This window comes from Peromyscus maniculatus, chromosome 23 (assembly GCF_049852395.1).
Source record: "Peromyscus maniculatus bairdii isolate BWxNUB_F1_BW_parent chromosome 23, HU_Pman_BW_mat_3.1, whole genome shotgun sequence".
NCBI lineage: Eukaryota > Metazoa > Chordata > Mammalia > Rodentia > Cricetidae > Peromyscus > Peromyscus maniculatus.
The window spans coordinates 28,334,421-28,601,190 of record NC_134874.1 but is presented as its reverse complement, the minus strand read 5'-3'; the positions used below and the strand labels follow the sequence as shown (position 1 = coordinate 28,601,190).

At 51.1% G+C, this 266,770-nt stretch overlaps 3 protein-coding genes and 1 long non-coding RNA gene across 5 annotated transcripts in view; 1 reads left to right on the top strand and 3 right to left on the bottom strand.

Moving 5' to 3' along the window:
* Ift22 (intraflagellar transport 22) overlaps window positions 1-5,810 on the bottom strand; it is a 6,502-nt gene extending 692 nt beyond the window's left edge. The window contains exons 1-4 of the mRNA XM_006971259.4: window positions 5,651-5,810; window positions 1,949-2,025; window positions 1,735-1,824; window positions 817-1,019 (exon numbers count right to left, since the gene is read on the bottom strand). Of these exons, the coding sequence (XP_006971321.1) occupies window positions 817-1,019; window positions 1,735-1,824; window positions 1,949-2,025; window positions 5,651-5,689 (409 nt within the window). The 5' untranslated portion in view covers window positions 5,690-5,810. The remainder of the gene's footprint in view (window positions 1-816; window positions 1,020-1,734; window positions 1,825-1,948; window positions 2,026-5,650) is intronic.
* Window positions 5,811-26,536: 20,726 nt separating this feature from the next.
* Col26a1 (collagen type XXVI alpha 1 chain) lies at window positions 26,537-178,759 on the top strand. Its single transcript, XM_006971260.4, has 15 exons — window positions 26,537-26,890; window positions 28,193-28,268; window positions 28,361-29,651; window positions 77,157-77,279; window positions 90,995-91,092; window positions 155,511-155,572; window positions 162,980-163,136; window positions 166,177-166,275; window positions 166,853-167,005; window positions 169,413-169,496; window positions 171,645-171,697; window positions 172,594-172,629; window positions 173,834-173,884; window positions 177,261-177,345; window positions 178,285-178,759. The coding sequence occupies exons 3-15, from the start codon at window positions 29,494-29,496 to the stop codon at window positions 178,443-178,445; spliced, it is 1,320 nt and encodes a 439-aa protein (XP_006971322.1). The 5' UTR covers window positions 26,537-26,890; window positions 28,193-28,268; window positions 28,361-29,493; the 3' UTR covers window positions 178,446-178,759.
* A 20,948-nt stretch (window positions 178,760-199,707) lies between these two features.
* Window positions 199,708-206,471, bottom strand: LOC143270388 (uncharacterized). Its single transcript, XR_013047560.1, has 4 exons — window positions 206,377-206,471; window positions 201,045-201,204; window positions 200,399-200,776; window positions 199,708-199,974 (listed from the first exon to the last, which is right to left on the bottom strand). It is a non-coding gene; the product is annotated as an uncharacterized LOC143270388 (long non-coding RNA).
* A 9,879-nt stretch (window positions 206,472-216,350) lies between these two features.
* Myl10 (myosin light chain 10) lies at window positions 216,351-229,745 on the bottom strand. 2 transcript variants are annotated; one of them, XM_076560606.1, is made up of 7 exons: window positions 229,594-229,745; window positions 225,731-225,823; window positions 224,561-224,636; window positions 223,706-223,810; window positions 219,494-219,572; window positions 216,706-216,754; window positions 216,351-216,603 (listed from the first exon to the last, which is right to left on the bottom strand). In XM_076560606.1, exons 1-7 carry the CDS (start codon window positions 229,681-229,683, stop codon window positions 216,505-216,507), a joined length of 591 nt encoding a protein of 196 aa, XP_076416721.1. In that variant the 5' UTR covers window positions 229,684-229,745; the 3' UTR covers window positions 216,351-216,504. The 2 variants fall into 2 exon arrangements, with proteins under 2 accessions (XP_076416721.1, XP_042124148.1); XM_042268214.2 differs by lacking the exons at window positions 225,731-225,823; window positions 229,594-229,745 and adding an exon at window positions 224,737-224,824 and having other exon boundaries at window positions 216,413-216,603.
* Between the last annotated feature and the right edge of the window lie 37,025 nt (window positions 229,746-266,770).

Sequence of the window (266,770 nt, the reverse complement as noted above, 5' to 3'; positions counted from 1 at the left end):
AAAACTTTTAACCTGCTCGACACACAGAATGGCGTTGGTGGTGGTGCAAGGCTTTAATCCCAGCACTCAGGAGGCAGAGGCAGGCAGATCTCTGTGAGTTCGAGGCCAGCCTGGGCTACCGAGTGAGTTCCAGGACAGCCAGGGCTACACAGAGAAATCCTGTCTCGAAAAATCAAACCAAACCAAACCAAAAACTGAAACTATCCCTTGGCAATGGGAAAGATACCAAAACAGGTACTAGCAGGTGCTTGTTTTTGTCTTTTGTGTGGTGCTGAAGAAGGAACCCAGAGCATCATGCATACTGGACAGGTGCTATGTAACAGAGCTGCACCCTGACACACCACTGGGGGATTCTAGGCAGGGGCTCTACCACTGAGCCACACTTCCAGCCCCTCACTGGGGGATTCTAGGTAGGTGCTCTACCACTGAGCCACACCCCAGCCCCTCACTGGGGGATTCTAGGCAGGTGCTCTACCACTGAGCCACACCCCAGCCCTCACTGGGGGATTCTAGGCAAGCATGTCACTGCTAATACATGCCTCTATGAACACCCATATACAGGAGGTACATATGCATACACAGGCAGACACACAAACATAAATAAGTACAAAAAATAAAAAAATAAAGCCCCAAGGTGGATGGCTTTCCTAAGAATGACATCTAAGGTTGATCTATGGTCTCCAAATACTAGCAGACCTATGCTTTTGTGCACTTGCACACACACACACACACACACACACACACACACACACACACACACACACAGAAATGCTTGAAATAGTGAAGACATAAGCAGGAAAAGTCTAGGGTGCTTACACAAAGCCAGGCTGCCCTTGTCTCCTCCAGAGCCCGGTTTGTGGTGGGCCACAAGCATGCAGTGACTGTCTTGGAGGAACTGTTGCTGGACGAAGCAGGAATACCACATTTCGATTTCCTTTAGGTGGCTTGGGATGTCAGCATTGAAGACGATCACCACTCCATGAGCATCCTTCATCAGGGCTGGCCAGCAGGACTCAAACCTGCCAGGTGGAAAGGAAGCCAAGAGACAGTGGTAGGGCATCCTCGCTGCTCAATGTTGTTGTTGTTACTATTATTACTGAAGCATTGGGGGCCTCACACATGCTGTGTAACTTCTCTCCCACTGAGCCACACCCCAGCCCCTCACTGGGGGATTCTAGGCAGGGGCTCTACCACTGAGCCACACCCCAGCCCCTCACTGGGGGGATTCTAGGCAGGGGCTCTACCACTGAGCCACACCCCGGCCCCTCACCGGGGGGTTCTAGGCAGGTGCTCTACCACTGAGCCACACCCCAGCCCCTCACTGGGGGATTCTAGGCAGGGGCTCTACCACTGGGTCACACCCCAGCCCCTCACTGGGGGATTCTAGGCAGGGGCTCTACCACTGAGTCACACCCCAGCCCCTCACTGGGGGATTCTAGGCAGGGGCTCTACCACTGAGTCACACCCCAGCCCCTCACTGGGGGATTCTAGGCAGGTGCTCTACCACTGAGCCACACCCCAGCCCCTCACTGGGGATTCTAGGCAGGGGCTCTACCACTGAGCCACACCCCAGCCCCTCACTGGGGGATTCTAGGCAGGTGCTCTACCACTGAGCCACACCCCAGCCCCTCACTGGGGGATTCTAGGCAGGTGCTCTACCACTGAGCCACCCAACCCCAACCTTGTTTTTTGTCAGTTAGCTGTTGAAGCAGAGCGATGTTAAAGAAAACCTACTTAGAGTCACCACCACAGTCCCAGAGCTCGAATTCACAGCCCGTGCCTTTGTTGTTGCTGGTGACATGTGGGTTCTCAAACTCCAGGATCCTAAAAACACAAACAGCGCAGCAGGCCCTTTATTGGGAGGTCGTTTGGGAATGTGCCCCGCACCGAAGGTAGGAACGAACGGCGTTTCACACCTGCTTTAGAGGTGCCGACCGGGCGGGCTCACCTCACACCCTGTGTTGGGTTGTATTCAGTGATGTCCGAAGACTCAGTCAGAAAGTTGGCCAACACCGTTTTGCCACTCTGTGGAAGTAAAAGCCAACAGAGCAGAGTAAATAGCCACGCAGCATCCCTCACCGACCATGTATGGTGGCACACACCTGTAACCCCAGCACTCAGGTGGCCGAGGCAGCAAGAACGCAAGTCCCAGGCTAGCCTGGGCTACACAGTGAGACCCTGTAGCCAGCCTGGGACTAGGTGTGGTGAAGTACTGGCCATGACTCCTGGAGATCTCTAGGACAGAGAGCACGCTCTGTCTGGAAGGATGCTGCCCTGCCCTGGCGCAGTGGGCAGAGCTTGGATTGGCAGCATGCCTTCCTGAAGCTTGGCTGATACTCAGTGAACTTATCTGAGAACAGAAAAGCAGAAAGCACACAACAACGAAACCCCAGGTAAGTGTGTGTCCCACCATCCTCCCGATTCTCTCCACAGCTTTAGCCCATCAGTCTGTGACAGATATGAGGTCACCAAGAGGGTCAAGGTCAACGCTGAGACCCAGGTTGTAGATTCTTGCTGGTTAGGTCACCAAGTCAGCAATCTACTGCTCCTCATGTATTATGTAAGAAATCAACATTCCTAAAACAGTCAACAGGACAGCAAGACAACATTTCTGAGCCCTCTACCCAGACCAGGTTTCTACCCACCCTTCCATCCATCCATCCATCCATCCATCCATCCATCCATCCATCCACCCATCCATCCAACCACCACTCACCTCCCCCATCCATTCACCTATCTACTCAACCACCCACTCACCCCCATCCATCCATGTATGCACCTACTCACTCACCCCCATCCATCCATCCATCCATCCATCCATCCATCCATCCAACTACCCACCCACCCATGCATCCACCCATCCATCCATCTATCCATCCACTCAACTACCCAATAACCCTCCCATCCATCCATCTATCCACCTACACATCCATCCTTCTATCCATTCACTCAACTCACTCACCCATTCATCATTCCACCCATCCACTCAAATACCCACTCAGCCTCTCATCCATCCATCCACTCATCCATTCCCTCCTCAGAGCTATGATCTGCTTTTCAGATCTTCTTTATGTATTTGCACCATCCACTGAACAAATACTGCACATGCCTAAATACAAAACAAAGGTCCCTTCTCCAAAATTATTTCTCAGAAGCCAATCTCTTGCATTTGAGTGAGCCCTTGTAAAACTATCCTATCTCTACAGGACAGGAGAAAGGAATGGGAAGAGAAGGGCTGGAGAGGTGGTGAGAAGAGGCAGGAAGACCTGGAGTTCCAGGTCATTCTAGGCTCCATGAGATCTTGTTTCTAAATAAATAAATAAATGAATAAACAAATAAACAAATAGAAACCTCTCTGCAGTTATACTCTGTTCTCTAAACTACTTGTCTTGAGGTAAGGACTTGTTATGCAGCCCAAGCTGGGTACCAACTGTCAATCTTCCTGCCTCGGCCTTCAAAATGATGAAATTATCAGTGTCTATCACCAAACTACAGCTGTGCTCTCTTTAACAGATATATATGTACACACACACACACACACACACACACACACACACACACACAGGGTTTTACTATGTAGCCATGGCTGGCCTAGAACTCACTATGTCGATCAGGCTGGCCCCCAACTCAGATTCACCTGTCTCTGCCTCCTCAGTGCTGGAATCAAATGTATGTTCCATATTGTGCAGTCTGTGTGTGACTGTGTGTGTTGAGTGTGTGGGCCCACAGAGGTCAGAGCTGTCACATCTGGAAGTTGTAGGCAGTTGTGAACCAGCTGGCATGGGTGCTGGGAACCAAAGCAAGGTCTCTGCAAGAGCAGTGGGTGATCTGAATCACCAAACCATCTCTCCAGGCCCTGCTGGCATTTCATTTAAGCCTTTTCCTCCTCTCTGCCCCAGGCTAGCCTCAAAACCACTATGTAGCCCAGACCGCCTCAAACTTACACTCCTGTGTGCTGTAATAGGCCTGCACTACCATACATGGCTCAGTCCTTCCTTGATTTTGTGCATGCTAAACATCTCCCTTAACTCAGGAAGTTTTTTCTTTGACAGGTTTTATGTGGCCCAGGCTGGCCTCAGACTTGCTACTGTAGCCTGGGCTGTGACTTTGAACTCCTGATCATCCTGCCACCACCTTCCAAGTACTGGGACTAAGGTATGTGCCACTATGAAAGTTTTATGTGGTGCTGAGGATTGAACCCAGGGATTCCCATATGCCAGGCAAACGTTCTATTATCCAGCTACATCCCCAGTCTCCTAACTTAAGATTAAGAACACATCTTTGCCATATATTCACCTATGAATGTACAGTAGTTCTCATGTTTGGTCCATGGAGCCATGTAGTAGAATACCATTCTAAGGTGTGTTACTTTTGTTCATGTTGCATTTGTTTAACTCTGCGAAACTGTGTTACTGTGCCTGTGTAAAATACCTGATGGTCTAATAAAGAGCTGAACGGTCAATCGCAAAGCGGGAGAAAGGATAGGTGGGACTGGCAGTCAGAGAGAATTAATAGAAGGAGAAATCTGGGAGAAAAGGAGAAGGAACAAGAGGAGGAGCAGGACATCGGGCCAGCCACCCAGCTACACAACCAGCAGTGGAGTAAGAAAGAGAGGTATACAGAATAGAGAAAGGGAAAAGCCCAGAGGCCAAAGGCAGCCGGGATAATTTAAAGTTAAGAAAAGCTGGCCAGAAACAAGCATTTCTAATTAAGAATAAGATTTATTTGGTAGCCGGGTGGCACGCCCCCCCCCCCAAAAAAAAAAAGAGCAAAAACAAACAACAGACCAATGTACAAAATATGACTTCCCACATTCTTCCCAGACCTACTCAGGAACCATAACTAGGGTGTTCAGGGCATGGTGACCCAGGCCTATAGTCCCAGTACTCAGGAAGCTGAAGCAGGTGGATCTTGAGTTCAAGTCCAGCCTGAACTACATAGCAAGACATTCCCACCAAATAACAAAAGCTAACATAAGCGAACTTTCTGAGCTGGGACCCAGAGATCTGAGCTTTAAGGAACCATCTAGGTGATTCATATATTCACCTATCATCCGTCCATCCATCCATCCATCCATCCATCCATCCATCCACCCACCCACCATGTTATTTGAGACAGCATCTCACATTGCATCCCAGGCTGTCCCAGAACTCAGTATGTAGCCCAGGCTGCCCTTGAACTTGAAGATCTTCCTCCCTCTGCCTCCCGAGTCCTGGTGATACAGGCATGTGCCACTACGTCCAGCTTCCTTCTACAGTTAGCTTATTTGCTTGTCCAGTTTGGGCCCATCTGAACTTTAATTTGGTGTATGGTGTGAATTACCTATGCAGTAATTCCCTCCTAATTAACAGCCACTTGCTCCAGGACCCTAAATTGAAAAATCTAGTTTTCTCATCCAGTAGACTAATTCCTTTTGCGGGGAAGGTTCGGAGGGGGAGTCATGAGACGCCCCTCGCTCCCTTCGGCATTCGGACCTGGGTACCTCAAGAGTCTCCTCCACTACTTGGGTGGAGTGAACTGGATCAGGGCCTGGCGGCTCCTTAGGCCACCGCACCGCCAGCCGCCGCCCCCTGTGGGGATGGATGCTGGCACCAAGCTGCACCTCCCGGGAGCAGCCCCAGTTCCAGGAGGCCCCCGAACCCGGCCTCACCTCGCAGGGCCCCACGAAGAGGATCTTGGCCTTCAGCATCGCGGTCCGTTACGGAGAAGCCGAGGAAACCCACCGCCCAGGCGCGCCAAGATCCCCGCCGCGTCAGCCAGTAAGGCCACAGGCTCTGATTGGCTGACCGGTTTCCACGGCGACCGGGAGCAGCTGCGCAGAAGCCCAGGAAACGCCGCCGGTTCCGGAGTCTAGAACAGTGGGTCGGCTATGGAAGCTGGGGAAGGCCAAAAGAGAAAACGCAAAGCTGGGTCTGCAGACGGCCTTCTGAGCGCCCTGGAGGGGGTGGGAAGATCGGGCTCTAATCTGCTTTATTTCTCCCGGTCACCGTGAACGGTCCAGGGAACCAGGGAGCTGCTGAGCTGGGCTGGAACCCAGAACTGTGATTTTCCCCCTCTTTTATTCCCCGTACTGAGGATTGAAACCCCGTCCCTCATTCACAGGTGTTAGCCTGCGCTACACCTCCAGCCCGACTCATGCAGGTTCGAAAAGGGGGTGGTTTTCCCAGGGTGGGTGCTGGAGATTGAACTCAGATACTCATAAATTCTAGACAAGCACTCTGCGTTGAGCCACGTCCTCAGTCCAACTCACTCTGCAGACCAGGCTGACCTCGAACTCACAGAGATCCAACCTGCCTCTGCCTCTCAAGGGCCAGCATTAAAGGCGTGCGCCACCACTTTCGACCTCCATTTTTTTTTTTAATTTAAGAAGCTCTCTCCCTCCTTTTTTCTTCCTTCCTTCCTTCCTTCCTTCCTTCCTTCCTTCCTTCCTTCCTTCCTTCCTTCCTTCCTTCCTTCCTTCCTTTTCCTTCTTTCCTTCTTTCCTTCTTTCTCTCTCTCTCTCTCTCTCTCTCTCTCTCTCTCTCTCTCTCTCTCTCTCTCTCTTTCTTCCTTTCTTTCTTTCTTTCTCTCGCTCTCTCTCCCTTTCTGCGTGTGTGTGTGTGTGTGTGTGTGTACGCTCACGTGCGCGCACACGTGCATGCTCGCATCTGCCATGGCACACATGTAAAGACAGGAGGACAACCCACAGTTGTAAGTTCTCTCCTCCCACCACACACGTTCTAGGATCCAGTTCCGGTCCTCAGGCCGGAGGGGAGACCCTTACCTGCTGAGCCGCTTGCCAGTCCTGTCCTTGTTTATCTTGACGCTGAGATTGTCATTGGCCTTTGTCTGTGTTCCTTTGATATGTCTGTCATTCTCTGAGCGCGCACACACACACACACACACACACACACACACACACACACAAGTGTGAGTGTGCACACGTGCAAACAAGGGAGTTCTCTGGAGCTGGAGTTCTAGAAGGTGAGCGACCGGAAGTAGGTGCTGGGAACCTAACTCGGGTTCTCCACAGAGCGAGCAGTCAGTGCTGTTCCCCGGGGAGCCGTCTCTCCAGCCCCCTCTTCCATACCCTTTGGCGCCATTATATTAGTCGCAGGTGGTTCGTTTTATTGCTTTTGCTTCGTAGCGGCCAATATTATACACATTCTTTTGCATGCATTAAAAAAAAAGTAAAAGTTCCAAAAGACCAGGGACCCTTAGGAAAGTTGTTTTTTTTTTTTTTTTTTTTTTTTTTTTTTTTTTTTTTTTTTTGGTTTTCGAGACAGGGTTTCTCTGTGTAGCTTTGCGCCTTTCCTGGAGCTCACTTGGTAGCCCAGGCTGGCCTCGAACTCACAGAGATCCGCCTGCCTCTGCCTCCCGAGTGCTGGGATTAAAGGCGTGCGCCACCACCGCCCGGCTAGGAAAGTTATTTACTCCTTTACACAACTCGGAAAACTTGACGGGGACTTTGTACTTTTGGCATGAAACACACGTAGGTCACTGGCCTGGGCTTTGGGAGTAGTTGGTGCCAGGTCATTGGGTAGCGTGGGGTTCAGAGATGGAATTCCTTAGCCTCTTCCCGCCTTGAGCTTCCTTTTCAGATGAGAGACAAACTATAAAGTGTGTTCCCCCTTGCCAAGTATATTTCTATAGAGTGAACACATGTGTGTGTGTGTGTGTGTGTGTGTGTGTGTGTGTGTGTGTGTGTGTGTGCGCGCGTGCTTGTCTCTCTGTGCTCCTGTGGAGGACAGAGTGGGCTTTGTGTATCTTTTTCTATCACTCTCCACCTTCCTAGGTTGGCAGCTCCCTGGGATCCTGTGCACAGAAAGACATCCCACAGCAGGATCCCATTGCCTCTCCCCCTCCAGAGCTGCCACGAGGCTTTTCTGTGGATGCCAGGGATTAGAACTCAGATCCTCACGCTTGCACAGCAATCTCCTCGGTCCCTAGAGTCATGTTTTCATTGGCACCTAAGCTCGTCCTCAGAGACAAGGTGTGTGGTTTGACTTAAGGGATCTTCCAGTTGCTCACATTTTGAACGCTTACTCCGCTGATGGCGGTGCTATCTTACGAGGTTCTGCAAATGTTAGGGGATCGGGCCTAGATGAAGTCGCCAGGGTGGGTCCTTCAGGTTTGTTATACCTGGCTACACTCCTGCTTTGCCTTTGGCTTCCTGGCTGCCATGTGTGGTCTGAACTGCCATCATGACAGACTGAGCTCTTTGAGGCAACATTCTTTCCTCTCTTAAGCTGTCTAGTTTGGGCGATATAATGACATACACGCAACTTACACACAATGTAAGGAGTCTGTGTCTAAAGTGATAGCGGTAAGGAAGTCAGAACCACAGCTTTTCTCTAATGCTCCAGCTCCTCCCTCCCTCCCCTTCTCTCTGTGTGTATATGAATGTGTATGCACATGTTTGTGTATGTGTGTGCCCATGAAGGTACATACACATGCGTGTTTGTGCACATGCATGTATACAGTGTACAGAGCTAGTGTTACACATCTGGTGTTTTCTATCACTCTCAACCTTTTGTTTTGTTTTTCGAGACAGGGTCTCTCTGTGTGGCCTTGGCTGTCCTGGATCTCGCTCTGTAGACCAGGCTGGCCTCGAACTCACAGAGATCCACCTGCCTCTGCCTCCCGAGTGCTGGGATTAAAGGCGTGCGCCACCACTGCCTGGCACTCTTCGCCTTTCCCCCCAAGATCTTTTAATTTTTATTTATTTATTATGTATACAGTGTTCTATCTGCACATATCCATGCAGGCCAGAAGAGGGCACTAGATCTCATTACAGATGGTTGTGAGCCACCATGTGGTTGCTGGGAATTGAACTCAGGACCTTTGGAAGAGGAAGCAGTGCTCTTAACCTCTGAGCCATCTCTCCAGCCCAGTCTTTTAATTTTTATTTTGTGTTTGTCTTACCTGCATATATATCTGCTCACCATTTGCACACAGTACCTGAGGAGACCAGAAGAGGGCGTCAGATTCCCATGGAACTGGAGTTACACACTGTTGTGAGCTGCCATGGAGTGCTGGGAATCAAACCTCCAGTCCATGAGTCATCTTTCCAGCCCTATCACCTTAAATTTTGAGATGGAGTCTCTTACTGAACATGGAGCTCACCGGGTCAGCTGATCAGCAAGCTCCAGGAATCTTCTTGTTAGTGCCTCCCCAGTCCTGGGACAATGGATGCTTGCCACTATGTGTGGCTTTTACATGGGTACTAGGAATGCACTCAAGTCCTCCTGTTTATATAGTAAGCACTGCTATGGGATGTCCTATATGTTGTGAATATATGTTGCTATGATTGATTGATAAATAAAACACTGATTGGCCAGTAGCCGGGCAGGAAGTATAGGATAGGCGGGACAACAGAGGAGAGAGGCTGGGAGGTGGAAGTCTGGAGGAGACGCCAGCCTGCCGTCCAGGGAGCAGCATGTAAAGGCAGCAGGTAAAGCCACGGAACACACGGCAACATATAGATGAACAAAAATGGGTTAATTTAAGATAGAAGAACTAGGTAACAAGAAGCCTGCCATGGCCGTACAGTTTGTAAGCAATATAAGTCTCTGTGTCTTTGCTTGGTTGGGTTTGAGTGGCATGCGGGACTGGAGGGTGAGAGATTGGTCCTGACCGTGGGCCAGGCAGGACTGGAGAAAACTTCAGCTACAAAGCACGTATTACTGAGCCATGCCCCAGCCTTCCCATCTCCCCCTTTATGTGCCAAAATGAACTGCTTCCTTTGTGGGTAGAAATGGCTTGTCTCTTTTCTTCCTCAGCTCTGGGTCGTCCAGAGCAGAGGCTGCATCAGCCTGGGTGTTTGTTTATCACCCAGGGAAGAAGGTGCTGTGTATCCCATCCTTTAATATTCTAGAGAAAGCCAAGCACAATGTGCAAGCCTGGGTAATCCTGGCACTCAGGGGCAGAGGCAAGAGGATCAGGAGTTCAAGGTCAGCCTGGATACATGAGACCTCATCTCAACAACACACTCCCAAACAAACAAGGGGCCTGCAGAGATGGCTCAGTCAGTAAAGATGTTGTTATACAGGAGAACCTGAGTCTGAATCCTTAGCACTCATGTAAAATGCCAGGGGTGAGGGCAAGAGCCTGTAATCCCAGGGAGACCAAAGCAGCAGATCCCTGGAGCTAATGGCCAGCTAATCTTGCTGGATCAGTGAATTCCAGGTTCATTGAGAGACCCTGCCTCAAAAAATTAGGTGGAGGAGCCGGAGAGATGGCTCAGCGGTTAAGAGTGCTTTCCTGCTCCTGCAAGAGGACGAGAGTTCGGTTCCCAACACCCACATGGGGTGGCCCCCCACTGATTGCAATTCTGGCTTCAGAGAGTTCAACGCCCTCTTCTGTCCTCCTCAGGTACCTGCACCCATGTGTGTGAACATTGTCTCAGTGTGCTTTGCTATTGCTGGGTAAAACCTGGATCAAAACTAACATGGAGAAGGAAAGGGGTTATTTTAGCTTACAGGTCCATGAAGTGTTTGTCTAAATTGTTCTATTATCAATAAAAACTCGGGAGTCTGATATTGGGGTAAAAACCTGATAGATCAAGAAAGCAGGGGCTGGAGAGAAGGCTCAGGGGTTAAGAGCACTGGCTGTTCTTCCAGAGGTCCTGAGTTCAATTCCCAGCAACCACATGGTGGCTCACGACCATCTGTAATGGGATCTGATGCCCTCTTCTGTGCAGGTGTACATGCAGAGCACTCACACAAAATATAAATAAATAAAAAGGAAATCTAGGTGGCGGAGTGGGGGGGGGAATAACCAACTGACCCTCTCTCCACATTTCTGAGATTGAAAAAGCCCGTGATCCTTTCTAAGCCGCCCCCCCACTTCTTCTTGTGGCTCTCCATCACACCCTGGGTCCTCCAAAATCTCTATGGCTAATTCTGGTCAGCTAGTTACTGACTCCACCCCTGATTCAAGGTTAACTTTATTCACAGTCTAGGAGGGTCACAGTGCAACAGGTCTGAACTCAAGGCAGGAAACTGAAGTCAGGAACTGAGAAGAGAGCATGGAGTTAGCAGGCTGACTGGTGTGCTTCCTCGGTTTGCTATCTTTCTTACATGGCTCAGGCCCCCCTGCCCAGGGATGGCAACGTCCACAGTGAGCTAGGCGCTCCTACATCAGGGCTTCACAGACGTGGCCACCAGCCAGTCTGATCTGGGCGTTTCTTCAGCTGAGGGCTCCTTGTCCCAGGTGACACTGGTTTGTGTTAAGTTGACAAAAACTAACCAGTGCACCTGTGAACACAAACGAACACACACACACACACACACACACACACACACACACACACACACACACACACACAAAGACAAAAAAAACTTTAAAGATAAATAATACATCTTTTTTTTTTTTTAATTTGTAACTTTTTTTATTTTTAAGTTTCCAAAGAAAGAAAAGGTCAGTAAACCAGCTTTTATGAAGGGAAGAACACATGTCAGACAGGATATTACTATGTCAACCAGACTGGCCTCAAACTTGGAATCTTCCTTTCCCAGCTTCCTGGGTGCTAGGAAGTCAGGTATTCATCACCATATCTGGCTAATCGGTCAGCTTTTAAATAAGGAGAAGGAGAGCTAAAAGTGAAAGAGAAATAATTTGTTCTAGATTTGAAGCCTCCCTCCATGTAAGTAGACTACATGATGACCTTGCAGATTTCCCAAGGACAGGAAGATTCAGAGCATGAACATTGTATGTCTTAGTCCTTCCAACTAAAAGGTTGGCAGAGGGATTTGGAAATAATACATCTTTAAGATGAAATAAGGTGGTGCTGGAGAGATGGCTCAGCGGTTAAGAGCACTGGCTGCTCTTCCAGAGGACCAGGGTTCAATTCCCAGCACCTACATGGCAGCTCACAACTGTCTGTAACTCCAGTTCCAGGGGATCTGGCACCCCCACACAGACATACATGTAAGGGAAACCCAATGCACATAAAATAAAAGGTGGACAGTGCTAGAGTAAGACACTGGATACTACTTCTGGCTTACACATGCATGTGCATGTACGCTCACCACACCTATACCTGCGTACACACAAACGTACTACACACACAACAAACAAACAAAAACCCAAGCCAAAAGTGGAAAAAAAAAACCCAAAAGTTCTTTGAAGGGGTTCATTTTTCCTTGTTACACAATAGATACTTAACACAAATTAATTCTTTGTCTCTTTCAACACACCTCTCCATGGATACTCTCCCACACTTGCATTCATTGATTCTAAAGAGTTTTGTTGTTGTTGTTGTTGTTGTTAGGTGGTTTTGTTTTGTTTTGTTTTTGTTTTGGTCAGAGTTTCTTTGTACAGCTCTGGCTGCCCTGGAACTCGCTCTGAAGACCAGGCTGGCCTCGAACTCACAGAGATCCGCCTGCCTCTGCCTCCCAAGTTCTGGGATTAAAGGTGTGTGCGCCACCACAACCTGGCTTTGTTTTTAATTATGTCTATATGTGTACATGTGTACTTGAACATGTGTGTGAAGTTGCCTGTGGAGGCCACAGAGGCTATCAGAGCTGCTGGGATTACAGGCAGCTGTGAGCGCCTGATGTGGGTGCTGGGAACTGAACTCACGTCCTCTGAGAGAGCAGCAAGCGCTCTTAACTACTGAGCCATCTCTCCACCCCCACCCATTCACTCGCCCTTTATAGAAATATTTAAGCTAATGAATGTTCCTTCAGTCTTGCCAAAGCATTTTGGTTTTTTGGTTTCCAGGTGAGAGGATTAAAAATGTGAAGTGTTTTGTTTTTCTTAGCTATGTACACGATTTAAATTTGGGATTTTTATTATCATCATAAATTACTAAAATACTTTAAGACTTTCATTTTATTCAGATGAGGTTGACTTTATAGAGTTTAAGACGGAGGCAATGTGAGGGGCAGTGTGATGTCGGCAGAGGCCAGGGCTGGAGGAACTGGAACTCATTTCCCCCCAGTTCAAGGATCACAGCAATAAAATCTCTCACTTGACCAAAAAAAAAAAAAAAAAAAAGGGAAAAAATAAGTTTGACATATTTTAAATCCTTTCTATGAGTTGCTGAAAAGTTTCAATATAACCACCAGTCATGAAATTCTATCATTTGAGCTGACACTTCATGGTCCCAATGATTTCACATGCTATTTTTACCACCAAAGAGAAAAAATGTGGATTTCCTGTGACTCATGAGAATAAAAACCACCTTCAAGAATTTCTTTAGCCGGGCGGTGGTGGTGCACGCCTTTAATCCCAGCACTCAGGAGGCAGAGGCAGGCGGATCTTTGTGAGTTTGAGGCCAGCCTGGGCTACAGAGTGAGATCCAGGAAAGGTGCAAAGCAACACAGAGAAACCCTGTCTCGAAAAACAAAACAAAACAAAACAAAAAAAGAATTTCTTTGTAAAACACAGGTTTTCAACCTATCACACTTCAGCTCTCAAAGATAAGAATGGTCATGTAACTGTTTGTAACCTGGATCTGTTTCATTCCCTATAAATATTAGCTGTCCTTTATAAATAAAAAGAAAGTGGGGGTGGTTGGGGCATTGTCTTAGTCAGGGTTTCTGCTGCTGCTGCGAAGAGACACCATGACCACGACAACTCTTATAAAGGAAGACATTTCACTGGGGCTGGCTTACAGTTTCAGAGGTTTAGTCCATTATGGTCATGGCAGGAGGCATGGTGCTGGAGAAGGAAGGAACTGAGCTCTACATCTGGGTCAGCAGGCAGCAGGAAGAGAATGTAGACCACTAGGCCTGTCTTGAGCCCACCCCCTAGTGATGCATTTCCTGCAACAAAACCACACCCACTCCAACAGGGCCACACCCACTCCAACAGGGCCACACCCACTCCAACAGGGCCACACCTCCTAATACTGCCACTCCCTGTGGACCTATGGATGCCATTCATATTCAAACCACCACAGGCATGGTTCAGTGGTGGAGCACCTGCTTAGAACTCCCCAGGGAGGGCCCGGAGATGTGACTCAGTGGTAGGGTTGTGGCTTGTCAGCAGAATACAGGCCTAGAATCTTTCTAAAAGACCCCAAGTTTCATCTCTAGCAAGACCAAAATGCAAAAGAGGCTCTGATCAGGAACCAGGTCCAGACATATATGCTTTAGATTAAAAATTAATGAAGTAAAAAAAAAAAACTTTCATCAGTTTTTATTAGAAAGCTTTCATATGAAAAATATTTCCCAGCAGACTGATGAAAAAGCTTCTCTGGCACCTTGGTCCCTGCAGTCTGGCACTATTCTGAATGAGGGCTTTTGGAAGTGGAAGAACATGCTGGAAAGATAACTGATTTGGGAATAAGACAATGGAAGATTCTAGGCAGGGGCTCTATCACTCAGCTCCACCCCCAGCCCCTCACTGGGGGATTCTAGGCAGGGGCTCTACCACTGAGCCACACCCTGGCCCCTCACTGGGGGATTCTAGGCAGGTACTCTACCACTGAGCCACACCCCAGCCCCTCACTGGGGGATTCTAGGCAGGGGCTCTACCACTGAGCCACACCCCAGCCCCTCATTGGCAGATTCTAGGCAGGTGCTCTACCACTATTACACTCCTAGCCTTCTTTTTGCTTTTAATTAAATTAATTTATTTATCTATTTTGAGACAAGGTCTCAGTATGTAAATTTGGGTGTCTTGGAACTATGCAGACAAGACCAGCCTTGAACCCACAGAGATCCATCTGTTTCTGCATGCCACCATATTTGGCTTTTCACTTTTTATTTCAAGACAGGATCTCTGTAAGTTGCCTGACTGGCTTTGATCTCACCCTGTAGCCCAGGCTGGCCTTGAGTATTTTACCTTCATCCTTCAGCTTCCTGAGCAGCTGAAATGATAGGGCTGTAACACCAGGCCCAGATGTCCCTCCTCCCTCATATTGATATTGACTGGCTGGGCAAGATGGTTGATCAGTAGAGAGGAGTCAAGTCTGACGACCTGAGTTCAATCCCCAAGACTCTGATGATGGAAAGAGAGAACAGATTCCTGAAAATTGTCTTCTGACCTCCATACATGCGCACGTGTACACCCATACTCATGCACACACACAGAATAAAATATATTCAATACAGAACTTGTACAGCTTTTAAAAAATGTTTGATTTATTTGTGTCTGTGTGGCCCTGCACACTATGGTTCTTGTGTGGTCAGAGGGCAACTTGTGGGAATTGGTGCCTGTGTGGGTCCTGGGAATCGAGCTGAGGTTGTCAAGCTTGGTGGCAAGTGCCTTTACCAGCTGAGCTGGCTCGCTGGTCCCTTGTTCCCTCTCCCAACCAGGCTGCTCCAGTTGTCTCTCTGCTGGATGTTGTAAAGTCTTGATTTGATGACGTTTTTCTATGCATTGTTTCCTTTTGATTATCTGCTACTTGCTACAAAGTGTCTTCCTTGATCTTTTATTCTTTTTCTCTTTCTCCCTCTCTCCTTCTTTCTTTCTTTTCTTTCTTTCTTCTTTCTTTCTTTCTTTCTTTCTTTCTTTCTTTCTTTCTTTCTCTCTCTCTCTCTCTCTCTCTCTCTCTCTCTCTCTCTCTCTCTCTCTTTCTGAGACAGGGTTTCTCTATATTTTCTCCTGACTGTCCTGGAACTCAGTCTGTAGACCAGGCTGGCCTTGAACTCACAGAGTTCTGCCTCCGGAATGCCAAGATTAAAGGTGTGCACTATCATCGTCTGGCCTCTTTTCACCTTTTTAAAGACTGGATCACACTACATAGCCCTGGATGGCCTGGAACCTGCTACACTGACCAGGCTGGCCTCAGACTCGCAGAGATCCACCTGCCTTTGCTTCCCAAGTGTTGTGACAAACGGTGTGTGCCACCACCTCACCCAAAGTCACATGTTGAAAACATCGTGGGCATCAGCATTTCATGGGCCAGTGCGTGGATGAAGTCGCTGAAGAAGTTTCCTATTCTTTATAAACCAAACAGACTAAAGGAAGACATGCTTGGGGGGGTGGGGTGGCGGCGCTTGGTGAGGAGCAGCACTGGGTGGTTTATTATTATTATTATTATTATTATTATTATTATTATTATTATTAGTTCCTGAAGGACAGACTTTGTGGGAAAAGATTCCTTTCCCACCCATGGAATCCAACGACCCGAGCAGACCGATCCATCAGCCCCCATCTCTGGGAACCAACCAAACACACTGTGCTTCCTGTTTCCCCAATTCCTATCTTCAAAACCCCCGCTTTCTAGTGAACACTCACAATGGGTTTTGGACGCGAGACAGTTTCCTCATGCCTGAGGCACACGATAAAGGAACATGGAGCCAGAGGCCCGGTCCCTGGCCTGTAGCTTTGCTCCGTGGCTGGCCCCCGAGAAAGGTCCCCTCTTCTACTGTGACCCTCTCCCAACCTCTCTGAAGCACTTAGCGGGAGCTTGAGACTCAGTTATGCCTCTAGTGCGTGAGCCAAAGGCATCCATCTTTACCTTCGGCGGTTTACACACAAAAATAAACATGTCAAGTATTAGACAGTGTGGATCAAGGTCCTCCACACACAGCCCGGCATGAATACATCTGGGGAAAAAATAACCAACCAGCCAATCAAACAACAGCAGTGGCAACAAAACCAATGACAGACTGGTGAGATCCAACCCATCATATTGACAGAGAAGCTCCAGCCACATCTGGAGTGTTGACTGTTCCAGGGCCTAGCTCTGAGACACACTGTGGTCCATACACCCTAGATGCGGTTGTTTTTGGTGGTGGTGGTGGTTCTCTCTCTCTCTCTCTCTCTCTCTTTCTGTATATGCAAGGGTACCAGTCTATACTAGTTTGTGTGTGTGTGTGTGTGTGTGTGTGTGTGTGTGTGTGTGTTTGCACACATGGAGGCCACTGGTCAACTTCAGGTGTTGTCCTCAGGAACCCTCTACCTTGTCTTTTTTTTAAGACAGGGTCCCTGGCTGGGATTTGGGCCTCACTGCTTTGACCAGTCTGGCTGGCCAGGAAGCCTCAAGGATCCATTTGTCTCCACCGCCTCGGCGCTGGGATTATAAGCATGTGCCACCAAACCTGGCTTTTAAAATGTGGGATCCATGGCCGGGCGGTGGTGGTGCATGCCTTTAATCCCAGCACTCAGGAGGCAGAGGCAGGTGGATCTCTGTGAGTTCGAGTCCAGCCTGGGCTACAGAGTGAGTTCCAGGAAAGGCGCAAAGCTACACAGAGAAACCCTGTCTCGGAAAAACAAAAACAAAAACAAAAACAAAAACAAAAAAAAAAAAAAAAAGTGGGATCCTCATGCTTATTCAGCAGACTTTTACTTTTATAGACTGACCCATTGCCCCAGGACTGTTTTGGGTATTGGAGGCAGCTCATGCTAGATACCTCAGGCTGGCTTCGAACTCACAATCTCCCTGCCTCAGAGTGCAACAGTTACTGGATTGCACCAACACTGCAGGCCCAGTGTTTGATTTGTTTCTTTCTCTTTTGTTTTGTATTTTATGTTTATTTATGTGTCTCTGTGTATGTTTACAAGAGTATAAATGCCTCTGCCCTATGAAACCAGAAGAGGGCGCCAGATCCCCCGGAGCTGGAGTTCCAGGTGTTTTGAGTAGCCCACTCCTGTGCTGGGGACTGAACTCTGGCCCTCTGGAAGAGCAGAAAGTGTTTTTAACTGCTGAGCCGTCTCTCCAGCCCATAATACCTTGAACTCCTAGCTCCACTCATGGAACCAAGCCCTCTCTCCTCCTTTTTTAAAGGTTTATTTATTCACTCATGTATTTCTGGTCCTACACGTGTGTGAGGGACGAGCACATCTGTTTGTGCTCAGAGGCCGGAAGAGGATGTTGGATATCTTCCTCTGTTATAACTCCATACCTGTTCTTTTGCGGTAGGGTCCCTCGATGAACTTTTGTTTTTTCTCCTAAGCTGAAAGCCACCAAACCTCAACGGTCTCCACCCTCCTCAGAGCTGGGGTTCCAGGCTTGGACAGGACACCCGACCTGTTACACGCGTGTTGGAATCTGAATGCCTTGTGATTGCATAGAAAGCCCTCTTAACAAGACACTTCTCCACACTTTAGATTTTTTTAAACAAGATTTTTAATTATTTGTGTGCTTGTGTGTCTGTGTGTGAGTGTATGTGTGTATGAGTGTGTGCACGCGAGTGCAGGTACACAAGGAGGCCAGAGGAGGGTGTCAGACGTGCCTCCCCCCCACCCCCCAAATCTGGAGTCACAGGAAGTTGTGAGCCTCCTGACATGGTGCTGAGAACTGGCCCCACCCCCATCCTCTGCAAAGCAGGATGCGCTCTTAACCACGGAACCTCCTCTCTAGCCGCTCCACATTAGATTTTTATAAATGCGAAGCTGGCCCGAGTCCAATAGCATATGTTTGTATTCCAGGGCCAGTCTTTCTGTAGAAGAATAGAAAAGCCCAAAGAAAAGCATGTTGGGTCGTTGCGAATTAGAAGCTTGGGAGAGCCAGGAAGTGGCTTGATTGCACTGTGTAGAACAATCAAACATAAACCAATTAACTAAATATGCTGCAAAGAGCTGGTGTGCTCCGGGGAGGTTTCATATGCTAGGAGAGAATTTCTTTGAACATCCCCCATTCTGCCCGTGGTCCAGCTGTAAGGGTAGACAGGATGCGGAGCTCCAGGATGCCAGACAGATCGTAATTCAAGGCATGTTCTCTTTTACATGGACATTGGAACTGTCCACCCAGCATGAAGGATGCACAGACAGACAGACTTCCTTGCCCCCCTGTGAAATAAACCCCTGGAAATCCGTGTCCCACTAGGTCTGCTGTTCGCCGATTCTAAGGAACTGGGCTTGGCGGATTGCTCTTTTGCAAGAGGGATCCCTCAGCGAAGTCTTTCGAGGCCGTGAAAAGGATTCGTCAAATTGCTTTTGACAATGACCGTGAAAACAAGAGACATTAATTTGAACATGAGGAGCATGGGATAGACGAAGAGGCGCAGTTCTGGCCAGATGGCTGCAGGCGACTCTTAACGTTCATATGGGATGCGTTATGGATCCAAGGAGAGGCAGAGACGTTAAGCGCTCCCTGGCCATCAGCATGTACTGGCTGTGGAGGCCAAGCCTTTGTGCAGAGCAGAAGCATCCGTGCAGCGGCCATGAGAGCTGCGGGAGGCTTTGCATCCTTCCCTCCCCTTTGCACCTATCAGCTCATTTAAATTTTTAAGAATAGCCTGGCAGTGGGGGCACTGCGCCCTTAACCCCACCCTACTCGGGAGGCAGAAGCTGTCAGATCACTGAGTTCGAGGCCAGCCTGAACTACTGAGTGAGTTCCAGGACAGCCAAGTCTACACAGAGAAATTGTGTCTTGAAAACAAAACAAACAAACAAACCAAAAAAAACCAAAAAACAAAAACAAAACAAAACAAAAAAAACCCCAAATTTAAAAATACTGATTTGTGTTTGTGTGTGTGTGTGCACGCACGCGCACATGTGTACAACGAAGCTGGTTCTCTCTTTTCATGAAGAGGGTCACAGTGACCTTAGGGTCACCAGGCTTAGCAGCAAGCACCTTAACTCACGGAGCCATTTTTTTTTTTTCCTGAGACAGGGTTTCTCTGTGTAGCCCTGGCTGTCCTGGAACTCACTTTGTAGACCAGGCTGGCCTGGAACTCACAGAGATCCGCCTGCCTCTGCCTCCTTAGTGCTGGATTAAAGGTGTGTGTGCTACCACCACCATCGCCGCCGCCGCCGCCGCCGCCGCCGCCGCCACCACCACCACCACCACCGCCCGGCCCACTGAGTCATTTTACTGGCATCTCATTTAAAAGTCTCAGCAGCCTATGCAGTAGGTATTACAGTCACGGTGTATGCTTGTGTGGGTGTGGTGCACATACATGTGCTTGCATGTTCAGAGGCCAGAGAACAATCTCAGGTGCTGTTTATGCAAAAAACAATTTTTTTTACACTGATTCAGTGTGTGTCTGTCTGTGTGTGTACATGCCGTGGAGAATATGTGGGAATCAGAGGACAGCTTGTCGGAGTTGGTTCTCTCTTTTACCATTTGGGCTCCAGGGATTAACGGTTCATCAGGAGCCAGGAATCAGGCTTGGCGGCAAGCACCTGTTTACCCACTGAGCCATCTCAGTGGCCCAGAGTTAAAAATGTGTGCCATCAACTACCTCATCAAGCAGGGTTCAGCCACCCTTGGCCTCATTCATCTGCCATCAGCTTCTCTGTTTTTCTGGTGTTGATTTCTTCTTGTTACTTGTTTTGTTTGAGACAGAGTCTCACATAGCCAGGCGGGCCTCCAGCTGCCCGGGTGGCGGAGCTTGACCTTGAACCTCTGGTCCTCATGCCTCCTCTATCTCCCAAGCGCTGGGACTAAGGCGTGCACAATGACCAGGCCCAGCTCTGGTCAACTCTAAAGCCAATCCCAGACAACATGTCATCTCTCCACTAGATGCACGTGCTTACCAGAGAGATGCTTCAAACAAACACTTAAGCACAATGCCATTACCACACATAATAAAACGGCTAATGATGTCTTAATGTTATTTAACATCGCGTCTGTGCGCAAATTTCTCTGCCATCAAGATGCTTTCTTTTGATTTGTTCAAAACTAAAATTTGAACAAAGGCAGCCGGTTGTGTTTGGATGTGTACATATATGCATATACATACACCTGTGTGTGTGTGTGTGTGTGTGTGTGTGTGTGCACATATGTGAGTGTGTGACTGTGGGCAGATACATGCTCTAATGCATGTGTGGAAGCCAGTATTCACATTTGACCTTGACTGAGACAGTGTCTCTTGTCCATCACTCTATGCTCCAGGCCAGCTGGCTCCACGGGAGCGCTGGGATTACAGATGTGTGCCACGGCATCCAGCTTTGCGTGGGTTCTAAGGGTCTCGGCTTAGATCTCCATGCTTAAGTGGCAGGTGCTCTATCCACTGGGCAACCTCCCCAGCCACTGGGTGCTGTATTCATCTTGCAATAGTTTTTAGCTTTACAGAAAAGTCACGAAGCAGGTGCAGAGCGTTCTCATCTCCCCCTCACCCAGTCGTTTTTTGAAATTAAAATCCCACGGACTCATGATACCTTTGCCAAGATTAAAAGGTTGTAACCAGGGCTGGGAGATGGCTTGGTGGTCAAGAGCACTACCCCGCTCTCTCAGGGGACCTGAGTTCAGTTCCCAACACTGTGTTTGGAGGCTCACAACGGCCTGGAACTCCAGCTCCAGGGGGTTGAATGCCCTCTTCCAGTTTTTTAAAGATAGAACTCAAAGGCTGTTTCCTGTTGCTTGGATCTGCAGAGGGCTAGAATCGCAGATCACCACATCATATGGCTGTAGGAATGCTGTTAAGAAAATGGGGTGGGACATCCCTTCTTACGTGACTTGCTATTTGGTCCAATATAGCCCCGTAGGTACACAACCCATATGTACTTTCTTGCATGGGTACCCCAATGCTCAAGCGCGCATACACACACACACACACACACACAAATAATAAAAGATAAACTTTTTTAAAAGGCTGCTCAAAGTCAACCTTGGCTATATAGTAAATATGAGCCCATCCTGAGCTACATAAGACCCTGCCTCAAAAACACATAAAAAGTCTGAAGTAATGTCAGTGTAGAACGTTTGTCTAACTGAAGAAATTCAACTCTGAATGAATTTTGATTAATAACTAGAAGATAGACTACAAACATACAATAATAACAACACAAATTCACAAACAAATGATGTTTAGAGCATAAATCTATAGAGAAATAGATGGTAGATACTTATTCATAGGCACTTTTCAAACTAGATTATTATTTTATGCCTTTAAATTTTGTAGTTAATAAAGACTTGGAATCACCAAAAACAAACAAACAAGCAACAACAACAAAAAATTTCAGTGAGAGAAAAAAAACAACTGAAAAGAGAGACTAACATTGACATATTCCTTATTTTATTTTGTTGGCACAAAGTTTTGCTAGGTAACCCAGGACTGCTGTATTATTGACTTTACCTGTTGCTGTGATAAAATACCCCCACCAAAGCAAATGAAGAGAGAAAGGGTTTATTTGGCTCAAAATTTCAGCTGACAATCCAGCATACCAGGCACAGCAGGAGCTTGAGAGAACCGGTCACATGATGCCCCCAGTCAAGAACAGAGAGTAAGGAAGGAATGTGTGGATGCCGATTCCACCGTTCTGGTATAATCCAGGATCTCTGTACAGGGAATGGTGCCACCCACGGTGGGTCTTCCCGCTGATCAAGACAGCGCCCCACAGACATGCTCACAATCCAACTTGATCACGAAAATCCTCGTGGAAACTCTTTCCAGGTGATTCTAGATTGTGTCAATTTGACAATTAAACGTAACCACCGCAATGGCCAACTGGTTCACTGACTTCTTGTTTCTTTGTCATTTTTTTTTTTTCCTTTTTGAGACAGAGTCTCAGATTTTTAACTTTTATTTATTTGATTTCTTTTGACTTCTTTTGGGGACAGAGTCTCATGTAATCCAGGCTGGCCTGGAACTTGCTATTTTTGCCGAGGACACTCTGATCTGACCCTCCCGCCTCTACCTCCTGGGTGTTGGGATCACAGGCGCCACCACTCCGCCTTGTGTATGTGGTGCTGGGGGATGGAACCCCAGGCCTCGAGCGTGCTGGGCGCATCCTCTACCATCGGGTCTCCTCGCCAAGCTCTCATGAGCTGTCTTCTGATTCTCCGGTTGTCTCTCAGCAGTGCTAGGGCGACAGATTTCCACTTACAGAAGTGCTCAGCCAAGGAACCATTGATTTCATAGGGGCTGGGTGGAATTTTTTGGGGGGCGGGGGGTGGGTAAAGAAGAAAACCCAAGTTGGGCTCTTCTGTGATATCCACAGTCAGTTTGCATTTTTCCGCAATCAAGCACAGAGTACTCTGCAGAGGCAAGAAGTCCTTTGGGTATGGCTTTGCTGTTCCCCGGAGTGCGCGCGCCCGCCGGATTACTCTCCTGTTCCTCTGGGACCTGAAACAGCTGGGAGCCGGTACTTCGGAAGAAAAAGAGTACGAGGCTCCTCCCTCCGCCTTCCTGAGACCTGCGGAATCCGTGTCCTGTTATGGGGCAATCTGGGGCCGGTGGTGGTGGTGGTTGGGAGAGATTCCTGTTTTAGATTAACAGGAAGATTTATCATGCCAAGAGGTCAGTATTTACCTTGGCCTCGGCTGGCTCGCTATTTACTTCGCCGCTGCCGGCTCTGCTGACTTCAGCAGAAGCGAAGGGTTGCTCTCTGTGGGCCAAAGAGGATGCTGATGAGATTTTCTTATCAGGAGAGCTGGCAAACTAGGATTCGCAAAAACGGCTTTCTCTGTGATAGCTTGCCTCCTCCCCCCCGCCCCCCCTCCCCGTTTTCTATTCTAGAACTCATGATCCTCCTGCCTCAGCCTCCTGATTGCTGGGATATCTAGCTCATTGTGTGTGTGTATGCTAGCCAAAAACACCACCATGGAGCCACATGCCCAGGTAGGATCAGAAACAGACAAAGCAGACATCTCAAAGAGCACGCGTCCATCATGTTCAAGATCCTAGTCACAATCCCCAGCACCAACCCCACTTTGCACACGCAGCTGGCTCGCCATCTTGGAAGAGAAGGAGCAGATCTCCGACAAGTCACTTCCATCTGTCACATAGGGAGCTGCAAGCTCTGACCTGCCTTGCTGTGAGTGAATGAGGCTCCAAGGGTGAGGCAAAGCCTTTGTCCTGATGTGTGTACGCGGATTTGTGTGTGTGTGTGCATAGGTGGATGGACATGCATGTGTGTGTGTGTGTGTGTGTGTGTGTGACAATCTTTCACTGGGACCTGGGGCTAGACTGGCTTCTCAGCCAGCCCAGGGATCCTCCTGTCTAATGGTGGGATTGCAAGTGTGCACCACCATGCCCTGATTTTATTTTATTACTTTAATCATATTTTATTGATTGAGTTCATGTGTGTGTGTATAAGCCCTGGTGTATGTGTGGAGGTCAGAGGACAGCCCAGGATAGTCCTCTCTCCTTCTGCCCTGTGTGTCGTGGGGATGGGACAAGAAGGTCAGGCTCGGCTGCCAGCGCCTTGACCCGCCGAGCCATGTCACCAGCCCTCGGCTCTCTTTTGGGGAGGGTGGCTGGGTAATCCAACTCAACTCCTCAGGTTCGCAAAGCAAGCGTTTTACCAACTGAGTTTTCTTCCTTCACCCATGGTGAATTCTCCCTCTGGGGCTCCCAGGGACAAAGCCAGCGCCCAGACCCCTTCTCAACTCCAGACTTGGGATGTTGGATTGCTGGGGCTCTTGGAAAACGAACAATGGCTTCCGCCTCTCCGGAAGTTTTCCCATGTATTTCAGGAATGCTGGGAACACGGTTTTGAAACACAGACAAATGCCCGTGTGGAGAACTGATCAGAGGCCCCCGGGGCCGCGCTGCGGGGGCGGAGACGGCAGCTGTAGCAACAGCAGTTGTGAACACTCCAGTTAAGAGAATGCATTTGTCTTTTGCTGCCTTCTCTAAGGAGTTAAGAGAACGCGTTTGTCTTTTGCTGCCTTCTCTAAGGAGTGCTGGACTCCAAGGCCGCTGGAATGTCCCTAAATTTCTGCCCACCACTTAGAGCATTTATCCTTAATTTTCAAAGATTTTATTTTTTATTTTTTGTATTTTATTTTATTTTTTCAAGACAGAGCCCTACATAGCTCAGGCTGGCCTTGAACTCACTATGTAGCGGAGGACGACCCTGAACTCCTGATCATTCTTTCTCAACCCCCGCCCCCCCCAATGCTGGGGTCACAAGCATGCACCACCACATCCTGCTTTGCTTTATCTTTTAATAGCATTCTGACCAAAGAGGTGGCTCAGGGGATAAAGGTGCGTGTCATCATGCCTGACCACCTCCACTCAATGCCTGGGAGCTACGATGACGTGGTGGAAAGAAAAACCTTGTGAAAAGTCATACACATCACTCCTTCTCAGTGGGATTTTCTGCTTTGGTTTGCCCTCTGGCTCCTGATTGCCAAGATTACAGCAGATGTGTACCACCTTGCCTGGCTTGTATTTTCTTCACACCAAAATTTTATTTTAAGTTATTCCCCATAGAACAACAACAACAAAGATGTACCAGGGGCTGGGGATATAGCTCCGCTGGTAGAGTGTTTGTCTTGTGTGAGTGAGGTCCTGAGTTCAATTCCCGGCACCACACCATGCACACACAAAAGATGTATTAAGTTTGGTCCGTGAGAAAGCCTGTGTTCTGCCTATGAGTCTATTGTTTGTTCTCACCCATGGGGATTTGAGATACCGGGCATACTTCAATTAATTAATAATACTCCGTAGTATTTATTGATAGTTACAGTGTTTTAAGCACATGGTTCCAAGTACATTGTCTGAATAATTCATTAAATCCTTTCAGCAAATTCATAAATTAGATGCTGATAGTATTATTTTGCTTCAGGGAGACAAGGTCTCATGCAGCCCAGGTTGGCCTCAAATTCTCTACTTAGCTAAGGATGACCTTGAACTCCTGACGTTCTTCTCCTTTTCTCTTTTCCTTTCCTTTCCTTTCTTTCTTTTCCTTCCTAAATTCATTCATTCTCTTTCCTTCCTTCCTTCCTTCCTTCCTTCCTTCCTTCCTTCCTTCCTTCCTTCCTTCCTTCCTTCCTTCCTTCCTTCCTTCCCTTCCTTGGTTTTGAATTTTGATTTTTTGAGATGAGGTTTCCCTGTGTAGCCCTGGCTACCCTGGAATTCACTCTATAGACCAGGCTGGACTTGGACTCACAGGTCAGATCACCTCTGCCTCCCAAGTGCCAAGATCAAGGTGAGCCCGGCCAAGCCCGAATGCCTCTTTTTCTTGCTTGTATCACCAATGCTCGTTCATGCAGTGTGGGGACCGCAACTCAAGATTATGCGCATGCTAGGTAAGCCGTCAGTTCCCGAGCTGCAGCCCCAGCCCAATGTTGTTGTTATTTTCTAAATTAATTTTTATTAGTTGGCAAACAAAATCATGAATTTCATTATGACATTTGCCCACAAGGTACTATGATGCTTCTTTTGATTTTCTAGATGAGGATGCTCAGAGAGATTGAGTGGCTTGTCTAAAGTCACACAGCTGGTTCTGTGGAATGGGACACAGCAACAGCTGTTCTCTTTGCAGGGGAGGCGGGAGAGCATATACCGCAGATGCCTTCTCCACTTTCCCATCCCCCACTACTGGGTGGTGATGCATCTCAAAAATCTCCTTTAAATCCCAGCACTCGGGAGGCAGAGGCAGGTGGATCTCTGAGTTCGAGGCCAGCCTGGGCTACAGAATGAGTTCCAGGACAGCTAGGGATACAAAGGGAAGCTCTTTGTCGTCTGCTGCATCCACAGCTGTCTTGGGGACAGGAGAGCAATGTTGACATCGAAACATGACATTGTCACCTGCTAGGCTCATGCTGGAGAACTGCGCAACTGAGTTACAAAGAAATTACCTAAAAAGCTTGTTCTTGTGTCTCTGCATGTGGCGTATGTATGTGCTCCTGTGGATGTCTTCGTGTGTGTGTGTGTGTGTGTGTGTGTAGGCCAGGGGTTGATGGTAGATGTCTTCCTCTATTGTGTTACGTCTTATTTTTAATTGCATTTGAATTTAGTGTGTGTGTGTGTGTGTGTGTGCATGAGTGTGCTGTGGTCCACAAGTGGAGGCCAGAGGACAACTTGCTGGAGTTCCTTCTCCCATCCACCACGTGAGACCTGAGGATCAAACTCAAGTCGTCAGGCTTGGCAGCAAATGCCTTTACCCACTGAGCCATCTTGCCTTCCCCGATCCTGTGTTTTACAGATGGAGACATGGAGCTCCAGGTCTCACACTGAGCCCAAAGCTAGCATGGCCTGAGTTGATTTGTATTGGGCTGTACCCTGTACGATACCAGATGGAACAGGAAACCTACAGGCCGGGAGCCTTTACTGGATCTCCTGGTAGCATCCTGAGGGTCAAGCAAACTCTGAGATGATCTGACCTTGCCAAGGTAACCTCCAATCTGTAAGATGTCTATGACAGACAAGCTGTAGAACATGCCTGTGCTTAAGGAATTACAGTAGATTTTGTAAAAGAATTGTAGTGTGTGTGTGTGTGTGTGTGTGTGTGGTGTGTTCCTGTGTGTTGCTAGGGCTCAAATCCACATCCTTGTACCTGCTAGACAGACAGTCTACCACTGAGCCACACCCCAGCCCCTCACTGGGGGATTCTAGGCAGGGGCTCTACCCACTGAGCCACACCCCAGCCCCTCACTGGGGGATTCTAGACAGGTGTTCTACCACTGAACCACACCCCAGCCCCTCACTGGGGGATTCTAGACAGGTGTTCTACCACTGAGCCACACCCCAGCCCCTCACTGGGGGATTCTAGGCAGGTGCTCTACCACTGAGCCACACCCCAGCCCCTCACTGGGGGATTCTAGGCAGAGGCTCTACCCATTGAGCCACACCCCAGCCCCTCACTGGGGGATTCTAGGCAGGTGCTCTACCACTGAGCCACACCCCAGCCCCTCACTGGGGGATTCTAGGCAGGGGCTCCACCACTGAACCACACCCCAGGCCCTCACTGGGGGATTCTAGTCAGGGGCTCTACCACTGAGTCACACTCCAGCCCCTCACTGGGGGATTCTAGGCAGGTGCTCTACCACTGAGTCACACTCCAGCCCCTCACTGGGGGATTCTAGGCAGGTGCTCTACCACTGAGCCACACCCCAGCCCCTCACTGGGGGATTCTAGGCAGGGGCTCCACCACTGAGCCACACCCCAGCCCCCCACTGGGGATTCTAGGCAGGTGCTGTATCACTGAGCCACACCCCAGCCCCCCATTGGGGATTCTAGGCAGGGGCTCTATCACACCCCAGCACCTTGCTGGGGGGATTCTGCACAGGAGCGACATCTTCAGCACCCCTTCCCTTTGAAATTGGGTCTTGCTATAGCTCACACTGGACTCAACGTCTTGTTCCTATTGCTTGGGGCTGGAATCATCATCTACCTCACCATCTTGCTGCAGGACTGTTATTAGGAACATGTGGTGGGCAGCCTCACTCAGGTGACATGTTATCTGCTCCCCTATAGCTCCATAGATACATAACCCATATATGCATACATAACATACACAACACATATGTACCTTCTTAGGTAGGTACCCAAATATATCACACCCAGCCCTCTTTCCCTTCTTCCTGAAACTGCGCATCCTGTCCCCTGAGTTCCTTCAAATCCCAGCTTAGTTGTTTTGTTCGGCTGTCAACACATCTTGCTCCAGCCCAGTCTGGTCAATCCTCCTGCTTCAGCCTCCTAGGTGCTGGGATCACAGGCATGCACCACCACGATCAGCCCAGCTCTGTCCTCACGCGTCTTGGAGGCCAGGTTAGTCATCACAGAATGGAGAGCCCCCTCATGGGATGCCTGACTTAGACCTAGGGTCCTTTCTTACACTCTCCATTCATTTCACCCTCGAGGTCTGATGGATTTGGAGAACCTGCTTTATGGGGGCGGGAGGGGGAATCAATCCCTCCTCCCAAAGGAATCTGAAGTGTGTTTCATGGACACTGGCTAAGTCCAATAAATGGTTAGGTCACAGCCCCCTCCTCCCCTGGGTTTGAAAGCAATTGTCTTCCAACCTTCCCTCTGCTCCTAGGATAATGAAGAAGACAGGAAAATCCCACACTGCTGCCAATGTCCTGTGCTGTGGGTGCTACAATAAGAAAAAGAACTCCATTTGGTTTTTCTGGTTATTGCTGACCGCAGGGGCTCACTATGCATCTTAGACTGACCCCAAACTGACAATCAGCCTGTGGAGTCTTGGGATTATAGGGGTGTGCCACCCAACTAGCTTGGCTGAAGGTGTGTGTGTTATGTACGTGTGTGTGCACAAGTGTGTGGAGGCCGGGGAACAACATAGGGTGCCATGCTCTGTTCTTCTTAGTTTTGTTACCTTTATACAGGGTTTCTCTCACCAAACCTGGAGCTAGGACAGAAGCTGGCATCCCCCAGGATCTTCCGGCTCCCACTCCCCGGGCTGGAGGATGGGGTTGGAGGCCTTTTACATGGATGTTGGGGATTCGAAATCAACTCCCCAAGTTTCTGTAGCACACACTCTTACCCACACAGCCATCTACCTAGCTTAACTTTCCTTAAGGCCCGGGTTCCAGTTCTGAAAAATGGAGACTGTAACGATCTTTGTTCATGCAGCTCGACCAACTGGGTGCTGGCTGAAATGTCTCTCACCTTGGTATGGAAAGTGCAAAATGTGTGTTAAGGATGTAAGATTTGGTGTTCAGGAGCATACACCTCTCGGGGCACCCCCAGCTTGGTAGACGCCTCCTCAGCCCTGGACCTCTGAGGGTTAAAAAGAAAGACCCACGCCCCCTTTGACTGCGCAGAGCCCACCTCGCTGAATTTGAAAAGGCGGCCCTGGAGAGGCGTGGGCGCCCCCCCCAGACGACTTCCACCTCAGACCCTGACTTCACACCACCACCGGCTGGCTCCCTGCGCTCCAGCCTGGGGCCGCAGGATCGGTCCAGCCGTCTGGGGCGCTCCTGATTGTCCCCAGCTCCCGGGACTCCGGGTCCCCGCGGGCGAGCCGTGCAAAATGAAGCTGGTTTTGCTATTACCATGGGCTTGCTGCTGCTTGTGCGGGTCGGCTCTGGCCACCGGCTTCCTCTATCCCTTCCCGGCAGCAGCCTTGCAGCAGCACGGTTACCCGGAGCAGGGCGCCGGCTCCCCCGGCAACGGCTACTCCAGTCGCCGGTGAGTAACGCCGGGGGCCGGGCCTGGGGGGAGCGATGGCTGGATCCAGGGACAGCGGGGGCTCGGAAGAGCCGTGGCCCGGTACTGGGGACGCAGGACAGTGGGCCAGGGACTCGCGCGCGGAGGAGTGGTGGTTCCAGGGACATCGAGGGGCTGTGAGGCGCATGGGCCGGGTGCTGGGGGGCGCGGGATAGGGGACCAAGGACTGGATCGAGAGACTAAGGGTCTCAGAGAAACTGTGGTCGAGGGTTGAGAGAACAGAGTCTCGAAGGCGCGAGGGCCGGATCGAGGGACCACAGGGGGGGTCTGAGGAGGGGTGGCCTGTTGTTGGGGTCTCAAGGCGTGGGGTTTGGGGCTACGCCGAGCTGGATCGCCGGACAGTGGGGACCCTGGGGCGCGGTAGCTGGGTGCTGGGGGCGCAGGAGCTGGATCGAGGGACAGTGAGGACTCTGAGGCGCGGTGGTCCGGTGTTGGGGGACCCAGGACATGGGAGCGTGAGAACAAGAGCCAGTGAGTGCTCCAAGGCGTGTGACCCCACGCTGAGTGCTCCGGGCTTGGGGACGCACCAACGGAGACTATGAGGCATAGTGGCCCAGTGATTGGGAAGGAGGGACATGGGGCTTGCAGCCCGAGGCCTGGGGGCGCGGAGACTGAAAGCGAGATAGGGGGACAGTGGGGTGGTCTCCAAGGCACAGTGGCCGGGTGCTGCGGACGGACGCAGGCCTGGGCACTCCGGATGGCTAGAACGCACGACGGTAGAAACCTTGTGGTTGGGTTCAGGGGGTGGGTTCATGTGCTGGGGACCCCGGGCCTAAGGAGGTCGGGGCGCCAACTTGTGTTAGAGGGGTGCTGGGAACGAGGCGCCCCGGCTTTGGTGGTCTCGGGTTGCGCCCCCTCCGTCTCTTCCCATCCTGGTTTTCTTGCCCTTTGCCCCTCAGCCCGGGGCTTCGGATGGAGGTGGCACCGACCTGCATCCGGGAGTCGTAGAGGGGGTTCCTCGGACTCACAAGACTCGGGGTTCAGCCTCCACGAAGTTGCTGGGCTCACCTGGGCGGCCTTGGCTTTGTGTTCCACAGTTCCCAGAGTTGCCAAGGCCGTGAGTCCGTTTGGCCGCTTGGCGACACTGGAGAGGCCATTTCATCGGGTCTTTGGGGCCCGAGGCCACCTTGGCTGCGACTTCCCATTCACTCCGGGACGTGGTACCCACCTGGATCCCAGGGCTCCGGTGTGGGGATGGAGGAGGCACCGGGTCCCTCAGCCCTCGGTGCCGGGACCCGCCCGCTGCTTCCATCTACCGCCAGGTGGCGCGCTGGCCTCCCCCGGTGGCTTCGCGCTAAGTCTCAACAGGCTTTTGAATTCCTAGAGAAAAGCAAAGCACCCAAATGAATGTTACTGACCGCCTGGTTTGCGCGTCTTCCTGAGTTTAGCGTTCCCATTTGACGGTATCTCCAGTCTTCACACCTGTACTGGCGCCACGACACGTGTTTTGGTCCTTACGCCATTTCAAGAGCAGTAAGAGGGTTTTAAGATACAGGCTTCATGCTCTTGCAAAAGACTCGGGGTGGGGTCCCAGCGCCCAGGGAATGGGGCTCAAAACCTCCTCTATCTCCAGCTCCAAGGCATCTGAGGCCCTCCTCTGGCCCCTGAGGAAACTGCACACACACACACACACACACACACACACACACACACACACACACACACACACACACTTAAAAAAATAAAACTGTCTTTTAAACTGAAACCCTCACTCTCCAAATTTCATTGGAAGCACGCAGGGTGACTCCCATCTTCTTTCTTAAAACATGTTCTATTGTCCGCCTCCCCCCGTCTCTGCCCCCTCTTATGGAAGCCAAGAACTAGGTCCCAGGTCCTATTGCCAGTTTGCCTGTGATTTTAGTGCTTTTATTACTTTCTAGAAGCTTCTATTGGGAGAGATCTCCAAACACCCACAGAAATATAGACTCTGCACACTTCCATGTGTGAAGATAGCAATAAACAAGCTTTGGAAGTTGCAGAACATTCTGTATTGTGTGATCTGTGATCTCGTTTTGGAACGCAACCGAACATGGATGCTGGGGATTCAAACCCAGGTCCTTAGGCTTGTACACCAGACTTTCTTACTCACTGAGCTCCTTCTCCAACTCCCTTTAAAACCTTTTAAAATTTGAGATAGAGTCTCACTGAAGTGTCCAGGCTGGTCTTGAACTTGTGTGGCACAGGTTGGCCTCAGTCTTGTGATCCCTCTGCCTCAACCTCTAAGGTAGCTAGGATTACAGGCATGTATGTTGTGCCTGGCTTGGGAAGTAAATTTGTTTGTGTGTGATAGTGTTTTTGTGCAGCTAGCTATTATACCGAGTCCTGGGACTAAAGCAGAGGACTGGAGTCACACACACACACACACACACACACACACACACACACACACACCTCCCCTAATCTATTGATTTGCATCTCTGGATTCAGCCAACTTTGGATAAACAGATACTAGACCCAGTGACCGTGACCAGGAATTTTATCAGCATTTTACAGCAAGGAGACCAGAACACTTTGTGCTGGGAGCCGCGGATGCTTCATGGAAAGCGGACCTCCTCCTCTGCTAAAATATGCTTGTTGGGTCAGGAGAGGTGGTTTAGATGGGACTTCAGTGTGTGCCTGCAATGCCAGTGCATAGGAGGCTGAGACAGGAGGATGCCTGGGACTTGTTGGTCAACAAAGCTAGCTGAGTCATTGAGCTCCAGGTTTAGTGAGAGACCCACCTTTAGAAAAGTAAAGTTGAAGCCAGGCAGTGGTGGCCCACGCCTTAATTCCAGCACTCAGGAGGCAGAGTCAGGTGGATCTCTGTGAGTTCGAGGCCAGCCTGGTCTGTAGAGTGAGATCCAGGACAGCCAGGGCTACACAGAGAAATCCTGTCTCGAAAAACAAAACAAGAAAGTAGATAGTGAGAGTGATAAAGATGCCTGACATTGACCTCTGCCTGCTACATGTGCATTTGTGCATACACACACATACACGTGCACACACACACAGAAATGTGTACACACACAAACACAAGTTTACATGGAACTCGACTGCCTTCATTTTGTTCGGAAATATTTTTTTAGAAGCTTACTAGAAGGATTCTCCAAACACACACACACACACAAAAGTTTGCCTGTGATTTTTATCACTTTCATTTTGTTTGAAAATGCTTTCTAGAAGCTTCTATTGGGAGAGATTTCCAAACACCTGCAGAAGAGTGGATGCTACACACTTCTGCATGTGAAGATAGCAGTGAGCAAGCTTTGTAAGTCATAGACTAGTCTGGACAGTGAGATGTCATTTATGGACCACAGTGTTCTTACATAGCCTCCCTGCAACACTGTAGTCCAGGGATGGAGCCCACTGCCTTGTATACATTAGACAACTCTTCTACCCCTAAGTTACACCCCCCCCTGCCCTTTAAATTATTTTTTATTAAAAAACTACTAGCTAACTTGTATGCATGTGTGTGTGTGTGTGTGTGTGTGTGTGTGTGTATGGCGTATGTATGTGTGGTGTGTGCACACATGTGTTTGGATGTGCGTCCTTTGCATGCACATGTGATGGCCAGAGGAGATTGTTTTGTATCTATACTGTCCCCTTGTCACTCTCTGCCTTACTCCCCCCCCCCCGCCCCCCCCCCCCAGATGGCCTCTCATTGAACCCGGAACAAGCCTGGCAGCCAGTAATGCCCAGACACCTTCCTGTTCCTGCTCACATCTCCCCTGATCCCCCCTGTGTTGAGCTTAAAGGTGTGCCCCATGTTTGGCTTTTTATGTGGGCACTGGGGATTTGAACTCAGGTTCTCAGGCTTGTTTTTCAATCATATAGACCAGATCCTGGTCTCTACGGGATCCTTATCATGTGGACCAGATCCTTAACCACCGAGTCCTTTCTCTCCAGCTCCTTTTAAAATGTCTTTTTGGGACAGGGTCTCAATAAGGTGCTTGGACATGTCTTGAACTTGCTGTGTAGCGCAGGCTGGCCTCAGTCCTGTGGTCCTCCTGCCTCAGCCTTCCAAGTATCTGGGATTATGAGCATATACAGCTGTGCCTGGCTTAGAAAATAATTTGTGTGTGTGTGTGTGTGTGTGTGTGTGTGTGTGTGTGTGTGTGTGAGAGAGAGAGAGAGAGAGAGAGACAGAGACAGAGAGAGACAGAGAGAGACAGAGAGAGAGATGTTTTTGAGCCATTAAATATTATACAGAGAGTCCTAGGGTGAGACCAGAGTCACACAACCCCTCCCATGAATCTGTGGATTTGCATCTGTGCATTCAACCAACTTCGGATTGAAGCAGCATGCATGCGTGTGCATGTGTTGCTGAGAAGGGAATCCAAGGCCTCCTGCAAGGTGAGCACTGGGCCAGCTAAGCTATATCCTCAGCCATATTATTACTCTTTTTCTGTTTTCATGTGTGCATAATGTGCTTGTGTAGGGGGTATGTGTATGTCTGCACGTGCGTGCGTGCGTGCGTGCGTGCGTGCGTGCGTGCGTGCGTGCGTGTGTGTGTGTGTGTGTGTGTGTGTGTGTTTCACTTGGATGTGAGTGCAGAGAGAGAGAGAGAAGGCCCAGGTTGGTGCAGGAATCACTTTCAATCATTCTTCTACCTTATTCACTGAGACAGGGTGTCTCAATCAAATCCAGAGCTTGCTGATGTGGTTAGTCTGGCCACCCAGCTTGGTTTGGGGATCCCTTGTCTCTGTCTTCCAAAGCTGTAATTACAGGCTGGTCACCACGCCACGCAGCCTTAATGTGGGTTCTGGGGATCCAAACGCCAGTCCTCATGTGTGTGTGGGTAGTGTTTAATCAGAGAGTCATCTCTCCAGCCCTATTTTGTTTTTTAGAACGAGGGTTTCATGTAGCCTCCATGGATACCTGGGTCTGTGTAGGGGAATCCTGTTTCACCCCTGGTCTTTCTCACCTCCAAACACCACCATCACACTAGAAGCTGGAATGGTCTATCCGTCGATGACATTGGAGCCCTTACGATGCAGTCTCCTGACCATTGTGGCTCTCCTTGATCACCTGTTAGAAGCCCAGCATGGCGCCAGGCGGCGGTGGCGCACACCTTTAATTCCAGCACTTGGGAGACAGAGGCAGGCGGATCTCTGTGAGTTCAAGGCCAGCCTGGGCTACAGAGTGAGTTCCAGGACAGGCACCAAAACTATACAGAGAAACCCTGTCTCGAAAAAAAAGCCCAGCATGGACCCCAGTGTCAAAGTTGCTTTGACAAAACTGCAGTGAAGTCTCCTGACAGGTGACTCAAGACCCTTGCCATCTGGTCTTGTCTGAATAGCAGTCTTGTACAAGATGTTTAATCTCCCAGAGCCTGTTTTCTGGTCCATATGATAAGGATCCCGTAGAGACCAGAACAGGCATGAGATCCTGGAAGTAGAAAGGGATGTGAGGATTTGGGGGGTTGCCAACTACTCATCTAACCTCATTCATTTTTACGGGTTCCTTATTGTTTGTTTATATGTGTGTGGGGTGGAGTGAGTGATCACATGTTGATGTGTATGGGAGCTCATATGTGTGTGCAAATGCACCCATGTGCACACACATGTGTAGGACAGAGCTCACATGTTGATGTGTATGGGAGCTCATATGTGTGTGCAAATGCACCCATGTGCACACATGTGTAGGACAGTGCTCACATGTTGGTGTGTATGGGAGCTCATATGTGTGTGCAAATGCACCCATGTGCACACACGTGTAGGACAGAGCTCACATGTTGATGTGTATGGGAGCTCATGTGTGTGTGCAAATGCACTCATGTGCACACATGTGTAGGACAGTGCTCACATGTTGGCGTGTATGGGAGCTCATGTGTGTGTGCAAATGCACCCATGTGCACACACATGTAGGACAGTGCTCACATGTTGGCGTGTATGGGAGCTCATGTGTGTGTGCAAATGCACTCATGTGCACACATGTGTAGGACAGTGCTCACATGTTGGTGTGTATGGGAGCTCATGTGTGTGTGCAAATGCACTCATGTGCACACATGTGTAGGACAGTGCTCACATGTTGGTGTGTATGGGAGCTCATGTGTGTGTGTAAATGCACTCATGTGCACACATGTGTAGGACAGAGCTCACATGTTGATGTGTATGGGAGCTTTTATGTGTGTGCAAATGCACCCATGTGCACACATGTGTAGGACAGTGCTCACATGTTGGTGTGTATGGGAGCTCATATGTATGTGCAAATGCACCCATGTGGACACACATGTGTAGGACAGAGCTCACATGTTGGTATGTATGGGAGTTCATATGTGTGTGCAAATGCACCCATGTGCACACACATGTCTAGGACAGTGCTCACATGTTGATGTGTATGGGAGCTTTTATGTGTGTGCAAATGCACCCATGTGCACACACGTGTAGGACAGAGGATGACTTTCTGTATCCTTACTGAGACACCACCTACCTCACTTTTTGAAGAAAGGGTCTCTCACTGGCCTGGATCTCACCAGGTAGGCTAGGCTGGCTGTCCAGGGAGCCCAGTGCTTCTCTGTCTGTCTCCCTGGCACTGCAAACACCTGTCACCACCACATCTGGCTTTATCCCTCTCCTTCCCCCATGGGTTCTGAGGATCGGACTCAGGTACTTGTTTTCGAATGGCAAAACACTTTACTGACTGAGGTACTTCCTCTCTCTCTCTCTCTCTCTCTCTCTCTCTCTCTCTCTCTCTCTCTCTCTCTCTCTCTCTCCTCTCCCTCTCCCTCTCTCTCTCCTTTTTGAGACGGGGTCTCTCATAATCCAGGCTGGCCTCGTCACCAAGGATGGCACTGTACTTCCGATCCCCCTGGGATTGCGAGTGCGCACCGCCACACCTGGTTTATGCGTTGCTGGGGACTGAACCCAGGGCCTCTTACATGCCGGGCAAGCGCTCTGCAACCTGAACTACACCTCCAGCCCCTTATTTGTTTTGTTTCCCGCAGCAATCAGGAGAGTCAGACTGCTTAGCCTTGTGCTCGGCCCTTCTCCATCTGAGATAGCCCCCCACATCCCCACACCCCCACACCCCTGCAGCTCTCCTTTGTCCCCTGCCTGCAGCAGGCTGACCAGCCCCTGACCAGCCCCACCTGCGGGAGGCAGCCACCCAGGTGCTACACGCTCTTCTAAGTCATAACTTCAGTGGCGCTGCCTGCTTCACATTTTGGGGTTCTTCGTCCAGTACACCACGTTGAGAGTTGGGGAGGCATGAGTCCCACATTCACCTTTCAGAAATGCCGCAGAGCCACAAGGGAGACCTCAGGGTTCCGCAGGGCATTTGTTTTCGTTCCTGTGGAATCCCAGTTGTAGGAAAGATGGCTCAGAGTTCAAATTCAAGTGCTCTCCGGGCAAGCATTTGGATCCGAGTTCAAACCTCCAGCATCCGCATAAAAGGCTGAGTGTGCTCGCGCACGCGACCTGTGACCCCAGCACCACTCGAGGTAGACAGTAAGCTCGCTGGTACCGGCTCCCACCCTGACATGTGCACACACACGCACACACTTCCTTTCTCACCAAAATAAACTCAATTACATCTTGGCTCCATGTGCAAAGTCTTTGCCCATTTCCTGACCGTCCTCTGTACAGATGGACGGAGCGAATGCAGAACCTGAAACCGTTTTGTGGCCCACTGGGAAAGCGTCTGGCAGGTCTGTTTGGGAAAGGTCTGAGCCCTGACGTGATGACAGGGCTATGTCCCCACTCTTTCTCCCCCTCCCTCCTCCCTCTCCCTCCTTCCTGCTCTTTCTATCTCCCTCTCCATCTCTACCCTTTCTTCAAGTCTCCTCAGGAAGGACCAGCATCAAGGACATCTCCCAGGACAGTCCTGTACTTCCCAGCCAGGGACCTTCTCATAGAAGGTGGAGATCATCTTGGGTTAGTTGATTCTCGCCTTTCACCCTTTCACCGTGGGGGTCCCAGGGATCGAACTCAGATCCTCAGTCTGAGTGGCAAGTGCCCTTATTTGCTGAGCCATTTTGCCAACCCCTGGCTTTTTAAAACTGTGGGTTCTGAGGATCAAACTCAAGTCCTCAGGCTTTCAAGGCAAGACTCTCTGGGCTGAACCATCTCCCCAGCCACTCAATATTCTTATCTTTAAGCCTGTAAGTGACATCTGATGGGACAGGGAATATCCTCTGATGACCTGGATATCAGCTGAGGAGATACGCTACCCCTTGCAGCCTCCTGGCCTTTCTAGGATGGTGTTATGTGACACTTTGGGGAGGTGTGAACAGTCATCTACATACCAGCAGAGACCAAAGCAACGGCGTCATCAAAGTCCAACTTGGTGAACTAATGAGTTCATTGCAGTTCCTCACCGGAGTATGGATAAGGAGTTAATTACAGGAACATGGAAGACTCAGAGCAGCTGTATCCCTGAGGGTATGGGTGATGACTCATCAAAGATGTAGCTCTCCGCATAACTTGTAGGCAGATCAGCAGGTTGGAGTCTCTTTTCTTTGGTGGTCTTTACTGCTTATATATCCTTGAGTGGGGAGGGCCTTTGTGAATCTGCTAAGTTTCAGGGGCTCCCCAAGCCTTGTGTGTTGTTTTCTTGCTGGGTTTTAAGGAGCTTCCCTTTAGAACTTACTGAGTTTTAAAGAACTTCTCTCAAGGATGGAGTATTGAAGTTGGAGGAGATTGCTACCCAAGAGCGAGGTTTCTAATCTCTCCAGCTTGGAGTCCCTCAAGCCCATCTTGGTGTCTCCTCTCACTGCTCCTGCCTCTGGCTGGGGTCTAGATGTGTGGTTCAGGGAGATAACGGAATGGACTCCCCAAATCAAGGCATCCTGGCTGTGGTCCCTGCCCCGAGCTGGTAGTGCCAGGGCACACCCAGAGAGCACTTTGCTGGAAAGCATGCCACTCAGCCAGTCCCTTGCATTGCAGAGCAGCTGTGATACCGTTGGTGGCTTGGAGATGCTGAGACACCTGGCGGGACTTCTCTGCACGGGGTTTCCCACAGTGAGACCAGGGCCTGTGGCCGGTGGGAACATAACCACAGTTATTTGGATGCACATGGGCAGAAACACATACCTTGGAGTTGGTAGGAGGGGCCATGGGTGCGTATACCTCTCATTTAGGATCGGAAACCCAATTCCTTTGTAAATGATATGTACTGGGGCTGGGGAGATGGCTCAGTGGCAGAGTTCCATTCCCGGCATCCTTGTGGGGCAGCTCACAACTGCCTGTAACTCCAGCTCAGCTCCAGGGGATCTGGTGCCCTCTTCTGGCTCCTTCAGTTATTCATACATATAGAAACACACACACGGATTTAAAAGAAATTTTTTTAAATTCCATTTCTGTGTGCATTCACGTGCATGCATGGAAGCTTGTATGCTACGGTGCTGTGGAAGCCGATTCTTTCCTTTCACCAGGTGAGTATTGAACTCAGGCAGTCAGGCTTGGTGGCAGTCATCTTGTGGGCCCACAACCTTAGTTTTTGAGACATTGTCTCTTACTGAACCTGGAGTTCACCAAATCAGCTAGATTGGCTGGTGAGCCCCATGGGTTCTCCCGCCGCTGTGGCCCCCGGTGCTGGCACTAGGGGAACACACCGCCACACTTGGCCTTTCACTTGGGTTTTGAACTCAGATCCCCATACTTGAAACATCGAGCACTTTACTGATGAGCCATTTCCTCCAGCACAGAAACACACAGAAGGGTCTTCATAGATGTATCTGAGTGCAGGAAGGTAGGCGGGGAGCCGGGGGCGGGGTGAACCTTCCCATAAAGCCCCAGGGTCCTCTGACTTCTCTCTCATCTCATTCCTCCATTCTCACAGCTTGTCTGTTATGTTAAAAATCGACTCCCAGAGAAAGCATTGCCATGGCAGTAGACCCCGCCCCCCGCAGCGTCTCTGGGCTCCCATTGGCCCCCACACTTCATTGCTGTTTGGAGAATGTGTGATCTGGACGCAGACCAGCTGCCCCTGGGGCGGTGACCCGAGCCTCCATAACGAACTGTTAGAGGATTTTCAGGAATGTACACATGCCTGGGGGAGCCGGTCTGCGATCTCCTGGCGAACCTGCACATCATATACTGGTCTCTGAATCTTTCGGGGTCCCCGCCCTGCTAGCTGCCTCTCCCTATGGAATAGACAACATTCAGTCCAGGTTACTGGGTCCTAATCGAGGACAGATGTGAGTCCTCTGGCATCTTGTCTGTCCTCGTCTGACACAGAGCCTAGGCTCAGGTAGCTCCTATTTGCAAACACCAGTCTTCAATCTGTCAGTTGAAAAGACGATCCAATAGTGAAAACAGAAAAAAAAAAAAAAAAAAAAAAAAAGATTAATTCAGGGCTGGTGAGAGGGCTCAGTGGACAAAGGGGCTTGCTGCCAAGCCTGATGACCCGAGTTCAAATCCTGGGACCCACAGAGTGGGAAGAAATATTGACTCCTATAAGTCATCCTTTGACCTCCACACATTTGCCATGGAACGTGCGTGCGTGTGCACACACACACACCATGCAAAAAGAGATTTATTCAACTGGCCACATTGGAAGAGGAACGCGAAAGTCCAGCGACCCCTCCCTCCTGACGTCTATCTTTGGTATCATAACATAAGCTTTAGGTTTAAGTCAGGGCAAAAGGAATGTATGCACAGCTCCGCAGTTCTGGTCAAGGTGTGGTCCTGTTTATCACTGAGCCATCATAGTCTTGGCTCCGGTCTCTCCTGCAGGATGGTCTGATGCGTTGTCGGAACTATATGAAATCTCTGCGTAGAGTTAGATAGCTCCCACCTCTGACTGGCAGCAGGCTTTGGCTCTTCTCTTCTCCTAGCATGAGATCCCCGGGGAAATGTCAATTTCTTGGGCACCATTGTCTCAATAGCCTGAGTGCCGAAGGAAGGGGCACACGCGACTCAGTTATACCATCATCCCAGCTGCTTTTAGAGGGACTTTCATGAAGGTCCTCTAAGACCCTGTTGTCCTGTTGGGGCAGTGACGGATGGTTCCATAAAACATGCTGAAGTACTCTTTTCAAAGCTGCAGGATTTTCTTCTGAAAGAGAGAGGGTGTGAAGAGGAGACTGAGCCTAGATCCAAGCTCTAGACAGCGTTCTGTAAGATCCCGGCCCCCAGGATAAGCTTTAGTCCTCAGATGACTCGGGGCTGGCAACCTGAGGTCTGGAAGCTTCCTTGGAGGAAGTGAAAATGGTTGTCACGCTCCTGGAATCCAGACACTTGTAAATAAGCTCACGGAAAGGCTCTGGGTAGGATGTCTGCCTCTCTGGACAGCGGCAGGGACCCCCGAATCACCTATGAGGATGGAGATAAAGCGTGCAGCAGATGGGTACAACCTGAGCAGTACCTAGTCTGGGACTTAACATGTCTTTCCTGGGTCCAGGTATGGGCATGGGGGAGGGGAGGGGGGACGATCACTGTTACAGAGTCACAGACAGGCTCTGGGTAGGGTACCTGACAGTGGCTTGATTCCAGATTCTCCCGTCTCCACCCACCATCTCACCATAGGAACACCAGGATTACAGACAGGTCCTGCTGTGTCTGTCTGGCTTTAAGTGGGTTCTGGGGATTTGAACTCAGGTTCTCATGATTACACATAAAGTGCTTCATCCACTGAGCCATCTCCTTCCTTGGAGCCTTGTGGATGATTCTGGCTTTCCTTGTCCCTAGAATATTCCCGGGATCTTCCCTGGTGCCCCGTGGAGGGGCCTGGCTGTGCTGACAATCCGTGTCGCGTGGGCATCCCAGCAAGCGTGGCAGTTTCTTCCTGATTTGGCTCCACTGTCTACATCCAGGCGGGTCACCTCTGGCTTCTGACACATTTATCTTTCCTGCTCCCCACACCCCGCCAGGCCCTGTCTGCGGTTCTCTGCCTGGGTCCCTGTGATTGACTTGGCCATATGGCTGGTCCCGGACTCTGAGAGGTCTTGGCTTGCCTGGGCACCCAGTTCTGGGGTGATGTGATTCTGGGCTGCTGGGGAATGTGTCAGCCTCATCCTCTCTTTTGTTCTGCAGCTGTTGGTGCTGGTTCACTCAGATCCTGAGAATTTCTTGTTTGTGTGCCTGTGTGCAAAGGTGCAGAGGCCAGATGAGGACCTCAGGTGTCCCTCTCTCTCAAACTCCACTTTACTCCCTGGAGGTGGCCTCTCCCTGAGCCTGGAGCTAGGGAGGCAGCCAGCAAGTCCCGGCGACCCTCCTGTCCCACCGCCTACACAGCACTGGGGGTACCGGTGGGCGTGGCCATGCCCGGCTTTCGGCACAGGGGCCAGGTTGCTGAATTCGGTCCTCAGGTTTGCGCCCCAGGAGTGCTTGCCCACTAAGCCATCTCCCCGTTTCCAAATCATGAAACTCTTCATGCCTCGAAAGCCTGACGACCTGAGTTCTGTTTCCACAACTCACGTAAAGTGGAAGGAGAGAAGCGACCCCACAGAGTTGTCCTCTGATCTCCACATGCACGATGAAGCACACATTCCCCCACCCCATCACACACACACACACACACACACACACACACACACACGCGTGCGCGCGCGCATCTCCCACCCCATCACACACACACACACACACACACACACGCATCTCCCACCCCATCACACACACACACACACACACATGCATCCCCACCCCATCTCTCTCTCTCTCTCTCTCTCTCTCTCTCTCTCTCTCTCTCTCTCTCTCTCACACACACACACACACACACACACACACACACACACAAATGCATGTGTGTGCACACACAGAGTAATAATAAAAAGTTGGTCTTTTTTAAAGGCAGGGTCTCACTATATAGCTCTAGCTGGCCTCCAACTCACAGAGATCCCCCTGCCTCTGCCTCCTGAGTGCTGGGATTAAAGGCGTGCACCATTATCGCCGCCTCCGCCGCTGCCGCTGCCACCCAGACTATTTTTGAGAAAATGTTTTAACTATTTTAATGGTTTACCAGGTGGTTTTCTAGGGCTTTTGAGAAACATCCTACAATCTCTCGTGTGTGTGTGTGTGTGTGTGTGTGTGTGTGTGTGTGTGTGTGTGTGTATGTGTTAAAGCCTTCCTTGTTTGACCCAGAACTGGTTGTACACACCACCTGAGCATAAGAAAATTGATCTACACTCAGCAATTGAGTTAAACTTCTGACCCTCCTGCCTCCGCCGCCTGAGTGCTGGGATCACAGAGACGTGTGACTAATCCCAGCTTTACCTTTTCCTTAAAAAAAATTAATTTTAGTATTTATTTATTTCTGATACAGGACATCTATGTAGACCATGCTAGCCCAGACAGAATCCAGTATGTAGCCCAGGCTGGCCTGGAACTCAGAGATTCATCTGCCTCTGCCTCCCCAGTGCTGGGATTAGAGGTGTGCACCACCATGTCCAACCAAATTGATCTTATTTTTAAACATGTGTGTGTGTGTGTGTGTGTGTGTGTGTGTGTGCGCGTGCGCGCGCACGCGCGTGTTTGTGTGTGTGTGTGTGTCTGTTTGTATGTATATGTGAATGAAGATGTTTGAGGAGGAGTTAGATCCCCTCGAGCTGTAGTTAGAGGCATTTGGGAGCCGCCTCACCTGGGTGCTAGGAACTGAACTCAGCTCTTCTGGAAGAGCCGTGGGCACTCTTGACCACCGAGGTATCTCTCTAGCCCCAGCTCCTAGTTGAATGTAGTTCTAGGAATCTAACCTAGGACTTCATGCATGCTAGGCAAGCACTTAACCCACTGAGCCACCTGCCATAGCAGGTGATGTAGGACTGAGCAGGGCACGGACTGAAGAAGGCCCTGTTCTGTTTGTCACTTGTGGTGCTGGGGATAGAACCCAGGTGTTTGCTAGGTAACCACTGAGCCACACCCCAGCCCCTCACTGGGGGGTTCTAGGCAGGGGCTCTACCACTGAGCCACACCCCAGCCCCTCACTGGGGGATTCTAGGCAGGTGCTCTACCACTGAGTCACACCCCAGCCCCTCACTGGGGGGTTCTAGGCAGGTGCTCTACCACTGAGCCATGATCCTAGCCTCTCACTAGGGGATTCCAAGGAAGTTCTCTATCACTGAGTCACATCCTAGCCCCAACAATCCCTTATTGCTTCAGTTTCAATGGAACTTTTTTGCGGTTCACTTTTCTGACTGAGATGAGCATCACATCCATGAACTCTTGAGCCTGGAACTGAGTTTTAAGCAGATGGGACCCGGAACCCCTGCACCCTGACAGTGTAAGGGTCTACCTAGGCTGCTGCAGGAGAGACGGCTCATACCTTCTTTGTGCCTTTTTTTTTTCCCCCTCTGTCTCCATAAAAGCGATAACATTGGAAGTTGTCTTCCTGCTGTTTTTGGTCCTGGAACAGCTGCACATGGGGACAGCTGTCTCAGCTTCAGGACACAGGATCTGCCGGAGATTAATAACAGAGCTCGGCCAAGCCCCCGGGGAACCGAGCCGGCTAGGATTACCTTGCACCAGGAAGTGTGCCTGCCCTGCTGACAGCGGGTGGGGAGCCCGCAGGATGGATGGGATCTCGGGGCGCCAGGGGGTGGCTGGGCAAGACAGCCCACTGGCTGGCCCAGTCAAATCCACCTCCCACCCCTCGAGATGCAAACTGACTCTCCCAAGAGCCTCTGGCTTCCGCTGGTCCTGAAACCAGGCAAGAGCTGGTCTCTGAGAATTCTGTGAGGAGCCAGAAATGGAAGCCAAATGTCGGTGTCAGGTAGAGGAAGCTGGTGGGTGTTGTGGCTTCAGCCGGCGGTGGCCGGGGCAGCTGTGAGGGCTCGGGCTCCTGGGGCCAGCGCAGATGTGTAGGTGAGGCTCGCTCATCTATTTTTAAAAGTGCTGGCACACCGCACATGTGTGAGCACACCAGTGTGTGGAGACCAGAAGTCAACCGTGAGTGTTGTTACTTGAGTCTACACCTTATATTTAAAAGAAAAGATTTATTTTCAGTTGTATTTATTTATATATCAGTTTGTGTGTGTGTGTGTGTGTGTGTGTGTGTGTGTGTGTGTGTGTGTGTGCCTACTTGCTGGTATGTGCATTATCTGCATGCAGGGGCCTGAGGAGGCCAGAAGAGGGAGTCGGATCTCCCAGAGCTGGAGTTACAGGTGATTGCAAGCCACTGGGTGTGGGGGCTGGGAACTGAACTCAAGTCCCCTGCCGGGGCAGTCTTCTAGAAATTACTAAGCCAGCTCTCTAGCGCTCCTCGCCCTGCGTTATTTGTTTGATTGTTTGTTTAATTTAAGGCAGAGTCTCTCGCTGGCTTGGAACTCACTGAATGAGCCAGTCCGTTTGGTCAGCAAACCCTAGGAATCCCCAGCACGGGGTTCCTAACTGTTTTCTGTTGGTTCTGGAGATCAAGCCAAGGTCCTTCCTGCTTGCTTGCTCACTGAGGTAACTTCCAAACCTGTGACTCCGTGCAGGCCTGCGTAGATTGCGTGTGTGCGTGCACATGTACATGTGTGCATGCCTGTGTTCGTGTGTGTGCATGTGCGTGCTTGTGCTTGAGCCTGTGCGTGCATGTGTATGTGTGTGTGTGTGTGTGTGTGTATGTGTGTGTGTGTGTGTAAAACAGGATCTTCCTATGTGCTTCGACTGTCGTAACATAGCTTCTAAGACCACTGTGGTGATATATTGTGTCCCCCAATATATTGTGCACCATAATCAAGCTTATCTCAGGATCAGAGGACAAAGCCAGCCACTATATTAAACATAGATGTCAGGCAATGGTATCACACGCCTTTTACCTTAGCATTCAGGAGGCAGAGATTCATCCTGAACTCTGTGAGTTCAAGGCCACACTGGAAACAGAGCCAGGCATGGAGGCACACACCATTAATCCCAGCACTAACCATGGAGGTCTGGAGGTCTGTACAGACAGACAGAAGTGATAGAGCTGGGTGGAAAGAGGAAGTGATGTAGCTGGGCAGAGAGAGGAAATGAGATGGCAGAACAGAAAGGCATATAGGTGTGGGTAGACAGGAAGTAGCTCTCTTTGGAGGCTGAGGAGTTGATAAGATGAGGTTGGTGTGGCTTGTCCTATTCCTCTATCTCTCGGCTTTCACCCCAATCTCTGGCTCCGGGTTTTTTATTAATAAAACCGTTTAGCAATTTGTCTTACAGACTACAGTTGACTAAGCATCATTTCTCATCCCTGTCTTTGCTTTTTTGGGTGCAAGTTCAGAGGCAGAATTGCTGGGCCACAGTGCCGGTCTGTGTTTTGAGGCCCCACCTCACAGAGGCGGTGACATACTCCATCCCTATGAACAGTGAAGAGCTGCCTGTCAGTTGTTTCTTTCTGGTTGATATTGCCCTTTTGAGATAGGATCTCACTTTCTAGTCCAGGTGGGTCTTGAACCTCCCCCTGCCTCAGCTTCCTGAATGCTAATGTCATAGGCATGCATCATCATGACCGGTTCAAACTATCTACTTCTTAAACAAACAAACAAACAAACAAACAAACAAACAAACAAACAAACAAACAAACAGTGGGGCTGGAGAGCAGCCTCAGTGGTCAAGAGCACTGGCTACACTTGCAGAGGACCCGGGTTCAATTCCCAGCACCCACACGGTGGCTCAGAACTGTAACTCCAGTTGCAGGAAACCCAATGTCTTCTTCTGGCCTCCACATACATCAGGTATTCAAGTGGTATGCAGACACACACACAGGCAAAACACCAGTACACATAAACAAATCCAAATTAAAAAGTGATTGAGTGTATAGTGTACATGAAGTGTGTGTGTGTATGCACATATGTCATAAACAAATAAATACAAATTAAAAAGTGACTGTGTATGCAGTGTTCATGAAGTGTGTGTGTGCATGCACACATGCGTGTGAGTGTGTTATAAACAAATAAATACAAATAAAAAAGTGACTGAGTGTATAGTGTACATGAAGTGTGTGTGTATGCACGTATGTCATAAACAAATAAATACAAATTAAAAAGTGACTGTGTATGCAGTGTTCATGAAGTGTGTGTGTGTGCGTGCACATGCATGTGAGTGTGTTATAAACAAATACAAATTAAAAAGTGATTGAGTGTATAGTGTACATGAAGTGTGTGTGTGTGTGTGTGTGTGTGTGTGTGTGTGTGTGTGTGTGTGTGTGTGTGTGTAGGCCAGAGTTTGATGTTGAGTGTCTTCCTCTATCACTCTCCACCTTCCTTTTTTACAAAAAAAGATCTCTACCTAAATCTGGAGATCGGTGATTGATTAGACAAGGCTGGCCAGCAGGCTCTAGCGCTCCTCTGGTCTCCATGCCCCGAATGCTGGGGTTCAGGCATGCGCCGCCATGCCTGACTTTTACACATGGGTGCTTCATGCTCCAGCTGCAGCAAGTTCTGCCCTGACTGAGCTGTCTCCCCAGACCCCACATGGTTTCAATTTTAACATAATCAAATTTATCTGCTGTTTCTTTTGTTGTTTGTGTTTTTAGCGTCCTAGCCAAGGAACTCGCACCCAATCCGATGTCATGAAACTCCTTCCTGCTTTTCTTCGAAGAGTTGTAGTGCTTGGGTCTTGCATTAAGACCTTTAGTTTATTTGGAGTTACTTTTTTTTAAAGTCGGGGTGTTGGTAGCCCAAGTCGGCCTTGAATTCTGTGTGTAGCTGAGGCTGGCCTCAAAACCATGAGTCTCCTGCTATAGCTACTTAGATGTTGGGAATAAAGTGAGCTTGGGCCGGGCGGTGGTGGTGCACACCTTTAATCTCAGCACTCTGGAGGCAGAGCCAGGCGGATCTCTGTGAGTTCGAGGCCAGCCTGGTCTACAGAGTGAGTTCCAGGACAGCCAGGGCTACACAGAGAAATCCTGTCTCAAGACAAAACAAAACAATTAGTGAGCATGGTCATACCCAGCTGAGCTACTTTCCTGGGGTGTGTGTGTGTGTGTGTGTGTGTGTGTGTGTGTGTGTGTTTGTGTGTGTGTGTACATGTTTGTGTGGGTGTGTACATGTTTGTGTGTATACATGTTTGTTTGTGTGTGGGGTTGCAAGTGCAGGCTGGAGATCAACCCCAGGTGTCATTTCTCAGGGACTATCCACTTTGTTTTTAATTTTTACAATGAAATTTCCTTTGATAATTACTAGGGGGTGGGCCACCCATGCCACAGCATGTGTATGGAGGTCAGAAGACAGCTTATAGGGGTCAGTTCTCTCCTTCCGCCATGTGGGTCCTTGGGAATGGAACTCAGGTGACCACGCCTGCCTTTCAATGCCCCTTTCAGGGTAGTGTATTACAGCCATGCACTACCCACTGAGCAATCCTGCTAGCCCTACTATGCATTTTTGCAAACGTCTCTTTAACTGTTGGGGAACTGGCTAAGTAAGCTACACTGGCTGGCCAGGGAGCCCCAGAAACCCATCTCTCTTCACCCCAAAGTTGGGATAACAGTCACATGCTGCCTGCCTGACTTCTGTTTTTGACAGGAGCATCGGGGACTGAAGTCAGGTTCTTAGCGTGCAAGGCTCTTTACCAGCTGAACCATCTGGATTAAACCTCTGGATTAAAAACATTTTTTTTTTAAGTGTTTCGAGACAGGGTTTCTCTGTGTAGCTTTGCGCCTTTCCTGGAACTCACTTGGTAGCCCAGGCTGGCCTCGAACTCACAGAGATCCGCCTGCCTCTGCCTCCCGAGTGCTGGGATTAAAGGTGTGTGCCACCACCACCCGGCTTAAAAACATTTTTTTACATGTATGCATTTATTTACATATGTGTGTGGAGGTCAGAGGACAACTCTCGGGTCAGGTCTCTCCACTGTGTGGCTTCTGGAGACTGAACTCAGGTAGTCAGGCTTGCTGGCAAGTCCCTTCGCCCGCTACACCATCTTGCCATCTCCCCCAAGTTTTTCTTGATGTAAGATAGGAAGTGAGGACCCAACACCATTCTTTTGCTGTGCGTCCAGAAGACAGTCCGTACTCTGCAATTCCGTATTTGAAGAAACGACACCTGTAGGTGGATAACCATGTTCTAGGTTGCTCTTTCTTCCCACTTGTTCATTCATTGTTTTTGCAGTTTGAGAGCCCACAATGGTTGCTGAGGAAGGAAGTCCGTGTGCTTTGTTTGGGAGCCTGGGTTTTCCATCCAGTGTCTTCTCTCTGGAGTCTCCAGGAAGGGGCGACTCATTCACTGTCTAGACGTGTACAGAGGATCGTGGTTTCCTGGGAGCTGCGTCTTTTGCATAGAACGACTTGGGCTGAGAGTCCGAGATTTGAAGTCCAGTGGAGGAGAGGGAGGCAAGCAATTGCCATCCGAAGTGCGGAAATCACAAAGACCTGGAGAGAGGGAGGTGTGTGTGTGTGTGTGTGTGTGTGTGTGTGTGTGTGTGTGTGTATGTGTGTGTGTGTGTGTTTGTGTAGGACAACCTTGGCTGTCATTCCTCAGGCATTTTCCACTTCTTGTTTGTCTGAGACAGTCTCTCATTGGCCTGGAGCTTTGCCACATAGGCTAGGTTACCTGACCTGTCTCTGCCTCCCATCCAGCCCTCAGTGGGATTAGAAGTGGACACCACCTCACCTGGCTTCTCCTGTGTGTGCGGGGGGGGGGGGGGGGGGGGGGGGGGTTGGGGGGGTGGGGGTGGGTGGGTGGGTGGGGTGTGTGGATCTGAATCTCGGTCCTCAAGGTCCCCACGCCTGCTGGCTAGGCACCTCACAGACTGGGCGTCTCCCTGCCCTTTCCACCGTATCTTTTCAGACAAGCTCTATCGATCGGGAGCTCATCGATTTGGCTACACTGTCTGGCCAAGGAGTCCAGGGATCCTCTTCTCTGCACCTTCCAGCGCTGAGATTACACCCGAGCAGGGGCCACCATGCCTAGCTCTTTGTTTTGTTTTTTTGAGGCAAAGTTTCTCTGTGCAGCCCTGGCCATCCTGGAACTCACTCTGTAGCCCAGGCTGGCCTTGAACTCACAGAGATCCGCCTGGCTCTGCCTCCCCATGTGCAGGGATTGAAGGCGTGCGCCACCACTGCCTGGCTGTGCCTAGCTTTCTATCTGGGGCTTTGAACTCAGCTTCTCATACTTCCACAGCAGGCACTTTATTGACTAAGCCATTTCCCCAGACATAGACCCTTTTCTCCTTCGAGATTATTATCTTAGGTACTTGTCACAGAGAAGAAAATCTAAGTAGCATAAAGGGACATGGAGAAACGGAGGTGCAAGGTATTGCTGAAGGTCGGGTGTTGAACTTGAAGGTGAAGGATAAACAGAACTGCCTTTACATACGCTGTTACACTACTGAGTCACAACTTGAATTCTTATTTTAATTTAGTTTTTTTGGAGGCACAGTCTCATGTAGCTTAGGCTATCATCAAACTCACCAAGTACCCAGAGATGACCTTGAACTTATGATCCTCCTGCCTCTGCCTGCCTATTATGTTTGGTTTTAATGTAATGGTAGGGATGGTATCCAGGGTTTTGTGCATGTTAGGTACTTTACCACTGAGCCACACCCCAGCCCCTCACTGGGGGATTCTAGGCAGGGGCTCTACCCCTGAGCCACACCCCAGCCCCTCACTGGGGGATTCTAGGCAGGGGCTCTACCACTGACCACACCCCAGCCCCTCACTGGGGGATTCTAGGCAGGGGCTCTGCCAAGCCTTCTCACCTTTGCTTCCTGTTTTTGGTTCTGAACCATCTCCCCTTCCCCTTCCCCGTGCAGCTTTCCTCCTGACGATGCATTAGAGATCTGTGCTCTTGGGTCGGTTGCTCTTTTTTTTTTTTTTTTTTTTAAGATTTATTTATTGTGTATACAGTATTCTGCCTGCATGTATGCCTGCATACCAGAAGAGGGCGCTAGATCTCATTACAGATGGTTGTGAGCCACCATGTGGTTGCTGGGAATTGAACTCAGGACCTCTGGAAGAGCAGCCAGTGCTCTTAACCTCTGGGCCACCTCTCCAGCCCCCGGGTTGGTTGTCCTTGAACTTGGGCTGCCGTCTGTTGAGGGACTGACGTCAGATGGACAGTTTTGGAATCGGCCTTCACCATTATCCCAGGGCTATCTTTGCTCGGAGTCTCACCCCATGCTTCTCCCCAGCATTTCATGGCTGCTGGTCGTAGCGGCTGACTTCTCTGTTTACTCCCTCACGGAGGTGGAACACATCTTCCAGTAGCTTTCTGAGGAAGGCATTCTGCCTGAGCCATGGCTGAGATAAGCACGTTCCCATGAGTCCTCATCTCTTGATTTTTTCTTTCTAGGAATTTATTTCTTTTGTATTTAATTACATTTATCTACTTGTTTGTTTTTATGTATGTATGTGTGTGTACACTTGTGCATGTGTGTGCACCCATGCCATGGCATGTGTGTGGTGGTCAGCGGACACTTTGCAAGAATAGGATTTTCCCTTATGTGGTTTTAGGGACTTGAATGCAGGTTGCCAGGTTTGGTGGCCAACACCTTTACCCACTGAGCCACCTTGCCAGGCCTTACCTCCTTTCTTGCCGACTTAGCTATACAGTAAGTAATTTGCATATTGTAGTGTGTGTGTGTGTGTGTGTGTGTGTGTGTGTGTGTGTGTGTGTACGTATGTACAAGCATTTTTTTCTTGTTTTGAAATAGGGTCTTACTATGTAGCCATGCCTAGCCTGGAGCTTGCTAAGGTAGACCAGGCGGGCCTTGAACTCACAGCAATTACCTGTCTCTGCCTCCCCAATGCTGGGGTTAAAGGTATGTATGAATGTTTGCGTGTCCATTAGAACCAGGCTGTTGTGAGCCATCTGAGGTGGGTGGTGCTGGGAACTGAACTTGGGTCCTCTAGGAGAGCATTCGTTGCTCTAACCACTGTGCCATCTCTCCAGCTTGGTGCTTTTTAGTTGGCATCCTTCATTGTGTGGGACCGGGAAGGACTTTGTTAGTAAATGGAAGAGAGGAAAAGCCGGAAGTCGGTCTGGGGATGATGCCGATCTTTCTCCATTGGTCACAGGATGGGGAAGCTTGCCTCTGTGTGGATGGAATTTCGACTCAGACACTCTGTGCAGTGTGTGTGTGTGTTGGGGGTTGTCTTCTGAGTGTTGGGGACTGTGGGGTGCCTGAGGCAGATGAGGCACCCACAAGATCAAGGAACCCAAATGTGCAGGGATGCCGACCTCAGCTTAAGGTTGGGATGCGGGTAGAACATCTGTCTGACATGTGTGAAGCCCAGGGTTCCATCCCCAGCCCCGAGGAAAGCTGGGCGTGGTGGCGCACACCTGGAATCCCTGCACTCGGGAGACGAGTCAGGAGGATCAGGAGTTCAAGGCCAGCCTGGGATAAGTGAGACCCTGAGTCAAAAACCACAAAATGAGACCCCTCACGTGGTGACAAGGGGGACAAGAGGACCAGCGTCATAGACGGAGAACGCAACACAATGTAAGTCCCTGACACACACTCCACACACACCCTGCCCCCACACACCCCACCGCACCCCCCAGCAGTCAGACCGCTGCTCCTCATCATGGGCGGCTTTGTAATCTCAAGGGCTCCTGGCCGCACCTTCCAGAAGCGGTATTATTATGAGTTTGTGCTTGTGTGTTGTTGCACGTGTGACTATTCACGTGGAGGCTGGAAGTGGGCGTGGGGTGTCTTCCTCAGTCCCTCTCCACCTTACTTATTATCATTTTTCAGACGAGTTCTCTCACTGAATCACCAATTGGCTATGACCATTGAGCCCCAGGATTCGTCCCGCTAGCCTGGCCTGCTAACCAAAGCCTTTTTGTCCAGAGGTCAGTGCGCTGCCTGGCCTGTGGTAACAGGACCCTCCCAGGCTGGTGACAGAGCGGCAGGAAGGAAGGGGGATGGGCTGTGGCCTCGGGCCTCTGAGAGCCAGAGCAGATGCTGAAGAAAAACAAGGGTCTGTTTGCCTCTCTGGGGCATCCGGTTCCAGCACTGGACTGGAGTGTTTCTGGCTGGAGCATTTGCTCATATAGGACGGTGCACGGAGAGAGCTGGAGGTCATCTTCTCTTCCTTGGCTGTGTCCTGGAGCCTGATGAGAGTCTCCTTGTTTATAGTCTCCACGATCTGGTTCTGCCTGTGCTGTCAATTTTTCCAGGGCAGGGGCCATGACCCGCCCCGAGGCCTGGAGGATCCGAACAGCATCAGTAAAAGGTCCTGTTGAGTGATGGCCGGGCCCAGGACATTCCCAGGGCAAAGGCAAGCCACATCTTCCCCCATCCAGTCCTTAGAGATCTTCTCTGAGACTTGAGAACGGGACAGTTTTTACATTTGGACTCTATTTACATTTACACATTTTCAAGGCCTACAGAATTCGGCAGGCTTAAGTTTGGGAACAGAATCTCACTGCTATAGTTTTTAAGATTAAAAAAAAAATCCATTCATTTGTTCAGTGAGTGTATATGTGCGTGGACATTTGTGCCAGGCCATGCCTGTGGAGGACAGAGGACCATTTTCAGGACTATGTTCTCACCTTCCACCATATGGGTTCTGGGGATGGAACTCAGGGAGTCAAGCTTGGCAGCGAGCACCTTTACCCAGTGAACCGTTTGCAGACCCCCAGGGCTGTGGTTATTTTGTGTGTTTGTTTGCTGATATGTATCCCTTGCTGTGGGAATAAGGGCTTTTTTTTTTCTCAAGAAAGAAACAAAGAAGAACTTACCCAAAGTCTTAGAGCTAAAGAATGGCTGAGCCAGGCAGAGCTGGAACCTGATGTGTGTGTGTGTGTGTGTGTGTGTGTGTGTGTGTGTGTGTGTGTGTGTGTGTGTGTGTATTGGGATTTGGGATGTAGGTTTCATGTCCCCCAGGCTGACTAGATAGTCAAGGATGGCCTTGAACCTCTGAACCTCCTGCCTCCACCTCTCAAGGGTGGGAACGCAGGCTTTCACCACGACTCCTGGTTCATGGGATGTTGGGGATTGGAACCCAGGTGTCACGAGTGCTAAACAAGCATTTTACCAATGGTGCTCGGAGCCCAGCTCCGAGCCTGGGTTTTCTGGCTTCCTGTACCACACTTCCTGCCTCTTTGCGTCTTGGAGCCTGCATGTGGATGGATGGAGTAGCTGCAGAGCATCCTCACACTGGGGAGACGGCTCAGTGGTTAGAGCGCTTGCTGACCAAGCGGGAGGACCGGGGTTTGGACCCCTGTGCCCCCCGCCCCCCGCCCCGCGCCCGTGTGGAAGCTGGGCATGCGCTGCTTGTCCACAGCCACAGTGCTTGTGGGGTGGGGTGTGGCTGGACTTCCTTAGGGACCACCAGTTCCCAAATAATGACATGGAGACTTCTTATTAATTATGAAAGTTTGGCCTTAACTTAGGCTTGCTCCCAACTAGCTCTTATAACTTGAATTAACTCGCTTACATTTATTTACATTCTGCTGTGTGGCTCATTGCCTCTCCTCCATACCGTACGTCCGACTTCCCCATGTCCCACTGGCAAATTCCCGAGTGCCTCAGATTCCTCCCGAGTTCCTCTCTCTCCCCAGAAGTCCCGCCTATCCTCTTCTGCCTAGCTATTGGCCATTAAGCTCTTTTTAAAACCAATCAGAAAGCGCCTTAGACAGAGACACATCTCCACAGCGTACAAAAAGATTATCCCACAACAGTGGGGTGCAGAGACAGCACGTTCCCGAAGGCAACTGGCTTGTCAGTCTAGCCAAACTGATGAACTTCAGGTTTGGTAAGAGACTATTTTAAAAAGGTGGAGAGCTGGGTGGTGGTGGCAGAGCTCACCTTTAATCCCAGCACTCAGGAGGCAGAGGCAGGAGGATCTCTGTGAGTTTGAGTCCAGCCTGGTCTACAGAGTGAGTTCCAGGACAACCAGGGCTACACAGGGAAACCCTGTCTCAAAACAAACAAACAAACAAAAAAGATGAAGAGAAATTGAAGAAGATACCCTACATTGACCTCTGGATAGCATGTGCGCGCGCGCACGCACGCACACACACACACACACACACACACACACACACACACTACAGTGTATGAATAGAAAAGTGAGGTATAGTAACATTTACATTTGCAGAGACCAGTCATTGTAAAGGAATTTATTATAGCTCTCAAGAGGAAGGGGTGTGACACAGGGGACACAAAGATAAGGTCTGGGTCAGGTAGGAGGCAAGGGACATGAGCACCATGTGGGTAAGGGTGTTTATTGTAGTTTCTCAGAAAATATTTATTTTCAATTGTGTGTGTTTGTGTGCGTACGTGTGTGCATGTGTGTGAACATAGGTGCCCCCCCAAAACTAGTAGCGCATTAGGTCCCTCGGAGCTGGAGTTATAGGCTGTTGTGAGCTGTCTGAATGGGTGCTGGGACTTGAACCTGGGTGGGATAGTCCAGATTCAGACCATAACTGTGCATTACCGGATTGTCTAGAACCAAGCATGTCCTTATAGAGGTGTACAGGACATTTGTTAATGCACTGAGGCTGCAGAACTGGAAACCTAGTTAACAGTTAGGACTCCATGAGAGCCCTGTCGAATGTCACCCGTGCGGAAGTAAGCAGGGGCTGACGGAGAGATGGCTCAGAGGGTGAAGGTCTGAGGACCAGAGTTCAGTTCCTGGGACCCACACGGTGGAAGGAGAGAAGAGACTCCTGCAGGCTGTCCTCTGACCTCCACGCATGCTCATGCGCACACACAGAAGTAAAACTGTAACGGAAGACATGTAACCATGAGTGTAGTTATGGGGGGGTAGCAGTGACCCCGCTTTACTGGTGTGGACCTCAGATGTTGTGTTCCTGGGGAGACTGGACACAAATCCCCGTTTACGAAAGATAGGAAACTGTCAATAGACCACAGAGTAAGGATGCCACCACAGTCCAAACTGCTGAACTAGTGAGTTTTCTGGCATTCCTTACAGGAGTATGGGATGACTCCAGGCTCTCCGTGTCAGCTAAAGCTCACCCCAGTACCGGTCACTACTCATGGGAGCTGGAGCCCTGGAGGAGGAGAGGGAGGAGGAGGGGGTGGAGGGGGAAGAGGAGAGGGGGGAGGAGGAGGGAGAAGAGGAGGAGGATGGGGAGGATGGTGAGGAAGAGGAGGAGGAGGGGGAGAAAGAGGAGGGGAGGAGGGAAGGAGGGGGAAGGAGGAGGAGGGGGTGGGGGTGGGGTGGAACAAACGCACTTTTTAGACTTCACTGTTTCAAATGTCCCATTGTGAGGCTCCCCTCTACAGGGAGAGAAACTTATCCCAAGGAATTCTAGCCCAAAGCCTGGCAAACCCACCCCAGGGTTGATTAAAGGAAACCTTTCTGGTAAGGCAACTGCAAGTGATTAGCGTTCAGATTTTTCACGGATGAGCCTAATTCGGCGCATTCTGCAGCCTGCGATGGATTTAATTTTCTGTTTGATCCCACGGAGAAAGCCACAAGCGAGCGAGGCGGTGGCTCCCGGGTCTAGGTGCGGAAGCCGGGGCTTCTCTGGCGCTCTGTGGGAATCTCCCTCGCTGGGTCTGCAGGGGTTCCTGGAAGGGGAACCCTTTAATCAGGGAGACTGCCGGGTGTGTGGCATGGGAGGGAGGGAGGGAGGAGGGGTCTGCAGGGACAAATCAAGAACTTAAAACAGCTGCAGATCCTCTGGGTGATTCTGGGTCTTTCTTGTGGTATAGCGGTGGTGGGGCCCCCACGGTGCCTGCAGGACTTGGGCCGTCTGGGGAGAGGGGAAGAGAGCAGAGGTGGACTCCCAGCACCTTCCACCAGAGGGACATCTGCCTTTGATCAATGCGGAGAACAAAGCCGGGCAATTAATTGCCTGTAACAGACTGAGGGCAGCTCAGATTTCTCCGCAGTCTGCTGCAGCGGGGGCGGGAGCGGGGGCGGGGGTCTCACTCAGCTGCCCGGGGCCACTGTGTCTGTGGAGGGGGCTGGAGGAAACGTTCTGATGCCTGCCTCAGTTGAGATCCAGTCCTTACCTAAACGCCTTCACATGGCTTCCTACAGCCTCAGGCCAGGGTTCCAATCCTAGGCCCAGTGGCCTTCTCTGATTGGCTCTTTTCTTGATCCGGTCCCAGCTTCACTTCTCACCCCCTCGCTATTCTTCTGGGCTTTTGGGTTTTTCCAAATTCTTATCTTTGGAAGGTAGAATAGAGAGACTCTCAGAAAAATGTGGCATGCATCCATGCACATGCATCTATCTGTCTACCTTTCAGCGCTAAGGATGGAACTCAGGGCCTTGTGTATTCTAAGTGCTCTGCCTAGAATCCCCCAGTGAGGGACTGGGGTATGGCTCAGTGGTAGAGCCCCTGCCTAGAATCCCCCAGTGAGGGGCTGGGGTGTGGCTCAGTGTAGAGCACCTGCCTAGAATCCCCCAGTGAGGGGCTGGGGTGTGGCTCAGTGGTAGAGCACCTGCCTAGAATCCCCCAGTGAGGGGCTGGGGTGTGGCTCAGTGGTAGAGCCCCTGCCTAGAATCCCCCAGTGAGGGGCTGGGGTGTGGCTCAGTGGTAGAGCCCCTGCCTAGAATCCCCCAGTGAGGGGCTGGGGTGTGGCTCAGTGGTAGAGCACCTGCCTAGAATCCCCCAGTGAGGGGCTGGGGTGTGGCTCAGTGGTAGAGCCCCTGCCTAGAATCCCCCAGTGAGGGGCTGGGGTGTGGCTCAGTGGTAGAGCCCCTGCCTAGAATCCCCCAGTGAGGGGCTGGGGTGTGGCTCAGTGGTAGAGCCCCTGCCTAGAATCCCCCAGTGAGGGGCTGGCCGTGTGTATCAACTATACAGTGTTTGTCAAGAAAATGCCAGTGAAGGGCTGAGGGCATGGCTCTCTGAATTCCAGTTTCAGCAAGAGACCCTGTCTTGAAAAATAACGTGGAGGGTGATAGAGGCAGACATTTTGACATCAGTCATTGGTCTCCAACACACTCACACACATAGGAAGTGTTCACACATATTACTGCCCCTCCAATTTTTAAAAATGCATGAGTTATTCATCCTCTCTGTGTCCTGAAAAGCAACTCAGTTTACCTCCCTGGTGGTTATCATTCTCCAAGGTGGCACTTAGCATGCTCAGAGGGATTCCATAAGGAGGAGCCTGGACCCCATTGATCCAGGAACCCTTGTTAGCTGGGTCTTTGTTGACAAACCATGGAGGAGAGGAGGGGTCCCTCACTGAGGCAGGGTGGTAAGAGGAATGGGGGCATTTCTGGAAGCGTCTGTGTGCGATGAAAGTCTGAATGTGAGTCCAGCTCAGCCTGAGTGGGGCTGGGGGTGGGAGGTGGAGGTATGGGAGGTGGGAGGGGGTGGGGGGGGTTGGAGCCCTGTATTTCAGGACGGGGGCTGCCAGGGGACCAGCCAGGATTCAGTCATGGTGACTTGAGGACAGGTGTGGTTCCTTGCAGACCTCAGTCTACTGTTGCACACGTTTCTAAAGGTCTTGTAATAAAAAACCCGGTGCCAGATATTGGGGTGAATGCTGAAAAGCAGAGGAAGCAAAGGAGGCAGCCACTGCCACGTCTTACGTCTAAATGACTTCTCAGCCTGAAAAAGCTTCACCTGAAAAAGGTTCCTGTCTCCTCACACCTTATATACCTTTCCAGCCATATCACTTCCTTCTTAGTACTGAAATTAAAGGCGTGTGCCACCACGGCCTGACTCTGTTTCTCTCCTAGACTGAGTCAATCTCATGTAGTCCAGGGTGGCTTTGAACTCAGAGATCCAGACAGATCTCTGCCTCCCGAGTGCTAGGATTAAAAGTGTGTGCCACCACTGCCTGGCTTCTATGTTTAATCTAGTGGCTTGTTCTGCTCTCTGATCTTCAGGCAATTTTTATTAGGGTACACAATATATCATCACAATCTACCTCTATTTTCACATGTGTCCTTATCAATATGTATCCTAAGCTGACCTTGGGCTGGGGAGCTAGGGACCAGAACTCTGGGATCTACCCACCAGAAGTGATGGTTGGAAGGAAGGGACACAGGAACACACATCAGCACGTGGGCCTTTCTAGTTGATACCACTTGGCTGGAAATTATCACAAAGTCCCTGTGAACCCAAAGATGACCCCATCATGCCAGATGTTTACAGGGTAAGCCCGAGGCTAGATTAACCCGGGGGGGGGGGCAGTGGAAACCTGTCCCCAGAAAAATAATGCACTTGGGGACTTTGATTTGTACCTGCCCAGCTTCTGGGAGACAGGCCACAGCGCTCCATCCTTTTATTCACACATCAGTGTGATAGGCTCTGAGTGGGAAGATGAGGAGAAGGGGCCGGGAGAGGAATAGTCCCTATAAGGTCACACTGTGATTCCACAGCATGATTCTCACACAAGGCTATGGAATCAGCTCCCTTGTCTACAGCTGTAGGGTCTTAAGGTGTTCAGCCACACGTCTGAACTCACAAGTTGGGAACTTCAGGAACCACCATCCATGACCACCTCAAAGAGGCGGGGAGGAGAAGCCAGGCTTGAAGAGACACAAAAGGCTAGCCTCAGAAACAGCAGGATTGATTCTGGAATTTGCATTCATCCTTTCATGTTCATGAGTCCCCACACTTGGTGGCAGATGCTTTAACCAGTGAGCCATTTCCCCAACTCCATCATTTTTTTTTTCCCAGACAGTCTTTCTCCTTGAACCTGGAGATGACTGGTTTGTTTGGACTAGCTAGCTAGTCCCGGGGATGCTCTTGTCTCTGCCTCCCGGGTGCTGGGACTGTAGGCATGCACCACCAAGTCTGATTTTGTACACGTGTTCTGGAGATTGAACTCAGGTCCTCAGGGCTCTTTACCAACTGAACCATCTCCCCAGCCCCGAGAGCAGTTCCTTTGGGTTCAGGACCAGAAGGTGCACTGCTCATGGTGAGATATCCTGGTTGCATTCCCTGCAACCTTCCCAGCAGCCTTAGCGGCCCCCGGGGTATCAGATGCCAAATTCTGTGGTCATTCCCCTTCAGTTCTCACTTGCATTCCACAGATTCTTATCAATTTTGTTTTCTCCTCTAGTGAACATAGGAACCAGGCTCCCTGCTGATGGCAGGGAGGTGGATCGCAAGAAAAAGAAACACAGCACTCTTGGCTTCTGCTGACTCTGCCTGTAGCTTGCTGGGCCACTATGGGAAGCCATTTCCTTCCCAGGGTCTTACTGTTTTCACCTGTCGGAGGTTGGGGCCAGACCTGGGAGTGCACACCTGCAATTTCAGCATTTGGGGGTGGGAAAAGAGAATCATGAGTTTAAGACTAGCCAAGGGCTACGTAGTGAGACTTTGTCCCAAAACAAGAAAAAGAAAGGAAGGAAGGACAGAGAGAAGGAGGGGGTGTGAGGCAAGAGAACCTTTTTCTTTTTTTTGTGTTAGTGTGTGTGCGCGTGCGTGCGTGCGTGCGTGCGTGCGTGCGTGCGTGCGTGTGTGTGTGTGTGTGTGTGTGTGTGTGGTGTCCTGCTATATTCACTTTCCACCTTATTCCCTGGAGACAGGCTCTTGGCCGGTGAGCTCCAATGGTCCTCCTGTGTCTGCCCCTTTCAGTCCTGGGATCACAGGCTGTCTTAGTCAGGGTTTCTATTGCTGTGACAAAACACCATGACCAAAAAACAAGGTGGGGGGAAAAGGGTTTATCTGGCTTACACTTCCACATCCCTGTTCATCACTGGTGGAAGTCAGGACAGGAACTCAAGCAGGGCAGGAACCTGGAGGCAGGAACTGATGCAGAGGCCATGGAGGGGTGCTGCTCACTGGCTTGCTCCTTGTGGCTTGCTCAGCCTGCTTTCTTTTAGAACCCAGGACCAACAGCCCAGGGGTGGCACCACCCACCATGGTGCTGTCCACCCCGCCACTGATCACTAATTGAGAAAATGTCTTACAGCTGGATCTCATGGAGGCATTTCCTCAGTTGAGGCTCCTTCCTCTGATGACTCCAGCTAGTGTGGAGCTGACACAAAACCAGCCAGTATACAGGTGGTCTCAGCCAGGCCCAGTTTTCTACATGGGTGCTGAGGATTTGAACTCAGGTCATCCCGCTGATGCAGGATGTGTTTTTACCCAGTGAGACAGCTCCACCCCCACGACAAGGATCTTTTAAAGACCTCTTGCTGCACAAAACCTTCACCTGTCTCCACCCAAGTCCACAACGCAAAGCTTCCAGAAAACAAAACGAGACACATTTTATCTTTTCATCAGAGAATGAGAGAGGTGCTCCGTTGGTTTAAAAAAAAACGATAGGCGGCGCTGGTTATCGTCAGAGGCACAACAAAACCCAGGACCAGAGCTTCATTAGGAGGAGGTGGGGGGGAACAGAGAGTGTGGCCAGGCCTGGGGCAGAGGCAATGCAGGAGAGAGAGTGGGGGAGGAGGGAAGAGCAGAAGAGAAGGAAGGAGTCTGTGTCTGGCCTTTTAAGGATTCCCCTGCACATGCGCAGGTGGGCTGACCTAGCTCCGCCAGGCATGCGCTGCTTGCGTGAGTGTGCTGCCCGCTTTTGCGCAATCACGCAGCGCACTGATGACGTAAGACATAAGATCCCTTGCTTAGTTACTGAACTGCGCATGTGCGGTCATATAGCTGGTGTGACAGAATCCTAACGTGCTCTGCGCTGCCCCAGGTCTATGGACGTCTAGTTCTTCGAACAATGGTTATGGCTGAGATTGGCGTACTTAGTTCCAAAGCACCAGGCGCTCAGAGAACATTCCAGAGTCCTGGTACCTCCCAGTTCAGCAGTCGGGCACCTGGCTGCTGACTCCATAAATGTCCACTCACTGGTATGGCAGGGACTGCTAGGGATCCTTTATAATTTACAACTACGGGCACACTTGCTCATTCACGTTGATCCAGGGCACAAAAAAAAAATGCTGTGTGTGTGTGTGTGTGTGTGTGTGTGTGTTTGTTTGTGCGCGCGCGCGCGTGTAAGCACACCTGTGCCACAGTGCTCATGTGAAAGTCAGAGGACAAACTGCAGGAGACAGTTCTCTCCTTCCACCAAATATGTTCCTGGGATTGAACTCAGGCGGTCAGGCTTGGCAGCTCCTTTACACTCTGGTCCATCTTGCTGGATGTTTTTGTTTTGGGACAAGAGTCTCACTGTGTAGTTCAGGCTGGCCTCGAACTCACGATCCTCTGTTAATCCCAAAGTAGTGAGAAAGACCACCAACTCAAATCATCATGGTCAAATTAATTAAAGCAAGCTTTTTATTTGTGTACACGGGCTGCCCCCCCCCCTTAAGGCAGGGTTGAAAAGGTCAGCATAGGACCAGGAAGATGAGGTTTTTATAGCTCAGGGGTGGGGGGTTTCCAAATGGGCAATTCGGCAGGCAAATAGGTGGGGTTATAGGAGCAGAACATAAGCATAACGAATTGGTCATAAAAATCTCCTAAAACAAAGGCCTGGTTACAAGGTGGTTAAACCAGGTAGTCATGACAACAGGTGGTCATAACAACCTTTTGATAGAGGCACGGTTGCCATTTCCTGGGTCAGGCAGTACAGAACCATTTGTAGTTAGGGTTACAGGTGGGGCACGGCCCAGTCCTTGAGAAACAGAGGTTTAATCATAAACAGGAAGGAACCGAGTTTGTCTTCACCATAAGATGGCTTTCAAGCCCAAGATGGAGGTAGGCTGGCTCATCACCTCCCGCCTCATCCAGCCTCCCAAATGCTGGGATTATGTATGTCAATCACCATGCCCAGCTCTCAGGTCCCTTAACATTTTTTCATCAGCATATGTTAACTACACGTGGTAAGAGGTATGTGTCTGCCATGTGGTGCATGTGTGGAGGTATGAGGACCACCTTACCTGTCGGTCTTCCATCTTGTTTGAGACAGGTCTCGGGGTTGGGGATTTAGCTCAGTGGTAGAGCGCTTGCCTAGCAAGCACAAGGCCCTGGGTTTGGTCCTCAGCTTGGGGTGGGGTGGGGCTGGGGAGGGTGGGAAGGTGGCGGGGGACAGGTCTCTTGTCTTTACATCGCATAGTCCAGGCTGGCCTGTGGCTTTGGGGGCGCTCTCCTGTTTCCACTACCCGTCTTCCTGTAGGAGATCCAGAATTAGGGTCTCATACTGTGTGTCCAGGTTTTGATTACGTGTGTTCCGAGGATTTGAACTCAAGTCCTCACATTTGCCTGGCTTTTGTGCACTGAGCCATCGCCTCAACCCCAAATAGTGTGTTGAGATAACATTCATCTCTTGTTACCCCCTCTTCCTCTTCCCAAATAATCTCCCTCCTACTTTCTTGTGGGAAGAGGGTGTGACTAGCGGGTGGGTGCCTCAGCTGCAGATCACAGCCTAGAATCCGCTAGGCTAGGGGCGTGGCCCAGTGGGAGAGCGCTGGGTTCTGGGTCTGGAATTTAAAAACAAGAACTAGCCACTCGGTTTTAGTTCTGTGGGCTCTGCCCAGATCTGGCCAGGACCTGTTCCTCAGTGTCCTGAATGTGCCGTGGGGGTTGCTGATCTCATGGAGGGAGCACTTGGCACGCTCTTTTCTCAGCGCATGCTCTCTGACTTGCCTGTGAATGAATTAGGTCTGTTGTCCTAATCATACACCCCTCTGATTCCTGAATGGTTTCCTGAATGGTCCTAACTATCCTTCCGGTTGACCAGCGTATTGGGAATGAGCTGATGGTCCTTGAAGGGTGCACTCATGGGGAGTAGGCTCTGGAATTCTCACCATGGAAGGTTCTGGTGAATGAATGCCTGGAATAAAGAAAGGATATGAGGAAGACGCACAGCTTGCTCTCTCTGCAGGGTCACGGCAAGGGGGTGGCCCCTCTGGGACACAATTCCACACATGTTCTTCATCCTTCAAGCCTCAGTGGCGGATCCCAGAATCCAGAAGCCATGTCATTGCCTTCTTGTTTGGCCAGGAGATTTGGGCAGTGGCCATGGAGGTCTCAGACCAGCACCCTTCAATCTGAAATCAGCAGTCTGGGCTGGGAAAAAGGATCAGTTGGGGAAGTATTTGCCTTACAATCATGTGACAACCTGAGTTTGAGCCCTGGATCCTGTAAAGGTGGCAGAAAGACCCAATTCCATGTTGTCCCCTGAGCTCCATGACACACATGCCCACAATACACTCGTATGCATTCACTCCCTCCATAATAATAATACATACTTTAAAAAAACCAAACAGGCGTGGCAGCTCACACATGTAATCCTGGAGCTGGGGAGGTGGAGTCCGGAGGCTCCTTGGGGCCAGCCTTCCTACCCTACTTGGTGAGCCCCAGGCCAGTGAGAAACCTGTTTTTAAACATCAAGGTGAGGGGGTGGATGCACAATGGATAATGTGTCTGACTGTATTGGAAGATTCTCTGTTCTATTGGTTGGCTCCATCTGTCATTTGGCACACGACTTTGGTCCCACTACTTGGTGGGCAGAGGCAGGTAGATCTCTGTGAGTTTGGGGCCAGCCTGGTTCTGCCTAGTGAGACCTCGCCTCACACAACAACATCAAACTCAATATGGATGGCACCTGAGGAACGACAGCCGAGGTTGACCTCTGTCTTCTAGCCACACTTGCACACTGGAGAGGTTGGACACCACCCCACGGGCTGGGGTCCTAGGTCAGATAAAAAGGGGAAAGTGAGCTGAGCACCAGCATCCATCTCTCTCTGCTTCCCGATTAAGGATGTGATGTGACGTCATCAGCCACCTCACGCTTCTGTGCCATGACTCCCTCCTACAGTGGACTGTACCCTCAAGCTGTGAACTAGAATCAGCCCTCCAGGTGGTCGGATGGATCAGTGGGTAGAGCACTGGCTGTGCAAGCCGGATGACGTGAGTTTGAGCCTCAGGACCCACACGGCGGAAGGAGAGAAGAAGCGTCTCCCAAACGTTATCCTCTGACCTCCACACACACTCCACAGCATCCATACCTTTCCTCCTCCCCCCTCCCACACACACTAAGTAAAATAAATCAATCCTTTCTTTGTTTGTGGTTTTTTTCAAGACAGGGTTTCTCTGTGTCGTTTTGGTGCCTGTCCTGGATCTCACTCAGTGGACCAGGCTGGCCTCGAACTCACAGAGATCCGCCTGCCTCTGCCTCCCGAGTGCTGGGATTAAGGGCGTGCACCACCACTGCCCCGCTAATCCTTTCTTCCTGTAAGTTGTTTTTGTCTGGTGTTTTATGATATCAATGAGTAAAGTAACAGACGCACGGGGTACCTGAGTGGCGTATCCCGGCATGCAGCATTCATGGGTGGAGTGTGTGAAGGGGAGCATGGTTTAGCCTCCATGGGTTAGCCTGAAATTTGTATTTATTTTTGGGCTGCAGAGACGGCTCAGCAGTTAAGAGCACCGGCTGCTCTCGCAGAGACCCCGGCACCCACATATGGCTCACAACCATCTGTCTCTCCAGTTCCAGGGGGGTTCTGCACTCTTCTGGCTTCCTTGGGTACCAGGCACACACATGTCACACTTACATGCATGCAGGCAAAACTCTCATACACATAAAAAGTTTAAAACATCCAGTTCTTTGTTAACTTGCTCGTCTTGTGTGTTTGTATGTATGAGTATGGGTGCCACTACCACGGGGAGCATGTGGAAGTCGGGACAGACTTACAGGGAGTCAGGTCTCCTCCTTCCTTGTGAATCATGGGGTTCAATTTCAGGTCATCAGGATTGGCAGCAAGCTCCTTTGCCCACTGAGCCCTCTTTCCTTTTCATGATTCTGGATTCTGCCTTGGCCCCTCAGAGGCCACAACCCTATCGTCTCATAATGAAGACCATTGGGGTCCAGCCCCCAGATAGCCTTCTTCCAGAAGAAGACGCTATCAGTAGCGGATTAATTAATCTGAGGGATACTCGAATAAATCTACGTCCATTCACTTTATTCTTCTGAGTCAATTCTCTCTACACAGCTTCTATTCTGCTCTCATACCTTGCTCCTGTCTTGCCTGATTCTCTCTATATTAATCTACGATCCCCTCTCAGTTCTATCCAATTCCTTCATCTTAGTTCCACCCCATCTAGGTTCTCATCCATCTAGTTCTTTCCCATCTCAGCTCCTCTCCCATCTCCTTCTCTCTCATCTTGTTCTTCCCCATCTGGCTCTTCCTCATCTTCTACCTTATTCCTCTAGTACTCTCTTCTAGTCCTCAAATCTAATTCTCACTCAGTCTCTGAGGTTTACAGTTATATACCCATGCAATAGCAATGCTCTGGCTGAAGCAAGGTCACCAGGCTTGAATTCCCTCATGGTCAAAAGGAGGAGCAATAAGATCCACACAAAAGAGCAGTAATTGTCAGCCATCATCTGCAACCCAAAAGGGATGTGATTAATGGGGAACAGAATCAACTGAGGGTCAAATTTGGTTAATATCTAAGCAAGGGGGATTTTATGTGCTCAAACTCTACTCTTAGAAGCGGTGAGGTAAGGTGTTAGGAGTCTCTCGGTGATGATGGCAGTACAAGTGCCTTCCTTTCCCTTGGTCACTTACCTGCCCAAGCTGTCTTGGCTGCAGCCGTTTTCTAGCAGGGTCGGGGAGTGCACTCGGTGGCTGGGTAAACTGAGTCACAGCTTGATGTACCTGGCAAGTAAAAACCTGTTAGTTCTGAGTTAATTGATCTAGAGCAGAGACAACATTTGGAAGAAAGGTTAAGCTTAATTAGCACATCTGCCAGGCCTCCTCAAACAGATTGTCTGGATGCTTAAGTCTGTTCTTAGAAAGTCTGGGGAGAATCTCAGAGAAGATACTTTTGTCGTCCCAATGGTGGTGGCGCACGCCTTTAATCCCAGCACTCGGGAGGCAGAGCCAGGCAGACCAGCCTGGTTAACAGAGCAAGATCCAGGACAGGCACCAAAACTACACAGAGCCACCCTGTCTCAAAAAACCAATTAAAAACAAACAAACAAACAAAAAAGATACTTTCGTCTGGAGAATGTCCTGGCCCGATTTTGCTGATGACGATAATTACAGAAAGACCTGAAATCAGGGGTCTTGACTGTATCTGTGGTAGCACAGCCTGGAGAGGGTTGTCCAAATATTCCAAAGTAATGGGGAAACTGTCCCCAATGAGTGATCAAACACACTGTTGTAGAAATGGAGATGCTGCACTACAATAGCATGCAAGAAATTCATTGCAGGAAAATGGCTAGTATTCAAGAGCCAATATCACCAAGACTCCTTGAGTCTTGGCTTTATCCTCTGGAAATGCCCTTGGCTTCTTCCAGGTATTAGCTTTTGCCATAGCCAGCTGAATTCCTACTTCATACTTCTGCGGCTCCCAGTGGTCTCACATGGAACTTTTTGTTGGTGTGGACCCCTATGCCCTATGTGGGGTTCAGTCTCTGGGTTTGGGAGCTGTAGCCTGCCTGCATTCACTGCTCCCATTGTATCTTGTTAGATTTGGTTCTCTGCTCCGGGATGTGGCAGCTTGAATCTTTCTTTTTCTTTCGGTGTGTTTGTTTTGTTTTGTGGTGTGTGTGTGTGTGTGTGTGTGTGTGTGTGTGTGTGTGTGTGTGTGTAGGAGCTCATGTATGTGTGTGCATGTCAGTGTGAAGACCGAACAGCAATCTCAGCTGTCATTCTTCAATTGTGGTCCATCTTGGTTTCAGACACAGGGTCTCTCATTGGCCTAGAACAAAGCAGATAAACTAGGCTGGCTGGCCAGGGCACCCCAGGAAATCTATCTGTCTCCCCATCTCCAGGATTGCAAGCTTGCACCAGCATGCCCATATTTATTTGTTAAGATTTATTTAGCTAGCTTTCAGACAGGGACTGGTGTCTTTTCTCCCAAGGAAAGAGAGCAGGATGAAGTCAGATCCACTCCATTCCCTTTGCCGGGGGTGTGCTGACTATCTTAGGTCCTTCACGAAAACTCAGCGCAGGAGCACTGGGGAGCTGCCTCAGTCCATAGACTGCTCGCTGTGCAAGAGTAGGGGCCTGAGTCTGCATCCCCAGCACAAAAGTGGGATGTCATAGCACACATCTGTAACTCCAGGGCTGGGATCTAACGTGGGATATCATAGCACACATCTGTAACTCCAGGGCTGGGATCTAACGTGGGATGTCATAGCACACATACATAACTCCAGGGCTGGGATCTACCGCAGGATGTCATAGCACACATCTGTAACTCCAGGGCTGGGATCGACTGCAGGATGTCATAGCACACATCTGTAACTCCAGGGCTGGATCTAATGCAGGATGTCATAGCACACATCTGTAACTCCAGGGCTGGGATCTACTGCAGGATGTCATAGCACACATCTGTAACTCCAGGGCTGGGATCTACTGCAGGATGTCACAGCACACATCTGTAACTCCAGGGCTGAATCTAATGCAGGATGTCATAGCACACATCTGTAACTCCAGGGCTGGATCTACTGCAGGATGTCACAGCACACATCTGTAACTCCAGGGCTGGGATCTACTGCAGGATGTCATAGCACACATCTGTAACTCCAGGGCTGGGATCTACTGCAGGATGTCATAGCACACATCTGTAACTCCAGGGCTGGGATCTACCACAGGATGTCATAGCACACATATGTAACTCCAGGGCTGGGATCTACTGCAGGATGTTATAGCACACATACATAACTCCAGGGCTGGATCTACTGCAGGATGTCACAGCACACATCTGTAACTCCAGGGCTGGATCTACTGCAGGATGTCATAGCACACATCTGTAACTCCAGGGCTGGATCTAATGCAGGATGTCATAGCACACATCTGTAACTCCAGGGCTGGGATCTAACGTGGGATGTCATAGCACACATCTGTAACTCCAGGGCTGGGATCTAACGTGGGATGTCATAGCACACATACATAACTCCAGGGCTGGGATCTACCGCAGGATGTCATAGCACACATCTGTAACTCCAGGGCTGGGATCTACTGCAGGATGTCACAGCACACATCTGTAACTCCAGGGCTGAATCTAATGCAGGATGTCATAGCACACATCTGTAACTCCAGGGCTGGGATCTACCGCAGGATGTCACAGCACACATCTGTAACTCCAGGGCTGGGATCTACCGCAGGATGTCATAGCACACATCTGTAACTCCAGGGCTGGGATCTACTGCAGGATGTCATAGCACACATCTGTAACTCCAGGGCTGGGATCTACTGCAGGATGTCATAGCACACATCTGTAACTCCAGGGCTGGGATCTACTGCAGGATGTCATAGCACACATCTGTAACTCCAGGGCTGGGATCTACTGCAGGATGTCATAGCACACATCTGTAACTCCAGGGCTGGGATCTACTGCAGGATGTCACAGCACACATCTGTAACTCCAGGGCTGAATCTAATGCAGGATGTCATAGCACACATCTGTAACTCCAGGGCTGGGATCTACCGCAGGATGTCACAGCACACATCTGTAACTCCAGGGCTGGGATCTACCGCAGGATGTCATAGCACACATCTGTAACTCCAGGGCTGGGATCTACTGCAGGATGTCATAGCACACATCTGTAACTCCAGGGCTGGGATCTACTGCAGGATGTCATAGCACACATCTGTAACTCCAGGGCTGGGATCTACTGCAGGATGTCATAGCACACATCTGTAACTCCAGGGCTGGGATCTACTGCAGGATGTCATAGCACACATCTGTAACTCCAGGGCTGGGGATCTAACGCGGGATGTCACAGCACACATCTGTAACTCCAGGGCTGGGATCTACTGCAGGATGTCATAGCACACATCTGTAACTCCAGGGCTGGGATCTACTGCAGGATGTCATAGCACACATCTGTAACTCCAGGGCTGGGGATCTAACGCGGGATGTCACAGCACACATCTGTAACTCCAGGGCTGGGATCTACTGCAGGATGTCATAGCACACATCTGTAACTCCAGGACTGGAATCTAACGCAGGATGCCATAGCACACACCTATAACGAGTGCAGTGCCCTAGGAGGCCAGATGAGGGTGTCAGATTCCCTAAGGCTAGAGTTTCCCTAGCATAGTTGTGAGCTGCCAGATATGGGTGCTGGGAACTGTAGTTGGATCCTCTGCAAGACCAGCAAGTACTTTTAAACCCCTGAGCCATTTCTCCAGTCCTATTTTGTTTTTAACTCTGTGTGTGTGTGTGTGTGTGTGTGTGTGTGTGTGTGTGTGTGTGTGTGAGTGTGGTATGTGCACATGAGTGCAGACACCCCAAGTTCTGTGTGTCTGGATCCATCCTCAAAGGAGTGTTAGGAAGGAGACACACCTCTCTGGCTGGAATTGCTCTGCAGTACCGAAAGACTTGGGATGTGGGGAGGTGGTGGAACATGGCCCCAAGGAGCAGAGGACGTGGTTGATGACATGGGACACGGAGATTCTAGGAAGGCCACGAACCTAGGAGGGGCCTCAGAACCGCGAGATTCTGAAATGAAATGTCTTGTTGTGTTTCAGTTTAGTGTGTGTGTGTGTGTGTGTGTGTGTGTTGTGTGTGTTGTGTGTGATTGTATGTGTATGTTGTGTGTGATTGTGTGTTGTGTATGTGGTGTGTGTGTGGTGTGTGTGTGTGTGTTGTGTGTGTTGTGTGTGATTGTATGTGTATGTTGTGTGTGATTGTGTGGTGTGTATGTGGTGTGTGTGTGTTGTGTGTGTGTTGTGTGTGATTGTATGTGTGTGTTGTGTGTGATTGTGTGTTGTGTATGTGGTGTGTGTGTGGTGTGTGTGTGCACACGTGCATGCATGTGAGTGTGGGAGTAAGAAGTCAATATCAAGTGCTTTTCTTAATTGCTCTCCACATTATTATTTTGATATCTCTCACTGACCCTAGAGCTCTCTGAATCAGCTAGACTGACTGCAAGCCCTGGGGACCCTCCCGGCTCTGCTCCTCCGGTGCTGGGGTTCCAGGTGTGCCCCATTCCTGGCGGGTTTTCTCAGGGGTGCTGTGGTTCCTGACTCATGCTCTCATGCTTTCACGGCGATCACTTCACTGCCTGAGCCCTCTCCCCAGCACTGACGGACTGGGTTTCCAAGTCTGCCTGGACAGGCCCAGAGCCCCTGTTCTGTGTCTCTTCTGCTGTCTTCATTGTTTGGGGCCAGGTTTTGGTTGCTGGAAGTCATTGACAGCCCATGAAAATATCAGATGTCTGCAAAGGATGAGTCAAAACCATCGGAAAATGTTTTCCAATTTGCAGTTCATTTCCCTGTGGAAACAACCTGCTGTGATCCAGAGGTGGCTGGACTCTTTGTCTGTTCTGGTCTCCACGGGATGCGTTTCAAGGTTGGGCATTGTCCTCGGGTTGGCAGCAGGTCCTTTAGGAAAGAATCACAGCGCTGTGCCCTTTTGGCACCACACGCAGAGTGGTGGTATAGAACCCGTGCTCTATTATCATGAAAGGAAAGGGGTCGACGAGATGGCTCAGCGGGTGAAGGAGCTTGTCACGCAAGCCCAGAGACCTGAGTTCGATCCCCGGGACCCACACCAAGTTGCTGCCTGACCTCTCCTGGTTTGCTGTAACGTTGGCCCACGCTGTGGAGGTCGCACAACCTCAGGACATGCTTTCCCTTCTATGTTAAGTCACCTCTGCTTTACGGTGGCGTAACACCCGACGGGAACAGCTGAAGGAGAGAATGATTCATCTTGCCTGGTGGTTTCAGGGGATTCAGTCTGTCACTGTGGGTCCACATGGCGGAGAAGTTCCTTTTACATCATGGCCAGCCAGGAAGGAAGGAGAGACTGACAGGAAGTGACCAGTGATAATAACGCCCACGCCCCATCCTCCGTGACCTACTTCCTTTAGCTAGGTCCTTCATCCTGAAGTTGCCACAAGCTTTCAAAATATCACTACTACCAAGATTTTAAAACTTTAGCATATGAAAAGGATACCTGTTATTTGCTCAGTTTTTAAATATTTTTATTTTAATTTTTGAATTGTGTGTCTTTGTGTGTGTATGTGCACATGAGTGGTGGTACCCTTGGAGGCCAGAAGGGGGCACCAGAGGCTCTGGAGTTGGAGTTTCAGCTCCCCCTGCCCCCCACCTATAGCATTGTGTTCTGAATTCTTCTGAAATTTCACTATAGTATCACTTAGTAGAGCCTTTCAGATTAGGAAGCCATGTGTTTCTTCTGGTGAATTTTCTTTCTCTTCCTCTTTTTCTTTCTTTCTTTCTTTCTTTCTTTCTTTCTTTCTTTCTTTCTTTCTTTCTTTCTTTCTTTCTTTCTTTCTTTCTTTCTTTCCTTTCTTTCTTTCTTTCTTCCTTCCTTCCTTCCTTCCTTCCTTCCTTCCTTCCTTTCTTTTTTTTTTTTGAGTGGGGGTTCAAGACAGGGTTTCTTTGTGTAATCTTGGCTGTCCTGGAACTGCTCTGCAGACCAGGCTGGCCTTGAACTCAGAGATCCACCTGCCTCTTCCTCCCAAGTGTTCAGATTAAATAGGCATGCACCACCACCACCCAGCTTCTGGTGAATTTTCTTTACTGTGTTCTCTGTCTGTCTCTCACTCTTTCATTTTCTTCATCCCCTGTCTTTCCCTCTCCTCCCCGAATCTTTCTGTTGGGTCTTTTGTAGCCCAGGCTGAACTCAAACTCAATAGGTAGCTGAGGATTACTTTGAACTCCTGATCCTCCTGCCTCTACTTCCCCAAATGCTAAGATTACAGGTATGTGCCATCAAACCTGGTTTCTTTGTGATTTTTCTTTTTTCATGACGGGATATCTTTGGGTAGCCCTGGCTGTCCTGGAACTTGCTCTGTAGACCAGGCTGGACTCAAACTCAGGGATCAGCCTGCCTCTGTCTCCCAAGTGCTGGAATTAAAGGCGTGCGCCACCATACCTGGCATGATTTTTCAACTGTATGCTTCTCTTTGTTCTCTCTGGTCTCCCCTTCTAGAATACTAATTGTAGATATTGGTACTTGCCTGCCTTCTGGCTCTGTTGCCTCTTCGCTTTGATGCCTTTGCAAGGCCTCATGGGAAAGTCCACAGTTGAGGCTCCCAGCTCACTGGAGCGTCCCCAGCTGCCTCTGTTCTGTTTGGAAGCTCATCCTGAAGTCTTACTTGTCATTTCTTTTGTTTTCTGTTTTTGTTATTTTTTTATTAAAGGATTTATTTTTGCTTATGTGTATCTCCGTGTGTGTGGTGGCCGCAGGAAGGTGCCATCAAGTTCCACGGAGCTGGAGTTGCAGATAGTTGTGAGTTGTGAGCCTCAGGTGGGTGCTGAGAACCCAACTAGGACCCTCTGGGAAGGCAGCGAGTGCTCTCAGCCGCTGAACATCTTTCCTGCTACCATTGCGTTGTTTAGAGAAAAGAGCCCGCTGAGAAGCAAGCCCTGGCTTTCCTGGAGGCTCTGTTCCTGCCTGTCTCCCAGTGCCTAGAACCCGGTGTGTGCCGCCATGCCTGGCTCACTTCGTTTCTAAGAGACCAAAACTTTTCGTCCCATAATTTTTTCTTTCTTTCTTTTTTTCTTCTTTCCTTCCTTCCTTCCTTCCTTCCTTCCTTCCTTCCTTCCTTCCTTCCTTCCTTCCTTCCTTCCTTCCTCCCTCCCTCCCTCCCTCCCTCCCTCCCTCCCTTCCTTTCTTTCTTTTTGTCTTTTGAGCAGAGTTTCTCTATATGTAGTTTTGGTGCCTGTCCTGGATCTCGCTCTGTAGACCAGGCTGGCCTCGAACTCACAGAGATCCACCGCCCAGCTCATCCCATAATTTTATAAGCAGTGTATTACCTTGTCTCTTTGAGGATATTAATTAAATTTTTAGAAACTCTCTCCATGCTGGGGGATGTGGCTCAGTTGCTAGAAGACTTGCTTGGCATTCAAAAAGCCCTGGGTTTGATTCCCAGCCTCATATAAACTAGACGTTGTGGAATAAGTTTGTAATTCCAGCACTCAGGAAGCAGAGGCAAGAGGATCGGATGCTGCAGGTCATCCTCAGATACATTGTGAGACTGGGGCCAGCCTAGGCTACATGAGACCCTGTCACAAAACAAAGCAAAATAAAACAAAACAAAAACTTCACATTTATTTGGTTGGTTCCTTTGTTGTTTTTCTTGGTGATTTGTTGCCTATTGAATTGGTGCCTTTGTTTATTTTATTTTTCTCTTCAAATAATTTGTCTTGGTATTTGTTTATTTCTATGAGTTTACTTTTGTTTATTGATACCTTGACTTTTCTGTTTGTTTGACTGTTTTTTTGTTTTTGTTTTTTTGTTTTTTTGTTTGTTTGTTTTTGAGACAGGGTTTCTCTGTGTAGCTCTGGCTGTCCTGGATCTTGCTCTGTAGACCAGCCTGGCCTCTAACTCAGAGATCCACCTGCCTCTGCCTCCTGAGTGCTGGAATTAAAGGCGTGTGCCACCATCACCTGAGGACACCTTGACTTTTGGTACACTGGTGGTATGGGTGAAGATTGGGGAGTGTGCAAACGACTTCAGCTCTCTGAGGGTGTACTGAAGGTCACCAGTTTCTGAGTCTATGGTGCTTTATGCATAGTTCAAATGGCCTTGAAACCACTGTGTAGCCCAAGATAACTTCAAACTTGCAATCCTCCTGCCTCAGCTTTCTGAATATTAAGACTATAGATGTGCACCACCCCTTGCAATGCCTGTTTCTTGATACCAGCAGGGGTAGAGATATGGTTCTTACCTCTGCCCTCTACCACTTCTACTGTGATCCCCTGCCTCACCCTCTGGTGCTGTGGTCCCCTCCTCACCCTCTGATGCTGTGGTCCCTGCCTCACCCTCTGATGCTGAGGTCCCCGGCTCACCCTCTGATGCTGTGGTCCCTGCCTCACCCTCTGGTGCTGAGGTCCCTGCCTCACCCTCTGATGCTGAGGTCCCTGCCTCACCCTCTGATGCTGAGGTCCCTGCCTCACCCTCTGACAGTCTCCTGGGGGTTCCCTTCCACACTGACCACATGTGCTGCTCCTAAGCTGCCCCCACCATTAGTGCTGGTCCTGCTGGCTGCACATTTCCGGCTGTGCTCCTCCTCCTCCTCCTCCTCCTCCTCCTCCTCCTCCTCCTCCTCCAAATTGCTCCCATCTGCTCTCTGTCTCTCCTGGAAGCCTCAAAATGTCTAGCCCACTGCTTCTCATTTTCTAATGTGGCTTGGGATGTATTTTTAGCTTTGAAATTTCTAGGATATGGTGGTAGGTGGCAGGGATGGGAGCCCATTCCTGCCGGACATCTTAGCCCAATCTTCACAATTATTGGTTCTTTCCTCCTTCCTCACCTCTGCCATCCCTGCTCAGGTCTCCTTTTCTCTTATCCTGGAGCCAGTCAGTGTCCTGCTGAGTCACATTCTTGTCCCTTCACCAGGGGATTCCAGGCAGGTGCTCTACCACTGAGCCACACCCCAGCCCCTCACTGGGGGTTTTAAGCAGGTGATCTACCACTGAGCCACATCCCCAGCCCCCTCACTGGGGGATTCTAGGCAGGGGCTCTACCACTGAGCCACACCCCAGCCCCTCACTGGGGGAATCTAGGCAGGTGCTCTACCACTGGGCCACACCCCAGCCCCTCACTGGGGGAATCTAGGCAGGTGCCCTGCTACTGAGCGGCCCCAGCCTCCAGAGGAGCTGATACGGCAGGCCTGTGCCCTCCTGGACACTTCTGATTGTACAGGGATTCCTGACATGCTGGTGTCTCTTTCACCCTTGCTGGCCCACATTTATCCTTCTGTACTAATGCTGTCTCTTGATGGCGGACATAACTGCAGTTAACGGATTGATCTTTCAACCCTTAGCTGGTAGTCTTTCCTAGAGTTGACCCTGCTCTGTTCCCGTAGCTCCTTGGGCTCATCAGGTGTTTGGATCCTTCCCCTTGTGTTCTGGTGCTGTAACCATGTCCTTCTCCATCATCCCCAGCTAGAGTGTCCTTTTGCTGCACGGTGGGGTTGAGTTTCCTGCATGGAATCCACAGATCAGTGACTTAGAGCCCGAGGTGATCTTCCTTTTCCTCAGTCCTTGACACAGGGGCTCTGATAGTTCATATTGTCAGCTCAACAGGGTCTAGAATCGCCATGGACACAAAACTCTGGACACGTCTGTGAGGGAGTTTCTAGTCTGGAATCCTTCAGGTGAGAATGTGGACTGGACCTTGAGGTAGCTGGCCCCACTGTCTTCACAGTCAGGAAGCAGCCTGCTTTCTCTGTCCCTAACCCCAGGGCACTGGAAGGTGCTGCCCATATTCCAAGTGGCCCTTCTCACCTCAAATACAGAGCTCTGAGAAAGCCTCACTGATACTTCCAGGGGTGTGTCTCCTAGGGGACTCTAAAGATGAACCACCACAGGCCAGAGACAGTTCAGTGTTAACTGAGAGTTCATCTGGGCTACTGCACACGCCTTTCATTTCAGCTCCTGGGGAGCTGGTGACAGCGGATCTCTGTGAGTTCGAGGCCAGCCTGGTCTACATAACAAGTTCCAGGCCAGCTAGGGCTACACAGTGAGACTGTGTCTTAGGGATGGGAGTGGGAAGAAACTAAGAATATGAAGAAAAGAGAATGAAGGAACATAAGGTAGAAAAGACCAGTGATTAGATATTGATTTATTTACCGATTCACTTACAGCTCCAAACATGGCTTCCCTTGCTACCTTGGAACAGAATGACCTGGAGAATTAGCTGACGCAATGGGTCGCTGCCCTTCACAATCTGCTGACTGCCACATAGGCGGCTGTAAAATCTTACTCTCCTGCCCCAAATGTAGTTTTAGAGTTCAGTACGGGATGCAAACTGGGCTAGGGATTGAAGCCTTTCAAGAGCTTAGGTCCATGGGTGTTGGGGACCCCAGAAGCCTCACAGCTGGTGGGGAGACTGAGTTAATAAAACTCGGAGTCAGTACCATCTTTTTAGGCGCTGGGTCAGAAACATCCAAGAGTCAGACCTCCAGTTATATTGTTACTCGTTTCAACATAGTATCACAAAGAAGTTTTAGGCACAGCTGCCTAGAAACTCTGTAGCAAAGTAGCAAAGCACTATGACCTTTGCAATAAGGATGAGTTCTATTGGCCGATACATGAGCTCAGGTATAGGGCCCAGGGAGGAAGGATTTGTATTAAGGGTAAGGATGGATGCTATTGGTGGAGGATGCAAAGTGCATGGACCACTTTCGTAAGGATGGGTTCTACTCACGGAGAGACAAAGCTCAGGGTTAGAGTGTAAACAATGCTCAGGATATGGGGGCGGGGTGTGGATTCAAGTGGAGGCTCCTAACAGAATAGTAAAGGATCACCAGGTTGTTAGGCCACTTTCCATTCCAGCATTCCAGGTGACCAGGCATTATTATTATTTTTTTGAGGACAATAGGCCCACATGACTGACAGCCCTGGTTTCTCCAATGCTTACTCTAAGCTGTGCTTCCTACACTCCTGTGACGTCTCCTCTCTTCCATCCTCATTGGCATTGGAGTGCCTTTTCCTAGAAGGAGTCCCACAGCAGGCAGATCTGGTCCAGGCCTGACGATGCTGGCTAATATTGATTATCAGGTTGGCAGAATCCAGAATCACTCAGGAGCCACAGCTCTGAGTATGTTTCTAGACTGGATTAATTGAAATGGGAAGACCCACTCCAAACGGGCAGCACCATTCCCTAGGCTGTGGTCCTGGGCTGGATAAAAAGCAGAGCACGGGCTGAGCACCAACATCCGTCTCTCTCTGCTTCCTGACTGTGGGTGCCACCTCACATTCTTGTTGCCGTGCTTTGCTGGCCGTGATGGATGGACTGCACCCTCGGACTCTGAGATCAAATCAACCCTTCGTGCCTTAAGCTGCTTTTGTTGGGTACTTCATCTTGACAGGACGCCTTTCCCCGCAGCACGATCTCCTTCTGGGAATGGCCGAGGCTAATGCGACTGTTGCTGTCCCCACAGGCACTGGTGCCATCACATGGTGACAAGGACAGTCTCCTGCCAGGTGCAGAACGGCTCCGAGACGGTGGTCCAGCGAGTCTACCAGAGCTGCCGGTGGCCTGGGCCCTGTGCCAACCTCGTGAGGTAAAGGCACCCTGGGTGCCCTGCTCGGCCTTGCCTTTCTGTTCCCTTGCATGGTGTGACCCAAGCACCGTTCTGGGCTTGGCTGGCTCGATGCTTGCAGAGCGCAGATTCTGTGTACAGGGAGTGAGGTGCACACGCCGCCGTGAGAGGGACGTGCTCGTACCTGACACATGTCACTGTCCAGGATTACTGCAGATGCTTGGGGGGAGGGGTCAGAGGAGACGGTGAGGGGTGAGGGGTGGCGATAACGAAGAAAGTAGATGAATTGTGGAGCTTGGAAATCCAGCTTTTAGAGCTGCCCCTTAGCGGCGCTGAGACAACACCGCTCCTGAGGTTTCCACAGCCAGTCCTCTCGCAGCCACACCCTCCCACGACTACACCCTCTCACAGCCTCACCCACCACAACCACACCCTCCATTAACCACACCCTCTCATAGCCACGCCCCACCAAGCCACGCCCCACCAAGCCACACCCTCCAACAATCACATCCTCCCATAGCCACACCCCACCACAGCCACACCCTCCACCGACCACACCCTCACATAGCCACGCCCCACCAAGCCACGCCCTACATTAACCACACCCTCTCGCACCCACACCCTCCCACGACTACACCCTCTCACAGCCACGCTCCACCACAACCACACCCTCCATTAACCACACCTTCTCACAGCCACGCCCCACCAAGCCACGCCCCACCACAGCCACACCCTCCACCGACCACACCCTCCCATAGCCACACCCCACCAAGCCACGCCCCCATTAACCACACCCTCTCAGCCATGCCCCACCACAGCCACACCCTCCATCAACCACACCCTCCCATAACCACGCCCCACCACAGCCACACCCTCCATCAACCACACCCTCCCATAACCACGCCCCACCATAGCCACTCCCCATCAACCACACCCTCTCACAGCCACGCCCACCACAGCCATACCCTCCATCAACCGCACCCTCTTATAGCCACGCCCACCACAGCCACACCCGCCAATAGCCACGCCCCTTAAAGGCCACACCCACGCTAGCCACCCCCCCCCACAAGTCCACCCACTCCCAGCCATCCTCCTCCCGTTTCTCTCACAGCTCCACCTCTCACAACCCAGCCTCCTTAGAGATTTCCCTTGATGTCTCATTGGCTAGGACTCCTGCAAGCCTCAGTTTCCCTACTTTAAAACGGAGGGAACAGAATACGGCCTCAAGACATCGCTGGAGGAGGAAATGAGGCTCCATGATGGGAGTCCCACAGGAAGCTGACTTCTAATCAGCTCTGAGGCGGAGGCTTTTGATGTGTGGCGAAGGGCTTCGAAGCCAGCTCCAGGCGCTCAGCCCCCAGGCAGCTCCTGGTGCGGTTCAGGCTTGGGCATGCTGTGTGCCTGCATTCCTCATTCTGAGGTTAGGGAAGCAAATGCTAGCACGACCCCCACCCCGCCCCGCGCTGACTCCGGCCTATTCTTTCACTCAGAACCCCAGTTGCTCAGCATGTCTGGCCACGTTTCAACCGCAGCATTTACATAGCAGCGTTCAGGTTTCTGTATTTCTTGTCTGTTTCTCCTCCCCGTTTTTCTGAAGCTGTGTGGGGCCCAATTTTGGTCCTCCCCATCCTTTGAAGCATTCCTGGATGCCTTGATTTGTGTTGGCATAGAACCGTGGCGGGGGAAAATGGGATACATACGGATCGCACTTCACTAAAGCTTGAGATCAGTTGCAAACTGCTTGTCTTGGTGTCTGTCTGCTTTCTCCGTGGTGGTAGCATGGCTTTACTAGCTAGAGCCTGGGTCGGCTCTAGACAGTAAAGGGCTGTGGATGTGGCTCAGTAGGGAGAGCATTCACCTAGCATACATAAAGGCCTGGCTTCCGAAACCCAGCACTGCATAAAGTAGACATGGTGGAGCACGCTTAGAATCCCAGTACTCAGAAGTGGAAGCGGGAGGATCAGAAGTTCGAGGTTATCCTCCACTACCATAGCAAGGCCAGCCTTGGCTATATGAGACCCTGTCGCAAAAAGAAAAGAGAAAGAGAGAGAGAGAGAGAGAGAGAGAGAGAGAGAGAGAGAGAGAGAGCACTTCAAAGAAGATTGTTTGGGTGCCTATAATCCCAGCATTCAAGAAGCCAAGGCGGGGAGACTGAACTTCAGGCCAACCTGGGCTACATCAATGTTATGGAACAATCCTTGTACACTGTAAATATGTATTGCTCTCATTGTTAATAAAAGCTGATTGGCCAATAGCTGGGCAGGAAGAGACTGGACGAGATAGCCTGACACAGAGTGAAGGGAGGAAGAGCAGAGAGAGGAGTCACCAGACAGAGTAAGCAAGACATGCCGGAGAGGTAAATGCCACGAGCCTTGGGCCAGCACATAGATGAATAGAAATGGATTAATTTAAGTTGTAAGAGCTAGTTAGTAATAAGCTTGAGCTACTGGCTGAGCATTTATAGTTAATATTAAGACTCTGAGTATTTATTCAAGAGTGTCTGCCAGCACAGGAAAATTCCACCTACAAATGGCACCCAATGTGGGGCTCAAACCCACAACCCTGAGATTAAGAGTCTCATGCTCTACTCAAGATAGTTAATCTGGGCTTGGGAGATGGCTCCGTTGGTAAAGTGCTTGCTGTACAAACAAGAGACCTGAGTTCCATCCCCGGGACCCACGTAAAAGAGCTGGGCACAGTGGCACATGCTTGTAACCCCACCACCGGGGAGGCAGAGGAAGGTGGTTCCCTGGTGCTCTCTGGCCATCCAGAGGGACAACACCAGAGGACATAGCACTGTGAGTTACTGGGGACAGCGGTGAGTACATTTCTGGGGATGTGGTAGGTATGAAGATGGCACTGAGCTGGGGGAAACTTGGAGGTGAGGAAGTAAGAATTAGTGATTTTGCTGTGAACGGAGAGAGAGTTGGACCTGACTGAGGGACGTGGTGTAGTCGGTAAAGTGCTTGCCCCAGTTCAAGCCCCAGAACTCAGGTTAAAAACAGGGTGTGGTAGTGTCCACTTTAACCCCAGCTTGGGGAAGGGGCAGACAGGTGGATCCCGGAAGCTCACCGGCCCAGCTAAACTATAGCCAGCCTGGCTGAAATGGCAAACCCCAGGCCAGTGGGATACCCTGTCTCCAAAACAAAACCAAGGTTGACCTCTGGCTTCCACATGTGGACATGCATGTGATACCTGCAGAGAGAGAGAGAGAGAGAGAGAGAGAGAGAGAGAGAGAGAGAGAGAGAGAGAGAGAGAGAGAGAGGAGATCAATAAAATCAAGTAAACATTTAAAACAAGGAGCTGAGCACCAGCCTTCATTCATCACATCTTCCCGACTGCGGATGCCATGCGCCCAGCCGCCATTCTCTCCCGACGGGCTGTACCCTTGAACCGTGAGTCCAGATCAATCCTTCCTCCTCCATGGGTCAGGTGTTTTGCCACAGCACTAACAAAGGACCTGGAGACAGGAAGGACCATCTGGGCTTCCTTGCTTAGTGCCTCAGTTTCCCAGTTGGTGCATGGAGACGACCCCTAATCTCTTCCTTGAGAATAGTGGAGAATAGGCTCGGTTTGTGTCTGTTCCTTGCAGTGAGCGTCAGATGGTGTGGATGCCACCCTTGGGTGCCACCCCCAGTCCCTCAGTCAGACATTGGCAGTGGTGAGCCTGCTTTCAGAAGGTCTGCCAGACCTGGAGGAAGGAGTCACCTAGGGGCTGAGGGGTGGGTTACTGTGCCCCACCAGGCTCCTCTGCCCTTGGCGGACTCCGTAGCCCCTCTGAGGTCTTTGATGGCATTCCAGCCAACCTTTTCCAGATGTGCAGAGCGGAGGGCTTTGTGGGAACTCTCCAGGGCGTCATCAGCTCCTCATTCCTCCTCTGCCAGACGATCCCCTGCCGGCCGGCCCCCGGCTCTGGTGGGGTTGCCTGCTGCTGGGGGGCAGACTCCTGCCAGGCTAAATGGAGTTCTGATTTAAATACTTTAAGATGTGGTCTTTCCTTCCTGTCCCTCCTCCTCTCCCCTCCCATTCTTCCTCCTCTCTCTTGTCCCCCTCCTCCCCCTTCTCCTCCTCCTCTTCCTCACCCTGACTATGGAGTGGAAGCTCAGAGGCCCCCATGTCTGGGTGATGCCTCCCATCTCTGTGGACCTGAGCTACAAGGAAGAGGCTGTCTGCTGGGTCTGCTGTGTTTTCCCTTTTTTTTCTGTGTGTGTGTGTGTGTGTGTGTGTGTGTGTGTGTGTGTTTGTGCGTGTGCGCGTGTGCGCGCATGTGCACATGCGTGCATGTGTGCACATGCAAAAACGTGTGCAGGTGCACAGGTCTATCTCAGGTGGCACTAGAGTTTCCACCTTGGTTTTTGATACATGATCCCTCGTGAAAGCCTGGAATTTACCAATTTGGCTAGGCTCCCCGGCTAGCAAGCCCCAGAGATCCACCTGTCTCCACCTTGACACTTAAATATTATTATTACGGTTGTTATCATAGTTGGTGTGTGTGTGTGTGTGTGTGTGTGTGTGTGTGTGTGTGTGTGTGTGTGTGTTGTGAATGTGCAGGTCAGAAGCCAAATTTTATGGAGGCAATTGCCTCCTTCCACATTTATGAGGGCTCCAGGAACTGAACTCCGATCTCTAGGCTTATGTGGCAAGCCCTTCATTCACTGAGCCATCTTGCTGGCCCGTGACTGACATTTCCACGTGGGTACTGGGCATCAGGTCTGATCCTCATCCTTTCAAGTGCCTTTACCCACTGAGCTCTCTCTCCAGCCTCCCCCTGACTTCAGCGTTGTTTGAGATGAAGTCTACTCACTAGGTAGCCTGGGCTGATCTTAAACTCACAATTCTCTTGCCTTAGTCTCTCAAGAGCGGAGATCACAGGGAATCCCAAGTGCTGAGCTATCATGACTGGCTGCTGCCCCTTCCATCTGACCCTGGGGAATGCCAAAGGCCAGGGACAACCCCTCCCGCCTCAGGATTGCAGTGGGAACCCCCCCCTGCCTGCTGTGACCCAGGAGGCAAATAATCCTCCCCCAGCACTGCTTTCCCGTTTCCATCCTGTCTCTGGCCTGTCTTGCTACCTCCCAGCCTATTTCTCTTCATTGTGGTCTCTGATGAAGAAGCAGAGGACCAGGCAAGTCAGGGATCCTGGAAGGATGAGCTGCCATGTGAGAGAGAGATGTCAGTGTCTTTTAGATGAAGAATTAGGGCTGAGCCAGTGGCTTCTGGATCGTCGGGGTACCCAGGATCCCATGAAGAGACCTTATGTCTCCTTTGAAGGGCAGAGGATTATGGTCTCTGCCCATCTATCTCCAGTGATCGGTTATCTTATCCCTAATAGGAATACCTTCTTCAAATCTCTCTCTCTTAAAATGTGTGTGTGTGTGTGTGTGTGTGTGTGTGTGTGTGTGTGTGTGTGTGTGCCATGCCACACATGTGGAGGTCAGAGGACAATTTCTCTCTGTCAGGCAGGTTCTGGGGATTGAACTCAGGTTGTCAAGCTTGGCAGCAGGCGCCTTTATGGGCGGAGCTATCTCGCCAGCCCTTCTAATCTCTTTAAATGCAACCTGCTTTGGGACACAAATTGGGCATGTCTGCAGCCTTCCAGGACAGTCACTGCATAGCTGGGCAGAGGTCCCTTCATGCCACATTCTTATGATTTTGACCATTTCTTTGGAGGACCTGTATATCCTTGAAGGGTGTGTTGGTATCTTAGTTAGGGTTTCCGTTGCTGTGAGAACAAACCACAACAAGTCAACTTGGGGAAGAAAGGGCTTATTTCATCACACCACCTGCAGTCCATCATCCACATAAGTCAAGGCAGGAACTCAGGGCAGGAACCTGGAGGCAGGAACTGGTGTGGAGGCCGTGGTGGAGTGATGTTTCTTGGCTGGCTTACCATGGGCTTGCTCAGCCTGCTGTCTTACAGCACCCGGGACCACCAGCCCAGAGTTGGCCTCACCCTCAGCAAGCTTGGACTTTCTACACCAATCAATCATCAGTCAAGAAGATGAACCATGGGCTTACTTAAAGGCTAATCTTGTGGGGGCATTTTCTCAATGGAGGTCCCTTCTTCCAAAGTGACTCTAGCCTGTGTCAAGTTGACATAAAACTCCACAGCACAATTAGTCACTTTCTTCATTGCTATGACAAAATATCCCACAAAAGCAGCTTGAGGAAATTTGATTTTTGACTCATAGTCGGAGGGTACCATCCATCATGGCGGGGAAGGCATGGGGGCAGGAGCGTGAGACAGCTGGTCACATGGCATCCACAGTCAGGAAGCAGAGAGAGATGGAAGCTGGTGCTCAGCTCACTTTCTCCCTTTTATTCCACCCAGGACCCCAGCCTGAGCCAAGGGGATGGTGCCGCCCACATTCAGGGTGGGTCTTTCTACCTCCATTGAGCTACTTTAGAAACTGTGATGGATGTGCCCAGAAGTTTGTCCCCATGGTGACCCCAGACTCTGTAAAGATGGTGGTCAATTGTAACTCCCACAGAGGGTCTCTGCAGGGTTGGGGGCTGCTGCAGAAGACCAGGCCTCTCTGACTGCTCAGAGTCCAGGTCCAGTGTGGAGGTAAGAGAGGAGGAGAATGGGAAGAAGTGTTGCTTCCTTCCTCATCCCCTCGAGACGGGTTCTCTAACTGACCCTGCGGTAGGTCGGCAGCCATCAGGCCCCAGCAATTCCCCTGTCTCGACTTGTCACAGCTCTGAGGTTATAGGTACATGTAGCCAGGCCCAGGCTTTATACTTGGATACTTGGGATTTGAACCCAGGTCCTCACGCCTGCAGAGGAAGCACTCTTATGGATCCACCTTCCAAGACTCCAGCAAAAAGCTTTGATGCATTGCTCAGCAGACATGAGCACACTCGCTGGTCCCATTGGGGGCTTGAATCTTTTTGTTTGTTTGTTTTTGTTTTGTTTTTCGAGACGGGGTTTCTCTGTATAGTTTTGGAACCTGTCGTGGATCTCACTCTGTAGACCAGGCTGCCCTCGAACTCACAGAGTAGTGAGATTAAAGGCGTGAGCCACCGCTGCGTGGCTGAGTCTTTCAAACGTACACTACTTTGAGTCTGACCTCATTCTCCTCTGGGTGTTACTTTTCTTCTCCGTAAAGTCAGGCCATCTGTCCCTGCTGGGCCCCTGCTTCTCAGTTAGCAGCCCCTGACTCCCTTCCTAGCTGGCCTCAGGTGGAGGTCTCTCTGGAAAGCACGTGCTGAGGTGAGCTCTCTCACAGGGAGATGTACTCGCCGCCCGCCAAGCTTGAGGACCCAAGTTTGCACTCTGATCGTGGTGGAAGGAGAGAACTGACTCCCACAAGTTGTTCTGTGACATATACATACACACACACTGTGGTATGCACACTTGTATACATACACTGTGGTATGTACACACATATACACTCACACTGTGGTGTGCACACACACATATACATACTGTGGTATACACACATATGTACACACACTGTGGTATGCATATATGTATACACACACACTGTGATATGCACACACATATATACATACTGTGGTATGTACACACATATACACACACTGTGGTATACACACACATACATACTGTGGTATACACACATATACACACATACTGTGGTATGCACATACTACACACACACACACACACACACACCATGGTATGCACACATACATATACACGCACTGTGGTATGCACACACACATATACATACTGTGGTATACACACATATACACACACACTGGTATGCACACACATATACACACATACATACTGTGGTATGCACATATGTATACACACACACTGTGGTATGCACACACACATATACATACTGTGGTATACACACATATACACACACTATGGTATGCACATACTACACACACACTATGGTATGCACACACATACACACACTGTGGTATGCACACACACATATACATACTGTGGTATACACACATATACGCACACACATACACACACTATAGTATGCACACACATACACACACTGTGGTATGCACACACACATATACATACTGTGGTATACACACATACACACACACTATGGTATGCACACACACATATACATATTGTGGTATACACACATATACACACACTGTGGTTTGCACACACATATACACACTGGTATACACACACACTGTGGTATGCACACACATATACACACTGTGGTATACACACACACTGTGGTATGCACACACATATATACACACACTGTGGTATGCACATACATATACATACTGTAGTATACACACATATACACACACACTGTGGTATGCACATATGTATACACACACATATACACACACTGTGGTATGCACACACACATATACACACACACTTTGGTATACACACACTGTGATATGCACACACATATACACACACTGTGATATGCACACACATGTACACATACACTGTGGTATGCACACACACACTGTTATATGCACACACATACACATACTGTGATATGCACACACATACACACACTGTGATATGCACACACATACACACACACTTTGGTATACACACACACTGTGATATGCACACACATACACACACACACACACACACACACAAAAACTGGAGGAAGTCATCATTTTCTTCGTCACACCCATCTGCTGGTGGCCTCTCACTCTTCTGTGCCTGCCCTGTATATTATTTTTTGTTTTTTGGCCAGTGTGTTGGATGGTTTTATGTCAACTTGACACAAGCTTAAGTCATCTAAGAGGAGGGAACCTAAATTAAGAAAATGCCTCCATAAGATAGGGCTGTTGGCAAACCTGTGGGGCATTTTTTAAATTAGTGATTGATGGGGAGGGCCCAGCCCATGGTGGGTGGGGCCATTCCTGGGCTGATGGTCCTGGGTTCTGTTAGAAAGCAGAGCCAGGCAGTGGTGGCGCACACCTTTAGTCCCAGCACTCAAGAGGCAGCAGAGGCAGGTGGATCTCTGTGAGTTCAAGGCCAGCCTGGGCTACAGAGCGAGTTCTAGGACAGCCAAGGTTACACAGAGAAAGAAACCCTGTCTCAGAGAGAGAGAGAGAGAGAGAGAGAGAGAGAGAGAGAGAGAGAGAGAGAGAAGAAAAGCAAGCAAGCAGGTTGAGAAAACCATGGAAAGCAAGTCAGTAAGCAGCACCTCTCCATGGCCTCTGTATCAGCTCCTGCCTCCAGGTTCCTGCCCTGCTTGAGTTCCTGTCCTGACTTCCTTCAGTGATGAACAGCAATGTGGAAGTGTAAGCCAGATAAACCCTTTCCTCCCCAACTTGCTTTTGGTCATGGTGTTTCATCACAGCAATAGAAACCCTAACCAGGACAGCCAGAGTCTTACTATGCAGCCCTGGCTGACCTATAACTTGCTATGTTCAGGCTGGCCTTGAACTCACAGAGATCTACTTGCTTCTGCCTCCTAAGTGCTGGGGTCAAAGGTGGACACGACCAATGTGCCATCACGTTCCCATCGCTTGCACAAAGCAGGCTGTTGGCAATTGTTTGCCGAGAGTGACTTCTCACCAAGCTCTCTCACAAGATGGGGAAGAGGGGAAGAGGAGGGAACTTGTCACTCTGCCCAGGGGACAGAGGTGCTTCATAGAGGAGGGGACATTGGAGTTTCACTGTGAAGGGTCTTTGGGAAGAGGAAGGAAAGGCAGATAGGGAAGGGAACTTTCGTGAGCAAGGCCAGGGGCAGGAGGTTTGACATAGGGTAGGAGGGTGAAGCACACTCAGGTTCCGGCTTACAGAGGCACACAACATCACGGAGCCTTCTGGGTATCCATCCAGGAGACAAAGTTGTCGGTCAAACGGAGCTTTGGTCGGCCAGGCTGGTGAAACAGCGCCACCCACTGGTGGAGCCTGTGCCTGTCCCCGGGGTCCGCTAGGAGCTTTACCGAGTTCTGGAAGTCTGAGTGCCACCAGCCCGCAGCGTGGCCCGGAGACTAGGAACCAGTGGGGAGCTGCATTGGAGGGACAAGCTCTCCCCGTGCAGTCCAGGGGCCTGAAAGCAGAAGCCTAGGGCAGCTTCTGGAAGGAAAAGTGTTCCCTGGCACAGGATAGCCTGAATAGGATAACTGGCTCCAGGAACGATTTCTCCGGCTCAGTTCACCGTGCCACGGACTGCTGTGAATGTTTCTTAACATCTTCTGGCCTTGGTTTCCACATGTGCAAGCTTGGAACGAGAATGGTCTCTACCTCTTGCCTTGTTCTGCAGGAGCGTATATAAGCTGCCTGCCACAGTATTCCCCGGGCTGTTACTGAATCTCAATTTACTGTATTAGGGCCAGTGATAGGGCTCAGTGGGTAAAGGTGCTTGCTGCCAAGCCTGAGGACCTGAGTTTGGTTCTCGGCACCCACAGAGTGGAAGGAGAAAGCCAGCCCCTGGAAGTTGTCCTGTGATCACTCCGTGTGTGCCGTGGCATGTGCACAGACCTCTCCGCGCAATAATAATAATAAAAAGTATTTTTAAATGTTCTGTATCATGATAATAATTATTTTTGTGTGCATATGCAAATGCACTTGGATGTTGTCCACTTTAAAAAACAATTAAAGATTTTTAAAATTGTTTTTAATTAAGTGTATGGTGTGTTTCTGAGTATGGGTATGTACACATGAATGTGGGTGCCCGTGGAGGCCAGAGGCGTTGGATCCCCAGAGCTGGAGTTACAGGCAGTTGTGAGCTGCCCAACGTGGGTGCTTGGAATCAAACTCGGGTCTTCTGGAAGAGCAGTACATATTTTCAATCACTGAGGCATCTCTCCAGCCCCTCACAACAATTTTTAAAGATTTATTTATTTTATGTTGTGTGTATGAGTGTTTTGCTTGCATGTGTATATATGTACCATGTGTGTGCTGCCTCAGAGTTCAGAAGAGGGAGTCTGATGCCCTGGACCTGCAGTTATGGTTGTGAGCCGGGTGCTGGGAACTGAACCCGGGTCCTCTGCAAGAGCAACAAGTGCTCTTAACCACTGAGCTATCTCTCCAGCCCTCTGGCTGCCTATTTTGAGACAGGGTCTCTCACTGGTGTGGAACTCACAAGTAGGCTAGACTGGCTGGCCAGTGAACCTCGGGGGTCCTCCTGTCTCTGCCTCCCCTATTCAGGGATTACAAAAGCATGCCACCACACCTGGCATTTTTATGTGAGTGCTGTGGATTTGAACTCAGGTTCCTATGCTTGAACGGTGAGCACATTACCTGCTAAGCCAAGTCTCCAGCCCTGTACTAGGATTCTGACTAGCATCATCACTTAAGATGTGGACTGGAGTACCCCTGAGGGGTTCAGAGGCTGGGAGAGGTGGGGGGCAGCGTGTGACACAGTGTCTAGAGGGGGCTGTCCCACCCCAAGAAAAGCAGGGGCTTGTAGCGGAACCCTGGAGTGCTTATGAAGCATGGCTTGGAGGGGACGTTCAAGAATTCCCACAAGCAGAGCTCGATTTCTAAAATCCAATTTTAGAAACGGCTGTGATTTGTGTGTTTTCCTGTCAACAGGGTAGCTCCAGATGCTGCTACCAATTAATTCGTCATTTCTCCATGTGCCAACTGAGTCACCCCCATGGCAGTGGATTTAAATGTTTGTGAAGTCATGTAGTCTTCTGTGAAAGCGGGATCGGTGCATACATGTTTGGGTAGAGAGTTGAAGCTACACACACGAAGCCGGGCTTGTGATCTTTTTGTTTTTGTGGTTTTTTCTTTTCTTTTTGAGGTGGGGTCCCACTATAAATAGCCTAGGCTGGCTTCAGACGTGAGATCCTCCAGCCTCAGCCTCCCTAGGTGCTGGGATCACAGGTGTGCACCATAACATTGGGCTTGATTTCATTTTTTAACGTTTCTCTGTGTGTGCGTGTTCTCCAGCGTGCATGCGTGTGCATGCATGCACACACAGGACACACATAACAGCAGAGACCAGGAGTTGGTTCTCTCCCTCCAATGTGAGTCTAGGGGATTAAATCCAGGTCATCAGCCTTGGCAGAAAATGCCTATTTACCTATCATACCTTCACACCAGCCCTTCAGCCTTACTTTTCAAGACTCAATCTGGAGCTCACCGGTGCAGGCAGACTGGTTTGGCCAGCAAGCCTCAGGAATTCTCCTGCCTCCACCGAGTGCTGGGATCATGAGCACACGTCACCACACCTGGCTTTTTAATGCGGGTTCTGCAGATCAAACTTACTTGTCTTTGTATGTGCAAGGCAAGCACTTTCCTGACCAAGCTGTCCCTCAGCCCTGCTTGTAACCTTCTTGACGAGTCTCGGAGTTTGAACTGAGGAAGAATTCTGCTGTGGCTGCCCCAGTTTTAACTGAAATGGGTTTGCTGAGGGCGGCACCTGCTCCTACAACCCCAGTATTACCTCAGAATGTAAGACACTTCCCCACAGCAGCTGGATGCGTTTGGAGAGCTAGGGAAAGGAAGGGATGAGCAGGTTCCGTGGTGCAGGCCCGGGTGAGTGTCTTAGTCAGGGTTTCTGTTGCTGCGACAAAATACCATGGCCAAAAGCCAAGTTGGGGAGGAAAGGGTTAATTTGGCTCACACTTCTAGGTCACAGTCCCATCATTGGAGGAAGTCAGAACAGGAACTCAGGCAGGGCAGAACCCTGGAGGCAGGAGCTGATGCAGAGGCCATGGAGGGTGCTGCTTGCCAGTTTGCTTCCCATGGCTTGCTCAGCCTGCTTTCTCTTGTTGTTGTTGTTTTGTTTTGTTTTTGTTTTGTTTTTCGAGACAGGGTTTCTCTGTGTAGTTTTGGTGCCTGTCCTGGATCTCACTCTGTAGAACAGGCTGGCCTTGAACTCACAGAGATCCACCTGCCTCTGCCTCCCGAGTTCAGCCTGCTTTTTATAGAACCCAGGACCACCAGCCCAGGGATGGCCCCACCCACCATGGGCTGGGCCCTCCCCCATTGATCACTGAATAAGAAAATGTCTTACAGCTGGATCTCATGGAGCCATTTCCTCAACTGAGGCTCCTTCCTCTGATGACTCTAGCTTGTGTCGAGCTGACACACAGAACCAGCCAGTACAGTGAGCAGTCCAGATACTCAGGGGCAGAGGCCAGAAGACTGCATGTTCAAGGCCAGCCTAGGCAACTTAGTAAGACCCTGTCTTAAAGAGTGGGCTGAGGGTGTTTGGTGGGAGAATGCCTGCCTAGAATCCTCCAGTGAGGGGCTTGGGTGTGGCTCAGTGGTAGAGCACCTGCCTAGAATCCTCCAGTGAGGGGATTGGGTGTGGCTCAGTGGTAGAGCACCTGCCTAGAATCCCCCAGTGAGGGGATTGGGTGTGGCTCAGTGGTAGAGCACCTGCCTAGAATCCCCCAGTGAGGGGCTGGGGTGTGGCTCAGTGGTAGAGCACCTGCCTAGAATCCCCCAGTGAGGGGCTGGAAGTGTGGTTCAATGGTAGAGCCCCTGTCTAGAATCCCCCAGTGAGGGGCTGGGGTGTGGCTCAGTGGTAGAGCACCTGCCTAGAATTCCCCAGTGAGATGCTGGGGTCAGGTCACATCTCAAGGTGTTAGAGCACCTGCCAAGCATCCTCTAATGAGGGGGTAAGAGAAAGCAGAGTAGTTTGGAAGAGTCTCTGATCCCTGCCTGGGTTTGCAGGGTTGGCGATTTGTCTGGAACCACAGAGGCAGTGAGCACAAAGCTGAGGTGACAGGTCCACTGTGCTGGTGGCTTCCTGAACTCGAAGCATGCACAGTACCCCCAGCAGGCAGTCTGGGGCGGGTGGGCAGGAGTGCATGCCCCACTGACCTCGTCCTTGTGTTAGTTACAGGACTCTCATCAGACCGACCTACCGGGTCTCCTACCGCACCGTGACTGCGCTGGAGTGGAGGTGTTGCCCGGGATTTACTGGGAGCAACTGTGATGAGGGTAAGTATGGAATGGGGCCCTAGTCATCTAGGCTGTAGGGCTCTGGGTGTTTCTGTCCTCGCCCGAAACTGCCCTGGGCCGGCTGGTCCCTTTTCTGTGGACTTTGAGAATGCAGGTCTTTAGTGTCCTAACAACCCCTGAGCCCAGTGTTCGGGTGAAGAGGTCCACCATGCTTGTGGGGCCTGACTTGGGTTCCTATTTACCTTGGTTGGATGGGGAATGGGGGGAGCCTCATGAGCCATAGCCCATTTCTTCTCATTCTGACTCCAACACATTCAGAACTGGGGCAGGTACTACTAGCTATTTGTGGCCAAACAAATACAGATTAAGTTTAATTAATTGGGGTACAGTCAGGCAGATGCCAGGGTACCAAGTGGTGCCTGGCTTCCCTCAGTGTCAGGGCAAGGATGCATAGACAGGCCAGGCTCAGTCATTCCTTCCCAAAGCCCTGGGACCCTGGCACAGCCTGGCTTTGGTGCCCACGGGTGTAATGACTCTTTCTCTGTACCACCAGCTCCCAAATAACGACACAGAGACTTATTGTTAATTATGAAAGCTCGGCCTTAGCTTAGGCTTGTCCCACTACCTCTTTTTTTTTTTTTTTTTTTTTTTCTGAGACAGGGTTTCTCTGTGTAGTTTTGCGCCTTTCCTGGAACTCACTTGGTAGCCCAGGCTGGCCTCGAACTCACAGAGATCCGCCTGGCTCTGCCTCCCGAGTGCTGGGATTAAAGGCGTGCACCGCCGCCACCCGGCCCCACTAGCTCTTATAACTGAAATTAACCCATTTAATTTAGTCTATGTTCTGTCACGTGCCTTGTTACCTCATCTCCCCATACTGCTCATCCTGCTTCTTCTGGCTGGTGACTCCGCCTTCCTCTCCCCAGAGTTCTCTCTCTGCCCCAAAGTCCCTCCTAAACCTCCTGTCTAGCTATTGACCATTCAGCTTTTTATTACACCAGTCACAGCAACACATTTTCACACAGTGTACAAATATCCCACAACACATGGGGCTAGAAATATATTATAGATAATATACACAAAAAGAATGTACATATTATATATTATCTATAATGAATACTACATATAATTATACATATCATATACACGAAAGAATATGTACATACATATGTAGGTACACAAGGCCTTGTGCATTTGTGAAGGTCAGAGGTCAACACTGGAGCCATCTAGCTCATTATTTTGAGACAAGGTTTCTCACTGGGGCCTGGGGCTCACTGATTAAGGTATGCTGGTTGGTTGGGCAGTTGAGCCAGAGGAATCCCCCTGTCTCCAGCTCCCCAGTGTGGAGATCACCAGTGCAACCAGCCCACCCAGCTTAGTGGCATTCAGATCAGGGATTTACTGTGCCCCTCGAGTGTATTTTTGATAATTTATGGTGACTATATTTGGGCACTGTCCTATTATAAGTCAAAAGGCACCTATCTATGCTCAGTGTTGAGGTGCAGAAACACCTAGAATGACGTCTTTCAAAGCAGCCTCGAGTCTCTCTTTGGCAAAAAATCCAAACAGAACCAAAAAGTGGTAACAACAACAAAACTCGAGACCTCTTTTGTGCTTATGGGCCAATCATTCATGAATGTCAAGGACATGCCGTCTTGTGGGCAGACAACCTTCTATAATACCATTTTTAGCGGTTATGGGAACACACATCATTTGTAACTAAACTCCTATTATAGGATATTTGAGTTGTTTCCAGTCTTTTGCATAGCATTTCAGTAAACATCTTCTTTCATAAATGAAGTGATTTTCCCATATACTTAAATGCACAAATGTTTATTCAGCTGTTTGTCACACACTCTCTCTCTGTATGTATGTATGTATATGTATGCGGGGTGCATTGCTGTGTGTGAGTTTGGAGGTCTAAAGAGGGCCCTGGGCATCCTCTACCACACACACACTCTCTCTTTTTTTTTTCTGGAGCTGAAGACCGAATCCAGGGCCTTGTGCTTGCTAGGCAAGTGCTCTACCATTGAGCTAAAGCCCCCTCTCCCCCCACCGCCTCTACCACTCTGCCTGCTCCTTAAAACTTTTCTTTTTTCAGATTTCATTTTATGTGCATGAGTGTTTTGCTTGAATGTATGTCTGTACATCATGTGCATACTCGGTGCCCAGGAAAGGGCATCAGATCCTCTGGAACTGGAGGTCTGGACATTTGTGAGAGGACATGTGGGTGCTGGGAATTGAACTTGGGTCCTCTGCAAGAGCAGCCAGTGCTCTTACCTGCTCAGCCATCTCTCCAGCCCTCTCCACCTGCTTTTTTGAGGCAGGGTCTCTCCATGAATGTGAAGTTCATCTCATGTGTTCTTGGTTGGACCAGAAGCCTACAAGCCCCAGCCATCTTTCCGTCCCGCACCTTTATGTATTTATTTGTTTGCTGATTTCGGGGTCCGAGGAGTTCTCATCAAGGTTGCTTACAAGAGCGTGTAGGGATATTTACAGGAGCACAGGCAACTCACCAGAGGCCACAACACTGTAGAAAATGTGTCTCCTTCCCCCAGCAACCGTCCACTGCCTATAGGTCTTTAGGGAGGGGCGGAGCCTCCTGAGTGCCCGCCCCCAGGGTGGGGTCTGAGTAGGTCTCTTCAGGCAATCACACCTGACTGCTGCTGAGTCCAGATGCCGCGCCACGCCCACAAGACAGCCTTCTGGAACACCCCCACTTCCTCCAGCTTTTCCTTCTTTTCTGTCTCCTCCTCCGGGGTGTCCCCTGACCCTTGGAGGGGGTGACCCTGTTGATTCTAAATGGAAACAATATTAGGCTTGTTCTGGAGTCTGCCTAGATGCCCACCAGCAGATGAGTGAATGAAGATGTGCATGTATACATAGGGAGTTTTATTGAGCCACAAAGATTAATGAAATCATGTCATTTTTCAGGAAATAAATGGGAGGGGGGGCAGAACTTCATGTTGAGCAAAACTTGCCAGACTCTGAGAGACAATTGGTTCATGCTTCCTCTCACATCCTCTCAGAATCTAGATGACATGGCATGTGTGTGGAAGCCAGAGGTTGATGTTGAGGGGTCTTTCCTAAGTTCTCTCCACCTTATTTTCTGAGCCAGGGTCTGTCACTGAACCTGGAGCTCATTGATTCTGCCCAGTGAGCCCCAGCTATCCCCGTCTCGGCCTCTCTGGCCTCTCCAGCGATGGAATTTCAGGCACATTGCTGTGTACAGCTTTTACATGGGTGCTGGAGATCCGACTGGGTCCTCAGGCACACACAGCAAGCAGTTTACAGACGGAGCCATAGCGCCAGCCCTAGAAGACATGTGTTAAAGGTTCTGACTCATGCTGGACCTGGATGCTGATATCTGCCCAAGCCAAGTGCAGGAGGCAGCATTGAACACGAATATGGCTCCAGTCTTTCCCATCCAGGTCTGATTTAAGAGTGGTTCCATGGGGGCGGGAGAGATGGCTCAGCGGTTAAGAGGTCCCGAGTTCAATTCCCAGCAACCACATGGTGGCTCACAACCATCCGTAATGAGATCTGGCGCCCTCTTCTGGCCTGCAGGCAAACATGCAGGCAGAACACTGTATACACAATACATAATAAATATTAAAAAATAAATAAAAAAGAGTGGTTTCATAGGGCTGGAGAGATGGCCCTGCAGTTAAGGGCCGTTGATGTTCTTGCAGAGGACTGGAGTTAGGATCTCAGCAACCATACTGGATGGCTCTCAACAACCTATAACCCCTGCTTCAGGACATCTGATGCCTTCTGGCCTCTTTGAGTACTCACACAACACATGCACACCCCTCCATACACACACACACACACACACACACACACACACACACACACACACACACGTGTATACCTAAATACAAATATCTTTAATATATATTTACAATAATATATATATATTATATATATATATATATATATATATATATATATATATATATATATATATATTAAATCCCACGTCCCACAGACAGGTGTCCTCCAGTTAGTCATGTCCATGTTCCTCACTTTGAATGTGATACAGTTCAGGAAGATCTTTCAGCCAACTGCTCCATATTGCCCTCGTAGGGATGTGGAAACCAGTCTGAAGTGGAAATCAAGTCATCCGAGTCATCAAGCTAATGAGTGTCCAGTACAGAGCTGGAACCCAACTTTTTTCTGCTGTCCAGAACTTTGAAGGCCCAAGGATATTCACCCAGAGTCACCCTAGCCGAAGCCCGGCTGGGTCTGTCCCCAGTCTCCACAGAGGCACTGTCCTGGCCACTCAGAAGCCAGCCCGATCTCACTTAGGGTGCTTATTGTGGTTGGCATATGAAACATCCCCCATGGGCTCACGTGTCTTAACACATGTTTTCCAGCTGGTGGCGCTGTGTTCGAAGATCGTGGGACCTTTAGGAGGTAGAGACTTGATGGAGGAAGGAAGTCACAGTGCTGGAGTCAGGGTGGGGGGGTGGGGGTGGGGCTTGGAGGTTTGTTGTGAAATTTTTCTCCCTAATGGGAGACTAAGCAATGTCTCCCCTCCCCCATAAGGTCCGGACAACAAAGCAAGATTCCTTCCACCCAGGTTCATCCTGGGGGAACCAATGAGTTTGTTGGGTTTACTTACAGATTATGGATGAGAGAGAGGTCAGAGGTTAGCACATGGGTGACCCTAAATCAACCTCACTGGAAGGTCTGTGCCCAGCATGGATGGTGGTTCCCCAGCCTATATACCCCAGCCATGAGACCCCCATGGCCACAGGAAATTAAGTCAGAATTGGAAACATGTCTGCGGGGAGCGGCTGATGCTCGGACGAAGGTCCAGCGGCCCTCCCCAGCACACAGCTCTTTGCATATGTCAGCAATCAACAGTCCCGTTCTGATGACCTTTTGCAAGCAAGCACAACTGGTCCCGTGAAGAAGGTGGTTGTCTGGCTCAGAGATAGGGCCACGCAACTAGTTTTCAGCCCACTTCCTGTCTGCTTCCTGCTTCCTGTTCCTCTAAGGTGTGAGGAGGTGGGGATTCCCAGCTGCATATTACCACCACCACCACCACCACCACCACCACCACCACCACCACCACCACCACCACCGCGGAGTTTCTTGCTATTCTGCCTTCCTCTCCTCCTCTCCAGATGGACTGTACATCTTGAAACCCTGAGCCGGAATAGACCCCTCCTGTCCTAAAGAGCTCCCAGTCAGGTATTTGGCTCCCACAACCAGAAAAGTAACTAAGAGAGTGTTGGAGGGATTTTGACAAGGGACTCAACCAGCAGGAGGCAAATTTAACTTAAGTGCGGAATTGTTCTCTTTTTTCCTTTCTTTGTTTCCAGCTGGAAATGAATCTAGGACGGGCAAGCAATGAATCCCCAGGGTCCCGTTAGGGGCAAGGCAAGCCCGGAGCAGAGGGGTTTAGCTAGCGCATTCAAGCATGGAGCCGATTGATTTGAGTCCAGAGGAGGCTGCCCTTTCACCCCGCTCATACACTCTGTGTATGAGCCTGTTTATATTTTGAATGGCAGAGGGTTCAAAGCCAGAAGGAATTCTCCTGGGAGGGGCTGAGGCCACCCCTGGCCAATCTGCAGAGCTCAGAATTTTAGGGGCTCCCAGTGAACCCGAGGAGGTCTTTAGGCCTTGTCTTCCACAGTCTGTAATGGCCGCGGTTAAAGCAGGGCTTGAGCAAGTGTGGCCGTTTATTAAAAGGAAACTCTGTGGTGGTGATGGTGGTGGTAGGAATATGCAGCGGATTTAGGGGGCTCCAGGCACTGTGTTGGACGCACGTGTTGTCACCATGACGAAGGGGAAAGCTTGGGGTGCTCCCGGATGCGGGGTTGCAAGACGTACCTGGAAAACCGAGTGGAGGATTCAGTGCTGGGAAAGAATGTAACTGAATGTGTGTCTGAAATGCTGCGGAAGCCACAAGGGGTGGAAATTGGTGGGTGGGGGTTCTTGAAACTCCAGGCTTGGCCCTCTGGCTTCCACTTATTTTCACAGGACCCTATTTGCCATTCTTCTTCTTCTTCTTCTTCTTCTTCTTCTTCTTCTTCTTCTTCTTCTTCTTCTTCTTCTTCTCCTTCTCCTTCTCCTTCTCCTTCTCCTTCTCCTTCTCCTTCTCCTTCTCCTTCTCCTTCTCCTTCTCCTTCTCCTTCTCCTTCTCCTTCTCCTTCTCCTTCTCCTTCTCCTTCTCCTTCTCCTTCTCCTTCTCCTTCTCCTTCTCCTTCTCCTTCTCCTCCTCCTCCTCCTCCTCCTCCTCCTCCTCCTCCTCCTCCTTCTTCTTCTTCTAATCCATACTCCTTTCCTTCTAGTTCCTTCCCATTAGTGCTTTTTACCATCAAGAGAAGAATCTTTAGAGCTGGGGGTGTGGCTCAGTGGTAGAGCACCTGCCTAGGATCCCCCAGTGAGGGGCTGGGGTGTGGCTCAGTGGTAGAGCACCTGCCTAGAATCCCCCAGTGAGGGGCTGGGGTGTGGCTCAGTGGTAGAGCACCTGCCTAGAATCCCCCAGTGAGGGGCTGGGGTGTGGCTCAGTGTTAGAGCACCTGCCTAGGATCCCCCAGTGAGGGGCTGGGGTGTGACTCAGTGTTAGAGCACCTGCCTAGAATCCCCCAGTGAGGGGCTGGGGTGTGGCTCAGTGGTAGAGCACCTGCCTAGAGTCCCCCAGTGAGGGGCTGGGGTGTGGCTCAGTGGTAGAGCACCTGCCTAGAGTCCCCCAGTGAGGGGCATGGCCAGGTCTTGAGCTCTGTCCTCAGTGCCTCAAACTCAAACTAAACAAAAACCAGATTGACTCTCCATCACCTTTGTCCTGCCTCATCTTTGGCTCCTTGCTTTTTGTAAGCATGTCCCCCCTGTCCCTGACTCAGGCCCTGGCCTTCCAGAATCTTCTCCAACCCACGAGGCCAGCCTCCACCTAATTTTCTGTCTCGGTTATATCTTTAGGATTTTCGTTTCTGGGTGTGACTGGTGACAACAGAGAGAGTTGAATTCCATTAGAAAAATTTAGTACTCGCAGCTCCTGAGAGGAGGGACATGTCATGCCGTCCTAGGACAGCCATGTGAGGAACACCGGTTCTTTGGAATGAGGCTGAAGAGAAAGCCTGGGCCAGAGCTGTCTGTGGACTTTTTCAGGAAATCAAGACAGGGTAGGATACACAGTTGGGGTATCAGCTTTGTGTATCATTGGCAGTGTTTGGGGCTGACTCTAGGAGCCTGGTACCTGGTGCTGGGGTGGGAGAGTGAAGAGGGTAGATATTCACTCAGGAGCGGTGGCCTTCCCAGAGAGCTGTTCTCTGTCTTTAGGGATTATCTAGCCCTGGGAGGCAGTCTGTCTCCAGGTCTGTGCGGTCTCCACTCTTCCCCAAGACAACAGAGCTACCTAAGCCACAGAGAACGGAAAACGTTAGGCTGGGGGATAGAGAGATGGCTCAGTGGAGAACAGTGGTTGCTTCTCTTGCAGAGCACCTGGGTTCAGTTCCCAGCACCTCCATGGTGGCTCGCCACCATCTCTAACTCAAGTTCCAGGGGATTCAGCGCCCTCTTCTGACTACCTTGGGAACTTCATGCATGTGGTACACTTAAATATATGCAGGCAAAGCACTCATACACGTAAAACAAAAAATAAATAAATTGTTAAAAAACGATACTGCTTAATTAAAAAAATGCTGAGCTGAAGAAATTGGTCAATAGGTAAAGCGCCTCCATGTAAGCACGAGGGGCCTGAGTTCAATCCTCAGAACCCACGCAAAAATAAAAACCAAACCAAACAGCAAAGAATGGGCACAGTTGAGCAGGGTGGGGAGGCAGAGACAAAGGGATCCCTGGGTCTCACTGGCCAGCGAGCCTAGACTACTTGGTGAGCTCCAGGCCAGTGGCAGAGCATATCTCAAAGCAAACAAGAACAAGAAAAAACTCAAGGTGAACCGCACCTAAGGAATGGCACCCAAGAGTGTCTTCTGGCCTCCAGATGCATGCACACACATGATGGCTGCTCAGAGTTTTCCTGCAGAATGCACCTCCATGTAAGATGTATCCTTCTGCTAACTCCCAAGAGCTGGGACCCAAATCAAGAGCTAGAATCTTGAATGAGTGAATGAGTAAATGAATGAATGATGCTGCAAAGCCAACTTTCATACGTATGAGGTGATGTATTAGCTGCTTCCCTCATTGCTGATAAAAACAATTTAGAGAGAAGTGGTTTTACGTAGACCCTTGGTTCAGTGGATAGAGTCTATCAAGGTTGGGAAGGTGTGCCGATTCTTAGTTCAGGGGATAGAGTCTATCATCACGGTTGGGAAGGTGTGCCGATTCTTAGATCAGGGGATAGAGTCTATCATCATGGTTGGGAAGGTGTGCCGATTCTTGGTTCAGGGGATAGAGTCTATCATCACGGTTGGGAAGGTGTGCCGATTCTTGGTTCAGGGGATAGAGTCTATCATCACGGTTGGGAAGGTGTGCTGATTCTTAGTTCAGGGGATAGAGTCTATCACGGTTGGGAAGGTGTGAGGATTCTGTCTCTGATAGATCTCAGGGGTCCAGGAAGCAGAGATGGCTGCAGCCATAAACAGGACCTGGATAAAACCTGAAGACCCCTCTCCCACTGATGATCTACCCTGAAAATTGAGGCCCCACTTCCTAAAGGTCCCATGACCCCTCAGAATAGCACCACCTCCTGGGAGCCAAGTCTTCGAACACTGAGCCTGTGGGGGACATCTCACATTTAAGTGATGAGAAGTCTGAGGAATGGATGACCCATGACCTCCATCTGTAGATGAGCAGCTGCAGGTTCAGAAAATGTTGGGGTTGGGGCATATCAATAATAATTCAGTGGGAAATGCTTTCCCAGCACACATGAAGCCCTGGCTTCCATCACCAGGACCACATAAGCCAGACACAGGGGTACATGCCTCTAATCCAGGTGGCGGGAAGATCAGGAGTTCAGGGTCACCCTCGGGTTACATAGAGAGACGGAGGGCAGCCTGAACTACATGAGACCCCGTTTGAAAAACAAAACAATAACAAAAAACCCAAAACAAAACAAAAAGGAACAACAATAAGAAATGTTGGTATTATTTATGTGAGGTCCTGCTGAGGTCACTGGGGAAGTTGAGGCTGAGTGACGAAGACGCCACTGCTGCTGGCCCAAGTGAGGGGACATTTCATAGGATCTGATGACACTTAGTGTGTGTGTGTGTGTGTGTTCGTGCGTGCGTGCGTGCGCGCATGTGTGCATTTGCATGTGGCAGTTAGAGGACGCTGATTGTCATTCCTCAGGTGACATTCACCTTGTTTGCATGTGTGTGGTGTATGGACATGTTCAGGTGAATGTGTGTATGTGTGTGTGTAGGTCAGAGGTCAACATCAGGGTCTTTATCCATTGCTTTTCACCTTATGATTTGAAACAGGGTCTCTCCCTGAACCTGGAGCTCACTACTTCAGTTAGGCTGGCTGGCCAGTGAGCGACAGACATCTGCGTGCCTCTGCACCTGAGTGCTGGGATCACAGATGTACACCCCCACACCTGGCTTTTCACATGGATTCTCGGGATCAAGCTCAGGTCCTTACAATTGCATGCCAAGAGCTTTCCTGATGAAGCTGCCTCTCAGCCCCAATGGCCATAACTCTTAAAAAATGTTTTCTCGTGTGTGTGTGTGTGTGTGTGTGTGTGTGTGTGTGTGCGCGCGCACACATGAGTGCAAGAGAGAGACAGAGAGAGACAGACAGACAGAGACAGAGAGAGACAGTCAGACAGAGACAGAGAGAGACAATCAGACAGAGACAGAGAGAGACAATCAGACAGAGACAGAGAGAGACAGAGATAGACAGAGAGAGAGAGACAGAGAGCAAGCACACTTATGTGTGTGTAAGGCAGAGGTTAACTTCAGATGTTGTTCCTCAGGCGCCATCTACTTTGCTTTTTGAGAAAAGGTCTCTCACTGGGACCTGGGGTTATTGATTAAGGTACGCAGGTTGACCAGAAGTCCCAGGGATCCACCTCTCATTCCCAGCACTGGGAGTACAAGCCTGCACCACCATGCTCAAGCCTTTTATGTGGGTAGTGTGGACTGAAGCCAGATCTGTGTTTGCCTGGCAAGCATTTTACCAACTCAGCTACCTCCCAGTTCCACCTATCTGTCTATCTATCTATCTATTATCTACCTACCTATCTATCTATCTATCTATCTATCTATCTATCTATCTATCTATCTATCTATCTAATTTATTTACTTATTACAATGCTTGGAATTGAACTCAGGGCCTCACTATGCTAGGCAAGTGTTCCACCACCAAGCTGTATTCTCAGCCCTGACTTCCTCTTTTACGGGGGTTGAAAAACCACATGGAGATGAAGCCCTCAGCATTTGGCCATGACTTGGGTCTCAGCTCGCAGCTTCTGCTGGAATGGCCCTTGGTTCTTACAAGCCCCACGGCTGGAGCTCAGACCTGCTGCGTGGGGAGACCCGGCAGGGGCAAGCTTGTTATAGTCTACGCCAGCCTCAGTTTCCTTATCTGTAGAATTGAGGCTGGGGCAAGAACCTCGCAGCCCAAACGTTTCCACCTCCTGATCCCCTATGACCTGGCAGAGCACCCCAACAGACATGCCTGCTGCTTGGAGTTTAAAGCCTGCCTCCCGGGCCTCTGTGAAGAGCCAAGCAACTGTGAGGGGTGCAGTCTTGACAATCCTAGACTCCCTTTCTCTGAAAAGAGCTAATGGCTATGTGTGGCAGTGGAAACAATGTCCTTTTGGATAAAGAAATGGGCAGCGTTATGTGTCCTTCTGACATCAAATTGAGATGTGCTGGTTAATATTCTTTGGCAGCTTGACGGAATCTAGAATCTCCGAGGAGACAGCTTCTGGACATGTCTGTGAGGGGTTTTCTACATTAGGCTGATTGAGTCAGAAAGACCTGCCCTAAGTGTAGGCAGCACCTTCTGTGGGCTGGGAGCCCCGGATGGAGCGGAAGGAGAAGGGGAGTTAGAGCGATGGTTAAGAGCGCTCGCTGCTCTTCCAGAGGACTGCGGTTCAGTTCTCAGCACCCACATCTGGTGGCTCACAGTTGAAGTGTTCCAGGGTCCTCTGGGAGAGGCTCTACGTCTGTATTCTAGGGTATGGATTTGGTTTGTGGTTCCTGGTTCCCACAAGAACTCCCTGAAGGTTATTTGAGATAGTGTCTGGCTCTATAGCCTGGATTGTCCTGGAACACTGTGTAGACCAGACACGATCTCAAGAACCTCTCACCTGAGCCTCCCCAGGGCTGAGATTCTAAGCACCACCATACCCACCTCTCTGTATGTATTATTATGCAACAGATGTATCTTAGTTAGAGTTTCTATTACTGTGATAAAGCATTGTAACCAAAAGCAACTTAGGGATGGAAGCCCCCCCCCCCACTCCCCAGCTTTACAGTGCACAGTCCATCATCTAGGGAAGTCAGGGCAGGAACTCAAGGCAGGGACTTATGCAGAGGTCATGGAAAAAGCTGCTTTTGGTTTGCTCATCATGGTTTGCTCAGGCTGCTTTCTTAGACCATCCAGGACCACCTGCCCATGGTCGGCATCCCCAACAGAGAGCTGGGCTTTCCCACACCAGTCATCAGTCAAGAAAATATCCCACAGACTTGCCTACAGGCCAATCCTATAAAGGCATTTTCTTGATTACGATTCCTTCTTCCCACGTGACCCTAGCTTGTGTCAGGCTGGCATAAAAACTAGGCAGCACGATATGCAAGGATTGAGCTGGTCTTAACTATTCCCGTCTATCATAAAGATGCTGGCCTTGAAGATGGGGGTGGGGTGGGGCGGGGTGGAGTTGTGTGTGTGTGTGGGGGGGCGTGGCTCAGCATTTTTGCTTGCCCTGCAAGAATAAAGACTGGATTTGTATCTCTAGAAGCCATGGGAACTAGCCAGACATCATGACATGCACTTGTAACCCCAATACCCGGGAGGCAAAGGCAGGAGGATTCCTGGAGCTCATTGGCCAGCCAGTCTAGCAGAAATGGTGGGTTCCAGGTTCAGTGAGAGATCTTGTCTCAAAAAATAAAGTAGAGAGTAACCAAGGAAGGCGCTCAATGCAGACTTCTGGCCTCCACATGCATACGCATACTTGTATATATGAATACACACAATATGTGTCTATATGTAATACACTCTATATGTGTCTATATGTAATAAACATGGCAAACAAGACAGCTCCATGGGTGAAGGTGCCTCCTACTGAGCCCGATGACCTATGGTCCATCCTTGGAACCCACACACTGGAAGGAGAGAATTCCTAACAGTTGTTCTCTGACCTCCACGTATGTGCCCTGGCACACACAGTGTGCATTTGAGAGCACTACTGCTCTTGCCAAGGGCCTGGGTTTGGCTCCTAGCAGCCATATGGTGGCTCACAAGTCTCGGTAAGTCTATTTCCAAGGGATCTGGTGCCCTCTTCTGGCCTCCCCAGGCATCTGCACACATATAGTACACATAAAACTCATGTAGGCACACACAAGCACATTAAAAACAAAAACAAAAAAACACCCAAGATTTAAAAGACTCCTGTGTGAGCATTAGCACTGAGTCAAAAGTTGAAGGAAGCCCTGGTAGCCAACAGTGGCCTCTGATGAGGTCTCCCATGGGGCCTTTCTCCTGTCATTGGGCTTGGAGTTTTGCTCCAGTTAATGCACATGGCTGAACGACAGGGAGACCTGAACCTGGTGGCTGGAGTCTCACAGTGGTCACGTGTGGGTGGGTGTAGCCAGTCATGGGACTGTGTGATTCCGGTTCCCATGAATCTTGTGTCTGAAGTCCTGTCCCTCATGTACCCTCCAAGAGGGCATGGTACAGTCGAGATGAGGCCAGCCTCACCCTGCCAACTGTTCCCCTGTTCAGTTTACGAAGTGTGTCCACACGCTCTTTGGAGTCCTTAAACCCTGGAATCCATGGCTCAAACCCTCACACCTTCCAGCTTATGTGTTCCAGGGGCTTCTAGAAGAGTCTCTAGCTCTGTGTCCCAGGGAATGTATTTGGCTCTTGGTTCCTAGTTCACACAAGAATCCACTGAATGTTCTTTATGGCCAGATATTGCCTGCATTCCCCAATGAGGGTTTGGAATGTTCCAGAATTTCATGCCTCCCTCTGCCTTTTATAATACAATCGTTTATTGCCCGGGCCTCTTGTTCATCACTTCCTTTACAACTTTGCAGTTTTCTTACCGCCCTCTTAATTGCCTATGTTTGTCTTCCCAGCTGGTCAATCTCTGAGCTGTCCAGGAACTGACTCTTTCTCTGATCCTTTTCGCTTTGCTGTTTAATTGTTATTGGGACATTCTCCTCTCTTCCTCCCCCAGTCCCCCCCAGAGTGCTGAGGGTTGAACTCAGGATCTCATACATGCAAACACATGCTCTCCCACTGAGCCACACCCTCAGACTCTGACTTGGGGATTCCAGGCAAGCACTTTACTACTGAGCTACACCCCGGCCATATTTAATGCCTTTTGACTTAACGGTATTTTCAACTTATGATGGATTTACTGAGATGTAAACTCACTGTAAGCTGAGGAGCACTGAGTGTATGTTGGCATGTGTGGCTGGGTGGGACCCACAAGCTGTGCGTTTAGGGTGAGTGCATCAAGTCTGTGATGACTGTGCGTGTGTTTGTGTGTGAGTATGAGGTGCCGTGTGTAAGCTTTCTCTGTGGTGTGTGTGCAACAAGCCGCCGATGACCTCCTCTTGACGTGATCGGATTCCTCATAGAAGATGTGTCTAACGGTACCTGCTGGGTGTGTCTGGCCACCGGCCATCTGGAAGCTGAGCCGGGAGAATGAAGGGTGGGGACCATCCGACAAGTCAGTGTGTCAATTCACACCTCATTCCCTGGTCTCACCGTGCTCCCCATCCTTCACCATGGCTGGCGTCTTCCAGTAGTGAGCAATTTGCTTTTTCCCCTCTGCGGAGAGTCCAGTTTTCTGCCTGAGGAGAGGACGGGACCCAGAGACTTCCTCCCCTGTGAACCCAGTCTGTACTCAGTCCCTCTGTGTTCTCGCCCTTCAAGTCCAAGTACATGGTACATGCCGCTGGGTCGGGGCTCTGCTGCATCCAGAGTTCATCAGCCCTTCCAGGGCTGAACTAAGTAATGTCTCCCTCCCTCTCTCCCCCCTCTTCCTCCCTCTCTCCCCCTCCCTCTTTTTCTTTTCCTTCCTTCCTTCCTTCCTTCCTTCCTTCCTTCCTTCCTTCCTCCCTCCCTCCCTCCCTCCCTCCCTCCCTCCCTTTCTCTCTCTCTCTCTCTCTCTCTCTCTCTCTCTCTCTCTCTCTCTCTCTTTCTTTTTCTCTCTCTTTTCCCTCTTCCCCCTCATTCTTTCTCATCTTTCTTTTTCTACTGAGAGAAGGAGGTTGTTTTTAAATAGTCCCCCCCTCGTGTGTGTGTGTGTGTGTGTGTGTGTGTGTGTGTGTGTGTGTGTGTGTGTGTGTAGGACAACATTCAGGAGTCAATTCTCCACCATGTGGGTCCTGAGGATTGAACTCAGGACCTTCAGGGTTGGCAGCTGGCACCCTTACTTGCTGAGTTCTGTCTCCATCTCCATCCGGGTCTCTCTCTCCTGTGTCACTCTGTAGACCAGGCTGCCCCCCAGCACACCGCGCTGTCTCAGCCTCTGAGCGTTGGGATGGCCGGTGTGCACGCCGCAGCCACCTTTGCCTTCCCCGACTGGGCACGGTCAGCAGCCATTTTTTCTGTTCTCTGTTGGATTTCTTTATCTTCGTCCGTTTCTATCTTTAAACTTAATCCCCTTATGTCACTTCAGTCGGGTTTCAGGAAAATGTGGTCGTATCTGCCATCTGTGCCAAGAATAGCCAAGAAGGAAACCATGGAATGTCCCCTTGCAGAGGCAGGTCAGCACACAGGGCAGGTGGGCACAGCCAGCCTTCGCCAGCCTCCTGACATCCTGACGGTAATATTAAACTCTTAATTTTTAAACCTTATGTAAGAAATATTTCTGAGCTAAGAAGCACATAAAACACCCCCTAAAATACTCATATACCAACCGCTGAGATTAAATAGCTGTTAGTATTAGGTCATACTTGCTTCAATGTTTCCTTGACTTTTGCTTTGAGAAAAGTCCAGGGCAGTGTATTTTTCTTTTTGAGACGGGGTCTTGCTATGTCGACCAGGCTGCCTAACTGCAGTCTCTATGCTTTTCCTTTCCTCTATGCTCTTTTTCCTTCCTTCTTGATTTTATTTTTTATTTAAAATTTTATTTATTTTTATTTTATGTGGAAGGGTGTTTTGCCTGCATGTACGTCTGTGCACCATACATACATGCAGTGCTCTCAGAGGCCAGAAGAGGGCATCGAATCCTCTGGAACTGGAGTTATAGACCGCTGTGAGTTGCCTTGTAGGGGCTGGGAATTGAACCCAGGTCCTCAGCAAGAGCAACAGAAGACATTGTTCTTAACCACTGAGCCCCATCTTTGTGCGTGGGTGCATGCTGTGTGTGTGTGTGTGTGTGTGTGTGTGTGTGTGTGTGTGTGTGTATGAGAGAGAGAGAGAGAGAGAGAGAGAGAGAGAGAGAGAGAGAGAGAGAGATACACAACACCCCTGTGGAGGTCAGAGGACAATTTTAGAAATTGGTTCTTTCCTTTCAATGTGTGGGTCCCAGGGGTTGAACTCATGTCCTCAGCCTGGTCAGCAAGCTCCTTTACCTGCTGAGCCATGTTGCTGGCCCCTTTCCTCTTTTTCCTTCCTAAACATAACACTAACTTATGGTTCGTGTGTATCTTCCTCAGGCTCAGTTGTGTGCCTTTTTTTATATATAAATTTGTATAATTGAGACAAGCATGGTGTTGCATGCCTGTAATCCCAGTAAGCGCCATCGTGGTAGACGCAGAAGGATTGGGTGTTCAAGGTCATCTTTGGCTACATAGTGAGTTCAAGGCCAGCCTGAGCTGTGTGGAATTCTGTTTTTTTTAATGAAGTTTTGCTGAAGTCATCTATCTATGCACAGCTTGGTTTTTTCAGATAAGATATTTGTGGGATCCGTCCACATAGATTCCATCTCCTCTAGTTGATTTTAAACGATTTTATAGTATTTCCCAACATGCATACACTATGGTTTGTTTATCTGATACTTACAGAAAGGCAATTATTTTCATACAATTGAGAGTGGAATTGCAGGGAATAACTTTAGGGTTTTCTTGTTTTTGTTTTGAGACAGGGTTTCTCTGTGTAGCCCTGCCTGTTCTGGATCTCACTCTGTAGACCAGGCTGGGCTCGAACTCACAGAGATCCATTTGCCTCTGCCTTTGAGTGCTGGGATTAAAGGTGTCAGCCAACATTGCCTGGCCTTCTGAATTTTTTTAAATTAAATTTTATTTATTCTCGTGTGTGTGTGTGTGTGTGTGTGTGTGTGTGTGTGTGTGTGTGTGCATGTGTTTATATGTGGGAACACATATCAGGGCACACATGTGGGGGTGGTCAGAGAACATGTGGGAGTTTGTTCTCTCCTTCCACCTTGTGGGTCCTGGGGATCGAACTCAGGTCCTCAGGCTTGGCAGCAGACATCTTATCTGCTGAGCCTCTCACTGGGCCCAGACTTACTAGGTTTTGTGAACTCACAGCTGAGAGATTGTAACTCAGTTTGAAATTTGCATTTCCCTAATACATATTAAATTTTGGCTCCTTTCAGGCTTGTTTGTCTCCAAATTATTGAATTGACCCATTGCTCTTGAGTGATAGGTCAGCTCTGTGTAAACCTGGTGGTCGGGGGCTGGAGAGATGGCTCAGCAGTTACGTTCAATGACTGCTCTTGTAGAGGACCCAGGTTCACATCCCAGCACCCACACGGTGACTCACAACCAGCTGTAACTCCAGCTCCAGGGGATCTGACACCCTCTTCTGATTTCTGTTCATACTGTGCACGCATATGGTATACATATATACAAGCAGGTAAAACACTTATACACAGAAAATCAATAAATCTAAAAATAAAAAAAACACCCTCTTGGTCTGCAGACATTTCTTTGTGTCCTTTAGGAGACAGTGTGCCGTTATCTTCTGGCCTGTGTAGATTTTTTTTTTTTCCCAGAGGCATTTTCAAATGGCTTTGGAGGCAACTCTTTCCTTCTCATTAGTTAATTTGTCAGATTTTTGTCTTTGTCTTTGGTGTTCTGTAGATTCATGATGATTTGTCTATGGATCAATCCACGTACTTATCTGTTTGGATCTCATGGCAATCTTTGAATTCCATGCCAGAAAGATTCTCCACTGGCTAAAGGTGCTTGCCACCAAGCCTCATGACTTGAGTTCCATCCCCAGATCCCACACGGTAGAAGGAGACTCCAAGTTGTCCTCTGACCTCCACGTGCACACACACACACACACACACACACACACACACACACACAGTAAATGTAATAATCTTTGGAGTGTGAATGTTATGGTATGGGATCAAACCCAGTACTTGGCACATGCTGAGAAACTGCTCTGCCATTGAACTACAGCATAGGCCTTGTTTATCTGAGACAGAGTTTTGATCTAAAACTCATGATCCTCCTGTCTAGGCCTCTGCCATGCTGGGGGTGCAGTTATGTATGCATCATGAAGTACAACCAAGGACACAATTATTTTCACGTATATGTGGTGAGTGTGTGTGCACACGCGTGTGCACTTTAAGTACATGTTCATGAAGCCCAGAGGTTAGCATCCGGGATCTTTCTCACACACTCTCCACTTTATTTTTAGAGGCAGGGTCTCATACTGGACCACGAGCTTACCGATTTGGATGGTCTAGTTAGTCAGCTTGCCCCGAGACCCCCATCTCTGCTTCCTGGGTGATGAATTACAAGCAGGCTGCCGTTCCTGCCCGGCTTTTGGAATCTGATCTCCCGTCCTGACACTTGCACTGGGATTGCTGTGTACCTTAGCCATCTTCTCAGTCCAGGACACACTGTTTTTGAATCAATTACGCGGCCAAGTGTTGTTTTACAAGACCAGATACGTGTCTAGAACCACTTTCCAAAGTCAGGCATCAATTCAAGGTGTGAGTTTGGGGCTTGGGAAATAGATCAGCCAATAAAGAACCAATCTTGCAGGTATGGTGACCTGAACTTCATCCTCAGAATCCACATAAAAAAAAAAAAATCTACCAGGCGGTGATGGCACACACCTATGATCCCAGCACTCAGGAGGTAGAGGCAGGTGGATCTCTGTGAGTTCGAGGCCAGCCTGGGCTACAGAGTGAGATCCAGGCAAAGCTCCAAAGTTACACAAAGAAACTCTGTCTCAAAAAACCAAAAAAACAAACAAAAACCAAACCAAAGCAACAACAACAACAAAAAAAATCTGGGTGTGGTCACAGACACCTCTCACATGAGTGCGTGTGCACTCACCAGGAGACACCAAACTTCTCCAAGGACAGGAGGCGGGGGTTCCCCCATTTATCTTCCTTTGTCCCAGACTGTTGGTACTCTCATCCTCCTTTCCTGTGGCTGCTCGAGTCTGATAACTGCCTTGGTGACTTTCATTCATTCATCTGTGCCCTGAAGAGATCTTAGTGTCCCAGTCAGGGTTTCGATTGCTGCAACAAAACACCATGACCACAAAGCAAGCTGGGGAGGGAAGGGTTTGTTTGGCTTCTACGTCTGTCCGTCCGTCTGTATCACCGAAAGAAGTCAGGACAGGGACTCAAGCAGGGCAGGAACCTGGAGGCAGGAGCTGATGCAGAGGCCACGGAGGGGAGCTGCTCACTGGCTTGCTTCCCATGGCTTGCTCAGCCTGCTTCCTTATAGAACCCAGGACCAACGGCCTGGGGAAGACACCACCCACAATGGGCGGGGCCTCCCCATCAATCACTAATTTAAAAAAATGCCTTACAGCCAGATCTCATCCAGGCATTTTCTCAATTGAGGCTCCCTCCCTTCAGATCACTCTAGCTGTGTCAAGTTGACATAACCTAGCACGCTTAGTTACTTTTCTCCTTCTCGTAACAAAATGTCTGAAAAAGAACCTTAAGGAAGGAAAGGATCTGCAGGCGGGGTGAGCCTGATGAACCACGTTTCATCCCCAGAATTCAGAATGGATAGAGAGAACTGACTCCCAAAAGCTATCCTCTGGCCTGCACATGCATGTTGTGGTATGAAAACACACACACACACACACACACACACACACACACACCCGACATTATAACACAATACATACATACATACATACATGATGGAAATACAGGTTGATCTTGGCTTCCATTTTGAGGGTACAGTCCAGCATGGTGGGAAGGCAGGGCAGGAGTGGGAGGCGGCTCCTCACGTTGTGTCCATGGTCAGAAAGCAGAGAGAGAGAGAGGAATGCTGCTCAGCTCATGGCCGCCTTTTCATGCGGCTCAGAACGCCAGCCCACATTTAAGATGGGTCTTCCCACTTTAACTGCCTAATCTATTTAATTTTGTAAAAATTTTAAAAATTGCATGTATTTTTATTTGTGTGTGCGTGCGTGTGTGTGTGTGTGTGTGTGCACGCGCGCGTGTGCTCACTTGTCTGTGCACATGTGAAAGGCAGGTTTGTGCCAGGATGCCTTCTCTGATCCATCCCATAGAGCCGGTTCTCAACCTTCCTCCCTCTTGCTGCGACCCGACCCTTTAATACCGCTCCTCTTGCGGTGGTGAAACCCCCCCCCCCCCCCCCCCCCCCCCCCGCTATCATACAATTATTTTCGTTGCGACTTCATAACTGTCGTTTTGCTACTGGGATGAATCGTCACGTCAATGTCTGATATGCAGGATATCCGATAAGGGACCCCTGTGAAAGGGTCGTTCGACCCCCCTCGAAGGAGTCATGACCCACAGGTTGAGAACCGCCAGCCACAGAGGAACCACGTTGAATTCTTGGTTCACGCTCTCAGGAACCCAAGGCTTTGGGTGTCCTGCTCCATCCCCGTGAGGCATCATTCCGGAACAGAGGAGGAACTGGGTCATTGACCCTGAGCTAGGGGTCCCCCAACCCCGACAGGCAGCTCTGCGGAAGCGAGCTGGAGCCCGGGCTCCCATCAGCCCTTTCAGCCTCCACCACTGTCCCACCGGCAGCTGCAGGAACAGGCCCTGGTCTGCATTTATGGAATTCCTGTCTGCAAAAGCCTCACAGTTGTTTTTGATTAGCATACAAGTCGACATGCGTGTAGAACATCTGCTGTTAATCCACGTCCCAGTGGAAGGGAGATGCCAACACGGCGTTTATTAGGCACGTCCATCCCATAATGTCCTCGCTCTGCCTTTGTCTTCCATGGAGGAGGCCGTAAGGGTTCCAGGATGCCTTTTATTGGCTTCAGACCACGTTTCCTCCTGCCTAACGGGATCAGGACGGAATGGATTCCAGGTTGTTAATGTATGCTATTTTGGAATCAGACTCTGCGGCTATTCATTCTGAAGTCTCTGGGCAAATATCCAGCTCATGTTCACCCTCTGGTCATCACAGGGGTATCAGAAACCTGGGCACATTCCCTGGGGTAGGGGGAGGCAGAGGGGAGGAAGGAAACCCACATCCACAACTCCCAGTTTTAAGGGAGTTCCAGGCAGACATGGGTAGAGAGGCCGGGGTGCTGGATGATGGACAAGGAGCCTTTGGAGAGTGCAGGTGCTGAGCAAGGAGAGGTGATGAGGCACAGCTGGAGTGGGACACCACTTCCAGACCCACTGGGGGGGGGGCTGGAGAGAAGGCTCAGTGGGTAAAGTCTGGCTGCGCAAGCATGTGGACATAGTTTTGATCTCCAGCACCCACACAAAATATGGCCTTGGTGGCACACATCTGTAACCCCAACGCTGGGGAAGGCAGAGACAGGCGGATCCCTGAGGCTCACCGGCCGGCCCAGCTACCTGAATCAGCCGTCTCCAGGCTCAGGGAGAGATGCTGTCTCAAAAACATAAGGTGCGGACTGAGTGAAGGGGACATCAGTGTCAGCCTATGGCCTCCAAATGGACCCTTGTGAGCATGTGTACGTGCACACATGCCTAACCCACATACACATACACACACACATACACACACACACACACACACACACACACACAGAGACAGACAGACAGACAGACAGAGACAGAGAGATTTTTCTGGAAAGGCCCTGAAGATTCCTGAGGGTAGAATAGTGTGCAGTGTATTGCCTAGTGTGTCCCCCGTCATGGTGGACCCCTATACCTTTCTAAGCAGTGACCTTTTTTTCTCTGTCACTGTGTGTGTCAGTGTGATGTGTGTGTGTGTGTGTGTGTGTGTGTGTGTGTGTGTGTGTGTGTACACATGTGGAGGACAGAGGTTTGAGTTGAGATGTCTCCCTCCATCCCTTAGCCGCCTTCCCTTTTGAGACAGGATGTCTCGCTGAACCTGGAGCTGGCTGTTCCGGCTAGACAGGCTGCCACTAATGACCGGGATTCCCTGTCTGTCCCCCTGTCTGTCTGTCCCCTCCTCCCCAGTGCTGGGGAAAAGCTCCATGGCTTTTCCAGGTTGGTTCTGAGGATGAAACTCAGGTTCTCGTGCTTTTGAGGTGCTTTATCAGTTGAACTATCTTCCCAGCCCAAGGGGATTATTATCTTAATATCACGTTCTAAGGCTGTAGTTGCCAGTGAGGGGATGAGGTAAGAAAGACGGGGTGTGTGGGGGGAGACTGAAGCCTAGATAGTAGGCAGCCCATCCACATCCAGGGGAAACATGTGTCCATGAGAATTCCCTCCTTCCAGGCCCTGAAGATGTGGGAGGCACCAAGGTCTGTCTTGCCCTGAGCCAGACCACAGAGACTAAACAGACCTCAGGGACCATGGACTGATGTGGCCCTGGGGGAAACAGATTCCCCCTTCTCCATCCTTCATCCTTTCTTCTCATGCTGTGGTATCCAGTACTCTCTCTAGCCACCCTAGACTCTTCAGACACATGGGGGGGGGACCTATTGTGGAAGGTGGGACTCTCGAAGAGACTCACCGCTGGGGGATATGCTTTGGGGCCCCAAGGAGGGTGGAGTCCTGGAAGATGTATCATGTTCGCATGAAGACCTGAGACCCTGGGCCCATTACTCTGTGTCCCCAGAGTCCCCAGTCCCCTGCATGCCAGCCCTCTGGATGGTCACTGTCCATCTAAGGGAAGATCATTTTTGTCACGGGCGTCTGGAGAGATTCTGGAGAGACGAGACAGCTTCTGGGGAGGGTCACAAAGCAAACCTACTTGTCACTGTTGAGCTACAGAGCATCTTTTACACTACAGACTGTTTGTTGTTCCTTGTGTTTCCAGCTCAGCCTAATCTAGTCACAAAGAAAATTAGAGCAAAAAAAAAAAATGGAGCCCATTGGCAGACTGTTGGCCTAGCATGCCTGAGGTCTTGAGGTCTAGCCCGGGAAATCTAATAATAATCACCACAAGAAAAGACCGAGAGAAGGGTTTTATTAGGTCTGTAATTCCACAACAGCACCAGACAGCATGGGGCAGTGTGTCCTGTCTCGTGTTATTAGTTAATGTGTGCCTGTGTGGGGGTGTGCACTCCCGAGTGCAGGTGCACCAGAGGCTTTGGATCCCCGTGGAACTAGACTAAACGGGAGGCTGAGCCGTTCAGTGTGGGTACCGGGAACTGGACTCAGGCTGTCTCTTCTTTAAACAGTGTTTGTGGGCACATGTAGCGTGGCATGTGTGTAGACGTCGGAGGTCCATCTTGTTTGAGACCGGGTCTCTTGTTGGCTGGCGAGCTCTCCAGGATAGCTGGCCTTCGGGCTTCTGGGGCTCTCCTGGCCTTTGTCTCACATCTCTTTATAGGAGTGCTAAAATAACCCGTGTATACCACTGTGTCCGGCTTTCTGGGGGTCTGGAAGATCCAAACTCAGATTTTTTTTTAAAAAATATATTTATTCTTATTTTATGTGCATTGGTGTTTTGCCTGCCTGTGTGTCTGTGCGAGGGTGCCAGATCTTGGAGTTACAGACAGTTGTGAGCTGCCGTGTGGGTGCTGGGAATTGAACCTGGGTCCTCTGGAAGAGTGGTCGGTGTTCTCGACCACTGAGCCATCAACACTTTCACGGCAAGAACTTTGTCCACTGAGCCAACCCCCAGTTTCTCCTTAGTAGCGATAAATTACACACAAGATGAAATGTCTACAGCCATCCAGCCTGAGGAACCAGCTCAGTCATGAAACGCTTTCAGAACTCAAGTTCAAAAACAAAACAAAACAGAGCCAGGCATGGTGATGTGTCCTTGTAACTCCACTGTGGGAGTCACAGAGACAGGACAAGCCTTAAGGCTCTCTGACCAGCTGCCCTAGGCTGCTTGGCCAGTTCCAGGTCAGTCAATGACCCTGTCTCAAAAAAAATGTGGATAATGACTGAAGGTCGACCTCTGAGGCTGAGTTCTGGTCCCCATAAGCATGTGCACCTGCACACATGGGCACAGGCACAGAGAAAATAAGATGAAATTGATCGTTTGAATCGGCTTTCAGATTTAATTATTTCGCATTATGCAGACTTATGTGTATTTGCATGTGGGTATGTGGCCAGGAGTGTGGGTGCACTCAGAGGCCAGAAGACTCTGTCGGATCCCCTGGAGCTTCCGGTACGGCTTTTTTTGAGCTGCCCCACGTGGGGGCTGGGAACTGAGTCTTCTGCAAAACCAGCGAGCGCTCTTAACCACTCAGCCATCTCTCCCACCCTGAGGATTAATTTAGCTAGTTTTAAGTGTGTGGTTCAGTCCCATCCAGCCCTTGTGCATTGTGGATTCAACTGTCACCACTGGCCGTCTCCAGAATGTTCCCACCACCCTGATTAAACTGTTGAGGGGGGGGGGGTTACCAGATGTTCTCTCTCCAGCACACCCTCTTGGGTTATCACCTCCTTTTATGGTCTTTTAGCAATTTTATAACCCAGCAAAGTTGTACAAATGTCAAAATCGCCTGCACGACCCCTATCCGAATGCACGTCAGTTAACTGCGTCCTGTGGAATGTTCTTGGTCGCGCCCCGGGGGGATGCGCCTGTTTTGCATCTATTCATCCACTGATGTTGTCATTCCTATAGCATCCACGGTCCCACAGTTCTGTGCATTCGCCTTTGGACTGGTCATGACAGACACCGCTCAGGCTCTGCCCCTCTTTTAATTGAGAAACTGAGTCAAAGCTTTGGTGTTTGCTCATTTCAGATGGGGGAGGTATGTGTTTTTGCTCCTGTGAGGACTTGGCGTGTGTGTGTGTGTGTGTGTGTGTGTGTGTGTGTGTGTGTGTGTGTGTGTGTGCATGGTTTTACATACATGTAGATGCATGTACATATGTGTGGAAGGGCATGTGGTCACGTGGGATAGACGTCAGGAACCATCATCTCTAGCTGCTCTGACTAATTCCTCAAGGCAGGGTCTCCCAATCAAATGGTGAGTTCACTGGGATGGCCAGTCTCACTAGCCAGCCAGATCTGGCGGTTCCCTGTCTTCACCTTCTGAGGCTGGACTTACGGGCCATCTCCATGACTACCTGGCGTGTGTGTGGCTTTCTAGGATCTGACCTCCGATCTTCACGCTTACGCACTCAGGCTCTTAAGCTTGTGAGGCAGGCAACTGGACCCTCTCTCCAGCCCTGTTTTGATTTTTGTTACAGAGTCTCATGTCGCCCAGTCTGGCCTCAAATTCTCCGTTAAAGAGGCTGGCCTTCAACTTTTCATCTCCCTGCCTCTACCTCCCAAGTGATGGGATTACAGATATGCACCACCTCACCCAGCCGAGGGACAACCTTTTGGTCTCCGAACTGGAGACGGCTCCAGGGGTAGGACAGACCGTGTAGCTAGGCAGCTGGGGACAGGAATGGCCTGCACAACCCCTTCCTTTGGCTCCAGCCTCAACAGGCAGCCATTGCTTTTATTTGGCAGGTGAGGAAGTCAGGCAGCTGGGCCGGAGCCCAGACCTCCTCAGCTGTGGGGAGGACAAGGCCTGAGCCTTCTCAGCTGTCACAGTGTGCTAGAAACAAGAGGTACCAGATAATATCCCCCCTCCTGTCACTCTAGGAGCAGGTGACAGTCTTGCAGGGTCAGCTGGCCAGAGTTAAAAGGGACTCGGGCTGGAGAGAGGGCTCAGTCACATGCTTTGCCTTACAAGCCTGGGAACCTGAGTTTGATCAGATCCTCAGAACCTACATTAAAAAAAATATAAATATCCAGGTGTAGTGGCGTGTTCCTGCAATCCCAGGACCGAGGAGGCAGAATCAGGTGCATCCCTGGGTCTCACTGGCCGGCTAGCCTGACGGAATCAGTAAGTTCCAAGCCGACGAGAGACCCTGCCTCAAAAAGCAGGGTGGATAGTTCCGGAGGGGTGACCGTCAAGGTTGGCCTCTGGCCTCTCCGTGTACATACACAGGTGCACTCTCGTGTGCACTTACACACTTACATCCAGGAAAAGCATTCACATGTGTGCTCACGGGAAGGCGGAGGAGTGAGGGAGGGAAGGAGGCTTTGAGACCATCTCACCCACTTGCTTCACTGTACTTCTGGGCTCAGATCAGCAAGCCTAGAGGACGTCTTTCACATCTGAGGACACACTGACATCCGCCCCTACTGACCTCGGGACATAACTGTGAAGTGTGGGTGGATACGAACACTGCCTCCGTCTGGAGATGAATATACAGTCTCAGAAAGGTCAGAAGACCAGCCTTAGGGGCTGCAGAGAGATGGCTCAGTGGTTAAGAGTGTTTGCTGTTCTCTCAGAAACCTGAGTCCTGTTCTCAAAATGTCAGGCATCCCACAACTGCCTGTAACTCTGGCTCCACGGGATCCCCCTTTTGGCCTTCCCAGGCACCTGTAAATGCACATGTTCTATTCTCTCTGTCTCTCTGTCTCTGTCTCTGTCCCTCTCTCTCCCTCTTCCCTACCCTTAAAATAAAAAGGCTCATCTGAGACACAGGCAGGTGGCAACAACCTTGTCCCCCAGTGACCTGGGGAGTGAAGAGGTTGGGGATACAAGCACCCTCGGGATAGCAAACAGACATCTTGGGGTACATGGAGCAATTCCTCCAAGAAAGGTTCTTTTGTTTAGTTCAGGAGAAATTTAGCTATTAAGAGAGAAGAAGAAGGGCTGGAGAGGTGGCTCAGTGGTTAAGAGCACTTCCTGTTCTTCTGAAGGTCCTGTGTCCAGTTCCCAGCACCCACATGGCAGCTCCCAGCTGTCTGGTGCCCTCTTCTGGTGTGCGGATGTATGTACAGACAAAGTATCCATATACATAACACACATAAATAAAAGAGAGAAGAAATAAAAAAAAACAACAAAGCATTTGCTAGATAAATGTAAATAATGTGTGCCATTGTCTGGCTCATTTGGTTGGAAAAGTGTGGGTTGTTTTTTTTTCTATAGGGAAAAGGGGATGGGGATTTGTAGGCTCAGTTTTCTCCAGCCGCTACCTCAGAGCAGTCAGGCCACCTTGCATTTGTCCTGAAGACAAATGTCATCTGGGTCTTGTCCGTGGTGGGCCCTCCCATACTCTTAGCAGGCTCCCAACCACGAGGCCAAGTTTTATTATGTAGCCCAGGCTGACCTGTTACTTCCTGTGTAGCCCAGGCTAACTTCAAGCACGGAGTCCTCCCGTCCCAGTCTTGTGAGTGCTCCACCACTCTGACCCATAGTTCTAATTCTCATCAAGTTCACCAGCCCCTGATTTATTTCTTCACTTATTCTGCGTGTGTGTTTGTATGTATGTGCGGGTGTCCGTGTGTGCGGCATGTGTAAACGTGTATGCACATGTATATATGGAGGCCAGAGGCAACCCTCTGGTGTCATCCTTAGGAACACATCCTCCTCTTTCCAGACAGGGACCCTCACTGGCCCGGAGCTCACCAATTGGGCTAAACTGGCTAGACCTTTAGTCCCGAGGTCTACTGTCCCTGCCTGGCCAGTGCTGGGATGACAGGCACATGCCACCATGCCTGACATTGTCCCTGGGCACCAGGGACAGAAGTCAGGTCCTCATGCTTACAAGCCAGTGCTTCACAGCTATGTCTGGAGACTGAGCTATGTCTCCAGAATTCACCAGCCCCCGGCTCTTCCCCCCTTGAACCCCAGCTATGAACCTGAGTTCCAGAGGCAGGGTCCCTCAAGGCCTTTGTCTGTCTTTTCGGTATCTCAAATAACTCGCGCGGTCTGCGCTCTGCAGACAGGCTGACTCTCCGGGGTTTGCTGAATGGGCGAGCGAGAGAATTAAGTCCAGGAAGGTATGGCAGGGAGCCAGGCCGGGCTCTCCCAGCTGCGTTTGCTTAGTAGGATGGACGTGACTTGGCTTTACCCCATGTGGGTGATAAGCGGCCCCTCCACAGGTTGCAAGCAAGACCTGTGCTCCCCCCACAAATGGTTGTGACCCATCCCCTCGGCAAAACGAAGCCTGGCTTCCACATGCCTCAGTTTCCCCCGATTTCCCCAGACCCCCCTTCTGGGAGGGGCAGCAGAACAAAATGCTGCGGCTTAAGGAAGTCCTTGACCTGATGCTATTCTGGCCCTGTGTGGGTGGAGGTGGGGGCTGGGGAGAGACCTGGAATAGTATTGTCTTAAAGAGGCCTTACACTATTAGCTGAGAAGGTCAGGCTATCAGAGAGACTGCGGGAAGAGGAACCATTAGCCCTCAGCTGTAATCCCTGAGTGTGGAGGGCTGTAAGGTTATCTACCATGACGCAGCCTAGATACCAGGTAGACCGGGGGCTGCAGACTCTGGCAAGCATGCTGACTTGATTTCTCCTCTCTGGAACAGAGGGCAGGGAGTTCTCACCTCTGCTTGCAGAAGCCAGAGATAGACACTGGGTGCCCTCTGCTAAGAATCTCTCACTGGCCTGAACTCATAATTAGGCTCAACTGGCTGGCTAATGAACTTTAGGGATTGTCCTGTCTCTTCTTATACCCCCGCCCCCATGGTGCTGGGGTCTTATCCTTATGCACGATCGTGCCTGGCTTTTTTTAGTGGATGCCAGAGATCAGAGCTCAGGTCCTCACACGTGTGCACCAGGCACATTACCCACTGGGTGGACTCCCCCAGCCCCTTGATTTTACCTTTACAATTAAGAGAAACCATTTCGCTCTATGAATTTTCTGTGGAGGTAGAATTCGGTGCAAGGACACAGCCAGTCACTGTGGGTTGCCTGGGACATGCTGTCACCACATCTGGTCACTCTTGTCTTGGATACTTTGAAGGACTCATGCGTAACCAGCAGGATGGCGCTCAGGATTGCAAGACAAGCCCAGATCCTGGAAGCCCTGGTGTATTTTTTTGTTAACACCCAGAGTAGAGAGCTTCCGCTGGGAAAAGACTCAAGTGAGCTGACTTGTGACCCAGGGCCGCAGGGCTGATACTAGGCAACATCTGGCAGATATCTCGGGTGGTTAGGAGAAGCGGGCTTGTGCCACTGCGTCCAATGTGGGTTGGCTGCAGGATACACTTGTTGGCCACCCCAGTGGAGAGAGCAGAGTCGAGTGTATCAGAGTCCTGGCATACTTCTGTGACTTCAGGGCAGGAAGGGTACTCAGGGGTGAATGGCGGTCACTGCTCTATTTCCCTCCAAGAAGGTGGGGTACACTGTGATGGTGTGTGTGGGGGGGGCTCTACACTAGGAATTTCCTCAAGCCTTTTACAAGTTTGTCTTGTAGTTAACCCAGAAATGCAAAATCATAGCAACTTTAGAGGTCTGGGTGACTTTTTGGGGTGTGTGACCATCTCCCAGAAGAGGTGAAGCGATTCAGGACTTCCTGAAACTTACCAATTCTGTTTGAGCCTTCTGAGTTTTATTTTCTTCCTAAGTCTTTTAAAACATTTTTATTTTATGTGTATGGGGTGTTTTGCCTGTCCACCACATGTGTGCCTGGTGCCTACAAAGGCCAGAATAGGGTGTCAGATCCCCTGTACCTGGAGTTACAGATGATTGTGAGATACTCTGCGGGGCCTGGGATTTGAACTCAGGTCCTCTAGAAGAGCAGACAAGTGCTTTTAACCACTGAGCCACCTCTCCAGTTCCTACTGCCTGAGTCTTAATGAATCTCCTTCCATGAGGAAATGTTTCAATGCAGAGAATATAGCTACACAGTACCTCCCACCCCCTACCCCTGTGGACCATCCAAGTTATATCAGGGTGATTGAGAGCAGAAACCTAGGCATGTCCAGCAGATGAGGGAATTCATCTCCAGCCTGAATCCCCATGCCTCAGTTTTCCCAGCTGCGAAGTGGGTTTTTCATGTTACCTCACCTCTCAGCTAAGTGGAGGGTATACTGTCCCAAACATAGGAGTGTGGACTGTGGTCACACAGTCCTAGAGGCTGCAGGTAGGATGCGTCTGCAGCTTGAACTCTAACAGATGACGAACTTCTAGCCCCCCAGGCCTGGGGCCCCCAGGTTCCCATGGCAGCTCTGCACTCCCCCTAAGACTTACTGAGTAGCTGAGGCCTCTGGGCCTCCTTTTCTAACCTAAGAAATTGATTCTGAGGTGACATCATCATGGGACCCCGGCCACAATGCACACCCCGGATACGCACCCCGGCGTCTCTTTCTCTTTTGTTAGTTACCTTCAGGAAGGCTGGGAGATGGTTCTGTACGTGAAACGCTTCCTGTGTAAGCGTGAGAATCTGAGTCCCAGTCCCCAGAACCCACGGAAAGTCGTGTGTCTGTAATCTTAGTGTTCAGGGAGGGATGGGAGCAGCAATAGGAGACCGACCCCCCCTCCCTGCCCCGGGAGCTCCCAGGCCAGCTAGCCTGGTTATTACACTGTGGCAATCAACCCGGGTCATGTCTCCCAACACGGTAGAAGGTGAGGGTCAATACCTGAGGTTGTCCTCTGGACTCTGTGTGTGTGGTACGGCACACACACTCTCCCACTCACACACGAGAACACACACACTCTCACACACACACACACACACACACACACACACACACACACACACGCTCTCCCACTCACACACGAGAACACACACGCTCTCCCACTCACACACGAGAACACACACACTCTCCTCTCCCACTCACACATGAGAACACACACACACTCTCCCACTCACACACAAGAACACACACACACACACACACACACACATACACACACACAGTTTTTTTTTTTTTTTTTGAGGAATTATCTGAAGCGAGTAGCCCTGCGTTCTGAACTCTGGACGTGGTATCACTGCTTGTGACGTGTCTCCACAACAAAAGCTGTCGTCCTTTGGAGACCCAGGTTGACAGACTTCCCCGGAGTTTGCAGAGGGAGGTTTTGCGGGGGGGGCGTTGGTTACCCTCTGCTCCACACCCTGAGAATCTGGTCCCCATCAAGTGCTCATGGGCAGAACGTGAATGTAGGCCAATCCCAGGACAAAGACGGAGCGTTCACGAAAGTTTTGACAGGGAGATTTCATTTTGGAGTTCACATTCCCTGGGGGGTTTGTAATGATTGCGCTCGAGACGGAGCCATTCGCTCTCAATGCTTTCCAGATTGGGGAGCATGTGTCTTTCTCGAGGAGGATGGGCTAAGCAGGGGAGGCTGAGAGAGAGAGGCTGCTGGGTGAGGGAGGTCCGGACCTCTTTTACCCCTTGGGTAGACGCCGGACAGTGGTCACCGCAGAAAGTCCGGCTGTAGGTTTCATTCCCCACATCCTTTGGCATTAAGGTCCTGTTCAGGCTGAGGATGCAGGCAGAGTCCTTGCTTTGTTCTTGTGCTGTGTTTCAGGGATAAACACCATGACCAAAAGCCACTTGGGGAGGAAAGGGTTTTGACTTACACTCCTGTAGGTAACAGTCTATTGCTGAGGGAAGTCAGGGCAGAAGGAAACCAAGGCAGGGATCTAGAGCAGAAACCACAGAGGAGCTTTCTTAAACAGCCCAGACTGTCCTACCTAGGGGTGAGACTGTCCACAGCGGCTTGGGTGTCAATCAGCCATCAAGACAGTTAGTTCCTCGTAGGTATGGATGGCCACAGGCCAGGCTGATCTGGGCAACCCCACAACTGAGACTCCCTCAGATGAGACCGGGCTGTGTCAAGTTGACAGCTGAAGCCAACTAGGACACTGAGCATGTGCCGAGGGAGGCCCTGGATTTAACCCCCAGCACTGAACAAACAAAAACCCACTTTATATTATTTAGGGGGTTGGAGAGATGGCTCAGTGCCTTGCAAAGGACCCGAGTTCTGTTCCCAGAACCCACATTGGGAAGCTTATAACCACCTGTAATTCCAGCGACCTGATGCCCTCTTCTGGCCTTGAGGAGCATTGCACTCACGTGTGCATACTCACACAGAGACACAAACACATACACAGGGATGAGAGAGAGAGAGAGACAGAGACAGAGAGAGACAGAGACAGACAGAGAGACAGAGACACATAGAGACAGAGATAGAGAGAGAGACAAAGACAGAGAGACAGAGACACTTTTCTTTCCCCTCCTCCTCCCCTTCCTCCCCTTCCTCATCCTTCCTGGCCTCCTCTTTCTTCCACCCTTCTACCTCCCCCTGCCTTTCATTCCTTCTTTCCTCCCCTCCCTCTCCCCCTCCTCTCACACCTCCTCCTTCCTCTTGTCCTTTTCTTCCTCCTCCTCTGAGGCCCAGCTGCTCAGGTCCTCTGCAGCTCCCAGGTCCAGCCTTCCTCCCCCCTGCCACCAAACCTTTTCCTGCCTTCTCTCTCTCTCTCTCTCTCTCTCTCTCTCTCTCTCTCTCTCTCCCCCCCCCCCCCCCCGTCAGTTTTGGGACTTCCTTCCAGAACCAGGCCCGGGCTGTAAGGTCCCGGGGGAGTCCACCCCCCCCATTTCTCCCTGAAACAGGGCAGTGTCTCGCCCATGCTCCTGGTTTGGCGGACCTCGGCTAGAAAATGACACGTGAGACAGCTTTCCACACGGTCTTTGCACGGAGTCACCCAGGGGTCCCACGAACAAAAAGTCAGAGTGGGTAGGGCTGGGCCAGGCCCAGGCACCTGCATGTGTTGTTGTTGTTGTTGGTGGTGGTGTGTGTGTGTGTGTGCACACGCGTGTGTGTTTAGGCCTGAAGACACTCAGCTCTTGTCCCTCAGATTCCGTCATGTCCTTTTTGAGACAGGGTCTCTCTGTGGCCTGGAATCACCGAGTAGGCAGGGCCGGCTGGCCTGTGAGCCCCAGGGATCCCCCAGTCTCCAGCTCCCCGGCCCTGGGATCACGGGCGTGCACGCCACACCTCCTTTCTGTTTGTTGTTTGTCGTGTTGTTTTTTCGCGTGTGTGTTCTGGGGAGTGAACTCAGGCCCACACACCTGCAAAGCAAGCACTTCCCGACTCTCTTGGTTTTGTCGTTTCGGGTTTTTTTGTTTTGTTTTGTTTTGTTTTCTTGTGAAACAGGTGTTCACAGAGCCCAGACTGGCCTCAGTCTTGCTATGAGCTGAGGCGGGCCTTGAACCTCCACCTCTACCTCCACCTCCACCTTCCAAGCAACCAGACTACAGACAGGTACCGCCGTGCCCAGCTCCAACCTGTATTTTTAAGTGTTTAAAAACTCGCTTATTACACATGTGTGTGACAGGGGGACACGTGACCGTGTGGAATCTAGAGCATGACTCTGCAGACTCAGTTGCCCTGTTCCTGGGAGACCAAACTCAGGTCATGCCAAGCGCGCGCTGTGAGCGCTCTATTGGCTGCACCATCTCACCTCATGTTGGCATTGGAGATTGTGACCTGGTTCCCACCCCCGAGGGCTGGGATGAGCGGCTGCGCCACACTCAGCCTGCACCTGCCTTTCCAGCAAGCTTCCAGCACACTGGGACCACACTGGGGACAGTCAAGGTGTCGACATAGTACCTCTGGGCTGACTCTGGGCCTCTTGCTGAGGGAACACATAGGGGCGGGTTGGAGAAGAGAGAGGTAGCCCCTGGCACAGGTTGTGGGTGGGTAGTGCCCGTCTTTCTCCTTGGAGAGACCACTGCCTTAGCTATACCTAACACAGCCTTATGCTGTGGAGACCTTATGGGCACGAGAGGTCTGCCTACGTCGGCCCATCTCCCATTGTGTTATTATCTGGGGATTAGGGAGGGTTCCGAGAAATGGATCACACAGGAGGCCTGAACTGCCCTTTCTGATGCCAGGGACCCGAGGGTTCAGGCGGCTTTGGGCCAAGCAGACCTTTACTGTGCTGGCCTCAAACCTCAGCACAGACCACAGACTCTCCAGACCAGAAACTCCTGGGTCACTATGGGCTGGCTGCCCTGCGTAAGTCAGCACACCTTCTTTACCAAAGCTCACCCCTGTCTCTTTGGGACTAGGGACAAAGGCCCTCTCCCTCTCTATTACATTTTTATTTATTTTATGTTGGGACAGGGGTTGGTGCGTGTGCCGTGGCACACATGTGGAAGTCAGAGAACAACTTCTGGGAATCACGCTTTTGTTTGTTTGTTTGTTTGTTTGTTTTTGTTTTTTCCTTCCATCTCGTGGGGATCGAACTCAGATCGTCAAGCTTGGCGGCAAGCCCCTTTAGCCACTGAGCCCTCTCGCTGGCCCTTGCAGCTTCTCTCACCTGAGGAGTTTCTGAATTAGAGAGTCACGCCTTGCCCCGCCCCCAGTCTGAGCGGCCAGCATTTCCATATGTAGGGGAGCTGTTGAAGCTGTAGCTGAGGGATGTGACAATGGGAGTCTGAGATGCATAAACCACACCCCTCCTGTCATCTCCTCCGTCCTTCTGCAGAGCCTCAGGAGGCCCAACGGGCAGGGAGGGTTTTTATGATGTTTTTACTTATTCATTTCAAACATGAGGCCACTGAGCTCAGAGGAATTCAATGAATCACTCGCAATGCCTGCACATGAAGGTCTGAGCTCGGATTGATTCTTTAGTCATTTTGCATTGGTGGGGACTGAATCTAGAGTCTCACTGTGCTGCATAAGCACCATATCACTGAGCCACGCCCCCCACCCCGTCCCCCCCTGGGGGATTCTAGGCAAGTGTTCTACCACTGAGTCAAACTACCCCAACTCTCTTTTTTTTAAAAAAACTTTTTATTTTGAGACAGAATCTCATTAAGTTCCCCAGGTTGGCCTCAAATACATTCTTTAGCCCAAGCTTCTCAGGACAGACTCAGTGGTAGACTATTTGCCTAGCATGTGTGAGGTCCTAGGTTCAATCCTATACCACAGAATCCATTCACTCTCCATCCATCCATCCATCCATCCATCCATCCATCCATCCATCCATCCACCTATCTACCTACCCACACACCCTCCCACCCATCTACCCATTCATCCATCCATCCACTCATTCACAAAAAACAGAAGTAGTGACCCAGAAGCATGGTCCACCATCTTCTCAAGAGGAACCTGCTCTTTGTCACAGGGGCTAAGAGAAGCAAGCCCTGGTTAGGGCCCAGAGAGGCAAGAACTTCAGGTTCCAGAGAGACACCAAGAACAAACTAGTGGGAGGGAGAAACTGAGGCAAAGAACTAAAGAACATGTGGGGAGGGTGTCGGTGATATCTAAGCACTCTTCGGGGCTACAGAATAGCAGAGAAATGACAAATTCTAACAGAGACTGTGATACGCCACCAGCCCCACCCCCATGTCCCCACCCGGGGAGAGCGGTGAGTGTGAGAGACGGAAGGGACGGGGTGGGGAGGGGGTAAATTCACTTGTTCCGTCAATAAAACTCGGCAAACACAGGGCCTGAGTTCAATCCCAGCGCCCCTGTAGGAAGCTGGGCGTGATGGTGTGCCGGCCAGGGAGGCAGAGACAAGAGGCAGCCCCGGGTTCACTGGCCCACCAGCCTAATCTGATTGGTGAGTTCTGGGCCAATGAAAGAGACTGTTTCACAGGAAGTGGAGAGTGTTCCTGAGAATGAACACAGGTGGTTGTCCTCTGGCACACGTGTGTGCAACCACACACACACTAAAAAAGAAGGGACTGGAGACGTGGCTCAGCAGTTAGGAGCACTGGCTGCTCTTGCAGAGGATCCGGGTTCCGTTCTCAGCAGCCACATGGCGGTTCACAGCCCTCCGTACCTCCAATTCAGGGATCTGATGCCCTCTTCTGGTCTCTTTGGACACTACACACATGTGGTGTGCCTACCTTCATGCAGGCAAAACACTCGTGCACATAAAAAAATTTTAATTTAAAAAGAAAAGAGGAAAAAATAAAGAAATGAAAGTTTAAAAATCTAAGCCAAATACCTCTTTAAAAAATTTAAATTATTTATTTATTTATTTATTTATTTATTATTTATTTTTTTGGGGGGCTGGGGTCCTCAAATGCCATGGCTTGCGTACGGAGGTCAGAGGACAGCTGGTAGGAGTCAGAGCTGTCTTTTCACCACAAGGGTCCTGGGGATCAAACTCGGGCTGTCAGGCTGGGAAACAAGTGTCTTTGCCGATCAGCCATCTCACCAACACCCATGTGACCCTTAAGGGTGGAGACATTGAGGCCGAACAGCTAAGGGATGGACAGGCACTTGCCTGAGATGACCCAGTGTTATGACTTACCAGACCCTGAGAAACCACGGTAGAAGGGCTATCCTGCCCTCCTGGCTCTGCTTCTCATGGCTCTAAGAAGCTTGTGAGTGTGTGTGTGTGTGTGTGTGTGTGTGTGTGTGTGTGTGTGTGTGTGTGTGTGAGAGAGAGAGAGAGAGAGAGAGAGAGAGAGAGAGAGAGAGAGCTCGTGCATGCATACTTGCAGGCAATAGAACACACATCGAAGTCAGACGATAACCTCACCTTCCATCTTGTTTGAAACAGAGCCTAAGCTGCCGGGCTATCCTGAAACCTCCTAGGTCCACTTGTCTCTGCCTCCCATCTCACCCAGGGGACCGGGAATACAGAGGCACACTCCTGTGCCCAGATTTTTTAGTGGGTTCTGGGAATCCAAACTCAGGTCCACATGCTTGTGAGGCAAGTGAACAGAAGCCACGCTCTTGAGCTGTTTCTTACCCGGAGGCCACAGCTCTTGAATCGTCCATCTGTCCATCCTTTTCCCGTCCTATCTGGCTGGAGAAAATCATGGGTCCCATTGGAGGTCGAAGTCTCTAGATGAAAACACATTTACCCACAGCCCTTCGGACAGACACCTCGGCCCTCAGAGACCCGATCCTCAAAGCCGTGCCTCTGACTTCCTTCCTGCCGATTCCGGCTGCTCGCGGCCGCCGGCCTCTGTCACGGGCATATTGCAAGCACATGCGTTTATACACACAGGCCTATTCACAGAAAGCCAGTGCTGAAAACCACACTAAAAATGAATCTGAGGAGAGGGAGGCACTCTGTAACATGCTTTATTTTATTTTCGTTCGGACCTGGAAAGAAACACGCCTTGGCTGCTAATCAAAGAGGTGGTGGGAGCGTCTAAGTAGAAACCAAATCATCCTTGCCTGTCTCGGGGGACAGTGGCTCCGGCTTGAAGCAGCTGAGGGAGAGGCTCCCCCAGACTGTGGCCGGTCTGTCGGCTGAAGTTGCCAGTGTCAGCCCGGGTTCTCTGGTCAAGCTATGGGACACCGGATCCCTTTCCTCTGTCCCTAACTGCAGAAGGGATTCCTGGGGTGTCAGGGGGCGGGTGGGGGTGGGGGGCGGTGATGGGACTCCATCTGTCTACTTCAGGAAATGCAAACTCTTTTTCAGTCAGAAGGCACTAGGGCTCCATGGAGAGAATGCATTTAAAGACCTTGGCCTGGGGGAGGGAGGACCAGGGAGATGGCTCAGGGGTAAAAGTGCTTGTTCATAAGCATGAGGACCTGGGTAACATGTAACAAGTCGGGCATGACCCCATGCACGCCTCTAACTCCAGCACTGTGGAGGACCGCGGGGGCTTGCGGGATGCCAGCCCGGCTGAAAAACAACGCAGGTGACCATGTTCAGGGACAGACAGGGACAGACTGTGACTCAATAATAAAGCAGAGAGTGATAAAGGAGGACACATAACACCCCCCTCTGGTCTCCGCGTGCATGCATGTGTGCACATACACCACACCCATGTACATACCCCTCCACTCACCCCGCTACACACAGTCAAGCATGGTAGTGTGTGCTTGTAATCCCAGCACTGGGGAGGCAGAGACAGGCAGGTCCCCTGGACTCGCTGGCCAGAAAGCATGATCTGCTTAGTGAGTTCCAGTGTGAGACCCTGTTTCCAAAAGCAAGGTGATGGTGTCTGAAAAATGACGGCTGAGGTTCCTCTAGCTTCCACATGCCTGTGCGTGCGCACAGACACACACACACACACACACACACACACACACACACACACACGCACGCACGCACGCACGTGCGCACACAAAATAAGATTTTAGGCCAGGAAACAGACAGCGATTCAGAGTCCCACTGCGGTAGGATGGGAAGGCATTCTGGCTGAATCTGGATTTGTGCAATGGAGTTTGCATCAGACCTCTGAAGAGTCAGACAGCTAACATCCAGGGTGTGTTGGTTCATACCTCTGCATCCTGACCTCCTCCAGGCATCCCTCTGGCGTATCCAGCATCCTTCTTGTGTGGTCCATGGTCTCTTCATCCCCACACCTGAGAAGCTGCTCCCAGTGTGCCTCAAGCCCTGGGTTTCATCCTCAGCACCACGCTGGCACACGCCTACAGTCCCAGTGTATGGGAGGATCAGGAGTTCAAGGTCATCCTCAGATACATCGTGGGTTCAAGGCCAGCCTGGGCTACATGAGACCCTGTCCCAACAAAACAAAACAGGTGGTTCTCCTTGTTCCCTCGAACCACTTTTAATTCTTGCTTGGTTTAGACCGCACCACCCAGTCTAACCCATTGGCTGCTGAATCTGGAATCTCAAAGCCCTGGTTCCTTCTCCCAGTTGCTAGTCCATTCGTGCTGTCTGTGGGGCCCTTCTGAAGCACCTCAGCTGTACCGGCGTCACCCCATCAAGAGTGAGCTGTCTAAAACGGAAAGCCAGCCATCCCACTCTCCCACCGGAGACCCTGCAGCGGAGGTCCAGTCCGCTTGGCGACAAGCCAAACAGCATCTATGTTAGGACACAGATGTCTTTGTGCAAAGCAAGAAGACACCCGCCCCCCCCACCCCGCCAGAGGTGCATGGCTGCCATCTGCTGGAGGGCTGTGGTAATGACCACAGACGTCCGTGATACCTGGCTAGGACTGTGCAGGCCCAGTCCCTGCATCAGCAGCCTTGGACCCACCCACTCACATCTTCTCTTCCAATGACCCGGAGCTGGTTCTGGTTTGCCAAGGGCATAAGAACATGGCAGAAAAGCATGCGGAATATTTTAGAGACAGAATCCCAGCCTCAGAGATGGGGCTGTGGTTGAGTGTTGGAGTGCTTGCCTACCTACCATTCTGGAGGCCCTGGGTTCCGTCCAGCACCGCATAAACTGGATCTGGTGGTGCACACCCATAATTCTCACACTCCAAAGGCAGAGAGATCGAAGCGTAAGGTGCCCTTCATCACGTGGGGGTTCAAGGTCAGTCTGAACTAACTGTAAGACACTGTCTAAAACAACAGCAGAAACCCAAAACCAAACCTCAGTTCCACCATGCTGCACTCCTTTTGTGAACAATCAGTTTTCTCACCTATAAAATGGGAATATTGGTAATGCCTTCCTTATGTAGATGTGGTGAAGTTTATCTGAGTGAATATTCATGAAGTGTTTAAAATAGGCCTAGAGAGTCTAGGGTATTAGCTCAGTGGGAGCTCACTTGCCTAGTAGGTGTTCAGCCAGCCCTGGGTTTCATCCATTGCATTATGATGTTTGTGTGTGTGTGTGTGTGTGTGTGTGTGTGTGTGTGTGTGTGTGTGTGTACTCATGCACAGATGTACTATTTAAATATACTAACATACAAATATACTATCACATTAATATTAACACAATTCAAATGGGAATTATTATTACATATATATTTTATATTGATGTGATATAGAGAGAGGCAGAAACAGAAGATATATATGTAGTAGATGGATAGATAATAAACAGATGATAGCTAGATCTCTATATTGAAAATAGATGACAGATAGATAGATAGCTGTTAGATAGACAGACAGACAGATAGATGATAGATAGATAGATAGATAGATAGATAGATAGATAGATAGATAGATAGATGATAGATAGATAGACAGACATATGATAGATAGATAGATAGATAGATAGATAGATAGATAGATAGATAGATAGATAGATAGATAGATGGCACATGATAGGTAGGGCCTGGCCCATTGCAAATGCTATATTAATCCTGTCCTATTTTTAGCTCTCATCTGTCTTCTTTGCCTGCATTCTTCCTGCTGGAAGCTCTCTACCCCATCCCATCCTGCCTCTTAGACTGACTTTTCCTTGTAGCTCAAGACTCAGAAGGTTTTCCATTGCTTGAGCCGGTCAGGGCCCCTCCATTCTCCCTGCCGCCCCCAGTCCCTGGATGCCTCCTAAGACAAAAATCCCACGACAGCTGCCCTTGGCCCTCATATGGCCTTTTGTTTGTGGGCATGTTGTTGTTTTGAGACAGGGTATCACTATGTAGCTAAGGCTAGCCATGATCCTCCTGCCTCAGCCCCCCCAAACACTGGCCTTACAAGTATGTACCACCATGCCTAGCTTTAATGCCTTTTGACATCTCTGAGCTGCGAGCCTGTCATCTGCAGGGACAGAGCTTTGTTTGACTCTGAATTTCCTCTATCTTAGGGAAGGTTGAATGATACAATTTATGGGGACAGAAAACAGCTTGTTTGCCATGCAAGCCTGAGGACCTGAGTTTAGTCTTCGGAACTCACACTTTAAAATGGTGGTCATGGTTGTGTATGCTTTATAAACCCGGTGCTAGGGAGAGGAGGGGGGGGTTAGAGACAGGGGATCCATGGGGGCCTATGGTCCAGCTAGCCCAGGTAATTTTCCAGTCCCAGGACCCAGTGAGAAAGAAACCTGATCTCAAAACACAAAGTAGACAGCTCCTCAGGAAAGATTTCTGGCCTCCATATGTGAGCTCAAGTGCAAGCATACACACACACATACACACACACACACACACACACACACACACACACACACACGCACTACACAAATAGATGCACAATGCACACATATGCACACGAAGACCTGACATGAATTCACCACAGAGAACATCGGTGTCTTCTCTCACTGAGTTAGTGAGATCCTGTCTCAAAAAACAAAAAACTCTGAAACAAAAAACCATCACTAACAACCTCACGTGCAGGCCCATTTTACAGCTCAGGACACTTTCTGGGGTTAAGTTGCTTGGGGTCCCTCAGCCAAGTAAAGGGTCCTAAAATCTGGGTTCTAGCCTGGTACAGCCGATGGCAGAGGTTGGGTTGGCCCGGGTCCTGAACACCTTCCTGGGGAGAAGCAGGGGGAGCATGCTGGTCTCTGGGGGATGCCGGTTCCTGCTTTGAAACCCAGGAGTGGTGGTGAATTGGAAATGAGAGGGCAGGCAGAGCTGGGAGCCCAAAGGAGAGAAAGACAGAGTGAGGCCGGCGCCGTGGAGAGGGACGAGACCATCACTGTTTTTGTCTTGGTATCAAGACTATCCCGGAGAGGACAGTTTAGGGCTCTAGCTTCACTGCTGTTGATAAGATAAAAAACACTCTTAGGGAAGGACAGGGTTTGTCTGAGCCCATGAGGTCACGGCCCAGCATTGACGGAAGTCAAGGCAGGAACCAGAAGCTGGAACCGTGAGGACTGCTGCTTGCGGGCTCACTCACAAGCTCGTGCTTAGACAGCGTTCGCACGTCATTCAGGACCGCTTGCCCAGGGGATGGAGCTGCCCACAGTAGGCTGGGTCCTCGTATGTCCATTGACAGTCAAGACAGTCGCCCATATCCACGCGGCCCCATCGGACGGGGCGAGTCCTCCATGGGATTCCCTTGTCGGGTGACTCTAAGCTGTGCCAGACAAAGCCAAGGCAATGGGGGACATGAGCTGGGACCAGAAGCCCGGGCTCAGTCCAGCTCTGCCATTGGCTTCTGCACCGTAAGGGGGGCCCTAACCTCCCTAGACAGCTTCATCTGCCGATTTGGGGGATGGAGATTTTGTAAACTGACTCCAAAGACAAGCTGTCCTCCTGGAGGGGTCCTGCGTGAAGCTCCCAGGGAAAGGAATTCTCTAAGAAGCCTGGTGGTTATCCCTTTGACAAGATATGTAAGCCTGGAGCCGAATGATAAAACTTTGAATGAGAAAGGATTTGGGAACAAAAATGGAAGCTTTGAAACCAGAAATAGCCCGATTTTAAACCGGAAACCGCCGTATTTAAAGTCGGAAACAGTATCATTTAAACAGGAAGTAGTGTTGCTTCATGTCAAACCCTGTTCCTTTTGCAAGGTACCTTTTCTCTGTCGTCTCTGATGCAGAGCTCACACATGCAAAAACAAAGCCTAAGAGATTCCATTTGGATGGCTGTTGTTTTCTGCCTCGCTAAAGCAAAAAGCTGGTTGTGTTTCCCAGACATTGTTGAGAAAATGCATTGGTTGAGGAGCCTAAAAGGGGATGGGGTCCATCCAGCCTGAGGAAGGATCACTTTGGATTTTCAAGCTCAACTGATAAAGTTTATGCAAACATGCTCAAATACTAACTCCAAAAATTTGAAACATTTCTAGTCCCATGCGTTTCATTTATCTAACGGAGACTGGACATGTAATAGACTTTGGTTTTTAGAAGGACTTCTGAGGTTAGAGTCACACAGTGCAAGACTAATCACTTTGAAGTGACTCCGGTGTGCTTAGGAAATCACTATATTGTTTAATACCTGTATCTGGACCTAAATCGTTTCTGTTTTAAATTTGGTGTGTGTGTGTGTGTGTGTGTGTGTGTGTGTGTGTGTGTGTGTGTGTGTGTGTGTAGGTCAGAGGACAATTATAAGAGTCAGTGGCATCTCATTTGGGGGATTTTGATTTGTACTAAGCATCTTTTAATCCGGTTGTTGGAGAGAGATCTATTCAGAAATGTCTTTTTAACTTTAAGCCTGAGCTGTTGGGGCTGGAGGGAGGGATGACCCAGTGCTTTAGGGTGCTTGTGGCTCTTCCAGAAGATCTGAGTTCAGATCCCAGCAACTATGTCAGGGGCTCAAACCACCTTTAATTCCAATTCCAAGGGACCCAGGGCCCTCTTCTGGCCTCCACAGACACTGCACAGATGCACACATGCACACATGCACACTCGCACAAATCTCTTTTTTAAATCGGGCTGCTTACTTTTATGTTGTTGGGCTATAAGACAGGGTCTGAACATTAAGGTCTCATCAGACATGTGACTTACGTGTCCTCTCATTCTATAGCTTGTCTTCGCACTTTCTTCATGAGGTCATGAGGTGTACAAGAGTCTCTGTTTTAATTTTAATTTCAATGAATTTCCTCTTCATGTTTTTGTCCATACAAGATCCATCTGTAAAGCTCTGATTGACCAAGTACTCTGTGTGTAGCTCAGACTACCCTGGAACTTGTGGCAATCCTCCTGCTTCAGTCCCTTGAATGGTGATATTACAGGTATGTGCCACCATGTACAACTAACAAAAGTGAGCTCCATGTTCAGTGAGAAACCCCAAAATAAAATAAACTGGAGGGGATGGAGAGATGGCTCCGCAGTTAAGGGTGTGTACTGCTCCTGTAGAGGACCCAGGTTAGGTTCCCAGCACCCATGTCAGGGGCCTCACGGACACCTGTAACTCCAGCTCCAGGGGCTCTGGTGCCTGGCCTCCATGGTATCTGTTCTCACGTGCATAAACTCAAATAAAATGAATCTTTCATTTAAAAGTTGTGAGATGAGGAGTGATTGAGGAAGACCCTTGGAGTTGACTTCTGGCCTCAACACGCATCCAGACGCAAATAAAAACCCACACACATATGAAATCACAAAAGGAGGGATTTAATGAAATAAACAAGGTCATGGTCTTAGACTTTAGGGGTCATTTACCTCATTTCTCTGAGAACTAGACTTGTTTACTAAGACACACCTCAGACAGAGAATCTTGCTTATTGAGATCCTGGGAGGTTCTGTGATCTTCCACTAAATCTAGATCTTAGGTTTTCCAGGTAGAATAAGGAAGAGCCCTAATCTTTACTGGGTCTCACTTCTTGTGGGGTGGGTGTCGCTCATGTTCTGCTCTCCCTCCCTTCTCCCCCACCTCTTTCTTCATTTCTCTTGTTTGGGTTTTGTGGATCTAGGATCTCATGTAGCCCAGACTGACCTAAACTCACAATGATCTGAAAGATGACCCTGATCCTCCTGCCTCCTGAGTGCTGGGTTTACAGATGCGCACCCATCTGGGGTTGCTTTTCAGACTCCCAAGTACTTGACTACTGTGCTGGTCAGTTTTAAGTGTCAACTTGCCAAATCCTAGAGTCACCTGAGAAGGGAATCTCATTTGAGGGGTTGCCCAAACCACACTGTCTTGTTGGCATCTGTAGGGGTGGTCTGATTGTTTATTGATGTAGGAAGACTGAGCCCCTGTGCTGTGGGATGGTCTTTCTGTATGCTGTGAATATGTGTTGCTATGATTGGTTAATAAAGAAGCTGCTCTAGCCTGTGGTGAGTCAGGATATAGTCAGGCAAGAAATCCAAGAGAGAGACAGGAAGAAGAAAGGCAGAGGCAGAGGAGATGCTATCCCACCATCCAGGAAGCAGCATGTAATGACACACAGTTAGAGCCACAGAACATGTCGCAAAATATAGATTAATATAAATGGGCTGAGTTTAGTTATAAGAGCTAGCTAGCAAGAAGCTTGAACCATAGCTTGAATATAAGCCTATGTGTGCTTATTTGGGTCTGAGTGGCTGTGGGACTGGGCAGGACACAGGAAAACTTCCAGCTACAACCTTGTGGGCAGCATTCCCTAGGCCTTGACCTAAAGAAAGCTATCCGAACAGCCACAGGAAGTGTTCATTTCTTTCTGTTCTTGACCTTGGAGATTTTATATATGTATATGACCCGCTTCAATTTCCTGCCTTGACTTCCATGCTATTATGGGCTATAACCTCGGCATATAAGCCAAATAAACCCCCTTTGTCCCCCTAAATTGCTTTTTGGTCAAGATGTTTGATCACAGTAACAGAAACGAAACTGGAAAGTCACCCCCGAGGGTGGTCCAGCCCCTTCTCACTTAGTCTAAATGGGGCAGCAGTTCATTCAGGACCCCAGACATGGGCCACCGAGACAGTTCAGTAAGTAAAGGCGCTTTGCCGTGCCAGCACGGTGAGCTGATTTTGATCCCTAGAACCCAGGGAAAAGTGTAAGGAGAGGAAAGACTCTCCAGAGTTGTCCCCTCCCCCCACACCTGTGCCCGGCACACACACACAACAATAATTTAGAAATTCAAGCCACGCTCCCCTGTACTTCCCTATGAGGAGAAGAAACAGGACAATTTGAAATAAAAGCTCAGCTCACTTCCTATCAACCAGGAGCAGAGGCCAGCATCTCTTGTTCTGTTTGGGAAATAGGCTGAACCAGGCCCTGGCTGAGGGAAGGTATTGATCCAGGGGACCTTCGGCCTCCTCTGGCTGTGAAGGAGGAAAGCCGCCCTTTGCTCCTTCCCATAAGCAGGGCTCGAGCCTGATCTCTGCAGCTGGGGCTGAGTCACCCAGATTCTTTTATGATCCATTTTCTGGCTCTCACCCCTGTTTTCTTTGGACATCTGAAGTATATCCTAAATTTCTCCTGCCTAATTTTAGGCTCTGGGAACTGAAGCCAGATGATGCCAGACCGAACTGTCATTGGTCTTTCTAAACTGGGCGGTGTCACCAGATCTGCGGCTGTGTGACCTACAGGGTGGGGTGTGGGGCTGGGAGACACTGTGATCATCACTGACCATAGCTGTAGAGCTAAGGACACCAAGGAGCTTGCTCCTCTGTGGGAAAGGCCTGCGTCATCCAGTGTCACCCTACACACAGCCCTGGGAAAGTCCTTTAAAGGCAGAAGGTGGGGTTGGGGATTTAGCTCAGTAGTAGAGCGCTTGCCTAGCAAGCGCAAGGCCCTGGGTTCGGTCCTCAGGTCCGGAAAAAACAAGGCAATCTTCACTCATCAGTAAGTTGTGCACTAAAAACCTGATGTAAGGCTGTGGCTCAGTGGGGAAAGTTCTTGCTTTGCAAGCTTGAGGATCTGAGTTCAAATTCTCCAGAACCCATGTGGAAGGAGTGGGGAGGGAAGAAGCCGAACATGTTGGTGCATGCATGTGATCCCAGTACTGGGTAAGAGGAGACAAGAGGGTCCTTAGGGTCCCCTAGCCAGCCCAGCTGGATCAGTGGGTCAGAGGCCACTGAGATGCTGTCTCTAAACACAAGCTGATCAGTGAAGGGGCTCCGTGAAAATGGATGCCTGCAGACAAGCCTGACAGCCAGAATTCAATCCCCAGGAGCCACGTGGTGGAAGGAGACCCTTCCTCTGACCTCCACACATGTGCCACAGTATGTGTGCACATGCATGCACACACACACACACACACACACACACACACACACACACACACACATACACACACACACACCCCTGAGGTTGATCCCCGGCCTCCACTCACATGCACACACATGCATCTACACACAGACATGCACTGCACACATGATTGTGCACACGGAGAATAATGAAAGTTATACCCCCCAACAGGACGAAGAAAAGAAGGCAGGAGGCACGCAGGTGGTGGGAGGCATCAGCCAGCTGGGCTTGGAGCCTGGGTAGGACAGTGAATCAGCTGTGTCATCCTGACCAACCTCCGTCTCCTCCCTGATCCCTAGTCCGTATCTTAAATCAGACTCATCCTCCTTTTTCACCATGAGCAAAGGGCACTTGGTGTCTCGGGGGGGGGGGGGGGGGGGCGCGGCGTATCCTGCAGTATCTGATCCAAGCGCTCTGTCCAGGGGTGGGAGTATAACCTTCATAGAGACTGTGCTGGAGCTGGAGATGCAGCTCAGTTGTGTGGAGTGTTTGCCTCATGCACACAAAGCCCTGGGTTTGATCCCCAGCATAACAGATCAGGCATGGAGGTGCACAGTTGTAATCTTAGCACTCAGGAAGGGGGCTGGCGGATGAGGAGTTCAAGGTCATCCTTGACTACACAGTGAATTTAAGGTCTGCTTGGGCCATGTGGGCTCTATTTTAATAAAATGATGATGATGAGGAGGAGGAGGAGGAGAAGAAAAAGAAAAAGAAGAAAAGGAGGAAGATGCTTCTAGGCAGGCACAGTGGCACAGGCCTGTAATCCCAGCACTTGGGAGGCCGAGGCAGGATGATCAGGATTTTGCAGCCAGGCTGAGCTACTTATTACAACACTGTCTCAAAAACAAAACAAAAACACAAGAAAAAGAGCAAAGTGCTGACTTCACATGCGAAGGACCCACGTTTGGATCCCCAGAACCCACATAAAGAGCCAGGCATGGTGCTGGCTGCTTTTGACACACGCACCGCCTGTCCCCAGACAGACTTGACTCCATCCACTCGGTGAAGCAATGAGTGTAGTGGGGTTACGATAGGAGCTTAAGTGGACATATTGCTGGAAAGCCCACCCCAGCCTGGGTGCCAGTTCACAAAAGCGGCATCATTGGCACTCCTGAACAGCTCACAGGCAGCTCGGTGCATCAGTCTCTTTTCTGCAGGACTTGCTGTTTTTATGACGGAGGGGAGGGCCTTAGAGAGTCTGTTGAGTTTCAGGGACTTCCAGAGACTTGTGAGTTGCTTACTTCCTTAGAGCCTCTCTCAGGGATGGAGTGTTTCAGCTGGTCTATAACCACACCACAGGGGCCTGTGCTTGTAATTCCAGCGTTGGAGAGGCAGAGCCAGGTAGATTCCTGGAAACGAACTGGCCGGCTAGCCTGGCCTCAGTGGTGAAGTTCCGGGCTAAGGAGAGACCCTGCCTCAAACAGAAGGTGGAGGGCACCTGAAGACTGACACCCAAGGTGACCTCCACACGTGCATCTCCCCACACAGATACACACACACACACACACACACACACACACACACACACACACACACACACGAAAAGATAAATCAGTGAAAATTTAAAACCATAAAAAAAACAACCAGGGCTTGATGACACATGCCTATAATCTCAGTATGGTGGAGGTGGAGGCCAGAAGGTCAGGAGTTCAAGGTCAGACTCAGCTACATAGTGAGTTTGAGGTCACACTGGGCTACATAAGAGTCTGTCTCAAAACCATGGCAAACACCTGTGAGCCAGTATGGGGGAGAACTAGAACAATGCAACAGAGAAATGATCCAAAGATACAGAGGGCCACAGGAGGAAATGGTTCACGCACTGTGAGAAGGGAGCCAGCTCTTCAGCAGCATGGAAAACACAAATTCAGGGGCTGGAGAGACGGCTCAGCGGTTCAGAGCACTTGCTGCTCTTCCAGAGGACCCAGGTTTGGTTCCCAGCAATTGTTGTGGATGGTTCACTCACTCCTGCCTGTAACTCCAGTTCCAGCAGATCTGCTGCCTTCATCTGGCCTCTGGAAACCTGTACTCATGTGCACACGCATGCACGCGCACGCGCGCGCGCGCGCGCGCGCACACACACACACACACACACACACACTTAAAAATAAAATCACTGAGCTCTGTTTAGCTGTGGGTTTTTTTGTTTGTTTGTTTGTTCGTTTTTTTGTTATTGTTGTTTTGTTTTGAGACAGAATTTTACTATGTAGCCCTGCCTGGCCTCAAAATCATGACCTTCCCACCTTAGTCTCCCCAGTGGTGAGATTACAGGCATGTAAAAAATACAAATCCAAGCCACACTAAGATGCCGTCTCACACTCACCAGGCTGGCAGTGATGTTGAACCCCATTGACAGCGGCCTCCCTGAGCTCTGGGACCTGCCGAGGCGGGGCACACGGTGGTCCCCATTGCAGAGGCTCATCTTGACTCCTCGCTTAGGACTCTGCCAGGGCCGACCTAGCAGACAGGGGGAAATGGGCAACAGCCTGGACAGCATTGCTGTTTGTGTGTGTGTGTGTGTGTGTGTGTGTGTGTGTGTGTGTGTGTGTGTGTGTGTGTGTTCACATGCGTGCAGGTGGAGACTGGAGGTTGACACCGGACATCTTTCCTCATTGCTCTCCACTTTAGTTTTTAGTATTTAATTATTAATAATTACGTGTGTATGTGTGGGGTGTCTGTGCGTGCACTTACGCACATGTGAAGTGCCCACAGAGGCCAGAAGAGGGCGCTGTATTCTCTGGAGCTGGGTTTACGGGGGGGGGGGGTAGGGGGGAATTGAGAGCCATTAGCAGGGTTGGGGATGGGGGTGGGGTGGGGAGGTGTGAGGAACCGAACTACAGTCATCTGAGCAGCAAGTGATCTTAATGGCCGAGAAATCTCTCGGGCCTCGGTGGGATTAGATGAGTTTACACTGAACGTGGGACATTAGCATAGGTTTGTCACTTGAGACAACGCCCAGTGACATCCCTTCACTCTACCCTCAGTCCTCTCCAGGTAGCTGGCCTCTGGGCCGCCAAGGCAATTGGGAGTGCGTGTTCCCTCCCTTCCCATCCCCTCCTCCATAAGCCAGGATGTGGGAACTCCAGCCATCTTCATCAACGATCTTTATCTCTGCCTTTAATCCCCGGGCCTGCAACCTGAGCCCCTCAGGAAATGGAGAACAGCTGTTGGGGGGACAGAGCAGCTGTGCTGGAGGCACTTCCTGTGCGTGGAGGCACTTCCTGTGCACAGGAGGAAGTTCCCCCGGAAAGCTACCAGGATGCCCTGGGACAGACAGACAGCCACAGAGAGGCAAGCTGCCGTTTTGGTCAGCTGAGGGTCTCCTGGGTGGGGTGAGGGAGGGCAGACCTGACTGGAAAGCTTGTAATCGAGGCTGAGAGCCTGGTCTCTACCCACTACTGCTCAGCTTTGCGCATAATAACTTGTCCACGGTGCTAACCTTTTACACTCTGGCTTCCTCTGACTTGTGTTTATAATTAGGAGTGGTTATTATTATTATTATTATTATTATTATTATTAATTATTTGAATGATGAAGAATTGAATCCAGGGCCTCCTACATAACTGAAAAAGTGTTCTACTGATGAACCATGTCCCCAGCCCCTCACTGGGGGATTCTAGGCAGGTGCTCTACCACTGAGTCACACCCCAGCCCCTCACTGGGGGATTCTAGGCAGGGGCTCTACCACTGATCCACACCCCAGCCCTTCACTGGGGGATTTTAGGCAGGAGCTCTACCACTGAGCCACACCCCAGCCCCTCACTGGGGGATTCTAGGCAGGTGCTCTACCACTGAGTCACACCCCAGCCCCTCACTGGGGGATTCTAGGCAGGTGCTCTACCACTGAGTCACACCCCAGCCCCTCACTGACCATCCTCCTGCATTAGCCTCCTGAGTCTCTGAGATTAAGGCCTGCACCATCATGCTGGGCTTCTGATTTGGGAATCAATCTTCCTTCCTTCCTTCCTTCCTTCCTTCCTTCCTTCCTTCCTTCCTTCCTTCCTTCCTTCCTTCCTTTCTTTCTTTCTTTCTTTCTTTCTTTCTTTCTTTCTTTCTTTCTTTCTTTCTTTCTTTCTTTCTTTCTTTTTCCTTGTCTCTGTCTCTGCTGCTTGCTCTCTCGCTCTGTGTGAGTCCATGTATGCCATGGAGCACATTTGTGGAGGTCAAAGGGCATCCTCCGGATGGGTTCTTACCTTCCACCTTGTTTGAGGCAGGTCCTTTCCTGTCTATGCTCTATCTGTGCCACACTAGTTAGCCTGAGAAGTTTTGTGGATTCTTTGTCTCTAATCTCACCACAGGAGAGCTGGGATTGCAGATGTGAGCACACCCAGATTTATGCTTCTGAGGCAGGCACTTCACCCTCTGGGCCGTTTCTCTAAGTCCGGAAACCAGGGTTATTTGTACCTTGGGTTACTATGAGCAAGGCTGCTACACACATTCTCATGCACCCCCCTTGGTAGATGTTATGTTCATCTTGTTGTTGGGCATGTTAGTCAAGTTAGGTTTTGTTTTTTTTTTAAGATTTATTTATTATGTGTACAGTGTTCTGTCTGCTCGTATCCCTGCAGGCACCAGATCTCATTACAGATGGTCGTGAGCCACCATGTGGTTGCTGGGAATTGAACTCAGGTCCTCTGGAATAGCAGCCAGTGCTCTTAACCCCTGAGCCATCTCTCCAGCCGGGACAGGAAGTTCTTTAACAGTGGTTGCACCATGGACTGGTGTGATGTTGACGAAAAAGCCAGCACACTGCTCTTCTGGGGACCTGAGTTCGGTTCCAAGCACCCACATCAGCTGGCTCATAACTGCTGCTAACTCAGTTCCAGAGAAATCCCCTACCCTCTTTCTGGCCTCTGCAGGGACCTGTGCTCTTATGATAAACCACAGACAGACCCACATGTAGACATATAACTTTAAAAAATGAGAGAGAGAAAGAAAGGGAGAGAGAAAAAGAGAGGAAGGAAGGAAGAGAGAGAGAGAGAGAGAGAGAGAGAGAGAGAGAGAAAGGAAGGAAGGAAGGAAAGAAAGAAAGGAAGGAAGGAAGAAAGGAAGAAAGTGGAGCAGAGACAGGGGGATCTCTCTGAGTTCAAGGCCAGCCATATCGATAACCTATCAGAGAGAGGGAGAGAGAGAGAGAGAGAGAGAGAGAGAGAGAGAGAGAGAGAGAGAGAGAGAGAGAGAAGGAAAGGGGAAGGAAAGATACCCCTTTCTACCTTGACTCCTTCCCACCCCACACAACAGCTCTAGAGAGACAGAGATGGCCAACCCTATTTTCACATCCGCAAATTCAGCCAAGATGTGACATCACCCAGAAGTTCTATAAAAACCAGGGGGAAACTTGCCCACTTCAATGCGACTATTTTTGTTTTTCCACATCGTCTTTCATCCCTGGCTATCCATCTTCTATATAATTATAAACAGAATACAGATCCAATTTTGTGCATCTTTCCCTGTAGTGTTGATTTTTCCCCATTAAAAAAAAATGCAGCCAGGTGGTGGTGGCACACACCTTTAATCCCAGCATTCAAGAGGCAGAGCCAGGTGGATCTCTGTAAGTTCAAGTCCAGCCTAGTCTACATAACTAGTTCCAGAACAGCCAAGGCTACACAAAGAAACCCTGTCTCAAAAAACAAATAAACAAAAAAGCAACTGTCTCTGGCTGGTGTGTGATTTAGTGGGAGTGTGCATGTGAAGTATACAAAGCCTGAACAAGGCTCTGAGTTTAAATGCCAACACCAAAAATAACATTTTTTCAAATTATATCATATACGGGAACAAGTCAGTTCTTCAAGGCTTCAATTTTTTTGTTTGTAAGGTAGGGTTTCTCTGTGTAGCTTTGGTGCCTGTCCTGGATCTTGCTCTGTAGACCAGGCTGGCCTCGAACTCAGAGATCCACCTGCCTCTGGCTCCTGAGAGCTGGGATTAAAGGCGTGCACCACCACCACCGCCGCCGCCGCCGCCGCCGCCGCCGCCGCCGCCGCCGCCGCCGCCGCCACCCAGTTAAGGCTTAGAATTTTTAAAAAGGGAAGTGGGAGCTGGGGATGCAGCCCAATTGGTCAGGCACCTCCCTAGCATGCTTGAAGCCCTGGGTATCATCCCCAGCATTGCATAAACTGCACCTGGTGGCACACACCTCTAACTCCACACCCAGGAGCATTCGGAGTAAGAGGTCATCCTCGGCTCTGTGGTTCAAAGCCAAGTTGAACTCCGCGGCTTTGCATATTCACGTTTTGTGTTCTTCTCTCTTGTTAACTCTCTTCTTCGGGTGATGTTCATCCTTCACCATCTTTCTGAGAGGAGGCGTGTGGAGTATAAATATGTGTTTCAAGACTTTGCATGTCCGAAGCCAAGGCCTTTATTCTAGTCTCAAATCTTGAGTGACAGTTGCTGGGTATAGACTCTTGGCCAGGAAAACCATCCTTCTCAAAAGAATGCTTATGGCTCCGCCTTCCCCTTCCATCTGCTTGTTACTATTCAGGATTCCAACACTAACCTGATTTTCTGACATTTCCCATCGGCCTCATTTTATCGTTGGAAACGATAAAACTCTGAGAGACTGAAATTTTGCAATTGAATGCCTTTTTTAAGGATTTGTTTTTATTTCTTTCTCTGTGGTGTGTGTGTGTGTGTGTGTGTGTGTGTGTGTGTGTGTGTGTGTGTGTAGCTCTCCATGAAGACTAGAACAGAGCACCTGATTCCTTGGAGCTGGAGTCACGAGAGTTTGTACACCACCCAATACCATTGCAGGGAACTGAACTTCGGTCTTATGGGAGAGCATCTATTTCTCTGCACTACTGAATGATCTCTTCAGCCTCTGATATGTTTTTAAAGTTATATTAATGGAGGAAGGCATGCGTGTGGAGCTCAGAGGACAACCTGCAGGAACTGGTTCTCTCCCTCCACCACGTGGGGTCCAGGGATCGAACTCACATTTCGGGCTTGGCTGCAGGCATCTGCTGAGCCATCTCACTGGTCCTCAGCTTACAAACGCGTAAAACATTTCCATTTTAGGGAAACTTTTCCGATAACTTCTTGGCTACTTCCCTTCCCTTCCATTTGTCTGGTTCCTTTCTCTTGAACCTTGGACCTCCAATGTTACTATTCCAATTTCCCTTTTTTTTTCTCTCTCTCTCTTCAATTTTCACACTCTTTTTCCCCTTCTACTCTTGTGAAAATGTCCCTATATCTTAATCCTTCACTGACTTTTTATCTGATTTTTAAAAATTTTATTTCTGAATGTGCATTTTTTTTGTCTCTCTGCTGTGATTTGAAAAAAAAACAAAACACCCTGACCAAAGCAAGAGTGTTTTGTTGTTGTTTGTTTGTTTGTTTTCTGGCTCACAGTTGAAGGTACAACCGTCCTGGGAGAGCAGTCAAAAGAGCAGTGACTTGAGGAAGCTGTTCACATCTCCCCAGCTGTCAGGAAACAGCCATGAATCCTCAGAGCTGGTTTCACTGTCAGAACCCTGGACTCTGCCCGGGGAACAGTCTCATCCACAGTCAATTGTGGGTCCCCCTACATCAATTAACTTCACCATGGTAACCCCACAGGCATCTGCAGATGTCCATTTCCCAGGTGATTATAGGCTCTGCCAAGTTGACCGTTAACACTACCCGCCACCGGGCCTGTGAGTTGGCTCAGTGGGTAAAGGCACCTGCCATTAAGTCCCAGGGACTTACATGGTGCAAAGAGAGAACCGACTCCCGAGAGTTATCCTTTGCATGACCTCCACACGCATGCGGCACATGTGCCCACACACCCATATGCACACACAAAGTAAATAAGTGTAAAAAATAATCACAACAGGGATACAGGATACTCTCATTTTTCTCTAAGGATACTGAATAAACCGAATAACATTGTGATTTTTGCTTTGGGGTTTTGGAAGGTTTGTTTTTTTATTTTTATTTTCTTCTGCTTTCTCACGGTCTGTTCTGAATTTGTGTTCTTGGTCCTCGGTTAATTAATGGTTCTTCTCTCCTAACGTAGAGGCCATATTTATGTGTCCAACGCTCGATGGGCACGGTACGCTTGCCCTTAGAACTCGGGGCTTCTCTAGGGGAAGATCCCGCCGTGCCCAAAGTCATGACCCCTCTAGGTCGGCTTTTGGGGGCTGCTGGGTTTCCCCAGGTAGGAATCTGACTGTGGCAGAGCCCTTGCTGCGTTTCCTGGGAGCCACCTGAGTGCTCCTTTATCAAAGTGAGGGATTCCCACTCTGGCTAGAGCATCTAGTGGGAACCTTCCCCCTTCACACCCTCCCTCCAACGCAGCGCGGACCGTGTGCGCGCAGCGCCCCCTAGCGTTCGCACTGCAGCTTCCTCGCCGCCGTGCAGCGTTGCTAATGGATGAAGCCAACCCCGCATCCAGACAACTTACCGCGGCGTCTTTCTAGTAGGGACAGAACTGCGGTCTCTAAGAACGAAGATGGACTGTGAGCCAAGGAAAGAGGCAGGAAACGGGACTGTCTGGAGCCAAGACTGGGAGACTAGGAACAGCCCCTGGGTATGAGCTGGGCGGGATGGAGAGAGGCCTGGATGGATGGATGAGTACGGTCCAGAGAGAGGGGCTATGGCAAAACTGAGGGGTGTGGAGCAGTTGGATGATGCATGTCTCCACTGAATGGGGCGTGGCTCGGCTGAAGGGGCGGGGCTTGGCTATGATGAAAGGAGGGTGGCCCAGACACACACACACACACACACACACACACACACACACACACACACACACGTATGTATGTATATCGGTGTGGCCCAGCAGGAGGAGTGTGGTCCAACCGGAAGAGATTTGGCCCAGCCGTAGAGGCCATGCCCTATTAGAAGGGGCGTAGCTCATGGGAAAGAGAGTGACCTAACTGTGAGCGAGCGTGTCCCGTGAGAAGGGACGTGGTATAGCGATAAGGAGCAGGCCGCTGGAGGGGCTGTGGTGTGATGGGGGAAGGTATGGCCTAGCAATAGGGGGTGTATCCTAGAAGAAAGAGTCCAGCCAGGCTGAAGGAGGTGCGGCCAGGTATGGAGGAAGCTTATGCGGATGAGAGAGGGATGTGGCATGGCCAGGGGATGTGGCATGGCCAGGGGGCGTGGCCCAGCGCGAGGGGGCGTGCCCCAGATAGAGGGGGCACGTCTGAGAAGGAGGGGGTGTGACATTAGCTGTAGGGGTCCTGACCCCTGTAAGAGGACACTGTCCCAGTGAGAAGTGTGGCCCGAAGGGTGATGTGGCCCCGCTGTGGGGAGTGTGGTCCAGTGGGAGGGGCATGGTCCAGCCCAAGGCGTCACGGCTTCCTTGGGGTGACTGGGTGTTGTGATGGGGGTGGGGGGCGGAACAGTAGCCTGCCACCACATGGGCTTTTTCCTGAGAGCCAGGGGGGCTGCCCGGCAAGTGGGACCAATGGAGCGAAGTCCTCAGAGACTCCGTGGAGGCAGGGGAAGGAGGGGGGGGAGGGAAGGAAGAGGAGGAGGAGGAGGTCAGTCCACCTTGTGTGGCTGACGGCAATGGTCCGGTCTCTTGGGCAGGGCACAGCTGACTCACGTGCAGCAAGGTGGACAAAGCCTGACGGATGCGAACCGAGGCGGGCCTGACCCTGCCTTCTGCTACCTGCCACACGGGGACACTGGGGACACTGAGCTCACTCTTGGCTGCCTTGCTCCTGGGGCCGAGGAACACCCTGCTGCCCCCGCCCTTGCCCAGCAGGTCTTTTCCTGTGGCCTTTCTTCCTTCTCCCAACAAGGCCTAAGAGTCTCGGCTGGGATCAAGGGTCTCCCTGATCTAAGAATCTCCTTGGAGTAGCCCTTGGTAGCATTGGCCGGCTGACAGCACCCTGCGGTGCCCACTGGCATCCACTCTAACAAGATCACTGTCCCCTTAGAGTCCCCATTAGGGTCTGTGGTCAAGGCCTCCTAGTGAGATTCTAAACTCCCTGGAGTAGCCAACTCCTACCTTACCGGCAAAGCCCTTCTCAGAGCCCACCCTCGGGAATCCGGCCTCATGCAGGAGGTGAGGCCTGATTTATGAGAGTAGAGTCACCAGCAGCAGCAGCAGAGCTGGACCCATGCAAATAGCCAAAGGACCCGTCAACTCCCAGCTTGCTGTGCTTGGGCGGAGCCTGTTAGTGAGAAGCTAAGGATGAAGAAGGACCACAGGAACCTGCCCAAGGCCCTGGAGCTGATCCAATGTGGACCCCTTTTACAGACGAGGGAATGAATATCATCCTGCAGTGAGTAAGAGAGGACTCAGGTGTAGCTAGAGTTTTCCTGCCTTGCCCACAGTCAGGACAAACCTTTGTCACCCGCCAGTCCCACAGCCGCTCAGACCCAACCAAGTAAACACAGAGACTTATATTGCTTACAAACTGTATGGCCGTGGCAGGCTTCTTGCTAACTGTTCTTATATCTTAAATTAACCCATTTTTATAAATCTATACCTTGCCACATGGCTGGTGGCTTACCAGCGTCTTTACATGCTGCTTGTCCTGGCGGTGGCTGCAGTGTCTCTCCCTCCTTCTTCCTGTTTCCCCAATTCTCCTCTCTCCTTGTCCGGCCTATACTTCCTGCCTGGTCACTGGCCATCAGTGTTTTATTTATATAGAGTGATATCCACAGCACTTCTCCTTTTCTTCTTTTTTTTAAAAAGGAAGGTTTTAACTTTAACATGGTAAAATTACATATAACAAAACAATTATCGAGCAAGAATTACAGTTACAATATTAAAGAAGATGTCCTATCTATCTTATATTTGTGAGTTTAAGGTTTTATATCTAACTTATCTTTTATCATAACTGAGGAAATTACAACTATCTAGTCTTTAACCACATCAAAGACCTGAGAAGGAACATAATGGTACCTGAGAAATGTTAGATGGATGTAAGCAACTTTTGGGAATCTTGCAAGAGTAGACCAAGACAGCTGGCAGCCTGGACAGTCACCTAATGTTTTTCAGCTTTGTTGGTGTATTCAAATTGGCTACAGGCCTAGAGTATCTGACAGACCATTTTCAGAAGCAGGAATTCTGAAAGACCATCTTACCCTGTCTTGGCAGAGTACAGTGGTCGCTTTCCTTGTGTCCCGCTTGTCCAGAAAGGACAGCATTGCATTTGTACTGTCAGCCGTCAAGGCAAGGGCAGTTCTTTGCCCAGTAGGCCATTTTGTGCCAAGAAGACAAACTTCCAAATGGAAATGTCTTAGAAGCCCAACATTCTCTCGGGATCAAATTGGTGCAGCCAGGAGCAATTGTGTCTCATGTCAACAGAATTTTAAGTTATTTAAATGCCATATTCTCTAGGTCTATGAAGTGTTTGAAGATTACCTATCTATCTGAAATATAATCTATGTATACCTAGAAGACTTAACTAACATGGCTACAAATATGATTATCATAAATGACTAATCTATTATTAATCTATTTTTAATTATCCATTACAATTTTAAATGAGTTACATAAACATAATACCTCAAACAAGAATATATATATATATATATATATATATATATATATATATACAGTATAACAAAATTAACTTCAAGTTTGTATCAGTAAACTAAAATTTATACCAATATAAAACATTTTAAACATAAACTAAAATCTATACCAATGTAAAACATTTTAAACAAGTTGTTCTTTAAAAGTAGGTTGATTAATCTATCCTTTTATCTTATCATCTCTATATCCTCCTATATATCTATATCATATCCCCTTTTCTTTTTTAGAAAGAGATCACATTTATAATCAACCTGTTTTAAATAAAAATATTGGTTTTTCTCTGTCCCACACCAGAGGGCTCTTCTGATTTGGGACACAAGAATCTCTTAACCATGTTTTTTTAAAGCAATATGTCTGGGTTTAGAGGGGGAGTGAGCCAATTCCACCTCTAAAGCCAGCTTGGTATATTTGGGAATTTGGGCGTAGCATCTCTTACTACTTCCTGCTGGAGGGGGGCGCTGTATCTTATGGGGACACAAAGAAAATTTTAGGCCTATGGGGTACTCCTTGAGGTTGTATTGTGGGAGCCAGTTGCCTTGAAACCGTTCTGGATGTTGGATCATCTGGGCCATGGTGTCATCAGAGATCTTTCAGGGGGTCTTGGCTGGTCAAACCTGACATATCTTAATCTGGAACAAATCCATAGCCTCTGACTTCCTGTTTTTACATGCATTATAAACTATTTCATCTGAATCAGTCTTATTGCGAACTTATTGATTTAAACTGTAGCCTTTTAAGCCTGAAAGGGTGCTGTGGGTGCTGGCTCCACCCACTTCAGCTTTCCAACATGGCGGTGGTACGTTTTTCCGCCAGCTCTGGGAGCCATCAATTCTCAGAAATAGTGGGTCTATGCCTCTTATCAAAGCAGCGTGTAGCCCAGAAACCTCTTTTTTTTTTTTTTAATACTAGTAAAGACTAAATCTACCACACAGCATAATGTGCCTCTGGCAGACCCCTCATTCCCACCATACTGCTGGTCAAACGCACACGCCAGGAACCCGCCAGTGTTCAAACCCACGTTTTCTGCCCATATGAGACAAGAAGCAGGAACCTGGTTTTGGCTCTGTTTAGAATTGGTTATTAAATATTCTCAGGTTTAAGGTGGAAACTCGAGTCGTTGGGCGCCATTTGTAGCTAGAGTTTTCCTGCCTTCCCACAGTCAGGACAAATCTCTGTCACCCACCAGTCCCACAGCCACTCAGACCCAACCAAGTAAACACAGAGAGTTATATTGCTTACAAACTGTATGGCCGTGGCAGGCTTCTTGCGAACTGTTCTTATAGCTTAAATTAACCCATTTCCATAAATCTATACCTTGTCACATGGCTCGTGGCTCACCGGCGTCTTTACATGCTGCTTCTCCTGGCAGTGGCTGCAGTGTCTCTCCCTCCTTCTTCCTGTTTCCCCAATTCTCCTCTCTCTTTGTCCCACCTATACTTCCTGCCTGGTCACTGGCCATCAGTGTTTTATTTATATAGAGTGATATCCACAGCACTCAGGCCCACGGTCTCAGTGTGTAGCCCAGGCTGGCTCAAAGCCCACTTGTAGCCCAGGCTAACTTCAGATTTGCAGTAATCCTTCTGTCCTGGAATGACAGGTGTGTGCCACCATGCCTGGTATTCCCCCTCTCGTGTGTGTGTGTGTGTGTGTGTGTGTGTGTGTGTGTGTGTGTGTGTGTGTGTAGGTCAGAGGTCACGTGGTGGAGGTCAGAGGACAACTCTAAAGAGTCAGTTCTCCCTCCCACCTTTATTTCTGGGGATTGAACTCAGGCTACTGGGACTGGAAGGCAAACACCTTTACCCAGTGAGCCACCTTGCTAGTCCTGGCTGGCCTGGAAACTCACAATCCCCCTGCCTCCACCTCCCCATCTCCTGCTGGCCCAACTGGCCATCTTATTTTTTTGAGACAAGGTTTCTCAAGTTCTTAGCAAGTTTGATAAGCTAGATGACCAGTTGGGCCCAGAGACCTCAGAGATGGGCACCACCTACATGGATACACCTATCTTTTTTTTGTGTGGTCTCTGGGGATCGAACTCAGGTCCTCATGGTTGTAAGACAGGCCCTTTACTGAGAGCATCTCTGCAGTCACCTGGGGCATTTACGATTCACGGGGTTCAGCAGATTGCCTGCCTGGTTATGTTCTAGGTACTGCGATGTCCTTGGTCCCAGCTTCTCCTGCCCTGAGTATTTTGTGACCGTAATCAGGATGCGCTCAAACCTTCAGAGTCCCCTAAATGAAAGCCTGAATCTTACTGAGGGCCACTGAGGCCCAGAGCAAGGCAGACAAATCTTTGACTGGGTCCCAGAGCCAGGGGACAGGACCAGCCCCCCACCTACGCTGCTTAATAATTAGAACAAGTTAAACAAACAGGCTTTAACTGCCTGTTGGTGACATATTCCAGGGGAGCCATAAACCAACCAGATGTGGAAGGCCTGCTCAGGCTGGTGGCGTGGGGTGTCCAAGCTGGCTGGGTCTCTGAGACACCCCTCTGAGGCTGGAGTGTGGGACATGCCTCACCCACCCTGTGTCTTGCAAGGGCCAAGCCACGGCGCACCTGCCAAAGCAGCCAGAGCAGACTGGGTTGGGCTGAAAACATTTCCAGAAACAGGTCCCCATAGACCCTAAGGTTCCTCCCTCAGCTGCCCTCGCCCCCTGCAAAGGGTCTTATTTGTTGCTCCGGACCCTGGAAACAGACCTTAGAAGTCTTTAGAGGCCTCAGGAATGTGCGGTTTGCCCAGAGCCCTGGAAGGACCAAGGCAGTAACTTACCACAACCCAGGTCCACTGTGGCCTTCTGGTTCTTTGAGGCGGCCTCCTGGGGTGGGGTGGGGACCTCCCAGTCTGGACAGGGGGTGCCAAGGCTCAAGGTGAAAATCACTTTTGCGGCAATGGCCAAGTAGGGTGTGGTGGAGCATGCCTTCAGTCCCAGCGCTTAGGAGGTAGAGGCAGGAGGATTAGGAGGTCAAGTCATCCTTGGCTATCTGTACAAGTTCAAGGCCAGTCTGGGCTATATAAAACCCTGTCTCAAAACAAAACAAAACAAAACAAAAACAAGGGTCCAAAGTTGTCCCAACTGCCCTGAGGTCATGGCTGCTGGAAATCAAAGAGCCCCTGAACATACACACTGACCTGCTGCTCAGAGCCATTGGAGTTGATGAACTCCACAAAAGGCCTCAGGGATACAGCAGAGACTCAAGGTGGGGTCGGGATCTGTAAGGGGTCCGGTAGGGAGATGATTGGGAGGTTAGGATGGACGTGAGTTGCAAGATATGGTGGGGATAAGGAGGGGGGTGTGGGCGTGGCTGGAGGGTTGGGGAATGGGTGGAGGATGGGAGGAGGATGGGGGGTGGAGGGGGGAAGGGATGGGTAGAGGATAATGATGAAGAATAAGTGGGGGGTAGATGAGGAGGGGGATGGGCAGGGGATAAGGTTTGCGGGATGAGGGAACAGATGGCGTATGGGTGGGGAGTAAGTAGGTGATGGTGGAGGATGCAGGGGCGGCACGGACGGACTTCTGTGTGGGATGGATGAAGGTGCATGGGAAATGAGTGAAAAATGGATAAACAGGACCGTGTGGCACAAGACAGGGCCTGGAGTGACAGACAGGTGGTTCTGGGCTCCTTTAGATTTTTACCCACCCTGCTAAGGACTTCCGTTAAATGGCCCAGGAATCCTTGGCTTTGAGAGAGGGAGGATGCGTCAGGAATCCTCTAGGGCCCCTGCTCATGCTGCAGACCCTGGTTTACTTGTACACACACACACACACACACACACACACACACGCACGCACGCACGCACGCACGCACGCACGCACGCACGCACGCCTGCAGCATGAGGCAGGTCTCCTAGGACCCAGTGTTCCATCAGTGGCCTCCCTCAACTCCAGCGTCCGTGGCCCTTTGCTCCTTGGCTGGGCCCATCCCAGAGAGGACCCTTCCCTCTCTGCTCGGACCTCAGCTGGGCCCTAACGGCTGTGACCTGGCTCCCTCCCATTGGTTTGCGAGGATGAGCGGAATGCCTGACCACATTCCATCTCACAAGATGTTACTGGCGGCAGGCATTTGCGGAGATAGCCTCGGCCTTTGCGCTCTGCTGTGATTTTTTCTTTTTTTCTTTACCTCTGGTTCCCCTCTAGGGGAACATGTGCATTCAATCTACCAAGTTAAACAGAAACACCCCCCACCCCTCGCTTTTCCTTTGCAAAGTGCTGTCTGGCCTCAGCCTGGGATACTGTATACATCCTCACTCCTCTGCTTGTGTTAATATTCAGTGTTTATCGCTCCATCTTTAATCTGTTTTATGTATGGGGTGACAGGGTTTTATGGAGAGGGGAGAGAGAGTCCTTGTTCCTAAAACCTGTTTATAAACCACTGATGTGGGACAGCCCAGGGGAGGTGGGGGGAGGATTGCGCTCTTTCTCTCTCTCTCTCCCTCGCTCCCACCCTCCCTCCCCCTCCCTCCCTCGCTCCCTCCCTCCCTCTCTCTCTCTCTGGTGCAGGGAGGGCTCTGTGCAAGCCATATGATTCCTTCCAGTAAGTCAAGTGGGGCTGGGAAGCAGGAGGTGGGTTAGGTGCCATCATTCTTGCTAAGCGGATTTTCAGCTTGAGCCTGCGGCGGAAGTGGGGGTGGGGGTAGAGGACAGAGCCCGACTCACCTGTCCTTATAATCCTACTGTAACAGACACTTAGAGCTGAGCCAGGTGGCACCTGCCTGTCATTCCTGCTACCCTGGAGCCTGGGGTGAAGAGATGCAATGTGGTAGATCAAGCTGGACCATAGAACGAGTTCAAGACTAGCCTGAGCAATTTAGTGAGATCTTGTCTCAAAATACAAAGTAGGAAGAGAGCTGGGGCCAGGCAGTGGTGGTGCACACCTTTAATTCTAGCACTGGGGAGGCAGAGGCAGGCGGATCTCTGTGAGTTCAAGGCGAGCCTGGGCTACAGAGTGAGATCCAGGACAGGCGCAAAGCTACACAGAGAAACCCTGTCTGGAAAAACAAAATGAGAGAGAGAGCTGGGGAAGGAGCTTCCTAGTAGAGCACCTGCCTAGAGCCCCCCTCACCCTGCAATAAGGAGCCAGGAATATAGTTCAATAGTAGAGCACCTGCCTAGAATCCCCCAGTGAGGGGCTGGGGTATGGCTCAGTGGTAGAGCACCTGCCTAGAATCCCCCAGTGAGGGGCTGGGGTGTGGCTCAGCGGCAGAGCACCTGCCTAGAATCCCCAGTGAGGGGCTGGGGTATGGCTCAGTGGTAGAGCACCTACCTAGAATCCCCCAGTGAGGGGCTGGGGTGTGGCTCAGTGGTAGAGCCCCTGCCTAGAATCCCCCAGTGAGGGGCTGGGGTGTGACTCAGTGGTAGAGCCCCTGCCTAGAATCCCCCAGTGAGGGGCTGGGGTGTGACTCAGTGGTAGAGCCCCTGCCTAGAATCCCCCAGTGAGGGACTGGGGTGTGGCTCACTTACTGTAGTTCAATCCCCAGTATCTCAAAAACAAAACAATACAATTAGACACTTCAAACATCATTTGCAGAGAAGCAGAGACTCCTTACCTGGGCCTATAAGGCAACTAAGTCAAAGCAGCCTGGAGGCCTGGTATTCCCGTCTTTGCTCTGCATTTATGTTTTACTTGGTCAGCCGCGACCCCTGCTCATAGGTCCGTAGTCAGTCAGGGCAACCATCTAAAACTTGGTGCTACCTGATCTAGCTTATCACCCGTCCATAGTGAAGGGGCAGATTAGAGTCAAGGAGACCCCTTACTGTCAGCGTCTACAAGCCTCCTGTTCCCACAAAGAACCCACAAAGGCTCCAGTCACGCGGACCTGTAGTCATGTGGCTGGAGAGATGGCTCAGTGGTTAGGAGCGCTGCCATCCCTGTAAAAGACAGAGTTCAGTTCCAAGAACTTATGCATCGTCTCCTGTGGCTCTGTCTCCAGGAGATATGATGCCCTCTTCTGGCGTTCATTGGCACATGCACTCACATGCACACACACACACACACACACACAGTCATACACACAGACATGTAATGGAAAATAAAATAAATCTTTAAAAAAAACCCTAAACCTACGGTCACCTTGAATTCCAGAAAGAGCAGGACAAAGCCCCTCCCTGAGTCCACGCGAACAGTAACCCATGCAGAGGAGGCTGCAGCCAGGAGCTGAGGTAGCTCGCTTCTGAGAACTGACCTGTCCCCACAAGCAACAAAGGCTTCCTTGGACAGAACCAGACTGAGACAGTGACCAATCAGACCCCACCTTGACCAGAACTGCTTAGTTTATAGACATGGCTCTCCCTCCCTTCCTCTTTAGCCAAGAGCTCGTGTCGGTACCAGAGATGGACTTAGGGTCACGTGACCCCTTTATCGGCTCCTCTTCCCAGTGTGCACTGGCCAAACCCCCCTCTGCTTTTCATTATCACTCGCCTTCGCTCACATCTTAACCTCCTACTTTTGTTTTCTTTTTTTATTTCCGTGCGTGTGTATGTGTGTGACACACGCGCACACGTGTGTGCGTGCAGGCTCATGTGCCTGTGCAGATGTTTGCAGAAGCCAGTGGAAGCCAGCAAATGTCTCCTCTCTTGAGACCGGGTCCCTCACTGAACCTGGAGTTCACGGTTTTCCTGCCTGAGCTGGCAGCCGGCATGCCCCAGCCAGCCTCCTGTCTGTGCCCCCAACAAGGGTTCTGGGGATTTGAACTCAGAGCCTCATGCTTGCACAGTGGTGCCGCCCCTGCCGAGCCACCTGCCCAGCCTTTACTTTTTCAGGATCGAGGCTTATGTATCCCAGGTTGGCCTTAAACTTTCGATCCTCCTGCCTCCACCTCCGGAGGGCTGGGATTATAAGTGTGCACCATGGTAGGAAGTTTATGTGAGTGGGACACCAGGCAGGTACCTAGCTTAGCTTGTGCAGACTCAGAGAACCAGTGCTTTACACCAGGACTGCCCACACCCCTCCTGAGGGAGCAGCGACCCAGCAAGCCCGCTTGCTCAGGGTTGCAGCCTCTCAGTGGCCTGTGGCCAAGGCCCTGGCACCCACGTGGATGCAGCTCTCGAGTCAACCGGCAAAGCCCCCGAGTCTCCTGCCATGTGTCTCTCCAGAAGGAGGTTCCTACACATCTGGGCTTTGAACTGGTTGAATAACAGAGATGAGCCCTGAGGTCTCAGGCAATCAAAGCTCTCCAGAGCAGCTTTGAACTGTCTATCTCCACATTAAAGAGCTTTGGTCTCGGGAGGGAGGCAGACGTAAACAGACAATTAAAGTCCAGGAGTAGTGAGGGCCGTGGGGAGCTTCGTGACTGGGGCCGTGTGTGTGTGTGTGTGTGTGTGTGTGTGTGTGTGTGTGTGTGTGTGTGTGTGAGAGAGAGAGAGAGAGAGAGAGAGAGAGAGAGAGAGAGAGAGAGAGGATGCTCCTGCTTTCGCGCCTGTCTGGGTCTCAGCATGTATCAACCACCATTAGACCTCTCCTTAGATGCCACAATCTTCTGCACCCCCTCCTTGACTGTCCCCGACCCAGGCTTACTCAGGCACAGCAAGATGCAAGGAGGAGGGCCTCTAGGATAGGGCTCTGACGGATGGATAGGAGTTTTCCAGGCAAAATCATTAGAAACTTCTCACCCGGCTCTAACTAGAGGCTATCCGCATTGCCAGGCTTCCCTTTCCTGGGGGTTCTATACTGTACCTCACTTTGATTCTCCTCTCTTTCTTTCTTTTTTTTTCCAGAATGTATGAATTGTACCCGGCTTAGCGACATGAGTGAGCGCCTGACCACGCTGGAGGCCAAGGTTAGATGGCGGCCTGGGGGGCTGACAGAGAATGGGGCTGGAGGGGCATGAGACCCGTGCTGGATGTGACTAGAGAAAGCCCCTTCCCAAGGAGCCCGGCTAGCCTGAGCAGACAGGGTGGCTCTGGGTGGCCTCAGTTGGAGCAGCCTCCTAAGACAGGAAGAGAGTAAGGTCTCGGGGAGTCGATGTCCCTCCCAAGGTGCCGTCCCCAGTTCCCACTGCTCTTCCCAGCTGAGAGGACCTGCTTGGGACTGGCACAGGGGGATTGACGGGGAAAGCCCTGGGGGACGGACTGTCAGCCCGAGGGGCAAGTCCTCAGAGGGTGTCCCTGGGACAGAAGGACTTAGGCCAGGAGAGGGCAAAGGCACAGGCAACCCTGAGCACCGGATGCATGTGTTCACTGTCTGGGTCCCTGCACAGGCCTCGGGCTTCCACACTGTGGTCCCGCCAGGGAGTGTGTTGTGTAACAAGACCTTTCCTGGGGAAACACCCTAGAAACGGAGCCCAGACCGATTACCACCGAAGTCCACCTGGATGACCCAATGAGTTTGATTGGGGCTACTCATAGGAATAGGGGTGCGGGGTCACTTTACGGGAAGGGAAATGGCTCAGAGGCAGCTGCATCACCAAAGCCCACCCCAGCGTGGGTGACTGCAGGGCCGCACGCTGCAGGCCCGCACACAGCTCGGCCCTTTGGCGAGGCCCTTTCCAGGCGATAGGATTCTGCCTTATGGTTCCGCTTGGGGGCGCTGTGGAACAGACGCTCAGGTCTGCCTACCCGGAGCTTACAAGCCCAGCAACTGCTCCTGTTCCCCACTGGGTGAGGTTTCTTCCGAGTTTCTCGCATGGCTGTCCTGCTTTCATTCTGAAATTCATTCATTGCCTCTCTGGCCAGAAAGCAGTGGGCAAGATCAAAGGTGCCTATGGCACGCCCCTGGTAGGGCCATGCTCTGTTCCCACCACGCCCAGAGGGCTGGGTGATGAGCAAGGGGGAGGGGGGGGGCGGCGTATGCCCTGCTGAGGCCACGGTGACTTTTGAAGGCATAGGAACTTCTGTAGTGGCCTGGCTGTCTAGACAGAGCCAGCAGGGTTACACGGGAGTCACCTGAGCTCCAGAGAGGAGAGAGAGAGAGAGAGAGAGAGAGAGAGAGAGAGAGAGAGAGAGAGAGAGAGAGAGAGAGAGAGAGAGAGAGAGAAGGGAGGGAGGGAGGGGAAGGAGAGAGAGAGAGAGAGAGAGAGAGAGAGAGAGAGAGAGAGAGAGAGAGAGAGAGAGAGAGAGAGAGAGAGAGAGAGAGAGAGAGAGAGAGCGATTACTCTCTCCAGGGAGGACCAGCCAGGAGAGAGCAGAAAGCGGGGGCGCCTGGAGCCAGCCCCAAGTTTCCATTTGTATAATTTGTCAAGGAGTCAAATTCACAGGCTGTGGACCAGGGAGACAGCTCAGTCAGTAAAACACGTGCCTTCTTGAGCATGAGGACCTGGGTTCAATTCCGGGCACCCAGGGGAAAAAGTTGGGCATAGTGGCGTACACTTATGATCCCAGTGCTGGGAGGTGGAGACAGGGGCTCCTGGGGCTGGCTGGCCGCTGACCTAGCTTACTTGGTGAGCCCCAGGGCCCAGTGAGGGACTGTCTCCAAAAGCAAGGTGGGCAGGGTCTGAGGAGCATCTGAGATCGTCCTCTGACCTCCACACAAATGTGTACACCCATGCATGTGTACCCCCACCTGCACCCACATACATGTGCGCACACAAATAGGAAGGTTGAGCACACTTGGGGGACAAAGAGTATGGAAGACTCTCCTGGCCCAGTCATCCCAGCACCCAGAAGGCTGAGGCAGGAGGATTGTGAGTCTGAGGCTAGCCTGAGCTACATAGCAAGACGCTGTCTTAAAAAAAAAAGGAGGAGGAGAGAAAGAGAGGGAGACAGAGGAGGAGGAGGAGGAGGAGGAGGAGGAGGAGGAGGAGGAGGAGGAGGAGGAGGAAGAAGAAGAAGAAGAAGAAGAAGAAGAAGAAGAAGAAGAAGAAGAAGAAGAAGGGCCAGTGAGCTGGTTCAGTGGGTGAGGGAGCTTGCTGCCAAGCCTGATGACCTGAGTTCAATTCCCAGCATCCACATGGTAAAGGAAAAGAACCAACTCTTGCAAGTTGTCCTCTGACCACAGGTCCACTACCACACACCTTGTACACACACACACACACACACACACACACACACACACACACACACACCAAAAAAAAAGGTAAGGGCAGGCTGTGGGTGATCTTATGCAGAACCTAGGATATTCAAGGCTCCAGGACATGCGCAGCCCTCTGAGATCAAACCCATGTGAGCAGGCAGGGCCTCCCAGCCCAGGCCCAGCACACTGTCCTCTGCTTCCTCTGGAGTCAAGATCTCTGGGGGTGGGGAGGGGGTGAGGGATAGAGGCTTCCCCAGCCAGGGCCAGGGCAACCTTGGAAAGGATGGGTAGGAGGCTGGGGATGAGGTTGGGACAAACGTCTACCCCTGAGGTTTCAGAGCAGGGGAACAGAGTCAGGCTGATGGGCATTTTCCAAAGCCGTGGTAGGGTTTGGCACGGAGGAAAAACTGACGGCTTGGCCTGGCTCTGGTTCAGTATTCTGGGTGTTAAAAGTCACAGCTTTTGGGGGCCAGCGGTCTCCCTCGCACCTGGCTCTCATGCGTGCCCTCTGGCTGGGAGCAATTGCCTGTCTCCCCACCCCTGACACCCCCAGACACACAGGGACTCAACTGTGTAAGCGGCAACCGCCAGAGGCTGGCCCTCTGTCCTTCGGGCTGGCGGAGGGATCTCAGGGTATCATGAAAGTGGGGTGGAGCGTCCAGAAGCTTGGGGCGTGGGGTCCAGGGAGGCAGCTTGAAGCTGGGGAGCATGGCGCCCACCCTGGGGCAGAGCCCAGCTCCTCGGCCCAGGTTGCTTCAAACAGGCACCTGAGCGCTCAGGGAGGGGCTGAGGACTCCTGGTTCACCTCCAGCGTCCTTTTCAGGCTGCCTGTTCAGTGCCCATGTGTCTCCTGGCCTGGGGTTCAGTCCCTGGTACTATAAAGGCAAAGGGGGGGCGGGTAAATAAGGCAGCCTGCTTAAGAGCCACAGTGACGCAGAATCCTGGAGACTGTGTGGTGTGTGAAGTTGGAAGGGACAGCCCCAGTCAACAGGAGTGAGCCAACTTATACCCTGAGTATGTCTGTCCAAACGGAAGTCCAGGAGTTGATGGTCTGGGGACTTGTTCAGTGACTGAAGAACCCAGGACGGCCATTGACTCTCCCCCTCCACCTCCCCAGTGAATCCATTTCTGAGCTCCTGCAGGATGCCTCAGGTTACAAAGTGGCTGCTGCAGCTCAAGGCATCCCATCCCCACACCATATCAATAATGTAGAAAAAAGCAAAGGTGAGACAGAGTGCCCCCAACAGACTCATCGCATGCCACGGGTCAGCGCTGGGCTGTGGAATCACCCAGGGGTCACCAGCCAGGAAGTCACACCCGACCAAGCAGAAAGAGACTGTCATAATGGACAGCTAATGATGTTTCTCCTCTCTGGGCCACACTCAAGAGCAAGGTATGAAGGGACAGTTGAGGGACAGCTGGCCTGTTAGGGTGTGGCTCCTCTCATCCTGGGCAGGATGATGGGCAAGAGGCCAGCAGGGCCCTGGCTCCTCTTCCATATTCCGTCCTCTTTTTCCATTCCTGCTCCACAACCCACAAGGACTAGGAGGGGACCCCAAGAAATGAAAGTTACACAAATCCCAGCATTCGGGTCTCTGATGGAGGAGGGTGGGGCCCTGACTGTGATGACATCATCGGGTCACTGTCTCAGAAGATCCGTAGTCTGGCTTTCTCTCTCTCTCTCTCTCTCTCTCTCTCTCTCTCTCTCTCTCTCTCTCTCTCCTTCCTTCCTTCCTTTCCTTCCTTCCTTCCTTCCTTCCTTCCTTCCTTCCTTCTTTCTTTCTTTCTTTCTTTCTTTCTTTCTTTCTTTCTTTCTTTCTTTCTTTCTTTCTTTCTTTCCTTCTGTCTCTCTGTCTCTCTCTCTCCCTCTCTCTCCTTCCTTCCTTCCTTCCTTCCTTCCTTCCTTCTTTCTTTCTTTCTTTCTTTCTGTCTGTCTGTCTGTCTTTCCTTCTGTCTCTCTGTCTCTCTCTCCCTCTCTCCCTCCCTCCCTTCTGTCTTTACTTTTTCTTGATGGACTTGGTGTGTGCATGCGCATGCTCCTGAATGCAGGTATGCGTGCCACTGTGTGTGTGTGTGTGTGTGTGTGTGTGTGTGTGTGTGTGTGTGTGTGTGTGTGCAAGCAGAGGACAACTTGCAGAAGTCGCTTCTCTCTTTCCACCATGTGGGTCTTGGTGGAAATCAACTGGGATCGAATTCAGGTCGGCGGACTTTGCTGCAAGCGCCTTTACCCCCGGAGCCCTCCCACCAGCCCATAGTCTGGCTTTCTTGGACTGTGTTCCGTGTCAGACCTGTTAAGCCCAGTCGGGGCGCAGATGGAATTTCTCCCCCCCCCCCCCGGAGGTCAGCCGTGCCAAGCCAGGAGTGCGGGGGCGCAGGCTGAGGCTGGGACAACTCTGCCTGGGTTCCTGGGCTCTGTGGGCCATGGTGGCCGTGTGAACGTATCCAGAGTCAGCCAAGCATTTTGTGCCCAAGTAAAGAGCTGGTGGCAGTTCCCTTTGGAGACGCCTGGAATTTAGCAGGAAAGAGCATCAGGGTCTGTCCTCCTCCACATATGGTGGACACGTCTTCCTGGGCCTCTCTGACTTGCTGTTTGTCCTGGTCCCCACCAGGCCAAGTCTCTCCGTCCCCCCCCCCCCCAATACGTTCTCATCCTCTCCATGACCCTGCTTCAGTTTCACGTACCTGGGACTGTCCCCTTGCTCATCTCTAGGGCCCTGGGGGATGCTGGGATGTAGTGCACCCCAATTACTTGTCAACGGCACCCCGGGCCTGCCCTTGTTTAATGGACAACTTTGTGTTCTCAGAAGCCAGGCAAAATGGGGAATAGCCCTCTTCTCCCATCCCCCTTGGGGCTTCAGGCTATGAGGTCCCTGTCACACCGTATTCGTGTCCACTGCTCCAAGTCACCTGTCTCATGTCACCCCCACACACATTCCTTCCATTACTCCGCCCTCACCTCTGCAGCACAGAGTTCTGGGATGCCCCCAGGCTCAAGCAGCAGTCAGAACTTCCCCTTTGAGGATTATGGGGTGGCGGGGGGTGGGGGGATGGAGGGTGGGAGTAGGGGTGGGGGGTTGAGATCAGGAGATCCGAGCCCTTGGTCCCTCCACTTGCTTGTTGGGTGACCTCAAAGGAGTTAAGCGCAGTCTCTGGGCCTCTGTTTCCAGTTCATGTGGGAGGAGGAGGAGGAGGAGGAGGAGGAGGAGGGAGGAGGAGGAGGAGGAGGAGGAGGAGGAGGAGGATGCACGGGCTTTTCCTGGCTCAGGGATCAAAGAGAGTGGCGCAGAGGAATGAACCGGGTGGAGAGGGCTCCCAGGTGGCCGACCTGGAAAGGCACAGCTCCCGTGAAACCTCAGGCTAGCCGAGGCCCGAGTGAGGTGTTCGTCCCTTTGATTGACAGCATCAGTGGGAGTAACAGGGTTCCCAGGTGTACCCCTCTGCCCTAGGTAGGGCCCACCAGACTCCAGACTAGACCACCCGAGCCGTGGTTGCCCTGTGTCCAGCTCAGGCACACAGCGCCCTCTGCTGGAAATTTCAGGAACAGCTAGGAGTCACTAGGTTTGGGGACACTTTAATTTTAATTTTTATTAATATTATTTTAATCAGCACACAAAAGGGCTGAAGAAATAGCTCAGAAGTTAAGAGCACTTGGTGTTCTTTCTGAGGACCCAGGTTTGGACCCCAGCACCCACATGACGGCTCACAGCCTTCCATAACTCCAGTAACGGGTGCCTCTGTGGGCACCAGGCAAACACATGGCGCACAGACATACATGCAAGAAAAATACTCACATACATAAAATAAAAATAACCCTTTAAAAGTCAGCACATAACGTTACGGGTTTTATTATGGTGTTTTCACACGTTACTTGAAAACATGAATTAAGGGAAATAGTTCCAGACGTTAGGCTCCCAATCTTTGCCATCTCCGACCCCTGCCTTCTTTGAGGGGAGAGGGAAAGGCAGAGAGTACTGAGGAGTCGCTCTCTCTTTAGTTTCGCTAGGTGGGTACCAACGGCCACTGACCAAGACGGGCCACGTGTATCTTACTTCTTTCACATCCACCCACCCACCCACCCACTCCTCACATCCACCTACCTTCCCATCTACTCACCTGCCTTTCCATTCACTCACCCATATCCCCATTCACCCGCTCACCCGTGTGTCCACTCATCCACCCCATCCACCCACCCTTCCGTATAACCACCTATCCCTCTGTCCGTCATTCATCCATAATTATTCCCCAGTAAAGGAATCTGAGCACCACAGAGAGGGAGCAGAGCACTCGCCTCCCGGTCCCTCTGTGTCAGGGAAGGGGAGCTTGGTTGTCGCTCAGTCTCAGTGATGAGTGGCTATGGAATGAACTGGAGGGTCCAGAGAGTGCCGCCTGAGAGTCATAAAGATTGTGATGTGGAAGGAGAGAGGACGGACGGGGATGCACCTACCAAAGGATGCTGAGAGGCAGAACCCGCCGTGAGCAGCTGGGTCTCAGGGACCATCAGGGTCATGTGTCCCTGCATACCCATGTTCCTGTCCCGTTTCAACAACAACAACACCACACACACACACACACACACACACACAAAATGTCTCGTGTAGCCCAGGCTGGCCTTGAATTCTTAAATGCCTGATCTTCCTGTCACCATCTCCCAAATACTGGGGACCTGGGTGTGCCCATCATGCCCAGTTTTCTTTTCATTTTTGTTAACTTTTTTAAAAAAATATTCTTTGTGGCTATGGGATCAGGGGCATGCACATGCCACAGTGCACATTTGGAGGTCAGAGGACAAGCAGGACCAGGTGGGTCTCAGGGACTGAGCTCAGGTCATCAGGGTTTTGGCAAGCGCGGTTACTTGCTCAGCTATCTTGCCAGCCCATGCTTTACACCAAGTTGTCTAAAAGTGTGTGCTATATTTTCATGTATTTTTAATTGTATTCGGCTCGGAGAGAGACAGAGACAGAGACACATGCACACACATACAGAGAGAGAGAGAGAGAGAGAGAGAGAGAGAGAGAGAGAGAGAGAGAGAGAGAGAGAGCCTGAGTATGAGAGAAAATATACAGAATTTATCTTTCTGAGTCTGTTTTATTTTGGATAACCTAATGATCTCTCTGCAAATGGCACTCTTCCTGATGATTGAATAATACTCCACTGTGTATCTAGACCCCATTTTCTCCCTGTTCTCTATCCCTGTCCTTGCTGGCCGGGGCCTGACCTTCCTCCCTTCTCTGGCCAGGTCCTCTTGCTGGAGGCAGCTGAGCAGCCTTCAGGCCCAGACAATGACCTGCCACCCCCACAGAGCACCCCGTCAACCTGGAATGAGGACTTCCTGCCAGACGCCATTCCCATTGCCCACCCAGGGCCCCGAAGGAGAAGACCCACAGGTCCAGCTGGTGAGCAGGGCCCACAGGGGAGGAATCGGGCCAGGGAATGAGGTCAGAGCGGGCGCCCAGGGCCTCCACACACAGGCCACACCCTGGCCTCCTGGGTCGGATTTGCTCATGTGGTGTGTGGAAACTCGAACTCATTACTAAAATACGGTGAATTAAACATCACACCAGTGTTTCACACTCTTCTTTAGAATGGTGAAGATCTGGCCAGGACTGGTGGCATAGGTCTGTGGTCCCAGCTACCTGGGAGGCTGAAGCAGGAGGATGATACGTTTAAGGTCTGCATGAGCCATGGAGTGAATTTAAGACCAGCACAGAAAACTTAGCAAAACCCTGCCCTGTCTGAAAGTATAAAAAGGGCTGGGAGCATGTTCCAGTGGTAGAGCCCCTGCCTAGAATCCCCCAGTGAGGGGCTGGGGTGTGGCTCAGTGGTAGAGCACCTGCTTAGAATCCCCCAGTGAGGGGCTGGGGTGTAGCTCAGTGGTAGAGCACCTGCCTAGAATCCCCCAGTGAGGGGCTGGGGTGTGGTTCAGTGGTAGAGCGCCTGCCTAGAATCCCCCAGTGAGGGGCTGGGGTGTGACTCAGTGGTAGAGCACCTGCCTAGAATCCCCCAGTGAGGGGCTGGGGTGTGGCTCAGTGGTAGAGCACCTGCCTAGTATGTGTGAGGCCCTGGGTTCATCCCCCCAGGATGGCAATAAATAAAAAGAAAAAAGAAAGATCTGGAAGTATTCTGCTGCTCCTAAGACACGCAGAGCCCTGTAGATCCATTCTAAGCTCTGTCGTCCAACTCCTAATCCTCCTGCGTCAGCCTTCTGTGTGCTGGAATCGTAGACCTGGGCCGCCATCCCTGGTGTCCTTTCTATATAGACTGTCCCTGGAGGTCTAGGCTTTGCTGCCGGGTGGCCGAAGGGTGCTGTCATTTGTAGCCAACACAGTTGCTCTTATCAATGCCTGCTTGTCCTCGTTGAAGAAACGGTTGCTTGCCAGCTCACTCCGGGCTCATGGTTACCTGGTTCTCACACACAGACCAGGACCACCTGCCGTGGGCTGGAGCCTCCTACATCCATTAACCATGAAGACAACCCCCACCCCCCCACAGACATGCCCCCAGGCCAATCGGATCTAGGCAGTTTCTCAGCTGAGACTGGCTTGTCAGGTGACTCAAGGTTGTGTTAAGTTGACAATTAAAGCTAATGAGGACACCAGGCTCATGCTGGCTTCAGGCTGTTTACTGTGGTCGTGGTGTATTGTGTGTGTGTTGGGGGAGGGGATTAATTAGACGGCTGACAGGTCACTGTCTAGTCACTAGTGTTAGTCACTAGTTCACGTGCGTGTGCGTGCGTGCGTGCGTGCGTGCGTGCGTGTGTGTGTGTGTGTGTGTGTGTTTGTGCCCCTGTCCCCACACAAGGTCCACAGAAGGACATCAGGTGTCCTCCTCTCTCATTCTCCCACCTTATTCCCTTGAGACAGGGTCTCTCACTGAACCTGGATCTAGGCTGGGTGCCCGCAATCCCCCACGATCCTCTTGACTCTGACACCCCACTCCAATAGTGCCGGGGTTGCAGCAGCAGGCAGCCAGACCTGGCTGTTAGGTGTCGTTTCCAACCTTCTATCAAAGCGTGCGAACAGCAGGGTCACAGAGGTATCGATCGACCCAAGCTCAGACAAGTTAGGTAACTGCCCCAAGGTCACCAGTTTGCTGGTGATCCATAGCCCCACAAGAGCCCTGGGCACATGATTTGCTCCCCTCTTTCTCCTCTCCCAGCGAACCCCAGGATTCATCTCTGGGGTCACACACCTGCCCCTTATCCCACGTCCCCCAAGGACACAGGCCCCAAGTCTACTTCCTTGGCTGTCTCCAAACGCGTGACGGGCTTGGCTGGAACTTTATCAGAGAAAGTGAAGTTCCAGCCACGGCCAGCAGGTGGCAGACACGCCCCACTAATGGTGACTCCTGGGTTTCCCGCCTCCCTGACCTGGGGAACTCGGCAGCAACACGCACTTATTCAGAACACACCCCCGCCCCACCCGCTAAGCCCAACTCTTCCTCACAGACCAGAGTCAAATGCAATTTAAATGCTGAGCTACATGCACGGCCCTCAGTCGACTTAACTGTGAGACGAAGTTCTACAGTCGCCAGACTACCCTTGAAATTTTGATCCTCCTGCCTCAGCTTCTTATGCGCTGGGATAACTGGACCTGTGCCACGTTCCTCTCAGGTTCCTCTCTAGAACCTTTCAAGAGGGGAGTGGTCAAGGGGGAGGCCCGACCTTGCAGACCCTTCAGAGCAACTTGGGCTCAGTTGCCACACGTGCTGGATCTTAAGCGAGAAGAGAGCAGGAAGGAGGGATCTGAAGTGAGAAAATAACCTGCAGCCTGACTCTGTGGCCGGGAGCAGGAGCCTATGCCTCTCTGCTGCTCAGTTTACCTGTGTGTAAAGGGGAGGAAAACACAGTTATAGGAATCACAGACAGGGAAAGGCAGCTTGTCAACTCTAATAACCAGTACACCCAGGTGGCTGGGGTGTGGCTCAGTGATAGAGCACCTGCCTAGAATCCCCCAGTGAGGGACTGGGGTGTGGCTCAGTGGTAGAGCCCCTGCCTAGAATCCCCCAGTGAGGGGCTGGGGTGTGGCTCAGAGGTAGAGCCCCTGCCTAGAATCCCCCAGTGAGGGGCTGGGGTGTGGCTCAGTGGTAGAGCACCTGCCTAGAATCCCCCAGTGAGGGGCTGGGGTGTGGCTCAGTGGTAGAGCCCCTGCCTAGAATCCCCCAGTGAGGGGCTGGGGTGTGGCTCAGTGGTAGAGCACCTGCCTAGACTCCCCCAGTGAGGGGCTGGGGTATGGCTCAGTGGTAGAGCACCTGCCTAGAATCCCCCAGTGAGGGGCTGGGGTGTGGCTCAGTGGTAGAGCACCTGCCTAGAATCCCCCAGTGAGGGGTTGGGGTAGTGTGGCTCAGTGGTGGAGCCCCTGCTAACACAGTCAATGTGACCAGAATTGGAGCCTCCTTGGCATCAATCCAGTGTTCTCCCATTATTCCCTCCCCCAGGACCTCCAGGACAGATGGGACCACCAGGGCCTGCCGGGCCCCCGGGTTCCAAAGGTGACCGGGGCCAGACAGGAGAGAAGGGCCCAGTGGGACCTCCAGGTAAGGAACCCTTGTCCCCTGAACTAAAGAGACTGTGCTTTGCTTTGTACCTGAGCATGGGTGGCATTCCGTGTACCCCAATCTTGCTTGTTAGCCCCAAATTCATTCCCTCTCTTCTCACCCTCCTCCCCTGACCAATCTCAGGGGTGCCTCAGGACAAGAGTCTACAGGGACCTTTTGGGGGTAGGGTAGGGCTGCTAAGGCCCAGGGGTTTATTCCAAGCACCGGGAACGCCATTCAGGAATCCCGTGATCCCATGATTCCTTGCGTGCTGCAGAGCACCAACCTCTGCTCAGGACTGTTCCACCCTCGGTCCTTACTCCAGAGCTAAACTCCTCCTGAGTCCCACGACATCGGCTGGAGACTGTTGATTCCACTAACGTCATCAGGTCCATCCTCCGCTGACCTGTGTCCTCTCTGCAGGGGACCAGGAAGGGGAAGCCTTCTCGTTAAACCTGTCAGGTTTAATTAAACCCTGTGTGTGTCCACTGAGTGCCCAATGACCCTGGCCAGTCCTCTCCCCTGTCTGTAACATCACCACCGTCAGTCTCACTGAAATCCTTTCCTCTCATTGTAGGTCTCTTGGGGCCGCCGGGCCCACGCGGGCTTCCTGGAGAGATGGGGCGCCCTGGTCCACCAGGCCCTCCTGGCCCAGCAGGCAGTCCCAGCCTCTTGCCAAACAGTCCCCAAGGCGTCCTCTACTCCCTGCAGCCACCCACAGACAAGGAGAGTGAGTGCTGGGCCCCGGGGTGGGAGGGCCGGGTGAGCCAAGCTGTCTGTTGAGGAAAACTAGCTTTCCCCTAGGGACACCAGGAGAGCTGGGAGTCCACCAGAGGTAGGGATCGGCCAGGAAATGAGGCGTAGTCCTGAGAAGGAGGGTCCCCTGAGAAAATGGTGAGGGTCTCCAACCCTGCTCCTGGCCTCAAGGCTCGGCTCACCAGGTCTGCCACCTGCCACCTCCACCTGCAATCAACTCTATTAGCTGGCAAGGACACCCTGCCAAAGCCACCCTGTCACATCTCCCTACAGATGTCTCCTCACTGTAAGACACTAACAGGTGTTTACTGAGCAAAAAGTGACAAGTTAGACCTACTTGGTCTCTCAGGGACCGCAGTGTGGCTGTGAGCCATAGAACACACACACACACACACACACACACACACACACACACACACACACACACACACACAACCTGCTTTGTGAGGATACAGAGCATGAGGGTCAAGGATTCTGGGTCTAAGGGACGATGTGAGGGAGGGAGCCTGTCACTCAGAAAGGAGGAGCAATTTTGGTTAAGTACCCTGACCCTAACCCCTAACCCTAACCCTAACCCCAGGGTTATTTTAAAAAACTTGGAGGAGCTGTACATGGTACCACAAGCCTAAACCCCAGCTCCGAGGAAGCTGAGGCAGGAGAATCAATGCTACCTTTTAGCCAGTCAGGAATATGTAGCAAACTCAAGGCTTGTCTGAGCTACACAGGGAAACCCTGTCTGGAAAAAAAAAATCAGTGTATTTAAAAATAAAATTAGGACTGGGGCACATAGCTCAGTGGTAGATCCCCTGCCTAGAATCACCCAGTGAGGGATTGGGGTGTGGCTGAGTGGTAGAGCCCCTGCCTAGAATCCCCCAGTGAGGGCCTGGGGTGTGGCTCAGTGGTAGAGCACCTGCCTAGAATCCCCCAGTGAGGGGCTGGGGTGTGGCTCAGTGGTAGAGCCCCTGCCTAGAATCCCCCAGTGAGGGGCTGGGGTGTGGCTGAGTGGTAGAGCACCTGCCTAGAATCCCCCAGTGAGGGGCTGGGGTGTGGCTGAGTGGTAGAGCACCTGCCTAGAATCCCCCAGTGAGGGGCTGGGGTGTGGCTGAGTGGTAGAGCCCCTGCCTAGAATCCCCCAGTGAGGGGCTGGGGTGTGGCTCAGTGGTAGAGCACCTACGTAGTATGCATGAGGCTTGGGGTTCAATCTCCAGTACCTCATAAATAAATAAACAATTGCATCAAAAGAAGAGTAAACTAAAGTAAATGTTTTATACTTATTTATCTATCGGGAGGGTCATGCCATAGTTCACATGTAGAGGTCAGAAGACAACTTGTGGAAGTCGGTTATCTCTACCATTGGGTCCTGAGGATCAAACTCTGGTCATCAGGCTTGGTGGCAAGTGCCTTTACCCTCTGAGCCATCTTGCCAGCCCTCAAAATAAAATGTTGAAGAAGTGGATGGGAGGTGATCTGATTGACAGCGTGGGTATGGAGTTCTTGTTAGCAGTTATAGGAATGGCGTAGGGGAGACCCCTGTTCAGCCCCCACACATAACACAAACCTGAGCACTGATAACTGTTCCTGAACCCAGGCCTCGGTTTCCACAGTTTCCAGCCAGGTGGCCAAGCTAAGGCATCCACTCTGGATACTGAAGGACACAGTCCCTGAGTGCTTGCAGTGAGACGTGGGTTTGTCCCCAAGGCAGGATGGGAGTCTAGGTGCATTCAGAGGGTGCCAGGTGGGACAGGGGCCGGTTCTGACTTCGTCTGTAGCCTGGGCTTTCTTGAAGAAATGCCCTTAGTTAGGGTAAAGGCAGATGGTACTGAGGAGTGGGCAGTGATCTTAATGGCCACTAAAGTGTGCCCCTAAGCCATGAGGAGTCCAGCAGAGGATCCATCCTGATGCGTGCGCACATGCGAGTGTGTGCATGTGTGTGTATGTGTTATGTATGTGTTTGTGCAGGTGTGTGCCTGTGTGTGTAAAGGCCAAAGGCTGACATCGAGTGTCTTCCACTGTTGCTTTTCATTATTTGAGACAGGGTCTCCTACTAACCTGGGGTGTGCCCACTGGTGACCAGCAACCCTGGTGCTTCCAGGCCCCAGTGTAGGGATTACAGGGAGGTGCTCCCACTCTCAGCTGCAGTATGTGGGTGCTGGGGATTCAAACTCAGATCCTCAAGCTTGTGTAACAAGTACTCTAACCACTGATCCACCTCCCCACCCCTTACCCTCACTACTTCTGAGCAGGAAGTGCAGAGTGTCCATTTGCACACAGGGTGAGGGGCCAGGACTCGGCTCTGGGGAGCCCACTGGTCCCTCAGACTCGGCCTCCAGATGGGCCACCTCCACCCCAACTGGTTACTGATCACGTGACTGTCTCTGCAGATGGAGACACCCAGCTGAACCCTGCTGTTGTTGACACGGTGCTGACTGGGATCCCGGGTCCCCGGGGTCCTCCTGGTCCCCCTGGTGAGTAGATTCCTTCTTGGGCTTATCTGGAGCACAAAGGTCTTTTTTCCTACTTTATTTATTCATGTATTCATTTACTTACTTATTCATTCATTCATTCATTCATTCATTCATTTATTGACACAGAGTAACATGTAGCCCAGGCCGGCCTCCCATTTACTCATATAGCCAAGGATAACCCTTCGACTTCTGGTCCTCCTGCCTCCAGCTCCCAGTTCTGGGGTTGCAGAAGTGCCCCCCAGTACCTCTGGTTTATGCAGTGCTAGGAACCAACCCAGTCAAGCGCTCAGCCTAGCTTCACCCTTAGTCCTGAGCCCAGGAGTCTTGGGGGGACTGAAGGCCTGTTGGGCAGTCTATGGTTTCCAGTTGGACCTGAGCCCCCCCGCCCCCCGAGACAACTGGACACATCTGCCCTGAACGAGTCTACTAGGACAGATGTCTGAATATCTGTCCGAATGAAGTGGTCCCCGGCTGTCTTTGTGTGAACCACAATGTGAGGTGCACCAGGGTCCGTGCAAGCTCAGACCAGGGGCAGACTAGGGCAGCAGAGGGAGCTGAGGACCTTGGCGTGGGGTGTGGCACAGATGTGCAGTGAGCAGCGAAAACAAGATCCCTATGGGAGGAGAGAGACTGGGGATTTCCCATCCCTCCTAGGCCCTCTGTGTACACAGAGGCTCACAGGTCATGCCCCAAGGATTCCATAAGCGAGCTGTCACAATGCAGGTGGCTGCTGCCTCGCTGCTTACCTCTGTTCCGGGGACAGGGGCTGAGTGCACAAGGATCTGAGTTCCCTCCCCATGCTTCTGGAAGAAATCAGTGGTGAGAGACAGATTTGGAAAGGAGATGAATGGGGTTCATACAGAAGGTTGTGTTTGAGAGGTGAGGCAGCAGATTCGTGGGGTACTGAGGACTTCAGGTACCACACCTCTGGCATGCTTGGGATGCAGGGGTGGTGTTTGTTTTATAACTGGACTGCAGCCTGGGATGACTACTCCTAAGAGTGGCCACATTGGCACACTCTGATGAGAGTTGTGTAAGTCTGTGCAGGGACAGGGATTGAAAGTCTGGTCCTCTGGACATTCCCTGGGCTGTTGGGGGAAAACAGGCATGGAACCCATGATGGCCATGAGCAGGGACTGGCCCGCACCAAAGAGATATGAGGATAACGAAGGGGAGAAGATCCTATGGGTTCTTCTTATCCAGTGCTGCCTTAGAGAACCAGGAAAGAATAATGGGGAGTCTGCTCAGTTGACGGGAAGAAACAGCAACAGTGGGACTTTCCAGAAGGGTATCCGTGGGGTGAGGGTGAAGAGGGCCTGACTGGAGGCTTGGGGGTGTTGCCGTTTCTATCCAGTTGCTGTGACCAACACCATGGCCAAAAGCAGCTTAGGAGAGGACAAGGTCTGTTTCAGCTTACGGGTCACAGTCTGCCATTGAGGGAAGTCAGGGCGGGGACCTGAAGCTGCGACCGTGGGAGATTGCTGCTGGTTGGTTCACTCACAGACTCAAGCTTGTCCAGCCAGGGCCACCTGCCTGGGGGGGGGGTGCCCACAGTGGGCCTGGCTCTCCTGTGTTAACTACGATCAAGACAGTCTCCTAGACATGCCCACACACTATTCTAATTTGGGCAATCCTTCAATCGGGGCGTCTCCTCTCAGATGACGCTAGACTGTCAAGTTAACAATTAAGTCTATCCAGGGTGGGGGCCATCAGAGACCCCAACAGAGTGCTTCTAAATGTGTGGTTTGGATGGGCATGGTGGGTGCTCATGGTAACCCAAGGCAAAATGGATGGGGGATGTCAGAGGGGCTGGTTTTAGGTTTCCAAATTGGCAGGAGACTGACAGGCTGGGCTAGGACATTGTGCATTAGCTCCCTGCTCAGTCTTCAAGTCTCAGGATTGGGGTGACCATGTAGATTAGGAATGGGAAGGAGATGGGTAGATGAAGGTGGGCCTCTGAGATCTGAAGGGTGGGGGAGTCTTGAGAATCTGGGTCTTCTCTGATATTCATTCATCAAACTTTCATTTGCTACCAGTGGAGGAAGGCCCAGGGCAAGGTCAGGATGCTGGGAATGTCTCTGTTCAGATCTGATGGGGAGCAGTGAGCTTTTTCTGGCCTTGGGTGTTCATCAATGACTCTACCCACAGGTCCCCCAGGACCACATGGTCCCCCAGGGCCTCCAGGAGCACCTGGATCCCAGGTAAGGACTCGGCCATTTCTAGGGTAGTATAGGAATAGTCTGGGGTGTCAATGTCCCAGTGTGGTACCACTCCCATCTTTTTGATGAGCTGAGTCCCAGAGAGCTTAGATGTTGGTGGAAACCACATAGACATTCTCATCAGGTCACCCAGCAATTCCTGAACCCTTGTTTCTTCCCTGGGGATCACCTATTGGAGAGGAAGTAAGGTCCTAAGCCTGACTGGGCAGTCCCAAACTCTAGGATTGTTCTGCCTCTCCAGCCATGTGGTCCATCAGTTTAGAGAGAGGGAGTGCAAGTGCTGATGCCCTGATCTAGGGACAAGGCTGAGAGTGAAAGGATAATGGATGTGAGACTAGGTGAGGTGTCTGGGTCTTATTGTGGACCTCTGTGAAGGTTTATGCCATATAGATGGAACTGATTGAGTTGGGAGTAATTTCTCATGCTATTGTTTGCATTTCTAGAAGGTCATTCTGGTTCACTGTGTGAGGGTGGGAGCTAGGGTCCCCATTTGGTAAAAGGTTAAGCAGTGCTTTGTGAGCAGCTGGAAACAGCTGCATATGTAAGCCCTGGGTTCAGCACATATAAACTCTGGATTGGCACATATAAGACCATCCTCCTGCCTCAGTCACTTGTAGGTTTTTCTGCCCGAGTGCAAAGTCGCCTGTTTCCCCCTCTGCATGATACCCATGCGTGGAATTGCTTCACTGTACAAGAGATTAGATCAAAGGCTTACCCAAGGCTCAGTGTCAGACTTCTGCTATGGGTGGAGTTGCAGACCCAGTCAGGTTCCAAGTTTAAACTTCCAGCTTCCTCTTCTGCTGAGACCCAGCACAGGTGGAGCCAGAGGCAGAAAGCATCAAAGGCAGGAGAGCCCCACTGGCCTTTTTCTTTTCCAGGGACTTGTGGATGAGAGGGTTGTGGCAAGGCCATCTGTAAGTATGAACTGACCCAGTGGGCTGGGCACTGGGAAATTGGGAGCCATGTCTGTGTGCAGTCCTATAGTGTCCCCAAACATAGGCTTGTCTATTCCAACTAGGAGAGGGATTAGAGGGCAGGAACCAGGTACAGCCTCAAGTTGAGGCTTGTCCTGGGAAGGTCTAGTCACAGCTTACCTGGGTTAATATACCAAGTTGTCTAGGATTTTATATTAATACTTTGAAGCCTAGGGCTACAAATATTACTAATTTGTATGACCAGGAAGGTATCTTTGGTTCTTTGGACCTCCTAGAATCTGGTGCTCAGACAGCTGGCTTCCATAATTCTTCTCCGACACAAGAATTTATAGGTTTCAGCTCCAGTCTCTAAGACCAAAGAAGCTGATACTTCATGTTCAAGCCTCATATCAGCATCAGGAGGTAGAGGATGGATCTCTGCTGAATACCTACTGTGTGCTGATACAGTGGGGGAGTAGCCTTCATCATGTATTTAAGTCTCGCTATCACCTACCCAGACTATGCTTTATTATACTGATTAATTGGAACTGGCAGCTAAGGCTCAGAGAGATTAAATAATTTCCCCCAAAATCACACAGCTATATAATAGTAGAGCTGGAATTTTGAACTTAGGAGTGTCAGCCTCTAAACCTTGCCTCCTCCTGTGCCTCTGTCCAGTGAAAAATGGCAGCAACAGCTTTGACAACACTTCTAGAATCCAAGCTAGTTTAAGCTCCTGCTCAGTATTAATCTACTCCATCCCCTTAATAGCAACAAGATAGGTATTATTATTAATCACCTTTTAGAAGTGAGTGATGGAGTCACAGAGAGGATAAGCAACCCTCTAGAAGTCACAAAGCAGTCATTGGCCATATATATGCTATGCTATGTGGTTAGCCTTACTGGCCTCCATTTTAGAGACAGAGAAACAGAGCCCAGAGATGAAGGCAATTTAATAAACACTCAGAAGAGCTGACACATGAGATCCCCAGGTTCCAAGCCTGAGTACCCCATTTCAGAAGCAGTTCTTAGGGTGATCCTACATACCTCTCTATAAAGGGCTGCACAAGTGATGTCCTGGTGTATACCTCTCTCTCCCTTGTCTCACCCCAGACCATCTGTCTTCAGTCTCTGCATGTCCCTATGGGTGGTGAGGTGCCCTTGCACTGCACCCAGTATCTTGACCATGAGACTTGCTTCCTAGGGTGAGTCCAGTGTGAAGGAAGGAGAAGAGGACAAAGCCACCACTGCAGAGGTAACTATGCCTGTTAGAGTGTCTCACCAGCCAGCTCCCAAATAACCACTCAAAGATTTATTAATTATAAATGCTTGGCCAATAGCTTAGGCTTGTTACTAACTAGCTCTTACAACTTAAATTAACTAATATTTTTTAATCTATGCTCTACCACATGGTGGTACCTTTTTCAGCACAATGTGTTCATCTTTCTTCTCCCCGTGTCTCCTCACAACCCCACTCTTCTTCATCCCTGCATTCTCTCAGTCTTCTCTCCTGCCTAACCTCTTCCTGCCTAGCTATTGGCCAGTTGGCTCTTTATTAAACCAATGACAGAAGCACATCTTCACAGTGTACAAAAGGATTATTCCACAACATCATGTACTAGAGGTAAAAGCTGGGAACCCCAAGGCCAGCCCTGAGATGGGTACTGGCTGCTGAGGATAGAGTCCCTCTTTGTCCTCGGGTAGTTCTCAGCTCAGTGAGGTGACAGTGTGAATACTCTTGCAACTGTGAGTCTGCCACAGCTGGAGCCACTGACCCTGGGAACTGGAATGGGAGGAGCATTCTCAGGAGTGGCTGGTAGGGGACCACAAACCTGCGGAGAAGACACTGCCCCTTATCAAGCATCAAGTTACAAAGAGCAGCCACCACACCAAGGAGGTGGATGTGGGCTGGTGGATGTGAGTCACAACAGGTAGAGGGAGGGGCTTCACGTCAAATCCTGATGAGGGAGGATGGCAACAAGAAGAGACTGGAGGTTGAGGAAAAGGAACCAGGGTGTTGGGGTCCTCAGGGGAGGCTGTAAAAAGCAGGGCTGGGAGTGTGGCTCCATTGGGAGAGTACTTGCCCAGCGTGCATGAAGTTCAAGGTTGTCCTCAGCCAGCATGGGGGACCTGAGATCTTGGGAGGTGGGGGTAGGGTAGGGTGAGATGGGGTGGGGTGGGGATCAAAAAACAAAAAATGGCAGCAAAAATAGGCTGGGGCCAGGCAGTGGTGGTGCATGCCTTTAATCCCAGCACTCGGGAGGCAGAGGCAGGTGGATCTCTGTGGGTTTGAGGCCAGCCTGGTCTACAGAGTGAGTTCCAGGACAGGCACCAAGACTACACAGAGAAACCCTGTCTTGAAAAACTAACAACAACAACAAACAAACAAACAAACAAACAAACAAGGCTGGCAACAGAAGTGACCATTGAGGGCTTCCTGTGTGTGCTAGGAGAGTGAGCTGGGAGATTGGGAGCAGGGTGGAGGAGGCCTGGGCTCCTGCAGGAGTGAGGTGGTGCCAGGGCATGGGAGAGGGGGAGGAGCTTTGGGAAATGCTTGCTGTTCTTAAGGAAAAGACGATCCTGATACTCAGGATGCTGAGACAGAAAGAGCACAGGTTCAAGGCTAGCCTGGGCTACATAATGAGACCCTGTCTAAAAAACAAGAACAAAAAGCACCTAAGGATGGGAAGGAAAAATGAAATCAGATGAGAGAGGAAAAGATAGAAAAATAGGAGAGGGAGAGAGGTGAGGGGAAGGACAGGGAGAAAAGGAAGGGAAAGGAAAAGAGAAGGGAAGAAAGGGGAAGAGAGAAGAAGAGAGGAAAGAGAGGAAGAGCTTGTCTAGGTCTCTGAAGACCCTGCTCCCCGCCCACAGCCCCTTCCCCTTCCCCTTTCCCCCAGAGGCATGGACCCTGCACACAGCTGCCTTCTCTCTCCTACTGAAGACTTCACTCTTACCACCTAGTAAACTCTCTTTGACCCTGCTTGACTCTGAGTGGAATAGCAGATCCGCCATGTTCCACAGGCAGACACACATCCGCCCTGACTCCAGCTCAGGGGTGACAGCCTTGTCCCTTGGCCACCTGGCTTGCCTTTGCCTTGGTGTCCATCTTCTCAAAGGTCAGCAGCTCACCTTAGTGCGGTCAGGGTATCTCCTCACACGGAGCCGCATGGAATGAAGGTTCTGGAAATGTGCCTGGCACTAGCTCCTACCAGCACTCTGGGGAGGTTTGGCCATCTCGAGCCTTTTTCTGGCTCGGCTCAGCCTAGTCCACAAAGCTGACTTGGCCAACGCTCTCAGGTGGACAGTCCAGGCAGTTACAGATCGCTTTCTCTACCTGCAGGCCCTGAGTTGAGTGCTCTGGCCTCTTGGTGTTTTCTGGAAGGTGGGTGTCCTAGTCAGAGTTAGTTCTGTTGCTGTGATAAATACTGTGACCCAAGCGACTTGGGGTTCATTTGGATTTCAGGGTGCAGTCCATCATCGGGGAAGCCAAAGCTTGTAAGAGCTCTTCGTATATTCCAAGTTAAAAACAACCCAATACTGTGTCCAATGTTTGCAACTGTTTTCTTCCATTTTACGAGTGAGTTTGTATTCTAATAGCATCCCTCGTTGTGGAAAAAAAAATCTCATCTAAGGCACTCAATTTGTCCTTGTTCTCAGTCATTGTTTGTATTTCAAGTGCTACATCAAAGAAACCATCACCTAATCCATGGTCAAAATTACTGTCACCTACATTTGCTTCTAAAGGCTTTATGGTTTGGGCTCTTACATTTAAGTGCACAACCTTTCTGAGATCATCTTTTGTGTGGGGAAGTAGGGGTCTGTTGGAGTTTGAGCTGTGTCTCTCAGGAACATGATGAATCAGGGCTGAAGAGATGGCTCAGCGGTTAATGCATGCTGTTCGTCTCAGTTTGCTTTCTTTTGCAAACTGCAATAAACACTGTGACCCAAAGCCACATGGAGAGGAAAGGGTTATTTCAGCTTATGGGTTACAGTGCATTATCAGGGGAACTCAAGGCAGAGACTCAAGGCAGGAACCTAGAGGCAGAACCTGAAGCAGAAACTGTGGAGGAATGCTGCTTACTGGCTTTCTGATACAATCCAGGTCCACCTGCCTAGGGGATGGCACCTCCCACAGTGGGCTCTGCCCTTCCATATCAATCATTAATCAAGAAAATGCCCCATGGACTGGCCTACAAGCCAATCTGATGGGGGCATTGTCTCAATTGAGGTTACTCTTTCCAGATAACTCTATCTTGCGTCAAATGACAAATAAACAAACAAAATCATCATAGGGCATGCTGGGAAGGAGCCCTTAGGAAACCACGGCAGGAGAAAAACTTAGGCTTGAGCCCATCAGGTCTCGGGCTGAAGCCCCGGTCAGCACGGTCCATGCTGGGTAACTACGGGGATGCTGGTTGACTGGGTTTTGAGCTGCTTGTTGGTGAGTCCTGTTGGGAGCACCAGCCTGGTACACAGCCAGTGGTCAGCTCTGATGGCTGTCTGTAGTGATGTGGACATTGCCGAAGAGGCAGGGCTGTGAGGGATGTCCACTGTGTCTGCATAGCCTCTGTGCCTGTCCTCACCCCAGTCTGACTGAGACCCTGAACTTGGCTTTTCATCCACACCAGGGTGAGGGTGTGCAGCAGCTTCGAGAGGCCCTGAAGATCCTGGCAGAGAGGGTCCTCATTCTGGAACACATGATTGGGGTCCACGGTGAGTAGCAACCAGGCCTCCCACTTTTCCGTGACCTACTGTCCTCGTGGGGGCTGCTAAAGCTGTGTGGTCCCCTGCTTCAGGGACTCCACCATGGTATTGTCCGATGGCCCACGCTAAACCCCTCTGAATCTGTCCCTCATCTGCTCAAGGACATTCAATGTCAAAGCCCCCCTCCCTGGCTTCACAGGGGACGACCAGCCACACCCAGACAAGCCAGGCTGCCTCCCACCTCTATGCCTTGCTCAGGCCAGTCCCTCTACCTGCTGCCCACATCAGAATGTGCTCCTTGGTGAAGCTATCCTGAGCCCTCCTCTTTGTCCTTATCGTCCTTGTCCTCGTGGAGTTTTCCCTGTGTTCCTGAGACACTGGGGATTCCTTTTATAAGCTGGGGGTGGCTGGTGCCTCTGCGGAGTCTGGAGCTCATGCCTCTTGGTATTGGTTAAAGAATGAGTGGGCAGGTGCATAGATAAGTAGTGAATGGAGGAACGAACAAATGGAGGGTGACTTGGTGGGAGAATGAATGGGAGGAGGGGTAAGTAGGTGAATGGATGAAGAAGGGGATGAATGAACAGGTGAATGAGTAGGTAGATGAAAGAATGCACTAGTGGGTGAACAAATGAATGGGAAAATGGATGAATGGAAAAATGAATGAATGGTGGCATGACTCCATGGGTGAATGAATGGAAAAGATGAATGAACAGGGAAAACTGAATGGGGAACTGTATGTGTGAATGGGTAAGCAAATTAATAGATGAATGAATGTGTGTGCTGCTGAATGAATAAGTGAGTGCATTAGCAAATGAGTGAATGTGTTCGTGAATGAATGCGGGACGGAGCCTGCTTGCCTCCTCGCACTGGACACGCCCAGGCTCTGGGAGCAGAGGCCATTGGGTACACTGAGGCTGTCTTGAGCAAACCCTTCTGTCCTCCTTCCAGATCCCCTGGCCTCCCCTGAGGGAGGCTCTGGGCAGGACGCGGCCCTGAGAGCCAACCTCAAGATGAAGCGGGGAGGCCCTCAACCCGACGGCATCCTGGCTGCCCTGCTGGGCCCTGACCCTGCACAAAAGAGCGCGGACCAGGCTGGCGACGGGAAGTAAGAACAAGCCCAGCCCTGGGGCTCAACCGCTGCTGCATCCTGAAGATGCCCCGTGCGGGACTGGGCATCAGGCAGGGACGATCGTGAAAGACATTGGGAGCCTGGGGTCCTTGGGGACAGATGGTGCCTCCAAGGGGCAAAGCCCAGTGCAGATTAGCACCCCGACAGAGTCCTTCTTTTGCCCCTGTCCCCCACCTCCCACTCCCGGCTGGAGACGGGGTCTGGGTGGGCTGGATGGCAGGTAGGAGAATAACCAGAGTTCTGGATGGCTGCGCCCCTGCTCCCTCAGGGGCCAGGGCCAGCTAAGGTGATTTCCCTATATTGTCTCATTTAACCCTTAAAAGGTAGGTCTGTGATCCCCACTCAGCCTGGGGACCGAGGTGTGGAGAGTACACATGACCCAGATCCTGGATATCAGTGGGGGCGGGGTGGGGGGCACAGTATGGTGTTTTAACCCAGGCCTCGCTGTTGCTGAAGCCATGACGTACAACTCTTGCTAGTTTCTCCTCTCCATGAGGTGTGTAGCCCAGAGGGCTCCTGAGGCAGCCGGGCTGCTGGGAGGCGGGGCTGCCTGAGAAGATACTGGGGTGCTACAGGGCTTTGGACCTGCCTGGCTTCCTCTGGTCACTCCCTAGGGTTGGGGACAGGGAGACAGCTTCCGGAGTGGACTTGGGGACCAGGAGGTAGGGTCTTTGGGGATGAGAGGAGCAGAGGGCAATGCTCCCTGCTGTCTCCCAGTCTTGCTGAGCCCACTGGTCCCCACTTGTCTTCCCCCATGGAGAAGGAGGGAGCATTTGGTGGGACTGTCCACCCAGGAGAGGACCTTCAGCCTCTGTTACCCCAAGTCTTTTATGGATATCTCTAGAGCCTTCTGCTTTGGGGGGACAATGCAAGTCCGTGTCCCCTCAACGGAGAATCAAACTGCCCATGTCCTCGGCTTGCTAGAGGCCATGCCCCCACACCTTGGGGCTGGGGTCCTGGCAGGTTGCCCGGCAGAGCTGGTGCACAGCTCTGAAGGCCTCTCTGACTGGTGCTTGGCCTCCTATGACCCTCCTACCCTGGTGTTCTTCTCCCCGGGCCACGACCCTTACACTCAGAGAACAGAAAGGGCTGGTACCACCCTCGGGTATGTCTCCTCGCTTGGCAGTAGCAAGCATCCCTGAAGCTCTTGGTGCTGATGCAAGGTTGTAACCTTGTCCCCCTGGGCCCTGTTGGCTATTCCTGGGCTATTATTCTCTGTCTCTACCAAGACGTGATCTGAGACCTGTGATGTTATTTCAAATAAAGGTGCTCTCCCAACTCTGGCCCTCCTGTGACTTGGCAGCTGTGGGGGAGGCTGGATGGCACCCGGCTAATTCATGCCAGAGAACTGATGAACGACTGTGGCCAGCTTCGGGGTGACTTTAAGGTTCCCGAGGCAGAGGAACCCAAGAAAGCAGCTAGAATAGGGAAGGAAGGTATCCCTCAGAGTGGCGGCTTGCAGTAGGTGAGGTGACTTGGTAGTATAAGCGCTTGCCATCAATCCTGACGACTTGAGTGCAATCCCCAGGACCCACATGGCGGGAGAGAACTGACTCCTGCAAGTTGTCCTCTGACCTCAGCATGTGCACCCCTACACACAAATGAATAAATGCATCTGTCTTTTAAGACGGGGCGGGAGGGATGGCTCAGCGGTTAAGAAGGCCTCCCGTTCTTGCAAGAGGATCCAAGGTCCATGTGTGGCACCGATGTTGAACCGCCCATAACCATTTGAAACTCCAGCTCCAGGGTATCGAATGCCCTCTTCTGGCCTCTGCAGTTAGCCACACACATGTGCACATACAAACACTCAGACACACACGTGTACACATAAATAAAAAAGTAAATATTTTTTAAAAGAAGAAGTGGCCCACTCTTTCCAGCGAGGCTGAAGTTGAACTAAGCTGGGGCTCCTGCCCTGCAAGACAGAGGGTTGTAGTTTTGTTTATTTTGGGGGACAGGATCTCACTATGAAGGCCTGGCTGATGGAGTCTCACTATGTAGACCAGACTGGCTTTGAACTCACAGATTTCTGCCTGCCTCTTCATAGCATGCACCACCATGCCGGAGTACAAGGCAGACTGCTAAATCGGGGGACACCAGGATGCATGGTTTGGCGGGGAGGGGTATGTATAATTAATACCTACTTCCCAACCGGGGCAGCTCAACAGCCTAAAGAATGATCCAGACAAGCTTATCTTGATGCATTTGATGAGTTCATGAAGGGAAAAATACAGACAGCTCCATTTCCTCCTTCACAGGTGTCAATCACCCACCCACCCACCCAGCTCCAATTTCACAGGACTCTGGGTCTCCACAGAATCTGTACAAGCTCGAGTGTGGGATACACTTAGTGTAACCAAAGGCTCGGACAATATAAGGCACAACAAACCAGACCCGGCAGCCCGTGACAGAAGCAGGTGCTGCACAAGCCTGGGGATCCGGGTTCGATCCCTGGAACCCGCATAAAAGTGAGACGAGAGAACCAACTCCGCAATATTGTCCGTTGACAACTTTGCCTCCCACATGTGCGTCGTGACGTGTGCATCCCACAATACAGTGTACGCACACAATAATAATAAGTAATAATAATACTATGGAAACTCAGAATCTAGGAATACTATATGTTAATATGGAGTCTGCTCTTGCCCTTTCAAGGAGTCTGCTGGTCTCGGCAAGCAGTGTCTAGTCATGGGAGGGATGACTTGTTTTTGTGGCATCCTGGGATGTGGGAGAGCTAGAAGGTGGTCTGCTCTGAGGCGGAGTTATCACGACTAGGGTTTAGGAGACAACTCACATCGTACCAGAGCAATGTAGACACACACACACACACACACACACACACACACACCCATCTCCTGCTCCTGTCCAGGCCTGGCTCAGCGATAAATTAATTCCTCCCTAGAACTCCAGAGACACGCCAAATACTCAGGAAGCAAGGCCCTTAGATCAGGGTGGGGTCCAGAATGGTCGCTAGAGCACTACAGACCTTGGTACCACCCGGCACTTGCCGTGTGCCTGGTCCTCTCCAAACCAGAGTTCAAATCCAGTAGAGTAGATGGACATAAAATATCCAGGTGATGTAGAAGGCAGAGACTCTGGGCCACTAACACAGTCTGGAGCCAAAAGCTAAAGATGGGAGAGGAGGGACCAAGAGACAGACAGTTGGGGACTCGACCTGCCTCTGCCAGGTGGTGAATGTGCTCCTGCCTCCTTAAGCAGGGGTCCTGTTCCCGGGCCTGGTGGCTGCGTGGTTCTCCTCTACACACACGGTCCCAGCTGACCCAGGATTACTCAGTACCGGGGGGACTGGGGGAGAGCACGTGTTTGAAGCGGAACTTTGACGGCGGTCAGGGAGCTTGAGAATGGAGAATGGTCACACTCCTTTGTTCCTCTACCCTGGGAAAGAGCTACAGAAGCGTATGTTTTGTTTCTTTTTTTTTTTTTTTTTTTTTTGGTTTGGTTTTTCAAGACAGAGTTTCTCTGTGTGTCCCTGGCTGTCCTGGATCTCGCTCTGTAGACCAGGCTGGCCTCGAACTCACAGAGATCCGCCTGCCTCTGCCTCCTGAGTGCTGGGATTAAAGGTGTGCGCCACCACCGCCCAGCTAAAGCTTATGTTCTTCCTCCCTCCTTCTCCTTTCCTCCTTCCCCTTACACACACACACACACACACACACACACACACACACACACTGGGAGGCTCAGGGGTGCTTTGGCAGGCAGAGTGACTGGAGGCCCAGGCTTATGGCCTGAATACAGCTTCTTGGCTTCTTGCCCCCCAACCGGAAACCACACCAGCCTCTGCCCGTCCACAGCCTCTGCCCGTCCACAGCCTCTGCCCGTCCACAGCCTTCTGCCACAGCAAATGCTTGGGACTTCAGTCCCTGAGTGATCTCACCTGTATCTCCTCTTCTCAGCCTTCCCCCAAACCATGAGGGGCAGGGGTGGAAACACCCGACACTGGGCCCCAGCCAGGGGTGATAAAGGTGCAGCCAGGGTCCCCCATCCAAACCTGTGACTCACGGGTCACTCCATAGCTCAGCCTCCCACGCACAGCTGTGAAGGTCCAGGTGCGGGAACACGTCCCTGTCCTCAGTACCCAGCCTGCCTGGGTGCAGCACAGTGAACCACTGTGCCAGATCACCGACACCTACGTGACAGGACCTTGGCAATGAGATCACCTCCTGTCCAGACCGCCGAAGGCAGTGAGAAGGCTGTGGGCAGAGAGAGGGATGAGGGCTTCCCAAAGCAGCCTCAGCCAGACCATGAGCCCCCCCCCCCACCCTGCGGAGAGCCAACACCTGCAGTTCCAACAGCCACGCTCTCACAGACCTGCTTTATGGAGAATTTCACGAGATTTTCAATTAATTGAATTCCCAGGGAGATTTACTTCCAATGTTATTAATAAATTCTAATGCCGCCTATAACTCTCAATTGCTAGTTAATTAACTTGCAATTGGCACGTTGTAAAAGGCAAACTAAATGCCTTTTCAGGCGCGGGCTGGCTGGGGAAGCTGAGGAGCCTGTCGTGTGTGCTGAGGTAGACAGCGGGCACACGCGTTCCCTCCCTCTCCAGCTGAGTGACAACAGTGTGCCCAGCATCCTCAGCACTGAAGGAGGGTCACGGGGTCTCCTCCAGGGTTCCGGGGACCTGGGGTTGATAAGTGGTCACTGTTCCTAAACAAACAGGGCACGGACAGTATGGGCATCTTCTATATGGCTTACCAAGCACCTCAATTTTTTTTTCTTTTTTTGAGACAGGGTTGCTCTGTGTAGCTTTGGAGCCTGTCCTGGAACTTGCTCTGTAGACCAGGCTGGCCTTGAACTCAGAGATCCACCTGGCTCTGCCTCCCGAGTGCTGGGATCAAAGGCGTGCACCACCACTGCCCAGCCTGTACCTCGATATTTGATCCAATGTTATTCTGGGTATAACAGCCTCCCCCTCACACACCACTCTCCTCTTGACAGGATTCGTGGCACCTTTAGAATTCCAGCGATGGGTCTGGGTTTGTAGCTCAGCTGGTAGATCTTTGCACACGCGAGGCTCTGGGTTCAAACCCATGTAAACCAAGCTTGGTGGCTCACACCTGCAATCGCAGCACCAGAGAGGTGGAGGCAGGAGGATCAGAAGTTCAAGGCCACCCTAAGCCACATACCAAGTTTTAGTCAACCTGCCTCCTGTCTGGCCAAGGGAGCTCTGCAGCAGGGGGATATTGGCTTGGAGCGTGAGGATTAAATAAAGATGACACCAGGATTGACTGACTGGTTTTCCTGTGAAAAGCGAGCTCTCGGGAGATGGTGGCACATGCTTGTCACGGAAGCACCCAGGCAGAGGCAGGAGGATGGAGGGTTCAAGGCTATCGGGCGACACATAGTGAGATGCCATCTCCAGATGAAACGTCTATCCTGTCTGTCTACCGATCGTCTGTCTGTCTACCTACCATCCGTCTGTCTGATGAGCACATTTGTCACTGAAGCTCACGGGCTGTTCCATTCTGCAGAGAGTGCAAGCCCCGAAGGTCATTAGGCACAAACACTGTTGTCACAAGACAGGGGACAAGGAGATGTTTGGAAGGGATCAAGAAGATAGGATCGTAGGGACTTCTGTAAGACGCCAGGACCTAAGAGGACCCCCGGGACAGGGACAGGAGTGTCACAGAGGCAGGATGCTGGTCCCTCTGGCCACACATGCGGCGTGCTCCTCCTCTGTAGTCTTCTTTCATTCTGTCCCCAGCCCTATGGCCTCTGCTGGCTGCTAACTTCTTCCTCCCAGGACCTCTCACTTGTCCAACCCCTGTGACTGGCCGCTTAGCAGTCGCCTGCCACTCAACTGGTTGCTGACATCTTGTTACAGGAGTTGGGGGCAAAATCTCCAGCTGTGAGAGCCGACCAACAGATGGGTCACTTGTTCCCAATTCTCTAATTAAAGAGATGACAAATGGTAAAATGTAGAAAAGGGAGATTTCATCGATGTACTCATTGAGAAGAGGGACAGATAAAGGGGTTTAGTCACACACACACACACACACACACACACACACACACACACACACACACACACACACACACACATGGTCTGTATTCAGGGCTCTGACATGAGACTTAGGTTTAGGTGGAGGGAGAGCTGGAGCCGGGGACAGAGGCGTGTGTAATCAAGCAGTCCTGATGGAGGTGGGGTTGAGTTGATCATCAGCTCAGCTCTGGTTCTGCAGGGAGACCTGATACCATCCATATTGCTTGAGGGGACAAGCTGCTCCCCAAAGCATGATCACTCCTGTTTGGGGGTGATCTCATCATGGGATGTCTGTGGGGCTCCGCTGTTCCTGGAGTCCAAGGTGACTGTTGGCTTAGAGGCAAGCTGTAGAGCTGTGGTGTGGGACCGTGTGGATGCTGACACCAGGGGTCTTCAGTGAATCTCATCCCTGGACCGTCAGCCTTGAAGCCAGTGAGTCGGGTGAGGTATCACCATTTTTAGAAAGACACTCCTTGCGTGATTGACAGGCCTACGTGCAGAGATGATTAGCTATGGTGTTTAGTGTTAACTGCCAACTTGACCAGTTCTAGAATCAGCTGTGAGAGCCCTTACCCCCCCCCCCAACTCCCTGCAGGGGCATGCCTGTGAAGCATTATCTCAGCCACTGTGGGCGGCACCATTCCCTGGCTGTGAATGGAGAAAGGGAGCTGAGCAGGAACAGTATCTCTTCTCTGCTTCCTGATCACGGATGTAACGTGAACAGCTGCTTCCAGCTCCTGTTCCCCGACTTCTGCATCAGAACGACTGTACCTCGAGCTATGAGCTAAAAGAGGCCCTTTGCCCTTAAGTATTTCATCACAGAAACAGGCAGAGAAATCCAGACCTTAGCTGACCCAAAGACAAGGAGCGGATGTGGAATGGAGGTGGAGATGCCAGGCTTTCCCTGTGCTTCTGATTGCCTTGTGGGCCAGGCGAGGGGTGGGTGCGTTGTAGCAAATGCATTCTCTAATGCCTGATAAAGTCTTTCTTAACGGGGCTCCCAGGATGGCCCCCTAGAACCATCTTGAGCTGCAGTGACAGACAGACCATAGGCCACAAGGGCTGAACAAATAGTCCTCACAGTTCTAGAAGACGGAAAACCAGGATCAAGTTACTAGCGGTCAGAAACGACTGTGCTGAGGACTTTCTTCCTGGTTCCTCGATGGCTCTCTCCTTGCTGTATCTTCTCACACGTTTCCTGGGGTGAGTGATATCTACTCACCCCAGATGGGGACTGACTGAGGACAGACCAAAGTAGTGATGCCACCAAAGTCCAACTTAGTGAGCCAAGGACAGGAACACGGATGACTCGGAGGTAGCTGCATCACACAACCTGGGTGATGGATGACACTGGCACTCTCTGTATGACTTACAGACAGATTGACAGGTTGGAGAGTCTCCCCTTCTCGGCAGTCCTTTCTCCTTATAGAACCTTAGTGGGGGCAGGGGTGGTGTTTATGAAGCTGATAAATTTCAGGGACTTCCTGAGACTTATGAGTTGCTTACTTCCTGGGTCTTAAGATCACCCTCTATGATGGAATGTTTCAATTCACGGGAAGAAATTACCACACAGTGCATGTCTGTTCTCAGAAAGACACGAACCCCATTCCCAAGGGCTCCCTCCTTAGGACCATATAACCTCCCAAAAGCTCTCCTCATCTTTTCGTTTTCCTCCATTCTCCTTCCTCCAAATATCCATCTGTCATGCAGAAGTCAGGCTTTGTACATTACTGTCCTCATTGTCTTGACAATACCTGATGAAAGCATCTTAAGGATAAGAGAGTTTATTTTAGAACACAGTGAGAGGGAATGGTCCATGCAAAGGCATGAACAGCAGCAGGAGCATGAGGTGGCTGGTCACATGACATCCACAATCAGGAAGCAAAGAGAGATGGATGCTGGTGCTCAGCTCATTTTCTTCTTGTTCTTCAGTCCAGGACCCCAGCCCCTGGGATGGTACCAGCACACACTCCTCATTTTGCCCCGGCTAGAAACTGGTGATTCTAGATTCCGTCAAGCTGACACGTTAGCCATCACAGGCTTTGATATGTGAACTCAGGGGACACACATGTGCAGTCCATGGACTGCTCTTGCTTCTGTGTCTGACAAGGGCAGGCTGGGGTCCTCTCTCTCCACAAGGCCTGGACGCCAAAAGGGACATAAAGTCAGTGGATTCATGGACCTAAGCAAGAAATCTCAGCGTGGGAGAAAGGGTTCTGTTGTCTGTAGAGGCAGAAGCCCTACTCCCTGGATGCAAAGGGGTACTCAGTCTGGCTGGACTGTTGCTGGGCCAGGAGAAGCCCTATTTCTACTAAGGCCTCATTTTTATTACATTTTGTTCATTGATTTGTGTGTGTGTGTGTGTGTGTGTGTGTGTGTGTGTGTGTGTGTGTGCTCTTGCACACCTGCCATGATGCATGGTGCTTGTGTGGCCGTCAGAGGACAACTTTCAGGAGTCAGTTCTCTTCTTCCCCCATGTGGGGCCTGGGGATCAAACTCGGGTCACTGGGCTCAGCAGTAAGCGCCTTTACCCACAGAGCCAGTTCAGAGGCCCTGAGAACTCGTTTTCAAATCCGACCATCCCACATTTACCTTCCAGCCACTCAAGAATTTTGATGATGTCCCTTCAGGTACTCAGAATGTCACAGAAGCAAGTCAGGGCCCATTGTCATATTCCCATGACTCCCTTCCTTCCAAATACTCTAACCACTGGGAAGGGTTTGATTGAGAGCAAAACCTCGTGGCCATAATTTCTCTTTTGAATTGTGGCAGTGTGTGTGTGTGTGTGTGTGTGTGTGTGTGTGTGTGTGTGTGTCATGTAGAGACCAGAGGACAACCTTGAGTATCATTTCTCAGGTACCCTCCACCTCATTTTTTTTTTTTTTGAGTCAGAGTCTCTCAGCAGCATGGGGGCAGGCAAATTCAACTAACTAACTGGCCATCCAGATCCTCCTGTCTCTGTCTCCCCGGCCTGGAATTACGAGTACCTAGAGTCCCCAAAGACCACCAAGAGACCGAATGCAATGCAAAAGCAAAGAGTCTTGGTATTATTACGAATTCATTAGGGACTCTCCGTCCATCTGATGCAGCAGCAGAGGGGGAGAGACCCCAAGTAGCAATGGAGCAAGGTTTTTAAAGCAAGGAGGGCTTGGGGACAGAGGAACAGACTTGGGATTGGTTTATGTGAGTGGCAATCACGTTAGTAACTTTTAATTGGCTGGGGCTAGTTGGGGGCTACAGTTACCATTTGGACAAGTCCCAGGCTTTGTCCTTGAGCTACCATGGAGGCTGGCTGGCCTAGCACGTACTGGCTGTGGGGGCTGACTCAGTGGCTCAGGCTCTGTCCTTGACTCATGCACATAGCTCTAAGCTGGTGAGGGGTCCCAGACAGTAAACAATTGGCTAAACCTTGAGCAGTCGGAGTACATGCAGCAAGGGAGCTACTGCAAGGACTATGTCTTTTGTTCATGGCCCTCCCAGAAACTGCTTGCTCAAGTCTCAGGACCTGAAATTGAGGTCTGATCTCTGAGAGAAGACTGACAGCCTGTTATGGCGTCTGCTTGGTCCTTTCAACTCCCATGCCTCACTGAGCCATCCCCACTCCCCCCATGAGAATTTTTTTTAAAAAAGACAACACCAAAAGGTGTGTCTTTATCAGGTAAGATGGGCATTAAGACCATGCTGAACTCGGCCCTTTACTTCTTAAGCAGGGAGACTTTGAATGCATCCCCAGTTGCTATGGTGACACTGGTCTCCGTTTCCTGAAGTGGCTTCTGCAGATCTACAGGGAACGGGCTGGAGTATTCCAGAAGTGATGCCGGGACATTTGGTTAGCTATTTGGAAGGAGATAAAATTAGCTCCTTCCTTCACACCGTCTATCAATATCAACTTCCAAAGATTTAAAGAATTAAATATACCAGGGGGAAATTCATTAAAAATTAACCCAGGGCCAGGGATGTAGCTCAGGCGGCAGAGTGTTTCCTTAGGATGTACAGAGCCCTGGGTTCCATCCTCAGCACCGTACACACCACGTGCTGTAGCACACACCTGCGATCCCAGCGCTGGGGATGGAGAGGAGGGGTGGAGGGTTAGAAGTTTAAAGTCATTTTTGCTTACATAGTGAGTTTGAGGCCAGCCTAATGAGCATGGGACCCTGTCTCAGCCACAATAAACAAACACCAGGCAAAGATCTGATCTTAGGGTAAGTAGAGATGTTTTCATCCTGACAGCAGTTGAAGCCTGTTATGGTGGCCCCTGCCTGCCATCCCAACACCCAGGGAGCCAGACAGGGAGGCTGACAGTTGGAGGTCAACCTAGGCTAATAATGACCCTGTCTCAAAGAAAAAAAAAACCAATAAATAAACAAACAAATCAATAAGGAGTAGAAAAATATCAAAGGTTAAGACAGAAAGAGTGTTTGTTGATATGTGAGTGCACGTACCCATGGAGGCCAGAAGAGGGTGTCAGGTCCCCTGGAGCTGGAGTCACAGGCCGGTGTGAATGAGTGCTGGAAGCCAAACTCAGGTGCTCTGCAAGAGCCCAGTTAAGATAGAATGTAACACACGGAATTAAATATCTAACACTAAGGAGGTGGTTCATTGGGTTCAGCACTTGCCACACAAGTGTGAAGACCTGAGTTCAAATCCCAGCACTCAAGGAAAATGCTGGGTAGGTGTGGTGGCCTACCTGTGACCGCCAGCATGTGGGAGGCAGAGACAGGGAATCTGGGAGGATGCTGGCTAGCAAGACAGGCCAAAACACAAACGCTGGGTTTAGCAGGAGACCCCCAAGTTGGAAAGCAAGCAGCCAAGAGAGTCACCCGAGGTCATGTGGTCCCCCACGTGTACATGGGCGTACAGACATGTGCCAAAAACGTAAGTCTCTTTTTGGCTGTTGGGTTTTCTTTCCTTTTGTTTTGTTGAATCAAGGTCCAGTGCAGCCCAGACTAGTTTTGATCTCTTAATCCTCCTGCCTCACCTCAAACAGCTGGGATTATAGGCAAAAGCCACGAGGTCTGGTTTGGTTTTGAAACAGGATCTCATGTAGCTGGGGTTGGCCTCAAACTCACTAAGTAGCTGAGGATGACCTTGAACTCATGATCATCTGGCCTCCACCTGGCAAGTGCTAGGATCACAGGAGTGTGCCACCACCCTCTTCGTTTATATTTAAAGTAAAATCATCTTTGACTTCTTAGCAAGTTGGAGGCCGGTCTTGGATAGCGAGAGCCTTTGTCTGAAGGAAAGAAAAATACTCCTGATTATCTAATAAAGTGCATTTTGTTTTATTTAGTATTTTAGTATTTATTTATGTATGTTGTGTATATGCATACTTTGTCTGCACGTACATCTGTATACCAGAAGACAGTTGTGAGGTGCTGTGTGGGTGCTGGGGATTGAACTCAGGACCTTTGGCAGAACAATGAGTTCTTAGCCACTGAGACATCGCTCCAACCCCTAAAGTGCGTTTGAAAAGAAGAACTACAGCAGGCCCAGGCTGGGGAAGAGATGAAGTACAGACCATCACTGCTCTGTTCAGCATCGTGCTGGGGTCCCAGACAACACAATGGGGAAAGCTGTCACACTATGCCTGTGGGTCAGTTTGTCCCCCGCCTGTTGAAATAAGAGCCTTATTGACTGTAATGTCCATCCTGTACAACTCACTCTTGGGCTGGCAAGAGGGCTCGACAGGGAAAGATGATTGCCAACAAGCCTGACAGCCTGAGATTGATCCCTGAAGCCCACATGATTGAAGGAGAGAACTGACTGATGCTAGTTGTCCTGTGATGGCCACACAAGAGCCATAGTGTTCATGTGCCACACATAGACAGACAGACAGACGGATAGATGGATAGATAGATAGATAGATACATACATACATACATACATACATACATACATACATACATACATAAACATACATACATGATAGGTAGGTAGGTAGGTAGATAGAAATTTAAAATGCATAAAAATCCTTTCGTTAAAGCCCCCTATTCATTGGGTTTTAATATACCCCCAGAACAATGAAACCATCTGTTTCTTTCAATGCTGCTCCAATAGAAAACCCGAGCCTGGATAACTTATAAAGAACAGAGGTTTATTTGGCTCTGGAGGCTGAAAAAGTCGAGACAGAGAGGCCAGTATGGAATGGCAGAGCAGGGATGCTCTGTGTTTGTGGGGTCCACGGAGGAGGACGGCAGGGCGGGGGTGCGCTGTGTCTGCGGGGTCCACGGAGGAGGACGGCAGGGCGGGGGTGCGCTGTGTCTGTGGGGTCCACGGAGGAGGACGGCAGGGCGGGGGTGCTCTGTGTCTGTGGGGTCCACGGAGGAGGACGGCAGGGCGGGGGTGCTCTGTGTCTGTGGGGTCCACGGAGGAGGACGGCAGGGCGGGGGTGCGCTGTGTCTGTGGGGTCCACGGAGGAGGATGGCAGATGAGGAGAAGTGAGAGACAAGAAGGCTGAACGCATCTGAGTCAAAGAGATCCACTTCCTGAGCTGAGTGTTGGGTAGCATCGTGTTAGCAGCAGGAGTGTGAGTTCAAGACCAGCCCTGTTAAAGAAAGGAGAGGAGCAGGAGAGAGGGAGGAGGGAGAGAATTGGAGTTAAATGGGTGAATTAATGGGTTGAGGAGGGAGGAACCCTCATGGTGTAATCAGAAATTAGAAGCCTCCCCACCCCTCACTGCCACGTTGGAGATTAAACTTCTCACATGGGGAATTTGAAGAACATGTTTAAACCATAGCATCAGGGCCGACAAGATGGCTCAGTGGGAAAAGGTGCTTGCTGCCAAGCCTGACGACCCAAGTTCGATCCCTGGAACCCAAATGGTGGAAGGAGAGAACTGATTCTGAAAGTTGTCCTTTGACGGCCACACTCACACTGTAGTATGCAAGAGCACACGAAATAAATAAATGTTTAAGAAATTAAGACACCTTGTCGGGTGGTGGTGGTGGTGGTGGTGGCGGCGGCGGCGGTGGCGGCGGCGGCGGCGGCGGCGGCGGCACCCGCCTTTAATCCCAGTACACGGGAAGCAGAGGCAGGTCTCTGTGAGTTTGAGGCCAGCCTGGTCTAGAAGAAGAAAGAAGAGGAGAAGGAGGAAGAGGAGGGGGGGGGAGGAGGAGGAGGAGCAGGAGGAGGAGGAGGAGGAGGAGGAGGAGGAGGAGGAGGAGGAGGAGGAGGAGGAGGAGAAGGAGAAGAAGAAGAAGAAGAAGAAGAAGAAGAAGAAGAAGAAGAAGAAGAAGAAGAAGAAGAAGAAGAAGAAGAAGAAGAAGAAGAAGAAGAAGAAGAAGTTGTTGTTGTTGTTGTTAAAACCCACAAGTGGATCTCTGGGTTCCAGGCCAGCCTGGTCTACAGAGCAAGTTCCAAGGCAGCCAGGGCTACACAGAGAAACCCTGTCTTGAAAAACAAAAACAAAACAAAACAAAAAAACAAAAAAATTAAAACCTATAACATCATTTGTCACTATGTAATTTTAAAACATCTCACCCTTCACCCCCCTCAAAATCCTACATCTACTGGCAGGTCTCCATCAGTCCACGCCAACCACTAATGTTCCATCTCTGCGGGCTCGCTGGTTCCAGATATTTCATATAATGTGAGTCTTCACATAACTCATGGACTTTAGTGCCTAGCTTCTATTAGCATGTTTTTTAAAAAATTAAAAATCATATGTATCCACTGACAGAAGCCTTTACCCACTGGCCCTCAGTAGCATGTTTTAAAAATCCAGCTGTGCTTCAGTATGTATCAAACACATGGTTCTTTTTCATAGGTGAATAATATTCTACGGCATGGATGTGCCAGAGAGTACGGTGGTCTATGCACTCATTTATAAGACACTTGTGGGCCGTCTTCCTTTGGACTGTTATAACAATGCTAAGACTTACACCTTTGCATGACTTTTTATTTGTAAAATACTTTTTATGTGCCTACGTGTGTGCACATGTGTGTACAGGTACCTGGGGATGCCAGAAGAGGGCATCAGATTCCCTGGAGCTGGGGTTACAGACAGTTAAGAACTGCCAAGTGTGAGTGCTGGGAACTGAACTCAGGTCCCCTGTAAGATCAGTGCTTTTTAACTACTGAGCCCTGAGTGTGGCTTCGTACGGACGTATGTTTTCAGAGCTTACAGGCACTCATCTGTGATAAGTCTTTGCACCCTGAAGGCCGCTCCACGGACACAGCAATCCAAATTAAACCAAATCAGACCGAATTGGAAAAGCCCAGGTTTGATGGGTAGAGCATTCTGGGTGATTCCCCGGCCTCTCAGAGAGGAGACTGGGATGAGAGACCGAGAGACTGGAAGAACCAGGTGTCTGTTTTCTGGGATGCAGCTTATACACCCTGTGGGAATGGTCTTGAGCCTCTCTGGGGGAGGAGCTGTGTTTGGCCGGCTCCCAACCAAACAATCTGACGTGGTTAGAGTATGAGAAGCCCCGTGGGCTCACACGTTTGTAGAACTGTGGGATGGTTACGGGGTGAAGCCTGGCTGGAGGGAGTGGGTCTTGAGCATCTGACCTGCTCTCTTCTGCTCTCTGCAGCTTGTTCCGCTACGACGCGAGGAGTTCAAGCACCCCCTCCACGCTGCCCCCACCCCCACCCTACCCGGGAGCTGCCTGTGGCCAAGCCCTCCCCTGCGGGGTAAACTGTTTCCCTTCTAACTGTAAGCCCCACAGACCCTTCCTCCCCTAAGTTGCCCATGTCAGGTATTTTCCTCAGAGTGAGAGGTAATGGATACCACACCTCCAAGGAAGCAGCCAGGCCTTCTGGTAACTGGGTAACAGTCTGAGACCCTGACAGATGAACTCCCAAAGTGTTTCGCAACCCCGCCACACCCTCCTCACACCGCTTGTTATGATGTACAGAAAAAGACCAACTTTTCTTTAAATGACGTGCCCGTGAGAGCGCCCACGTGTGCACACACGTGCAGGAAAGCAGGAGAGACCTAGAGGCTTAGATCCCCTAGAGCTGGAGTTACAGGCGGTTATGAACCCCTCAGGGCGGGTTCTGGGAATTGAACCCGGGGACCTCCGCAAGAGCAGCAAGTGTTCTTAACCACAGAGCGGCCTCTCCAGCCTTGTCATTACTATTGCAGCCTCCCTCGCGAGCAGGGAGCGCTGCTGCTGTTCTGATTTGCATTTTCCCAGACACTGTTCCCTCCATCGTTCGCCTTTGAAGAAACGCTGATTGAAGGTCCTTTCCTCACAATCGGCCTCCACCGCACAGCATATAAAACATTTAACTCCGAGCCGGGCGGTGGTGGCGCACGCCTTTAATCCCAGCACTCGGGAGGCAGAGCCAGGCGGATCTCTGTGAGTTCGAGGCCAGCCTGGGCTACCAAGTGAGCTCCAGGAAAGGCGCAAAGCTACGCAGAGAAACCCTGTCTCAAAAAACCAAAAAAAAAAAAAAAAAACATTTAACTCCGGGGAGATTACAGACCTAAAACTGCAACATCCTTGTAATAAGGCAGGTGTAAATAGCTGTGGCCTCTGGTGAGGCAATGGCTTCTTTGCCGAGCACCAAGCGCACCCGCACCCGCAGCTGAGGGGTCGGAGTGGAGCTGGCGCGTTTGTATTTTTATCGCTGGCTTGTTCTTTGCATACCCAGATGAACAAACAACCCTATACTGTTCCAGTGTTTGCAAATGATTTCTCCCATTTTATGAGTGAGTGTGTATTCTGATAACATCCCTTGTGTGTGGTGGGGAGGAACCTCGTGTTTAAGGTACCTTTTTGTCTACTTTGTTCTCAGTTATTACTTGAATCGTAAGTGCTACATCAAAGAAACCATCACCTAATCCATGGTTACAGTTACTGACACCTACTGACACCTTCTAAAGGCTTTATGGTTTGGGCTCTTCCATTTAAGTGCACGACCTTTCTGAGACAATCTTTTATGTGGGGAAGTAGGGGTCTGTTGGCGTTTGAGCTGTGTCTCTCCGGAATATGACGAGTCAGGGCTGGAGAGATGGCTCAGCGGTTAATGCATGCTGTTCGTCTCAGTTTGCTTTCGATTGCTGCGATAAACACTGTGACCCAAAGCCACATGAGGAGGGAAGGGTTATTTCAGCTTACGGGCTACAGTTCATTATCAGGGGAAGTCAAGGCAGAGACTCAAGGCAGGAACCTAGAGGCAGAACCTGAAGCAGAAACCGTGGAGGAATGCTGCTTACTGGCTTGCTCCTCATACCTTGCCTTGTCCAGCCTGCTTTCTTATAGTGCCTGGGGACCACTCAGGGTGACACCGCCCACGGTGGGCTGTGCCCTCCCATAATCAATCATCAGTCCAGAAAATGCCCCACAGGCCAATTTGGTGGAGGCGGGGTTTTTTCTTTGTTTATTTTTTGTTTTTATTTTTGTTTTTGTCCCCCCCCCCCCCCCAATTGTGGTTCCGTCTTCCCAGAAGGCTTAGCTTGTGTCAAGTTGGCAAAGAAACGGAACAAAACAAGCCCAACAGTTAAAGCCACTGAGGACGGTGATCCAGTCATCCAGGGGGAGGCTAGGGCATCCACAGGACTTTAGGGACATATGTGGTAATATGTACCGGGTCTTGAGTCCCCAGAGCATCGTGGAGCTTTCGAATCCCTCCAAGGAGGTCCCTCCAACTTTTCTTTTTAGAGACTTTTCTTTTTTAGCAGTAGCAGGCTTGAACCTAGGGCACCAGGCATGGGAGGCTCTCTGCCACCCAGCCACAGTATAACCCGTCATCAACCTGGCTTCTTCCGGAAGCTGCATGCTAAACAACTAAACCGTTGCGGGCGACTGTCCAGAGAGGTGCCCGGGAGCTACAATGGCTCTCACGATCGGCTGTGAGTCAGTCAGAGCCCTAACCTTCTCACACAGAACGGAACTTCCCAGGAAACTTCCAGTCAGATCAAACGGCCATGGCTCCCTGGGGACAGGACTGTTCTAGAAGCTCTAAGCCTGTTTGTTCTTCCTGTCAGAGGCTGCCATGGGAACTGGTCTCACAGCCCTCAGAGTTGGGTGAAGTCAAATAAAAACCAGCACAGAGCCGGGTTCCATCCTCAGCACTGGGAGGGAGGGAGGGAGGGAGGGAGGGAGGGAGGGAGGAGGGAGGGAGGAGGGAAGGGCTGGAAAGATGGCACTTACAATTCCTGTGGCTCCAGCTCCAGCGGATCCAACTTCCTCTTCTAGCCCTCTTGGATACCCACACGCATGTGTACATATGCACACACAGACGCATAAATAAATCTCTTTTTAGAAAGAGAGATAGAAGAGGAGGAGGAAGGCAAAGGACGGAAAAAAGGAAGGGAGGGAGGAAGGATAAACTAAAAACCTATGAGTAACCGGCTGCACGGGCATGAATACACTAGGGTGTAAACTCAGCCCCAGGATTTCTGTGTCCAGTCAAAACAGTGTAAGCACGTGCCTTCCTCTTCCTCCCATGGAGCACAACAAAAATCTCAGAACACACAAGGCAGCATTCTGCAGACCAAAAAAGTCCACTGAAGAGGGAAATCAAAACTCAAAATGCAGGCCAGTGAGATGGCCCAGCGGGCAGAAAGCGCTTGTGGCCAATGATGTGGCCTGATGACCTGGGTTCGATCCCCAGGAAGCACCCATGGGGGAAGGAAGGAGCCCACTCCCACGTGCAATTTAAAAAAGTTTAAGCCAGGCATGGCGGTGTGTACTTGTAATCCTAGCATGGGGGAGGTAGAGACAGGGGGATTCCTGGGGGTCACTGGCCAGCCAGTCTTGCCTACTTGGTGAGTTCCAGGCCAGGGAGAGACCCTGTCTCTTTGGGAGGAGTTGGTGGAGGGGATGCATAGGGTCAAAAAGTATTGTACGAAATTCTCAAAAATTGCTTAAAAAATTAACTTCTCCTGAAAAAAAACAACAAAAAAAACCCAAGGTGGACAGCATGCAGACTGGCAAGCACCTTACACATGTGCACACTCGCGTGTACACACACACACACACACACACACACAGAGGATAAAGCAAAGACTGCATGGGTGTACGCTGGCGCCGGCGCACGCTGGCATGCGTACCCAGCTCAGCTCTGGTAAAATCATCCACAGGCTGTGCCCATTCTCACCCGTCTTCCGAGTTCCAAGGTCAAAGCCGCTCGGGCGGCTTTCAGACTGGCCAGGATCTACTTCACTGGAACCCAGGCAGACACAGCAGGTAAGTGGTCTGTCTTCTACCGAATGGGGCCGGCTCCAGCCCAAACCTCATCTTGTTTGGTGGTCGGGGTGTGCCAACCACGGCCTGGGATGCCTGGGTAATAACTGTGATAATGGAATAGGAACTATTTATGGGGGCCTTGCTGAACGCCAGGGCTCTGTGGTAAGCACTGTGCGTGTGGTATCTTGTATGCCTCACACTCCTCGCCTGGTTACTTATTGCTCACTTCTGGATGAGGAAACAGAAAGGTTCGGTAGTTTGCGGATGTCAACTGCTTGCCCACCTGCATAGAAAAGCCACTCCTGGGCTGTCACAGCCTGTAAGAGACAAAGCTAAGCCGTAAGAGACAGTGGACCCACCTGCCAGTCATCCTCTGGAGGCAGAGGTTGGCAGGATAGTGAGTTCAGGGCCAGCCTGGTCTACATAAGCAAGACTCCGTCTTAAGGAGGGAGGCTGGAGGTGTGGCCCAGGTGGCAGAGAGCTGCCTAGAATACCGGAAGCCTTGGAATTCCACCCCTAGCATTGATGAGCTGGACATGCCTGTGATCCCACATTCTGGAGGTGTAAGCAGACACATCAGGAGTTCAAGGTCATCCTCAGCCACAGGGTGAATCTGAGGCCAGCCTGGACTATACGAGACCTTGGCTCAAAAAGAGTAAGAGGAGAAGGAGGGAGGGAGGAATGAAAGAGAGAAAGAAAGAAGAGAGAAAGGGGGAAGGAAAGAAATCAGGGAGGAGGGAACAATGCCCTACGCTCACCCCGCCCCACCCGGGCCTCATCAGTATGCACAGCTGCAATGCCGCCTCTGCCCCTGGCACGGTGGGCACTGGCAAGACCCCAGCGAGCACGACGCTGTCTGCGCCCAGGTTGCTGCGCAGGACCGGGACCAGAGCCCATGGGTCTGCTTCAGAGTCCCAGGCAACCCCGGGGGACCATGGGAAGGCCTTGAACTTCACTCTGGCTCAGTCCTCTCTGTAGATTCATCGCTGTGGATGGTTTTTCTTCGAGACAGGATCGTTTGGAAAGCCATAAATCCACATCCAGATGCCTGTGACGGATAATAAACTCGGCTCCAACAAGTCACTTGAGTGTCCATAAATCTAGCCTGCGCTTCCTTCCCCAGTACCTGTAAATCAGGGCCATCTCTGCTTCTTCCCCCACAGTCCCCAGTGGCTCCTCCTACCTGCCATCCGTTACTCAGCAGGTGGCGAACGGGACAGCCAACCCCCACACTGTCCTCCTGTCCCAGCATGGCCGTCATGTGGCTGACCCTGCATCCTACCATTTGGGGGGGGGGGGAGCGGCGTGTCTTTGGAGTTTTAGGACTTTCTTGAGCAGTTCTGAACAGCTGAACAGAAGCTGCTCCTGCCCCCCACATCACAGTTTACATAAGCCTGACAGCGCTGTAGCCACATGCAATTCCCCTCCCAGGTACTAGAGATTTGAATTTAGCACCTTGCACTTCCTAGGCAGATGCTGTGCCACTGAGCCACACCCCAGCCCCTCACTGGGGGATTCTAGGCAGGTGCTCTACCACTGAGCCACACCCCAGCCCCTCACTGGGGGATTCTAGGCAGGTGCTCTACCACTGAGTCCCACCCCAGCCCCTCACTGGGGGATTCTAGGCAGGTGCTCTACCACTGAGCCACACCCCAGCCCCTCACTAGCCCCAGGAACCCCAATCCTGTTTTACAGAGTGGTAATCTGAGGTCAAGTTATGTAAAGGATGGACTCAAGGCCACCTGCTAAATCAGCATCTAGACAAGGACCAGAACCTGAGCAGAACACCCTCCCCTCCCAATCTCTTCCCTCCTCTCCCCTCCCCTTTCCTCTCTTCCCTCCCCTTCCCTCCTCTTCCCTCCCCAGGAGGACTCACTTTGGCTCATGGTTAGTTACCGGGACTACCAGGCCCATCGTGGCAGTGAGAATTCACAACAGCACTTCCTTATATTAGGAAAACCAAGTCACAGAGACTAGGCACATCTAGACCTCAGCTTGCCTATCTGTAAAATAGGACTGGGTTCCTCCCATCTGCTCTAGAGGCCACAGAGCTCTTGTGGGATAGAGGTAGGGATGGAGAGAGACTGTGAGTCATGGGACCTTCTGTGATTTAAGCTCCAGCTCGTGGCCAGCTCCATCCCCGGGACTTTGGCTCTGGGCAGGATCTGGGGGTTCAGTCCTGGGCCACAGGGACTGTCTTCAGGATCTCCCTCCTCCACCCTAAGGATGAGACCGGAGACTTGCCAGGGTGCAACTCTGTCCATCTCTCATCTTCCAAGGAGGCCCATAAAATACCAAAAATAAATGACGTGCATGACTTTCATCCGGGAGGGCTCATCTGTGCTGCTTTGTTATTTTCTCGCCAGGACAGAGCAGCCTTTGATCTCTACACACCCTGGTCAGGGGACCCTGGGGGGCAGGTCACAGGCAGTGTCATCCAGGCTCTGAGGTCAAATGAGGAGCCTCCTCCTCTCCATGCTGGGGTTAAACACCAGGGGCTGCCTGGAAGAGGAGGTAAGGTATGCGCCAGACAGACAGGCAGGCACTCACCGGGCCTGGGTATTGAAGGGTGACAAGACGTTCATTAGGGACCAAAAGCATAGAGGCAGCCTTCACGGCAGAGGGGAGAGTTTGACAAAGATGGAGGACAGGAACAGACTAGCAAGTTCCGGAAGCAATGGCAAGTTTGGAGAGGCCGATTTAGGATTGAGGAGAGAATAGCTGTGTGTGTGTGTGTGTGTGTGTGTGTGTGTGTGTGTGTGTGTGTGTGGCACGGGGCGGAGGGGGAGGCTTTGAAGGCCACACTAAGGAACCTAGACTTGGAGGCGGTCTGTGTATCAGCAGGTACCACCTCCTCCAGGCAGCCCTCTGGCCTTGTCCCAAAATTCCAGAGGAGCAGGGATGTTACAAGTCCTTTATGTGACACTTCCCCACCCCATCACATGGAAAGCAGGTCAGCTCCTCAGCTTCCCGGGCAAAGATTCTTGAAAAATATCTGAAAGAAACTTACACACACACCCCGACTCCTTTAAAAAAAAAAATCAGTCAATATTTCCACGATTTCTGTAGTCAGTAACCTGGAACATTCCTATTCTTTGTACAGGGCCAGGGATCAAAGAGAATGAAAATCTTAGGGGAGACCAGGGAGTCCCCCCACACTCCACAAATGCACCCCACCCCACAGTCTCAAGCAAGGGCCACTTCTTGTATCACGTGGATCCTGCGCATATCAAAGGCAGAATGTATGCACCCAGCTTCCCTCTCCGTGGGTCCAATCCTGTTCCTTGAACCTCAACTCCCTCATCTGTGAAGTGGGCGTCACCATGAAGCCTGCAATTCCCTGGAGGAGCTAGGAGGCGCTGTGGGCAGGTAGACTGCTCTCACACTAGCCTTGACCTCACGGCCCTCATCGGTAGTCATAGGTAGAAAAGGGGTGGGGTGGGGGGGAGAAGCGGGTCATCAGGCCCCTCCCCGCAGAACCCAGTGGGTGCACAAAGAAGGGACCCGGGTCAGAGTGGTGTGCCCACCCCAGACCGGAGAGAGAAACCGGGACTTTGGTGCAAAGGCCGGCGCTCCCGAGGCCTCTTGCACATCCCAGGCGGAGAGCCCAGCACCCCATCCAAGCGGAGCAGAACCCCGCTGCCCGCCCGCCCCCGCGTGGCCCAGGGCCAGCCCAGTGCAAGCAGCGCTGAGACGAGCCGGCTAGACGGGCTGCCACCTTGGCACGTCCCAAGACGCCCCGGGGGCCCCGGGAGCTTCAAAAGGAAAATGAATGTCTCTTACCAGCAATTAGAGGAAATTATTCAGATAGGAATCTTGTTTCATTATCTCCTCATCCTTGTTTCCCAATCCCCGGCCTTTGATTTCCTTTCTTCTCCGGGGATTCTCAGAAGGCTGCACGGGAAGCCTGGCCCGCCTTCCAAGGCCTAATGAGCACCACCGTGCCGCACCTGGCGCCCGTGGAGGCGACTTCTGAGGCTGGGCCTCCGACCCAGCCCCAGGTCTCCCAGGACGGCGGAGGGCAGCTCGCCCGCCCGAGGTGGGCAGTCGTGGGTGGGCCCCGGCCCTGGCTGCCTTTCCGCTGCCTGAGGGAGGCGGCGCCCAGGGACCACAGGCCTTGGTGGGGTCGTGTTACTCGTGTGGCTCCCTGCCCAGGGCTTCCTGGATGGATGAAGGGGTCCTGGATAGGAGTCAGTCCCTTTCTGTTATTGTGGGGACCCCTTCCAACACCGCGGATGCACCCCTGCGGCTTCTGGCCTCGCCCACCCCCTGTTTCAGGGTCACAGATAGGAGCTGGGTTGGTGACCCGGCTCCTACGCAGCCTGAGCCTGGCATCAGCAACGTCTTCCTCGCCTGCCTGGCACGAGCAGCCTTCCCTCGGGTCCAGCTCTGCCCCATTTCCCGAGGACGTGGCCCGGATCCCACCCACATGAATCCGTCATGCCAACCAGCGTTTAGGCAAAACCATCAACTGGAGCTGTTCCCTGGGTATTCGTGAGCCGGCTCCCCGGGGAGGGGGGTCACATCCCCAGTTCACCCAGCACCAGGTAGCCCAGAAGGGTGTTCACGACACCGATGACCACGATAGTCTGAATAAATAAAGAGGAAATCATAGGGTTAATTAGAAAAGACACCAGGAGGGCTGGAGAGATTGCTCAGTGTGGGAGGTGAGAGGACCTGAGTCTGATCCCCAGGACTGACGTAAGAAAAACTTGAGCATATACGTGACCCAGTACTGGGGGAGTGGAGACAGGAGGATTCCCAGGTTCACTGGCCGGCCATCTAGCCCAGTCAGGAGGCCGAGTGACTGTCTCAGACAAGGTGAGGCAGCGAGATGGCAGAGCTTGCAGCCAAGTCTGATGACCCAGGTTCAGTCCTCAGATCTCCTCACAGTGGAGGTGAGAACCGGCTCGCTCAGGTTGTCCTCTGACCTCCACAGTATGCTATGGCACACACACATGCGGGCTTGTGTGTGTGTTCTCATACACACACACACACACACACACACACACACACACATACACACACACACACACACCATCAGGAGCAAGGATTCAAGACACACATCTATGCCCCAGATGCTCCCTGTGTGAGTCACAAGGTCTTTAACCTTGCTGGCCCTCAGTTTTCTATTCTGTAGAATGGGACTAGTAAGTCTAGCCCTACTTTGAAGTCCGTTGTGAGGATAAACCACCTCAAGGAGTTGAGGGTGCTCTGCAATTGTATCAAAAGACCATGCCCCCTCTACCCATCCCTCTACTCATCTGTCCACGTAGCCACTGGTTTATCCTCCATCCACTTACCCACCCATCATTCAACCATCTGTTCATCCAGCCCATCCATTCAACCACTCAGCCATCCAATTATCCATCTGTTTATCCATCCACTCACATCCATTTTGTACCCATCCATTCATCCAATTATTTAGCCTCTCATCCATCCATTATGTATTCATTCACACATGCATAGACACACACAAACACACACACATACACACCTCACACACACAGCCCTACCCAATGATCAATATGTCCACCCACCTATCCATTATTTGTCCATCTATCCACCACCCACTCATCCATCCATTATGTATTCATTCATGCATACACACACACACACACACACACACACACACCTACCTGATGATCCATATGCCCACCCACCTATCCATTATCTGTCCATCTATCCACCACCCACTCATCCATCCATCCACCCATCAAATGATCCGACTAGGAGAGTATTGTAGTTTGGACATGAAATTCCCTTCAAAAAGGCTTATGCAACCCAGAGTCATGGGTTCAGGACTTGACTCCCAGCTGCTGGCACTCTTTTTTTTTTTAAGGTTCTAAAACTTTGGGGTCTAGCTGGAGGAAGTAGGTCATTGGGGTCAGTTCTTAGGGGGCATCTTGAACTTGCCCCTTTCTGTCTCTCCCAGCTTCCTACCCACCATGAAGTGAACAGCCTCTTTCTCCACACACTCCTGCCGCCATCATGCTGTCCCAGGGGAGCCCGATGGCCACCGAAGCCTCTGAAACCGTGCTCCAAATGAACGCCATCCCACAGGCATTTGGTCAAAGCAGTGCTGAAGTAATCCAGAGAGTGTCTGAGTGTGTGTGTGGGGGGGTGGAGACCGGAATCAGCAGGCTCCAAGACCAATTGCTGGCCGTGGTGGCATACACCTTTAACCCCAGCTCTTGGGAGGTAAAGGCAACGGCATCGGAAGTTCAAGACCATGCTTGTCTACATGTTGAGTGTGAGGCCAGCCTGAACTACATGAGATCCTATCACACACACACACACACACACACACACACACACACACACACACACACACAATTACCCTCAAGAGCATAATCGGGAAGCTACTGTGCTGGGACCCAGAGCCGCGATGCCAACCTCTACCTCATGATACCCTTACAACTTAGACAGGAGGGGCCTAAAATCAGATGTCCTATTTAAAAAAAGAAAAAGGCTCTTTCTGCTACCCACCCCCAGTGAGAGGAGGCTCAGGATCTTTCTAATTGGGGGGTTCGTCCCTGCACAGCTTGGACTCCACTGAGGCCTGAGTATCCCTACAAAAACTTTTAAGAAAAGTGCTGCCCGAGTCTCCTCTTCCCCGGGCAGGGTACGCTCACTGCACCTCCACCTTCTGCCTGCAAGGACCCTCTCGTGTCAACCTGGCACGGACAGAGCAAGGGAGAAGCCAAGGCAAGAGATCAGAGGAAAGGGCTAGCCTTGTCACACCAGCTTTGGCCTCTGCCTCACTGCTGCTCTTACCTGTGCCTCCCAAGCGTGCAACTTTCACCGACCTCTAAATTTGGATTTAGTTGTGTGTGTGTGCGGGGTGTGTGTGTGTGTGTGTGTGTATGTGTGATGACAACCTTCAATGTCACCATCAATTAGATCCAAAAGCTGTCCACCTGGCTTCTTAAGATATATTTTATTTTTAATTTTGTGTATGTGTGTGTGTGTGTGTGTGTGTGTGTGTCTGTGTATGTCTGTGTGTGTGTGTGTGTGTGTGTGTGTGTGTGCGTAGATAATGCACACACGTGAATACAGGTGTCTGTGGAGGCCAGAAGAGGTCATAGGATGCCCTGGAGCGGGAGTTACAGGTGGGTATGAGCTGCCCGACATGGGTGCTGGGAACTGAACTCAGATCCTCATCAAGAGCCGCAAGCTCGCTTGAACCGCTGAGCCGGCTCTCCAGCCTGTAACACTGTTTGTGCGTGTGAACGTCGCAGACGACAATGTCACGCTTCAGTACCGACAGGCTGGACAAGCCCGACAACTGTTCTGCTTTGCTTTGCCCATCATAAGGGACTGAAACCCCCTGAAGCTGCGAGCCAAGGCAAATCTTCCTTTTCTTGACTGTTTCTGTCACGTGTTGTGGTCATGGTGATGCAAAAATAACAGAACCCACTTCCCAAGAGGCAGATGGGGGTTCTCGGGGGAATTTCTTGTTGTTTAGTACTTACTATCTTCCTTTGTATGGTGTGTGTGTGTGTGTGTGTGTGTGTGTGTGTGTGTGTGATGCATGCATGCATGCACACAGGCACACACGAGTCTCCATGCATTTGGAGGACACAGGGCAAGCTCGGGCATTGTTCCTCAGAGGCCATTGACTTGTTTTCTGAGGCAGAGTTTCTCACTCAACCTGGGCCTCACTGTTTGCTAGGCTGGCTGGGCAGAGAGCACCAGGGATCTCCTGCCCCTGCCTCCCAGGGCTGCGATTCCAGGCATGGGTCACCAGACTCGTTCTTTTTACATGGTTTCTGGGATGGAACTCAGGTCCTCAGGCCTTCAAAAGCACTTTACTTGCTGATCTGTCTCTCTAGGCCAGCTCTCCAGTTCGTCCTTTGTAGTTTTGGAGAGCTACAGGAATTCAAGGACGCCTTTAATCATTCATTCAACACAGGTTAAACATCACTCTGTCGAGCCTTGGACTGCCAGATGATGGGACAAAGATGTTGCCTCTCCCACTGAACACGTTAGCTTAGTGAATCCTCACGAGACCTGGGTCCGTTTCACAGACAAGAGAGTGGGAGAGCCTAGAAGGCCAAGTGAGCGGTTCCCATGCAGCCTGCTCCAAAGACCCAGGCCAAGCATTCTGATGTGACAGTGACAGCCGTCATGCCTGGTTATCTCTGCCAAAGCTCAGAGAGGAAGCTGTTTGCTCCACAAGGAAAATCCCAAAGTGCCAAGACGTTCCCTGGCTCAGCTTGTGTATTTGGATCCAAGATTCTGGCTCCTGAGTCTGTGCTCAGACCTGGGCAGAAGCTGAGTTAGGAGCCTTCAATATTTCTTCAAAAAAAAAAAAAAATGTGGCCAGGCATAGTGGCCCACACCTTTAATCCCAGCTCTTTTTGGAGGCAGAGGCAGGTGGATCTCTGTGAGTTCGAGGCCAGCCTGGGCTACAGAGTGAGTTCCAGGACAGCCAGAGCTACATAGACCCTGTCTCAAAACAAACAAACAAACAAACAAACAAACAAACACAAACATTTACTTATTTTGATGATGTGTGCGCGTACCTGTTTGTGAGTATGTATACACCACATGTGTATAGATGCCCGTGGAGGCCAAAAGAGGAAGCTGGAACCCCACCCCCACCTCCACCTGGAGCTAGAGTTACTGATGATGGCTGTGAACCATCTAATGTGGCTGCTGAGAACCGAACTCCAGTCTTCTACAAGAGCAGCAAGTGTGTTCAACCGCTTGATCTGTCTTTTCAGCCCTGATTAAATAGAGAGATGTGCTTTCCTGTGTACCGAGCTGGCTTTGAACTCACTGTGGAGCTAAGCATGACTTTGAATTCCTGATTCTGCCACCTCCACCTCCTCAGTGCTGAGATTATAGGCATGAGCCACTATGCTGGGTTTATGGGGTGCTGGGGCTGGAACCCAGGGATTCCTGTATGCTAGGTGAGCATTCCACCAACTGAACCACATCCCTGGCCAAGATTTTCTTAAGTATTCATCTACTTAACAACAACAACAAAAATTAGCCAGGCGGTGGTGGCGCACGCCTTTAATCTCAGCACTCGGGAGGCAGAGGCAGGTGGATCTCTGTGAGTTTGAGGCCAGCCTGGGCTACAGAGTGAGTTTCAGGACAGCCAGGGCTACACAGAGAAACCCTGTCTCAAAAAAAAAAAAAAAAAAAAAAAAGTCATATAATTCTTTAAACAGTTGCCATCTTGTAGGTTTTTGTATGTCATCAGATATGAATGCTTTTCATCTTTTAAAACGGCCAGAAATAAACCAAGCATGATGACACAGAACTATAATCCCAGCACTCAGTTGGGCACAGGCAGCAGGAATGTGAGTTTGAGGCCAGCCTGGGCTATTATCCTGAGACTCTGCCCCAGCTTGACAAAGACACCTCCTGAGGCCAGCACAGAGTCCGGGCACCCTGCTTCCTCCCCCCTCTACATCTCATGTCTCCCCACTTCTGTAGAGAAGCATCCCTCTGCGTGGTCTCTGCTCACCCCGCCCCAGCCTCCTGCTCCACCTCACCAATGACTACTGTACACTGGCCCTAGGTGTCCCCGAGGCCCCAGGGGAGATGTCAGTGCCCAGCTGCTTACTGCAGGCACTGACAACCCAGATCCCAGGGTGCCAATTGTGGCTCAGAGCTTGGATCTCCTCAATGTGGCATCCACTCCCCATACCTGCCAGCTAAGACCTGCCGGCTAAGACTAACAGGACTCAAGGCCCTGCGGCTGCTGAACGTGTTTGGAGGCCATCTTGAGTCACTCCCAGACCCACCTGGCCCCTGGGGTCTGGCTGGCTGAGAGCGGCCAACAGTCACCTCCCGTAACCCCGCACCGATGACGGTGGCTTTGGAGAGAACAAGAGGCCCATTCACGGCGCATGGCCGGGGCGGGCCCCTTTCAGGTACATGATGTCATGGAAACCAGGCAAGTGGCCCCTTGAAGTCTTCGATGACCTAGTATTGAGGACACAATTATAGGCCCCAGAGCCTCCTGGAATTGCCTGGCATTGTGCTCTGTGGACCAAGAGTACAGAACAGGGCAGTGTACCTACATCCAACGTGTCCCCTTTAAGGGGTGCAGAAGAGGCAGGCGGGCGGTCAGCTCTAGCAAAATGCACTGGTGAGGGAGGGGCTGGCAAAATGGCCTGGCAGGTAAAGGTGTTCGCCGCCAAGCCTGATGATTTGAGTCTGATCCCTGGGACCCACACGGTGGGAGGAGAGAACCAGCTCACCCTCTGACCTCCATAGACACACCGTGACACGTGTGTGAGCGCACAGACACACATAAGATGGATAAACAATAAATGTAAAAATAATAAAACAACAACAATCCCTCGCTGGTGACATTAGATCCACGCCATCCCAGACTGTGTCCAGCTGAGAGCTAATGTCGAAAGGACTTTGCTTCTAGCCTAGCATGTGTCTGGATTTTGTCCCCTGATGGCTGCCGGCACCCTGAGACCTAAGGAGGGCAGCCGGAATCTACCGAAGCTCCTGAGCCCAGAGCCCGCTAAGAGGCCTTGCTTCTCTGTGAGCGCACAGGGCATCCCAGGAGCCCAGACTGACTGGGGAGATGCCTCAGTAGGTAGAGTGCTTGCTTTACAAGCAGGAGGGCCTGGGTTCAAGTCCTAGAGCTCACATTTAAAAAAAAAAAAAGGACATGGACATAGGTGCTTATCATCCTCATGCCGGGAAAATGGGACCAGGGGGATCCCTGGGGCTGCCCAGCCTAACCTAATCCATGAGCCACAGGCCTCAGTGGGTCAAACAAATAAGATGGGCCGTGCCTGGAAAATGATACCCAAGGTTGACCTCTGGCCGCCACACCCACATGTACACACAAGCAGGCACACAAGCACACACAATCACACACTCCCCACAAGAACATATGATTGATACACACACACACACACACACACACACACACACACACACACACACACACCACACAAATGGAACCCAGCTAGCTAATCATCCAATTCTCTCTACCCTCTTGGGATGGCTCCATAGCTCCACCCTTAAGGAACCAGCTGGCGACCTCTAGTATTTCCAGTCCTCACAGGGCACATGCTAGCATCTCACTTTGCCCATCAGGGACCCCTGCCATCCATCCCCTTTACAGACTGGAGTACGTGCCTCCTATGTGTTCCGCGACCATATGCATCCCTCGGGCCTTGAAGGAGATGCCTAACGCTAGTCACATGACCAGCCAGCCCTGGCTGGAGGCCCCGATCCCGTCTTCTGACTGAGAGCCCCACTCAGTCCTCCCTGAGCCTCCTGCTCAGCCTCGAGTAACAGCAGCAATGGCAGCCTGGCCGTTGGTGCCCTGGCAGCCTGGCTCGCCAGCACCGGGGATGCCTTCCTTCTCTTCCGGCTTCTGTGTGTAAGCACGTCTATATCATCCACGCTCTCGGGACTCAGCACATTAAGAGCAATGTCATGAGGTGTTGATAAGACTCAGCCGCTGCTTTCTGAATGTGTGTCGCTCAGTGACGGCGTCTAGATGCGTCCTGCCCACCACTGTCTAGTTTCTGTCTGCTCGGATGTCAACCGCTCTGCACAGCTACACCTTTTCTGCAGTGGCCAGAGTCCCCGTTCAGCAAGAGCGCAGAGGGACAGCCCCCCCACCAGGAGCAGGAAGACAAGCCATAGGCCTGCAGCCTTGCGCAGCAGGGGGCCCCAGTCAAGTGTTAGTTTGGGTAAGAAATTCCCGCCGCTCCCCCCCTCCCCCCCCCCCCCCCCGCCCCCGACTCATGCGTTACCTCCCCAGGTGGTGGCACTATGGGGTGGGGGAACTTTAAGAGGCATCGTTAGCTGGAGGAAGTAGGTCACTGAAAGTGGGTCCTCAAAGATATCTTGTCCCCAGAGCCCCTCCAGGCTCCAGCGAGAAGGAGATCAGGGGCTGGGGGTGGGGGTGGGGGACACTTCCCGAAGAGGCCCGGCACCACCCGGCTGAATCAGGCTGGACCCCAGGAGGCAGAGCTCTGCCCACGTTGCTTGGGGGTGGGGTGAGGAGGAGAATTCTCCTGGGATCCTGGGTCCCACTGTGTATGTAGCCTCTGCCTTCTCGTCCACAGCCTGTCCACAGCGGCACTGAATAGGCAGCTGAGAAGCAGAATAACAGGACTTAGTAGAAGCGGCCGGAAGGACCCTGCCAATTAAACTGCCCCCCAGGAAGCCAGCAATCACAGGGAGAAGAGTTGGTCAGGACCCTGAGCTCCACTGGGGACAGATCTGGGTCCAAACGAGTGACTTTCTCCCAGGCCCACTGTACAGGTTAGTTTTAATTATCAACTTGGGGTAACCTAGAGTCACCTGGGAAGAGCATCTCAGTGAGGGATTGTCTACATCTGGTTGGCCTGAGGCCATGTCTGCAGGGGATTGATTGTCTTGACTGTGTTAATCTATGTGGGAAGACCCAGCTTAAAAGTGGGTGGCACCTTTCCCTGGTTTGAGTTCTGGACTGTATGAGAGCAGAGAAAACTGGCCGAGCACAAAGTGCTTTTGTCTCCCTCTGCTCCTGACCTCACCATGTGGTGAGACCAGCTGTCTCAAGTGCTCCTGCCCCTGCGACTCCCGCCCCCGCCCTCCCCTCCCGGTAGCGATGGACTGTAACCCGGAACCGTGAGCTGAAATAAATCCTTTCTCCTCTAAGTCGCTTTTGTCAGACTAAGTTATCAGAGCAAGAGAAATGAAACTAAGATAGATATCTACCGTCATGGGAACCGGCTATGGCTCCGGAGGGGGGGGCGGGGGGCGGGGCTAGATCAGGACATGCGCAGTGGTCTTGGAGGCGCCAAGGAAGACACTGGAGGCAGATGAATTTGTGGGAAAGTGTGCATCCAGCAGGCTCTGGCAGTCCAGTGCCTTCCGTCCATGTCTCAAGCTGCCTATACCCATCCCCTGGGTATCTGTAAATGCTCCCCGGTGTCCTTATTCCCCAAAGTTGGAGAGCGACGGGGATGTAATGTGGTCTTGTATGCACACGGCAGAGAGCTTAGGGACCGTGCTGTAAGTCTGCAGACTGTTTTATTGCTGTTGTTTTTTGGTTTTGGAAACAGGACTTCTCTGTATAGCCCTGGCTGTCCTGGAACTCATTCTGTAAACCAGGCTCGCTTCGAATTCAGCAATCTGTCTGCCTCTGCCTCCCGAGTGCTGGGACTAAAGGCGTGCGCCACCACCCCAGGCTACAAGCTATTTTTAATGCATTTTTGTGCATGTTTATGTGAAGGTGCATGTAGGTGAGGCTGCATGCATGAGCATGTGGAGGTCAGAAGAAAACCTCAGGTCTTCCTCAAGGACACTGTCAGTTTTATTTATTTGTTTGTCTGTTTGCATATATATTATATATATATATGTATATATTTATATATATACAGAGTCTCTCATTGACCTGGAGCTTGCCAATCAGGCTAGGCTGTCTGGCCATCAAGGCCCAAAATTTAACCTGTCTCTGCCTTAAGCACGGGTCTCAGTGCCTGGCTTTTGCATGGGTTTTAGGGATGGAACTTAGGTTCCCATGCTTGTAAGGCAAGCTTTACTGACTGAGCCCAGCCCACAAGCTTTTTTTCATTTTTACAGGAAACTGAAAGCGGTTAAGGCTGCGATTCAGCGGTGGCCGAGATAGCTGCGTCTTGCATTCAGACCCGTTGCCCTCAAAATTGTTATACTTTTAAACTCGGCGCCATCTAGAAAGCTAGGAAGAAAACAGTAGCCAAGCAAGATGGCCCCATCACCAGTAGATGGCGCTGTGGAGCCACAAAAGCCGTCTGCGCGCGTCCCAACTCACATCAGGCCGGCTGGAGTCCCCAACCCAGGCGCCAAGTTCTGCAGCAAGCTCCAGCAAGACGCGCTGGGGTGGGGGTGGGGGTGGGGGTGGGCATCCATCCTGTCCCTCTGAGGAGCGGTATGAGGACCCAGAGAGGTTGTCAGTGACCTAGAGGTGACACAGCTTAAGAAGCAGAACGGGGGCTTCCTGACCCAATATACCCCCACTGAGATCCCTGATGGGGCCCCCGTGCCGCGGTCGCCTCAGTTCCCAACCAAACAAGACACAGTAACTCTCTGAAGTTTGATGGGAGCCAGACTTGCCCTGCCTCCACCCTTGTGGGTGGACATTCCTAAGAAGTTGAAGCTAAATTCTGGATTACGGTAGCTCCACATGGCCTGTTCCTCCCACCACTGCGCCCACCGCCACTCCTATCCAGTGTCCCCACGGCACCAAGAAGTCTGGGTCCCAATGCCCCACCCTCTCCAGACATAGACATTAGCACCCAGCACCCGGATAACAGGTCTTGGGTAAGGACGTGGGAGGCCGGCCCGCAGCTGGGACTTGAGCTGGCTTCTGAGCCTTGGCCCTGAGCCAACGTGTGTGCCTTTCTGTCCCTGCCTGCTGTGGGCTCCATGATTGTAGCTGGATCGTGGAAAGGCTAAGAAGGTGCTAAGGACCTTTATCCTGCTGTTTAAGGAGTGTCAGTGTCTTGTCTTCTGAGGCAGCCGAGCAGGGATCCCAGTCTACACAAGTCAAGGATATAAAGACAAGGGTATGCCGTGACCCCCGCAGCACCACGGACAGGCCGCTGGACCCAGCCTCCTCCTCCTCCTCATTCTCCAATCTTATCCTGATCCAGCCGGTGTGGGGTCGTATGGGAGAGGCAGAGCCACCGCAAGCCAGGAGAGGGTCTGGGGTGCTGATGGTGTGTGTGGCCTCAGAAAACGTTCAAGGAATAGCCAGGTGTCGTGTGCAAAACATTCCTCTCCGTGGCCCTGAGTGGGTACCTGAGTCACCAGGAAGTTTGGTTTGCAGGAAGATCAACCCTGAACCTCTGTCGGTGCCAGACCACAAACTCCACCTAATCTGGAGTTCATCTTTCTGTCTGTCTGTAAGCAGCCATCCTTCCCTGGCTCCAACCTGCCGCTGTGGGGTTCAGGATCGACCTCACTATTGAAAGAAATTGGGATGAACAAGCCGGAAAGATGACTTGGTGGTTGAGTGTGTGATGTTCTCTTCCATAGGACCAGAGTTTAGTTCTTAGCATCCCTAACAGACAGCACCCTGGTGTGCACACACACACACACAGATACACAGATACACACACAGACACACACACATACATGCACGCAGGCATAGCCGTAACTAAAAATAAAACAAATCTTTAAAAACAGAAGAGAAAAATGAAACGGAGGGCCAAGACTAAAAAGCTGAGTCAGTGGAAAGAGGATGACAGTTCTGGACCCAGAAAATTCTACAACATTCTCCTTTCACACAGTAACTCCAGGACCTCTTCTCTGGAACTCACCGCCAAAACCTCAGTGACTCTCCTTCCGCTTCCATGATTTTTTATTATCACTAAATATACATCCATCTTTTTACTAATATTAACTGTGGGTGTACATTTGTTTTGTTTTCATTTATTTCTTTTTGGAGCGGTGGTGAGCAAAGCCGGGGTCCTCACTGTCCTGCCGTGGCCTACCCCTGAAATGTGCTCCTACAGCTACATTTACTTAGTTTTTAAACTTATTTATTTTGTGATCGGTCCTCATCATACAGCCCAGGCACAGCAGAAATAAAGAAAGAAGCCAGGAGGTGGTAGCACACGCCCTTAATCCCAGCACTCGGGAGGCAGAGCCAGGAGGATCTCTGTGAGTTCGAGGCCAGCCTGGTCTAAAGAGCGAGTTCTAGGACAGGTCCAAAACTACATAGAGAAACCCTGTCTCAAAAAACCAAACCAAACAAACAAACAAACAAAACAAAGAAAAGAAAAAAGAAAAAAAAGAGAGAGAGAGGTAGTGGTAGACTACCTGTGTGCCCCAGCAAGGCTGGCCACTGATGGACCACTGGCCTAGAATCCCCCAGTGAGGGGCCGAGAGCACGTGATAGAACACTTACTTGCCTAGCACTTAGGGACTCTGTGTTCCATCTCTTGTACCATCAAAGACATATAAAGATGCAGTCTCCTCTAAAGTTGCTACGCCGGCCTCATAAGGGGGTGCCCCATGTCAAGCAAGGTCTCTCCCCTTTCTACCGAGTTATCCCACTGTCCTTAGAGGCCCCACCCTCTTGCGGTCAGCAAAGGCTCCCAGAGAGATTCCCGCTTGCTCATCCAGCTTCAAACCCCTGGGGTCCATCCTGGAAGGGCCTTCAAAGGCCTTGGCCATTCTTGAGTGGATGCCAGTACAGAATCGGCTCTTGGAGGCAATTTAGCCAGCCACACGGGTGGAAAGAATGTCCCCATTCTCTTAACAACGACCCCCTCTTGATTTATATGTGGGGGCCACTGTCCGAAGGCCCCGGGCGGATGGATCCTGAGTGGAAAATGAGAGGCCAAGAGCCAGGCGTCTGGCTGGGCTAATTATCCTCAATGAGATACAGCTGGTTGAGAGGAGCAGGCTGAGGCCCGGGTAGGGCCAGCTCCCTGCCCCGGCTCTCTGGGGACCCAAAGGCCTGTCTGGGCTGGCAGCCCATCACCTACCAGGTCCGGTCAGGGTTCATGAAGATTCTAGGAGATCCAGTTTGGCCAGTTTTATAAGAAAAACAAAAAAACAAAAAACAAAAAACAGAAAGTGGCCTCAGTGTGGGATTAGCTGCTGCCCTGAGCCATGATAGTCCCTAAAACGCCAAGGGACACCTGAATTCATTCTACTTATGGGAGACTGAAGACTTGGCTGGCCAGGTAGGCTGGGTGAAGCCCTGAGGGGCGTGGGAGGGGACCCTCTGGAGCGGATTGCAGTACCAGCTTTGGCCACATGAGGCGCATAATTGTGTAGCGGCCTCCATAGGCCTTGGGGCTCCATGCTGGATCTCTGGGCACCCTGGAGATGAACAGACTTTGACTCTACCATATACTAGGACTACTGCGGAGGTCCAGGGACATTGTAGTGAGCAAAACCACCCCCGCCGCCATGAATCCCCGCTCTTTTGGACTTACAATTCCCAGCAAAAGTACCTGGTGAGCCCGTCAGCCTGACAACCTGAGCTCTATCCTGCAGGAGAAAAGCAACTCAACGTAAGTGGTCCTCTGGACTCCACGTGAGCATTCAAGCAGGTGCTCAGGCATGAACTGAACTGAGACCACAGCCAGGCTGGAGCAGGAGAGGGAGAGTTCCAGAGGAGTCGCCAAGAGCAAAGGCCCTGGGTCCAGAGGAAGGGCCAGGAACAGCAGGAGTACGGCCAGAAGTTCTTACAGAAGTTCTTTGGTTGTTGTTTTGCAGAACTGAGGACTGAACCCAGGGCTTCAGGCATACTGGTCTGGTGCTCTACACTAAGCCACGCCCCCAGCCCCTCACTGGGGATTCTAGGCAGGTGCTCTACCACTGAGTCACACCCCAGACCCTCACTGGGGGATTCTAGGCAGGTGCTCTACCACTGAGCCACACCCCAGCCCCTCACTGGGGGATTCTAGGCAGGGGCTCTACCACTGAGCCACACCCCAGCCCCTCACTGGGGGATTCTAGGCAGGGGCTCTACCACTGAGCCACACCCCAGCCCCTCACTGGGGGATTCTAGGCAGGTGCTCTACCACTGAGTCACACCCTAGCCCCTCACTGGGGGATTCTAGGCAGGGGCTCTACCACTGAGCCACACCCCAGCCCCTCACTGGGAGATTCTAGGCAGGTGCTCTACCACTGAGCCACACCCCAGCCCCTCACTGGGGGATTCTAGACTGTCAATCTCCCACTGAGCAGCACCCCCAGACATGTTCATCGTTCCAGAGGGTCTCACTAAGTTCCTCTTGAGCTCAGTGCACAGTTCGAACTGATTTTATTGATCACCACTGCACTCTAGCCCAGTGGATAGATGAACAGATTCTTAATGAGGGAGGAGGAAGGCCCTCCCCTCATGCACCCCCTCTTTAACCTGTGGGGTCCCTTTGACCTCTACACTGTCTGCCCAGAGTCCCTAGTGAGCCAAGGCCCCTGCAGGATGGCAGGCCCGGCTGTCAGGGAGAGAGAATCTCAAGTGAGGGGGTGTCAGAGGTTGCCTGAGGCACCTGCTCCCTGTAACCGTGGCTCTGTCTCCTTCTGTGGAACAAACGGGTCTGACAAGTCTTCAGTGGCCTCGCTGGGCCTTGGCTCAGGATTTCCAGGAAAGCCCGTCTTAGAAAGCCAGGAGCCAGGGCTGTGGTGGAGGAAAAGGCTCCTTCTAGAGACCTCGGCCTCCTGTGCTGTGGACAGTCCCTGTGACCCAGGCCAGGAGCTGCAGGCTGATGCGGGACTCTCGCTCCCTCCCCTGAGGGGTGAGAAGGCCAAGGGCTCCCTACTTCCTAAGTCTGTCTGTCTGACTGCCCATCTGTCACACTCTCCCTCTCTCTTCTCTCTCTTTTCCTCCTTGTCTCCCTCCCTCCTCCTCCTCCTCCCTCTTCCCTCCTCCCTTCCCCCTCCCTCCCTCCCTCCCTCCCTCCTCCCTCCCTCCCTTCTCCCTTCCTCCCTCCCTCCTCCCTTCCTCCCTCTTTCCTTCCCCCTCCCTCCCTCCTCCCTTCCCTCCTCCTTCCCTCCCTCCTCCCTCCCTTCCTCTCCTATTGTTTTGTTTATTGGCCACAGGACCCACAGCCCTGACCAGCCTCAAACTTTGCAGTCCTCTTGGGCTGAGCCCTCTGAACGTGTGAGCCAAAATAAATCCTTCCCCTCCCCTTCCCACCAAAGTTGTTTGCTCAGCTGTCTTGTTACAGGGGCCAAAAAAAAAAAAAGAAGAAGAAGTAAGGAGCTGGCAGATGACTTAGCAAGGAAAGGCGCTTGCTGCCAAGGCTGAGACCTCAGTTTGATTGCCAGGACCCTGATGGTGGAAAGAGAGAACTGACGTTCCCATGTGTCCTCTGACTTCTACATGAATGCTTCCCGTTCACACACATACACACATTAAATAAAAAAATTAAATAACTATCATGTTTTCCATTGTTACTCTGTAGGGTTAAATATAACACACACACACACACACACACACACACACACACAGGGAGGCAGATATGAGACCTTTGTCAAGATCTATGTGCCCCCAGAATCTTCTGGCCTCTGGTTTTTTCACATTCTTGGTGGTGTCTTTTGGTGGGCAGACATTAAAAAAAAAAAAAAAAAAAAGAACATTCTTTCCATTTTATTTTGTTTGTGCATTAGTGTTTTGTCTATGTGTGAGGGTATCAGATCCCCTGGAACTGGAGTTACAGGCAATTGTGAGTTGCCATGTGGGTGCTGGGAATTGAACCCTGGTCTTTTGGAAGAGCAGCCAGTGCTCTTAACTGCTGAGCCATCTCTCCAGCCAGGGCAGACATTTTTAATCACAATGAAGTCCCCTTTTGCCCTGGCTAGTCCATCTTCAATGCCATGCTTGAGGGTGAAGAGTTCTGTACCTACTTTTTAAATGTCCCCAAATCCATCTCTCCTCCCCTCCAACTTTGCCTGTGCCCAGCTGCTTCTGCAAGTGCCCCCTTTCCCTCCCACCCTCCTCCCAGCTGTGGCCCATCTGAGAATCATTCTCCCCATGGTCCTCATGACCCCACTGCCCATGAACAACCCTGTCTCCTCCAGGCGACTCACAGACGCTAGGTGCTCAATAAAACCCCATCAATGAAGGCAATGCCCTGTGGTCCAGATGCGGGGCATTAAAACTGTCCATTACTTCTAAACACTAGCTCATCAGGAACAGCTGAGCTTCAGAACCAGGGAACCAAAAGTTTTGGAAAAACTAGCCAGGAGGGGAGGGTTTGCTGTCTCCCCAACCAGAACACTAACCACGCAAACATCACCCAGATGTACATCTCTGTGTTATTTATTCCCGCTTCAGCTCCAGACTCCGAGGGTGATGGAGACTGCTTCCCCTGCCCATGCTGGTAACAGGAAGGAGCCTTGCACGGGTGCCCCGAGGCAGCCAGTCCCGGCCGACTCCAGGTGTAGAGGGAGCACATCTTCTAGTCCTTCTCCTCGCCGTGTGTGATGACGTAGCACAGATTCCTGTAGTCTAAGTTGCCACAGACATCTGGCGGGAAAGCTGCAAACATCTGCTTGACCTGGGAGAGGGAGCAGAGGGTCAGGTGACATGGAGGCTGAAGGAAGAGAGAGGAGTCAGGGCAGGGCATCTGTGGGAATGTCCCCCCAAAGCGCACACTTACCTCCTCCTCACTGAACCGGTCAGCCTGAGTCATAAGTTTTTCCTTAATGCTGTTGGTGGAGAGAAGCCATCATGTCTTGGGAAAGAGGTGCCTGGTGGCCATGTGGACACAAGGTTCCTGGGGGAGCTCTAGCCTAGGGGTCCCCAGCCTAGGGCTGATTCTCCCAGGCCCCAGGCATCTCTTTGAGTCCTAACTGCTTTTCTTGCAGCCTGTACTCTTCGGGCAGCCGTGGGAGACAGAATGGAATGATCTTGAGACTCCAACACGACCCCGAGGCCACTGAGATGCCCAGGGTGTGCTAACAGTCAACCTTAGATTGCTGAGGGGTGGGGGGGGCTCCTTTGTCTTTTGTCTAGGAGTGGAACCCAGGGCCTGGGTCATGGAAGGCGAATGCACTAGTGCCTCTCACTGGGGGATTCTAGGCAGGGGCTCTACCACTGAGCCACACCCCAGCCCCTCATTGGAGGATTCTAGGCAGGGGCTCTACCACTGAGCCACACCCCAGCCCCTCACTGGGGGATTCTAGGCAGGTGCTCTACCACTGAGCCACACCCCGGCCCCTCACTGGGGGATTCTAGGCAGGGGCTCTACCACTGAGCCACACCCCAGCCCCTCACTGGGGGATTCTAGGCAGGTGCTCTACCACTGAGCCACACCCCAGCCCCTCACTGGGGGATTCTAGGCAGGTGCTCTACCACTGAGACACACCCCAGCCCCTCACTGGGGGATTCTAGGCAGGGGCTCTACCACTGGGCCACACCCCAGCCCCTCACTGAGTCACTCAAGGTAGAAACTCTACCCTTAAGTTATGTCCCCAGTCTGCTTTACTTTCTTTTTTCTTTTTTGTTGTTTTGTTTTTCAAGACAGGGTTTCTCTGTGTAGCCCTAGATATCCTGGAACTCACTCTGTAGACCACACTGGCCTCTGCCTCCTGAGAACTGGGATTAAAGATGTGCGCCACCACCACCCGGCTTCTCTTTACTTTCTGTTTTGAGACATCTTCACTAAGTGTCCCAGGCTGGTCTTGAACTCATTTATCTCCTGCCTCAGAGTAGCTGGAATGACCAGCCTGTCCCCACCTTGGCTGCCTTGATGTCTCTTCCAGCTGTTTTGGCTGTCACGTGACCAGCATTTCCCAGACTACATCATGCTGTTCAAGGCCAAGAGCATCATGGGAAGATGGAGCTCAGTCTTCCCATGGGTCTCTTTAGAACTTGATTCTTCACAGACCTGGGACACTAGTACAAGAATCCCCTTTATCTAGGGAGAAACTGAGGCTTGCCGGGGGCCATCCCAGAGGGAGGATGTGGCAGGGTTGGGCCTGTCTCCTTGGGATCCAGGAGAACATTGCTGGAGGTGGGGCCTGCACCCAGATCTGCATGAGAACTTGTACCCCTTGCAACTGAGAAGGGCTTTGCAAGATTAAGGCGGTTCTGTGGGCAAGGATGGGATCAGAGAGCTAAGTGGAGCCTCTGTTCTGGGGACATCCTCTGGCGCCGGTGGCGGCAGGCCCTGGTTAGGGGCGACACACATTTTCCGTTGTTTGTTACTATGGGACAGTCACAGTTTCCAGATTGCCCAAGCCGGGGACCTTGCAGGCTCTGTTTCCACCAGAGCCACTTCTGTGGCCTATCTGGCCAGCAGCCCTGTGCTCTAGGTCTCCACAGCCCAGGACGGTTCCTTCTATTCCCCAAATGAATCCCTCAGGGACATCCCTTCCTCGCCCCTACCTCAGCCCCATCTTCATATTCACGGGGGAGAAGAGAGTCTCAGTCATGTCAGGGGGGGTTCTCCTGGTACTTCAAGAATCAGGAAGGGGCCACAGACCCCGAGGTTTTGGTTTGATATACCACTGGTATATCACTTTGGCAGTCCATCTGCACTCTGGGGAGCCTGACTCAGAGCCTTTGATGACACTATGTAAAAAGGGACATGCACGTCTCCACCAGACCCCGTCCGCCCGCTCCTCCACCCCCACAGGTGGAAGCTCTGTGGACAGCCTGAGCTTCTGAAGAATTGTCATGGAATACCAGCCTATCCTTGATAAGGAGGGGTCATCTCACCAGCCATGGCCACCTAAGACCCAGCAAGGTTTGGAAGGGACATCTTGGAGGTTGGCCCAGCTTCCAGGGACCAAAGAAGACTGTACTCCCTGACCTTGACTCTGTCCCTCTGCTCTCACTGTGCCCCGTTTGTACCACAGCAGAACCCGCCTCTATGATGCCAACCCCACGGCCCGCAGGAGAGCTGCTTATGGCCGCTTTCTACCAGGCATCCCATGCGGAGCTCATCACTGATGTCCCCCATCTGACACTGTCCTCTCCCCAAACCCTGTGTTCCACGGACCTTGGCTTCTGGATCTTTGCTGGACAGTCCTCCCCGTTCCAACCCCATATCCATGGGCCATAACCCCTGCTTCTTCCGGCTCCAGGCTATTCATCTCCCCCAGGCCAGCTCAGTAAACATGCTCACTAAAGCCATGACTCATCTTCTGTTCTCACATCTAGAATTCCCACCCTAGAGTGGCCAACCTGTGCTTGTCCTTCTGGGCTCACTCCCGCCCTCTCCATCCCCAAGGCTCAGAAGAACTCCTTGACCCATGCCACACGGCCCATCCACTTCCACACACAGGGAGAGAGGGAGACACCAAGGCCTGGGAGAGACGGAAGGTCTGTCAGGAGGAACGGTGCCGGCCCGGCTGTGGCCTCTAGCCACTGGGTTCTGAGGGGAGAGGAGCCAAGGCTGACACCCACCTTGGCATGCCTCAGCTCAAGTCCCGAGAACTTACAAGTCAGCCTTGACGAAGCCTTTTCCTTCAGTGTCAAACACCTTGAAGGCGTGCAGGATGGTCTCTTCGGGGTCCGTGCCTGGAGGTAGCACACACAGGGCAAGGAGAATGAAAGGGTAGTGGGGGCCTCTCAGAGGTGGTGCCAAGCTGGGCAAAGGTTAAGAGAGGGGGAATGTCTCCAACTCCCACTGAGCCACACCCCAGCCCCTCACTAGGGGACTCTAGGCAGGGGTTCTCCCACTGAGCCACACCCCAGCCCCTCACTGGGGGATTCTAGGCAGGGGCTCTACCACTGAGCCACACCCCAGCCCCTCACTGAGGGATTCTAGGCAGGTGCTCTACCACTGAGCCACACTCCAGCCCCTCACTGAGGGATTCTAGGCAGGTGCTCTACCACTGAGCCACACCCCAGCCCCTCACTGAGGGATTCTAGGCAGGTGCTCTACCACTGAGCCACACTCCAGCCCCTCACTGAGGGATTCTAGGCAGGTGCTCTACCACTGAGCCACACCCCAGCCCCTCACTGAGGGATTCTAGGCAGGTGCTCTACCACTGAGCCACACTCCAGCCCCTCACTGAGGGATTCTAGGCAGGTGCTCTACCACTGAGCCACACCCCAGCCCCTCATTGCGGGATTCTAGGCAGGTGCTCTACTACTGAGCCACACCTCCAACCCCAGATTAATTTATTTTGGTAACAACTTTCCCCAAAGCCACAAAAGTGGTGCAATAGAAACTGTTTCAAGAGCTTGGAGGTTTTGCAGAAACCGAAATGGACTGCACACATCTAGTTGCAAGTAACTTGCCCCACCATACATAAACTCCCTGACAGCATTTACTATGCTCTTCACTCTCCTGACGACTGTCCCCATTTCATAGATGAAGAAACTGAAGCTCAAAGAGGTCAGGTGACTTGTCCAAGGTCTCCAAGCTGGTGTTACTGAATGATCAGTGAAGTCTGGGGGTGAGGGAGCAGCCACCGTGAGACTCATGCACAGAGGCTGTAAGTGAAGGAAACAGCTCCGAGCTTCGGGACTGAGGCTGGAGCTCACTGGAGAGCTCTTCAAGATTGGGCCACCCAGAGGCAGGCAGGGGGGACAACGGGCTGGTTGACAGTGCAGCTGGAATAGTTCCTATTGTGCCACTTTTGTGGCTTTGAGGGAAGTTGTTACCGAAATAAAGGATTCAGAGTCGGGGTATGTGGCTCAGTGGTAGAGCACCTGCCTAGAATCCCCCAGTGAGGGCTGGGGTGTGGCTCAGGGGTAGAGGCCCTGCCTAGAATCCCCCAGTGAGGGGCTGGGGTGTGGCTCAGTGGTAGAGCCCCTGCCTAGAATCCCCCAGTGAGGGGCTGGGGTGTGACTCAGTGGTAGAGCACCTGCCTAGAATCCCCCAGTGAGGGGCTGGGGTGTGGCTCAGTGGTAGAGCATCTGCCTAGAATCCCCCAGTGAGGGGCTGGGGTGTGGCTCAGTGGTAGAGCCCCTGCCTAGAATCCCCAGTGAGGGGCTGGGGTGTGGCTCAGTGGTAGAGCACCTGCCTAGAATCCCCCAGTGAGGGGCTGGGGTGTGGCTCAGTGGTAGAGCACCTGCCTAGAATCCCCCAGTGAGGAGCCAGCAGCAAGTTTGTGGACAGTGTGCTTGGTTAGCATGTGAAAGGCCCTAGGTTCCCCCTCAGACAAAGGAGTTTAGATAGAAGTTGTGGGAGAGGAAGAGGGGGAATGGAGGAGGAAGGAGACAGAAGGGATTCTGGGGCCACCGGAGAGCTTCAATACCCGGCCCTCTCTTTGTACTGATGGGGAAGCTGAGGCCCAGAGAAAAGGACTCATGGAAGACGTCCAGTCCATCTGAATGACAGCAGGTGACATCCCTTCCTCAGGCCTTTTCCCTCATCATGCTGTTCCACGCCAGGCTCAAAGCGGATCTGGAAAGCTCTTTCCTCCCTTCAGGGTCCTACACTGTCATGGGGTCAAATGCGTGTTCGCCACAGTATAAAGGACCAGCTGGCTAGTGACGGCTAACAGCCTGAAATTTTGTTTGGTTTTCCTCTGGGGTTTTTTGTTGTTGTTTTTGTTTTTGATTTTTAACTGCATGTCCTATAGCCCAGGCTGGTCTAGAACTTTTGCTGAATAGCTGAGGTTGGCTTTGAACTCCGGATCCTCCTGCCTTCCTCCTCCCAAGTACTGGGATTACAGGTATGTGCCACCACACAGCTTAATGGATAGGCCTTGATGAATGTCAGTGAATCAGAGCTACAAATCCATCTCTGCTCTGAGCCCAGCTCCAGGCCCACAGCTTCACCACTTGGACATCGAGCTCTCCGTGTCTCCCCATCAGAATGGGGCAGGACCCGCTTATTTCCCCCATCAGGATGAATCAGGTCTGTCTGTGTCTCCTCCATCAGACTAAGTCAGGGTTCTCTGTACCTCTCCCATCAGACTACACGTAGGACCTGTGTGTCTCCCCTGTAAGACTATCCCAGCCTCTGCGTGTCCGCTATCAGACTGGGTCAGACCCTTGTGGTCTTCTCGATGAGACTGCTGTCTCCTGGGAAAGAGAGCCTTGTCCCCCTCTGAACGTGACTAGAGCCAGTGCATCCATCCCAGGTGGGCTCGGCAGCTCTCAGGCAGAGGGGCTCAAGGGGTGCAGGGGTCCTGATGGGGGTTGGCTAGAGTCCCAGCCTCCAAGGCCACCGCTTCCCAATCCTCTCAATTAACTAAAGACCCCAGTGTCTCTCTGAGGAGTCCTGGCAGCTGGAGTGGATCTGCAGTTAGCCCCACCATCTTCCTGGGGACCAAGTCCTGGATTTAGTTAGCTCTGGCCGGGCTGCGGCACACTCACCTCGGCCAGGCACACTCACCTCAGCCAGGCACTCTCCCTGCCTTATCCCCAGAGAGGGCCTCTGCTCCGAGGCCTGGAAGACCCATAAAAAGCCCGTGCCGTGGCCGCCTGCCATTGCAGGAAGTCAAAGGGCAGCCTCCTTGTCTCCATTAACGGCCGCGATGGTGCCTGTCCCAGCCCGCCGCCCTCCCCGCTGCCAGCCTCTCACGCAGCCCCAGACAAGTTCGCATGACAAGCTCAGCTGGAGCCCCAGGCTTGGAACCCCAGCAAAGATGAGAACAAGCTGCAGTTCTAGGTCCCCAGCCGGCCTCCGTCACCACTCTGACTTAGCCACAGACTAAGTGAGCCTCGGGCCTCAGTGTCCTCGTCTGTAAAACAGGCCATCGCAGCTAAAAGTGGTGCCCCTTCCTATGAGCCCCCAAAAGAGTCCTAAATGAACTCCTGTTCATCTCCAACATACATGTCACATCAGGGCTGCAGACACCATCCTCTGGCTCTACTGCTGAGCTGTATACCCCAGCCCCTCACTGGGGGATTCAAGGCAGGTGCTCTACCACTGAGCCACACCCCAGCCCCTCACTGGGGGATTCTAGGCAGATGCTCCACCACTGCGTCACACCTCTAACCCTGAGTAGAATATTCTAGGCAAGGATTCTACTAAAATACCAAAGTATAGAAAGCAAATCAGCCCACTCATTATCACTCATTCTGTGAGGGAAATCTTAACCCTAAAGGTTAGGGGCAACTGTAGCCCAGGGTGTCCGGTTCCACCACAGAACCCTTAAGGTCAGAGATGACCCATCTTCCAGCCCCAGACCTGGGGCTACATCTCAGGAGTACAGAGTAGTTAGAACCGGGGTCTATTTGAGTTTTCTTTTGCAGGGATACCTGGGGCAGGTTTCACAAACTCACTGGGCCTCCTCTGACTCCTCATCACTGAGAAGAGCTCCCCGGTCCTTTCCCTGGAGACCGAAGTAACCCCACAATAGGACAAAGCAAGTAACCAGCCTAGCAATGGGGTCAGCCATGAGTGGATCTCAGAAATCCTATTCCCTTTGAGCACCCCTCTGCCTATCTGTCAGCATCAATGGAGGACAGACAGGCAGGACAGGCAGATCGGGAGGAGGGCAGAGCGGGCAGTAGGAAAGAGGAACTGGGAGTGGAAGAGGTGGGTATTGTCCTGACAGTGAGCAGAGGGATTCCAAGTCATTACAGCAGAAACTGAGGCAGGGTCCAGGCCAGTGTGCACAGCCAGGGGATCCGTACCTGGGAGCCTTACCGTGTCTCCACCTGTGGTTATGGAACGGAAGGGCCAGGCAGCTGTATACATCCACTTCCTGCTCCCAGCCCTCGCCCGGGCTCCCAGGAAGCCCACTCACCCTTGAGCTTCTCCCCAAACATGGTCAGGAAGACTGTGAAGTTGATGGGCCCTGGAGCTTCCTTCACCATGGCTTCCAGCTCCTCGTTCTTGACGTTTATGCGACCTGGAGAGGGAGAGGGGACGGGTCCGAGGAGAGCCTTGCAGTCACTCCTGCTTCTTCTGCTCCACCTGTCTCCCCTGGGCACTGTCCGTCTATTGGGGATACTTCAGGGGGAATGCTGGAGTCTACAGGCTGCTGCCTCCACCCTCCTCCCTCCCTCTCTCTCTAGCTTCCTAGAAAGCAAAGCAAGCCACTCTGTATCTCCCTTTCACGGATTAAAACAACAAACAAACAAAAATCGGAGGCTGGAAGAACTGAAGTGGGGCACATTGGGGCCCCAGGTCTCATGCATTCCTGGACACGGGAACCCTGGGATTCCACTTGGTCCCAGTGGGCACTCAGGTTCCCAGGACCTCAAAAACTCAACCCATGTTGGTACCTTAGCTAGTCAACTCCAGTTTTGCCCAAACCCAGCTCTCTATTCTTTGATTTTGAGACAGTGTCCGGCCACATAGTCCAGGCTATCACTGAAGCAGAACCCCACCCGCCTTGGTATGGGAATGCTGGGATGGCAGGCATGTGCTAACCCACCCTTCTGACCTCTCCTACTCCAGGGCCTTGGCACAATGTCAAAAATGTCCTCCCCTATTCACCAAGCCCTCCTGCCACACTGGCCACCTTCCCCTGCGCCGCGCCCCTCAGCCCTCAAGCCCCTTGCTGTGGCTGCCTCGGTCTGCCCCCTCTTTCCACCTCGGTCGTTAGCTCTCCCTAAAAACCAAGGTCTCAAGCTGCCCCAGCCTCTGCTTCACCCACCCAGCGCGGCAAAGGTGTCCCTCAGGTCCTCCTTGTCGATGAAGCCATCCCGGTTCTGGTCCATGATAGTGAAGGCCTGATGGAGACAGGGCCGGTGAGCCACCAGGGCCTACCCAGTCTAGTTGGTCCTTCCCCCTCCCTCCAGGGTGTCCTGGGTCGTCTGCCACGGGAGGAACCTCAACTAGGAGCTGTTGTGTGGTATTTTGATTGTGTTCTGACAAATAAAGCTCGCTAGGAATCAGGGGGCAAGCTAGCCGCTAGCTGACCATAGAGGTTTGGAGGACTGTCGAGAGAGGAGACAGGAAGTGGTAAGGCGGGGCTGAGAGAGGATCTCTCTCTTTTGGACGGAGGAAGGGAAGAGGAAGGAAGCAACTGGAGACTGCTCCCAGTTCTCTGATCTTTCAGGTTCTTACACCAATATTTGACTCCCGATTTTCTGTTGATGAAGATTAATTAGATTAACGCTTCATCCCAAGCCAGAGCTCCAACTTAGCTTAGTGCATGCTACATCCTGGGCCCTGTAGTCCACCCTCCTTGAGCCTCTGTCCTGAGTGCTTTGGGACGCCACACTCATTGTCTCATGAGCACAGCGACTCGGGGAGGGAAACTGAGGCTCACAGCGGGAGATTAAGGCTTTTCCATAAGTCACACAGCAAGTCCAGGCTCGGGGAGAGGGTAGCGAGCCACCTCTGCAGGCACAGAGGCAGCCGTGGGGACCTTGGAGAAGGGTGGCAGTGTGGGCAGCCACTGTGGGCTCCTTGAACAACCTCTGCGAATCCCGGTAATCCTCTTGTGACGGTTCGTTGCTGTTATCATCAACCTGACTAGATTTAGAGTCACCATGGAAACACACCTCTGGGCACATCTGTGAGGGGTTTTCCGGACTGGGCTAACTAAGGTAGAAAAACCCACCTTAAGTGAGGGCTGCATCCATCCCCTGGGCTGAGAAGCAGGCCGAGCGCCGGCATTCATCCCTCTCTTCTTCCTGACTCCGGATGCTGTGTGCGCAGCTCACGCTCCGGCCGCTACCCCTTCCCAAACGCTGACGGACTGCACCCTCAGACTGTGAGCCCCAGCAAACCCTTCCCTCCTTAAGTTACTATTTGCCAGAGATGTTGTTGCAGCAAAACGGAAAGTAATTAATATAGGTCCCCAGGGCCACCAACCAACCTCTTTAAACTCCTGAATCTGGGACTGGTCGAACATCGAGAAGACATTGGAACTGGCTGTGCCCTCTGCTCTCTTCCGGGCTCTTCTGGGTGCCTGGGGGAAAGAGGTGAATCCTCCTAGCCATTGCTTCTTCCAGAGCTCAGCAGTCACCACTGCCAGGCCAGGGGTCCCAGAACACCACGGTCCAGGTACCATCGCCCTTCTTCCTCGTACACACACACACACACACACACACACACACACACACACACACACAGCAGCCGGCTGGAGCAGTGGGCGGAGTTTCACAACTACTTGTGACAGCTGATGACTGTCCACTGGACAAGGCCTAGAGTCACTGTGGAGACAAACCTCCGGGCATGTCTGCGGGGAAGTTTCTAGACTAGTTAACTGAGCTGGGAAGACCTGTCATAAATGCGGGTGGCATCATCCCATCCCACGGGCTGGGGTCCTGAACTGAGCACCAGCGTTCATCTCTCTGCTTTCCGACGGCCGATGCAGTGTGACCAGCTGCCTCATGCATGCTCCCGTTGCCATGACAACCCCACCCAGTGTTGGACCGCATCCTCGAATTGTGAGCCCAAACAGTTCAATTTACCTTGCTTTTCTCGGGTGCTTTGTCCTAGCATGAGAGAGGTAGCTAATACAATAGTCTCACTTTTCTCAGCTCAGGCAAGAAGTCTGCAGTGTCTACCAAGCAGGGTGGGGCAATGGCTCCTGACCCAGTCACCCACCCACACCCAGGCTCCCAAAGCTGGTGGAATCAGAATGGGCACTTTTCTATCTTCCGACCTTCTGTGAAGCTTCCTGAGCTCACCCTGGTAACCCTCTACTGTGCTGGAATCTGGCCGCCTTGTCTGGTTGTAAAAGCTGCTAGAATATTCTCAGCATACTGTTGAGGCTCCTACTCCTGCAAGATTCACCCTGGACAGGGTCTCAGAGTCCCCCATCCACTCACCGGGGTCCTTTTCTCACCCCAAACCCACTCTGAGCCGCCTTCTGCTCCTGTCAGCTCGAAATGGTGTGTGTGTGTGTGTGTGTGTGTGTGTGTGTGTGTGTGTGTGTGTGTGTGTACATGCCAGTGTGTATGTATGTGTGCGGAGGTCAGAGGACAGCTTTCAGGAGTTGGCTCTCTCTCGTTCTATTGTGTGGGGACCAGGGATTGAACTCAGGTCATCAGACTTGGCAGCAAGCGCCTTTTACCTTCTGAGCCACCTCTCAGTTATATTTTTGAGACAGGATCTCTCATTGGCCAGAGCTTACCTAGTCAGCCAGGCTGGCTGGCCAGTGAGCCCCCGGGATCCACCGCCGTCTCTGTGTTCCCAGTGTTATCTCCAACGCCGGGAAGACAAGCTTGTGATACCACATCCAACTTCTTTTCTAACCTGGGTTCTGGGGATCCAACTTGGGACCTCATGTTTACAGAACAAGCCTGTTGTCAACACAGTTCTCTCCCCAGCGCCTTCAAGTGACTCTTGATGTCAGAGAGGATCTGGGCTCAACCCTCTCCCGGTATTGTCTAGTCCCCCTAGCTGGGGTTCCCCCAGCCTCCCTGCTGCCACCCTAGCACCTGTGTGGTCCCCCAACTCCCACCCTACTCTAGTTCCCTAGGGCTCCTGGGCACATGTCAGGAGCAACAACCCAGTGACTTATAATTAGCTTTTACTGGGTGCTAATCTCTAGTAATCCTTTGAAAGAGGGGGTGCCTGGAAAAGAGACCACACGTGGGACGCTGTAAGCCTAGGAAATATTTATAAATCCCTTCAGATATCATAAAGAAAAGAACTCCCCTGCGGAGTTCATCTCACATAATTACATATACATTTCCCTCTGATTAATAAAAAATGATCACTTCCGACGGCAGGATATTCTACCCAATTCTCGGGACTGCAACCCCACCCCCAACACACACACACACACACACACACACACACACACACACACACACACGCCTCCATATGCCTTCTCCACCCTGGCCTTTCAAGTCCACCTGGTCACAGGCCCTCCTGGGGCCCAGAGCTCTGCAAGGCAGGAAGGGACCATCTTTTATCTGGCTTGGAAGTTTAAGTTTATACTGCACCTTTGAAAGGTAAATTTACGTCGAAGAGAAGGAAGAAGGGCATCACCCAGACCTCAGTTTTCATCCGGGCTTTTGTGATGATAAAGAAAGGCAGATAGCATGACTGGATGGGTTAGTGGGTAAGAGTACTCCCTGGAGACGCAGGAAGACCTGAGTTCAAATTCACAGAACTCACATAAAAATTCAGGTGTTTTTGCCCACACACTTGGAACTCTAATGCTAGGGGAAATGGAGGCAGGAGGATTGCTGGGCTAGACCAACTCCAGGTTCAGCGAGAGACCCTGTCTCAAGGGAATATGGTGCAGACTGATAGAGCAGGACACCTGACATCCTTCTCTGGACTGTGCACGTGCACACAGGTGCACACACATACACAAGACACTTACATTCTTTAAGTCTCTATTTCCCTGCTTATATTAACTTTTTTTTTTTTTTTAACACAGAGTCTCATGTAGCCCAGGCTGGCTTCAAAGTCATTATGTAGCAATGGATAACCTTGAATTTCTGATCCTTGTGTCTCCACCTTCCAAGTGCTGAGATGACCAGTATGTGTCACCATGTCCGGTTTATATGGTACTGAGGATGGACTGCAAGGCCCCATGGATGCTGGGCAAGAGCTCTACTGACTAAGCCACACCCCTAGACCATCTTTACTTATGAGATCAAGAGTAACGCCCACCTCAAAACATCGGAATGATTACAAGACACCTGCTGGCCTCCAATCAAAGCCTGGGTTAGTCCCCAGGACCCTGAGAGAATTCAGTCCCGTTCCTTGTCTCCAAAGAGCTTATAGTCTTGTAGGAGACAGGTCATTAATAGAAGGCAACAGAAAGAAGGGCAGGTGCTGCGTCACAGGGGCAGGGGACAGCTGCAGGGCCTGAGAGGGACCCACACCACCAGCACGCTCCAATTTGATCCCCTGCCCAGCAGGCAACAGGACCCTCATCCTCCTGTCAGAACACAGCCCTCCATCTACGGAGCCGGTGAGACCAGGTGGCTCATCTCTCCCCACACTCTTCCTCCTTATCCCCCAACTTCTACCTTCGTGGGATCAAAGAACATCACCAAACCAGAACCCACGTGGATGAGAGGCTGGGAAATAGCTCAGGCTGTTAGAGTGATTGTCTCGCATGCATGAAAACCAGAGCCCACGTAAAAAGGTAGCATGCGCCTATAATCCAAGTACTGGGGAAGAAGAACCGGGATCCTTGGGCCTCATGGGGCAGCCGTTCCAGCCCAGTTGGTAATCTCCAGCTAACAATAAGAGAGCCTGTCTCAAAAATAGATAGATAGATAGATAGATAGATAGATAGATAGATAGATAGATAGATAGATAGATAGATAGATAGATAATAAATAAACCCAAGGTAAATGGGCCTGAGGAACAACACTGGGTGACCTCTGACCTTTACACATGGGTGCACACACAGTTGCACACAAGGGAACACGTGCAAACACAGACCACATACGAAAAGAAGTCACATGGGTGCGTCTGGACACCCATGAGACTGGACGCCCGACAGAGTCAACACCGAGTATCAACGTCGGACCATCCGGAGCCGCCAGTCGAGGGAACCACTGCGAGGAACGGTTCAAAGTGGAGAAGGAAAAGTCCAGAACCACGCATGACATCGAGGTCCCAGAGATGCGACAAGGGTTGAGCAACGAGGTCAGGACTGAGCTTGGGGCGGGGAGGCAAGCAGGAAGGGGACCAAAGCCGGGCGCTGAGCTCCATGGGAACCGGGGGTGGGGGCGGGGTGCAGGGAAGGCGGCCCCAGCCTACCATGGTCTGGCGTGATTTTGAGTGCTGCAGCAGGTCCGGGGACAGCTCGGGGTGGCTTTTTAAATAGTGCTCCTCCAGGCCAGGCGCCATCCCAGGTCTAGACAACAGTTTGGAAGGTGACCAAGGACAAGATGAGGGGTATTCAGGCCAGGCATCTCCCTGGGGGCGGTGGGGAGTGGGCGGCAAAGGCTGCCAATGTGGAGACTGTCTAAGCCGTGGGGATCTCCGACATCCCTGAGCCAACTGTTTTCTCTCAAGCCAAAGGACCGTGGACCAGGAAGGGGACAAGGGGACAAGGACATGCCGAGTAAGTCAACGCCAGCAACCCGCTGGATCCAGGAGGGTCAGAAGAGCGCCTGGAAGCGTAGGCACCATGCCAGCTGGTGCCAGACAGAGTAAAGATGACCACACCTCTTGAGCTTCAGGGTTGCCTGTGGGACACCATCCTCTGGGATACTCAGCCCTCTGGTGGGGACAATGAGGAGGTTGCAATGTTGCTACCTGTGGTATGCTTTCGTCTGCCCCACGCACCAGGGTCCCTCAACCCACATGACTGCAGTCAACCTTTGGAATTCTAGGGCCTCAACCCCCCAAATCTGCAGATACTCAAGTCCTTTATATAGAGGATGTGGTATCAGCCTAGAACCTGGGGAATTCTGTGTGATCTATCGATTGATTGATTAATGGCTGGTCCTGGGGATGGAACTCACAAGCTTTGGTTGCAGGCAAGGGTTTTCCTGCTGTCCACACCTTTTATCGTTGCCTAATACATGTGAGCACATTTGGTTGACTCCGCACATGCAGAGACTGTGGCTGCATGTTGCTCTGGTTGAAGGGCCATCCTTACCCACCCGAGCTCAGGCGCCTCTTGGGAACTTGAAAATGCACAAAGTGAAGCCAAGAAGGTTGGTGCCTGTCTGTGACTCCAGCACTCGGAGGTGAAGGCGGGAAGATCAGGAGTTTCAGGTCATCGTGGCTCTACAGCGGATACAAGGCCAGCCTGGGCTACATGAAATCCTGTCTCAAAATAACAAAAGGGCAACCAGAAATGTGCTTCATTAGTAGAGCTCCTGCCTAGAATCCCCCAGTGAGGGGCTGGGGTGTGGCTCAGTGGTAGAGCACCTGCCTAGAATCCCCCAGTGAGGGGCTGGGGTGTGGCTCAGTGGTAGAGCACCTGCCTAGAATCCCCCAGTGAGGGGCTGGGGTGTGGCTCAGTGGTAGAGCACCTGCCTAGAATCCCCCAGTGAGGGGCTGGGGTGTGGCTCAGTGGTAGAGCCCCTGCCTAGAATCCCCCAGTGAGGGGCTGGGGTATGGCTCAGTGGTAGAGCTCCTGCCTAGAATCCCCCAGTGAGGGGCTGGGGTGTGGCTCAGTGGTAGAAGACTTGCTTAGCATGCACAAGGCCCTAGATTCAATCCTCAGCACCACACACACACACACACACACACACACACACACACACACACACGAAAGGTAGAAGGAGACACAAAAGAAAATGCACAGAATAGTGTTGAGAAAGTAGAGAGACAAAAAAAAAACAAAAACAAAAAAAAACAAAAGAAAAAAAACAACAAAAACCCACATAGTTGACCCTGACGAGGGAGCATCACAAAGACTTTATTCACACACATACAAACCCATCTCCCGGATAAGGATCCATGAAAGAATTCTCCGGCTGAGCCAAGCAGAGCCCACACCTGCTGCCCACAGCCTCCTCAGGTGTCCAGTGTGGCCCTGGCAGCCCCAGTTCAGCCTCAAAGGCAGCCGCACTCCATGCAGCGGAGCTGGCTGCTGCACAGGGAACCCACATGTGATCGGCTGCCAGGCCAGGGGGTTTGGCTCAGGCCATGCAGCTGTGCGTCCCCAAGAGCTGGAGAGCTTAGCTGTCCCCGGAGCTGGCCTCAAGCTCGCAGGCCCTGGTACAGCTGATCCCTGCCTTGAGAAGAGGGAATCTGATACTAATCAAACAAAGAGAGGCTGATATTTATAAACCAGAAGGTCGTGCCAGGCTCTAAATCAGGTCCTCAGAGTCAGAATTAATCTTTCCTTTCTCTTTCTTTCTCTCTTTCTCTCTTTCTCTCTTTCTCTCTTTCTCTCTTTCTCTCTCTCTCTCTCTCTCTCTCTCTCTCTCTCTCTCTCTCTCTCTTTCCCTCTCTTTCTTTCTTTCTTTCTTTCTTTCTTTCTTTCTTTCTTTCTTTCTTTCTTTCTTTCTTTCTTTCTTTCTTTCTTTCTTTTTCAACAGACTCTCATTGTGTAGCCCTGGCTATCCTGAAACTCACTATGTAGACCAGGCTTGCCTTGAACTCAGAGAGCACCAACTGCCTGTTTCTGTCTGTCTCCCAAGTGCTAGGACTAAAAGCATTTGCTACCATACCCCACCAGAGTCAAACTTTAACTCATCATCCAGGTGAGGAAATTGAGGGACCAGTGGGCTAAGTTACATATGCACACCCTCACAACTGGTATGGCTGGTAAGAGGAGGTGGAGCTAAGGAGAGAGGCCCTTTCAAGTGGGTTCATAAAGACGCTTCTTGAAGATTCTATCCATATTAACAACCCTCTCCTCATGCCTGTGTCTTAATCTTCTGGGACTAAAGCTGACCCTGTCCACTTTCTCTGGTCTCTACTACTGAGCCACACCCCAGCCCCTCACTGGGGGATTCTAGGCAGGGGCTCTACCACTGAGCCACACCCAGCCCCTCACTGGGGGATTCTAGGCAGGTGCTCTACCACTGAGTCACACCCCAGCCCCTCACTGGGGGATTCTAAGCAGGGGCTCTATGGCTGATTCACCCCCTCACCCCTGGTTGGGGACTCTAAGCAAGTGCTGTAACACTGAATCACATTTCCAACTCCTCTCTGGGCTTCCGCCTATGCCAGGGGCCAGGTCCTTGCGTGCCACATTCAGAGAATCCCAGAAGAGCCATCACACACTCCATAGGTATTCAGTAGGCTCCACCCACTGAAGGTGACCCTGGCTGGAACAGAAGCCCAGGAATCTAAGCGTAGCCCATGACAGACTGATAGACTGAAGGGTGGGTAGACTGGTCATGTGACTGTGGCAGGTGCTGGTTCCTTTCTGAGTGCACAGGGCGCGGGTGGCCACTTTCTCTGCCAGCTGCGGGGTTACTGTCTTTCCTGGCCAGGCCATAGGCCTAACCCTGGCTCCCCTTAGCTCTGGATTCAGTGAGGGGGACAATGAAAGCCTCTAACTTTGAAAAGCCCGGGACAGCTCTGCACAAGCAGACTGCTCACAGCCTGCCCGGGGAGTGCCGTTAGGAATAACTGATTCTGTGTCCTAGCTGAAACCACGCAAATGCCAGGGCGTACAGTGAGGTGTCTGGGGAGTGTCTGCCCAGAAAGAGTGACAGGTGTCCCTCAGACCACACCCAAGCCAGTTAGAGCAGGTGATGGCACCTTTCAACTCTCCCTCTCCCTCCCCAACCTGTGTGTGTGTGTGTGTGTGTGTGTGTGTGTGTGTGTGTGTGTGTGTGTGTGTGTGTGTAGACCAGAGATCAACTGCAAAGGTTCCTCAGGAGCTGGCCACCATTTTTATTTGTTTGTTTGTTTGTTTGTTTGTTTATTATTTTTTCGAGACAGGGTTTCTCTGTGTAGTTTTGGTGCCTGCCCTGGATCTCACTCTGTAGCCCAGGCTGGCCTTGAACTCACAGAGATCTGCCTGCCTCTGCCTCCTGAGTGCTGGGATTAAAAGCCTGTGCCACTACTGTCCAGCCACCTATTATTTTTTTAAACAGAGTCTCTCATTGGCCTTGAACTGGCCAATTGACCTAGGCAAGATGGCCAATGAGCCCCAGGGAGCCTCCTGTCCTGGGTTTACGAACGTGGGTTAGTTACCACGCCTGTTTTCTCACGTGGGTGCTGGGGATCAAACCCAAGTCTCACGTTTGTATGGCGAGCACGGAATTATCTCCTCACCCGCTGCTAAATTCCTAACTTACAAGTTCCCAAAGTCAACCAGCTACCCTTGTCTCCCCACCCTCAACCTCGGCCAGCCCCCCTCTGCTGAAAATCTTCTTCCTGCCTTCCCTGGTGGCACAGGCTTGTCATCCCAGCTGTTTAGAAGACTTAGGCGTGAGCATTGGGAGTTCAAGACCAGCTTGGGCTGCACAGTGAGTTCCATGCCAGGCCGGGCAAGGTAGTGAAATGTTGTTTCAAAGGGGAAAAAAAAGAAAAGGAAGAACAAGAGGAGGAGAGAAGGAGGAGAAAAAGAGCTGGGGATACAGCTCTGCAGCAGCATGCTGGGCTCCTGGGGTGTTGTTCCAACACAGCCTTCCACGTGTCAATTGTCTGACAGACTTTCTGCTCTGCAGGGTCTAAGGAGCCTAAGGAACCCATCTGAGTTCGCCATCATCAGGGCCTCAGTGTGTGAAGTTTTGTCAACTGGTAAAGCTGTTTGGAAGGTGGTGGAAACACTTGGGTATGGAGCCTGGCTGCTGGAGATAAGCTGTGTGTGCTGAGGACAGAGGGAAGAAGGATATTAACAAAGATATCTCACTTCTACTGAGCCACACGCCAGCCCCTCACTGGGGGATTCTAGGCAGGTGCTTTACCACTGAGCCACACCCCAGCCCCTCACTGGGGGATTCTAGGCAGGTGCTTTACCACTGAGCCACACCCCAGCCCCTCACTGGGGGATTCTAGGCAGGTGCTCTAACCACTGAGCCACACCCCAGCTGTCTCTTTGTTGTTGTTTGCTTGTGTGGTTGGTGTCCTTTAACTGTCAACTTGACACATCCTAGAGTCTCAGTTGAGGAACTATATAGTTCAGATTGACGGCGTGTGGGCATGTCTGTAGTGAATGGTCTTGATTATTAAATGATGTAGGAGGGCCCAGCCCACTGCAGGTGGCGCCATTTCCTGGGGAGGTGAACCCTGGGCTGTGTAGGAAGGTTAGCTGAACGTGAACCTGTGAGCAAGCCCGCAAGCAGTGTTCCTCCGTGGTTTCTGCTTCAGCTTGCTGCCCTGGCTTCCCTCATTGATAAACTGTGACCCAGACGTGTAAGCCAAACAAGCCCTTTCCTCCCCAAGTTGATCCTGGTCGGGATGTTTTATCGCAGAAACAGAAAAGGAAACCAGATTAGTCCCATGAGCCGAACCCTCATGTAGCTCAGGCTTTGAACTTGCTGTGTAGCCAAGGAGGGCTTGACCTTGAATCCCCCTGCCTCCACCTCCTGAGGGCTGGGCTTACACCACTGTGTCTGGGTCTCTGATTCCTGTCTGGTGCCATGCAGGAGAGAAGTTTCCACCATCACGAACAGGAGCTAGTCCCGACACCACACCTTCCTGCCCCGATGGACCCATGCCCCCTGAATCCCTGAGGCATAATAAATCTTTTCTCTCCCTGACTGCGTGACCCTGATGAGAAAAGTATCTGACGCAGCACCCTCGGCCACTTTCTTTCAGGTGGCTTTTCCTTGCCCACCACCTGTGACAGGGAGCTCACTTCCCAAGCGTGTCCTTAAGGCAATTCAGACCAGCATCTGTGTGGGCTACTGTGATGAAGAACTCATGATCCACTAGTGACCCCAAGGTTGGGAACAATTTAGTGACCTAGTTAGACAGTGCCTATGAGTTGATTCATGCACTACATAGCTGTTGAGGACTTTCTGAGTCACCATGCCCTGTGGTGAATAACACCAGTGTGGCTCTAAGAATGACAGAACCAGAGAATGCCACCACCCATTCAGAGGAGCTTGCTTCGGTGGGCAGATGTCCCCACATTGGGCCTAGAATACAGAGGCGATGGTGAGTTTTGTTTGTGGGTCTAGAGAGAAAAGGTAAGTTTCTGAATGTGCGAGCACACCCATAAAGGTGTGAAGTCACATAGCACCAGAGGTCACGGTCAAACAGGGAGACATGGATGATGAAAGAGTAGCCTCCAGGGTCCATAGAAAGCTGGATGTGGTGGCATACCAGTAATCCTAGCACCCAGGAAGCTGAAGTCGGAGGACCAGGAGTTCAAAGCCAGCCTAGGTTACACAGTAAGACCCTACTTCGAAAAAACAAACCACAGCAATAAATAGCCAGGGAGATGATTCAGTCTGGGTTTGATCCCCACACAAGCAAACCAGGCATAAGAGAGCAAACTTACAATTCCAGCTGGGAAGACAGAGATAGGCAGAACCTAGGACTTGCTGGTCAGGTAGCCCGGCTGGATCAGCAAGCTACAGGCCAAGGGAGAGACCCTGTCTCAAAAAACAAGATGTAGAGTTACTGAAGAAAGTACGCAAGGTTGACCTCTGACCTTTACACACACACACACACACACACACACACACACACACACACACACACTAACAACTTCGCACAAAGGACCCAGAGAAGAGTGTCCAGGCCTGGCATCAACCTCCATTTCCTCTGGTTTAGACTACCTCAGGAGCTCAGAGGGGTAGACTGCCCCTGCCCCTTTCTCCTCGAAGCCATCAACCCACAGCTATTTTTACAGCAGGACGTCTGAAGCCATGGGTCCTTTGAACAGACTCCTCTCGCGTGTGTGTATAGTATGTACACCCTGGCTTGGCCCACCCTCCCGTGGCCATAGCTATAAAATAGGCCTGAGGCATTCGGGGAGACATTCTTCTGGTTTTAAAGGCTGTCTTGCCTCTTCTAATGAGAGGAAGCCCCTTTCTGGGGATGTAAGGGGGCAGCTGGAAAGGAGGGGATCCCAGGGGTTTGGGGAAAAAAGCAGAGCACCCTCTAATTGCCCTCAAAACATCTCCACCACTGCCTGGTAATTAGAGTTGAGGGAAGTGATTTGCCAGTTCCTTTGGGATGAGAGGAAGATCAGGGGAGACAGGAAGACTACTAGACTGTAAGTCGGGGTTCTGCCTGGCACACAAACGGTTAGGTTGCAGAAGCTCCTAGCCAGACCTAGTCTTTGACTCCTAGGCAGGTTCTGGCCTATCCAGAGTCCAGCTAATTTTCCTCAGTAACGCTACATCTTGTTTTTTGAAACAGGGTCTCTCCCTTGGCCTGTAGCTTGCTAATCCAGCCTGGATCAGTGGCCACAGGACTATGGGAGATGTCCTTCCTGAATACATGACAGACCTGAAGCTCACCGTTGGGGGGAGGGGTCTGCTCCTTTCTGTTGCTGTGATAAAAATACGCTGATAAAACCAATTTGGGGAGGAAAGAGTTTATTCCATCTTATACTTTCAGGTCACAACCCATCATCAAGGGAGGTCAGGACAGGAACTCAAGTCAGGAACCTGGAGATAGATAGATAGATAGATAGATAGATAGATAGATAGATAGATAATAGATAGATAGATAGATAGATAGATAGATAGATAGATAGATAGATAGTGCCTGTCCTGTGTGTCTGACATGTTTATTAGAACCCACAAAGGTCAGAAGAGTGCAGGACTTCCAGGAGGTTGTAAACCAACCTACATGGGTTGGGGGAACTTGGCCTTGGCCCTCTAGAAGAGCTGTATAGGCTCTTAACCACTTTACCATCTCTCCAGCACACCAGCTAGCTTTACTATATATCACATAACCACCTGCCTAGGGAATAATGCCACCCACAGTGGCTGCCCCCCCTACATCAATTAATAATGAAGATAATCCCATATAGACACATCCACGGCAAACCCCATCAAGACAATTGCTCAATCAAGGTTTTCCTTCTAGATGATCCTAAGCTGTGTCAAGTTTGCAATTAAACCTAACTATCACGGAGTCAGAAAAATGACCATTCATGGCTTTGGGTGTTTCCTCTGGAGCCAGTGTCCTTTGGGCCATGGTGGTCCCAAGGGAACCATGGTTCATTGCTGGGGAATGGTGGACAGGGATGTCCAAGTAGCCATCCTGCCCCAGAAAGGCAGGCCACAGTGTTCACTTTGCATCTGCTTTGCCCTCAATATAAGGAGGGGGTGAAGGGGATAAGTTCTACAATCCCGAGACATGTTCATCTGGGTTTGAGACTGTATTGGTTAGTGTCATGCCATGATGACAGGAACTTTTGGCTCAGGACTTCAGAGGGGTCCATCCATCCTGCTGATGGGAGCAGTCCTCACAGGACTGTGGGCCAGGAGGCAGAGAGAGCAAAACCAGAAGCAGGGACATGGTGTAACTTTCCAGGCCCACTTCCAGGACTGCTTTCTTCAGACAAACCCCACCTTCTAGAAGTTTGAGAACCTCCCCCAAACAGCGCCCCCTGGTGGAGAACAAGCCTTCAAACATGTAGCCCTGGGAGAGGGGGGGTGTCACATTCAAACTGTAATGGTCATAATGCCGTAGACAATCTTGTCTCCTACCAATGACCACCACACAGGGTTTGGAGCCATGGCTTCTTATTTGTTTGTTTGTTTTGAGTCAGGTGATGGGTGATGGTGCTCTGCATGCTGTGAATGTGTTGTTCTCATTGGTTGATAAATAAAATGCTGATTGGCCAGTAGCCAGGCAGGAAGTATGGGTGGGATAAACAGACAAGGAGAATTCTGGGAAGAGGAAGGCTGAGTCAGGAGTCGCCAGCCAGACACAGAGGAAGCAAGATGTGAAGGCAGAACTGAGAAAAGGCACCAAGCCACATGGCTAAACATAAATAAGAATTGTTGGTTAATTTAAATGTAAGAGCTAGTCAATAGTTAGCCTGAGCTAATGGCCAAACAGTTTTAATTAATATAAGCCTCTGTGTGTTTACTTGGGTCCGAGTGGCTGCAGGGCTGTGGGAGCCAGGCAGGACAAAACAAAAAATAAAAAAACTTCAGCTACAGTCAGACTTTCTGTAAGCGGATCTCTAATTCACTCTATAGCCAAGGATGGCCTTGAACTCTTGATCCTCCTGCCTCTACCTCCTGAGTGAAGGATTATAGGTGTGTGCCACCATGCCTGGGTTATTCGTGCTTGGAGATCAAACCCAGGACTTTATGGAAGCTGGGCAAGCAATCTTCCAGCATGGTTTATAAGGAACCTCCACGGGCAGGCACATCACTGGACTCTCCAGCAAAGCCACATGCTCACAGATGACCCAGTCCATGTTACACACGAAGAAACTAAGATATGTGGTCGTATAAGGACTGGGACATGGGTGTATCCAACTTCATGATCGACCTATGCAGGGCCTCGGAGCCCCGGAGTGTGGAGGGAATCTGATCCTCCCAACCCCTCACAGATACTCAAATGTCACTGCTTTGGGGGCTGGAGAGATGGCTCAACAGGTAATGGTGCTTGCCACCAAGCCTGATGACCTGAGTTCCAATAGCGGGACACATATGGTGAGAGGAGAGAGCTGACCCCCACAGGTTGCCCTCTGATCTCCACTGCACACACACACACCAAATAAACAAATGGAAAAGGAAAATTAATATCACTGCTTTGGTGATTGTTTATGGTTATGTAAGGAACCAGTCCACACAGTGTGTGCCTGCAACCCAGCACTCTGTTCACTGAGGATTGAGAGTTCAAGGCCAGCCTATCTCAAATAGACGACAGACAGAGTCAGCTCACAGCCCAGTGGGGTGTTTACAGGGATTGTGGACTAGAAAGTCAGATGGGGCTTTAGAGAAGATAACACACTTAAGTTCAGAACCTCCCACGGGAAGATGGCGGTGCAGAGACCATCCGGGAGTATGAACAAGTTACTTTTCCCATTGATGTGACAAGATAAAATTTAAGGAAGGAAGGGTTGATTTGGGCTCACAGGCTGAGGGTACGGCCTGCTGTGGTAAGGAAGGCATAGTTGCAGGAGCGTAGGGCAGCAGGTCACATGGCATCCATGGTCAGGAAGCAGAGAGAGATGGACGCTGGTGCTCAGCTCACTTTCTCCTGTGTTGTTCAGTACAGGACACAAATCCATGGGATGGGGTCACCCATGTTCAGGGTGGGTCTTCCCACCCCAACCCAGTTTAGAAACTTCCTTACAGACACCCAAGGATAGATGCCTGTCCCATGATGATTCTAGATGCTGTCAAGTAGACAGTCAGCATCAATAATTACAGGCTGGGTCATGTATGTTTGCTGTCTGGACTGGAAAGATTTCAAAGACACTGTAGGTTGACCAGAATGCTGTGACTTGGGCTTCATTACGATATGGCCACCTCTTTCCTGGTAGTCAGACTTGGCCTATGGCGAAAGTCCAGGGCTGTAACAAAAATGTCCCAGGAAATAATGTTGAAAGAGCCTCAGATTATGTGACGTAACCTCAGGAAGCCATGGTGATCCTTCTGCCCTCCTTTGTTGGTAGAAGCAGCGACAAGAGCCTGCTCCGTGGGGTGAACAAGAGAGGCTGGGGCCAGCCTGCACTCAAACAGCCTTAGAAAGCAGTGCAGGACCACAGATCTGACAGGCTGTAGAGCAGAAACTCATAGTCGGCCTTTCTTCAGGACCTACCCACAGGAAGGACAGGAAACCCTACCACTCGTGAGACAGTGTGATGGCAGGGGCATTCTCTACAGCCAAGAGGGACCAGAGTGGGGAAGGGGGGAGGGTCTAGTCCTGTTATGATTTAATTGTTTTGTTTTGGTTTTGATTTGTGAGACAGAATCTCACTAAATTGCCTAGACTGTTATCAAGTCACTAGGTAACCCAGGATGCCCTTGAATTTATAATCCTCCTGCTTCTGCCTCCCAGGTGCAGGGGCTTCAGGCCAGTGAAGCACCATGCATGGCTCTGTTATGGTTTCAATCGGAAATGTTCCCCATCGGGCCCGTGGACGTGGCTCAGTGGGTAGAGTGTTTACCTGGCGTGCACAGAACTCTGGTTGATCCCCAGCGCCACGTATACCCAGCATCAGGTGTACCCCTGTAGTTCCAGCACTTAGGAAGTAGAGTCAGAAGGATCAGAAGTTCATCTCCACCTACACGGTGACTTGGGTTATATGAGATCTTGTCTCCCTTCTTCTCTCTCTCTCTCTCTCTCTCTCTCTCTCTCTCTCTCTTTATTTATGGATGAAACAAGGTCTCATTATGTATGTAGTCCTTGCTGTCCTAGAACTCCTCATGTAGATCAGGCTGGCCTCTAACTCACAGAGATGGTGTGTGTGTGTGTGTGTGTGTGTGTGTGTGTGTGTGTGTGTGTTGCACACATACATGTGAATGTCAAAAGGCCACCTCAAGTGTCATTTCTCAGGAGACTGTCCACCTTGTCTTTTGAGACAGGGTCTTGTCTTGGCCTGGAGTTTTCCCGTCTGCCTAAGCTGGCTGGAACAAGCCCCAGGGAACTCCGGGGATCCCCAGGGATTCCCCACCCCACCCCACCTCGGCCTTCTCCCTGAAGGGTTTCAAGCATGCACCACCATGACAGCTTTTGTATGTGGGCGATAGGGATCAAACCCAGGCCCCTGTGCTTGTAAGACAAACACTGTACCAACTGAGCCATCTCCCTAGACTTGAGTTTTGGGATTTTTGAGGCAGTCTCATTATGTAGCCCTGGTTAGCCTGAAACTCATGTTGTATAGTCCAGAATTCTCCAGAATTCAAAAACCTCCTGCCTCATTCTCCCAAATGCTGAGAGGGCCGGCATGTACTGCCAAACCCAGATCGTAATTCTCTTTCTTTTCCCCAAGAGCCAGGAGGACCTCATTCCTTGGGCAGCTGGGGAAACTGAGGCCTGGAATACAGGCGGGTGCATTCAAGGGGCCACAGTGTTTCTAGTGGAGATGAAGCCCGCCCATCTCAAAAGGGAGCTGAACAACCCAGGACCTCAGTTCCTTCCCTGCGGCAGCCTCCACCCCGGCAGCTCAGGCGGGGCCTGGTCTGAGGCCTCCCCAAGGCCTACAGACTGCCAAGCAGGCCCAATTTGCTCTACTAATGGGAGCTTTACGCTGCCCAAAGCCTCCTCCCACCCTCCCCTGGGGGCCCCCAGCTGACAGCCTATGAACTGAACAAACTATAATTATATAGAGCCACATCCGCCCTCCTGACTGAGCGATTAGCCAAGATCCAGGTGAGGGAAGCTTACTGGGGCCGGCCCTGGGGTGCGGCCAGCCACCCAGCCCCTTCACACCCACAGGTGAGACGCCTCTCCCCGGTACAGACTCCTCCCTCAGCATGACCTCAGGCCATTCTTTGAGCCTAGCTTCCCATCACAAGCTGGGGCCTGACAGGGGATTGAAAAAAGTAGGCGCGACCTCCAGAAGGCCCGCACCCGCAGCGCGCGGCTTTCACCTCGGAACAGTTTGGATTAATAGGGAAACCGCAGACTGCACAGACACTCAGGTGTCCCAGCCCCAGCGAGCTTCCCAGGGCCCGCCCCCGAGCCACACCCCCTGCCCCTCACTGGTAGATTCTAGACACGTGGTCCACTACTGAGCCCCGCCCCCAGCCCCCTTTTTTATTTTGAGGCAGTCTTGCCCGGTGGTACAAAAGCCTTTCTTTCATCCCAGCTACCCCGGAGGCTGAGGCAGGTGGAGCTCAAGATGGCCTGATCTACAGAACGACTTCCAGGCCTGAGTGAGTTCAAGGTCATCCTGGGCAACTAGTGACCCCCAAAAGGTGCTACAGCCCTTACCCTCTGTGATGACAGAGACAAGGCGATTCCATCATTGCCTATGTCGGGTAAAAAGACATCACACGCTGCACCGTCTTAGAAAGCTTGTGTTGTTTGTATATGCTGTTGAGATGTGGATGTAATGCCTGGAGCTGTAGCAGCTGTGTTGGGGCCAGGTGAGGGCTTTAAAGACACAAGGCAAGTGCCCAAGGTGGTGAAGAGAAGGGGAAAAATGAGAGAGACGCTGAGGCCATCATAGACATATATATATATATGATATATATATATATGATATATATCATATATATATGTATATATATTAGAATCTCCTATCTCAGGACTTCTTATATGCTATATATAAAATGTTTATACCATTCTTAGGTTGTTCTGCTACTCAGCCAAACACAATCATTTAGTGTGTGTGTGTGCACGCACACACATCATGCACACACAAACCAGAGGTCAGCCTCAAGTGCTGTTCCTCAGGAGCCATCTACCTTATTTTTTGTGGGGAGAGGTGCTCACCCATGTGGGCACATGGGAAGGCAGAGGTCAATGTCACGTGTCTCCCCTATTGATCTCTGCTTTATTATTACTATTATTTTTAATTTTGGATTTAGTTATTATACTTTTATGAGTATTTTGCATGCCTGTGTGTGTGTGTGTTACGTGTGTACCTAGTGCCTGCAGAGGTCAGAAGGGGGCATCGGATCCCCCAGGACTCGAGTTATGGATGGTTGTGAGCCACCATGTGGATGCTGGGAACTGAACCTGGGTTCTCTGCAAGAGCAACAAGTGCCCTTAATCACTGAGTCATCTCTCCAGCTCTGCTGAGTGTTGTTGTTGTTGTTGTTGTTGTTTTTTTTTTTAGTGTCTCTCACTGGATCTGGAAGTCACCCAGAATGGCTAGCCAACGAGCACCAGGGTCCTCCAGCTCCCACCGCTCACCACTGAGGGGACAGATGCATGCCACATGCCCAGCTGTTTACAAGGGTGCTGGAGACCTGAACTAACGTTCTGATACCTGTGCAACAGGCATTTTAACCACTGAGCCGGGTCCCTAAGCCCCAACTTGGCTTTGGAAGAAGGGTCTCTCACTGAGACTAGGAACTCACCAATTCAGTTAGACTGACTGGCCAGGGAGGCCCAGGATCCTGTCTCTTCTTCCCAGCAATTGAGATTGCAAGAGTATATACCCAGTTCTTTATGTGGGTTCTGGGACTCGAACTCAGGTCCTCATGCTTGCCGGGCAGGCACTTTATGGACAGCCATCTCCCAGCCCCCAAACACAATCCTCAGTTACTACAGCTTCGCCTTGGAGGACAAACAGTGCAATGGACTCCAGGGATTTCAGGCTACTGACTCCAGGAAGTGCCGTACGGCGGGGGCTCGCATCATTTATTCATGAGGAGGCCACGAGGGTCGGGAGGCCTGCTACTAAGACTTACCTAAGCCTCCTGCCCAGCTCCCTAACCACACCCTAGTGTGTTAGAGACCGCGCCCCCTCCCTGGGCCCCGAGAGCCAACTTGCGCAGCAGCCCAGCCTCGAGGCCCCGCCCCCTACTCTCTGGAGGAGCCGAGGTTCTGCTTTCCAGAGAACAAGCAAGTGTCTCTGCTCAGCCTTGTTTACGGTTGTTGAACTATTTTCGTCAAATTAATTAAATACATGCTAAATCTTCTCCAATTTGTTGTGCAACAAATTAAAGACGCTAAGATCGCGAAATGCACACAAAACCTGTTTGTTCTGATAAATACCCACGTGACAGCCCTGAGTCAGGTGGTCTAGAATCTGCCTGCACCCAAGCCCTGCACCAGGGCAGAACTCTGACCACCCCCCATACATCCCAAGGTGCCCGGACTCCCAGGGAGTACCCAAGGCTTCCCATGCTTCCCTATCCATTATACAAGTGTGTGTGTGTGTGTGTGTGTGTGTGTGTGTGTGTGTAAGTCATAGGACAACCTTGGGTATTATTTTTCCTTAGACACCATCCACCATTTTTTTGAGACAAGGTTGCTCAGTCCTGGAACTTTCCAAGTAGGCTAGGTGGCTAGTTTTCAAGCCTGTCTCCATTGCCCTAGTCCTGGGATTACAAATTGGCTCCACCATAGTCAACTTTTTTTTTTTTTTTTTTTTTTTTTAGTTTTTTAATTGTCTTTTTGGGGGGCAGGTGGTTATTTTAAGACAAGATTTCTCTGTGTAGCCTTGCCTATCCTGGAACTTACTCTGTAGATCAATCTGGCCTTGAACTCACAGATCTGTCTGCCTTTGCCTCTGCCTCCTGAGTGCTGGGATTAAAGGTGTTGTACCATCATGCATTTTTTTAAACCCAGGTTCTTAAACAGTGGGTTCTGGGGATCAAACTCAGGTCCTCATGCTTGCACAGGAAACACCTTACCGATAGAACCGTCTCCCAGCTCCCACCATGGTGACTCTTGATATTGAGAACACGATCTCCTGGGAACCCAGAATAGAGGTACCCAGGCAAGTTCACACCCTGGGATGTTGGCTGTCCAGCTGCAGCCTGGGTAGGTGACCACTATGCACACAGGATTTTCTCCCAGCTCCAGACTCTTGTTCCAGGCAAGGCTTTGGCTGAAGAAGTCAAACCATGGCCCCAGGAGTTCCCTGTGCTCTAGAATGTATGCCAACATCATTTCCTCCTTAATCCAGCCCTCCATACACACTCTGGCGTGTCTCCATTGTCACATCCAAACAAGGTGGACCACCTTTATGAACCTTCTTCACTCTTGCAAGGCTGGTGAGATAAAGATGTCCCAGTAAAGAATAATCATAGAGACCCTACATGTACAAGCCTGTGTATTGCATATTAAAATTGTGCAATTATTATATATCAAATTTAGAACATTTATAGATAATATATAATATTATACATATGTAACATATAATAAGTCATTGTAAATGATAGTCAATCTACTGTGCTATAGGGCACCAGAACTTATTCTCCCATTTGACTATATGTGTGGATATATAATTTGATATTCAATCCTCTCTTTTATCTAGCTACTTTCCAATCTTTAGTAATCACTATTCTGCCTTTTCTTCTTTAAGATCAACTCGTTTGCTTCTATATAGTAAGCACATATGATACTTGTCTTTCATGGTATTTGTCTTTCTGTGTCTGAAAACCACATACTAATAAGATCTGCAAATGACCTGAAGCTTGCTTGGAGACCCTCCACAGTAGAGGCTCCTGGGCTCCAACAGGTGCTCAGGTATATGGATCACCTGGAAGGAGAGAGAAAAAAGAGAATGAAGAGTCACAGGTCATGGTAGCACATGCCTGTTCTATATCCAGCTAAACTAGCCAGGAACCCTGAATTCTATACCCAACTAAATTAGCCAGCATCACAGGTGGTTTTTGAGACTCTCAAACTTCCAAAACACCTGTCAATTCCTCTAAGAGGAAGGAAAGTATAAATAACTCAAGACAGAGAGAGAAGGGGGATGCACACAAAAGTGGTCCAGCCCAGGGGAATAACAAAGAGTAACCCTGGACAACAAGATCCAGGTTAGCAAAAAGGATGGGCGAGAGCAAACAGCAGTGAGAAAGAGTTCAGTGAGGATGGGGGATTCCATAGATCTTATAGTTTTCCCGAAGCTTTAGAACAACTTAAGAGGCAATAAACAGAAGCGAAAGAACATTTAGAATCTGCCACAGAAGTAAGAGCAGGAGGAAAAGCTGAAAAGACCAGAGTCGGCACAAGACACACCAAGACTGAGTTCTCAGCACAAAGATTTATTTGCTCCAGAGGGACAAAGGGCAGGGAAAAGAGACAAACACAGGAGGTAGAGGATGAAGGAACAAGGGAGAGGGGAAGGGATGTTTGTCCGGGGTGTGGGGAAAGGGGGCAAAGGACTGCCTCTGGATAGAGAGGAGACAGATGTATCCCATAGGCAAATGGCAGTTTATAAAGATAAAAAAGGAAACCTTGTGTTAGGACAAATTGTTTTGTTTTGCTTGGGTGTGTTAATTAGGTAAGCCAAAAGGGGGCTTTTGGTTGCTGGACTTCAATACTTTGATAGCTGGACCTTGGTAGTCAGCCCCAGGAAGGGGAAGTGGTCAAATAAGAGAACAGACCTTGGCGGCCAGTTTTAGAAATAAAATCTAACAGTTTAGCCAGGCAAAGGGAATCGGGGAAGGGTAAGGACTGCCAGAGCCATGCTTGCCAAGATCGGGCCTGCCAGAGCCCCTCAAAGGCCACAACAACAAAACAAAACGGTGCTCCACATACTCACATAACCCTAGCAACAAACACACCGTTCGTTCATTCTCAGTTTTCCTACTCAGCCTATGGATGTGGCCAAAGATGGCTTAATTAAGGTTAAAAAGGCAAATATTTCCAAACACCACAACAGAAAAGCTCAAATGGCAGATGTAGACAGGGAAAATGAGGAAGAGCATGGACATAAACACAACACGCGATGATGTCTTTGACATAGACAACACGGTGTTAATACTTTAAGCTAGGGGCATTCTGGAGCCTTTAAAAGTGGGGGACTGGAGCTGAAGAGATGGACCAGTGGTTGAGAGTGCTTGCTGATCTTCCAGAGGACCAGATCCAGTTCCTCAGCACCTATATCAGGCAGCTCCAGCACCAGGGGATCTGACATCTTTTTCTGGCCTCCTCAGACACCGCAGGCATGTGCACATACCACACTCAGAGCCACAAATTAAAAACAAATAGAAAAAAACAATCTCAGGTGGGGCAGTGGTGGCGCACGCCTTTAATCCCAGCACTGGGAGGCAGAGCCAGGCCGATTTCTGTGAGTTCGAGGCCAGCCTGGGCTACAGAGCGAGATCCAGGACAAGCACCAAAACTACACAGAGAAATCTGTCTCAAAAATAAATAAATAAAATAAAATAAAATATTCTTTTGAGGAAATGTGGAGTGGTAATTTTGGAAGGGAGACAGGATGGGGGAACTTAAGTGATGTCCGCAGTGCTCTGGCCAGGAAGTCTCCAAACACTGTTAGTCCTTTCGTTGTTATAAGGAAACGCCCGACACACACAGCTGAAACAAGGGAAGGTTTGTTCTCTGAGTCACAGATTCAGCCCATTGTCTCAGGACGGAGGCAAGGTAGAGCGTCGTGGTGGAAAACACTCGGAAACTGCACACTTCATGGGAGACAGGAAGCCGACAGAGGAGCAACAGGGAGTGTCCAAGGACAGACAGGTCTTTTGGAGACCCACCCTTAATGACCCACTTCCTCCAGCCCCACCTTCCCCAGCTCCATCTCCTCTGGACAGTTTGCTTCAACTTTGATTTTCTTTTGCAAAGCCAGGCCTGGGCCCCATAGAGGCAGGAGGCCACGCTCTGCTTTATCCGCTGTTCCAAGATCCCCCAGAAATCCAGGACCATCTTCCTGTCCCTCCCCCATCTCGCTCTTTCTGTCTCTGAGTCTCTCTCTCTCTCTCTCTCTCTCTCTCTCTCTCTCTCTCTCTCTCGTGTTTGTGATCTCTGTGCATACCTGCTCATGTGTGTGCACGTACACATATGTGTGCATGAGGCCAAAGGACACCTTTGGATGTCATTCCTTTGATGTTGTCCACCCCTTGGGCTACTTCATTTTCATTTTGTTTTGAGACAGAGTCTCATGTAGCCCAGGCTGGCCTCACATTCACTATGTAGCTAAGAATAATCTAGAACTTCTGGTCCTTCTGCCTCCATCTCCCCTCTCTGCTGGGGTTAGAGGAATGAATCACCATAACTAATTTACAGGGTGCTAGACAAGCACTCTCTCAACTGAGTACATCCCCTGCCTGTCCACCTTGGTTTTCTGAGACAGGGTCCTTGCTGACCTTGAACTCATCAATCTGGCTGTGCTGTGGGACTCTAAGCACATCATGCCTGCACACCTGCCTTTTTTTTTTTTCTTTTTTCTTTTTTTTTGGTTTTTCGAGACAGGGTTTCTCTGTGTAGCTTTGCGCCTTTCCCTGGAACTCACTTGGTAGCCCAGGCTGGCCTCGAACTCACAGAGATCCGCCTGCCTCTGCCTCCCGAGTGCTGGGATTAAAGGCGTGTGCCACCACCGCCCGGCGCCTTTTTTTTTTTTTTATGTGAGATGTGGGGCTGAAACTTAGTTCTTCATAAGGAAAGCACGTTACACATCGCTGATGATCTATCTCCCCAGCCCCGTATCTGAACCTACCCAAATTCCCATACACACTTTCCCCCTGGTTTTCCAAGTCCTCACACTGAGATAGCAGGGAGATGAGCTGGCTTTGGTGTGAACAACAGTAACACAGTGTGAGACACTAAAGCCCCTTTCCTCTCAGGGAGGATCCAGCTGTTATCTGCAAACATCTGCCAAAGATGTCACCGGGCCACGGTCTCTGTCCCAGATTGCTGAACCATGGGTGGATGGCTTCAGGGAAGGAGATGTTCAAATAAGGAAGCCATCTAGAGAGGAGTGAGTTCCCTGCCGCAGGAGGTAGGTGAATAGAGACCTTACAAGTACCCAGGAGCTACGGGCTGGGCAGGAATCCAGCACAAGATAAGGAATTCCCGCCCCCCCCCATCCTAAAAAAATCCTGAAAAAATAGGATAAGAGCAATGGGATGGGGGACAGAGAAAAACAGGACCTACGGCCAAAACATGGTACCAAAGTGGCAGCTGATGAGACACTCGTTCAAGAGGGAAATGAAACTTTGTTTTGGTTTGGTTTTTGGTTTTTCGAGATAGGTTTCTCTGGGTAGTCCCTGCCTGTTCTGAAACTCATTCCATAGACCAGGCTGGCCTCAAATTTACAGAGATCCACCTGCCTCCGCCTCCTGAATGCTGGGATTAAAGGTGTGCGCCACCAGGCTTTTATTTAAAAAACCCAGCTTTTTAAACAGTGGGTTCTGGGAATCAGCCTCAGGTCCTCAAGCTTGCACAGGACTTCACCGGCGGGAGCATCTTCCAGCTCCTCCCGTGGTGGTGTAGGAGTGCACCACCGCACCCAGCCCAAGGAGACTCTTCAAAGGAAATGAAGCTCTTATTTGTGGCAAATGAGAGATGGAGATGTTGCCTAAGCGGAAGTGGATGCCTTGGGGCTGGGGGCAGGGGGAGCCCATATTCAAAAGGACTGATTCGGTCTTTCCTACTAATGAACTACACTGATCTGGGCGCCATCCTGCTTTATCTGTTTAGAGAGAAATTCGTTGTCCCCACAGACTGGGCCACCCTCCTGCTTCCGTGTCTGAGGCTTTTGGTGAAATTCCTTGTGAAACAGACTCAATCTACACAGCGCATGAAGCATGCCGGTACTGTTTACAGGGTGGCCATCCACTTGACGCCCAAGCCCTCACCTCTCCACCAGGAACTAGCACAGCATTAGATGCTTTGAAGCCTGCTGTACGTCCAGCTGGAGAGACGGCTCAGTCGGTAAAGTGCTCACCCAACAGGCTTGAGGACCTGAGTTCGAATCCCCAACCCCAAGTAAAAAGCTGCGCGTGGGGGCAGAGGTCAGCTAATCCCTGCAGCTCAGTCATCACCAAATTGGTGAGCTGAAGGTTTGGTGAGAGGGCCCTGTCTCAAATAATTTGGAGAGTGGTAGACCTCCAGTGCCCCCACACACACACCGCAGCACTTATACGCATGAGAGCATGTTCATACACTAACACACACATGCACACACGCTCAGGGGAGAGAGGGAGGGAGGAAATGGGGGAGAGAGACGGATTACGTCCCTTCTGGAAGCCATTGTCTCAGGTATTCACTAACAATGTGTAAGCTGCACCTTGATCGAAACATGCGTCCCTTCTTTTCCAAAGAGTGTTTGGAGTCTCGCATGCACACGCTGGAGACTCGTACATGTGCACTGTGTTTAAAGTGTTCCTCCCTGTGGACGCCATCGGGTGCCTGCTCCGGGGCTCAGTGGCTCTGCTTCTTCCTTTCAGTTCTTGTTTATTTGGATGTGGCGGGATTTGGAGGCGTGTGGGTGGGACTTGCATCTTTCCCTAGACGCGTAGAGGAAGAATGATGCCAAGCTACCTGAGAAGGAATGGGGGGCTGAGTCAGGGTTTGCCTGCATTCAAATGGCCTGCCAGAAAGGGGGACACCTGGGTCCCCATCAGCTGAATAAAACAGCATGCAGTGGTGGTGGTGGCGCACGCCTTTGACCCCAGCACTCGGGAAGCAGAGACTGGCAGATCTCTGTGAGTTCGAGGCCAGCCTGGTCTACAGAGTGAGATCCAGGACAGCCAGGGCTACACAGAGAGACCTTGAAAAAACAAAAATAAAACAAAACCCTCCTTCCTCTCCTTCCTCTCCTTCCTCCTGTTCCTCCTCCATCTTCTTCTCTTCTTCCTCCTCCTTTTTCTTCTCCATCTTTGCTTTCTTTTTCACTTTTTCCTCCTTCCCTTCCTCTTCCTTATCCTCCTTCGCCCAGGCTCATGATCCCCCTGCCTCAATTCCCCACATTCTGGAACTACAGCTGTGCCACCCTGTCCAGGGTAAATATCCCAGGGCCACATAGCAGTAGACAACAGAGTTGAAAGGTCTACAGTGCCTTCCTGACCAGCTCCCTGTCCTTGCCTAGGATCCCCCAGTGAGGGGCTGGGGTGTGGGTCAGTGGTAGAACACCTGCCTAGAATCCCCCAGTGGGGGGCTGGGGTGTGGCTCAGTGGTAGAGCACCTGCCTAGAGTCCCCCAGTGAGGGGCTGGGGTGTGGCTCAGTGGTAGAGCACCTGCCTAGAATCCCCCAGTGAGGGGCTGGGGGTGTGGCTCAGTGGCAGAGCCCCTGCCTAGAATCCCCCAGTGAGGGGCTAGAAGCATGGTTCAATGGTATAGCATGGGGGTCCTTAGATTCAATTCCTAGTACTGAAAAAAAAAAGAAAAAGAAAAAGAAAAGATTCCATCAGGGCCACTGTATGTGTCAGACCACACTGTATTCATCCCCACAAGAAAGCAAACAAATAAAAGAACATCCTGCTGTTTTGCTACTTCGTTATGGCGTGCCCTCTGCGTTTCTTTCCTCTCTCCACCTCAGGTTCCCCATTTGTAAAGTACTTCGTTCTGGCACCCACCTCCCGGGACTAAGGATTCCAGGTGGATCCCAAATCCTGATCCACCGCGCTATTATTCCAAGCACACGTTAGAAAGCCCCGTCCGTTCCCAGGACAGCGGCGCTAAGTCTGTCCCAGTGCTGAGCCATCTGAGATGATTTAAGAGGCCTGGGACAAGGAACTGTCCCCAGGCACAACTGCTTTGTCCCTTCTGCAGCCACAGGATAGATCAGCCCGCAGCGGGGCGGGGCGGGGTGGGCTCTCCTCCAGGTGCCGCCGCTGCCGCCGCCGTCAAAGATGTGCCGAAGCGTGTCTCCCTCAGCCCGCCACTCTGAAAAATGACTGGGAGGCAAGGAAAGCAGACATTCTGGGCTATAAATATTTCAGGGCAGAATGAACGTCCTTCCCGAGCCCGGCTTGCAGTATATATTATTTATAAAACCATAACTTGAGTTGAAAGGTAGTGGGCGAAGAAAATAGACAGTCTCGAGTCAGATTCAGTGGGAGATGGGAGGAGAGAGAGATGAGTGCCTGGGCCACACAAGGTCACTGGAGGTCATCTGGCCACACCTCCCCGGCTCCTGCTTGGTCCAAAGGAGGCTGGCTGGAAGGCCCTGGATGTCAGCAGAGAGCCAGGTCAAACAACCAGGATCCTGCTGGCTTCTCAGGACTCTGTCAGTGAGTTCCCGCCAAACGCCACACCTGGAGAGGAAAGGAAATCTCGTGTGTGTAGGTGTGCAGAGAAACCAGAGGTCAACATTGCTGTCCGCCTTAATAACTCTCCACATTATTATTTTATCATATTTTATTGCCTTTTTATTTATTTTGTGTGTGTGCCAAAGCGCACCGTGGGGAGGTCAGTGGACAACTCAGAGGTCAGCTCTCTCTCCTCACCAACTTCGTCCTGGGGATCAAACCTCTGTCACCAGCTGTTGACCTGCTGAGACATCTCACCGCCCCTCCACCTGATTTGGGGAGACAGGGTTGCTCACTGAACCTGGGACACACCAATTGCTGAACTGGCTGGCCAGTGAACCCCAGAGATTGTCCCGTCCCTCATCCCCCCACACTGGAGTTACAGGCGTGCATTACCAAGTCTGGCTTTCACATGGGTGCTCAGGATTTGAACTCAGGTCCTCACGCTTTATGCAACCCCGCTCATATCCCCATAGCCCAGGAGAAGAAGTATTTCCCCCAAGTTCCTGACAGAGATGAGGCTTTGTCGCGAGGGAGACGCTGGGAAGGCTGCTCCCATTGCGTGAGCCTCCTGTTTCCACACCCCGCCCTCCACCCATTAAAACAAATAAGGAGAAAATACTGGATGAGTTAATTTGCTAAAACAGACTCAAATGAAGTAACTGATGACATTTTTCCCCAAAGGAAACTTGAGTTAATTTGGATGGTGACTGGTTGACAGGCTGCCAGTCCCAATGCACAAGAGGGGGTGTGTGGAAATAGGAGGGGGGTCAGCAGGCACCTGCACACGCATGCAGCTCCCTATGCCACCCCAGACTCCACATTCCTAACTGTGAAATGGATGGATGGGGGTGTTCACTCAGTCACACTTCACTGCGCATGCTCTGGGATGTTTTTCTATTGCTTTCGGCCCACAAAAGAATCTCGAGAGTCCTGTAAGCCATTGACATCCACGTCTAATGCCTGCAGTGGTGTGAACCTGTAATCCCAGCTGGGGAGGATGTGTGAGGATCATGAGTTCAAGGCTAGCCTGAGCTACGTGGTGGGGCTCAAAACACAGAAAAAGAAAGAGCGGGGGGGGGGGGGGGGGGGGGCGGGGGGGGGGGGCGGGGGAGAGAAGAAAGAAAGGGACGGGGAAGGGAAGAAAAGAAAGAAAAGGGAGGAAGAGGAAATGGGAGGGAGGGTAGGAGGAAAGGGAAAAGAGAGGGGAGGGAGGAGGGGGAGAGAGAGAGGAGTCTGGGTTGTGTCTAAGTGGGGACAGTGCTTGTCTGGCAGGCAGGAAGCCCTGGGTTCCAATCCCAGCACTGCATAAGCCAAGTGTGGTAGAATAGGCCTGGAACCTCATCAGTCAGGAGGTGGAGGCAGGAGGATCACAAGTTCAAGATCATCCTCGACGGCGTGGCACTTTGGAGGCCAGTCAGCCTGGGATACATTGAGACCCTGCCTCTAAATTGAACAAATGAGTGAGGGAAGAAGGGAAGGAGGAAGGGAAAGAAGGAGGGAGGGAGGGAGGGAGGGAGGGAGGGAGGGAGGGAGGGAGGGGCTGTGGAAGGCAGGCCTGAGCTCCTCAGTGCCTGTGGGTGACTGCAGTGAGATCAGACACAGAGTGGCCCTGATGGAATCTTCTGGACTAATTTCTTCTGGCCAGGAGCCGATGTCTCAGGAGGCCTCATCGGACCTTAGGACTCTTTTTACCTGCCCTCCAAGTGGGTAACACACGACTGACTGCTGAAGTCTCCCGCCCATGCAGGCTCCATCCCAGGTCCCAAGCAGACCCAAGGCCCCATCAGCCCCCACCTGCGGCCAAGACCCCCACTTCAGCCCAACTCCCCTTTCCTCCACATCTCAGCCACACACCCCAGGGGGAAGCTTCTCCAAGCAGCTGTCCCAGCTGGGCTCCGGTCCCTGAAGAGCCTCTCCTCCCCTCCCCTCCCCTCCCCCTCCCCTGCCCAATAAAACAAACAAGAAGGAAACGCTAGACAAGTTAATTTGCTAAAATGGACCCAAATGAAATAACCGATGACATTTTTCCCCAAAGGAAACTTGAGTTAATTTGGCCAGTGACTTGTGCCAGGCTGCCAGTCCCAACGCACGCACACACACGCGCGCGCGCGCGCACACACACACACACACACACACACACACAAGCACACGGCTCCTCCCAGGGCCAGCTGGAGGCTGCCTTGCCTCATTCTGGCCACAGTCACCATCCTGTAGGATGTGGTGGTGGGGTGACCAGGCAGAAGTAGCCGGGAAAGTGCTGTTAGTAAGACACGTGTGTGTGTGTGTGTGTGTGTGTGTGTGTGTGTGTGTGTGTGTGTGTACACACTCAAAACATGTCACACACATCAGTGCACACCCCCAGAGCTTGCGTATACAAGCATGTGTACTGCCATGCATTTACATACACAATGCATGCACACGGCCACACACGTGCATGTTTACACACCCACATACACACACAGATGTGCTTCACTCCAGCAGAGAGCACTTGGCAGGTGACTCAGGGATTACCTCTGCAGACCAATGTCGGGGAAATCCAAAAGTAACTCATTGCTGGGGCCTGGGAGATGGCTCAGTTGGTAAAGTCCTGGCCACACAAGTGTGAAGACCAGAATTTGAACCCAGAACCCACACAGAAGTTGTGGCACACACTTCTAATTCCAGCCCTGGAAGGCAAGTGGATCCCCAACATACGCTGGCCAGCCAGCTCAGACAGATCCACAAACTCTAGGCCAGTGAGAGATCCTGCCTTAAAAATAAGATAGACTGCATCATGAAGAAGAATACATGAGGTTGACCTCTGGCCTCCACACAAGCACACATGTATGCACCTCCACACATGCACACCACACAGACACATACACAAAATCCACAGTGGTGCCCAGACACACATTCAGGCAAAACACTCATGCACATTCAATTAAACTTTAAGAAACTAAGTTTATATAATAAACCTTTTAAAAATAACACATTAAAGTCCATGCTGAATGGAGGCTGCACAGCATCGTCTTCCTGACCCCGCCCCCAGCCCTTCACACTTACTTCCAGATTGATGTCACAAAGCAAGGGAGTCCTTCAAGCCCTCCCATCAAGAGGGGACCTAGAAGTTCGCAGCCCTTCCTTGGATCCAGACAGGCACCCGTGAGCCCAAGAAGGGACGCCAAGCATGAGAGGTGGGTGTCCCCCAAACCCTCAGGCACAGGAGGATACAATCACACCGAGAGACACACCTGTGTGTGACATGCATTTACACACACAGGCACATAGTAAACAACAATCCACAAGTATACACAGAGACAGCCACACACACACACACAGCCACACACTCACACACATGGACGGCAATTCATTCACACACTTACATGAACATAGATACATGCACAAATACCCAAAAGGCAGCATTCATCCAGCCACACAGAGTCACCCCATGCAGACCTGTACTCACATACACACAGGGAAACACATTCACAGCCAACAGATAGACACACACAGACATACATGCTAACACCCAGGCATTCGTGCACACGCTGATACCCAGATTCTCACACGCAGACACTCTCCCTGCACCAATGCTCTGTTTTCTTTTTCTCTCCCCCCCTCCCCATATCCCATTTGTGCCAAAGTCTCATAGCCCAGGCTATCCTTGAGCTCATTCTATAGCCAAGGATGACTTTGAACTTCTGGTTCTCCAGCCTCTGCCTCCTGGGTGTTGAGATTACAAATGTGCACCACGGGCCTAGCTGTGGCCGTGGTTTGCCTTAAAGGAGACGTCTGCAGTAGGAAGTTGAGAACAGAGCAGGTCATAAGGACACTAACATCAAGGTCCGGCCAAAGGCAGGGTTAAGGCCAAGGCCAGACTAGGGCCAAAGTGGAGTTAACGCCTGCACTCCCCTCCGCCCCGCCCTCTTCCTCCTTATCTTGGCCTCCAGGTGTCAGGAGCCACAGGCCAGGTGAGGGATACCCCCCTCCCAGCTCGCGCTGAGGCTCCTCTACCTTGAGACCAAGAAACTGGAAGTCAGACCAGTTCCCACAAGCACCACTAGGTGGCGCTCCGTTAACGGGGATCTGAATGGACAGCACGGCCGGCTCAGCCTGGCCGAGGCTGGTCTGGTGCTTGCAATGCACAGCGCCCCGGGTCCTCAATCCCCAGGTGTCCCGGCCTCGGCTTCCATCTAAGGCCCGAGCCGCCTGCCTCAACAGCCGCAGGTAAATGGAAGAGGGGACAAGGTTGGGTTAGGGTCGCTCCCACCTAAGCGGTTCGCACCCTCGCTGCCCCTTAGCTTGGAACAGAGGCGGGGTCCGGGCGGGCCTCACTGATAGAGCTGCTGCCTGCAATCACCCAGTGAGGGGCTGGTAGCCTGGCTCAGCAGCCCAGCACCTGCCCAGCACCTGCAAAGCCCCGAATCCTCTCTCCAGCGCTGAAAATTAATAAGTTCATTACGTTAAAAGTGGGATCGACGCAGCCAGGCATGGAGGCAGATGACTAGAATCCTAGCACTCAGGAGGCTGAAGCGAGCAAGAACTGGACGTCAAAGGCAGCCTGAGCTACGTGCTGAGTTCTGGACTGCATGAAACCCTGGCTCAAAAAATTAAAAAATAAAAAACAGATGCACGTTCACAGAACAAAGGGGACTCCTGACCCACAGCATGGTGAGGTGAGGGCTGGGTAAGCGGTGGTGACTGCACATCCCTTCCGCTCCCCTGGGGAGCGGTTCCTCACATTGCTTTTGCCCTCTTGGTTTGGGGGTGATGGTTTTCAAAGCCCATCCCGGGATGGGAAGGCCCACAGTTTCCACCCGGCCCAACTAAAGGGTCAGAGGCACAGATTCCCACTATGCTGGACTAATCCAAGGAGCAGCTTTAATTTGCTTTTGTTTTGGGGGGGTTTTGTTTTGTTTTGTTTTGTTTTTTGAGACAGGGCTTTTCCATGTGGTTTTGGGGCCTTTCCTGGATCTCGCTCTGCAGCCCAGGCTGGCCTCGAACTCACAGAGATCTGCAGGGCTCTGCCTCCCCAGTGCTGGGGTTAAAGGTGTGCGCCACCACTGCCCGGCTTTAATTTGTTTTTTGTTTGTTTGGTTTTTGGTTTTTTGAGACAGGGTTTCTCTGTGTCACTTTGCGCCTTTCCTGGATCTCACTATGTAGACCAGGCTGGCCTCGAACTCACAGAGATCCGCCTGCCTCTGCCTCCTGAGTGCTGAGAATAAGCTTTAATTTATTCCTCCTCACCCTCGGATCCATCCAGCATCCCTTCCTCCAGGAAATCTTTCAAGACTGACTCCTAAGCGGAGGCTTCAGACGGACCCTCCATGGTGGGAGTTCCTCAGCCACAAAGTGTTCTGGCCTCAGAAGGTCCTGAGAGGTCCTTGGCTTAGGTGCACGTGGGCTTGGCCAGCTGTCAGTGACAGGTTCTGGGGCAAAGTCAGAACCATGATCCTGGAACTTAGGGAAGCCTGTGACATGTCACACCCATTCACCTGACATAGGTGAGATTGGAAAGGCCTTTAGGGTAGGCGTTGAAACCAGAGCCCAGAGAGGTCAAGTGACTGATCCAACATCACACAGCAGAAACGACACACAAAGTGAAGTAACAAAGGGGAAGGGGGGAGGGGAGGAAGACAAAATTAAGAAAACACATGTATGTACACATGTACATGCACAATACACTCCTTAGAATAGTTCAGATGCCACGCTTAGCATGTATCTCCTTCCATAAGACTCAGCCCTGGGGACAGCCCCTATCTGTCACCCTGCCACATTAGCCTTGAGTAACGGACAGCCTTGCCTTGTGGTCCCCCGGACAGCGGCACCAGTGATGAATGTCCCTGCACGTATGTGTGAGGGTCGGCAGGGCTGGGTCACACTGGCTCAGGCTGGGTCAGCTCAGGCAGCCTCCCTAATGCCCAGGCCCTGCAGGACTCTAGAAGTCCACAGGTCTCGGGGCTGAGAGTCCTGGGCCCAGAGGAGCTCCAGCATGGAACCGTAGGAAGGTACGGAGGCCGGAGCGAGTTCTGCATCGGGGTTGGGAGTCTGTGTCCTTACCCTTGGGCAGCCCTGGGTCCTGCTTAGAGTTGCATTCATGTGGGCGGCAGAGCATGGGGGAGGTGTAGAAATACAGAGAGAGGGCATCTTCCCACTGTGAAGACCATCCAGGGATGCACTCCAGTTCCCTCCCCTGCCATGCCTCCCTCCCTCCTTCTCCCACCCACCCCACCAACCAGACTGGCCGGGAAGCAAGCCAGCCCCCGAGGCCCCGCCCTCCGCTGCCAGGTTACCCAGGATGTACAGGAGAACGGACCCATGCTTCCCCTTGCTCTTCTTCTCCTTCTAGAAGCCTGGAGAATGTGCCAGTCCTGGCCCCCAGCCCCCCACGACACCTGCCACATGGTGTCTGGTCCCATAGTGTCCCGGGAGGAGACAATATTGTGAGAGTCTCCTTGGGCCAGGTAGTGGTGATGCATGCTTTTAATCCCAGCACTCGGGAGGCTGAGGCAGGGGCATCTCTATGAGTTTGAGGCCAGCCTGGGCTACAGAGTGAGTTCCAGGACAGCTGGGGCTACACAGAGAAAACCTGTCTTAAAAAACTGGAGGGGGCAAGGGAAGAGTCTCCTTGGAGTCTCTCAGAGACCATTGGTTCAGGGGTTGATGGTTTCTGGGGTTCCACACAGGCAGATCACAGTGGTAGGCCTGGAGTCAGCAACAATCACTCCTCCACGTGATACCAGCATAGAGTTGGCCTAATTCAGACACGGGCTACACAAGGCAAATACACACACACACACACACACACACACACACACACACACACACACTTTTTTTTTTTTAATGAAAAAGGAAGTCTAGAAATTAAAATCAACCCAAACAGTAAGTACTTCTTTGGCTCCAGCCTGTCCGCCAGTTCACCTATGTTTGTTCTGTGGAAGTTCCAGCTACTTGGGGTCCCCAGAGAGAAGATCTGTGGTCCCCACCACCCCTTGTTAGGCTGGTGTTTGGGTTACGGTATCTGCCCACCCAGTGGCTGAGAGGTTATCCTGGGTTCCTTTCTGTGGCTGTGATAAAATACCCTGACAAAAAGCAGTTTAGTGGAGAAAGGGATTATCTGGGTTCACAATTCCAGGTTATAGCCCATCACGGTGGGGAAGTCAAGGAACGCCAAATGGCTGGTCACATCCCACCCACAGTCAAGAACCAAGAGAAATGAATGTGTGCTCGCTAGCTTATGCCCAGCTGGATTTCTCTGCTCTTACACAGTTCGGGAACCCCTGTGGAGGGAATGGTACCACCCACAGTGTCCACGCTGATGAATTTAATTAAGGTAATCCCTCACAGATATGCTCACAGGCCAACCCAAGGAAGAGGATCCTTCACTGAGACACTCTTCCCAGGTAATCCTACATTGTATCAAATTGACAATTAAAGCTGGCCATGAGGAAGGCCAAGGCTTACTGAAGACCCTGATGCTCCTACAGCCTTTGATGTGCCAAATGGAGTCTGGTAATTATCGTGTATGGACACGTAATAGAGGATAAATCTCTCACTTTTCATGCATTCAACAATGCCCAGGTGGGGGCTGGAGAGAGGGATATCTCAGTGGTTAAGAGCACGTACCACTCCTTCAGAGGACCTGAGTTCGATTCCCATCACCCTCATCAAGTTGGCTCACAACCACCTGTAATTCCAGCTCTAAGAGATCTGATGTCCTCTCCTGATCTCCACAGGTAACACTAAAAACTACAAAACAAAAACAAAAAACCAAAGAAACAATTCCCGGGGAACAGGCACTACCTAGCACCCCAGAAGCATGTGGCCTCTAAGTCAACTGGCGCTGACCCTGACATACGTGCAGGCAAGGACATAGGCCATTGTAGCTCAGAGCCACACAGCAACCCCGAGGGCAGGAAGGATGCTCTGGGCCACACGGCGAGAGTCTGACTCAACCAGAGGTCAGCAAAGGCTGAGGAGCGAAAGGGCCTCTGAACTGTCACTCGGAGAGTCGGCCAGAAGAAGGGGGCTGATGGGAAATGGGGTCCCACGAGGGCAAACAGCATGGGCAGATGAGTGGGAGAGTCGGAGAAGAGAGGGTTCATGTGGGGTGCAAAGAGAAGGTGGGGCAGATGGCTGTGACTGGCAGGGCTGGAGAGGGGCCTGCAGGGAGCGCATGCTGGTGGCCTGGAACAAAGAGAGGGACAGCCAGCTCCTCCGGCCTCTGCTCCTGCAGAACCCACATGCAAGTGCCCACGTGCCAATGGCCACCTGATATGTGTTGCACCTTGGGACAAAGTGTCAGCTTACGATCTGGGTCTTTTTTATTCTTGATGTCCTCCGGTGTCCTCAAGCCTGAAGAAGCAGGCCCCGAGATCAAGCATTCCTTCCTACTACCCTCTCTAAGCATTTCAGAGGCTTGGAGATTGCCTATAGGTTTATTAAAAAATCATTTTGGGCCAGGCAGTGGTGGCGCACACTTTTAATCCCAGCACTCGGGAGGCAGAGCCAGGCGGATCTCTGAGATCAAGGTCTGGTCTAAAGAGTGAGATCCAGGACAGGCACGGAAACTACACAGAGAAACCCTGTCTCAGAAAGGAAGGAAGGAAGGAAGGAAGGGAGGGAGGGAGGGAGGGAGGGAGGGAGGGGGGGGAGGGGAGGGGAGGGGAGGGAGGGAGGGAGGGAGGGAAAGAGGGAGAGAGAGAGAGAGAGAGAGAGAGAGAGAGAGAGAGAGAAAGAGAGAGAGAGAGAAAGAAAGAAAGAAAGAAAGAAAGAAAGAAAGAAAGAAAGAAAGAAAGAAAGAAAGAAAGAAAGAAAGAAAGAAAGAAAATCATTTTGGTTTTGCCTTGCTGGCATTTATCATTTGACTTGGGTACATCTAGAACACCGTCCTCCATCTGCCCTAGCGCCCACCTATCGGGGTGCTGCAAAGACCCCTTTCCCTGGACTAAGTCCCTGGAACCTGTCAACTTCCTCAGCCACAGCCTCCCCCCATGAATCCTAAGGTGCAAAGACCAATGAGGTTTCTTTGCTTTGCCTGCTAGGAACTCAGACATCCAATTATCAGGCAAGCAGCCCTGGGGCCACACAACAATTAGGACGGCTGACTCATGGCTAGCTATTATTTATGGAGCTCACCCCATCCATCAGTGTTGATTGCTGTCATGGTCTAAATGGGAAGTGTCCCTGGCAGGCTCAGGGGAGCCAACTTCTCCTCTCCAGAAGGGGGCGCTATTGGGGGAGGAAGTAGGTTTTCTAAGGGTGGGTGAAATTGGAGGATTATGGCTTGAATCTGCTTCCTATAGGAGTTTTCCATGGTCCTGTCCCGCCTAGACACGAACAGGTTGCTTCATGCTGCCACCTTCATCCATTCCCCCCAACAACGGATGTCTCCTTTCAAAGCATGAGCCAAATCAAACACTTGGTGCTGGTTAATTTTCTTCTGTTAGCTTGACACAAGCTAAGTTCATCTTGGAAGAGAGACCTGAACTTTTTCATGACAGGGTTTCTCTGTGTAGCTTTGGCACCATTCCTGGATCTCGCTTTGTAGACCAGGCTGGCCTCGAACTCACAGAGATCCGCCTGCCTCTGCCTCCCACGTGCTGGGATTAATTTAATGGCATGCGCCACCACCGCCCAGCCGACAGGCATTTTCTTAATTCATGATTACTATGGAAGCCCCCCCCCCCCCCCCCCCCCCCCCCCCCCCCCCCCCCCCCGCTCACTAGGAGAGTTACCACCACTGGGCAGGTCGTCTTAGGTGTCTAAGAAAGCAGGCTGAGCAAGCCACGAGGAGCAAGCCAGGAAGCAGCTCCCCTCCATGGCCTCTGCATCAGTTCCTGCCTCCAGGTTCCTGCCCTGAGTTTTTGCCCCAGCTTCCCCTCATTCTGTAGTACAGCTGAAAGCTAAAATAAACCCTTCCCTCCCCAAGTTGCTTTTGGTCATGGTGTTTGTAGTTGGACTTTCCTTTGGACAACTAAGCTCACAAATAATGACACGGAGACTTCTTATTAATTATGAAAGTTCGGCCAACAGCTTAGGCTTGTTCCTAACTAACTCTTCCAACTTAAATTAACCCATTTATGTTCATCTAAATTCTATCACGTGGTGTTAACTCTCTTCCGTCTTACATCTCATGTTTCCTCTCTGTGTCTCCTGACATCTCACCTGCACCTCGGAAATCCCGCCTACATCTCCTGCCTAGTTATTGGCCGCTCAGCTTTTTATTACACCCATTACAGCAATATACCTTTACACAGTGTACAAATATCCCACAACAGTGTTTTATCACAACAAAGGAGAAAACACCCTTCAGAGGTTTCTCTCAGGTGTTTAGACACAGTGACTTGAAAGTAAATCATACAGGAGTTGGGTGTGGTGGCACACTCCTCCTTTGATCTCAGCACTCGGGAGGCAGAGGCAGGTGGGTCTCTGTGAGTTTGAGGCCAGCCTGGTCTACAGAGTGAGTTCCAGGGCAGCCAGGGATACACAGAGAAATCCTGTCTCAAAAAAAGCAAAAAAAAAAAAAAAACTAACTCATACAACTCAACTGCCTTATGGGTTTTTAAGTCCCAGGTTCTGGACAGGCCCCTTGCACACACACATATATACTTACATACATGTGTTCATATAGCCATTCATATGTATATGCATACAAACATGTGTATATGCACATATGGATGGGTGGATATATGAATGTGTATGTGTGTGTACACATGTATGTATGCATGCATGCATGGGTGTGTGATCACATGTATGTGTGTATATGTGTGTGCCTGTATGTATATGTTTGGAGGTCAGTGAAACAGAGTATCTTTCCGTACCTAGGCTAGCTTTGAACTTGCTACCTTCCTGCCTTGGCCGGCTGAATGCTGGGATTACAGGTCTATACCACCCACCTGGCTCTGAATTGCCCCAGTTCTCACCCTCAGCCTTCCTGGCCATCTCTGACTCCCGGACACTGACACACCATGGAGGTCGTTTTCCAGAAGGGTGCTGGTGGGGCCGGGGGGTGGGAAAAGAGCGTCATGCCACTGCATACTTTCCTTGAGTCTGCAATGAGCTCCTATTAGCCTATAGATCTGGTCCCATAAAAGAGATTTGTGGACTCGCAGCCAGACTCAGCCTCGCTCTTGAGCCGCACTAATGGCTCATTTCTCCACCGTCTTCCTCGAGTAACTGATCGTCATGAATTTTTCACCCAAATGTTGCCACTAAAGATGTCACCAGCTCCCCTCCCCGGGAGGCTTTACAATCTGGCTGTAATGGGGCAGGGGACGCGGAGAGAGGGGAGAAGTTCTGCCCCCCAGGACAGCAGAGGAAGGCGGGGATGGGGAGACGGCTCAGCTCCCGGGTAAAGCACTTGCCTCACAAGCATGAGGGCCTGAGTTGGGATCCCAGAAACCGCTAAAAGAAGAAAAGAACACACACAGACAAACAACAGGTGTAGAGGTGTGTGCTTGTAACCCCAGCGATGGGGAATGGGAAGGGGAGACAGGGAGTCCCTGGAGCACCCTGGCCGGCTTGCCTAGCCTACTTGGTTTAGTTTAAGACTAATGGAAGGCGCTGTTTCATTAGTGGAAGGCACTTGAGGAACAGCCAGGCTGTCCTCTGACCTACACAGGCATACAGGTTCATGCATGCGCCCACATATACAAGTTTATGCATCTACCCCCACATAGGTGCTCACACAAACACACACACACATATATATGTGTATATACATACATGCATGCACACACATTTTATATATATAAATATATATAGTTATAGTTATATATATAGCTCTGAGGTGGGTAACCGCTGGCTGTCAGTTCCGGATGCCAGCAGCAGCTCCATTTACGGAGCATGTAGAGCAGGCTAGACTCCAGTCTTACACCCGTCCTCATTTAATCTCAGCTGCAAACCGATAGGGCGGTGCCGATGGGCTGGGACTCAGAGAGGCTGAGTAACCTGCCCAAGGACACAAAGCTCTTCCTGCAGCAGAACCAGGAGGCAAAACCAGGTCCCCAGGGCTCCAGCGTCTGCACCTTTAATCTGTTTGTTGTCTGTGTTACACGGCCTGAGTCAGACAGACCCCTCGGGGTGGACCCTCAGCTCTGCCTCAAGCTCTCAAAGGACAAATAAGGAGGTAAGGGATACGGGTATGATGGCGCAGGCCTGCAATTCCAGCACTGGAGAAGCTGAAGCAGGAGGATTTCGATGAATGAGAGGTCAGACTGGGCTACATAATGAGACTCTGACTCAAGAGTAAGAGCTGGCCAGGTGGAACAGTCTGAACCCCAGCACTGGAGAGTCAGAGGCAGGAAGATCATGAATTCAAAGTCATTCCGGGCTACACAGCAAATTTAAGGCCAGCCTGGGATGCTTGAGACACTGTCTCAAGATGGGGGAGGGAAGAGGAAGAACGGAAGAAGGAGGGAGAGGAGGAGGAAATAATACTCAGATTCCTTCAAAGACAGAAGCCCACGTTCGAGTCTTGCACACCCTTCCTATGACAGGGAGCTCATTACCTCTCAGGACCTCTTAACCTGTCTCCTCACGGCTGTGACCGCGGATGAACTGGATTCTGCTGCTGGTGCCTTGGCCTTCCTGCCTAGTCATTGCGTCTGGGCACTGCAAGGTCCCCGTGGAGTCTACGGAGAGTGTCTTCCCCGACAGGGCAACTCCACTGGACGTGAGAGCAGATTTCACTGCTTTTCAGACACTTAGTTCAGAACTCAGGCCTCTGAGATGCAGGGGGCAGGCCTGTCTTGTGGTCCCACCTCTTCAAGGCCCAACGAAGAGGGACAGCAGAGAAGAGAGAGGACTTAGAGGCCCGTTCCACAAAGCTACTCAGAGAATGTCTGCGGAGGGCTGGGGTCGGGGCCGGACCTGGGGCTGGGGCTGGGGCTGGGGCCGGGGCCGGGGCTCCGTTGGTAGAGGGCTTGACAAGTGTGTAAGATGCCAGGGTTTCCCACCCAGCACCACATACACTGAGCCTCCTGGAGCAGCCCGTAACCCCAGCACTCAGGAGGTGGATACAGGAGGATCGGGAGTTCAAGGTCATCCTTGACTACATAGCAAGTTCAGGGCCAGCCTAGGCTACATGATACCCTCTCTCAAAAAACAAAAAATAAAAAAGGTGTGTGTGATAGCTCAGTAAGTAGAGGGCCTGCTTTGCAAGTGTGAGAACCTGAGTTCAGTTCCCAGAATCCTCATAATTTTTTTTTTTTTTTGAGATGGGCCTGTGCTTGTAATCCTGGTGCTGGGGAAATAGAGGCAGGCAGGTCCGAGGGGCTTGTTGGCCAGCCAGACTAATCGGTAAATTCCAGGCTAGTGAGAGACCCTCTCTCAAAAAAAGGGTAGACTTTGTCCTGACACACAACACCCAAGCTTGAACTCTGGCCTCCACATACACCACACACACACACACACATACATACACATGCACACATACATACACACCACACACACACACCACGCACATGCACACACACAGCATATACACACACCATACATACATGCATACCATACACATGTGCACATACACACCACACACACACACACATGCACACATACATACACACACCACACACACATATATACCACACATACACATCACACACACACATGCACACATACATACACACACCACACACATACACTACACACACTTACACCACACATACCATACACACATACACACAGATCATACACACACACACACACACACACACACACGCCACACACACTCTCCCATGCACGTATACTTGCACTCACATAAGCATGCACGTGCACACATGCACACCCAGAACAACCCGCAGATTGATTGATTGACACTTTACAAGAATCAAACACTTTTCACATGGCACCCCCGGCTGTAGCCAGATTACTGCCCTATAAATGAGTAAGAAGCATGTTGACTGATTCATGAGGAGGCAGAGCCAAGCCTGAGACAGTCACCCAGGGATGACGCAGCTCTGTAACTTAGTGACTGCCTGATGAACAAGTTATCAGTCCTGCCCGGAGGGCAAGGAGAGGTCCTGGAGGGCTTCCCAGAGGAGGGGACAGCTCACTCACTACCCATCAGTGGTATTTGGGTTGTAACCAACCTGGTGACCCAGTGGGAGAGGTGGGAGGTGGGAGAGGTGGGCTGGTGAGGGAGGATGAGAGCTCGGGACGATTTCAGAAACTCTTCAAAGCGTTGCGTTTACCTCCACACGGCTGTGCACACCCGAGGTTCCAGCACTTGGGAGGGTGAGGTAGGAGGATTTCACGTTTGAGGCCAGCCTGGACTACATCCTAAGATCTCGGGTCAGACACACAAACCAAACACGACCGCGCTGAAGAGATGGCTCTTGCTTGCTGTACACGCACGAAGACCTGAATTTGAATCCCCAGGGCCCACGTAAATATGGGGAGGTAGCGACGTCTAGAATCCCAGTTTCCTGTGGGAGACAGGAGGTGAAGACAGGAGCCTCCTGGAAGGCCGTGGGCCAGGCGAGCCTGCTCCATGCTTCAGCGAGCAAGAGACTGCCTGTGCCGGTCAGGTTTCTGTTACTGTGATAAAGCGCCATGACCAAAAACAACATGGGGAGGAAAGGGTTCATTTCAGCTCACGGCCATCGTTGAGGGAAGTCAGGGCAGGAACCTGTAGACAGGAACTGAAACAGAAACCACGGGGAAATGCTGCCTACCAGGCTTGCTCAACCTGCTTTCTTACACCAAGGACCACCTGCCCGAGGCAGTACTGCCCAGTGAGCTGGGCCCTCCCACATTAGTCATCAAACACAAAAACATCCCACAGGCTTGCCCACAGCCAGCCTGACAGCGCAGTTCCTCAGATGAGGGTCCCGTTCCCTGACCCCAGGTGACTCTAGTCTGTGTAAAGTTGGAAAACAAAAGGAACACAGCCTCCAACAAGGCAGAAGAGTTCACTGATCTCCACGTGTATGCCGTAGTAAGCACATGCCTGTACTCATACATACACGTGGATGCGTGTGTGTACGCGCACACGCGCGTGCGTGAATGCACACTCGGCATACACGCATATAAAAACA

Coding starts and splice junctions, on each gene's coding strand:
- Col26a1 (XM_006971260.4), top strand. CDS start 29,494: ATGAAGCTGGTTTTGCTATTACCATGGGCTTGCTGCTGCTTGTGCGGG. Junction 29,652..77,156: donor AACGGCTACTCCAGTCGCCG/GTGAGTAACGCC, acceptor CTGTCCCCACAG/GCACTGGTGCCATCACATGG. Junction 172,630..173,833: donor GGGTTGTGGCAAGGCCATCT/GTAAGTATGAAC, acceptor CTTGCTTCCTAG/GGTGAGTCCAGTGTGAAGGA.
- Myl10 (XM_076560606.1), bottom strand. CDS start 229,683: ATGGCGCCTGGCCTGGAGGAGCACTATTTAAAAAGCCACCCCGAGCTG. Junction 223,811..224,560: donor GGACACCTTTGCCGCGCTGG/GTGGGTGAAGCA, acceptor CTCCCTCTCCAG/GTCGCATAAACGTCAAGAAC. Junction 216,755..219,493: donor GGCTTCGTCAAGGCTGACTT/GTAAGTTCTCGG, acceptor CTCCACCAACAG/CATTAAGGAAAAACTTATGA.